This window comes from Brassica rapa, chromosome A01, assembly GCF_000309985.2.
Source record: "Brassica rapa cultivar Chiifu-401-42 chromosome A01, CAAS_Brap_v3.01, whole genome shotgun sequence".
Taxonomy (NCBI): domain Eukaryota; kingdom Viridiplantae; phylum Streptophyta; class Magnoliopsida; order Brassicales; family Brassicaceae; genus Brassica; species Brassica rapa.
In genome coordinates, this window is record NC_024795.2 from 5545177 (window position 1) to 5812432 (window position 267256).

A 267256-nucleotide genomic window follows, 5' to 3' on the forward strand; every position below is an offset into this window, starting at 1 on the left:
TCTGCTCTTCTTCTAGATCTGTTTGGTGGAATCCCTGCCCCCGACCCTCCTGATCCTCTGACCCTCCCGACATGTTCGGCGAATCAGATCTGTCGTCTCCACCTGTCTCTGTTTCACCATAACAGCTGCAAGGTCTTCTCTTTTTAGTTGTACAACAACAGTTTGCTCGGTCTGTTTGCTGCCTGTACCTTTCAGAGTGAAGTTTGTTAGGCATTTGCTTCTCCCTACTCTTGGTTGCAGATCTTGGATTTATGATTTTGTTTGGGAAAACAACGTTTTTTCCATGTTCTTAAGTTTATTTTCTAAATATATGGTTTATGTGATCCGGTTAAATGATTCTATTTGGGATGGAACCTAGATTAGATTTGGATTGCTTGCCTTCAATTTAAGGAACCAGTTACGACAATTACCTGAGGATGAAGATTTTGGTTGCAGATCTTTGACACACAATGAAAAGGATATTATTGTCATTACACCATCAATCTCCTACCAAATCTGCAAATATGAAAAACTTATGACCATCTGCCTAATTACCAACCACTTTTTGTATATACACCAAAATAGGCCTAAATAGAATCTGATTCTCCTTTAATTTCTTTGTATTTATTATACATATATTCCTATTAAAGTTATTTAGTTTTTTATATATCTAATCATAAAGAACCCCAACGTGAAAATCTGGTGATCATAAATGTTTACGAATATAACCAACCTTCTGAATATCCCCTGTTGTGATGTTTCCGAATATTCCGGTTTAAAGAGCACAAAAGCTTTACTAATTAAATCAATTATGGAGCAATTTAGGGAAAGTAGTTAACATCATCACTATTCTCTTTCGGCATACCCTTATCCATTGTTCCATTCTTCAATGTTCAGGCACTCTCTTACAACTTTACTATCTACACCACGTATAGTGTACTGTGTACATTATGATTAAGTGGTATAATAAGAAATCAAATTATTGAAAGTTGGATCAATTCACGTTGGTGATTTCTGCTGTAAATAAGTTTATAATCTTATAATATGCGTTTGCCAGGATCGTTCGTAATTGGTACTCTAAGACTCAGTCTATAACAAATTATCGCCGTGTTCGTGTATGAGAGAGTGAACATCTTATATATTAAAACAGAAGTCACAATCTTAATTCATGTGTGGTTTTTTTTAAAAATGGGCCTAATGGACCTATTCATAGAAATTCATATTATATTTTAATTCAGACTAATAATAAATATAATTTTTAAAATATTTTAATCATAGTATCTTTTGATATCTTTTCATTTTAAATATAGATATATTTATTTTAAAATTCTAACAAATCTGTTTAAAAAGATTTTTACAAGATCTTCATTTTCGAAATTATATTTAAATATTTTCACTAATTTTGAAATTAGTTTAAAATATTATTATACATTAATATATTCAATTATATAAAATGAAAAATAAAAAAATCTATAACATTTTAGTTATTATATAATCATAATCAATCATATTAAATTAAAATTATTATATTGAGCTAAATATAATAAAATTGTATTAAATTTATATATTTATATATTTTATTTTCGTAATTATAAAATATTTATGTTCAAAAATAAAATCTAATATGTTGGTAAGATTGGTTAACATTATCAAACTATATAATACATGTATTTCTTTAAAGTTAACAATATAAAATCTTTGTAACTACTTTAATCATAATATATTTTCATTTTAAATATAATATATATTTATATATTATATTTTAAAAATTCTAATAAATCTGTGTACTATTTAAACAATAACTTAATGTATTTTAAGTTATCGTTTAGAAATAAAAATAAATAAATTATAGTCATGATCACGTTAAAATATAATTATTATACTAAAATAAATATGATAAAATTATATTCAATTGATAAATTTATAAATTTTATTTTCATAAATATAAACTATTTATTTAAAATATAATATGATGATAGAACGGCTTAAAATTAACAAACTATATAATACATGTCTAAAAATTAACATATCTTACACTTTTATATATACAATAATAAATTATCTAAAATGAATAAGCATAAAAATATTGGTAAAAAGAAATCCAGTTTTGAAATACGGGTCAGAATTTAGCATAAATTAAATACAAAATATTTTTTAAATATATTTTCTCATGAATATATTTATTTGCTTAATAACTAAATGCAAATACAATAAGATAAATATATAATAATAAGTGGTAAATACATAAGGTTTAAACAATTAATTAATTATAACATGTAAATTATAAAATTATTGTATTTGAAATAGTTATATAAATGTTTAAGTATATGATTAACATTAAAAATATATACCACTTATGTTCTTTTTTTTTTTTGTAACATACCACTTATGTTCTAAAACAATAATTTATGTATAGAAAAGTGAAAACAAACACCCGTGCGGTTGCACGGGTCAAAATCTAGTGTAGATTATAATCAATATCGTTCATCAGTTTAGTTTACCTTATAAAACACAGAACCACATATTAACATTTTACCCCAAAAAAAACACAGAACCACATTTACCAAATCAGATACAAATATTTTAGCTCCGGTAGAAAAAAGTTGTATTTTACCAAAAATAAAAACTAAAACTAAAACTTTATAGATTTGCGTTGGCTGTAGTTTAAAGTGTAGATATAAATAATATATTGTTATTGTTTTCCGTCAAAATACCTACGTTGCATAGAAGCTTCATCGGACGTCTGCTTCCCGCTTCGGAATCGGAATCGGAATCGGAACCTTGTGGAAGCTTGTGGAATCTCGCTTCCAAAACGTTTCTAAAATATTCTCTTTAAAAACCTGTTGGAAGCTTATGATTCCGTTTTGGAATCACGCTTCCGTTCAAAAACAAAATACAATGTATATCAATAAAATATAAAACCATAGTTTTAATCTATATAAAATAAAAAAATTAATCGTAATGAATATTGAGTTATAAATATACAAATATCAAAAATAATACTATAAATTATCTTTATGCATTGAGATTTTTTATTAAAGATATAGCACATATTGAAACACATTGTGTCAATTAGTTATAAAGTATTAAAAATAATTAATATAATATTTTTTGTAAACATAATTTATGTGTATTTTTACAGTTTTAATATAAAATCATTTCAAAATTATTATAAATAAATAAATGTTTTATTTAAAATTTAAATCATATAATTTTTAGTCCTATTTTTTAAAAAAATTTACATATATATATATATATATATATATATATATATATATATATATATTTATATATGGATATACGCTTCCAACACGTACCCGCTTCATAATATTTTAAAAAATCTCGCTTCTGCGCTTCTTTACGCTTCCGCTTCCACGTATCCGCTTCCGTTTCCATGTAACATTTTGTTCTCTTGTTTTAAAAAAAAAGATCTTTGAACGTAGAAAAAAATATCAACAAGGCGCAGATCATAAAGTCAAAAGTGGAAGACGCAGAAGAAGTCCACGTGACATGTACAGATCACGCTCACGTGGGTTAACTGTTAAACCACGTACGAGTGAGAGTGATGATGGCTTTTTCCGTAATTTCCATTCCATTAAAAAGGATAAAAATCTAGGTCGAAAAATTCATATCTCCACCATATAATAAATCCACAGTATGAAAGCGAAGACCTCTTAAAAGTTAAAACACGTGTCAGTAGGTGAATGGATTATTACATGTAATAAATACCCTACTCATTAGGCTAAGGTTGTCTTCGTTTTGATAGGGTTCTAACATTGAGAAACACTATTTCGCCATTTACAAAACCTAAAGTTCTGCTTCCTTCTCTTTCTTCTGCTTTCAGATTTGAAGAGACAGAGAGGTTATGATAGAGTCACCGCCGGGCTCGGATTCGCTTGGTGCAGGTCGGGACTAATTCGCTGACACAGCCACGTGGATTTTCCTTATTGGTTTGTGAGCAGGGATTGGATCCCGCCTTGCATCAACTGAATCGGAGCCTCGATGGTGAAAGTGAAAACCAGCAAAAACCCAAACAGATCTGGAAGAAATACATACTCTTATCCTCTTTCATGTCCTTTGTTTTATGCGTATTGTTATCGTTTCATATCTTCTTCAATCTCTGTTTTTTTTTTTCTAGGCTAAAAGTTAAAATCTTTATCGTGAAACTCAGTGATATTAAGCTTTGGAATTTGTTAGATGCTGTGGAACATTTGAATTCAAGATCTAAGTTTTTGAACATGTTAGAGATTGTTGATGTGATTACTTCTTGATTCAGTCTGTTACCAAAGTTAATTCTATAAAGTCTTCTTATGGTTTAATTTAAAAGGGTAGAGATGACGATAAAGAGCTCCGTTCTTGAGAATCTTTAGCGTTTCTGATAGGTTTTGACGGTGAGATTCAAGAAGATGGCGTTTAATTGGTTAAAGGTAAAATAGTCAAATTTCATTGACCTAAATTGTTAAGACTAAAAGAACAAATGGTGTGATGTACAATTACACTAGCTATATAATAAAACTAGTTGGCCTGGTCATGTATTTCATTTAATATCTAAGTTGGTTGGTTGTTTGACGGTGCATCTCATCTGAAGATTAATCATGTTTTAGATTTTATGTATATCTTCTTGCATCTTTTGCTCCTTTACACACACCTTTTAGTTGGGTCTAGTCTAGGTTGTAGTGTGTACAATCACTAATGCTAACTGGATTTCAGCAATTTGGTCAAAAAGTTCTCTGTTCTTTTGTCAATGGACATGTTCCTTTATTTTCAGCTGCTCCTCTTTTTTATGCATTTTGCACATTAATATAATACAACCATAACTGAAGAAATCAGTTCTGCAAGATCTTACTTTTAATTGATGATGGCAAAAGATTCTCCTCAGTTCTATAGATATTTTTTCAGCTAATTCAATGCAGCATGTGTAGCATACTCACAAATGCTTAATCTGAATAATGAATCAACTAAAGATCAATAGAAACAAAAAAAAACACTCATTTTCTATTTATAAACACAAAACCAACCAATTAAAAAACACATTGCAATAAATTGAAACCAAGATTGAACCTTCTAATAAGTTGTGTCGGGCCCAAAAATGTTTAACTTTGGAACTAGTATGCTCTGTATTAAAGGATGCGGCATAGATGATCTTAAAAGTGTTTGATCTTTTACAAGCAAACAAACAAGAAAGCATCATGTGAGTCAAGCTTGTTCTTGTCAGGCTCTGAAGTTTCACTTTCAAGCTCAACCCAAACCTCTATATTCTTTATAGAAACATATAATTCCATATTTACAAACCAATCTAGTCTCTTCTTTTTTGGATTTATATTTTTTTGATACAGAATAATAACCCATTGTTCTTTGATGCGGTTTCCGATTTTATTTTTATAGTACAGTTAGACTGCTAATCAAATAAAAGAAACTGCTTCATTCTCTGATTTCAAATTTGTCTTTCACCATCTCAGCAATAAGTAGATAGAGATCTCATTACTTCAGCTGATCAAACCGCTTTATCCCCCTCCCCCCTATTTAATCTTCTGTATGCTTCTCTAAGATTCATATATGCTTTGATTTAGGTTCTGGATGGTGTAAATCATCAATCTCTTCTCTTATAATATTTGATGCTTGAAGGAGATACTGCTAAAGTATTCATCTTGATACTATGTTCTGAAATGTTAATTGCAGGGTGTGTCACTTGCTCTTAAATGGTAATTAGCATAATCCCAATTACCTGAACAAAACTGATGACTCAGACAAGAATGAAAAAACATTCATCTTACTTCATAATACTTCTCAAAACATACTCAAAGTTTGCTACTTTCAATACAGAAGATGAAGCTATAAGTTTTTTCGACCCAGCTGCGATGCAAAATGATCAGCTGCAGCCATAGCTCGAGAAGCTGAACCAATCGATCCATCATACCTGCAAGAGAAAAAACACAGTAAAAATCTTGGTTCAATATTAAAAAAAAAAAACACAGTAAAAATCTGCAAGTGAAGAGGACTCACAGAGCAACTAATACATAAACAGCGGTCTGCATAACAATAGCTCCTTCACCAGCAGGCTGTGTTGTGTTCAAGCACCGAGCAGCAAACCAATTCTCGTGAACTGATGTTATTATGTCTACAAAATTCTCAAGCCATATTATCAAAACCACACAGAAAACTACACTCTCCAAGCAAAAAAGAAGAAGAACAAATTCTTTTTTTTTTTTTTTTTTTAAAAGAACAAAGACTTACACTGGTTGGATCCAAGAACAAAGGTCTCGGTCGGAAGATTGCCACGTCTCATGAAATCGATGAACTGCTTCAGCTCAACTGGATAGAGATCGATCCCTTCTTGCTCAGCTCTGCAAAGAAACTCAGATTCAGCCTCAAGATTGAGTGAAGGGTACACAAACCAATCTTGAAAAGAAGAAGCTTTGTTAAAATTGCTTTACATTGTTGATAAGAGACGAGAAGGTCCTGTAGGGTCGTAGTTAATTAAGACAGCAGCCTTCAATGGACTTCCTGTAATAAAGATTTTCAAAACAATCAAATCACAAAAGTTACATTTTTTCTTCTTCTAATCAACAAGACATTCTCATAAAGAAGGAGGAGGACCCTAATCGAAGATTTACCTGAAGAGCCGAGGTTACCCTTGACCCATTTGTCCCAAGCTCTATCCACAAACGCAGAATCCATCGGTGCGCTCTGAAACTGCCGATAGATTTGTAAAGCAACGAACTTTCGTCGACCCTCCTGAAGTAAAGTCGGAAGCTTTACTTCTCCTGAATTGGGATTAACGGTTAACCGTAAAGGGCAAAGACTCAACGAATCACTGTATTTAATCTTCTTTGCAATTGTACCCTCTCTCGTATAAATTCAAAACTTTTTGTGATTAGATTTTTAAGTGTTAGATAATTTTTTTTTTTAGGACAAAGTGTTAGATAATTTTTTTTTTTTTGTGGGGGTGGGACAAACATAACTTTGGATGATATTGGGAAGTCTTTTTTATGATCTGAGCAACAAAAAAAAAGGGAAGTTTTTTTATGGTTTAAATCAAAACACTTAAAAAACCATATAGTTTGTATTTTGAGATTTATATTTTCTTTTTAAAAATAATAAATTTTATTAAAACATCTAAATATCACTATGTAGAATCTATTCTTTAAAATATTTCCAATAATAATGCATTTCAAAATATTAAATTCAATAATACTCTTTTTTTTTAATATTCAATAATACTCTTTATGTTTCACAATACCTGATGTTTTGACTCATTGTACAAAGATAAAAAAAAAATTCTCTAAAAAATAACTACAAATATAATTTAAAAATCATTTAACCAATTAAAAAAATAATTGCAAAATCTAATTGGTTATATAATTTTCGGTAAAATTAAAAATTAAATATATCAAAATTTCATCTATTTTGAAACTACAAACATCTTCTAAAACATAAACTATTATAAAACAGAAATATTATTAAATTTGAAAGAAGAAAATAAATTAAATATAAATCACTTTAAACTCCAGAATACACTCCAAACTTGATTATTACAAAAGAAAATCTTGAACTGAATGGGAAAAAAATATAGGATCCGATTGGTAATGGTTGTAGCTTTAAAAAATTTGCTGTAGAAAAAAATCTGTAAATTTTTTTGATGTGGCTTTAGATTTTACTGCTGTAGAATTTTATGGAAATCACTAAAAAATTGCTTTGGATATTTGGTTCTGCAGAGCACTTATACAGCTGTAAGTTATTTCAAGAGCTGTGGTTTCAAAAAAAAATTTAAAGATTAATTGCTCTGAATTTGGTGTTTTAAAAATAAATAGGATTGTGGACAGCACCTCAACTACCAATCGTCCCCATAATCTTTTATTCAATTTTGCTGCAGAAGTCTTATTCGAGATATTTTAGTTGAAATTAAAAATATAACATTTCTTTTTCAATAATATAAGATCTACTCATCAGTAGAGATTGCAGGACAAGTGGGATTGCAAATCGGCGAAGGGCAGTCTATCTTCTGGAATGCACTCCGACCGTAAAACCAGTTTCCCACTGCTTTCGATATTTTCTGCAGATGATCAAAATGTAAATTAATTAAAAGCAAAACTAAGTTTAAACTGAAAAGATCCTTTGAAAAATATTATTTATATTACCGTGTTGGCGACTTGGGGACCTTTGGCGCCGGACCAAGAGGCGGCGCTTCCTCCTTGGCAATGAGCGTGACACGAGTCCAAGAACAATCCTCTCGACGGAGTACTGTGGATCGGAGACAATGCACGCATCATCTGATCTCTAAACCCTGAGATGTTTAAACCAAACCCGGTTTAGTCTAATTAACTAGCAAGCCCGGTTTACTCTAATATACTACCAAACCAAGCTCTTTTCATATAGGTTTAATTCAGATAGACCGAACTGATCCAATTCAAACCAGAGGTGAAGAAGAAAGATGTAAATACCAAAACATGTTTTTATACCGAGCCATTACTTAGTTTCTTTGGGAAATTAGATATGCATTGGATTTGAAACCGGGTTTGAGCGAAATCTAATTAAACCGTACCAAATCAATTTAGATAGGACTTGGCTTCTAAACCGGAACAGAATCAGAATGTACTAAACCTCCTAATCGGTTTAACTACGAAATTAGTAGTTTTACCTTGGACAGTTCTGAGCTGAGCGGCCGAACATTTCTTGAGATCGAGCTTACAGTTCGCCCACTCTTTGCGCTTATCTACTCCGGTCGGAGCCAAAACGTTCTTGATCTAATGTCACCAAATTCAATATATGTATCATTTTTTTGTATATGTATAAAATGAATGTGTTTGTAATATAAAGGTATGTATCCTACCTGCCAGGAGTCAAATGCAGCGTTAATGACAAAGAGCGGTGTTCGCATGGAAGGGACGACGTATTGCGGGAAGAAACACTGCCAAAAACGAGCAAATAACACGTTAGTGTCACTAGCTAGATACAAAAAAGTGCCGAGATCAACGATGTTGAGATAGATAATGAAGAGCATACGAGTTCTGGTTTCATTTTTGAGGTGCATGAAATAGGAAGACTCTTTGCAGATCCCTGCAAAATGATTTAAGCAAGACTAACTTTAGGATTATCCTCATGGTTAGGATTCACAATAATGAGACATTAATTGAGAGAGGAGAGAAATCGTACATGGAGTGCGACAACTTTACTGTAATAAGATTGTATGTATGATCCTCCTGAGATATCTTTACTGTTTCATAAAATCTAGTTCAGTGGTGATAATGAAAATGATCAATGTTTGTATTTGCTGATGTCACACTATGATGCAGTGGCGGGCTATATGGTTATAAATTTTGTACGCATTACCCGTGGATGAAGTAACCAGCGTCGGAAACACATTTGACTCTAGCTGTCCGGGGAAGTATGGCGCGGAAAGTGTCACAATGTAGAATTGCCGCCAATGCTCCGGCTGAACAACCCGAGAGTATCGCCTGAAAAGGTTTTTAATAAATAAATTAAACTCTGTAATTATTAAATAATTAATATACTTATTTTGATTCAATGAAAAAAGATATTGAAAATCTGAATATTATATAATACATTTTGAGCGTTTTTCATTCCTTTAGCCATGAGATCATCGATCACCGCACGCCAAACTCGTGCACCGCGGAAGAACAGCTTATTCGCCTGAAAATACTCAAATATTTTCTATCATAAATCTAAAATTTTTGAATATGACAAGTTAAAAGTATTTACAAGAAAAATGTAAATTTTTGGACGAAAATATAAAATAAATCTTCATAAATATCACAAGTCAGTCAACAAAATTTATTACCGGATTAACAGCTTCTACATTGCCGGTGAAAGATGATCCGTCACAATAACGTACTTTGATTCTATTCCAATTGTAAAAATCTGAAAACATATCACAGGTTTTGACACCATTGATCGTCAACACTCAGAAGAAAAAATCGTTGGATAAAGAAAAAAATAGAAGAAGATTAAGGTTAGACCTGGGTTAGTGTTTTGCTTGCCACCCAAGATACCGGAGAAACCAAAGTCCTTGTTCATGAATTTGGACGAACCCTTCATTGTACCCTTACGCTTAATACATGAAGCCACATCGGTACACCATCCTCCTCCCTGTGATATAACATTTACATTTCAAATTCTATTCAATACATTCTTACTTAGCAATTAGCATATATATTAGATAGCTGTTTTATATGCCAGCAAGATAATATTTTGAATATTGGTTATGATAATTTGATTCAGAAACCGCAGAATGGCCGAGTGGTTCCCCAAGTTCTTAAGTTATTATCAGTAACACAACTACAAATTACTACGATATATATTCAATCGATAAATATATATAAGCGTCCACAAATTGGCAACAAATAGTAATATTTATGTCATTTCGTCCTGCAAATTTATTTCAGTCTTCACGATACTTTCGATTCTCGGTATTACTAATCAGAACTCTTATTACCTCCATGTGAACAATCCAGTTGTTAACTCCCGAACCAAACCCTTTGTCGAAATGGTAAGCTGGTGCACTTCCATCCAAACACACTACATATATTTAACACAAAGCAATTGTCAATAACATTTTGAATTGATCGATTTTAATTAATGTAATCTTTTTTTTAATTATATGAATAAAGTGCATATTACCGGCTCCTTTAGCTACGGCGCTTTGTAGATAAGTGATGGGAACGGCTCCTGTTCCGATCACCACCATTGACAACACTAGCACACTTGACCAACATTGCTTAAGCTTCCCCATTCTATAACAATTTTAAAATAGATAAAGTTTCCTACGAAACTTGTATTTGTTATTCTTTCATTTGCAAAAAAAAAACTTGTATTTGTCCAATTATTTTAATGTTGAAATAACAGTGAATTTCCAAGTACTGGTAAAAAAACATTTAAATACATATTTTCTACTGGCAGATTTATATGGTAACATGCATGATAATAATTATAAAATATATTGATATATATATATATATACATATCATGTGGTATTGTGATATATGTTCAGTTATTCAACCATTCTATTCCATTTTCTTTGTAAGATTCCATGAATCCGCATTAATACTAATGCAGATCTACACTACTAAAGATCATTAATTCACCACAAATATAATTATAGAACATCCAGGAATTGAAGAAAATACATTCTTCTTCCATGTGCGTGTCTTCGACTTTTCTCAGACAACCGAAAAGGTTGTCAGTAATTATTATCTTGCTCAAAGTATAGTCCACTATAGAATTATTAATCCGCATTTTAACGACATTGCTAGTTGCTATTACGGTTCCTTGTTCTTTTGAGATACCCGAATACCATTTTACATCATATTGTCTTTGCAAGATAATTTAGTTAAGCAAATGATATCAAAAGAAATCATATCCAAAGAATACAACGTATTGGACCGCATAAAAATGTGTTGAATCACATACGTTTCAATAACTATCGATGCGACGATGCCATTCACGCAAAATTTAAGAAAATTAATTTGCGCGCTTCTGGATTTCTAATGAGTAACTTAGTAACAATAAACTTAAAACCTCACGTGACAAAAAAGACAACATAAAACCATGTATTCGAAATAAACAACACAATTCCATAAAATGATAGCAACTTTAGTAAGAACAAAATGGTGACAGGAAGTTCAAATTAAAAAAAAAAATCATAAAACGAAGCTTACCTTGTGAGAATGGATCGTCCTTTAGTTTTCTTTGCTTACAGAGAGAGAAACTGGTTTTTTTGTGGCGAGTTTATGAAATGGATAGAGAGGAATCTGAAAGAAAGAGCTTTAGAGAGTTTATGGAAGCCAGCCATTTGTTGTCTTCTCAATTATATAATACAATCATCCACAAGTTGCAAATAAAAAAATACACCTTTTACTTTATAACTTTCTTTATAATTATATTATTTTGCTTTAATTTGCAAAAAGGTTTATTTGTTTTATAAGATACTTGTGAATGGCATAGCGTGTATGTCAGTAGCTTCGCCATGTTATCCAACGTCAAGAAACTACGTTGTATAACTCTTAGTCAAATTCAGTGTTCTTAAAATCTCTGATAAACCTGTTTGGCTATAGAGTCTGTTTCAACATTAAAATCAAGAGCTGTCCAACAAGAATTTCATTTTAAAGTTTGTGAAACCTTAAACTTAAATTGAGATTTATAAAGAAAAAAAATGGAGAACTACCTTTTTATGAGATTTTAATTTGAAAACTGCATCTTTTTTTTTAAACTATACATTTTTATAAGTAAATAGACTAAATTATCTAATATGAATATTTATAATCATTGTAATTTATCATATTAAGTAAATAATTATACTAGCAAATTCAACCCAAAAAAAATATTAAAATAATACATTTAATATCCTTATAATATCTTTTGAAATAGATTTTACATTTTTTTGATAAAAATAACTCAAAGACATCGACATATCTTTTCAGGGTCTGACTAGTGTAACCCTAACGGTTGCAGGCGTTTGCGGATGCGGGTGGCTGCGGTTTTAATCGTTATTAAGAGATTTGTACGATGGTACATCAGTTAAAAATTAGTGTGTTTGCGAAATATTTATGACTGGCTAACTACCAAACACATCAGTGGTTAAATAATAAAATTACAATATTTACATTTTCTATAATTATAAAAATATTAAAAATTATATTATTATAATAAAATATAAAATTTATATTTATAAATTATACTTTTAATTTTTTTTTAAAGTTATAGAGAATATTTTTTTAAAAAAGTTTATAGTATAAATTAAAATATAATATAATATTTTAGTATTACTGTTATTTCAATTTTAAAATTTAATTGAATATTTTATTTTATAGTTATATAGCTTTTTGTTAAAAAATAATTTACCTTCTCACAACTGTAAACGATAATTGGAATCAACTTTTAAATTTAAGAGGTTCATATCGGTTTAAAACGATTTATAGCATTTTCAATGATTGTTTCTATTTTCTAAACACCAACAACCGCTACCAAACGCAAAAGCTGTCGGGAAAACCAGTCATCACATGTTTTCCCCTTCGTCCTAGCTCTCAAAATTTAATTCTAGGTTATAACACATTTATAAAAATGTAACGAGAATTTATTGGTATAGAAATCTGGTAATCTTTTAAAACTATTTATTCATATAAGATTTATAAAAATATATAATATATATATATATAATTTTAAAATATTTCATAAGACTTCAGTGTTCTTAAAATCTAACCGGATCTATAGATCGATGTATTTTCAAAATACATTCTGAAAAAAGTAGTGATTAATCTATTTAATTGGTTCAATATTCTTTATAATTTAATAGAAATTAAATTATAATAAAATCTTTCAAAAGGCTTGTTTATATGTAGTTTATTATTTAAAAACTCATTATATATCATCTGAATATTTCAGCACAAGTCCTGTCCAAAATATATTCATTTTACAGTTTGCGAAACCTTAAACTGAGATTTATAAATCTATGAGCACAATTAAATATGAAGGAAATAGTTTTTAATCAGAAAAGAAGGAAAAAGTGTCGGTGCACCGAACGACTAGCTAGCTGCGCAACAGCCAAAACATGTTGGACCTTTACGATAAAAATATCAAGATTTAAAAGTCAGATTTTCTCTATTTTAGCTTTATGTATTAACACGAGTAATGTGATGTTTATTTACTGTAAAGCTCTTGTTCATGTAGACAGTTGGGTTGATGTTAATTTTGTAGACAAGTATTTTAGGAAAAAAAAGTATATTGATAAGTTTCAGAATTCATGGTTTCTAGGACCGAAAAAGAATAGTTGTTAACTAAGGAAGCTACCTCGAGATCTAATATGAAGATTGATTCTCTTCTGTTTTCTATGGAAAACTAGCGATCCGAAACCGCGTGCTAAGCGCAATAATACAAAGTTACAAACAGCATTATGGCATATGGGGTTTGCATCGAGCACAAACAGCAAAAGTTTAAGATTTTAGCATTGCCACTTTATCATCATCTTGATTTAAATATGGTTTAATGAATGTTTTTTGTTGACTGAAAAAACTATAACCCCGTTCCATAATACTTACGTCCGCTACTGAGTGCAAGTTGCGATTTGCTACTATGATTAAGAAAATGCAAAACATCTGCAATCTAGAGAAAAACGACGGTGTTGTTAGTGATGTCTCTCGTGAACGCTGGTATTCCAAGCAATATATACATGTTGTGTAACTCTCTTATTATAGCGATTAGCAAACATTTTTAATTCCCAACATTTTCACTACTGTTATTTTACTTTTCTGCCTTCACAGCCACGGTTGTTTTAGTTTGTCGCTGTTAGACCTTAAAAGTTAAAGGCGTCAAACTTGAGTTATGAAAAAATTATACTTTATTTATTCGAATACAAGTAACAATTTTGCATTTTACATAAGAATGGAAGAGAAAACAGAGCAACTTCAGCACACACATGTGCTGAAGAAAATTACTCCTTTTGCGTATTCTCAACACTCAAGAATCAATCACACCTTTTCTTTTTCTATAGCTAAACCCTAAAAATATTTCACTATAATATGACAAATGAGTCATTTATAAGTATCTTTTTCTTTTAATAGTAAATCTGTATGTATTTCTTAAATTGGAGGAGCATCTTGAGGAGTGAAAACCCTGTGGTGGCAAGTAGGGTTACAAGGATAAGGACAATCTATCTTCTGAAACAATTTTCTGTCATAAACCCAATCTCCAACAGCTTTTGCTATTGTCTGCTCCCATAATCAAAAAAAAATTAACAAGAAAAATGATCAGAAACACAAAAATGTATACTGGTTTTATTTAATATTATGACCTAGTATGTCACAAGAATTTGTAGAAGATAAGTTTTTGTAAATTTTACCGTTCGGTTTAGAATGGGAGAATCTTGCCAGAACCATGAAGTTTGTGTCTCGGTTTGGCAGTGAGTGTAACAAGAGTCTATGAACATCCCTCTTGATGAAGATCTCCCTAGACCTATCACCGCGCTCAAGAACTCTAACCTGAAATCTAAATAACATAAAACCATGCAATGATGTTAAGAAAACATCATCCAAAAAAACAATAACACACTCTTGCATAGCTTTTGGTTCTGAGGCCAACCTTGCATAACTTTGAGCTGGTTTGGTTGGCAATTCTTGATGTCAAGTTGACAACTTTGCCATTTTCCATAAGGATCAGCAGCACGGGGAGCCAAAATGTTCTTTATCTGAGAAAGATATATGAAACTTAAAGATGAGCTTTTAGAACTTGGATTATTCTGAAATATCTGTTTTAAAACATCTTGGGTAAGTTACACAAAGATATAACGTACCTGCCAAGAGTCGTAAGCGGCATTAAGAATGAATACAGGAGTTCTAATCTGGCGAGCAACGTATTGCGGGAAGAAACACTGCCATTTTGTTGGTAATGATTATATGAGTAACATTTGAAGAGAAACAAAAAAAACTTTAAAAGAGATAACATGAATGTTTCTTACCATAGCAGGGGTCAATCTTGATGTGCATGTCCTCGGCAAATTCTTTGCTGATCCCTGAAAAAAGCATGAAATAAGTGTCACTATAAAGGAGAAATAAGTGCCACTATAGGGGAGAAAGCAAATAAACCCTTACATGTAGAGCAACCACATCTTTGAAGTATGATTTAATGTATTGAGCTCCTGAGACGTCTCTTCTGAAAAAACATACCAACGAAATGTCTTTTTTTGTTAAACTATAAATCACTGGTCTTTGTTAGTGACAGATAAAGAGTGAAACAATTGTCTTACGTGTTGAGAAAGAAACCAGCATCTGAAAGACATTTTACTTTGGTACCCATCGGTAATAAAGCACGGAAACTGTCACAATGCATCAGTGAAGCTAACCCGCCAGCAGAACACCCAGACAAAACAGCCTGCCATAGTTTTTTCATCAACGGTTTAGATAACTTTTAAAGATCAAAAAGTTTGCAGAGTTTCTTGGAGGTTGGAGGAAAAAAAGAAAGCTAACATTCTCGGCGTTTCTCATGCCTTTAGCTAGCAGCTCCTGCATAACGGCTAGCCAAACTCGAGCACCTCTGAAGTGAAGATTAGTAGCCTGATCAAATCACCATTTATGATTATCGAATAAGGAAGATTTTGACTCTTCCTTTACAACATTAAAAAATAAAAAATCTTAATGTTTTCTTGTTAATACTCACAGGGTTCACTGCTTGCACATCTCCTGTGAATGATGACCCGTCGCAGTATCTAACTTTCACTCTATTCCAATTGTAAAAATCTGCCATTTCCAAGAATCCACCATTCAAAACCCATTAGATAAAAATTCATAAATAAAAACAAACTTATGTTTGATCAAGAATTAGTAAAAAAATTACCAGGATTATATTGTTTCTTATTGCTAAGAATAGCTGAGAACGCAAGATTCTCCACCATTTTCTTGGATGAACCTAGTCGAGTATGCATCCGACTAAGGCAGTTTGTTACATTATTACACCATCCTCCTCCCTAAAAATCAATCATTTCCACAAAATCTTCATTCAGAATCATCTCATAAGTATCACATAGATCAAATTTAATATGAGCATTGGGTTAGCACAAGCAGGAACAAACAGAACACAAGAGAAACTAAATAAAGAAAAGCAGAACAAAGACCTCAAGCTGAATCAACCAGCTATTGATTCCAGTTCCAGAGCCTCTGTGTAAATGATAAGCTGGTGGACTACCATCCAAACAAACTGCAAAGTAATAATGAATGTCAATTATTAAACACAGAAAAAAAAAGAAAAAAACTTTGACCAAATTAAAGATTATATATATATAAAAATCTCACCGGCCCCTCTTGCGACTGCGTTTCGAACAAATGTAATATTGACAAATAATCCTTCTGCTTTCAAGATTGCTAACGAACATACCACAAGAACCAACCATTGCTTGAAGTTGAACATTCTGGTGAAACAAGAAACGAAATTAAATAATTAAAGAATATATAAAATAGAAGTACATGTAAAAAGGAGAATAGCTAACGAAAATAGCATGATAGTACCAAAAAGACAACTCTGAGCAAAGCAAAACAAAAGTACTTAAAAGAGAAGATCCGAACATAAGTAGACAAATCTCTTAGCTTAGATTAGATCGGAACTATCTGCTTACATCATTTGTTGTCTAAAATAAATGGTTTTTCAGTTTTTAGTAGATTTTAATTAGATTTCAATTCCAGCTAATAAAAACAAAAGAACAAAAAAATTAACCAGAAAGTTTTGATCAGGGCATTAGATTGTGTCAGGATGTTGTTCTTTTCCAGAAAGTAATGAAAGAACAAATCTTTTCCTCTACGTAGAAGAAATCAACGAGAAAGAATCACTGGGAAAAGAATAAAACTTTCTTGGACAGAAAGCTTCTGCCGCAATCGCACTTACTTGGAAACGCGGTTTCTCACAAAACCCAACTTGGGATTAGTCTGAACCTCCAAGTTTCGGTTTGCTAACTCGGAGGATGACTCAGTTTCTGCACATTGCCCGAAGACGCGAGTTCCGAGCAATGGCGGAAGAAGAAAGATTCACGGTTGTCTGGTAGTAACGCGCGTTTTGGATCCGACGTACAATGTTTGTGTGTGTGTTTTTTCCGGAACCCGAGAGCCGACACTGATTCGTTCGTTTTTTGTTAAAAAAAAAAAAACAGAGTATAATAAAACATGGTGGTGTGTGCGAGATGATGTGTTTATATACAGAATATATTTTCTGATTTTACCCGAAATTATTATTTCCTTACAAATGTATCCCTTTCTTTCTTTTGAAGGCACACGATACCACACATTGGCATGAAATAAAAATAAACAATATCTCTATCTCTAGGAGTAAATTCACAACAACAGTATATATAAAATTTGTAAACCCATTGAATTTCTGAAGTTTTTCATAATTTTTTTTATTTCGATAGCTATTTCATATACAATAGCTTTGATAGACTATATTTTTTTTTTTGATAGAATATATTACTTTAAATAATAATCATAATTATAAATTATGAAATATCAGTTTCAGTTTTTGAGATTTATGTATCAGTTTAAATTTTGAGATTTATGTTATTATAAATGCATAAATATCTCAAATATCTGTAACGTTGTTTCAAAACAGTTTTGTTTTTATAAACTTTAAGATAAAAAACTACAATGATTTTAAGAATATACAAATACGTTATGATTTTAACTTATCATTAAAATTTGCAAATATTAAGTACATTAAGGTTTTAACTTATCATTAAAATATAAAAATTTCAAAATCCTGACAGTTTATTAAATGACATCTGGTTTTATTGATTACTTGGTCCAAAAAAAAACATTGATGATTGTGTTGGGTTAGCTAACAGATACAAAATATAAGGGGTAATAAAGATTAACATAAAAATAGGGTCCGTGAAGAAGACTTCCATTAGTAGTTGACACTTGACAGGCAAAAAAATAATGTTTTCGGTTAAAAGTGGGTTGGATAGGTTCCGAACCGAATGTCGGGGGTGGGTGACGTGTTCCGGTCGGACCGGTAATGGTGTTGTTGAAATGTAACGAATCTTATCAGCTTCCAAATTACGCGTTCCGCAGCAACCAACGGTTGACGATTTGCTCAGGAACAAGGACTGTTTTGTCTTTTCATTTTTAAAATGGGATTGTGTTTTCTATATGCGACCTCACGGTAGCTTCAGTGATCGCAGCTTTTATGTATTCTATTTGATCTTATTCTTTTTTTTTTGGGCAACTGAGATTTCATTAAATAAAGGGTTCAAGAGTTACACAGAGCTTGGGCCAGAAAGCAAGCAAGCCTTAGCGTTTAAGTCCGCAAGCCCATTTGACTCTCGTTTAATGAAAGAAAAGTGACAAACAGTAAAAGACGATGAAGAGATCACGGCGATGTCCGAAAGTACTCCATAGAGCTCGGTCGGAAACCGTCCAGATGATATAGCTCCGATGAGCACTTGTGAATCTGATCTTAGCCAGATGAATTTGTAGTCGAGCTCCGCCGCGTGAAGAAGAGCACTCCTGATTGCCAAGGCTTCCGCCATGCATGCCGAAGAGACGTGTTTTTGGAACAGAGAACCTTGATTCAGTTCTCGCCCTTCGTTATCAGCGAAGATCCAAGCTAATCCCGCGTTTCCCGAGTCCGATCTCCATGCGGCATCTGTATTACAGCAGAGTGTGAGAGGATGGAGCGACGGTGGGGGAGAGAGATGAGCGATGGATGATGGGATCGCAGTAGGTGTTTCGATTTGCCCCTGTGCTTGTTCCCACTCCCTGATGGCTTTAAGGGACTTGAGGAAGATCTCACTTGGTGATGATGATCTGTTCTCAAAAATATATTGATTCCTCGATGTCCATAGGAACCAACAAATCCACGGTAGACAGTTGCTTGTGTGACCATATGGGGGAAGTGAAGTCCAGCCTTTGGAGAGGATGAGGGCCTCCTTTAGAGAAGTTATCTCAATGGCGTCGAAACGCTGCGCCCATGGGCCTATGCTCCATACAGCTTGCGCAAAGGAACAATGAAATAGGAGGTGGATCGTCGTCTCTGGTTCACCGCAGCGACAGCAGCTTGGGGGCACTTGAATACCTCGCCTTAGTAGATTTTCAGCCGTTGGTAATGCATTCTGACACGCTTTCCATAGAAACATTTTGATCTTTGGTAGTAGCTTGGGGGACCAAATGCATTTGTGCCAATTCCAGTCATCAGTCTCTCTGTCATTTCCATTATTCAAGAGTAATGCAGTCGATTGAACTTTTGATGCTTGCAGGGAGAGGTAACCTGATTTTGCAGTGTAATCACCAGACTTATGGAAGTTCCATTTGTAAGAGTCACGGGTTCCTCGTATGCTTGGTCGTATGCTGACGATGTGGGAAGCAAGATCAGGTAATAGATTAAGCACTTTCGCTGTATTCCATTCTTTAGTTTCTCTGGATAAGAGGTCTGCCACTAAAAGATCTTGGTCATTTTCCTGCAATGGTCCCAGCGGTTTCAGGGATGAGTTTGGGTCTATCCACGCGTCTTTCCACACACTCGTAGATTCACCGTCGCCTATGGCTTTCCCTAAGTGGTTGATGAGGAGGTCCCTTCCCTTAAGAATCCCTTCCAGCCGTGGGAAGCAGAAGGGGCAGCTGCCACTGTGAGGAAAGAGCAAGAGGTGCAATACTTCCCAATCAAAATTCGCGCAAGAAGGCAGTCTGGTTTCGTGATTAGCCTCCACGCTAACTTTCCTAGGAGTGCCTGATTGAAAGCTTGAATATCACGGAAACCGAGACCTCCCAAGCCTTTAGGCAGGGTGAGTGTATCCCAAGCCACCCAGCAAATCTTTTTTACTCCATGTTCCGAGTCCCACCAGAATCTGGTTAACACAGATTGGATGCGTTTACATAAACTGATAGGTAGTTCGAAGCAAGTCATCGCGAATGTGGGAACTGAAGATAGAACCGCTTGCAACATAGTAGCTTTCCCTGCCATGGATAGGAACCGAGTGGAATAGTGTAGAGCTCGTTGTTGCATTCTGTCAACAATGGAGGAGAACAGGTCCTTCTTTTTGCGGCCAAAGTGTTCCGGGAGTCCAAGGTATTTGCCAACTCCTCCCTCTTTCTCGATCTTAAGATGTTGTTTCACTCTCAGTCTAACATCTTGTGAGGTCTTGGCAGAGAAAGAGATTGAAGATTTTGCCAAGTTTATCATCTGACCCGAAGCTGCTTCATAGCTCTGCAGAATAGTCATGAGCGTCAAGCAACTTTGAGGATCTGTTTTAGTAAAAAACATGGTATCATCCGCAAATAGCAGGTGATTTATTCTTGGACTGTTTCTAGAGACCCTCAATCCCGCCATTGTACCATTGACTTGAGCTTTCTTGCAGAGGCCAGAGAGGACTTCACCACATAAGATAAAAATATAGGGAGACAGGGGATCTCCCTGTCTAATCCCACGCTGAGGAGAAACACAGCCCGCGACTTCGTTGTTGATGAGGAAAGCATAGGATACTGTGGTTATGCACTGCATTACGAGATGAATCCATGTAAGATCAAACCCCAACTTTTCCATAACTGCTTGAATGAAGGTCCATTCAAGCCTATCGTACGCTTTACTAATGTCTGTTTTCACAGCCATAGAGCAGTGGACAGTAGCTTCAGAGGTCTTGAGATAGTGCAACATCTCGTGAGTGATGAGCACGTTGTCGGAGATAGCTCTGTCAGGTATGAACGCAGACTGGGTCTCTGAAATAATCTCTTGAAGAACCGGCTTTAGGCGCAGAGATAGGAGTTTAGATATTACTTTGTAGTAGACATTACAAAGGGCGATGGGCCTATAGTCCGAGACTTGTTTAGGGCTATGTATTTTGGGAATTAGTCGAATGTGTGTGCTGTTAATAGAACAGGGCAGACTTCCTGTAGAGAAGAAGCACTGAATCTCTCTTATTATTGCAGGACCTACTGCACACCAATTTGACTGGAAGAAGCTTGCAGAAAAGCCATCGGGGCCTGGGGCTTTGTCCGGGTGAATCCCAAATAAGGCTGCTTTCACCTCCGCAGCTGAGGGTATAGCCGTGAGCCTTTCATTTGTCGACGCGGAGATACACGGAGTTAAGGCTCTGTTTACTACTTCAGCGGCTGAAGGTGATGAGGAGGTAAAGATTCCCTGGAAATACTTTGATATAACATCTATGATCTGCTCTTCCTCAAAGACAGGAGTACCATCAGAATCTTCAATAGCTGTAAGCCTGTTGCGGGCTCGTCGACTCTTGGTGGAAGCGTGAAAAAACCCAGTGTTTTTGTCTCCAAGAGTCAACCAAAGTTGGCGGCTTCTCTGCTTCCAAAACTCCTCCTCCGCTTTGTAGGCTTTGAGGAGATTCTGGTTTATCATCGAAATAAGAGAATCATCTGCTATAGTCAGCGACATTGCGGCATCAAGATCTCTGCGTAACTCTTCAATGGCTTTCTGACTGTTAACATAATTTGTTCTGCTCCATGAGGCTATGGCTTGTCTACAGTTTGATATCCTTTGAGCCACACTGAGGCGTGAGTTTTCTTTCCACACTCTATCAACTAGAGCTTTAATCTCATCATTGTCTCTGAGTCTCCTATCATACCGGAATAGTCGTTGAGGTTTTTTCCTTTTGCTGTCAAAGGTAGAGAGGATTGGCCTATGATCAGAGCCTTCGAAAGGGAGGTAGTGGGAGCGTCCATTTGGGAAGAGGTCCATCCAGGAACTATTAGCCATTGCTCTGTCCAGCCGGCAGTGCACCAGGTGTGTATGTCGCTTTCCTCTCCATGAAAGAAAATTACCAGTGTGCTTCAGATCAAAGAGATCACACACGGAGAGAAAGGAACGAAAGGCGCAAAAAGAGCTTTCAGGTCTCTCTCTACCCCCAGACTTTTCTGTGTTGTTGGTGATTTCATTGAAATCCCCCGTAATGAACCATGGTTGATCACGGGAAGCTGAGATGCTTGAGAGCTGATCCCACACTGCTTGTCTGTTTTGGGTTTCAAGGGCTCCATATATAAAGGTACCGTTGAAGGAGGAGTTTTTGAAACTGATCTGAGTGTCAATGAAGTGAGGCGTCGACGTCAGGACCTGGATGTCGATCCCTTGCTTCCATAACAGCGCCAGGCCACCAGCGCTAGTGTCAGAAGGAGAGACAAGAAAATGGAATTCCATATGGAGAGGTTCCAGTTCTGAGAGGACATTAGCATCGACGTTCTTAGTTTCAGATAGAAAAATTATATCCGGAGAACACTTTGAGGACAAGTCTTTGAGCCTTTGGACTGTCTGGGGGTTCCCGATCCCACAACAGTTCCAGCTCAAAACTACTAAGGAAGAGGAGGACGGGGGATGTGAAAATCCTGCTGGTGATTTCCTGATCCCGATGGAGCTTGGCTTTGTCCGTTTCGTGAGCCAGGAAGGCTCCTAGGTGTTGCCCGTGCTTGAGATTGGATTGGAGAAGCAAACGGAAACCCATGTCTAGCAGGTGAGGCGTGGACCAAATTTCTTTTCCTAGAGTTAGCTCCAGGAAGATATCGCGGGCTTGGTCCAACTTTCTTTCTTCTCTTCTTTGCACCGAGTGTATCATGTGTTACACTTGCAGGACGGTCTTGTATCACCGGGGGAACTGCATTACTTTCACCCTCTGGTATTTCTAGTCTGTTAAAAACAGAGGTGGGTGGTGTATTTGAGGTGGGTGAGGCCAGTCTCTCAAAGACAGTAGGTGGTCGCTTGATAGTCTCCTCTCTAGAGAGTTTAGAGGTAGCTGCTGCTATAATTCCTGCTGCAGTTGTCGCCATAAGATTCTCCTCTTCTCCCAGTAAAACCCGCTGACGTCTCGCGGCGCTTTCAGCTTGATCTGCCACATTAGTATATTGATATGTAACTTCTCTTAGGTCTGCAAGCACTTCATCTGTGGTGGGAATTGTACGCGACTGCGGAAAATCACACATTGCCAAGTTTCTGCCTAGCGGCTGTCTACAAGCCTCATTGATTTCCGGTTCCTCGCGCGGAGGGGGTGAGCTATCAGTGTGGAGTCTTTGGTCCTCAGCAGGTGTTTTGGTGGGGGTCTTAGCTCTCCATTGTAGATGGGGTTCATGATCAAAATCCCTCACTGCACCCCGGGGAGCTCTGTTCTGAGCTCTTACTGGCTGACGGTAAGTGTATCCCTCCTTTGTTGGAATTAGTTTGTTTTTGAGTGGTTGTCCTCGCAGCTCTGGTGGGGGGATTCTACTCCCGAAAGGCCATCCATGTCTGTCTATCCTCTGGTGGAAAGGTTCCTTAGCTGAGACCACGCGTGGTGGACGAGATGGGGAGTTGTAGTTCTGATACGCACGTCTTGACGTAGGAGATACCGCGGGTATAGCTGTCTCTTCATCCCTTTTTGAGTCTTCACATGATGACAGGTGGGGCTTTGAAAACCTTGGACAGTTTTTGTCTTCGTGTGTTAGCATGAAGCATTTGGAGCAGTGAGATTTGAGCTCTTCATATTCCAGTACGACAGTCAGATCTTCACCTGAGTCGAACTCAATCAGAGGGTCCATAATCAGAGGTTTGAGGCCATCAATCAAAACTCTAACCCTTGCAGACGTCTTCGAGATGTGATACCCTTCCAGATGACCTAGCTCATGACCTATTTTAGTTATGACCTTTTCATGCCAGAAGTGTAGAGGCAGTCCTTGGAGGCGGACCCAAAAAGGGATTTGGGAGGGGAAGGTTGGAGAAATGACCGGTTCCCAACGTTGGAGGATAACCATCCAATGATGGTAGTGGTATGGTCTGTTTGCTAGAACTTCCTTCAAATCTTCTTCTAGGTCAAATCTGAACTGAAAGCAGTTCAGACCAAGATCTGCTCCGGTGACTTTGCCTTTAAGGGACCAGTTTCTTGGGAGAGAGGTCATAAGGGATCCTATCGGTTGTTCTCTGGCATTTGTGACCCTTCCAATGAGAGTAAGGGCATTATCTTTTATCAACGCCGAAGTATCGATCTCTGGTGCTCGGATACGTTTCCGCACTGGCTCTCCCGCTAGCGGTGCAAGACTTTTGCCTTTCTCAGATGCTGTGAATCTTCTGGAGTCCATGGCTGAGGGGAAGTTTCGGTCGTCGGGAGAAATGAGTGACTGTGAGGACCAAGGAAGAAGATGTAGGAGATCTGCTGTAGAAGCTGCTGTCGAAAGGACTGTCGAAGTTGCTGTCTGAGGAGTAACCGTCGACCCAGAGCAGCAGTGCCACAATCCGAGACTCTCTGGCTTTACACCAGAGGGAGGAGCTCTGGTGGTTAGATGCCGGAAGCCGGTGGTCTCTGAATCGGAGCTTATTCTTATTCATTTGATTCACGTCATTTCTGTCAAAGATGTACCAGTTAAGTCAAAATCTTCCGGAATAGTTAGCTAAGTATTTTACCATAAAATACATCAATCAACAAACAAAAGTTTTTTACTCTAAAATGAATAAAAGACAAATCAAGAAAAAGTAATGGGAAAAAGAAAGAAGCATCTATCTTTTCGAAAATATTATTCGCCAGAATAATTTACGGTCATGAGTAGTAAAAGGTTAGCCTTTTCAAGAAACACAGCTGGTTTTATTAAAATAAATCAGAAATCAACCGAAAATTGGTAAGACAATACGATTGGTGGACATGGTTTCAATTTAAAACGTTGTGATACATGCATTAGTTAAATAGAAGTAAGCAAAACAAGGACCAAAGTGAATGTAACAGTTTCACCAAAAAAAAGTGAATGTAACAGCTAAACAACTAAGACAATTTGGTCCATCCGAACCTCAAAAGGGAACTAAGGTTATTCTTTTCGAAGCTTATATTATCTCCTAAAGCTAAATCTATAACATTTACTAACAAAAGCTCGTTAGGTCTGAAAGAAATGCTTCAAACATATTTAGACGTTATTTATTAATGTCAAATCTCTTATGGAGTTTATAACAACCTGCTGAATTAAGTAAGATATACAACTCTACCTATCTCACCAAGAAAAAAAACAATCATCATTATTTTAATAGACAATAATTCACTAATTATTCCAAATCTGATAAATTTATATATCAACATGATAGTTGGTAATAACCCAAACAAAAAAAATATTAACTTTGTATAAAGCTGGTATAGAAGTAGTATAGCCGACACTTAAAACTATGTTTTCTGATGACATGAAATTATGTCTTCTGACATTAATATTTTGAAACGACCAATCAAGAAATACAATCATACTTCTAAATTATTATTTTTTTCTAAGAAAACTTTATTTGTTTTCATAAAACCCTTTAGTTAAACGTTAATTTTCAAATAACTTTCAAATAATATTTAGGGTCGACACAATGAAACCATTGCGTAAAATATTCTCAAAACTAATGTTCTTTACTATATATTTTATAGATATATTGGAACATAGTAGAGCAATTAATACATTTGTTCGGCGACATCAGAGAATGTATTCAGTTCTATAACATGCCATATGGTTATGGTCCATGTAGCATTGTCAATGATTAAGTGGAAGCAACGAGCCTCATTCAAATCTTGATTTGTTTGATAACGAATACATTATATTGAGTAAAATTAATTGGATGTGATAACCAAAAGGTTGCTACATGTTTCCATATATATATATACTAGATATGAGTCTGTGCGTTACAACGAATTTTGTTTGATGTTTTAATTTAGTAAAAAAAATAAAAAGTTCAGTTTATAAAAAGTAATAAATCATATTATTATACTCTTAAGATTGTTTTTGATATGTTGTGTGAGACTTATTTTATAATTAAGAACTCGTTTTTACACATAAATTCCAGTTAATATTTGTATTTTAAGAATTCGTTTTACACATAATTCTGGTTAATATTTGTATTTTATAATCATGGTGCATATGTGAATTTTTATCAACTTTATATTTAGTGCTAGAGAAAACACTCATACCTATAAATTTAAACACAATCCAACCCGAATTAAAAAAATGAAAAAAAATTGAAAGTTAAATAAAGCCAATCGAGTCAATGACAACATCATACACTTTCTTATGTAATAGTTTAATATTTTATTAAACTTATCTATTGCTTAATAACTTTATTAATTCATTATTTCTTAATGATATATTTCCATGATAACATTTTAATTAAAAATGAAGTAGAAAAATATTACGTAGTCAAAACAAAAAATGTAATAAGATGACAATGAAACTTGATTTTTTTTTTTGAAAAAAAAATATAAAATCATTTACGGTGTCAATAATAATAATTTATTTTTTATGACCAATCATGAAAATATATATCAAAAATGAGTTTGATTTTCGTATGATCAAACCTATGAATTAATTCCGTGAGACCAAACACATATAAATAGCAATCATAACGACATTCTATTTTTTTTGTTAATTAAATAGTTTTAACATCATACTTGTCATCAAATTATTTATTTTTTAAAATATTATTAAAAAGTTTAAAACTGTATTTTGTTAGGATTTTTTAAAAAGGGCTCCTTTTCATTTACAATTAAATTATATATAATTATCCTTCGTTGTTTTACTTTTCGTTTTTGTTTTATATATTTTTTAAATTTCAATATTTTATTTTACAATTTTCTTTGTTTAGTATCTTTAAAAACGAAAATTATATTTTTCAAACAAAAAAAAAGAAAACGTACTTTCAAACAACTTTTTACAATTATTTTCCGTTGTTTAGGATTTCTAAAAAATGAAATAGTATCCAATAATTTTAACAATATCTAATTGTGTTATAGTAATTGTCTTTTTCTAAAATCTTAAAAAATCTTAAAATAATATTTTTGTAATAATAACTTTTATTTTCTAAATCTCTTTTAAATCCTAAAAAAAGAGATATCATATTTTTGACACATGTCATAATCTTAAAAAATTTATTGACACATGTCGCGATCATGTTAATTAGCAACTTCGAAGAACCAAGCTTTATATAATAAGATTACATTGGTTAAGCAAAAGAAAACCAAACCGCTATGATTTAATATTAAACCGATATTCTATCTAATACATTATGTTTTTACCAGGATTGCCATTAACCGTTCCAAAAATTTGTCTCAGATTCGACACGGTTTCAGTCAATTGCCGCAACATCTCCATGACACCTCATCTCTTCGTCCCCAAATCTACTGTGCAATAGTGTGGATTCGCCAGATTTGCTCGGTACTATGTTACCGTTGTGTTTCCATCACACTACGCCATTTTAAGCATCGACAGATCTTCATAGAGTTGGTTCTACGGTCCTCCCATCCATAATACTCAAAAAGGATTTTCAATTTTCTTTCTCCAAAACAGATTCAGTGACTTCTGTAGCTCAAATGGTCAATATTGCTCTTTTCGTTTCTAAATATAAGATAATTATGTTAAAACACACATATTAAAAAAATTATTTTTTATCTAAAATATTATTAAAATTTTAAATTAATGGCATTTACCAATTACAAAATAGATACTAAAATATGATTTGTTATACAGTTTTTAATAAAATAAAAGTTACCTATAAAAATAAAAACGTTTTATATATTTGAAACATCAAAAAAGCATTCTACATTTATGAATATAGTACTAAGTTTCTAACTAACGAAACTAATCACAGTTTTATAAGTAATTTTAATCAGCGGGAGGATCGAGTCATATGATTGGAGGATGAGCGCTTGGATGATACGTGGCGGTGGATGGAGTGATGGAAACACGTGATTGGCGGTGGGATTCTTCTTGCATGTGTCCCAACAGCTGTTGAGCTAGTCTTTAGTTATAAACTTACAAAGTAATACAGTACATTCTACAATTCGACATGGACTGGATGTATATTTGCGTTCGTGTTTAGTTTCACCTCCACGCTCATAGCCGGCGCGTGTGTTCCATTTCCACCAGATCACTGGAGTTAGGCGGTAGATAACGACGGGAACGAACGAAGCTGAGAAGCCAACATTACAAATTTACTAATCACGTTATAACTTCTACAGTTTCACGGTTCAAAAATATTTCTTCAATTTTACACTGTCTTGCGGCCAGTAACCTTAAAACAAAACAAAAAAAAAACGATGAGGAAAATAGAAAAATAAGAATGAAAATTAGTATTTAAATCAACTCGAAAATTTGACGATGAACTCAAACTGCGAAGACAACTAAAAAACTGACAAATTATAAGTGTTTACCTAAACTAGATTACGGATCTCTATCTTGTGCTCTTCTCATATGTATTTGTAAGAGCTCATTGCTAAGTCGTTTTGAGATCTTTGCCTCCTAGCAGTTTTTTTTGTCTTGTTCACCTAGCAGCTTAGCTTCTACAAATTCAGACTCGCTCGTTATAATTCTCTAACAAGATTTCATGTAAAAGTTGCTCCAAAAAGTATAGTAATAAATGAAGAAACAAGAAATCTTGAAAGGTAAATGCTGTCAACTAGTGACTATCATGTGGTTGGCATATCAACACAAATTTTAAAGTGTATAATAATCTTTTATACGTACGATAATGTGTTTCAATCCAACATTTTTTTTAAAAAAAATTCAAACTTCATGAGTTTTTTTTTTCTTTTGGATAACATAAGCTATTAACATCATCTTGACTGGTATACAAAAAGAACCACTTGAAAATTATAATTATTTTATAGTTTATCATAAATATTTTATGAATTTTCATTTGAAAACTTCTTGTACTTTTTAATGTAATGATATTCTTTTGAAAATCTTTAAGAGAGATTCTCTAAATAGTTTGATATGGAGGTGATCCAAACATCTGAAAGCCAGTGTTAACAAAAAAAAATCAAAAATTTCAATAGTACCTACAACGACTAGTATATTTTTTTTTTGAATTACTGAATTTTTAGTTTTTTATAATAAACTAAAACTATATATTTTTTATTTTTTTTAAAAAATAATTAAACCATAACTATATGAAATAACATAATAGTGCAATGATATATAGAATTTTATATTTTAGACAAAATATTTGATTGTCCATATAATGATAATATTTATTTCCCAAATTCTTGGTGAAAGAGATATATAATCACAGAGAACCTGTTTACTTTTCTGTAAATCAAAGCTTGCATTAAGAAATCATGTTTGGTATATAGAGAGAGCCTGTTTGGTAACAGAGTCTGCCCTACAATTATCCAGTCTAGGAATAAACTTAAACTTAACAGAATTAAACAGAAGGGAAATTAGGTGAATATCGATGAGAAGAGTCGTGATCTCAAGGTGTCTACCTTTGGAGTTCACAAGCTTGATGAGACTCTCATCAAGAGAACCTGTTTACAACCTCTGCTAGTTTGTGATTGTCAATTTTTCGTAAAATAATGCTATTTTATATAACATTTATTATCCGGTTATAGTTTGTTATAACCACTCATTGAAGAGAAGAATTTAAATACGTCACATTAAAGTTAAGATTGACAATGAGATGAAAAAGTTTATCCAACCAATCTAATTGGTCTTCATCTAGTTGATCACTAGGGCTCATTTCAAGATAAGTCTACAATCCATATACCTAGTGGGCTCCAAGATTGAAATATCATCCACTGTCGTATGATCTTATCAACGAAGCAAGTGGTAATGAAAAGATAATTGTGCATTAACACTTTGGGGATATCGGTTTCTCGTATATATACTGGAGTAACTAATCTTGTACTCATGCACACTTAAATCAAATTGTGTTTTGTTAACCAAATGATTGTATTCGGCTGATCATTTCACTAATGATTAGTTGAATATTTATAAGACATATATATTCCCTCATTTGATATAACTTCTTTTTGTTGGATTACATAATCATTTTGTCTCCAGATCCATTGACCATAAAAATTATCTGCAGTCCTAAGTATTGGTATTGTAACCGGTTAGATAAATAGTGTCTCACCCCTGGGAAAATGAGCATTTTATCCATCAATTATTTGAAATCAACAGTTTTAACACTCGAATATTGCTCGTGTATAATTATTTCCTAGCTAATAGTTGACTGCGTGAAGTTAAACAAAATAGTCAACCGTTAACTGATGAACAAAAAATAACGGTTTCGTCAACTTTTTAATGGTTGAATATTTTAACCATAATTTTACGCAGTCAATAATTAGTTAAGGAATAAATATTAGCATATAATATTTGAGTATTTAATTTACCGATTGAAAATACTTGAAGAATTAAAATAATACTATTTTTAAAAATCATAATTTAAAATATTCTTAAGTTAGATATAAACCAATATACAAAATTTTTGCATTTTCAATGAGATTTTTGAGTTTTTACAATGATGTACAGAATAATACAAATAATTATAGTTGCATCTTATTGTTGATGTACTTCATATCTATAAAATCACTGCTGGATAATTTCGTATTGTTTTGACAATTATATGTTGTACATTGGATCTCTACTTTAAACAATCATATGTAATTATCTCTACTTTAGACAATCATATATTGTACAAAAGCAATACAATGCAAATGTAATTAGATTATATTCATATGCTTTTATAAATAAAGTAAAATACTTTTATGGGATTAAGTATCTTGTAAATTGGTTTAGATTGAGAAATTTTTAAATAGAAATTATTTTGAAAATCATCTAAAGTGATTTTATAAACATGAAGTACATCAACCATATGATGTAGCAGTAATTATTTTGTATTATTTTATAGGTCTTTGTAAAAACTCAACGATCTCTTTATGAAGGAAATATCTCGTATAATAATTTTATTTTACTTGAAAATATTTCTAATTATGATTTTTTATAAAAATAATTGATGTTCGTGATTTTAATCTTATAAGGAACATAACAAAAAAATAAGTTTTTAATTTCTCAACTATTTTCAGTCGACAAATTAAATAGTCAAGTATTATATGCACATATTTATTCCCCAGCTAATCATTGACTGCACAAAATTATGATTAAAATATTCAACCATTAAAAAATTGACGGAAACATTATTTTTCCATTTATCAGTTAACGGTTGACTATTTCGTTTTCAATTTCTCGCAGTCAACTATTAGTTGGAGAATAATTATGTGTGATCTCATTTTCTCCTTACCCCTGTCCATATATATTTATATATGAGTACTTATTGCAAAGAATACTCCATCATCAATATTTACTTGTAATCAAATTTCTTTCTCCCATTTATAAAGTTGGGTGTTTTGGCCGAGATGTGTTTCCGAGCGGAAGATCATGTTTTGGAGAATCACATAATGATAAATTAGTTTTGTTCATGCTTAGATAATGATGTTTTTTTTTTTAAACACAGATAATGATGTTCTTAGTTATAGTTTTTTGGATAAGTGATGTTCTTATAGTTTACTAGTTATTTGGTCCAACCTGCATGATTATGGTTTTTATATATAATGCAAGCCGATATTGATCGTGCCGCTAATTACTATTGTTATAAATCCACTATATATGGAGCATAATAGTTAGACTAATATAAAATGATGTTTTTTTTTTTTGAAACTGAATATAAAATGATGTTTTGTATCATCTTTTTGAAGTTTACATTGCATCATTCTTCACATATTGGTACTGTGTTACAAACTTGCCATAAAGTAGAATGTAAATTAATGATTTATATAACAAATTGCTATATTATTATAGAATGGTCAAATTAAGTTGGAAGAAATATTATCTCATTATCAAGGGCTCGAACCTTATTTAGAGAAGAAACTATGGAGTACTTCGTCAAAAAAAAAACTATGAGTACAAAAAAATTACAGTATGGAGTATTCTCGTAAACATAACATTAATAGTATGAACAAGAACATGTTCGCATTTAAGAAAACATTAACTGGCCAGCTACGTACCAATATTAAATCGTTACACTATTAATTTAATGAACTTTTAACAAACCAATTAGACAGGTTTTGTTAATTGATTGGTCTATTATACAGGGAAAACATTTTTTTGAGTAGAATTGCTCCATGCTCAACACCTATTGGTCGTTATATATCTACCTCTCATGAATGGATGGATGATTATCCAATTACTGGTTGATCCAATCAGAAAATAATACAATCAATTACCTATTGTCTGTATGAAAACGCTGTTTTCAAGATACAAAGGGAGTTCAGTTAAAAAAAAAAGATACTTAGCTAGTACTTTTATAAAGATGTGGAAGTTTTATTGTAAATCAAAACATAAGGGTTAACTGGAAAAAAATGTATATGAGGACAAAATAATAGCTTTTCGTTATTTCAAAGATGTCTGCAAGTTGCAACACTGCATCTGTGAATATGCATAGGAACATTCAGAGGCGTGCCTACAGTGTATTGAAAAAGGCATTCGCCTTAGGCCCCCGAATAATATTACGTTTTTTAGGGCCCCAAAATTTAAAATAATTTCTAGTTTAGTTGTTTAAACTTATTTCTAAAAAAAATTTCTACGAGAATCGAATAACTCAATTTCTAAATCCATATACTTTTTTCTTATAGGACATAACATAACATATTTACGTAATAAATTTATTCTTGTAAGTGTTAAACTTATGTATTTCGCGAAAGTGATATATCGTATTAGAAATTTTTTTTTTTTTATAGTTATATATAAATTTATTTTTAAAACTTGCCTTAGGCCCCTAAAACCCTTCGCACGGCACTGGGAACATTCCATGTGGGCTGTTTCCAAGAAACATCAACTAAAATTATTATGTAAAGCCAGTAAAGCTAATCACATGATTATTTCATAATCAACCAAAAACATATATATATACTTTATGATCCAACGATTACACGAGTTGGATTATTTTCTCCCCATTTGGTCATTTATTCGACTAGATCGGCTTAATTCATCGTAGAAGATTTTGGTGTACCAAATTAAGATTCTAGGAAAGTAAAAAGTTGTTTAGAAAATTGGAGTTTTTAGTTTGTTGGCCAAAACTATATAACGTTATGAAGTTTCAGAACTATATATATATATATAAACACAATTTTTAGAGTTAATGTAATATTTTTTAATATCAATTTTACAGAATTTATCCAAAATGACATTATTTTGATAAATTAACGGATGAGTAATACTTTTAACTGTCAATATATATATTTAAGCACAATTTTGAGAGTTCATGTAGTATTTAATTTTTTTTTTAATTTTACAGAATTTATTCAAAATAACGTTGTTTTGATAAATTAACGGATGATTAACTCATTTGATGGTCAATATATATATATACACGATTTTGAGAATTTATCCAAAATAATGCCATTTTGATAAACTAACACTTTTGATGTTAATATATAGGCATAAATTTGAGAGTTCATGTAATATTTTTAAATTTTTAGTTTTATGAAATCTATCCAAAATAACGTCGATTTGATAAATTAATGGATTACTAACATCTTTGAAAGTCAATATATATAAGTATAGTTTTTAGAGTTTATGTAATACTTTTGCATTTTTGTTTAGTTCAATATAAAATATACACTAATATAAAATTTGGGAATGAAAAAAATGAAATATGTTTGAATTTTTGTTGAATTCAGTAGGAATTACGCAATACTACAAAATTCGAAAAAAAAATTGCACTATCCGTAAAGTTCAGGTAATATATCACAGAATCGGTTCAAACTTCATGTTACGCAGAAACAAAACAATTTGAATTTGGTTATGGGCTGTTAAGGTAGGTTTAATGGGTCTATATACAATTCCGGTTGACACCAATTGGGCTTTAGGATTTAACTACTTTTTGAGTTTCTTATTATGCACAACTATCCTTTATATACTAAAGCGCAAGTCGCATCACCAATCTAAATTTGACATGTGGAAAATCTATTTTTTTTAAAAAAAAATTGAAAAATACAAAAAAGTAAAACACGTTATCAAAACATGGAAGTTTGAAAATAAGACAAATAACCAACCTTTTACGACCCAATCAGGTAAAGCAATTTTTTATGAATTTTTCTTTGCATCTCCTATTTTTCTGGAGTTTAAATTTAAACTAACACAAGTCATTTAACAATGCTCTGATTGACATGTGTCATTTACAGTTTCTAAAAAAGGTAACCTTTTGTTTTCAAAATAATTAATTAAATACATTCAGAATTTTCAGCAATCGGGTAAACCTAAAAAACAAATAAAACAACCGCAAAATCCCTTGCATACTTTTTTGAAACTGCAAAATCTAAATCCCTGAATTTTCTCAGATCACCACGTCCAAAAGTGAACATAACATCATAACTTCTATATCATGGCAGTTTCAAACTGTTTATTATTATGTATGTATATATAACTTTCAGTCAACTAATTTGTTTCTATTCGCTCTTTTTTTTTTGCCACAGTTTCATCTTCCTCCTCGAATTGTTTTTTTCTTTTGGGTTTTGAATGTAACAAAAGAAAACAGTTACATGTTTATATTTTTCCTAAAAAAATCCAGATTCAATGTTACCTTTTTGTTGGTAATTGATTCAATGTTATCTTCTTCTTAACTTAATGCTCTCTTCTTCTTTTTTGCATGATTCACAATAAAGATACCAATGGAGTTTTCTCCTGATTCAGAGCTTAGCTCTTCCAGAAAAATGGGAAATCAAAAGCATTGTCAAGGTAATAGTAAGTATATATGGCTATATTATATAACGTATATTGGATGTAGATTACTTCTTTCTCTTTCTTTGACAAAAAGGATTTGACTATTTACAAATATGTGTTTCTTTCATTGGTTTATGCTTAAGAAGACCAAGGGACAACAGATTTAGATGTGTATACAGAGATTCCAAACACCAGACCTTAACTCGATTTGAAATACTAACGTGAGTATTTGACAATTTTTTCAGCTTACCAGAATTTGTTTTGGTGTTTTAAAGCTTCCTCTCCAAAAAATTAGGTTTATAATGGTTATAGAGAAAAAGAAAACCTGGGCCATATTACCACTGAGGAACGTGAATATAGTTTTTGGTGCTGTGGTGGGAACTACCGAACATGATTAAGGTCAATTGTTCAAGTAAATTTATGGATAATGAAAGTTGTTATATTTTCCTTGGTACAATATGTATATTTATGGGTTTTAGTAGAAGAAGTAAGTTTGTATTTAGACCCAAAAAAAAGTAAGTTTATAAAAGTGTGGATGATAAAGCTAATTAGTTCTGTAACATGTACATAGAAAACAAAAACGGAACAAATGTCAATGTGATTTTAATTTGTATATCACCAAGTTCTGAAATTAATCCCAGTTATTTTATTTTGACAAACAAATTTATTATATCCCTTATAAGTACAAAGAAATTGCATATTTTATGTTTTATAGTTTGTCAATATCTAAATAAAAATTTCACTATCTTTTATGGATTTGTTATGATATATTAATAAGAAGTTAAATTTCTTTTTGATACCTTATGGAAAGCTAAAACATAAATATATCTAAACTTATTTTCATTCAGAACTATTTATATCTATCTTCAGATTTAATACTCTAACTTAAATTTGACTCAAAATAGTGTTTTCGAATTTAGAATGTAATACTATTAAACATTATATGAAGACGAAGAAACAACAAGGTCGCACAAATAGAGTTAAGAAATGAGACCATGTGTAGAAATACTAAAGTAATTGTTTTACCACTTTTATTTCGGTTGTTTCATTGTTATTGTTTTTTCATAGATTTATAGCCATGTGGCAAAAGAAAGACATCTTATGTTTCCCTTAAGAAATATGAAGATGACATATCGGTGGTGCTGCTGGGACGCAATTGAGGTAATTGTTATGATTTTTCTCGATATATTATCCATAATTTATGTTTTATGTAAATATAAATTAACACTCTTCGGTATCTCTTGACACCCAATAAAAGTGGTATGACAATATACGTGGAGTTAATATATTTTTAACCCAAAGTGTATTGTCAATACAATACAATACACGTTCAAAATATATGTTGAATTTATAAAAAATTAAGATTGTTTCCCGTACGTAGTACGGGATCAAACACTAGTAGTCTATAATCCAGTGTCTTACTTAAAATTGCAAACGTTGAAGGTGGAATCACACATAATTACCCGTAGTAGCTTTTCTATTTTTTTAGCTGTAGCAGTTAATTTGGTAAAGATAACAATGACATCTTCATCATCATCAACAACAACAACATGATTAAAGACTATTCATATTTTCTTTATAGACTACCATCGTCATAATTAACACCATGGGCCCATGGCCAAGACTTATCATCATTTGTAAGATTGTATCACCTTCAATATAACCTTTTTGTTGGTAGCTAACCTCTGGTGATCATATGGAAACATCATCGCGGCCATGTTTTTCAGTTCTTAATTGTAACCCATTACCACTTCAGCTTTTTTTTGTGTGCATTACCACTTCAGTTTCTCAACATGATCATATATAGTTCTAGAAGTAACACATAAGAACATGTAATTCGTATTGAATGTGACAGGTAAGAGTCAACATAAGTTACCATATATAAGGGTGCAGAAACATTTATGACTTGTGTATAGGACCATATATACAAGTGTTTGTAATGTGTGGTCCTCGCGAAATTTAGTAATATAATTACAACGTTATGCATGTGATTCTGCGTGCATGGACAGTTGTGCTGTTAATTCATACGTACAACATAAATAAATACCCATTCAGTGTCCAACAGAAGTAACTAGACTCTTTCTGTTTCTCTCAGTATACAACAGTAACAAGAAACAACAATACTACTTCCAGAAAAAAAAAACTCCCGAACTTGATTTTAAGCTAGGAACTAGATTTTGACCTGTGCTTTCAAGCACGGGTTTGATTTTGTTTTGCTTTTCATAATTATGAAATTTAGGGTTTGAAACATATAATTTTGAAGATTATATCACTAATATATAGGTCATTTGCATAAGCACAATTAATTTGTATAAAATTTTATCACGCGTTTGCGTTTTTGTAGTTTGTTCGAAATTTGTTTAAAAATTCATTTGTGTGTAAAAATAGTATAACAATTTGAAACCGGTATAAATATAGTGTTATTAGTAACAATTTATGTTACATTTAATTGTATGTATATTAACAATCAAACTACCAATTATAAAACCAAGTATTAGAATATTTTTTAAATTTTTTTTTAAAAGTATCTATAATATAAATCTAAACTACAATTTCCTATTTTATAAAAGTATCAGAGAGACATATGTTCCATTATTAAAAGTTAGGTTTAAAAAAAATGTTTTATTCACATATATTTTTGTAAGTTATGTTCTTAAGTATTTGGGATTTTTCATATTTTAAATTTAATGTGGGTCTCAATTTAATTATGTTAAAAATTTTGGTCTTATTAATTTGGATTTATTTGTGTTAGAAATTAATTTTGTAGTCGATGGTACTATGCTTCTTGTGGGTGAAATGAATATTTTAATGTTTTTAAAAGTGGGGGAAATGAATATTTCGATAAGGTTATGTTATAATAGGTTGTGCTTTGGTTTTGGTTCATGTAATTTATTTTGTTTGGGTAGGGTGGTTTAGCAATCTATTTAGATGGTTAAGAATAAATAATAATGTATCCAGTTTGATAGTTAGAGTTTGATAGTTAGAGTAAAAACGCTTATATAGGGTAAAATATCTTGTCACGTATTATTATAATATAAAGGAGAAGTCCAAAAAATAAAAAAGTAAAGGGTCCAAACAACCTTTTTAAGTAGATTTATTAAAACTCCTTCCCTTTTAATAGTATTGATATACTAAGGGATTAAGTTCAAAAATCTATATTCTAGGGCCGGACTATTAGTTCCGTTCATATTTCATATCTATACTATTATCTGTGAAGTAATTTTTTGGAATCGAGCTCTCACGTTAAAAGTTAGTGCGGTTAATATCGTTTATACCCTTAATGAATCAATTATATAAATTAGTCAAAAATAAAAGCGAATTTTAGATCTATATGATTAAATAAATGATCAAAATTAATAATAATCAGAATTATCTAAAATATAAATAATTATAAACGAATTTCTATAAAACATGAGATAATTCTTAAATATATTATGTTTTTATCTGTTTATACCCTTAATGAATCAATTATATAAATTAGTCAAAAATAAAAACGAATTTAAATCTATCTGATTAAATAAATGATTAAAATTAATAATAATCAGAATTATCTAAAATATAAATAATTAAAAACGAATTTCTATAAAACATAAGATAATTCTTAAATATATTATGTTTTTATCTGAAAATAACATTATTTTTTAGAATTGAACTCTCACGTTAAAAATTAGAGCGAGTAAATTTTTGAAATCATGTTCTCACGTTAAAAGTTAGAGCGGTTAATATCGTTTATACTCTTAATTAATCCGCAAAAATTACTTCGCAAATAATAGTATAGATAGATTTTAATGTTTGATTTTTTTTGAAACATAATTAATAATTTATTATGTTGGTTTTTGATTTAATAATTATAAACTAATAAATATCTATAAAAATAATATGCCCGCATGTGCGGGCAGAATACATAGTTTCTATGTATTTGTCAATGTGTGTTCAATATAACTTTTGAAATCTGGTTTAGTGTAATGTGTGATGAATTAATTCTGTAAATTTTGATCACCAGATTTGCTAATTTCACATCTTAATTATTTATATAAATCTTACACTAGAGCAAAACGGCTTTCTCTCACCTAGACAATCGATCTCTTTGTCATACATGGCAAAGGTTTATCATTACTGAATATTTTTTAAGAAAACATGTACAAAACACAAACATGGTAACTTCTGAATATTCCGAAATCTTCAAAATTTGAAGATATGTACAAAAACAATATGATGAGTACTTTTGAATATTCCGAAATATTCAAAATTTAACATAAGTACAAAAACAAACATGAGTGTGTTAACATTCCCAATTATTCATATTTATTGCCTAGCTCATATACATCTAGTTAATTATTGTTATCATATAGCTCTAGTTAATTAGCTGTAGCTAGTTCATTCGATATTGTAATAACAATATTGGAAGTGTATTTCTTATAGTAGTACGCATGTCGAAACACAACACTACACGGAATTAATATAAATACAACATTAGTTACATAAATTGATGTTTTTGATTATACATATGAAGACTTTCAACACATTACAACACAACGAAGTTACTAACTAAATACAACCTTTTCTATAACGTACACTTTAAGATATTAATTAATTATTGTAAGGTAAAACCGGCACAGAAAAATATGGATCGACCACAACCATAGTGCTACTCCCAACACAAGCATCACAAGAAAACTCATTGTAAAACGCTCTTGCCTTCCTTAATATATAGCTTATGGAACATTTCATGTACCAAAACAAGCTTATTTGAGCAACTTCACGTTTCAAATCTCCGTATTCTGTTGTGATTACCGACTTACCGTCTTTGCGGTTGAGGTTGTACAGCTCCCCGTGTTCTTGTTGGCTCGTCTCCTCTTCTTTAACTGTCTGGTCTTCCATAAACAATAGTGCATTAGGTAGAGGGTCTGATTTTTTAAGGTCATTATGATAGATTTCCGTACGCGTTTTTCCAGGAAAAGCATTGTTGAACATGTTTTCGCTTATGGATTTTGATGGCCGGGGCTTGTTTTCGTTGCGTTTACGAGGTTTCCGGGTCGAAATTGAGATTTTGGAGCGGTGGACTTGAGCGAGGATGATGAATTTAGTAGCCATGAGACTGTTGAGTGTGCTTGCTATATGGTATGAAGTGATTGGTGTTGAATTGCTCTTTTCGGTCCTTAAGATATTTATATGCACACATCTATACATACACATCATTCATGTATGTTATGTATATGTGTTAAACCTTTGGTATGATGTAATTTTTTTTTCTACCAAAAAGCTTCATTTGTCGATGGGTATATCTTAAAAGGATGGAATCATGCATGGTTACTAAAAAAATGATTGGTTTTGGTCTAAGCGTACAATATTAATTAAGTGGCAATTTTAAGCTTTCGCAATCTTTCGTTGTATATTTTTTTTGGTAAAATCTTTCGTTGTATATTACCTAACAATTAAGAGGCAGAAACCTATAAAAAATATTAAAGTCCATAAATTTTGAAATATAAAATACGATAATTACTTATATATAATTCGATAATTATTAGAGATTCTCGGACTACTCTCGCATTTGGTTAATTAAGTCTGGGTTTTGATTTGGTTCGAGTTCTAATAAAACATCATCTAAACTTTTTACAATTTTAATTTTCTATTGGTTTTTTTTCATTTTTTACTTTGGTTTGATTCATTTTTTTATTTTGCTCATCTATTTAAAATTTTAAAACATGACGTACATTTTAGAGTTAACACTTCTTCATAAAACGAGGAGTGAATCTTTGTTTCTTTATTTTTGATTCAAGAGTTAAGTCGAGTGTTTTCAGACTAAAGATTTAGTTTGCACGTCCGTACTGTACGGAATAGGTTTGATGTATGATTTTACATTTCTACATGCTATATTACGCATATATGTTTACAGTATATAATGAATCATGCATACATATGTGCATATTCTATTTAGACGGTAGATCATGTGGTCTATATTGCTGGATCTCAATCGGTGAAAAGAGGGGGGCCATGAAAGCTGGATGAAAATGAAATGTACTTTGCATTGACAAATGACTTTACCTCTTCCATTTCACAAATTCTTTTTTACTATAAATGATTTATCTATAATAAATATAGAATAATTCTATTCACACGTTATGACAGAAGAAGAACCTAGAATCTATGGAACTTCGATACGGATATAGAAAGTATGGTCCATACCCACGTGCAAGTTGTTTGGTATCTGTATGTTTCCTTGGTTCCTTTCATTAAAAAGCCGGTGAGCTTACGCATTTTCATGTTTCACATATCCCAGCGTTTTGGGTAATCGTCTCTCTCAAATCACCCAAACTCAGTTAACTTTTCAGTCGTTAAGTGTGTACAAACTACGTAACATCCCCATTGCGAGAATCCATCTGATAATACCTGGCCTTAGGTGAAGAAACTTATTTTAACATTCCATAGCGGATGATTAACTCCTATAATTTTAAAATAGTCATTCGTAATAAGATAATAATAATGGCAATTGGCAAAACAACCTTAGATAGGGGTGTCAAAATGGGTTGTGATTAATGGATTGACCAAAACCAAACCAATCCATAGTTCTAATGAGTTAATAATTTGGATCTTAATAGATTAATGGTTTAGTGGCTTTAGTGAGTTTAGTGAGTTGGATTAATAATGGTTTGGATCAAAATGGGTTTACGGGTTATCCAATCCAACCCAACTCGTTAGTCAAGAGGGTTTCTATCTTATGGATTGTATTTGAGTTTTGACTCTCATGGCTGAAGATGGCTTCTTTGATCATGCGTATGATATTTTGGGTTTTTGGTTTGATATTTTCTTATTGGAAAATGTCTTTTGCCTTGTTGTCTTTATTGAAATTCAGATTTTTCGCTTCATCATATAAGCTCATTGCTAAGGGGTCTCTTTGACTAGTTTATGAAGAAATACTTGTAGACTTTCAAGCTTTATTTTATTTGTGGTTGGAAGAATATTCTTTGACTCTGTCTCTTCATAGTGCTAATAGACTTTCTTAATGTTGACAGGTATCTATCTATAATGCATTGTGCACCAGATCACCAGCCTTTGCGTGTTTGTGGAACACTTGTAGCAGCAAGGTGAGTTCTTTTTCACATAAGAAATTATTATTAAAATTTCAGTTATGGCAACAGCGTGTAGCCGTCTATTTGATTTTCTTTTGCTAATTTAAAAATGAAATGGACTAGGTGATAAATTGATAGTCGGTGGTGTTGTTTGAGGTGTCAACAAATTTGGCATCAACGAAGATGATGAATAATGAAGATCTTCTAAACAGTGGTGGTCAATCATCCATGAGTGCATCACGTCCAAGCTCTATTGTGTACTCGTTCTTGGATATATGGCTACATGTTTGATGATGAAGGTACACATACTTTTTTTCTTATAAACTGATCATGTATATGAAAGTGTAACACTATTTTCTTGTGAAATTGTAGATGATAAAGGCGAAGGTGAGACAGTTGTTATTAGACCGAGTCCAAATGACGTGAAGACGTGAAGACATGATCACACATCCACCAAAGGAGTAAGTCTCTTTTATTTTGCTCAGTTCTGAATTTCTGTTTGTCTTTTTGTGTGTGTTTTAAGCTTGTTTGTTCTGAATTTCTGTTCTTTGTCTGACATTTGACTTAAAAAAAGATGATACTTTGTTTCTTGTCTGACATTAGACTTGAAAAGATGAACTGAAACCAGTTTTTACTGGTTCTGAATTTCTTGTTTGGTAATGGGAATTTCAGCTTTGAATGTCAATCTTATCGTTTAAACTTCCACACAAAAAGTAGAGATTTTGAAATTGGGTTTGTTGGATTGGTTCATAGCTTCAGGTTTTAAGTAAAGCGTTCTCGAGGCTTGAAAATTGCAGCTTGCTTGAACTCTATTTCTTCACATACTTATCAAAAAAAAAAACTCTATTTCTTGAATATTTTACAGGAGGATTCCAACAAGAATGTAAGGACAAAAACAGCAGAGGCTAGGGACAAGAATACACACCTTCGTAAAATGCCCAAACCTTTATATATTTTGTTGAACCTGAGTAATATTTTCCTTTTGCAACATTTGGATTTTTGGAGTTTGAATTATTATATAAATATATTGTGTTCAAAACTTCAAATATTTTGATAAGTTATAATATATAATTTGTTAATTTTTTATTAGCATTTTTTGTTATTAAATGTTAGTAAGTCATATGGTAATTTTATTGTGATGTAATAATATATTTGAATTCAGTTTATTAATAGCATTTTTGAAACTACTAATTCATTAATTTATATGGATTATGGCTTAATCCAAACCATTTAGTTAACGGGTTGGATTAATTCATGATCCATAAACTCTTCGGTCCATTTAGGTATAGTTTGGTTTGGGTTGGTTTATCCATTTCGACACCCATTTTAGGAATGGTGAGTACTATACTTTCATGTATCCACTGTTCACTAACTATCATACCATTTTTCTACACTGAATATATGATTGGCAACGTGAGTCTAGAAAATAAATCTCTGATTTGTATTGATTTTTACATTTTCTCAAATCAATATCTGTTTAGGGTATACTAAAAACAAAAGCATCAACAGTGGAAGCAGAAAATTTTAATTCTTGTTTCTTTCTACTTTTTTATGTACATCAAAAATTATATGTCGACGATGTCAGAGACAACCCCTTCGAAACCATGTCCTCCTTCACCTCAATAGCTTTGCTCAAACTTCCTGCCTCGATCAAACCATCAATCAGACTATTATACACAATAACATTAGGAAGAAACCCTTTCTCCGTCATCTCCTTCACAACACCATAAGCATCACCAAATCCTCTTAGCCTTGATCAAGCCCTTAACAAGAACACTATAAGTAACCAGAGTAGGTTCCACACCATTCTCCACCATCTTTTCTTTAAACATAAACGCCTCATCGTACCTCCCAATCACTCCAAGACCATCAATAACAGTGTTGTACGTCACAACGTTCGGCACAACACCAGCTTCCTCCATCTTCACCAACAACTTAATACCCTCCTCCACTCTCCCTCTCTTGCAAAACGCGTTGATCACTTTAGTGAACAAGTAAACATAAGGAGAAACTCCTTTGCAAACAACTTCAAACACTTCGCAACACTTCGCAACACTTCCGAAACTCCTTAGCTCTCACCAGAGAAGTCAGCAGAACGTTGCAAGTCATCTTAGACGGATACAACTTGTTCACTACTGTAAGTCATCTTAACTTATGAAAATTTTCGAAAATGTAAAGACGCCATTGATCAATGTTGAAGAAGGATTGAAGCTGTTGTTGAGCCACACCATGGGAGAGAGAGAGACTTGTTCATGGAACACAGAGAGAGAGAGAGAGAGAGAGAGAGAGAGAGAGAGAGAGAGAGAGAGAGAGAGAGAGAGAGAGAGAGAGAGACGGAGGCGATTGGGCAAAACCCAGGGTTCAGACTTGGGAGACACGAACGAGATCGACAAATATGGGCCTGCGAATGCTAAGCCCATTAAAATAACATGTATGCGATATAACACTAAATGAGCTTAAATCCAGGTATTATAACTCGCAATGAAATTCGTGTTGTTTTCCGTTTCATTCCTCCTAATGCGAAATGGGCTTTCAGTTAACTATTGTTTTATTTTTCTATAAATAAATGCAACCACTGTTCATAAAATTAAAGTTCCGTATCGACCTAATGTGATTCCGATGGAAACATGGAAGAGCATCCACATCGTCTTTCTCTTGCATGTGCTCTAACAATTAAAATAACAATATTAATGCAAAATGTATGAGAGATGGAAAAAATAGAAAGAGGGAGGGGAGATAGTGTTCTCGTTTGAGAGCACTAGAAAACACAATGAGAACATGTTCTAATACGTGTCATATCACTACTGGTCTAATTCTTGTTATGTTTATAATTTAATTATAGTATTAAGTTTTATTACTTTTATACGTTGAGAGCTTAGGGCAACATTATCGCAACGTCCCAGCTGATCCTTAAGGGCAGGAGACCCACAAAAACACCAGGACCGAGGGGGAAAGTCGTTATATAAGCAACGTCCCAGCTCGTCCTTCGTCCTTTGATATCTCTTGCGTCCTTTGCTTTTTTTATTTTAAGGACTTAAAATTGTCCTAGCGATAATAATGGCCTTACTTGTTAGAGCTTTTTTGTTAATATGGATGCTCTAACGTGTGGGAAAACAGCGTAACAATAATAACAAAAGTAACCATTAAAAAGTTCTTACATGAGTTCTTAATTTTTTTTTTAAATACATATTTATAAAGTGTGGTTTTGGGATCTCAAAATCATGAAAATCCCTTCTCAACCCAAAATATATACACTTAAGAAACTTTGTTTGTGCACCTCCAGTAGAGTTCCTATAAAAAATTGAATTTAAAATAACAATACTAACAGTTTGGCAAAATTCTTTCATATCATAATTTTTAAAGATACTAAGAGTGTGATTGGATACCACTTGAGTAAAAGAGAGAAAATAAAAAGATGAAAATGAGAGAAAATTAAAAATGGTGAAAAAACAAGAAAGAGAAAAAAGAAGTGGAAGTGTTATTAGTTATTACTTATTACTCTAGCAAAATAAAGAGTAAAAATTAGTGTGTATTTCTCTCTCTTTTAAATATTAAGTGGAGTAAAAATTGAAACATTAATTTCTACTTGATTGGTATAATTTTAGTGGAACTTGGAGTAAATAAAAAACTAGACCAAAAGTTTATAGTACAATACAATCACACTCTAATCATGAAATGTAACGGTGTGACATGACATGACATATCCCACACATTGTCAGTTTTAATCTAATCATGAAGAAAATAATGTTATCACCTTATGGAATGAACCTTTAGCATATGGTTCACGTGAAAACAAATTGACTCAGGGATCACGCCAACTTGCAGTACTAACATTCGTAACTATGCGATGTATAAGAAAGACAACATGCTTTTGTCACAATGTTTTCAGACTGCCACTTGTTTTACTCTTAGTTCAATAAGATCCATCGCTCGACTTTTTCTAGTATTCGATTGATGATTTCCTCACAATAGTATATATGGTACATACTCGGTAAAAAGCTTAATTAGTAAGCTAGACGAAAAGAATCGATCAACAACAAGTAAGCTGTAACTTCACATGCTGCACTTTTAACATATAAAAAACTTCACATGCTGCATAGTTGTTTGTATTTTATTTTGTCGGCAAACGATGATTATAGAATCCTATAAAGTAGTTCAATACAACAGTTTGATCTGTATAGTATAGATTTATACAACATTGATCCAAGAAATAAGATGATTCTTTAAATTAAATCTTGCAACCTTGTCAAGGTTTCACGTCATCAATAGCATCTCTTTTGATGAGCATGAATTTGTAACGAATTTATATATTCAACGTATCTAGCATGCTAATAACTTGATGACTTGATTGTCTATAGTCTTGAAGCTTATGGTGTGAGTTTTGCTGACTAAGGCTGGGATATAACACCTTTGAATCTCCAAGGAGCTTCCAGTAGGCTCTAAAGAGGGTTGACCCCTTTATTGAACCATCAATGGTTACCAACATGCAACCAATTACAAGTTTACAACTCTGTGCTTTTATGACACCCATGATCCTTGTACAAACACAGCAAGATGTGTTTCCTTTGACTATAACTGCCTGAGCTGTTCTTACAACCGATTCTTCTCTCTTTCCCATGTTCCAGTGAGTATCATGAGCGTGATCTTTTCCGGATATCTGAATTAACGGGAGCCGCGTCAGGCGACCTCTATAATTTCTCAAATTCATTTCACACTTTTCCATATCTACTAATAATAGCAATCCTAATTAATTCCAAAGGCTGTGAATCCACTTATATTGAAAAGTTGTGTCTTTTGTAAAAAATGTTTAAAAGGTTGTGTCTTTTACAAAATGTTAAAAGGTTGTGTCTTTTACAAAATGTTAAAAGGTTGTGTCTTTTCTAAAAATTGATTGAAAGGTTGTGTTTTTTATAAAAAAAATATTTAAAAGGTTGTGTCTCTTATACAAAAATGTTGGAAGGTTGTGTTTTTTCTAAAAATTATCTAAAGGTTATAACTATTCATATATGTATCTTTTAAAAAGTGAAAAATTGTGACTATTCTTATAAGTATCTTTTCAAAATAACTACATTTAAATTGGAAGAATGCGACTATTCAAATTGAAGAGTTGTGACTATTCAAATATAGTTTAAAAATCTATAAATAGTCTATGCTATACATTTCTCAAAATATAATTTTCACTAATCAACTAATAATAAAATAATAGAAAAAAAGTTCTAAACAGTTACATGGATACAAATTGTTAGAATACACTTAAATGAAGCGTTATAAGCAAAAAATATTAGGAAGAGAGTTTTACGTGTTTGGATAGCTAAAAATTCAAAACGAAATAATGAAATCATTAGTCTCAATTTTCTTATATTAGGAAGAGTTCTTCATATTGTTGCTATTTTAAAACAAACCAACAACCCCGTAAATAATAAGATCACATTTTAGTTTATGTAAACTATTTTTTTGTTTTATTTGATTTTGGTTGCAGAATGAAACAATTGTTGGTTCTATTAATAGTAAATATATTCAACAATTGGAAGAATATTTTGATGAAGGAAACATTTTAAATGATCAGTCAACAATTGAGATTATTAGTGATGCAGAAGTTTCAATTGAATTTGAGAAAATTGAATTTTTTAACTATGACCATTTTCGATTGCTAGCCATTCCAGAAGATCATGAGTATTTGTATAGTCACAACTCTTCTATTTGAATAGTCACAACTCTTCATTTATAACTGATTTCATTTTTTTAATTTATGTCTTTACAATTCTATTTATTTTTTATGTATTTCATAACAAAATTATATAATAACTGTTGACTGCTATAATAAAATCTAAAAATGATGACGAGATTATAAGTTTCGATTTTTTATTATAGGATGAGTATGTAATTTTTTAAAAAAAATTAGTAAAAATAAGATAAGAATAAAACAAATTTTAATATATGAATTATAGATTATGTGATCAATCTATAATAAGTTTGCGCCAGATATTTCTGAAGGTAAAATATATAAATTTAGTGATTTTGAAATATGGAGATTGGAAGGGTTAAGAACATCATAAAATTGACCATTGGTCCCTTGACTAATAAAGTTTTCTTATTATTTGCTCTTTGTTAATTTTGTTAGAATATATGATAAATAATATGATGTTTTTCTCTCTCAACGAACACATGCAACCTTCCAAGTGATCATAGTTACAATAACTGTCACCATTAACCTTAAGTTTTTTTTTGACAATCATGTTCTTCTTCTTTCATTTTGAATGATATTTTTTCAAACCATCCCACAAATTTTTTTTCATTTGGAAAGCTTTAGTCCACTGTTGACTTTTCGATTGTATTGGATCATTACCATTGGTGTTAGTCCGTTAACTAAGATGAATTTTCTTCTGTGTTCTTGAGGAATATCCCGGCAATAGTAGGACTGAGCAGGTAGAGAAATCAAAGGCATAAGGAAATAGAAAATAGGATGAAGAGACCATGTATAAATTTCTTATAAGTTTCTGAAGCGAAAAGGTCTAGTGGTTAAGTTTCTAAAAATATACAACTGCTCTATTATGAAAGAACTCAATGAAAGGGTTCAATTGTTAATTTTCTGAAAATATATAACTCTTCAATGTAATGGTCATGTCTTTTTCTTAACTGAATGAAATTTCTAAAAAAAAAATGATATGAAAGGGTTAGACGGTTAAGTTTTTGAAAATATCCAACTTTTTAATTATAAAATATAAAATAATTTAATAAGAGGGTTTCATGGTTAAGTTTTTGAAAAGATACAACTCTTCAAAGAATGAACACTTCTTTTGCTTAAATGAAACTATGACAGCATATTAATGATCCTAAATGACATCATGACCATTAGACTAGAGATAGGGAATACACTCCTCCGTTAGATTTAAGTTTTTTTTCCTATAAAAATGCTGACGTCAACGTTAAATTGAATTTATATTTGTTATAACAATCGTATTAACCAATCCACTTGTTGATTTAAAACCGGAGAAATCCTTGAGATCTTTCCAGACCCGAATGTTTTGGAATCGGATCCAGTGAATAGCAGATCTCCAGAAGCAGCCAAGGAATATATATGAACTTCTTGTCTCACGATCGTACCGGATCAAACTGTTGTCCAAATCATCCTCGATGGTTCGGGTCTGATAGATCCACGGAGACTTGTAGTAAGGAGAGTAATTCTGGTTCCACGGCGAGGGAGACACCGTGGGCGTTGTTGTTGTGTTGGTGTAGTAAGTATGGTTCCATGGAGAGGAAGACATAGTAGCAGTAGGCGTTGTTGTTGTGTCCCTGTATTATGGAGAGTAAGTCTGGTTCCATGGAGATAAAACTTGATTAGGAGACAAGTCACCGACGCTCGTGGTAGAAGCATTGTTTTGTTGTTGTTGGTTATTCTTGTTACTACTGGGATTGATGACATCTGCAGCACCATGCCTGATGCCTCTGTTCTTCTTCGTCGGCCGAGAGATCGGTGTTTAAGAAGGCGGCGAAAGTGAGTCTACGGTGATGACTACCATTGGTTTCTGAATTTATAAACATATGGAATAGTTGTTGTGAAGTTTCTTTTCTTTTTCAAGGATTAATGAGTTTTAATTTCGGTATCATGTTCCAGGAAAAAAAGAGTTCGAAAATGTCTTTTTTTCTTCTCAGGATTGGTAGAGAAAAAAATTGTTGATTTGGTTTGTTTAATGAAATTTTATTTTTTTGCTTCATTTGAACTTGCATATTTATTAACTATATTTTGTACCATACACAAATTCTGCAAAATATATTACATACATAAAAATTTATTTATTTTAAATAGTATCTTATCTTTTATTTTAAAATACTGATAAACCAAAGGATTACATAAATATGAAAACAGAGGTAGAGACTAAATATTAGATAAACAAAAAAAGAACAAGTAGACTTGTACATATCTTTTGTTTATCTATCAGATAAAGTTTAGATTAATAAATCTATTTAAACTATAAATAAAAATATCAATGGTAATTTTAATTTAACATACATCTTGACCTATAAAATATTGATCTAAGACTCAATAGAAGAAAAATGGTGTAATATATAATGTAAATGAAATTTGGTGTTTAATAAACTGCATAGAGTTATTTGATACAATTTGTTATAAAATTTCATGATATAATTTACAAGACAAATAACATTTTCAGAATACGCCTTTAGTGGAGGCTTTTAATTTACTTCCCAATCCAACTAAATTTTTACATTTTATAATCTTGTAAAGACAATGTTAAAATTTTAGAAATATATATCAAATTAAGCTTCAAACTTCACAATTGTTAAATAAATTACCTTAAAAATTTAAACAGAACTAAAATAAAATATTTACAGAAGAATATATTAAAAATATTACAATATTGTTTTAAGAGTCAAATTATATTTTAGAGGGAAATATACAGAAATATATCTTTAATAGAATTTTTCAATTTTCAAGTAAAATTATAAAGTTAAAAATAGAGGTGAGTTGGTCTTACACGTAAATGAGAGAAGATTATTAACAATTTAAATGAATATTTGCAGTTGTTTAAGTGAATCATTAAAAGTGTTTTGTGGAACAGTTATAACTGCTTAAATAAAATCTTACAACCGTTGATGAATGTAATTTTTAGTGATGAACCATTGCGATCTTTGGTGATGAACTATTGTAATTGTTAGTAATTACAGTCTTCCGTGATAAATCATTGCAACTTTTGGTGTTAACCAACTATTGTAACATTTAGTCTTATTTATAAGGAGTTGTGGACACTGAAAAATTGCAAATAGAAAATTACAACAATCACATATAAATTAGAATGAAAAGTTTCATTGTTAAATGATCATCAAAAATCTTTAAATAAATACATACAAATATGAAGAATTCTTTTTGTTATTCTTGTATCTTAACCTAAGCTTTGAAATTTTGTTTGAAAACAATAACATTCGAGAGTATTTATATCTTAATACCACCTCAACTTCAAAAATGTTATTTAAAAATATAACAAAAACCATTAATGATTTCAAAAATGTAAATCCATAATATATCAATTTAGTTAATTTATTTGCGTTAGTTTAATATAATAATTCCTAATGTTTTATAAAAACCCTCCCAAACATTTAAGGCAATATTATAACTGGGAATGATCATATCAGTATAAAATCACCATATATTTATTATGATATCCAGTTTCTTTAATATACTTTCTCAGAAAAGTAAATAAATATATAAAATAGTAATTTTTATTGTCATTGGCACATAAATTGTAATTTTTTTAAAAAGAGTAAAAACTAGTAATTTTAATATTGTCTTTTTACTAAGAAAAAATATTTAAATTTCATACAAAATAATTGAACATTTTAAAAGAAATAGTTGGAACTAAAATTCATGTGACAATTGTAAAAAATAAACCTTAAAAGAGGGAGACACACTTGTATGCAATATTTTTTTCTGATAGAAATATAATCGGATCATAAAGTTTTATATAAACATATATTTAAATATTTTGTAAATATATTTTAATTATCAATATTATATTTTTTGGTATCGAGAAGAGTTGATTGTTGATGATGATTTATATACATAGTCTATTATAATATTTAACAAAGATGTTTCAGTTATTCTAAATTAGCCAATAACTAAATCACACATTTAATATTTATTCGTTCAAAAAATTTAATATTTATTGTATTTTACATAATCTTATAAAATAAATTAGTTTCCACGTATAGGTATTCATAGTGTAATTAAATAGATCAAATTTTATTGGGGAATATGAATCCATTGATGTATTCACAGATAAAAATGATTTTATCATTCATTCTATTATTGGAATGTGTTTGCTTTTAATTAGTTTCAAATATTCAGTTGTTTTCGAGATTTTTGAATAACTCAGCTAAATGGATAATAAAACATATATCTTAATTGGTATTGACATAGTTATAATTTTACTACAAGCAAACCTATAAACAAAATATTTTTTTTTAGCATTATCAATAAATGAATACAGTTGCATGTAAGATAATTTTGTAACAAATGTATTTTCTCAAGAGCAATTGTAAACCGTTTTTGTATGAGAATATTTTATAAAATAAGATACAGATATTTTACGAAATGAGTTCCGTGCGACATCGCACGGGTTTCAACTAAAGGGAAGAACTTAATATATATTATCAGCTAGTAATTTATCATAAAGTAGAGCTGCTCAACAATATCAACTAGTGTACGTGCTGTTGAAAAGTTGCTCACTTGGAGGACACTGAATCAAAGAGGTCTCGCTAGATGAGCAAATTGTTGGCGTTTTCTCATTATTTGTATATTTTACCAAAAAATATTTGCACATAAGTGAAAACTAAATAAAAACATTTAAGGAGACGTTAGACAATAAGCAAATCATACAATGAACTTTTATTTATTTTATTTTAATATTTAGTTTTATCTTTATTTGTTTGATTAATACTACATCATATATATGTCATATCATATTTAAGGAGTATTTAATTTTTATCATCAATGTTCAGCAGTATGTCTATCCCTTATTGACTACTATTAATTATTTTTGATGCTTTTATATACTTGTGGGTTTCACTGGTAACATTAAAGCGCATGTGCTAAAAATTTGATATAATGTTGATACTGCTGTCTTTTATGACTTCGTAGCTTTAAAAATAAAACTATATCAATATTGTTTATATGCTCTTTTCCCCCTTATCATTTCTATCAACAACTGGATCCAATAAAAAATATCACACAAAATATTAGTTTGTAAAATTTGACTTTCCACATTCACATTGTTATTTTTATATTATTTACTCTTCCACATTAACATTTTTATTCAGTAGTATATACGATATATAAAGAGGTTCCAGCTGGAGTTTCCGCCATAGGTTCGATTCTTCTCGACCATCCATAGATGTTTTAAATGGCAAAAAAATCCGGATTTTATGGGCTTTTTGGTGATTATTCTTTGGGCCTAGAAAACCTTTGGGATTATACCAAGATTATCAAAAAAAATATATACGATATATATATATATATATATATATCACATTCATACTGTGTTATTGAGTTACTATTCTACGTCAAAACTACTATACGGCCATATACGTTCATACCCTATCTTTATCTTAAAGCCATCTCTAATCATCTCCAAAAGACACCGTTTTCAAAATCGTGTCTTATTTTTAGAAGAAAAAAAAATTGCCACGTTGCAGAAGAGTTGTATTTATTCTACTTTAATGTCTTTTTTCTACTTAAATATTGTCAGCACAAGAATTGATTAGTTTATTTGTGATAAATACAACACCTCCCAAGCAGAAAAAAGTCACTCACACAAACACCTCGAGCTCTCTCTACCATACAAACCAAAATATATTCGGTGGTTCAATCTTCAGTACCCGACGCCGGCGGAAAGATTATGGCGGGACAGTCGCGAAAATGGATGATTCTGGTGGCAACGATTTGGATTCAGGCTTTTACCGGGACCAACTTCGATTTCTCGGCTTACTCTTCAGATTTGAAGTCGGTTTTGAAGATTTCGCAGGTGCAGCTTAACTACCTCGCCGTGGCTTCTGATCTCGGGAAGGTGTTCGGGTGGTCGTCGGGGCTTGCGCTGATGTACTTCCCGCTTTGGACGGTGCTTTTCGCTGCGGCGTCTATGGGATTCGTCGGTTACGGAGTACAGTGGCTTGTCATCACTAACTTCATTTCTCTGCCTTATATTATGGTAACTTCACTATTCTTTTACTTTTTCTTTTTGATGAAACTGTTTTCTATTCATTTTTAAAATATTGTGTTTCTTGTTGTTGTTGGCAACCACCTAGCAACCACAACTTTATAAATAATAATATATAAAAAGTTAAAAAGAAAATCATGATTCGGCATAATTCTTTATTATTTAATGTTCATTATTCATAGAGAACTCGTGAAGAATGAAATAGAAAGGTAGAGATTTGTATAAACTAGAAATTGTCTTCATTGTTGATAAATGAAATAAATTCCCAACAATTTGATGTCATTCTTCATTCGTAACTCAAAAAACGAAGAGTTATATTATGTCAGCTTTACTCGTCTCTACTTTTTGTTTTGATGAAATTGTGGGTTTAAAAAAAAAATTTCTTATCCACTACTCTCTTTTTCTTATGGAACACTTCTTATCACTACTCTTTTGTTGAGAATCACTACTAAATGAAAAACATGAAAAACTTGTGAAGACACAAAATAAATGTGCAGAGAATGTAATAGTCTACAAAAATTATCTCCGTTGTTGTTTGCTGAGAAACTGAAATATAATATAGCGCTTCATAGTTAAAGGACAATTCTTATAAATAGATCATTTTCAAATTTTGGTCACAAAAATATACCACAAGGAAGAACATGACCAAAATGTTTCATTTAATAAGTAAAAGGACACTAATATCCTAAATATATACAAAAATTAAAAAAGTAAAAAAAATATATATATATATATATATTTTTTATAGTTTTAGATTATATGTTTTCAAAATTTATAAAAAAGTTAAAATTCGAACTTTTTTATAAATTTTTCTTTTTTTGAATTTTTTTTCAAATTTTCTTTTTTTAATTCGAAAATACTTTTTGAAACTATTTTTAAAATTTTTGTTTTCAAATTTTTTTATATGTTTTTTTAATATTTTTGTTTAATATTTAATATTTATTAATATTTAATATTTAATATTTAATATTTAATATTTAATATTTAATATTTAATATTTAATATTTAATATTTAATATTTAATATTTAATATTTAATATTTAATATTTAATATTTAATATTTAATATTTAATATTTAATATTTTTGTTTTCAAATTTTTATAAAATTTTAAACCTCAAACTCAAATCTTCACTCTTTAATTCTAAACCCTAAGGTTTGGATTAGTTAACCCTAGGGATATAAATGTATATTTACTTCTTTAATGAAACATTTTGGTCATTTTAATTCTTAAATGTACAAGTATATGATTTATTTTGTAAAATTATTAAATATGATATGATAAAAGTTATCAAACTGCAATATTTTCATGGGGAAATAGTTTTATTTCATATCATGCAAATTATATTTGAAGTATAAGACATAGTTCTTTCTAATCATAAGTAGTTTTATGTGGAAAGTTTAATGAATTTTCTATTTCTTTGAAATGACTTTCATGTTGGTTGTTATATCTTAGAGTTATTCATATGTTCATACATATAATTTTGTCACGATTCACAAATGAGACTAAACCAAAACTTTTCGAGTAACAAACTGGGTGACGATTGATTGGTAGATAGGGAGTTCACAATTGTTTCTTTTGTTTGTCGATTTTTCATATCTTTTTTTTTCTTGGTAAATACATTAATTTTTAGGAACTTCCATAAAACTTGTTGGTCCAACAAGTCTTCTTCTTTGCATGTTCGGGCTTGTCTCGTGGTTGATGGCTATTTCGAAAATCTGCAACTATTTTATAATTTAAAATATGACGTCAAAAAATGAATATTTATTATCCTTTATATAAAATTCTTATTGTCTAAATCATATATAGATATGCAAAAAATGGCCACCGGATTTTTTATTAAACGTCTTTTTCTGATGAGTAAGCTGTTTGTGGTTGAGAAAAATCAATGAAATAGATATACAAATATTAAATGTGACGCTTTTAGAGTTAAATGTTGTCTTTCTCAAACAGTCAAACTCAATCATTATTGGGGTAAAATAATCAAAAACAAAATTTGTAAAATAATCAAATTTAGTAGTTAGATTTTTTTAATTTCTTGTCTCTGAAGAAACTTTGATTAATATTGGCTCGTTACTATACAGGTGTTTCTCTGTTGCTTACTTGCTGGTCTAAGTATCTGTTGGTTCAACACAGTCTGCTTTGTGCTCTGCATCAGCAACTTCCCTGCAAACAGAGCGCTTGCCCTTTCCCTCACAGTAAGCTTCAACGGTGTAAGCGCTGCCTTATACACACTTGCTTACAACGCAATCAACCCAACCTCTCCAGAGCTCTACCTCCTCTTAAACGCTCTCATACCACTCGTTGTCTCCTTCACTGCAATCATCCCGATCCTTCGCCAACCACCTTTCGAGCCTCTTCCACCAGATGGAGTTCGCCGTGACTCTCTCATGTTTCTACTGCTCAACATTCTCGCCGCTCTAAACGGTGTTTATCTCCTCCTCTTTGAGTCAAACTCCTCTGATATAACCTCTGCTCGTCTCCTCTTTGGTGGTGCAATCATCCTCTTGGTCCTCCCTTTATGTATCCCCGGTTTAGTCATCGCCCGTAACTGGTATCATCGCACGATCCACACAAGCTTCCGCCTCGAAGGTTCCGGTTTCATTCTCGTTCATCCTGATGAGCTTGAGTTGCATAAAGGGATGGTTGCACATGAAGCCAATAGAGAAGGCTACCAATTGCTAAACGACGACATTGTGCAAAACCTTGTTATTAAGACTACAGCTCCAGAGGAAGGTGACACTGATGAGTCCTGTTGCAAGAAGCTTATTACAAGAGGCCAGCTTGAGATATTGGGAACTGAACATTCTTTGTCGCAGCTCTTACATAGAGCTGACTTCTGGTTCTACTATATTGCGTACTTCTGCGGTGGAACCATCGGACTTGTGTACAGCAACAACCTCGGACAGATTGCTCAGTCTTTAGGACAAAGCTCAAAGACTACAACTCTTGTCACACTTTATTCTTCCTTCTCATTCTTTGGAAGATTACTCTCGGCAACACCGGACTATATCCGAGCGTAAGTGCATTTGATCCATATTAATTTATCGTATTTATTAATTTATCAAATATTAATTTATAGAGTTTATAGTTTGGTTTAGCGGGTTTTGATTTGGTTTAAGTTGTACAGGAAGGTTTATTTTGCAAGAACCGGATGGTTAGCAATCGCGCTTTTGCCAACACCAATCGCGCTTTTCTTGCTCGCATCATCAGGAACCGCGTCAGCGTTACAAGCGGGAACAGCTCTGATTGGTCTAAGCTCAGGATTCATATTCGCAGCAGCTGTTTCGATCACATCAGAGCTCTTTGGACCAAACAGTGTTGGAGTTAACCACAACATCTTGATCACAAACATACCGATAGGATCGTTGATCTATGGATTCTTGGCTGCATTGGTCTATGACTCACATGGTTCGACTGTGATCAAATCAATGAAAGACTCCGTCGTGTGTATGGGACGGGGTTGCTATTACTTGACCTTTGTGTGGTGGGGATGCTTGTCGGTTCTTGGACTCGCTTCTAGTCTTGTGTTGTTTATTAGGACTAGAAGAGCTTATCAACGGTTTGAACAAGCTCGGATAAATTCAAATATTGATTCATAGAAATTTTACCTTCATTCCCCAACGGCTTGTGTATATCACAGTACATGTAGGGATCTATATTTAACAGACGTATTAATGGACTGTTATGGATTTTGGCTGATAATATTTTGTTGTCGCTGATTTATTTTAGTCTCAAATTCTTATAATTGTTAAATTATCCTATCATTTCTACAATAATATTATTTATTTTGTGAGAATTTACGTTTGACAGCCCTACTTGCAATTAAATCAATTTATGCTCTTTCTTTTATGGTGGTGGAAACCTTCCTGACTGATAAATTAATACCGTTTTTTAAAATACAGTTTTTAATTAATATATAAAAAAATTAAAAAAAAATATTTTGCTCGAGAAAGCAATGTATTTGGATGTGCAATCTCTTGTAACCGTTAATTCTGAAGTGATTTTTAGTACCCCATCAATTATGAAATGATTACATTACTGAAGACTCACCTTTTCATTACAGATATTAATATATATATTAAAATGTTGATAAATCAAAGATACTCGAGTAATTAAAACTATACTTACTAATTTAGGGGTAGATACAAAACCTCTGATCCTTAATACAAAGAAAAAGCCTCTCGTAAGCTAAAGCCATCTTACTCGCCGTAAACATCTCCGCCGCATACTCTTTACACTTCCTCCCTCTCTCCGCCAATCTCTCCGCTCCTTCCGCCACCGCAACCTCCATAACCGCCGTCAAAGCCTCCACATTCGGCGCAAACATAAACCCAAACTCATCATTCACCACAATACTCCTCTTTATGCTCGCATACCTCGACGCCATCACCGGTTTACCACTCAACATCGCTTCCATCAACGTCAAATCAAGACCTTGTGGTCTAAGCGTTGGATTCACAAACAAATCGATCCCGTTGTAGAAACCCTTGAGCTCATTTGGGTTCAGAGATCCCAAAATAGTAACTTTCTCGCCAAGTTCCTTGTAACGGTTCTCCCATGGTCCTGACCCAGCTACCACAAGGTGAACATTTGAATGTGTTTCGATTAGTTTTGCGAAGGCTTCGTAGAGAATCGGATGTCCCTTGTCTTTCACCAATCTCCCTGCGGCTCCTAAGACAATAGCCGATGAGTTTTCTTGTAACCCTAGTTTTGACCTAAACAGAGAACGTAGCTTCTTGTCTGATTTGAACCCATTTTCGTCGACTCCGTTGAGGATCACATGAACCCTTTTCTCCGGGATTTGGTAAACGTCTCTCAGCATTTCCCCGCAGCTATCGCTGATTGCGATGTGATGAGCGTAGTTGTGGAAGAATCTGATTTCATCTAGTATCTTGGGAAGCACGGCACCGTATAGGCTTGCGTTGAAGCCTTGTGATCTTGGTTCGCCTGGTTTACGGATCAGGTCTTGGTAAATGCTTGATTGTAAGCTCTCTAGTGCAATGCCGTGCCACGAGACAGCTAGGTTTGGAACCTCTCTGGCGATCCAGTGCGGTAAAGCCACGCTTTCCGTGTGAACCACGTCAAACGGTTCTTTTTTGTTTTCTTCTTGGTAAAGCTCCCATGCTTTGTTGTACCGCCATTTTCCGGGCTCAGCATCGCCGTGGGAATGGATTGTAGGGTTTATGGTTTTGTCTGAAGCGGAAGTGATTTTGTTGGTTTGAGGGGAAGGGTCTAAGGGAGAGGTGAAAACGTGGACGTGGTGTCCACGGCGGGCTAAAGCAGTGTAGAGAGTGAAGGCATGGCGTTCCATGCCACCGGGGTTGGGCCCGGTGGGCCATTTTCTGGAGAAAACTGCGAGTCTTAGGGTTTTAGGAGGAGGGTTGGTTAAGGAGAAAGAAAGGCGGTTCCATGCAAATTGGGCTGTTTGGAGATCGCCAGACCACGGTGGCTGGTTTGTGTCAGAAGAGGGGGAGACTGCGGCGGTTGTGGAGGAGGAGCAAGAAGAGGAGGTGCGGAGGAGAAAGAGAGCCGGGATGGTGAAGAGGACGGTGAAGAAAAGGAAAGTGCAAAGGCTGAAATGAGAGTTAGGTTTCTTGAGTTTGGTTTGTGAAGCCATTGTTTGATCTGGACAATCTGATGTTGTGTCTGCTTGTTCAACTAGATGATAGATAAAAGGAAAATTGTGATTTCTCATCTCTGAGAAATTAATGATAAACTTACAATATAAGTAAATGATAAAGTGGAGATGGTCCATTAAAGTTAACTTCAATTTTTATAAGATTTTATTTTAGTGGTTTGGTAACGTCTAAATATGACCAAGAAAGAAACGTGAGGCTGAGGCTTCAATCACTTCTGCGAGATCACTTTAGTTGTACATATGGGAAATGTTCATGTGACTTGTTGCGTGACTTTTTTACACATAAACAATGTGAACACTCGTAAATATCATGCAAATATTAAAAATAGTAATGGTATGGTATATTGAGGAACTAAACATCTATAGTATATTATAGGTCAATGGCCTAAAAACATTGGTAAGGTCCGAAGCAAAACTATTTAGTTAGTGTGTTTGGCCTCCACTTTTTGACTTTTTGATTGTGATAGGTCATTTTTCTAATGCGGATTTGTTGGTATTTTACAACTCAAGCATTTGACTTTCTTAACTTTTTAGACTATACATTTCGTTGTATAGTATCAAACATGCATAAATTTAATGCATATGCGGTGGCAAATGATCTGGTAATGCCTTTGTATTGGAGTATTAATTATTTAACATGCAAGAGTTATTTCTGTAATAAGTTTACATTGGAACTTTACTTCAAGGCTCAATGAATCTTATCACAAGTCAAACTTTAACTTTTACATTTTCAAGAATGCTTCCCAAGAAAAAAGAAACTGATTTTGATATTGTTGTACTGATGAAACTCTTTCTGGAGAAACCTAACTTGCACTACAGAGATTCAGTTCCCCATTCTTGACAACTGCTTAAGATTAGCCACTTGAAACTACAAAATTATATACAGTCTCTGTAGTTCACTAAAAAGATGGAGCTAAGATAAATTTGTAACATGATTCTATCTGAACCAAACCCTTGTATGAAATCAACTTTCTATAATTAGTTATTTCCAGATATTAGACTTTAATTTGCAGGCTCCATGTAACAAAGAAGAGAACACTCCTAATCAGCAAAACAGATTTCTTCGTTTGTTCTTTTCCCGTTCATTAGCTCTTCTTCTTGGACACAACAGTAAGTGCCGTCTTAACCAATATATTAACCCTGAGCGAAACACAGAATATGAACCCTTTTATAAATATTTTCTATATTTTTCATCACTGCATTTCTCTTAACTTGAACTCTACGACCTGAAACCAGTGTTTTAAAAACTGGACCGGACCGGACCGGCCGGTTGGACCAAAACCGGCCGGTCGGACCGTGACTCGGCCATCTATTTTGTTTCGTACTAAAAGCCGGATTTGTGTTATATTAGCAAACCCGATCAAAAACCGGTAAAACTCGCTAAAACTAATGATCAAGATTGATATTAAAATCCTATTTTTTCAAATTCAAGTATTTTTTAAACTGCAAATTTTAAAAATATTTCAAAAAAAATTCATATTGTTTTCTAAGTATCTATCTAAATAAATTATTTTCATTATTTAAAAAAAAAATATTTTTTCTTTCATATCATTTTTAGATTGTAATAATTATATAAAATTTTATAAAAATAATTTTATGTTATACATATAATAGTTACTTAATATAAAATTTAATTAAAATTTAAAACCCAGTTGGACCGGTCCGACCATTGATCTAGTTACAATGCCAAATCAACGTCTGGTCCGGTTTTCAAAACACTACCTGAAACAAATAGAAAAAAATATTTCAAAACTAATGGTGAATGTACAAATTTTTTATTGTTTTGTCTTGTAATAAATAAATTAGGTTTACTTAATTATGAGTCTTTTTGATAATTTAACAAATTGAAACGGACCTTCAAAACAACACAAAAAAAAATTGGACCCATGGCAAATGCCCATGTTGCCATGGGTAACAGCTTCATCCATATCATTTCATGTAGATCTCTTGAGGAAAAACCAAATATACTTTGTTTTCTTCTCATCAGGTTTCTTTTAAATACATATGAGCAATACGACATCGTAACACAAGACTCGATTATTAGAAAACAGACTAAAGATAATGAAACTCTCTTTCTCACTGAGAGTCTCCCACACTCGTTCATTCTCTCTTATCCACTTCGCTCGCCCACCTCGCCCAACTCATAACAGTGCGCTTGTTCCCTTCTTGATCGTCCTTGCCAGCATACGAAAGCCAAAGGCACTGCTAACCTATCAGAATGGCGCGTGTCTGCACCTCGAAAACTGATAAACGAGTCGTATTTTCCGCCGGGAAGGATCCACGGAGAGCAAAAGTATCTCTATGGTTAGAAACTGAACGATAAGGTTTTGGAATCGGTGGGTGAAAATTGACTACGAACAGTAACTCTTTTGACTATGAACAGTAAGTATTCACAGTGGGGTAATATACACTATGAATCGCACTCAACTTGTTCCCACTTGAAATTCGAAAACGCAGAAACGATTCTCCGTCACAGAAATGGACAGACTCCGCGCTCTCCGCCGTCAGGGATTGCGCGATTTCGAGCCGTCACTCCCGCCGCGATTTATGGATAGAATCCTCGACCGTATGAAGAAATCTTCGAGTCGGAGGGGGATAAGCCGCCGCCGGCTAGAACGGTGTTCTAGTTCCTTCGCTGAAGATCTCTCAGCCTCGACTTCTTCTTTCGCGACGTGCTCGATGGAGTTACCCGATAGGACTAGTTTCCGTCTCTTAGCAGGAGGCGGCGATGGCGAATTGGATCGGATTTACAAGTCCCTTGGCGTTTCTGGTCCCGACGATTTGGCGATTTCTTTTGACGCGTGGGAGGCTTGCAAGACGCGTTCCTCCTCTGGTATTGTTAATAGGTTTCAGCCTCAGGCCGATGTTTTGAGTAGTGGTGTTGATTCACTGGATCGGGACGATACTGGTGGTGTGGGCAGGTTCTTCAAGGAGCATGCGAGTGAAAAAGCTAGTGAGAAAGAGCATGGCGAGATGAATCTCAAGGAAGTTGAAACTCCTTTCCAGCCAAAACTATCTGAGCATTGCGTTACGGGGTCTGACCCTATATTAGTTATTTATTGTGGTGACAACCAGGTCTCCGAGGAGATATACCTCATCAGCTACATCTTCAACGAGTTGTGTGCCCGTGGCTTTGCCCCTTTGAGATATGATATGAAAAAGAGCACTGTGACTGAAAATCAGAAACTGCTACACATATCACGGGTTGGTATTATCATTTTCTCGATGAACTTTGCTCATTCCAGAGAGTGTCTGGATGGATTCGTGGCAGTCATGGATCATTTGAAAGCTAACGAGCTTGTGCTTATTCCTGTGTTTTTTAAAGTAAGTGTTTCAGACGTCAGGGGCCAAAGTGGCTCTTTTGGAAAAGCATTCACACGACTTGGGGATTCAGTCATGGCCTCCCAAGTTCTGAAATGGAGGGCGGCTATGATCAAATTAGCTTCCATCATTGGATATGCGTATAAGAAGGGGTATATTGCTTTCTCTTTTTTTTTGCAATATTTTTTATATTTGTATGGTGTGGTATATGACTCTGATTCTGATGTTTTCTCTGTGCAGGGATGAGGTTATTCTGGCCAAGAATATTGTCAGAGATGTCTGTTTGCCGCTCAGTTCCGAAACCAACATGAAGCTAAGAGGAACGAGGCTTTCATTAAAAAGTATATTGTCTCTGCTGAATCGTTCTCAACCCTCATCTTCACAGATTGTTGGACTTTGGGGTATGGCTGGCATAGGGAAGACTACCATCACGAGAGACTTTTTCAGATCACAAGCTGAGCAATATGACGTGTGCTACTTTCTGCCTGACTTTCATCTATTGTGTCAAACAAAAGGGCTGAGTTATTTGCGTGATGATTTCTTCTCGAAAATATTTGGCGCAGAGAAAGTTTTCGTAGACGCATGTGATACAAAACCAAGCGTCACAAGGGATAGGTTCCTCGGTAAAAAGGTTCTGATTGTTCTTGATGGTGTGAGTAGTGCCAAAGATGCAGAAGTTTTGGTTGGAGGGTTTGGCTGGTTTTCTGGTGGACATACAATCATCTTAACATCTAGGAATAGGCAAGTTCTTGTACAGTGTAACGCCAAAGTGATTTACGAGATCGAGAAGCTACCCAAGCTTGAGTCTCTTCACCTTTGTTGCAAGTTTGCCAGTAAAGAAAATTGTAAAGGAAGAATGTCGTTGACATCGGAGCTTGTGGACTACGCTAGTGGCAATCCTTTGGCTCTGCGAGTCTTAGGTTTGTCTATTCAAAATCAATCTATGAAAGATCAGAAACAACATCTGAGAAGACTGCGTCAACATCCTCCAGTCAAAATTCTGAATGCATTTAAAATAAGTTTTAATGGACGAGATGATGACGAGAAGAGCATATTTTTGGACCTGGCTTGTTTTTTCAGAGGGGAGGATAGAGATCGTGTGGTGAAAATCCTTGATGGTTGCGGTTTTTCTACAGATTTAGGAATCTATGGTCTCATTGATGAGTCTCTCATCAGCCTTGTAGATAACAAGATAGAAATGCCCAACATTTTCCAAGACGCGGGTCGATTTGTTGTTTGTCAAGAACACGAAGAGCCAGGCAACCGTAGCAGATTGTGGGATTCTAGTGACATTGCTGGTGTCCTGAAAAATAATACAGTAAGTCTTTGAAAATGTGTAATGATATTCTATTTAAACTTAAGATTGAGGTTCCTTTCTTCTCTCAGAAAAAAACTGTTTGCCATTTTTTTCAGGGAACAGAAGCAACTGAGGGAATATTTCTGGATGCATCTGGCTTGACATTTGATTTGAGCTCTACTGCATTTGAGAGGATGTATAGACTTAGATTGCTCAAGATCCACTGTCCAACTTCTGTAAATCATTGCAAGGTTTGTCTACCTGAAGGCCTCCACTCTTTGCCTGATGAGCTACGCCTACTCCACTGGGAAAAATATCCTCTTGGATCGTTACCTCGGAACTTCAACCCTAAAAATCTTGTAGAACTGAACATGCCATATAGCAACTTGACAAAAGTATGGAAAGGAACAAAGGTATGTCTTGACATTATGGTACAATCTGCTGCATACATGAAGTAGTTAGCATTTACTTGATGACTCATCTTGTTTTTTTTGTGCTGTAATCAGAATCTTGAGAAGCTAAAGAGGATCATTCTGAGTCACTCTCAACAGTTGACTAAATTCCCAAGGCTTTCAAAGGCCAGGAACCTTGAGCATATTGATCTCGAAGGATGTACGAGTCTGGTTAAGGTTAACTCATCTATTCTTCATCATCACAAGCTTACTTTCTTGAGTCTGAGAAACTGTTCTCGTTTGCGAGTTATGCCTACCACGGTTCATCTAAAATCTCTTGAGGTTCTTAATCTATCTGGCTGCTCAGAGCTCGAGAACCTTCAGGATTTCTCATTAAACCTGAAAGAAATATATCTAGCTGGGGCTGCTATTAGAGAAATTCCGTCGTCGATTGGGGATCTCACTAGACTTGTTACATTAGATCTGGAGAACTGTGAAAGTCTCCAGCACCTGCCACCGGGGATAAGTAACTTGAAAGCCATGATGACACTTAAGCTGTCTGGCTGTTCAAATCTGAAGAGCCTTCCAGTTCTTGATGCATTATTTCTCCAAGATTCACAACGTTCTAACACAAGGATAACCATGGAAGAATCTGTGTCCATAAACCTTCACTCTGCTATTCAAGAATCAAGGTTAGATGGCTCTAAAACCCTTCTGAAGTTAGATAATTTGCAACTGAGATCAGATATTCACGGTTCTTTTTTCAGCAGAGAAGCATTCTTACCAGCATTTGAATATCTATCAAACAACGGAATACCACAAGAAAGCTGGACACGGGTCACTGTTATTCCGTTCCCCTCACCCATTTTACACTCATTGGCGTCTAGGCTATATGCGCTAGTATCGTTGTTCCTTTGTAATGCTTACCTGGTGGATATACCTGAAGATATATGTTGGCTTGCTTCGGTGATGAGACTAGATCTTGGTGGAAACTCTTTCAGCCAGATTCCTAAAAGCATCAAGGAGTTTCGTAAACTACATAGCCTTAATTTGCGCCATTGCAAAAACCTCAAATCGCTACCTGAGCTTCCTAGAAGTCTAGTAACCTTGAACGCCCATGGCTGCGTGTCTCTCAAATCATTTCCAACGAGTTTCGAGCAGTTCCCAAGGCACTTCACATTCAGTAATTGCTTTAATCTGTCCCCAAAAGTGGTTAGAGAATATATAGGAAAAGCTCTTGATAGCGTTAAAGGCATGGCCAAGGGGATTCTGCAGGTATCCTCTCTATTTCAGTTTCTATCTGTCTCTGCCTCTCTTTTTTCGTCTATATTTCCCTCACATACGTTTTTAGACTCACATTTCGCATATACATATGATATTTTTAGGCTTCACTGGAACAGGAACACATCAACGATCCTGCATTCAACATCTGTATACCTGCCTCTGCAGGCCAGCAATCCTCGGTTAATTTTCAAGCTGGTTCTTCTGTAAGGATACAGCTAGCTCCTGGCATGTTAAAGACTCTCTCAGGCTTTGTTTTATCAGTAGTAGTTGAATTTTGGGATAATTATAGCAACACTGCTGGTTTTGGCATCAAGTGTATATGCAGGAAGAGCAGAATAGACCTCTCGCCTAGATTAGAGAGAATTTTCCATTGTTGGGCTCCAAAGGAACCTATCACCGTTCATCGGGATCATATGTTTGTTTTTGGGAGTGTGAAAATGCATCATGCAGAAGCTGTTAACCATGATTTCCTGTCTGATTCAGTGACCTTTGAGTTCCATCCTGTCAATTCGGAGAACCAGCTCGTAGATGATAGCTGCACAGTGAAGAGATGTGGAGTGTATTTAATCACCGATGCGACAAGTAATACGGCTCTAAGCGCAAAACGCCCTTCTTCTTCCATGGATCCAGGGGGGCTTTCTAGCATGGAGCATGTGGCACCGCCATATAAGAAATGTCGATTGAAGGGAGTTATTGAAATTGTTATTCTAAGCTTAAGAAAAAGGAAGCGAGAACTGAGCGTCCCTACAGTCAAAAACGTTTCTACGGTAAAATCCCTGTCCCTGAGAGTTCATTGAGCCCTATGGCCTCATATGGTGCCCCGTAAAGCTAGTAGTTGCAGTCTTGCAGACATTGATTTTTCCTTCCATCAACCTCATCATACACTGAAACTGGTCCAAGGAACTTGAACCTGATGTCTGTTTACGTATTTTGGTGATCTATTTCCTTATTCAAATCCTTTCCATCTATTTTTCACAGGTAAGACGTCTGTGCAGATCGTATGTTCGCACTGGAAGCTGTGCAGTGGGTCCTAGTTGTTCTTTTGATCATCCGAACTGGGTGTTAACACACAAGACCGCATCTTCCATTCCTTCCGAGAGTCCACCCATGGATATGCTAGGACTTTCTTCATATGGTAAGCCATCAGATAAGCGCGTGGAAACATCAACTGAGAAACCCAAAAGACTCTCTGTGTCTGAGTCAAGACAAGCAACCTCTGGTATAGACACCATTGATGCAGAGCAGGAAGAAGAGTAAGCTTTGTCTCAAAAAGAGTGTTAAGCTTTGATGATTGGTTATGGAGAATCAGAGTAAGTCATTTTCATTTATGTCAACTCTCGAGCATTATTTTTATTGCAGAGGTAAATTAATCTTACGCGAGGTTTTTGTATTTATACTGTCGATAGGTATAGGCGAAATGTGATAGCGCGCACTTAGTGCAAAACGGCAAGCTTCTTGCATGGATCCAGTGGAGCATATGGAATCACCATATAAGAGATGCCGATTAATGAGTGTTACTGGAACTGTCTTAAGAAAAGGAAACGAGAACAGAGTGTCTCTGGAGACAAACCGTTATAAGTTAAAATCTGAGTCTTCCATTGACTTACATATAAGTAGGTAGCTTTCTGATGCAATTTTGAAGACGCTCAAATTGATTTAATGCTGATTTGTATTACGTATGGCTTCCGGCCCTTCGATAACTGTTTTCACCATTTGCTTCTTCCTCGATTAACTGATGGTTTTACGAATATGAATGATGATTCCATTTCCAGGCTAGCTTAATTTTTGCAGGTTCATCTTGGTCCAGTTTCTGCTCGCTTCGAACATGATCATAACTACAGAAATCTTGAGCAGAATGAGGAAAAAGAGTTAGGCTGTCACAAGGTTTTAAGGACTGAGACCGAGTCCAACTCTTACCTAAAAGACTCACAGACCTCTATCCGTAAACCTACTCTCAGTCAGCTGCTCGGGTTCAACAGGTTTCCAAGGCTCGATCTTTTGAGAAGATAGGGAACAAAAGAGTTTGGAGATAGCGATGGATCCAAACCAAGACGCCCGGGCTTATATAGTCCATGAAACAAAGACGGGTCTTATACTCATTAAGTCATAGCAAATGTGTAAGATTTGATGATTGGTAATGAAGAACCAGTATTTATACTATTGAGATTTACAAAACAGAAATAGTTGACAGATGTTCTAGGAAAATTATATTTTGTCATTAAAATGAAACAAATTCCAAATATCTAAGCAAATAATCGGATCGTATTATGACAATTAATAACATTTCTTTTTAATAGATGACGTGGATATCCGATCCGCCGTAGATTAAATCTTCGCAGTGAACCCGCACTGCTCACCACCACCACCCCTCGGACCATCATCACACCGCGTCTCGACCCAGAGGGCTTCCTCAGTCCTCCACAACTCTCCCTTGCGTTCTTACTTCTCTCTCCAGATCCAAACTCTCACCATTCTCATCACAAAGAGAACTACAATCTCGATTCACTCTCTCCCAAATCTCTAATCCGATTTCGAGATTCAATCCTCCCCCAGATCACCTTTTGTTTCGGTTCATGATTCTGATTCCGTGAGAGACCTTATGGATTCGCACCCTTCCTTAATCGGAAGGTCCATCGGCAACAGCAACCGATCCAGCGTAGATCTCGGCCGTTCAACGCCTTCCTCTCCTTCCCCTTCATCGCTAACCAAATCGATCTCCGATGCAAGTAGCCAGAGCCTCTCTTCGATCCTCAACAACCCGCACGGAGGCAAATCCGGCGTCTACGGCTCCGACGCCTCCTGGGTTGGTTGGTGGTCATCCTCAACCTCCGTAGCTCCCTCCGAGTTCGCTCCCGTTGCTTCGACCAAGCTCCCCGGGTCGGACCTCACCAGATCCGACTTCCACGGATACGTCTCCTCGATCTCCGACTCTCACGCTAGGTTCGAGGATATCATTAACCACGCCAAGGAAGAGAGCTCCGGGTTTGATCAGGAGAGCCACGTGTCCGGTTTAGCTTCGTGTCTCCGTGAGGTTCCTTCGCTCTACTTCAAGGAGGATTTCGCGTTGGAGGACGGAGCTACATTTCGCTCTGCGTGTCCCTTTTCGACGTTGACGGAGAATCTAGCGCTTCAGGAGAAGCTGTCGCAGTATCTCGATGTGGTGGAGCTGCATCTTGTGAAGGAGATCTCGGTGAGGTCTGATTCGTTCTTTGAGGCGCAGGGGCAGTTGCAGGATTTGAATGTGAAGATTGTTGAGGGGTGTAGTAGGATCCGTGAGTTGAAAGAGACTATTAGGCTTCTTGATAGGAACTTGGTGGATTCTGCTAGGCAGATTCAGGAGCTGAGCTCGACTAGGATTAATATGTTAGAGCTGCAGCGTAAATTGAGGGTCATTTTGTATGTTAACCAAGCTCTCTCTGCACTCAAATTGGTAATTGTTCTCAGACTGATTTGCTTAGAGTAGTGTCAAGTTAGCTACTTTTGAGTGTTTCCACTGTTTTCCTGATAGAGGTTTGATTCTTTATTGTTCAGCTTGTTGCGTCCGCAGATTGTGCTGGAGCGTTGGATATAACTGACGATCTCCAGAACTTGTTGGTAAGTCATCTGTGACTGATGTGGGGGTACTGTTCGATGGTTAGGATTATCTTTTGTAAGATGCTAAAATTCTTTTATATCCATTTTAGGCTGGGGATGAGCTAACTGGTCTACATTGCTTCCGTCACCTTCGAGATCATGTCACTACTTCCATAGAGTCCATAAACAGGTGCGAATATGATAAGTTAACTGACTAAAATAGGCATTGTTCAGTTTGACTGTACTGCTCTTTTAGGAGAAGCGCTAAATTTTTTTGAGCTTTTGTTTGCCGGCAGTAAAATGTTTCTTATATTCGTGGATAGAATGGAACACAATGAGACCCAGTCGGATTTCATGTTAATTGTGCCAAGTACCATACCAAACCAGCCAATCTAGTGATTATGTTTTTAGTTTTGTTGTTGAGCCTCTTGGATTTTTATCAGATAGTAAGGCACTTCTGTGATATTCTTTGGCAGCTAGTTATTCATAGCAAATAGTATTTCTGTAACCTGCAATGGTCACTGTTTCTTACTGTAAATCAATCATTTCACGCGGCAGACATTTTCTCCGTCTGATGATTATGAATACACCCAGGCTTGTAGGCATTTGTATCAATTAAATGTTTAGTATACAGATTTTCTTTAGTAGTGCTGCTTGGTAAAAGATTTAGTAGTTCACTGTTTTAGTTCACCTTCTATATTTAACTATCCTGTTTCTCTAGTACTGTCTTTTATTTGTTTATTTGGTCTAATGTCTGATGACTTGTTGATTTTTTCTTTGTAGTATTCTCACAGCTGAATTTATGCGTATCTCAATACACAATACTGGGGAAATTGATGTACTGATTTTATCTGCTGCAAAAAAACGTGGATCTATATCTTCTAACGGGGAGATGAGTGAAGTAAGTCTCATCCGATACAGATGCATATTTTTAATGAATTTGGGCGCTTTTTTGTACCATGTGGAGCTTAATTGTGGGTGTAAAATTGAATAAATCTTTACCTGTGAGAAGCGGTAGATTAATCAGAAAATAAGTGGAAGAATATCCAGCATGACTCGTAATATTAATCTTCCACCTTTGCAGGTTAAGCTAGAAGAAGAAGATACGTCTACCTTATGTGATCGGCTTCTTCCTCTAGTAATTGGATTGCTACGAACGGTGAGTGGCCGTTCCTTTATTTTTTTCAACACATGCTAGCACTGAGGTTCACAATGATTTTATTTTTTGTTTTAATATCTTCGTTAGTGCTATCTCTGCTCATTATTGTTGGTTCGTATTAACTGTTAAGTCTGAAATATGTTTCTCATTTGTTTTTCTTTGAACTGTTTATTGTAGGCAAAGTTCCCATCAATTTTGAGGATGTATCGTGAGGCACTGACATCTGAAATGAAAAACGCAATCAAGAACGCAGTTGCTGAGCTGCTTCCAATTCTTGTTGCAAGATCGCTCGAATCTGATTTTTCACATGGGGAGCGCTCAGTAGATGTTGATGGTGAGATTATAATTATTATTACTATGTATTAAGATTGTCATGTGACTTAGTTTATGTCTGATACATAGTTGAACACAAGTTTAGTACTTGAAAATACTGTGTATTTACATATGCTTGTTTTTTTTTGTCCTCTAACTTAGTAACTTGATCTGAGACCCGGCAGGGACGTAGTATACATGGAAATTAGTTAACTGATGAAGAATGTTGGCTGAAGATTTATTTTTATCCTTCTCTTAGGATAATGTATTTTATTTCGCTGGTAGTTTGTCTCTCCGGAATCTATTCTTATTCCTAGTGCGTATACAGGTGGTGGATTATCTCTCGCGAGCAAGTTGAGGGCGCTGTCATCTGAGGCATTTGTTAATCTCTTAACTGCTATATATAGGATTGTTCAGGTAATATATGCATCAATTATGAAATATTTTTTATTTAAACAAGCATTATAGGAAGTACTACATATATTCTGTTTATGTTGCACCATTGGCAGCATCTTTATTTTGACTCTGATACATATACCTTATTGAGGCTAAGAACGTTTCACCCCCCGAACAAATTAGATGATTGGTTAAGATGTAACATGATTTCATTTCATTTAGTGAATGCAGGCACATCTTGTTCGGGCTTCGGAAGTGAAAAAGGCAATTGAATGGATCCTCTGCAATATCGATGGACATTATGCAGCTGATTCCGTTGCAGCTGCAATTGCTGTTGGTGCTGTAGCGGCCGAATCAATCCAGGAAACAGGTTTCCAAGGCGAGCTGTCTTCTCCATTGGGTAAGGCTACCTCAAAGGCTTCTCCATTGCAGAGAAAAACAAGCGACACATCAAGCTTGATAAATATGTCAAGAAACTTCAGGTTTTCTGGTTTATTTGTTTATTTATGTATTCCAAATTGTCGCAGTTGCCTGTAACACAAACCTTTGTTATTCTTGAAACTAAAGTAGGTTTTCTATTTCTCTTATTTATATAGAGCCGATGTCTTGAGAGAAAACACAGAAGCTGTCTTTGCGGCCTGTGAGGTTACTCATGCTAGATGGGCAAAGCTACTAGGAGTCCGTGCTCTTCTTCATCCAAAATTAAAATTGCAGGAGTTTATGAGCATTTATGATCTCACCCAAGAATTTATAACAGCTACAGAAAAGGTGTTTGTTCAAAACTTTTCTTTCATAAAAGAGATAAGAAATTGCATTGCTATTCTTGCCTGACATTCTTATGGAAATTATCAGATTGGCGGACGGTTGGGATCTAGTATTCGTGGGACGCTGCAATCACAAGCCAAAGCCTTTGTAGATTCCCAGCATGAAGCTCGGGTTAGTCTATGTATATATATACCTTTAGAAGTTTTACAGAAAGGACATCTACATCTTTGTTTACTTCCATGGCTTACAAAAAAAAGTGGGAGAAAATAGTTACACTAAGAGCAATATGCCCAAAGCCATCTCTATACTTTGTGCAGCAGAAAAGTTAAACTTACATTTAATAACAGAGTAGTGTTGAGCTATATTGACTTCATCCCATAGATCCATAGTCCGTAATTATTTTACCACCTAACTTCTTTCATTATCAAGTGTTCTGGTCGTTATTCTAAGTTTTATCTTACTTTGTTGTAGATGACAAAACTGAAAGCTGTCCTTGATCAAGAAACATGGGATGAGATGGATGTTCCCGAAGAATTCCAATCCATAATCAGTTCTCTTTTCGCATCCCAGGAGTTGATTTCTAGGAAAGCTGATGATGCTGATACTTTAACATACCACCGAAACCCGCTCACTCCCAATGGGTCGCTCCCTTCAGGAACTGAAGATCAAAATACTGAACTACGAAATGAAAATTCTGAATCTAGTGAAGGTCCTGCAGTTAGTAATGCACAAGTGAAATCTACAGTTTCACCTGAATCTCTTGAAAGAAGCAAGGCTGGTGTATCTTCAGTTGCGAAAGCGCACGTAAAATCTAACCTTTTCTATCAAGGAGTTGGTTACCACATGGTAAACTGGTTAGTTTTCCTGTTATTCAGCGTTATGTTACATATCCGTTTTCTCTAGTAATTCGAATGGCTGTTGATCAATGAATATTTCTCTCTATATATATTTGTACCGTCTGCTAGGTTTGATTCCTTAATGTTTAGGTTTAGCTGCTGTCCCGGCTGTTAATTTTGCTTATGCTGATGCAATTCCTTGAATGTCTGCAGTGGGTTAATATTACTCAAGATGTTGTCAGAATACATTGATATGAATAATTCTTTGCCAGCTTTGTCCTCGGAAGTTGTTCTTCGTGTTGTTGAAGTGCTGAGATTTTTCAACACTAGGACATGCCAACTTGTTCTGGGTGCTGGTGCTATGCAGGTAAAAATATGCTTTAAATGTAGAAAATAGTAATGGTAATTGCTGATTAGTTTTATTGAGTTTTCTAACCAATGATCTGTGATCTTTTGCGTAACCAAATGTACACCTGACCTATTTGTCTTTCGCAATTGAACTTTTTGACATAAATTTTGGTTCTTGTTTACGCAAAACAGATGTGATCTGTAATATTGACCGTTTGAGTGGGAATTTTCATGCTATAGGTTTCTGGTTTAAAGTCCATAAAGGCAAAACACTTGGCACTTGCAAGTCAAGTAATCGACTTCACTTACACTATTATTCCTGGTAGGTGATATTTTGTCATTTCTTTCTAATTGTTGCAGTTATAATGTGTGTTTAGCGGAGTTAATAATGTATCGTTCTTTTTCTGGTCCTAGAATCCAGAAGAATTATGTTTTCAAAAGTACCCGAGACGAGAAAGCCACTCTTGTCAGTAGAGATTGATAGAGTCGCTCAGGTATGTTTTTCTCTTTGACTGCTGCCTCTTTTTTCGCTTAACTCTTACAGGTTCTAAGGTTTTAGATGTCGTTGCACGCCTGATAAGAATGTAGTTGAAACAAAATTCACACTAGTTAATCATCTCTAGGTGCCTAGAATATAAGTGTTAAGATGGCGGTTTTAATGTATATTTCCATTATTTCTGGTTTGTCGCCGATTTTCAGGATTATAGGGTTCATCGAGATGAAATATACGCAAAACTGGTCCAGATAATGAGAGAAAGACTATTGGCGCATCTTCATGGGTTGCCGAAAGTTGTTGAGAGCTGGAACAGACCGCCAGACACCAATAAACAAACTAAAGAATTTGCTTGGCCACTCACAAGGGTATTTATTCTCATTCCCTAATCTCATAAAGATAATAAATGTTTAATGTGCATATAATTTTACAGGAAGTTGGCTACCTTCATCGGGTCTTATCTGAGACATTGCATGAAGCAGATGTTCAAGCAATCTTCAGGTGAGCATATACGCAACTTCCACAGGAAAGACTAAGGATGCAGAAAATAGTACTTTGGACTAGAGCTGACGTATTGTAGGATAGTAGGCAACCAGTTGTTTAGAATTAGAGTGGAGTCAAGTTAACAAAACAAGCAATCTTGTGCTAAGGCACCTCAGATTGGCAGAGATCTCAATAACTTTCAAATAGTTACATTTTAGGTCTAAAGAACTTAAATTTATGGCTACAGAGATTTAAGTTTTCGAAATTTTCTGTTTGTTGTCCTTGTTGCCAAGTGCCAACCATGCGTCGAATTACTTGCAGTGTTTCACTCGTCTTTTAGCTTTATAGTATAAGACAACAGATTATTGTTTCTTTCTTATAAATGCGTAAGGCAGGAAGTACTCTTGCAGGTCACTTATTTTACATTACACCTTAAGACAATTTTCGTGGCTTTTGTAGGCAGGTGATTTCAATCATCCACACACAAACTTCTCAAACGCTTTCCAACTTGGAAATAAGCTCTCCAGAGGCAAAGAAAAGGTAAGCTTTATATCCTTCTTTTCTAAAAACTAAGCCAACTCAACTTCTGTGATTAACATGCGTCTGGTTATAATCAGGCTGAAGCTTCACGTTGAGCTGATCCTCAAATGCATCCGATCGTTACCATCGGACAATGCAAATGAATCAGGCATCCCAAACTGGGGACAACTAGATGAGTTCTTTGCACAACACTTCAAAGAGGAAGAAGAGGGACGCGAAGCTGAGTGATGAAGGATGGATTAAAAAAAAAAGAATTTTGGTATGAGGATGGATTACTCTACTCGTCTTTGTAGATTTAACTTACAGGTAAACAAATTCCTTCTTTCTGCTGCCTCCATCACGAATGAACCACTCTGCAACCAAAAACATTGAGTAGAATACAAAATATGATCTATAATGTGCTCATCGGGTTTCATCTTGTTTGAGGATTTTGTTCAGCTACTGTAGAGTTATGACGGGTTGAACCTCTGTATCGTAACGATCTCTGTTCTCGTTTGGATTTTTCAGGTTTACCTCCATGTTGCTTTTTTTTATTATCCTCTTTTATTTTATGCGAGTTGTAAGAGGTAAACGAGTGAGTGGACAAAAGTTTTTAAAAGAGGCAGTAGATTTAGACGTATATATTTCTTTCTTTTCAGTTGGAGAAACTTTTTAATGTGATTATATTCAGTGTATTCATTTTAAATAAAGGAAGTTTGTTTTGAGGGTTGTTCCAAATTGTAATCACATGTTAGAAATGTTAATAAAGAAAAACTGTTACATGTATTCAATAGTAATGGTTGAAGGCCGAGGTATCATAAAAGTCATCTCCAAAACACAAACTCATATGTGACAGCAATGATTCAAGAGTCTTACAAAACTCACAAGTAGAAGTTAATGTTCCAGTGGATCAAATGAAACAGCCTTACAAAGAAAAACCAATTGAGAGATGACATGCAAGCAAAACCAATCAATGTATATAACCTGGTCGTGTTTCCACTCTATTTCAGCACAAAGCAAATCCAAACTGCAATAAGGAATCATTCAATTACTACTTTTGAACGACACCGTTTTGGATTGCGCAGACCTCTCTCTCTCTCCCATGGCCACCGTCGGGCTTCTTCGGTCTCTCCGCCGCCGAGAAGTCTACGTAGTTTCTGTCTCTTCGGCGTATAGATTCGTATAGCCTTCCTCATTGAGCTCTTTCTTTCATTTACTGTTTATCTTGAGAACTTGCGGTTGTTTGTAATTGCGGATTACTAAAGTTTCCGCCTTTTTATTTTGCAGAGTTCTGCTAGCGCCGGCGGGAGGACGACGGAGCTCCGGTTACCCGGAGTCAAAGATATAATCGCCGTTGCGTCTGGTAAAGGCGGAGTAGGAAAGTCTTCGACTGCTGGTACTACTACAATGAGATCTTCTTTCCTCTGTTTTGTAATCATTCCATTCTCTCTTGAGTTTTTGGGGTGTGAGATTTGAATAATTGAAATTGGTTGTGTTGTAGTGAACTTAGCTGTTGCATTGGCCAACAAGTGTGGACTGAAGATTGGATTGCTTGATGCTGATGTGTATGGACCTTCTGTTCCTATCATGATGAATATCAGTCAAAAGCCTCAAGTCAACCAAGGTATAGATTAACAGATAGATAGGTTCATCTTGCATTCTTGACTAGCGTTTTAAGTACTATGTATATTTGAAGATATGAAGATGATTCCGGTGGAGAACTATGGAGTTAAATGCATGTCAATGGGACTCCTTGTAGACAAAGATGCACCACTTGTGTGGAGAGGTCCTATGGTCTGTGTTTCTTTGCAAATACCCTTTGTATAGTTTTTGCAACATCAACAAAATCTGATGAGAGGTATTGTTGTTACAGGTAATGAGTGCTCTTGCTAAGATGACAAGAGGAGTAGATTGGGGAGATCTCGATGTTCTTGTTGTTGATATGCCACCTGGAACCGGTGATGCTCAGATTACCATATCCCAAAATCTTAAACTCTCAGGTCTGTGTGTGTATATAAATATATCTATAGAGTTGTTGTTTGATTGGAAAAGTCATGTAGTTACTCAGAATGTGCTTATGTGTTCCAGGTGCTGTAATTGTATCAACTCCACAAGATGTTGCGCTCGCTGATGCTAATCGAGGGATCTCCATGTTCGATAAAGTTAGAGTACCTGTACGTTCATCTATACTGCTTTTGTGTGCTTGGAAACATATGTTTTGTCTTAGCTTCTTAACCTTTTATCATGTATACTAGATTTTGGGACTTGTGGAGAACATGAGTTGCTTCGTCTGTCCTCATTGTAATGAAGCTTCTTTCATATTTGGGAAAGAAGGAGCACGGCAGATGGCTGCAAAGAAGGGTTTGAAACTCATCGGTGAGGTAAATATTCTAAATCCAAAACCGATGCTTTTGTTTTAGCATTATAGTGTTGTAGATTCTCCTTGTAGCCTTACAGGATATCGTTTTTGGATAGATTCCACTGGAAATGAAGATCAGAGAAGGTTCTGATGAAGGTGTCCCTGTGGTTGTTTCTTCACCTGGTTCTGTAGTATCAAAAGCTTATGAAGATCTAGCTCAAAACGTGGTGAATGCATTGAAGGAGCTACGGGATAATCCAGAGAATGAAATTCAGATGAAACTTAACGTTCCACATTCTAGCGGATCATCATAGAACAACAAGCCATGAGAGCCAGAGGCACAAAACCCAAGTTTGTCTTGCTGAGATACAAGAGAAGAATGTATCTGCAGAGGACAAAGGAAAGAGAGACGCACTCTTTTTGAACAATGTGAATCAGCAGATCAATTAGGGTAGGAAAGTTGATGAATCCAAATAAGAAATGCATGTCACAGCAAACATTCTATGTGCCGAGTAAGACATGTTGAGATGACTTCACAATGTAAGATGGGATAGAAAAAAATTGTATTTTCAGTATCTTCTCCACATACAAAAGAAAAAATCATTTTTTGCATTACCAAAACAATATCTTTGTTATAAAGAATAGTCAGATGTCATGGACACCAGTACATTTATAAACAATGTTCAATAAGAATTTTTTTTTGAATCCTCTCGTCTAGAATCAGATCAAACACTGAAGGAGGGGAGGGAGTTGCCATTCTTCACGGAAGGAGAAGGTGATTTAATTAAGGGATATTACGAAATGTTTTCAGTACACGTGTTATAATATGATTGGTTATAAGCTTTGCCAAGTGTATACCCTTTTAATAATAAGAAATTTCAGTTTCAGCCCTCTTATTATCAAAATCTTCGATTTTCCTCCCAAAAAGAAAATCCCACAAGGAGCGGAGTCCCTGGTAGTGACAGTGGTGAAGGGTAACTCAAATCTTCCTTCCTTCCTCCTCTCTCTCTCTCTCTCTCTCTCTCTGGCTCCTCTAGGGTGGGCTTCGTTTAGGGCGTTTCTTTCTTTCTTTCTCTGGACGCGTGCATCTGCTTGAGTAAAGTATCGATCTTGACTTTGTGTTAATCCCCCAATTGAGATTTCGTCGTTCTGTGGGTTCTGCGCATGTTTTAGACTTTTAAGGTAAGCATCGATCCTTTTTCTTCTGTTCATCCGAGTATACGCTTCTTCGTCGCTTCTCTTCTTCATTTGTCTCACCTCGTTGTTTACTGCATTGTTAAGTTGATTTCAGTTCTTGTTAAGAGGTTTACCACAATTCTAATATTCATCACAATCTCTTTAACAGTCAAAAAGATCATCGCTTTCTGCGTACCAATGGATGGAACGTTGCCTGTGAAGGTTCCTGGCAACCAGGGCGATGACGCTACGTCTGTCTCTTGGTATCTTTCAAGACAAGAAATTGAAACTAACTCACCATCAAGACGAGATGGTATCGGTTTGAAAAAGGAGATTCGCCTACGCAAGTCTTACTGTACCTTCTTGAAAAATCTCGGTGTGAGGTTGAAAGTGTATGTTTCTTCTCCTTACCTGCATTTGCTATGCTAGCTTAGTTTCTACCTCCCTTAAGATTCACCATCTTGAGTTAAGAAAATGTAATCCTTTTGACTTGAATGTAGGCTTTGGTGTGTTAGAAATTCTATAGTTAGGTTTGGTGCTATCATATAGGGGAATCGATACTCTTATGTTAGTTTAGTTTAGCATTGGTTTTAAAGCTGCTAATGACATATGTAGTTTCATCAGAATGTGAATAAGCTTTCTCGTTTTTTTTTGGTTTCGTGGATGAATGTGGCTAATAATAATAATCTCTTAACGCAGTCCCCAGATAACAATAGCCACTGCTATAGTATTCTGTCACCGCTTCTTCCTTCGTCAGTCACACGCTAAGAATGACAGATGGGTGAGTTTAGTTTGACGTTAACAAAATGGTATTTATTTAGTCTCTGATCTTCTGTGAGTCTATTCGCCTATTAAGTCTCTGGTTTCTTAGAATATCCTAGCTCCTCGAGGTTCCTCTATACAGTATTCTCCATCTCTGTGTCATTTTTCGGCTAGTTCTAGACAAATTGTACTAGTTGATTGATCATATGAGTCTACCTCAAAAGAAATGCCCGTATGTGATAGAGATCAAGCTCTCTGTTTTATTTTTCCGGTTTGGATAGGGGTGTGCATGGTTAATGAATTTGTCATTAGTACTTATGCCGTTTGCCTGTTACATCTTCTCTGCAGACAATTGCAACAGCATGCATGTTCCTTGCTGGGAAGGCTGAGGAAACTCCACGGGTTTTACAAGACGTTGCTATTGTCTCTTATGAGATTATACACAAGAAGGATGTCCCTGCTGCCCAGAGAAAGGTATGCTTCCAATCCTACAGCCCTCGTCCATTTCCACTTCGTTTATTACTGTTACATATAAGTGTTGTTTCGGTTTTGCAGGAAGTATGTGAGCAACAGAAAAAGAGTGTGTTAAGCGCAGAGGAGCTACTTCTTTCTACGTTAAACTTCGATCTCAGTGTTGGTCACCCTTACGAACCTCTGATAGACGCAATTAAGAAGTATAAGGTTGAAGAGGTCAAGGCCCAGTTTCCTCAAGTTGCATGGAGTTTTGTCAACGATTGGTAATGCTTGAAATGTTCCATTCGAAAACCTTTTTTTGAATTCTTCTTCTTTATTTAATCATCACAAGTCATTTTGCAGTTATGGGACCACACTCTGCCTGCAATATAAGCCTCGTCAAATAGCAGCAGGTGCTTTTTTCCTTGCTGCTGAGCACCTAACAGTGGACTTACAATCATACGGAGAGGGCTTGTTGCAAGAGTTTGATATCTCACCAGGTCAATTAGAGGGTATGTGTTAATCTTTTTGACTTTGATGTCTCTCTAGACTTTGTTGCTTCGGTTTATTTTATCATTTTTTTCTGTTTTCAGATATCCGTGGCCAGATGCTTGAGCTTTATGAGAAAAAGCATGTTTCTACAACTCAAGGAAGCGTAGTCGAAAGAAGCAACGGTGGAGACATAGTGCATCAAACTGTCTCAAAGGAAGTGGATTCGGCAGATAAATGTCCAAGTTCTGATACTGGAGGAGACCCATCGAAAGCCAATCTAAGCCAGAGCAATGATCAGATAGTGCATGATGATGTGTCTAGGCCTGAAGGAATTGAAAAGGATAACTCAAAAATAGAAGCAGGAGAGAATCAAGACGGCCATTCTATTGATGAAGACTCGCAACTGCGTGCAGAGGAGGTGGAGGGTGAAGGAGATAAAGATAAAAAGTCATCTGAGGAGGAAGGTATAAAGCAGGATTTGTCTGAAAGAGAAGTAGAAGATGTGGAGCTGCGTGATGAAGATGACAAAACAGTGGAGATGGGAAGTCAATGCTCTCTAATAGCAACACCAGTGAGATTATTCTAGATGCTCAGGTGCTCATGTTGAATTGATGGATGGTGTTTCTGTGATGAATTGACCAAAGGTTTGAGGGAAATGGTCGTTGAAGATGGTGTGAAGTAGTAGTGGTATTAGATTTTTTTTCTTTTAGTTAGAAGCTTTGGAAGAACGGTGTTGGGCATTAAGAAGAGCTTTTTAGGTAGGTGAGTTTTGAAGGAAGCTATGTTTTCACCAAAACAACTAGATGGTTTAGTTTCAAGATTCCTTAAGAATTGTGAATATAATGTGTACGACATTGTTCTCTAACTTCTTACAGTTACTATGAAATTAGATTTGGATGATGGCTCATAGTAGATTTGATAGATTTTATGAGGAGAAAAAAAATATCGTAACCGATTCTTTGAGATCTTTTATTCCCTTGATTAACGCAATTAACGATATTCATCTACTAAGTTTAGAAACTTCTCCACTCTCTTGCAAATATTTGTATACAGTAGATGATCTCAGATTCGAATATGATTTGTATTTCCTTTTTTCTCTTTAGCTCGAATAGATTGTTTGGTCACTTCTCAAAAGTCTTACTTGCAAGTTTTTATTGAATCCTTTTTTTTCTTATAAATTATTTTTCTTAAAATTGATTTATATGCTTTGATCAAAAAAAAAAAATTAATTTATATGCAGAAATCTCTTTAAATTACAAAAACTTCAAATAGTATAGAATTAATTTTTAACACAATATCTATTTTTTTTTGTCACAATATCTATTTTTGGTTTTTATTCGTTTTTTTTTGTTTTTATATAGCATATTTAAAGACTAACAAATACATATAATTTTGAAAGTAAAAATATAAATAATTACATTTATGTTTCAGAACAAACAAAATACAGCGAGGACTCTAATAATGCATCATTTGAAATCAATGTTTTAAAGGAAAGAAAAAATAATAATAACTATGAGAATGAGGGAATACTGAATATATGATGTAGGGCTGAGATTTGTTTACTCTTTTGCTGACTAGAAAAGAAAATAAAACGAATACAACTTGTTTGACCAAAAAAAAAAAGACGAATACAACTTCTCTCAAAACAAGTTTTTATTATTTTTTGTTTTTATGTGGGAAGAGTAAAGAATACGCTTGAGAAACTAATATATAAATATCAACCAAACTCTTGAGAAATATTTCAGTTTTCATCTTCTTTCTCTCCCTCGCAGTTTTTCCTCTCTTAAGGTATGATAAAACTCGTCTACACGAAACCTATTCGTCTCTCGCTTTGGTCCTTCTACTACTTCCGGGAAGATTATTTTATTAAAAATCTTACAAAACCCTAATCCGATTCGTCAGTATATTAATTAGTCTGTTTAACTTCTAGGTCGATAGATGATGTTTTATTTGACTTACTTCGTTACTAGTTTTGACATAAACCCTATTTCATTGACTCTCCTCTGTGTTCGTTTTTCTCTATAGGTGCTAAAACGTTTCCATCGAACAACATGGAATGTAACAAGGATGAAGCTAAAAGGGCAATGGATATTGCTGAGAAGAAACTCTCCGAGAAAGATTACGTTGGCGCCAAGAAATTTCTCACCAAGGCTCAAAACCTATACCCTCACCTTGATGGTTTGAATCAAGTGTCTACGATGATCCATGTTTACGTCTCAGCAGCAAACAATATCAACGGAGGAAAAGACTCTGACCTGTATGGTGTTCTTGGTGTTGATCCATTGGCTGATGACGAAGCTCTGAAGAAACAGTACAAGAAGCTGGCTCTTTTGCTTCATCCTGATAAGAACAAGTGTAAAGGTGCAGAAGGTGCGTTTAAGCATGTTTTGAATGCTTGGGCGCTGTTGTCTGACAAGGCTAAGAGAAGTGCTTATGATCGGAGGAGGAAGTTAAGTACCGGAATGCAAAAACCACCTGCACCAAGCCAACAGAACAAGCCTCAAGGTTCTTCTAACGTTTATCAAAATGTGTATACAAGTGCTAACACTAGAAGTAACCAGCCTGGAAGTGGACCGCAGAGACCACCACCGTATGTACCCAAGACAGCTTCTGCAAGTGGACCGCAAAGACCAACGTATGCACCCAAGCCAGCTTCTTCTAGTGGTAATCCAAATGCTAGTAGAAACGGTGTGCCTCCAAATGGTAACACTAGAAGTAATCATCCTCCAAGTGGGCCGCAGAATCCGCACAAACCAGCTTCTTCTAACGTGAATCAAAATGCTAGATATGGTATGGATCCAAATGCTAAGGCTACAAGTAATAAGCCTGCTCCTGCTCCTGCACGTACTTATGCTCCTGGTCCTTCTCCTGCTCCTGGTCCTGGTCCTGGTCCTGCTCCTACGCCTGCGAATTCATCAAAACAGATGTTTTGGACAATGTGCAATGGGTGCAAGAGACAAAGCGAGTGTCAGAGGGATCTTTATCAAAACAAGACCATGCGTTGTCAAAACTGTGGACAGAGTTACATTGCAACCGAGCAGAATCCATGGGACCATTATGTGAGGCAATTGAACAGGGCATTATATATGATTGGACTACGACAATGGAGTAGTAGTAGTAGTAGTGCTCATCAAAATCAAGCAGCGAACAAAAACACAAACGGAGCTTCTGGTGCAACCAAGAAAAATCATCCATGGGAAAGTCATGTGAGTCAAATCAACCGCACACTGTCTCTTGTTGTGCTGCGACAAGCACATTGGAATGCACAAAATCAAGCAGCAAAGACCAACAACGGAGGTGGTCCAGTTCCAGACTCCAAGTTTACTTTGCAGCAAGTATTCTCGACATTTTCTTCAATTCTACAACTACAACAACAATGGAGTGCAGCAGAAAAGAACAATGGGAGGAAAGGTGCACATGCAAGTTTTGTGTCTCCGGGCGTCAACCTCTCATCATCATCTCCTCAACAACAACAACAATGTGGTGGTGGTACTTATTATCCTTCATCTTCTGGTAGTGTCCACCACAAGTCTTCAGTGTCAATACCTTCTAGTAGCGGAAATGCCGCAAGTCAAGCAAAAGAAAGATCTAAAAGAGGACTTGAGGAGGATTCACAAGAAACGATTGCTGCTGCTATTGAGAGTGTTTCTAAGAAGCTGAGGAAAGATCATGTGGTTTAACAAGTAAAGAGTTAATTACCAAGTTCCTACTTTTATCCTTTAAAAGGATTATTTATGATAATGTTATGAATCTTTTTTCATCTCTATGCTAAAATATTTTAGATAAGTTATCTACTTTCATGGTCAATGAGTTTTTTTTTAATCCAAATTACATTTGTTCCTCTTTGTCACATATATATAGATATTTCTGAGCTCATTTTGCGCCTAGTACAGTATGTTCTTATCTACTGGGGAAAATTGTTTCTCTATTCTGTTAATAGCTGCTGATCACCACTGCTTGAAGGATAAGAAACCTGGTCTGGAACTTTATTGTTGTCTATATACGGTCTGAAACATCTTAAGAGTTTATATATATAGCAGCTCTGAGTCCATTACTCCTTCAGCCTATGTGGTCAGTTGCTTAAGAGAAGGGATGTGTTTACTAGATAGTTTTAGATATGATCAATCGGAGCCAGTCACCAGGCTTAGTAAAAGCAGAGCTGATACTTATTCTCCAGAAGATGGTTTGAGCCTGATTCTTCATCAGAAAAGATAAGGTAAGGGAGTACTAGCTAGAACATCATGTTTGTTTCTTTTTTAAGTATATTAACGCTAATTGCATTTCTATCTCCATGTCACTGTCGTCTGTTCTCTGATCTGTGTGGCCTTTTAATGATTTTCTGTCTTCCAAGATGAAAGGATATGTGGAATCAAAACGTAGAACATCATCATCCTACATAAGATCAGAAGTTTTTCAAAAAAGGTTCAGTCTTCTATGTTGGATCAATCAAGTTGCAAACTACGGCTATATATGTGTGTTTGTGAAATAATATATGAAACAAAACCAAGCCAAACAAGCATCAACGTTAGTCTACTTGGTACGTCTTGATTTATTGGACTCACATTTAGTGAAAGACATATGTGGGTATAAGTTATCAAATGTTACTTTTAAGACATGCATTTGATCAACCAAAAAATTGACATGATTTTGATTAACTCTAATTACATGTTACATCAAATTTGTATGTATATATATATATATATGTGTATAAATTTGAAAGCCTTTGTATAAGTAGATAGTACGAGCATATTTTCTGCTAGAGTATTATGTCGTTGCTCAAAAGATATTTCTCATATATAGTTCATGTTGGGAAATTGTCCAAAGTTTTAATAGTAGCTTGTCATAACATGTTTCATGATTAAAAAAAGCACATAACAGAAAGAATATTAAGCTTTGATGATCGTAAGATTTACCCTTAGAGCTCTACTTTCTCTTGCAGGGTTGCAAGAGGAACGGTAGCTTTAAAATCAAAAGATGCGAAGCAACAACAAAATAACTTATTGGGCCGGGCTTGAATACATCCAGATAAGGGTGTGACAAAATAACTCGCGAGAAACAAAGAGAGAGGGAAAATAGCGCGGGAAAGAGAGAGAGGGAAAAATAGCTAATTAGTTTCACTTTCCATCCCCCAACTCTTAAAACGTTTGACGTTTACCCCAATTATTTTTACGAAATCAGAATTAGTCTCCTAAACGTTTCATTATAATCGAGAGGCTCTTCGTTCATCTTCTTCTCTTTCCGTTTCTCGCTTCTCTTTAGAAAAAAATCGAATCTTGCAGCAAAATGAAATGACCAAAAAATAACTAATAGTTTCACTTAAACGTTTGACGTTTACCCCAATTAGTTTGACGTTTCAGAATTAATCTCCTAATCAGCTGTCATTATAATCGAGGCGCTTCGTTGCTCTTCTTCTTTCTTCTTCCGTTTCTCGCTTCTCTGGGTTTTATAAAAAATCGAATCTTGCAGCAAACTGAAATGGTCAAATAAAAAAGTTAAGGTCTTCCTACTTATCGGTAAGATGTGATTTTGCTTCTCAAAGATTCTTCTTTTCTTTATGGGTTTTGTGTATTGTTGTTACTCTCTTATACTCTCAGCTTCAAAATCTGTTTTTTCAACACTTTGTGATTTTCTCTCTAGCGTTTAGATACAGTACCTTCAGAAATCTAGTGCTAAGGATTAAGAGATTCTTCTTATGGTTTTGCCTAGTTAACTCAAGATACTACTTACTGGTGATGTGTTTTACTTACAAGAGATCCTTTCTATGTCACAACTGTTTCTGATTTTGTGTCGTTAGCTGTGGCCTAAGGACTTGTTCTTTTGACTTAACTGATTTGCATGTATGGTTTTCTGTAGAGACAGGTGAGAGAAATAATAGTTTTGGAAGGTTCTGTCTGAAGATTATTCTACAAAAGGACATGGAGTGCAACAAGGATGAAGCCATAAGGGCAATGGACATCGCCAAGAGGAAAGTAACAGAAACTGACTACACCGGGGCGAAAACATTTGCTGTCAAGGCTCAGAATCTGTACCCACAGCTCGACGGTTTGAAGCAAGTGTTGATGTTGATAGATGTGTATATCTCGGCAGGAAACAAGATTAATGGTGGGGAGCCTGATTGGTATGGAGTTCTTGGTGTGGATCCGTTGGCTGATGATGGGGTTGTTAAGAAGCAGTATAGGAAGCTGGCGCTTTTGCTTCATCCTGATAAGAACAAGTGTGAAGGAGCGGAAGGTGCGTTTAAGTTGATTTTGGAAGCTTGGTCTCTGCTGTCTGATAAGGTTAAGAGGATTGCTTTTGATCAGAAGAGGAGGGTGGTGTTGGTGAAGGAAGTTAAGCCGAGAAAGGGTAGGAAGCAGAAACAAGAACCAAAGGAGCCGAAGCAAGCTACAAAGAGGCAGAAGCAGCCAGCGAAGGAGCCGAAGCAACCAGCAAAGAAGCAGAAGCAACCACCAAAGGAGCCGAAACAGCCAAAACAACCAGCAAAGCAGCAGAAGCAACCAGCAAAGCAGCAGGAGCAGCCAACAAACCAACACGAGCAACCACCAAAGGAGCAGCAGCAAGCACCGAAGGAGACCAAACAAGAGGCAAATGAGCAGCAGCAACCACCAAAGCAGCCAAAACAAGAAGCAAATGGGCAGCAGGAACCACCGAAGGAGCCCAAACAAGAAGCAAACGAGCAGCAGCAACCACCAAAGCAGCCAAAGCAAGAAGCAAATGAGGAGCATCAACCACCAAAGCAGCAGCCCAAACAGGAAGCAAACGAGCAGCAGCAACCACCAATGCAGCCCAAACAAGAGGCAAATGAGCAGCAGCAACCACCGAAGCAGCCCAAACAAGAGGCAAATGAGAAGCATCAACCACCAAAGCAGCCCAAACAACGACCAAACCAGCAGAAACAACAACCGAGCCCACAGAAACAACAACCACGACAGCCAAGTTCTAAGCCATCTCGAAACGGCAGAGGTAGAAGCAACACGCCCACATCAAAAGTCAGTACCTTTTGGACAATGTGCAACATATGCGAGACACAACACGAGTATATAAGGGTTTTTTTTGTTAACAAGCACGTGAAGTGTCGAAGTTGCCTTGGGTCTTTTAAGGCAACTGAGATAGAGAAATCCCAGCAAGCAACAGAAGAAAGAGTAGTGGTTGAGGAGTCAGAAGAAGCTGCTAGAGGGATTGCAAACTCTGATTTCAAAGTAGAAGAGCGGGCTCGTAAGAAGCTGAAGACAGATGGGTCCTGCAGAGTCAAGTAGTGGTGAATCAAGGAGTGATAATTAGAACTGTGAAACAATGAAATGGCTTTTAGGGACTCCTCAGTGATCATATCTCTTTTTGTGTCTTATGGCTATTATATATAAATGCTTTGCATCTAAACTAGGAAAAGTACACTGTAACAAGGGGAAGTTCTTCTTCTAACATCTTCAATGTGAAATGTCCAAACTTTTTTATTTAGTTTATTAAAAATCTGTGCTTTGCTTTGTACACATAATTGGAACATAACAAGTCATTGTCAAGTTCCAAAAATAGTCTAGCTATAGCCTTGCTATGATTTTGTAATTTCTGGATTTGATTAATTGAAGGATCCCACAGATATTTCATTGCCTATACATTGGTTTATCTGATTGAATATTTTCAGATAATTAATCAACCAAAGTAGGTCAACGCAAATGGTCACGTTTCCAATTTTAAAAAAGAACAAAAATGGTAAAATCTTAATTTCCACTTACTATCATTTCCTTTTTCGTCCTTTAATTTATCAAAAGGTTTGACTTTTCCCCCAAATGTTTTTTTAAGTTTTAACCAAACAAAATCACTTGTATGTCGGGGGGGAGATATTTGTTGAAAATCCTCTTCTTCCTTTTTGCCCTTTCCTCCTTATTCTCTCGTTCTCTCTAGGGTTAGAGCTCGACGAACGCAGCTGTTCTACCCGATCGAAGAATCGATTAACCTGGTACGTAATCATCGAATCCAATTTCATCTTCCTCGATTAGGTTTTTCGTTCTCTTTTTGCGAATTTCTTACGATCGTCTGCATCTCTCGGATCTGGTTTTACGTTTTCCAGTTAATTTTTCTCCAAATAGTTTCGTAAATTTGGGTTTTTGTTCGGATCTCTCTGTGAAGAATTGAAATTTGCATTGCGAATTGATTGAATCTCTCAACAACTGTTACTTCAATTCGTTAAAGAGCTTACCTTTCTTATTCAATTACAACTCTTTGACGCAGAGATTAAATAGCAATTACAATTGGGTTTCGCTAGGATTGAGTTTTGAGGAAGATAGCAATGGCTGGAGTATTGGGTGGGGAATGTTCATACAACGAGAGTGGCGTTTCATCACATTCCAGGAATCCTAATGAGAGCCAGGAAGAGGTTTCCCGCTGGTATTTTGCAAGGAAAGAGATAGAAGAAAACTCGCCGTCGAGGTTGGATAAGATTGACTTGAAGAAGGAAACATACCTCCGCAAGTCTTACTGTACGTTTCTGCAGGACTTGGGCATGAAATTGAAAGTGTAAGTCTAACCTTCATTACTTCTACTTTGCTTTCAGATTGTAGTGATTCCTTTACATATAAGGTTTTGTAGGATCTTATAGAATTTGGTTTGGTAGAGGTCTTTTTAGGACATGAATAATATAATTAGAGTTTTAGTAAAGGTGAAATTGGTGCGTTCTCCTTGTGTGATATATTTCAACAGTCCTTTAATGGCTCTCTGCAAAACTTAGTTTATATTGCTGTACAATACACGTAATGTTAATCGTTCTCCATGTATAGTTTCATCAGCACTGTTAGCTTTCACTCTGTGAATCCGACTGATATAGTTTTCTCTTAACAGTCCTCAGATTACGATAGCTACATCAATAATATTCTGCCATCGATTCTTCATTCGCCAGTCACATGCGAGGAATGACAGACGGGTGAGTATATATTCTTTTTGCTTGCACGTTACCTAGTTGAATGCTTTTGAGATATGGGCCTACTCTTGTTTGCGTGAATTTAGAGGTTGAAATGGCTAATTGGTGCCAGTTAATATTCTTCGTCTCCATATCTGCTAATTACCTTTTTATACATAGAGAACAAACTAGCTGACGCACTTGGTGAATTTATACTGATTTGCTGCAAAGATATCTGTCATGATGCGTATTATTTAAGAGCCTTCTTTTTGTCTACTTGGGAGTTGGGATCATTGCATATTTTTCTTTTTACTGATGTATCTTTCTAGAGCAGAACAGTATTATGTATTAACACTAATGCTGATCCCTTTTCCCCTTGTTTTCCTTCCTCCACATTCAGATGATTGCTACAGTATGCATGTTCCTTGCTGGAAAAGTTGAAGAAACTCCAAGGCCGTTAAAAGATGTTATTGTTGTCTCCTATGAGATAATACACAAGAAGGATCCTGTTACTGCACAGAAAATCAAGCAAAAGGTCCCAATTCTATTTAGACCTTCTCTACTCCGTTGCTTGATGTTTAGCTAGCTCAAAGTGAATGTGCTTGTTTTGCCCCGTATCTTCTATTTCCTATGACATTAGTTTTGTACTTACACCTCCAGATTGTGCTTGTTCGTTGTTTATGTACATTCCTACTCTGTTACTAAGATCGGTGTTGGTCACTGTATCGAGTAGTTCTCTTCTGTGTGCTGAACGAACTTATTCGACTATTGCAGGAAGTGTATGAGCAACAGAAAGAGCTTATACTAATCGGAGAAAAGATTGTACTTTCTACACTGGGGTTTGACTTCAATGTAAATCATCCTTATAAACCTCTTGTAGAAGCCATAAAGAAATTCAAGGTCGCACAGAATGCTCTGGCCCAAGTTGCATGGAATTTTGTTAACGATGGGTACGTTAAAAGTCTGTTTCCTTCAAAAGATTCAGTTACATCTATGTGCCTTGTATTTTTCGTCTTCATACAATGAAAAGATGCTTGCAGTCTGCGGACGTCACTCTGCCTGCAATTTAAGCCTCACCACATTGCGGCTGGTGCAATTTTTCTTGCTGCTAAGTTCCTTAAAGTGAAATTACCATCGGATGGAGATAAGGTTTGGTGGCAAGAATTTGATGTCACACCTCGAATACTGGAGGGTAAGAGTCTTTATAAAGGAATTTTGTGAGATTTTTTTCCACCATATCTGTTTGGCTTGCGTGCTTTTTTTTTCTGGATATGATGCTAACAGCTACTGCTTTTTGTACGCTTCAGATGTGAGCAACCAAATGCTTGAGCTCTATGAGCAAAACAGTGTTCCTGCATCTCAAGTAAGCGAAGTCGAAAGTAGTGTAGGTGGAGGATCGTCTCAACAAGTTGGTTCTAGGCCAATATTAGCCCGTCCAGCTCATGAACATTCGAATTCTGACAACCCCTGGGGCTCGTCAAAGGCTACACAAAACCAGAGCAATGATAATGGGAGTGGTGAGGCAGGTAGTGTCATTACCGAGCATGCTGAAACTCATCAAGCGGATCAGTCTAGAACGAAAGTTGAGGCACCTGGAAAGGACAAAACAGAGAGAATAGATGCAAATCTTCCAGATGATAGCGTCCCTCTTGATAAATCTAGAAGTGTTGTTGTTAAGTCAGGTGATGCCCCGGTGAGTCAATCGCCGAAAGATATAAAATATCTCAGAGATAAGGTGAAGGCTAAACTAGAGGCTAAGAAGTCCCAAGGTGAGAAGACGAAGAAAAAGGATGTGATAGATGAGGATGATTTGATAGAAAGAGAACTGGAAGATGTGGAAATAGCTGTTGAAGATGCCAAAGGTAACGAGAAGAAGATGGGTACAGAGCACGGCGAGATTCTTGATGGAAACAACTTGGTGGGCAACAGCGAGGAAGGTGAAATGGTTGATGATGTTTCGTCAACAATGCCTAGTCGGAAGAGAAAAATGGAAAGCCCTTGTGAAAAACAGTTGGGAGAAGGAAAGAAGCAACACATAGACAACAGTGAGGATGCTGACGGAGGTCAAAAGACAAGCCGAGGAGAAAGTAGTCATAATAGTCATGGTGACAGGGAGGCAAGAAGACACTCCCAAGAGAGGTAAAGTGATCTGCTTGTTTTTGAACATTCTCTCATATGGGTCTCTAAGAGACAATTGGCAAACTTTTGATTCCCAGCCATGGTGTAGAACGAGCTGAGTGTATTTATAATGTTGGATTTATATTCTCCCTTTATTCTTTGGTACTTGTACTACAACATAAACCAACAGTTGAGAAACTAAATCAGCTTTACATCAGCCATCAGAAACCTCCTTATAGGCTAGGAACTCTACAGTTTTGATCGTTATTTGCATTCCATTTGTATTATATAAGAGAAGAGAAGACCTGGAGATTTTTTACCGATATATTTAGAGACTTGTCAAATGATTTGTCAATGCTGTATTTTTTGTTAGAACTTCGGTACAATGGTCTAACCTTTGTTCCATTTGTCAGTTGGTCATTGTTAATTTTTCATATATCGGTTATCGTGGTGACCAAACCGGTTAGCCAAAAATTCAGGCTGACTAGCTTTTAAATTAAGAGGAAATTGATTAATCAAATCAAGAACAGATCTGTTGAGAAAGACTTATGTATGAGTGACGAACAAAGAAAAAAAGCCTCATTTTAGTTTCGGTTACAAGTTCTTGGCTGTATAATTGGGATTCGGTTTGGTTTATTCAGTATTAAAAAATACAACTATATATGGTTATTTGGACAGGACCGGCTCGGTTCTAAATAACATGTAGAAGCCGACCTAAAGCAGGAACAGCAAAAGACCTAAAAACCCTCTCGCTGTCCCTCTTATTCTTCCTTCATCTCTCCCTCGTCCCGGCGGCTGAGTTTATTGTTCCGACACTAGAGTCTTCCAGAAACATTTGCAAAAAAGATTAAAAGTCTTGTCTTCGTCTCTTTGAAACCCTAGCTTCGAGTTCCCTTCGGAGTCTACAGTTCTCATAACCAGCTCTTCTGTTGCAAAACCAAACGATGTAAGTCTTGTGTTCCCGGAAAAAAACTGTTCCTTCTTTCTACTGAGGTTTCGCAGAAACAACTTAAACTCATCTTCTTTTGTCTGGCTTTTGTAAATTCCAGGTCGAGGATCTGTGTGAAGAATCTGCCCAAAGAAGTGGCAGAGGCTCGTCTTCGAGATGTTTTTTCAAAGAAAGGAGAAATCACAGACGCTAAGTTATTGCGTTCCAGGTACTAACTACTACTACTTCTATATTCATAGTCCTTGATTTCACAACTAAGTTTGTGTCTTTTCTCGTTTTAATTTGAATATTTTATTTATTTGATTTGCAGGGAAGGTACAAGTAGACAAATGGCTTTTATTGGGTTTCGTAGTGAACAAGACGCTCAAGAAGCTATCAAGTACTTCAACAACTCTTACCTTGATACTTTCCGTATCTCTGTCGAGGTTTGCACTTAAAAAACTTGAGAGACTCTTGTTTTCACCTCTGTAGACTAGTCTTCAATTCTTCCTTTTAACTTAATAGACTGCTCGTAAAGTGGGAGACGAGAACGCTCCCCGTCCTTGGAGTCGTCATTCGCTCAAGAAAGAAGAGAAACTCAAAGAGAATAGTGAAAAGAACAAAAAGAGCAAGAAGGAACAAGAGGTTGATGATCCTATGCGCGAGGAGTTTCTCGACGTTATGCTGAGGGGCAAGTCGAAGATATGGTCAAATGACACGTCGGTTGCTCCATCCGTTAAGAAAGAGAAGGAGGCGTTGGTGAAGAAAGCTGATGAGCCAGTTGTTGTTTCCAGTGGTGCTGCTGAGAAGTCATCGGATACTGAAAAGAGTAAAAAGAGGAACGTTGTTGCTCCTACTGATGATGTTGATGATTTGGAGTACTTCAAGAGCAGGGTCAAGAAAAACCTCTCGGATTCGGACAGTGATAGTGAATCTGGTAGTGATGAAGATGAAGATGAAGATGAAGATGAAGCTGATGATGATGATGATGATGATGATGGTGAAGCTGACGCTGATACTCGTATTTCTCCCGTTGATGGCGATGATGATGAAGCTGGTGAAGTTGATGAAGATGCCATGGAGGTGGGAGAAGAAGATGATGGCAAGATGGCTTCAAAAGCTGACAGTGATGATGTTCTCCAGACTGGTCGCCTTTTCGTCCGGAACCTGCCTTACACTGCAACGTAATGAATTGTCTTATTCATCTTCTGTTGTTCATCTTTTACACCTCTGATTGCTGTCAATAATATCATGCAACAGGGAAGAAGATCTTATGGAACATTTTAGCCCATTCGGTGAGATATCAGAGGTCCATCTTGTTCTTGACAGGGAGACTAAAAGGTCCAAAGGAGTTGCCTACATCCTCTACCAGGTTCCGGAACATGCTGCAAGGTATTATACATGCTAACATTTAGCCTTATGTTTTTTTTTTGGGTGGTTTTGAATAATTTTGGATTGTGATGCAGGGCAATGGAGGTATTAGATAACGATTTTTTCCAGGGGCGGTTGCTTCATGTTTTACCATCCAAGCCTCGTGTAACGTTTGATAAACAAGTGTCAGTGTCCTTTCCCTTTCTAAGTTTCGGTCTTAAAAGTTTTTTATGGAGAAATTTCATTAGTTGTTTACCAATTACGATGGCTTTTCTCAACAGGGATGAGACTTCTAATCTGTCTAAAACATTCAAGCAAAAGAAGGAAGAAGCAAGAAAGGCGTCTGAAGCCGGGGGAAACACAAAGGCTTGGAATAGTTTGTTCATGCGACAAGACACCGTACGTTTTTCTTGTTTCAAAAAATGCATCCATTAATGTTTATTTTAATCTGTTTTTTTTTGCTTCGCGTGATATATTTTTTTTCCCTTTTTATGTTGTAGATTCTTGAAAACACAGTCAGGGTGTATGGTGTAAGCAAGAGCGAGCTGCTTGACCGTGAATCTGATGATCCCGCCGTACGCCTTGCTCTGGCGGAAACAAAAGTGATTGCGGAGACCAAAGAAGCCCTTGCTAAGGCTGGAGTAAATGTTGCTTCTTTGGAAGAGTTCGCTACAGGGAAAGGTGATGAGAAGAACCGAAGCAAACACATTCTATTGGTTAAGAATTTGCCATTTGCTTCCACTGAAAAGGAACTGGCACAAATGTTTGGAAAATTTGGAATTGAAAAAATTATTCTCCCTCCGACAAAGACGATGGCCATGGTACGTTTTTTATTTCTTTCTGTGTGTTCTACAACCAATAAAGTTGCTTGTTCTCTAACCCTTTCTTACATGACCTCCAGGTTGTTTTCCTTGAACCTGCTGATGCACGTTCAGCTATTAAGAAGATGGCATACAAGCGTTACAAGTAAGCTTAGTAAAGTGATAACTGTTTCAGTCTAAATATTTGTAATCCTCATTCTTTCCCTGAAGTGCTTATTTGAGATAAATTTAAACAAAACTGCCCATCAAATTTCTTGTTGTTGCTGCAGAGATGCTCCCCTGTATCTCGAGTGGGCTCCTGCAGATATTCTTGAGCCAAAAACAGTTCCTGAGAACAAAGAAGAGAAGAGTGATGCTGGAGTAAATGATGTGAGAAGAGTCAACTTGGAACAGGAGGTTAACCTTGATCCTGATGTAACTGAGGTATGTCCAGTTATGATTGCTGTGGACGTTATCATATCATATGCTCCGCAATGCGTGTTGAAAAAAATCTTTTGATTAGCTTGGTTGACTGTAAAGTTGGTTTGAGTCTTGTCTTTAGTATTACGAGTCTCAGGTTAGATACTGCATAATCTCTTTTGTGAATTAGTCTGTTTGTAACTTTTTGCTCGTTGCATTGTATTCCAGTCAAATGTCCTTCATGTTACGAATCTGAGCTTCAAGACGACTGATGAGAGTTTGATGAAGCATTTGAAAGACCTGGTGAAGCAGGGAAAGATACTGAGTGTGAAGGTAAGTTTCTTGTTCATTGGTGATGTCACTTGAATGGTATGCATTTAACTATTGAGTCTGTTTTAAATATTTCTTTATGAATCCATCATATGAGCAGATAATGAAGCATGTAAAGAATGGGAAGAATGTTTCAAGCGGTTATGGTTTTCTCGAATTCGACTCTGTTGAGACAGCGACCAGTGTCTTTAGAGATCTACAGGTATATAATAAGTCAAGCCTCTTTGAAACTTAAAACTTGATTGGATTCGAATCGACGTTGGGAAGTGACATTTTTTCTGTTTGAATTTTCAGGGAACTTCTCTTGATGGGCATGCTTTGAAGTTGAGGTTCACTGAACACAAGCGTAGGGACACGGTTGCCAAAGGCTCAGACAAAATTTCAACAAAGCTACATGTGAAAAATGTAGCTTTTGAGACAACCGAGAAGGAACTAAGACAGCTTTTCAGTCCATTTGGACAGGTAACAGTGCAATAGCTTAAGTTTTTGGTCTTATGTGTGTTTCGGTTGAAGATCGCTACAACAGCTACAAGGGGATGGAACATTAGCCTGTGTGTTAATTAGTTGTTGTTTTTGGATTCATTCATGTTTCTATTTGTTGATGCAGATCAAGGGTCTCAGGCTTCCAAAGAGGAATATAGGACAGTACGCAGGTTATGCTTTTGTTGAGTTCATGACAAAGCAAGAAGCTTCAAACGCCAAAAAAGCATTGTCGAGCACCCATTTCTACGGACGCCATTTGGTAAGACTTATGTTACACTCTTATCTCTCTCTCAAGCCTCTTCGTTTGTATGCGTTCGCGACTATTTATTTACTGTCATTGCAGGTGATCGAGTGGGCGAAAGACGACAATAGCATGGAAGAGAAGAGGCGTCGTTCTGCTGCCAAGTATCAAGAAAACGACACTCCAAAGAGAAGGAGAACAGCTGAATAGCCACACACACCTCTGTTAAAAAGTTTCGTGTTGAACCATGTTGGTGTGATAAGTCTGTCCACTGTGGTTCCCATGGTTGAAATTTTGCTCTGTACTGGCTTCTACTTGTTTTAAATTTTTTTTTACGAATAGATAAATGTGCTAAATACAGAGATTTCTATAGAATTTGTAGAAACCTTTTCCAGTTATCTATAAAATTTTACTTTTTATATCAATTAAAACTTACAAAATCGGTTCAGTTGAATTTTCGGATGAAAAACCTTTATAGCTGACGCTGCTAAAGTACAAACAATCTCTAGCTTCCATTTAGGAGAATACAGACAAGTGGCTATGAATATACTACTTGAAACTACTTGGTGTTTAGATACATAGTTCCAATATGAGGTATTTAGATGTCGGATTCGGTTTAGGTTTTTAGATCAGTTTACTTGTGCACCCGTACAATGTCTCATCTGTGAAAATTATCGGTGAGAGTTGTAAATCTTGAAGGAAGTGAAGGAAACGTAGTGGTAACTTGTTCACTGTGGCCGCCAATTGAGTGGTATCTCAGCATGTGCACAAGAATTTAGCGGCAGGGCATCAATCACCCATCGGCAACAGCAAGAAAGTGGGAAACAATCATAACAAGTGTTTGAACGATAAAGCTTTCAGTTGTATTGAAATAGAGAATGTGGCAAACTCGATGGATTTTAATCACAAAGTATCGAATAATTTGTTTGTTTGTTTTCTAGCATATAACTTATCATCTTTATTAAACCAAAGACTCGTCTAATCATTTGTTTCTTACAAATTGTTTGTCAGGCCGCCAAACATAAAAAAAGTGTACACATAAACATGAAGATTGGGAAATCAAAATCTCTACAAGAGCCAAATGAGAAGAATGTTTAGCAGACAGATAGTAATGAGGCTTAAAGGCAAGGTATATGAGAAGATTATCTAGCTTCCATTTAGGATTGGTTGCAATCAAGAAGAACAAAAAGAGAGGAATGCAAACTATAGGGAGAGCTTCAGAATGCGGTTGTTCTCAAGTGACCAGTAAAGTTATGATCTCAGGTGTAAGAGAGAGGCTTTAATAAGACTACAAAGACAACATTTGTAGGCTAATAACAGAAGCATTCTTGTGGATGTTTCAGCCAGTGAGAAAGCTACCATTTAAATATTACACAAAGTAATATTCGGGACAAGGTTTGATACAAAATAGCAATAGATTAAAATATAAAGGTTAAGCAAAACATGCATTGTCTTACTGGAAAACCCCAATTATTACTGGAACAAGTGATCAAATTCGTAGATGTCGGAAGCGATTCTCTAGTGGCGTTTTAGCAATCGTTGATGATGATGATGATTCAAATATTTGCTTGTACCTCATCCTTGCTTCGTCGGCATTTATTATAATCCGAGGTTCACGTCTCACAGTCACAGAGCCGTTCTTCTCTGCTTCGGCTCTAGCTTTGGCTCTCTGGGCACTTTTCTTCATCCTATTCATCGCAGCTTCGAGACGCATCTTCTTCAAAAGCTCAGGTTTACCTCTCACAAAGTACTGCTTATGTCCGAATTCCAAGTGCTCAGATCCCTTAATTCTTACAAATCCCTACCAACCAACAAGAAACTCAGATTCAAAACTGCAAAATTCCAAAAAAAAAAAAAAAAAAAAAAAGGAGAAAACTTACGTATGTGTCAAGTTCGGTGAGAAACTGTGACAGATTGCAGCAAAAGAATCTCTTAAGAATCTTTTTGGTGAATAGCTCATTAGGATTCCAGATGACAAAACTCTTGTTGTTTTTGCTCCATGAGATTGTTGAATCCAGTGAAGGATCATCCACAATCTCATATATTGCGACGTGGAACTGCTTCATCCCCGCAATAGCTTCAAGCCCTAAACACCCGATGAAAACACAATCCCAGATCTGGATACCAACCCTAGATTATCGAGAAGACGCAAGCGTGTGAACCATCTTATGCCTTTGGGCCTTTTAATGAGCTTTTACATTTGTTTCCTTATATTGGGCTTTTACGAATTACTAGATTTTTAACCGTGCTACGCAGATAAGAAATTATATGTATTTTTTAATTCTAAAAAATAATATATAATATTGTATTACATTATTTAAAAAATATAAAATAAGACTACATAACATAAATATATTTTATAAATTTTCTTTGTAGAAATCATTATGTTGTTTGATTGTTCTACATGATTCACATATTTGCATAGTTATTTGTAATAGATGAATAACTGTATTTTTATTATCAGTAAATAATATATATTTATTATATAATATAAGAAAAATAAAATTATTTACTTTCAAAACAAACTTATCTCATATTGGGGATTCGGTTATAGACATATCATATTCGAATGAGACATTTTAAGTTAACAATCTTTTAACAGTCAAGAAACAAATCTGAATATCAAAACATTATCTCATACGATCTATATTCAAAACATTATCTCATACGATCTCTTTGTGGAATAACTGCTCAGAAAAAATAGAATTTAGGCATAAAAAAGACTGAAAATTGATGTGCAGATGTGTTATCTAAGTTAGCTTTACAAAGTACTATTCATAGTTCATATATCATTTATGTCAATCCTATTAATTTGTCCATCCTTTCTTAAACATCTTGAAAAAACTGATGCTAATTAATAATAAACTTTTGGCTGGCAAAAAAAATCAAATTTGTCTAATTATCGTTTAATTTGTCTAACTGATATAGATATGTATTTCTCAATTCTAAAAAAAATAATGTATAATATTGTATTACATTATTTAAATAATATAAAATAAGAATACATAACATAAATATATTTTATAAATTTTATTTGTGGAAATCATTATGTTATTTGATTGTTGTACTTGATTCACATATTTGCATAGATATTTGTGATAGATGAATAACTATATTTTTATTATCAGTAAATAATATATATTTATTATATAATATAAAAAAATAAAATTATTTACTTTTTAAACAAAGTTGTCTCATGTTGGGGATTCAGTTATAGACATATAATATTCGAATGAGACATTTTTACAGTTATCAATCTTCTTAACAGTCAAGAAACAAATCTGAATATCAAAACAATATCTCATACGATCTCTTTGTGGAATAACTGCTCTGAAGAAATTGAATTTAGGCATCAAAAAGAACTGGAAATGATGTGCAGATGTGTTACCTAAGTCAGCTTTACAAAGTACTACTATTCATAGTTCATATATCATTTAAATCCATCATTTCTTAAACATCTTGAAATAACTGATGCTAATTAATAATAAACTTTTGGATGGAAAAAATCAAATTTGTCTAATTACCGCTTAAATACTTTATTAATATTGTCTAATTTTTATTTTTATTTTGTTAATTTTAGAGTTTTTTGTATTTAAGATTTTTTTCATATTAAGCTTATATTTCTTTCACATAATATATATATGTCATAAAAATTACCATCAAATCAGTTTTACTTATTTATTATTTTGTTTTTAATGAAAATACACTTTTAAAATAATTTAATTTATAATAAAATTATATATTAATTTTTTGTATTCTAACAATTTGATTGATTTAATTAATTTGCTTTGGTGGATAACTTAAAAAGTTTTCATATGAATCGGAGAAAGCAAGCTTATGTTGTTATATTATATTATTTGTGTATATGGAATCTATATATAATGCTAGTGTAATAAAGAAAAAATATTATTTTTTTTGTAACTTCAAAAAGATACATTATTACAATTTGAAATTAATCAAAATTGAATAAAATGGTAATTAAATAAATCTAATTGTTTTTTTTATCTTCTTTAATTGGATTCTCATGAAAAGAAATCGATAGGTTAAATAAATGTTTCAAAAAAATTTGTGTTATTGTTTTGTCTTTAAATTACAAAATTTATTGAATTGATATATTTAATTATTGCACTCTTAAATAATATTTTATTAAGACATTAGAGAACTATGTTTTGAGTTGTTTTGTCAAAATTGTACAAAAATCTATGCTTTTTCATATTTATCACGAAATTTATATGTTAAACTTACTTTTACAAAATTCTTAACTTTGTCATGAAAACAAAAATCTATGCTTTTTCATATTTGTCAATGTTCTCATACTTTCAAAGAATATACTTTCTTGTAGGAGGCGCAAACATATGCTCAGGAGAACAGTCTTTTCTTCATGGAAACTTCAGCAAAAACCGCAGCTAATGTCAAGGAGATATTCTATGAAATTGGTGAGCTATCGACCTATCGTTACACTTTAAGATTCAAATTCAAACAGTTTTTTTTTAATGCTTCTAATACTAAATGGTGTTATACCTTTTTCTCTTTTGACTGGGACAGCAAGAAGGTTACCAAGAGTACAACCAACAGAAAATCCAACAGGAATGGTTCTACCAGATAGGGCCATGGATAGGGGAGCGAGTTCATCTTGTTGTGCTTAGTTATATGTAATGGAATACATGCACTTCCCTTAAAGGGGACCTTCTGGTCAGTCAATATTGAGTTATGGACTTGTGTGTTTTGAATATCTTTGCTTTGTTTTGCTTGTGTGGACATTTGATTTACCAATTAAAAAGGGTTGTACATGAAGATATTTCATATTGAAATATGATGTCTACCGCATATTGGAACTATGTATCCAATTGTCAAAACACCAAGTATTTTCAAGTTTTAGGAACTCTAGAATGTTTTTTTTTCCATTTGAGCTTCCTGATTCTCACAAGTTTGTGTGACAGTATTCCACATCATCGCCAGGTAAAGTTAATAACTTTCTCATTATTGAAGATGTAACAACTTTCTCATTGAAGAAATTCAGGATCATCAGACTCTGCACATGGTTCCAATAGCTAGGGCCCTACATGTAGCATAACACCAGTTTTTAAGAAGACACTAATGAATGATTAAGTCGGTTATTACTTTCCGTGGTGGTTACATTTTATACATTTAAAATTGTGGACTGGGCACCGAATACCCTATAAACAAATAATAAAGGTAAAGCCCAATAGCAACCCACCAATAAAAATACGAAAAAGGTTTATAGGGTTTCTCAGAAAATTACGCAGATCAAAGTGGAAATGTCGGACTATGCTTCTCCCGAAAAATCGCCCTTCACTATTTTCTGTGAGTATTCAGCTCTGAAGCATTCAACCATACAGTTAGCCCATAGTTTTGACACCAAACTCCAGGAATTGAGACATTTCAACCGCAAAACTGTAAGTTTCTATCGGGAGTTCTAAGCTATGTTTTTGGCCTAGATCGCGCTTATATCGTTTTGTCTGACTTTTTTTTGTTGTTATCGCTCATATCGTTTGTGCTTACATTATTTTTGTCTGTGACTTTTTTTGGATTTGTTTTTTTTTTTTTTTGATTTAAGGGCCCCACCTGAGAATCTCAGTTGTTTCCTATTTTGTTTTTTGGTCTCATATTTTTTTTTTATTGCAGACCACCTCCAAAGATGAGCTCAGAGCTTCCATAAGGTGCATTGGCAGATGCATTGACAGTTTTGAGGAATCTTTTACTGAGCATGCTGTAGTGATCGATGGTAAAGTGGATCGACCTGTGGTCAACTTTTCTGAAGATTTGACCAACGATCAGCTCCGGTCAAATGCAAAGCTCCTTTTGAAGTATTTCAAGAAACGTACCCTCCGCTACTTCTATGACGCTTTCTTCCCTGATCCTCTGGATCTGCATATCGATGCTGTGCCCAAGTGTGATTTCATCAGGTCTCATCTCGAAAACTTTGAGTCTCTCATTGACCGTGTCATGATGGAAGCTTATGCCTGCAAAACAAGTTCTGAAGATGAATAGTTATCATTTATGCTGTGGATGGATGTACTTACCTAAGTGATGGATCGATTGGCTTATTTTATTTAACTTTGATGTGGATTTGTGTTAGTTTGTCACACTCCTAATGATGTGCCACGTTTTTATGTTACTATGTCTCACTCTCAAACTAATGGATCTGTGTTATATGTCTTATGTGTTAAGTGTTTTTCTTTCCAGTCATCCAAATGAGTCTTTCTTAACTTCCTTCCTACAATATTTACAATCAAACACACACACTCTAGAAGAAGAGTAAGAAAAACAATAAACCCCCATTGACAGCACACATAGTCTTAACTCCAAACCTTAACGTTCTCCAACTGAAAGATGAACTGATTCCAAGCAAATCATCTCTTTTAATGAGTCAAAAGTGGTGCACAAGACAAAACAACTCTTTGTAATCATTGTCCCCAAAAATGCGCTCTTCCTTTTCTGTTTCAGAGCGCCACCATCTCCAAAATAGCTGACTGAGCTTTACTTGAAACTTCTCACCAGCAAGGTTTTGTATCCCAGTTTTGCATCATTCTCTGTTATCCAAATGAATGCTCTTTCTTTCCCCGGCGCCATACATCACTCCTCTTTGATATAAGAATATCTCCAGGACACTCATCTCTGAAATAATAGCTCTATCATTTCGACCCTTGTAGCCTAACCAGTGTTTAAGAGTTCTAAAAAAGATACTAATGATTGAGTTATAAATAATTTTCTTGTAATAAAACAAATGAATTGTCACTGTTCAATGACATGATAAATATAATTAAATTATTTTGTTTCTTTATTGAATCTGATTTTAAAAAGAAAATTCTAACTTTGTTGGGAATAACAAGACATAGAAACCCCACAAGGGCATATGCTTCCAAGAATCCAATTTATGTCAAATATCACATTGTGACAATAAATTGTTTCTATATACTCTGTTACCAAATTGGGATTCAGTGATTTTTTAATCCACATGCTTCCAATTATGAGACAAACCTCAAAAGGCACATTATAATAAGAACAATGATTACTATTTAATAAAAATTTCATTGCTATTCCCAGACACACATGTCATGATTATGCTTAACATATTAAATACGAGTCGAGTAAATCCAGGAGCTAAGCTAATTAAATAAAGGTTCACTAAAGAGTATATAAAATCCATAGGCTATGCCTATCAGGTAGTTAGTTAACACGATTCATATAAAATCCACAAGATAAGTATGATTGAAACAACAGTCTCAACATAACAAACAACACAAACACAACAGACAGCTACTACAGTCTAACATAACAAACAGCTACGAATATTCACTCTTTCTTCTTCATGCTTGCTCATCTTCCTCATTTTTCTTTTCCTCTTGGTTATCCTCATCTTCATCCTCATCCCCATCTCCATCCTCAGAGGTGTTTAAGCAATCATAGCATGGAAGAGAAGAGGCGTCGGTCTGCTGCTAAGTATGAGGAAAACGAAACTCGAAAGAGAAGGAGAACAGCTGAATAGCCAGCCACATCCCTCTGTTAAAAGTTTTGTGTTGAACCATGGTGGTGTGATAAGTCTGTCCGCTGTGATTCTCCATGGTTGAAATTTTGCTCTGTACTGGCTTCTACCTGTTTTTTTTTTTTTAATGATAGATAAATGTGTTAAATACAGAGATTTTTTATTCTGACATTGGAATTAGGACATGTTAGACGGGTATTTCATACAAATAAGTTTAGACGTACTGTTCTCTTGGAGAACCTCTGTGTGGTTACTAAGTTTTTAAGCCTTGTGTGTGCATACTAATGTATGAATGAAGTTAAGAAAGATCATCGTCATTTGAAATGACTCTGCTGGGTACTAGCTAAGAGAAAGCACTTAACACATAAGACATTAAAAATAACATAGATCCATTAGTTTGAGAGTGAGACATAGTAACATAAAAACGTGGCACATCATTAGGAGTGTCAAACTAACACAAATCCACATCAAAGTTAAAATAAAATAAGCTAATCGATCGGATCCAACATGAGGTAAGCTAGAAAAATATATACCCAGAGTCTTCATCTTCAGAACTTGCTATGCAGTCATAAGCTTCCATCATAACCTTGTAAATGAGAGACTCACAATTTTCGAGATGAGACCTGATGAGACCAAACTGGGCCATAGCATCGTCAACATGTGTAATATCAGGAGGGAAGAAAGCGGCAAAAAAGTACTCGAGAGTGCGGTTCTTGAAATACTTCAAGAGTAGCGTGGCATTTGACCTCAGTTGGTCGTGGCTCAAATCTTCAGAGGAGCTAACCTCGGGTCGATCCACCTTATCCTCGACAATCACTTCGTAATCGTTCAAACTGATCTCCATATTGTCAATGCATCTGCCAATGCACCTTATGGAAGCTCTGACCTCATCTTTGGAGGTGGTCTGCAATAAAAAATATGAGACACACCAATATAACAATTTCAGGTAAAACCCAACTCAGATCTAACAATCCAACATAAGAAAAAAAAAAAGAAGAATCTTAATATACAGAAAATGCTTACGGTTTTACGTATGAATGATCTAAAAGACACAAGTTTTGTCTTAAAGCTCTGGTTTAACTCCATGGTCGCCGCCTTGGCCGCTGCGAACTCTGGAAGAATGGTAAATGCAGAGGCTGCATCAGATTTCAAGGAAGAACTTTGCGACATACTTTATCGCCGAATTTTCAGGTTAATTTTCTTTCTTGCAAATAAACCCTAAAACTCCTTTATTTATACACACCGTAAGTTTCGTAGTGGGCTACTATTGGGCTCTAGTGAACTTGGGGATCCACTCCACTATGTTTCTTTATTGCATAAAATGCATACATATATATATATATATATATATCTACTAATAATAACAATCCTAATTAATTCCAAAGATTGTGAATTTCACTTAAGTTTAAAGATTATGTGTTCATTTTAGAAGTTGTGACTATTTAATATGAATTTTTTTGACTTTTCATATAATTATCATTAAAAAAAAAACAATTTCAACTAATTAAGATTGTGAATTTCACTTAAATTAAGTTTTTTTGTTCATTTTAAAAGTTGTGACTAGTTGACTTTTCATATAAGTATCATTTCAAAGAAAACAATTTTAATTAATTTCAAAAGTTATGAATTCCACTTAAATTGAAAGGTTATGTGTTCATTTTAAAAGTTTTGACTATTTAGTATGAAAAAATTGTGACCTTTCACATAAGTATCATTTCAAAAAAAAAAAACAGTCCATATTAATTCCAAAAGTAGTAAATTCCACTTATTGAATGGTTATGTTTTCATTTTAAAACTTGTGACTATTAAAAATGAAAAGTTGTGACTTTTCATCTTAGTATCATTTCAAAAAGAACATGTTTTAGATTGAAAAGATGTGACTATTCAAATAGATTTTTGAAGTCTATAAATAGTTTATGTCCAAGCCTTTCTCAAAGTAAAATTTTACCAATCTAATAAAATGGAAAGAAAAAAGTTATGTGCCATTACCTGATTACAAACTTTTAGAAAATATTCAAATGAAACATTGTCAAACAAAAAATAGTAGGAAGAGTTTTACGTGTTTGGATAGCCAAAATCCAGAATGAAAAAATGAAATCATTAGTTTTAAACTTTTAATCTTCTTTTACAAGATGAGAAGGTTTGTTTTCCATACTAACAAATTTTTTGTGATATGTACTTTTCATGAACACATGTTTCATGTTCTATTTCTTCCAACAAAAATTACATTCATGTCGGTATAGTTGATACCATTCACTAAACCTCACTAGATCAGCCAGATTCTTCACCATCCGCCATAGGTGCATTCAAATAAGAATATCTTTGCAACCATGAGGAGTTTGACCGTGAAATCACTTGCTATAATAGATTATCAACTCAACCAGAGCACGCGGCGAATTGATTTCATACAGAAAGGAAAAATGGTTTACGAGATATACCATTTACAAGTCAGACGAACTGCACTATATACGAGCTGGTTCAATTTAAGGAAAGTAATTATTTCTTCAAGGAGTGTGTACCTAAAACTCACGTGTGAAAACTAGGAATAGATTTTTTTCTTTATTGGCTTTTTTTACTTCATTACATCTAAGACCACTTAGAGAGTTGATACCATGCATTAAACCTCATTGGATCAGCCAGATTCTTCACCATCCGTCATGGGTGCATTCAAAGAAGGATATCTTTGCAACCATGAGGATTTTGACCGTGAAAAAAACTTGCTATAAATTCTCAACTCAACCAGAGCACGCGGCGAATTGGTTTCATACCAAAAGGAGTAATGGTTTACGAGATATACCATTTACAAGTCAGGCGACCTACACTGTATTCGAGCTGGTTCTATATAAGGAAAATAATTATTTGCTTAAGGAGTGTGTAACTCAAACTCACGTGTGGAAACCAGGAGATCATTCATTACATCTAATACCACTTGGAGAGTTGATACCATGCACTAAACCTCTCTGGATCAGCCAGATTCTTCACCATCCGACATAGGTGCATTCAAAGAAGGATATCTTTGAAACCATGAGGAGTTTGACCGTGAAACCATCTGCTATAGATTCTCAACTTAACAAGAGCACGCGGCGAATTGGTTTCCTACCAAAAAGATTAATGATTTACAAGATATACCATTTACAATTCAGGCGACCTACACTGCATCTGAGCTGGTTATATTCAAGGAAAGTAATTATTTGCTTAATGAGTGTGTAAATTAAACTCACGTGTTAAAACAAGGAGACATTCATTACATCTAATACCATTTGGAGAGTTGATACCATGCACTAAAGCTCACTGGATCAGCCAGATTCTTCACCATCCGACATAGGTGCATTCAAAGAAGGATATATTTGAAACCATGAGAAGTTTGACCGTGAAACCATCTGCTATAGATTCTCAGCTCAACAAGAGCACGCGGCGAATTGGTTTCCTACCAAAAGGATTAATTATATACAAGATATACCATTTACAATTCAGGCGACCTACACTGCATCCGAGCTGGTTCTATTCAAGGAAAGTAATTATTTGCTTAATGAGTGTGTAAATTAAACTCACGTGTTAAAACAAGGAGACATTCATTACATCTAATACCATTTGGAGAGTTGATACCATGCACTAAAGCTCACTGGATCAGCCAGATTCTTCACCATCCGACATAGGTGCATTCAAAGAAGGATATCTTTGAAACCATGAGGAGTTTGACCGTGAAACCATCTGCTATAGATTATCAACTCAACAAGAGCACGCGGCCAATTGGTTTCATACCAAAAGGATTAATGATTTACAAAAGGCAAAAGAATCTCGAAACAGCAAAAGGCAGGACAACCTTGTGTAACAAGAAAAAAACTTATAAAAAGTTCAACATCGGAGATAAACTGTGACAACTCTCGGCAAAAGAATCTCGAAACAAACTTTCTTTCGATTAGCTCTTGAGGATTCCAGATGACGAAACCATTGTTGCTTTTGCTCCATGAGATTATTGAATCCAACAAGGATCATCCACCACCTCGTATATATCGCTGTAAAACGAACACAATCCCTTTGGATATTCGTGAACCATCTCTACTACACACCAAAAGAACAGATGTGACGCCTATCTCAAACCCTAACATGGTAGAAGAAAACACTAATCTTATAACATACTAGCCCCCAATTCGTTTTCTTGTGAGTAAAATTTGTTTCGATTATTATTTGGTTTAGTAATGATCTAAACCAGCTTAAGCAGGGTCAACTAAAATACCGGAATGATCAAGAAAGCTCTTGACAAAAGAGAGGAATGCAGACTACATGGAGAGTTTCAGAATGTGACCAGAAACCATGCATCACAAGTTAGCTGGGTTAGCCTGGTTTCTCAGGTGTAGAGACGTGGATCACAGTGGATAAAGAACACAGAAAAACACACAGTTGAGAAGGCTGCGAAGATGCTATTTGTAAGGCTACGCCTACTAATAGAAGACATTCTTGTAGGGGTTGCAGCCACAGTTTTTCCTTGGCATTCACAAGACTTTTGGTTGTTGTTAGTAAGAGATGTTGAGGGGACATTCATCGCAACTCATAAGAGATGAAGCTACCATTTAAATCTTGATGTTTGATGATTATTTTACAGAATAGCATCAAATATAGGTCAAGAAGAAATACATGTATCCTTTTCTAATATTATTATTTTAATAAAGCCTTGATGCAAGAAAGCAACTGAAACAAGAACAAGTGCTACATGTGCAGTGATCAAATTTGTAGATGTCGGAAGCTGTTCTCCAGTGGCGTTTTAGCTTTGGTTGAATGCCCCATAATTTGGTCGAACCTAATACGTGCATCTTCGAGACACATCTTCCTATAAGAAGGTTGATCTCCCACACAGCCCTTCTTCTCTGCTTCTGCTTTAGCTCTAGCTTTGGCTGCCTTGAGATCTTTCTTCACCCTACCCCAGGCAACTTTGCGACGCAGCTTAATCATAAGCTCAGGTTTACCTCTCACAAAGTATTGCTCATGTCCAAATTCCAAGTGCTCATCAGACCCCTTAATTCTTACAAATCCCTACCAACCAGCAAGAAGCTCAGATTTTAAAACCCGCAAAGATTCCAAAAAAAAAATCGGGTGATACCATATTATAAAATAAAACATACATGGGATTTAAGATCTTTGATAAAATGTGACAACTTGTTGCGAAAGAATCTCCTAAGAATCTTTTTCTCGACAAGCTCTTTAGGATCCCAGATGACAAAACTCTTGTTGCTTTCGCTCCATGAGATTATTGAATCCAGTGATGGATCATCCACCACCTTGTATATACCTGTGTAAAACTGAGACAGCGACATCCACGCCATAGCTCTTCAAACCCTAGAACAAACGAACGTGAAAAAATAATCCAAGATATCGACACCAACCCTAATTATCAAGAAAAGCGTGTGGGACCATATACAGTATATCTTATTTCTTTGGGCTATTTTTGGGTTTTTGCATTCATTTTCTTATGCTCATTGGGCTCTCATTCTGCTTGGATTAATTCGTTAATTTAACTTACCTTTGTGTGTGGTTATTAATCCCTGTTCTAAAACGCGGCCGCTGTGACCGGATTTGCGGTGGTTAAACGCTCGGCGGTGCCTGTCCGTGGCAATTGCCACCTACTCGGCCAACTAGGCGGCTAGTTGAAAAGTAAACTATATATTGTGGAGTATATTATGTTTCCTTGGCATTCACAAGAATTTTGTGTTGTTGTCAGCAAAAGACATTCATCACAATTTTATAAAGAGGAAAGCAACCATTTAAATATTACACAAAGTAACTTGACAAGGTTTGATACAGAATAGCAATAGAAGGTCAAATAAAGGTTAAGCAAAACATGCATTGTTTTACTGGAAAGCCTCAATTATTTTAGCAAAGTCTAATTATTTTAGCAAAGTCTAGGGAGCAACTGGAACAAGTGATCAAATTCGTAGATGTCGGAAGCGATTCTCTAGTGGCGTTTTAGCAATCGTTGATGATGATGATTCAAATATTTGCTTGTACCTCATCCTTACTTCGTCGGCATCTATTATAATCCGAGGCTCACGTCTCACAGTCATAGAGCCGTTTTTCTCTGCTTCAGCTCTAGCTTTGGCTTTCTTGGCACTTTTCTTCATCCTATTCATCGCAGCTTGGAGACGCATCTTCTTCAAAAGCTCAGGTTTACCTCTCACAAAGTACTGCTTATGTCCGAATTCCAATTGCTCATCGGACCCCTCAATTCTTACAAAACCCTACGTACCCACCAAACAAGAGAAATTCAGATTCAAAACTGAAAATTCATGTTACATATCCACAAAATAAAACTTACGTATGTGTCAAGTTCGGTGATAAACTGTGACAGATTGCAGCAAAAGAATCTCTTAAGAATCTTTTTCGTGAATAGCTCTTTAGGATTCCAGATGATAAAACTCTTGTTGCTTTTGCTCCATGAGATTGTTGAATCCAATGAAGGATCATCCACAATCTCATATATTGCGACGTGGAACTGCAGCATCCCCTCCACCCCTAAACACGCTTCAAATCCTAATGTCTTTCAAAAACGAAAAATTGGTATAATATTTTAACATTTTACCAAAAAAAAAAAAAAAACCCTAAAATCCTCCAAAATGTAAATAATCAAAGATCTCGAAACCAACGCTCATATCAATACATATCTCTTATATAGGTTCCACCTAGTTTTAGTGGGCTTTTGCATTTGTTTTCTTAGACTAGGTTTATATATAAAAATGTAAAATAACTTTTCATATTCTTTTTTATGTCAACTCTTTTTATTTTCTTTATATGTATTTAAATTACTAAACAAATAATAAAGAGAAAAAGACTAGAATAGCACTAAACCAAGTTTTTGTTCCCAAAATAGCACTCAACACTCGAAGTCACAAAAATAGGTTTCATTAAAGAGGTAAATATACACTTATACCTCTTGGGTTAATTAATCCAAACCTTAGGGTTTAGAGTTAAGGGGTGGGATTTTAAAATTAGGGTTTAAAATTTTATAAAAATAAATACTAAAATAAAAAATAAAAAATTTTAAAAACAGTTTCAAAAAGTATTTTTAAATTATAAAAAAAAATTCAAAAAAAAAAAGTTTCAGAAAAATAATTAAAAAAAAATCGAATCTGAAAACATATAATCTAAAACTATAAAAAAAAATTTCTTTTTTTATTTATTTATTTTTATTTATTTATTTATTTTTATTTATTTTTGTTTGTTTATTTAATTTTAAACCGATGATATTAGGGATATATTATCCTTTAATGAATGTCATTTTTGTGACTTTCTTCTTCTATTGCTATTTTTGAGACATAAACTTCAAAAGATGCTATTATTGACAATTGCCCAATAATAAATAATCTTTCCCAGCTATGAAATCTATTTATATATATAAATTTAAATAATAAAAATTAAATTACTGAAAATTATAAGCCACATTTCTCTTCAAAAAAGACCTTGCTTCAAGTTCGTGAGAATAAGCCACATTGCAACGGGAGCAGAGCAGGTTGGTTCACTCACTCAACCCCAAAGTTCTCATTCATCACCTGGCTATCGTTGAAAGACCAGCTCACAACTGGAGACGGGATGTTACAGATGAATACATCTGCAAGCCTCATTCTTTTTATTCTTTGATATATTTACGATTCTTTAAACTTGAAAGCACAAGTTGCAGACTTGAAAGCACAAGTCATCATCTGGAAGTTTTTTCTATTTGAATATATAAATTAACATTCATTCAAGAAAAAAAGAGTTCCACGAACTTGTGATCGATCAATCAGGAAGCTCCAATAAAGGGAAAAAAATTCTAGAGTTCCTAAAACTTGAAAATGCTTGGTGTTTGACAACTGGATACATAGTTCCAATATGAGGTAGACATCATATCTCTCAATATGAGATATCTTCATGTACAACCCTTTTTAATTGGTAAATTGAATGTTCACACAAGCAAAACAAAGCAAAGATATGCAAAACACAGAAGTCCATAACTCAATATTGACTGACCAGAAGGTCCCCTTTAAGGGAAGTGCATGTATTCCATTACATATAACTAAGCACAACAAGATGAACTCACTGCCCTATCCATGGCCCTATCTGGTAGAACCATTCCTGTTGGATTTTCTGTTGGTTGTACTCTCGGTAACCTTCTTGCTGTCCCGGTCAAAAGAGAAAGGTATAACAGCATTTAGTAATAGAAGCAAGAAAAAAAAACAGTGTGAATTTGAATCTAGAGTGTTTACAATATCTCACCAATTTCATAGAATATCTCTTTGACATTAGCAGCGGTTTTGGCTGAAGTTTCCATGAAGAAAAGACCGTTCTCCTGAGCATATGTTTGCGCCTCCTACAAGAAACACCATTAACGTTTTCTCACATTAGCAGCAAAATTCAGAAGCCAAGACAGTAATGACACTAAATACAGCTGAACACGATTTCTCACATGATGGATCAGCTATTAAGCTATTACACACACACACTCATCTCAACTCTAAACTTGAAAGCAATATCCAAACATCACAATGAGAAGTTAGGACAGAGAAATTGCTTACCTCTGCAGTAACCTTCTTTGCATCTAATAAATCAGATTTGTTTCCAGCAAGGGCCATGACCATATTAGTGTTACCTACTCACACAAAACACACATAAATAGTAAGTGGAAATCATAAAAAAAAATATTCTAACCATAACTTATTATAGCTAGAGACAATACCTTGTGCCTGCAGTTCCTGAACCCATTTCTTTGCCCTCTCAAACGAAGCCTGAGAAGTTAGCAAAAAAAGAACTTAGAAGAAAGCGCATCCAATGATCAATACACTTTTTTAAAACAGGTAATCAAGAGTTGGTAACTTGATTAGTAACGTCAAAGACAATGATAGCAGCAGCAGCACCCCTGTAGTACATTGGAGCAAGACTATGGTAACGTTCCTGGCCTGCTGTATCCCATATCTCAAACTTAACAGTCGCATCGTTAACAGCTAACGTTTGCGAGAAAAAGGCTGCACCTATGGTTGATTCCTATAACAAAAAAAAAAGATTTATCAGAGTCAAGAAGAAGAACACAACAGAATGTGAAAAAACAACAAGTAAGAAGACAAACCTGGAACTCAACAAACTGATCTTTAACAAAGCGTAAGACAAGACTGGATTTCCCAGCGCCAACATCTCCAAGTAACACCTGAAAGCTTAAACCAAATTACAGAACCAAATCAAAAACTTTAACAATCAGATCAAAATTCTCAAGGGCTCGGATCATCGGAGAAAGAAATCAAAAGGGGGCTAAATTGAAATCACAAAAAAAGAATGGAGCTTTTGCATGAGTGAGTGAAACAAAAGACGGACCAGTTTGGCGTTAATGGTCTTGTTTCCGGAGGTAGCCATGATTATCTATCCGATCACAGTCTCGTCGTAGCTCGAGAAATCTTCAGCTCGTGGATGAGAACGAGATTGAAGATCAAAAGACAGACCAAATTGCAAGGATAGAGAGAACACAGACGCGTCGGCAACAACAACCACTTCTCTCTCTCTCCAGAAGATAAATAAATGCAGTATTTTAAATCACACGAAATTAAAGGAAACAAATATTTACACGGCAAGTCAGATATCACACGAATAATAACAAGAGTTATTATACCATTTATTTAAGCATTTAATTACATTTTTTGTGTTTATGTTAATCTATATTATTATTATAGGCAATTGTCAATAATAGCAACTTTTGAGTTTCTCTCTTAAAAATGATACTAAAAAAGAGAAAATCATAAAAATGACATTTATTAAAAGATAAAATATCTCTAATTAATCAAAAAGTAAATATCTCTAATTAATCACCATAGCGTTTTGTTTTGGTTCAAGTGATTCTAGGATTCTCAATTCTCACTCAAGCTCTTAAGGATTATCCCAAGCTTGGCAGAGGTTAAAATAGTTGTACTAGCCTAAGTTACAAAGAAAAAAAAAATAGTTGTACTAGGGAGATTATTGGAAGAAGAGGCGGAACCTTCAAGTCATCTTTTGAATCCAAAGAATATAATCTAAACATTTTACCCATCTTTTAGCCAAAATATGGCTTTCACTTCCTCTATATACTATATCCTTCGGTATTTTAAATTGCTCAATTAACACTGATTGCGACAAATGATAAACTGTGTATGCTCTCAAATATTAGTTTCATGAATGGAGTTGAAAAAAAGAACAAGATAGATACGTTAAAGAAAGAGTTGGTCTAAGAAATGAAAACGGTAATCTCAACTGTACTAGTAGCGTGGTCTAGTGATGAGCTATACAAGAAGTTTTGTTTGGATGGGAATACATACTAGATGTTACATGAAACAAAAAAAATATATGGATGAGAGAGAGAAGCGATTGTGGAATAAGATTCTGATTTCTGAAGTAAATTTGAGATCTTTTTGGAACATAATTAGTGTTTAAGCTAAAAGTAAAAAACCTTGTTGCTTTGAACCTAACACATTTTCTTCATAAGAGCTTTATATTTACATTCAACAGAAAATATTTGCTTCACTGTCTTTTCTCAAGTGTTTTCTTCAATCCCTTCACTATCTTACCAAACCACATCAAGTTCATTACACTCAACGCAATCGGTACTACGAATACCAGTAGATAACCGAATGTATTCATCTGTACCACCTGCCAAAAAAGTCCATAGATCATATAAATTCGCTACCTCTAATACCAACCAGCACCAACAGCAATATCAGAGTGTAAAGCTAGACCGTTCGGTGGAAAAACCGGTTTGGTCATTAAACCGAAAACTTAGTTACCTGATCGTAGTGTATGTAGACATGGTAAAACATGTAGATGAACAGAAGTATTCTTGCTGTCTGCAAACACAACATGAATCCTTAGTCATTTTACAGATTCTAAACAAAATAAAAAAGGTATACAAAAACTCACCAACCAAGCCAAGAAAATAGCAACTCCATTAATAAGATAAGCTTTAGACCGCTTCAAACCAGCAGTATCAAGGTACCATCTAAGATTGATAGATGGTGTAGTCACTTCAGATATTAGAACCATGTATGTGTAAAGCTGAGCCTCTCCTGAGAACAGAGAATACGCTACTGCTACTCCAGATAAGCTGTGATGGAAAATCTATAGAGGAAAACAGCCATTATCATTTATCAGCCAGATCAAGATCATTAAAACCAATGGATAGAACACAAAAGCTGTCTTGTGTCTACAACTTACATATTCTAATCCCCCTAAAGAAGGGTAAAGCCAAATGATCATTCCAAGATCAGCAAGAAAGTAACCAACTGATACCTATGACAAACACACCAATGCTCATCAGGATGGTTTCAAGAAGAAACATGAGAAGTGAGTAAGATGAAAACTTACTCCTAAACCAAAGTTAGATAGAGGCGAGCTACGAAACACCATAAGGCCTTGAAGACTTGTTTGGTCAGAAAACAAATCAGAGAAGAACACAAAGTAGAGTGCCATCAATGAGATAAATATCGCATGGACTGTAGAAATTCCCCTGCCAAAGTGATAAAAGACAAAGAACAAAAATATAAACAGGCTGAAAATAAAGAGCATATCTAGTATGTGGACACTCGCCTGTTGTTCCATTCAATTCTCTTCATTTTTGTGAGAGCTGAGTATGATTTGATATGAATAGAGCTGAATGACTCCATAAGATCATAGACCTATTTATCAAAAATAGTATAAGCTACACACGTCAAATCAGAAAGAAAGGATGTGAGGTTTGAAATTGCATGTGAACTAGAACCATACTTACCATCTTGCAGAGAAATATTCCAGCAAGAACAGAAGTATAAGGAAGACATGGATCTGCTAACAGATAGCGTTTAACAAAACCCTCTGCCTGATTCTGGTAAGGCATGACGTCCATAACCGTCTCTAGCCTCGATCTTCTGTGGTGAATGGTTTTAGTTCTTCCTCTCAAACTTAACTTAGCTTCATAAAAGAGAAAGAAAGTTCATCTGAGTCATTCTCTTCTCTCAAAACACATTAAATAAAAATATTAAAATACAATATAACATTTGATGGCTTATAGTCATGGTTTTGTAAAATACATCAAAAGGAGCAAGAATTCTTACATTAACCTTCTCGAATATTCGTATGCGCACGAAGACAACAATTAAAAACTCTGTTTCTTGCTTTGTGTTTTGTTTATCAGAGAAAACCTCAAGCCGAGACAACCTTAAAACTGTTAAACGAACAAGGATAGACCCATAAGCAATCAACACGTGAACCGCGAAAAAAAAAAGATGCAGAAAAACGCCAAGACGATGAAGAAGAGTAAGAAGAAGGACGTTACAGAGATGATATGGATAAAAGGGTATTTCTTTAGAAGCTTCAAGAAATCATCCAAGTAGGTAATAAGAGATTTTACTCAATTACTTGAGTCGCAAGAGGTGCTGTAACCGAACAACTCACAAGTAGTTATCTTAAGAATAATCGAGAGAAAAAAAAGTAAATAAAAATAAATAAAGATTTTTTTTCTATTTATTTATTCCACTAATTAATTAACAAAGAGGTTTTGCTTGAAGAATGCCTAGTAAGACGATTTGAATTGTGTTTTGCAAGAAAACTTAAGGGAGGAAGTTAACAGGGAAGAATCTAATTTTTAGTATATAAATAAAGAAACTATCTTCTTTTGGTTTTGTCTTAGAAAAAGGGAAGGTAGCTGGATTTTAGGATCAACCCAGTATGTCTCTATCTGCAAAATATTTGGTATTTGGGTTATGAATTGTTTCGGCTTGTACATCAAGTAAAAATAATGAGAATAAATGTTATATAGATTTTGTTAGTAAGATTGAACCAAACGGTATAATCTAAATATATTATTTTAAAATAATACATATTTTTTTTTTTAACACAAAATAATACATATATAATTAAATACTAACTTAAACTAAGAAAATTTTGAAAATTAATGTTTATCATTAATATTAATTAGTATTCGAATAAGATTAAATATATGTGAATTTGCTGCCAAATGATTTTTAGAAAAAAATATTCATATCCATGACATGATTCAAATGAAAAAAAAAAATCTAAAATAATCAAAAACATAAAGCAGTTTTAGAAATCAAAACTAGTCCCCTTTGACCATAACATATGCAAGTAAATCAAGGTTGACGTGACCTATTTTCTAACATGTTGAACTAAAAGCATTTAGACAGTTGAAATTATTTTGGAACTGGGACTATCAATGTTTGGTAGGCTTGTTAGCTTGAAGATGTTAACCTAACATATGGGTTGAATCTATAGTATGGACCACTTGAAATTAACCTAACGCAGTTAAACATTTGTGAAATTAAAAATATCAGAAAGGCAGAATACAATACTCTACTCATCATTGTGAAAAACTCACCATTTTCATGGGTTTGAAGTCGTTTTATATAAGCTCGTTTAATTCATATACATGAGAATTTGTAACGCTCACTTTAATAATACGATTTTGTGTGATATTATTGTTTATCACTTTTGACACGTCCAAATTTGACAAGTGTTTGGTATTCAGAGGAAATATATCAGGCTTAATATTTTTAAGTCAAAAGTTTGGAATCAATAAACCGAATGTGGAACCGCTACAAACCGAAATGGAAATATGGTCTAGTTTTGGTTAACTGTATAAACCAAACCACAAAATTGGATCACGGATTGATAAGAATCCTCCTCACACATCCATAAATATCACGGTTGGTTTCAAGAACATGGATTATTTATATAACTTAAAAATCAGAAAATAAAAAAGCTATATGGCTTAAGAAAATCGAATGAAAACCCAGAAACAGAATCGATTGTCAGATAATTATACCATGTAAAGAACGTTGAGAGTAAAAGATTAGAAGAATATTGTATTGACTCTCATAATCCTTAGATTTATGTTACACACGTTTATATACTACTATGATTTCCTAAACGAGGCTAGATAGTAGATACAAATATATGAGAATCTAAATAATAAATACATAATATATATATTTACATCATAATTATGATACACTCCAATATCTTCAACATCCTTCTGTATTATTTTCACGTTCCTTTAGCTAGGGTTTTTATTAGGGAATAGAATATTCTCATTCTTGAGATTAGGATAACTTCCATTATATTGAGATAATTCCAATTCCGTTAAGGAATATCTTGTCTTTGGAGTTGTATATATACGATGTATTGTCAAACTTGTTCAATAAGAAAGTCTATTCAGAATATCGTTTCCTATCTTTACATGGTATCAGAGCAGAAATTTTCTGTGACCTAGAATTTTTTTTTTTTTTTTTCTGTTTAAAGTTCTTCGAAGTTCGGAGGCTTGTGTTGTTGTTACTGGTTCTCTGTGAGATTCAGCAAAGATGGTTGAAGGTGATGAATCATCGGCTATCAAGAGTGGAACATCGGATAACGTCAGTGACGTTGGCAACAAGATTGCGACACCTTACTCTCTCCATGCGTCCGATAATCCGGGTGCTATGATCACGTCTGTGACGTTGACAGGAGAGAATTATAATGAGTGGTCTAGTGAAATGACCAATGCTCTTCGTGCCAAACGGAAGCTTGGGTTCATCGATGGATCAATTACGAAACCATCCGCAACCGATTCTAACTTGGAGCTTTGGCTTTCGGTTAACTCGATGATTGTGGGTTGGATTCGAACGTCTATAGAACCGCGTGTGCGGTCTACGGTTACGTTTGTTCAAGATTCTCATAAACTGTGGGAAAATTTGCGCAAACGATTCTCTGTGGGAAATAAGGTGCGAGTGCATCATCTGAAGGAGCAGCTGGCTTCGTGTCGACAAGACGGTCAGCCTGTGATTGAGTTCTTTGGGCGTTTGTCCAAGCTATGGGAGGAGTTGGACATGTATTCACCGCTTCCAAGTTGTACTTGTGCAGCAGCTTCGGAGATTGAGAAAGCTAGAGAAGCTGAGAAGATGCATCAGTTCGTAATGGGCTTAGATGAGGCTCGTTTTGGAGGAATTTGTCAGTCGATCATCTCGTCAGATTCAGATTTGGATATTGGAGAGATATATGCTAAAGTTGTCTGAGAAGAACAACGTCTTAATTCAGCTAAAGAACGGGAGTCTCAGCAGAATGCTATTGGGTTCTTGGCTAAAACCGAAGCAGAGCAAACTACCCCTAGTGCTAACTCCACCGGTTCAGGAAAACGATCACAGTGTGCTCACTGCGGGAGAACTGGTCACGATAAAACAAACTGTTGGCAATTGGTCGGCTTTCCTGACTGGTGGGAAGAACGTTCGTCGGCCAACAGAGGTGGTAATGGAGGAAATAGAGGTGGTTCTCGCGGTGGTCGTGGGCGTGGCTCATCAAATTCTTCGCGTAACACAGGAGCTCGTGTCAACAATGCTCATGCCACTACCTCCAATTCCTCATCCTTCCCAGGTTTCACAGAAGAACAATGGACAGCTCTTACCCAGATGATCCACGAACGAACACGTCCATCTTCTTCTGATAAGCTTTCTGGTAAGAAGAGACATGGTGACCTTATATTGGACACGGGTGCGTCCCATCATATGACGGGCGATTTCTCTCTACTGATTAATGTGTCTGTCATACCACCGTGTCCTGTTGGGTTTGCGGACGGGAACAGAACGTTTGCAACTCACGTTGGCAGTTTGCCATTAACAGATCAAGTCACATTGGAGAAAGCACTATTTGTGCCGAACCTAAATTGTTCTTTGATTTCTGTTTCGAAATTTTTGAGACAGACAAATTGCTTTGCTCTTCTTACTGATACAGTGTGTGTCTTGCAGGACCGTTTTACGAGGACGCTGATTGGAGCCGGTAAAGAGCGAGATGGGGTATACTACTTTCAGGATGTCATGGCTGCAAGGGTTCATCGTGTGACTAGTCCAGTGGTTAGTTCTGCTGATCAGTTCATGTGGCACCAACGGCTAGGGCATCCGTCGTTTTCAGTGTTATCGTCTTTACCTATGTTTTCTACCAATAAAACAGCTTCCCCTAGTCCATGTGACACTTGTTTTAGGGCAAAGCAAACCCGAGAAGTTTTCTTTAACAGTTCAAATAAATCTAAAGAGTGTTTTGATATGATTCATTGTGACGTATGGGGACCATATCGTACTCGTTCCTCCAGTGGAGCAGTTTATTTTTTAACTATTGTTGATGATCACTCAAGGGCTGTATGGACATATCTCCTTCTTGAAAAATCAGAGGTTAAAACCGTACTCCAAAACTTCTGTGCAATGACGTCTAGACAGTTTGGAAAACCAGTGAAGATTGTTCGTTCAGATAATGGGACAGAATTTACTTGTCTTACACGATATTTTCGAGAACAAGGTGTGTTACATCAGACGTCGTGTGTTGCAACGCCTCAGCAGAATGGGCGTGTTGAGAGGAAACACCGACACATTTTGAATGTGTCTCGGGCATTGCTGTTTCAAAGCAAGCTACCAGTTAAGTTTTGGGGTGAAGCCGTCATGACAGCATCCCACTTGATTAACAGAACGCCTACTGAAGTTCTCAAAGGACGTTCTCCTTATGAAATATTGTATGGGATCAAACCGCAGTATGATCACCTTCGTGTCTTTGGAAGCTTGTGTTATACATATCGCCGGTCTCGTGACAAAGATAAGTTTGGGCCAAGAAGCAGGCGATGTATCTTCCTTGGTTATCCGTTTGGTCAGAAAGGTTGGAAGGTTTATGACTTGGATAAGAAGGAATTTCTTATCAGTCGGGATGTTGTTTTCTACGAGAATGAGTTCCCAATGGCCTCTGTTCAAGTTTCCCCACCTGCGCCTGATCCATCTTCGACGATCGTTTCTGATGAGGATTGGTTGCTACAAGCAGAAACGAATTTAGACGAAAGGGGGAGCAGTGATATACCCCCTGCGATCGAACAAGAAACAGAGATGTCTGATCCAGCTCATCTCCCCACCGCAACAGAACACGTTGAGGAACTTCAGGTTTCTTCACCTATAGTATCTGATACTCTTAATACAAGTCCAGAGTCTTCCACTCCAGAAGATCAGCTAGGACGTGGTCAGCGGGTTCGTGTGCCTCCAGCTAAGTTTCAAGATTATATTGCTTACAACACAGTCACCATAAAGAATACCCCTCTCGCTCCTCTTTCCGCTCAATCACTGTCCTCAGATTCGGTTCCTGGTAAGACACCGTATCCCCTGGTTGAATACCTTTCTGATGTTTCCTTCTCACCTGCGCATCAAGTGTTTCTCGCAGCAATAACTGCAGGTATAATACCGAAAAGCTATTCTGAGGCTGTAAAAGAGAAAGTATGGCGAGTTGCTGTTAAAGATGAGGTAGTTGCACTTGAAGACCAGGGCACATGGGATGTGACTTCGCTTCCACCAGGCAAGGTAGCTCTTGGTTGTCATTGGGTCTTTACGATCAAATATAACTCTGATGGGACCATTCGGCGTCACAAAGCACGTCTTGTCGTTCGAGGAAATCACCAAATAGAGGGGGAAGATTTCAATGAAACTTTTGCGCCAGTGGTTAAGATGACCACGGTTCGTGCGCTCCTTCGCATTGCGGCTGCTAAAAAGTGGGAGGTTCATCAGATGGACGTTCATAACGCCTTTCTTCATGGTGATCTCGAAGAAGAAGTTTATATGAGGTTTCCTCCAGGTTTTTCACATTCTGATCCTACAAAAGTGTGTAGGTTACGCAAGTCGTTATATGGGTTACGCCAAGCACCGCGTTGCTGGTTTGCGAAACTTTCTCAGGCTCTTACAAAGTTTGGTTTTGAGCAGTCCTATGAGGATGCCTCTTTGTTTATCTACATCAAAGGTGAAGTTGAGATAAGGGTTCTGATCTACGTTGATGATTTAGTCATTGCGAGCAATTGTTTGGAGCGGCTTGAGAAGTTTAAAACATACTTGGGTACTTGTTTTCATATGAAAGATTTGGGACGATTAAAATACTTCTTAGGCATTGAAGTTGCTAGATCAGATGAGGGTATTTTTTTATCTCAACGGAAGTATGTTCTTGACATCGTTGGTGAAACCGGTTTACATGGATCAAAACCTGCAGGCACACCTATGGAACAAAACCATAAACTCGCATCTGATGATGGTCCTCTGTTCTCGGATCCCGGTCAGTATCGACGTCTGATAGGCCGACTAGTCTACCTCGCTATCTCTCGTCCAGAGTTGTCATACTCCATTCATCTCTTGTCTCAGTTCATGCAGACACCTCGCCAAGCTCACTGGGATGCTGCCTTGCGAGTCGTTCGTTATCTAAAGGGGTCACCTGGTCAGGGGATTCTTTTGCGTGCAGATACCAATCTAGAGTTGTCTATATACTGTGACGCAGATTGGCAATCATGTCCTCTCACTCGTCGCTCTCTCAGCTCGTTTGTAGTGATGATGGGAGGGTCTCCCATTGCTTGGAAAACAAAGAAACAAGATACTGTGTCTCACTCCTCAGCTGAAGCGGAATATAGGGCGATGGCATGTGCGGTTAAAGAAATGAAGTGGATCGTACCTCTTGTCAAAGATCTTGGAGTTATAGCTTCTACACCTGTCTCTTTTTATTGTGATAGCCAAGCGGCTATCCACATTGCTTCAAATCCGGTTTTTCATGAAAGAACAAAACATATTGAGAGGGATTGTCACTGTGTTCGTGATGCTGCTCGTGCTGGTCTAATCTCAATGCGTCATGTTCGTACAAAGGATCAACTGGCGGACATTCTTACAAAGGCCCTCGGTCGACCTCAGTTTGATTTTTTGCTGTCCAAGTTGGGAGTTCAAGATCTTCACTCTCCAACTTGAGGGGGAGTATTAGGGAATAGAATATTCCCATTCTTGAGATTAGGATAACTTCCATTATATTGAGATAATTCCAATTCCGTTAAGGAATATCTTGTCTTTGGAGTTGTATATATACGATGTATTGTCAAACTTGTTCAATAAGAAAGTCTATTCAGAATATCGTTTCCTATCTTTACAGTTTTGATGACGATGGCGGGGACGGGTGGGATGTATCAGTTATTTTACGTAGGTGTATACGAGGTGGTGGATGATCCATCACTGGATTCAATAATCTCATGGAGCAAAAGCAACAAGAGTTTTGTCATATGGAATCCTAAAGAGCTAGTGGAAAAGATTCTTTCGAGATTCTGTCACGACAAGTTACGTTGTCACAGTTTATCACCGAACTTGAAATCTATGTAAGTACGTAATTTCTTGTATATGTACAAGATTATCACCTAGTTTTTTGAATTTTTGCGGTTTTAAAATCTGAGTTTCTTGCTGGTACGTAGGGGTTTGTGAGAATTAAGGGGTCTGAGCACTTGGAATTCGGACATGAGCAATACTTTGTGAGAGGTAAACCTGATCTTTTGACGAAGATGCGTTACCAAGCTGCCTCGGATAGGATGAAGAAAAGTCTCAAGGAAGCAAAAGCTAGAGCAGAAGCAGAGAAGAACGGCTGTGTGGGAGATCAATCTCCTATTAGTAGGATGATGAATGCCAGAGATGCACGTATTAGGTTCAACAAAATTATGAGATCATTTAAAGCTAAAACGCCACTGGAGAATAGCTTCCTACATCTACGAATTTGATCACTAGTAGCACTTGTCATGGGTTTGTTCTTCTTGTTTCAGTTGCTGTTTTTTTTTCCTATAAAACGATGCATGTCTTTGCTTTCTTTGATCTATTGCCCCTATTCTGTATCAAACCTTGTCAGCCACTTTGTGTAATATTTTAAAATGGTAGCTAATTCCTCCTTATGAGTTGCGATGAATGTCCCTATTATGTATCAAACCTTGTATGTGTTCAAAAAAAAAAAAAGCTTCCTCCATAAGTTGCGATGAATGTCGTCCTCACAAATAGTATCTTCGCAATTGTGTGTGTTTTCTATCTTCTTGATCCATTGTGATCCAGGTCTTACACCTGAGAAACCAACTAACTTGTGATGAATGCTTTCTGGTCACCTGATAAACAACCAAATTCTGAAGCTCTCCCTATAGTCTGCATTCCTCTCTATCTTTTGTGAAGATCTTTTTTGAAACGATCCTAAATGCAAGCTAGAGATCATGTCTCCAACAAATTATTGATATTACTTTCTGGTTCGCTCCTAGCAGATTCAAATCCAACACGTTGCCACTTTCTCTTTTACAATACATAATTAAAACTACATCTTTTAAAACTTGTTATGAATGTTTCCCACTTTTTTGCTGTTGATATGAACTATTGTTACTTGCATCACAGACCACTACGTTTCCTTCCTTCAAGATTTGCAAAACTCACTAATAATTTTCAAGATTTGCCAAACTCACCAATAATTTTCACACACAAGGATATATCTATAGCATACGGATTTGGACAGCCCGTTTGGTTAATTGGACATGATTCCCACGATGGAAAATCATTTGACCAGCCATGCTATATTCAGACAGCTGTTCAAAGCAAATGTAATCAATGTGAGTTGATTGGTTAGAACGTACATGCGTACTGGAGCTCCATAAATAAAGTAAGATTGGCTTGGAGTGCTTGAATCATTAGTGGATGTTTAAAGAGCAGACTTAATTATCATGTTATCCCAGCCCTTCAATTATCATGTTATCATGTTTCCACCTTCATCTCCCAGGAAACAAAATCGTGCAAGGGATGCTTAAATTACATAAATAACTCAGAACAGAACTTCTTCTGATATGATTCATTTGAATGACAAAAGGTGTGAACATCTCCGATGTAATGTGATAAGAACATGAGATCCTCTTCTTGGATTATTAAGTTTTTATCCGTTTTCTGTGTGTGGTGTATATATTGTAGGAAGGAAGTTAGACCGGAGAGAAATCACTTAAATCAAATTAGACATTGAAATAACACATATTCGTTAAGGGCCGCGGTTGCGGTTGCGAGTACGGGAGTTTGTGGATGCGAACGGTTTTAAGAGATTTGTACGACTGGTACTGCGGTTAAAAATTGGTGTGTTTGCGGGTGACTTATAACTGGTTAACTACCAAATGCGGTAACAGTCAAATAATAAATTAACAATATTTACATTTAATATAATTATAAGAATATCAAAAATCATAAAACTATGATAAATATAAAATTTATATTTAGAAAGTTATAATTTTAATATTTGAAAATTTATTGAAATTTTTATTATTATAAAATTTTATAATATTAATTAAAATATAATAGATATATTTTAATATTTTCATAATTTCAATTTTAAATTTTTTATTAAATATTTTTACTTTTGTATATATATTGTTTAAAAAAAAATTTTACTTTCCCGTAACCGCAAACGCTAGTTGAAGCCAGCTTTTGAATTTATAAGATTCGGAACGGTTTGAAGCGGTTTAGAGCGATTTGAGTGATTGTTGTAAACTGCCGATAACCGCTACCAACCGCAACAGCTGCATTTGCGGGTGGTAGCGGGAAAACCAGTCGCCCCCTAACTAGACTGAATATATAAAAGGAGTAGCATAATTACTTGACACATACATCATTAGGTGTCAAAATCCACTTAATAAACTAATTGATCCAGCAATAACATTAGAAACCACAGGTGCGTAAGCATATCCAACATGATAAGGTAACATTGGAGGGTCAGCTGACCCTATAATTTTTTACAAATTATTTTTGTTCATGAAAGTTAAGTAATTGTGGGATAATTTGGTTAAAGTTCTATATAAGTTGACCCCCTTGTCTCGAGGTCAAACATTTCCCTTGACACCTTTGTTATTTTTATTTTGTTTCTGCCTTTTAAAATAATATTTTAATGTTTATTTACCTCATTTTTCCCTATCATTTCTTAACTCTTTTAATCCTTTTGATTATTTTTCTCTTCTTTACTATAATATATATTTAGATAAATAAATATTTTGAAGAATCAAAACTAATATAATCCTATTCATTCACTAATATTAAAAAGAAATGTAAGCATATGTTGATATAATATAAAAATATTCATATATTTATTCACAACATATAAGTTTTAGTTAAAATTATAATTTGTGGGGTTTATAACAAACTGATATTATTTTTAGTTATAATATTCATATTAATAATTTTTATAAGATAAATAATTTAATATTATTATAATTATATTAATAAAACGACCCTTATGAATAACAATCTTGGCTCTGCCACTGTAAGGTAAGCTAGTTAGAAGCTTCATCATCTTCAGCTAGATGTCTTGCAAGTTGCAATCATAACCTTCCATCATGACCTGGTCAAAGAGAGACTCGCATTTTTCCAGATGAGACCTGAAGATAGCAAACTTGGGCACAACATCACCATCTGGTGCAGTAACAGGAGGGAAGAAAGCATTAGAAAAGTACTGGAGGGTATGTTTCTTGAAATGGTCCATGAAGAGCTTGGCATTTGACCTTAGTGTATCATTGGTCATATCTTTAGATATTCTAACCAACATAGGTGGATTCACTTTATTATTTATCACCACCCTATTTTTAAACAAAGCCCTCTCAAGACTGTCAATGCACTTGCCAATGCAAGTTATGGAAGCTATGAGCTCATCTTTGGAGGTGGTCTACAGTAAAGATAAGAAACAGACAAAAAGGAAACAACTTTCTCTCAGACACCTCTAAATCAAGGAAAAATATAAGCGATCCAAGTACAAACAATATAAGCGATTCAAAAAAAGGCCACACGCAAAAACATTGCTAAGAAGCACCAACGTTTCTTACAAACTTACTGTTTTCTTGTTGAATTCTTCCATTTCCTGGACTTTTGTCCTTATCCGGAATCCTAACTGCACGTTGGCCTCTCGCAAAGCTGACAACTGGCCGTCGAAATGATTGGAAGCAGATGAAGAGTTGACGGACTCCGACATTCTTAAAAATTTTCTTTTACTTGGTGTAAACGCAAAAACTTTCTTGTAAGCTTTCTCTATTTATAATATGTATTATGATAAAATTAAATCTATGTTAATTTACTCTCAATGGATTTTTTGTTTTTATAATCTAATGTTATTTAGTGACTGATTTTAATTTTTGTTATCAAATCTAGAGTTATTGGTTATTGTATTTAAAATATCTATATTAAATGATTTCAAAATCTTATATTATTTGTTCTTGTATTCATAATCTTTTCAGTAAGGAGATTTTAAATTTATTGTTATTCAATTAAAGAATTGAATATAACATTTAAAATCTTGTGTTCTTCATGTTTGATAGATATTCATAATTCATTTGACTTGAAAGATTATGAATTAATTTGGATTTACTTTTATGTGTAAAATCTTTGAATCAAAATTTTCCATTTTTACCTTCAGATTTTATAAAACCAAACTCATCTAACAGGAAATCTAAGTCAAGCTAGCCAATAGACAAAATAAAAAAAACCAAAAAAGGAGGAACGTCATCTCCTAATAAATCCCAACATGAAACTAGTCCTATTTTCTAACATGTTGAACTAAAAGCATTCAGACAGTTAGAAATATTTTGGAACTGAAATGGAAGATTTTTTGAAAAATACTTATTAATTATTCAATGTTTGGTAGGCTTGTTCGCTTGAAGATGCTAACCTAAAACATATGAGTTGAATCTATAGTATGGACCACTTAAAATCAACCTAAGTAACCAGTTAAACAATTCGTGAAATTAAAAATATAAGAAAGACAGAACACAATACTCATCTTTGTGAAGAAACTCACTGTTTCAAGCTGTTTTTATCGTGTAGACAATCAAAAGGAAGAACTCCCCATTTTCCATGGGATTGGACTCGTTTTATAGTTAGCTCATTGTTTATCACTTCTGACACGTCCAAATTTGACAAGTGTGTGGTATTCACAGGAAATATATCAGGCTTAATATTTTAAGGCCAATTAGTAAGAACCAAATCTGGAATCGATTCAAACCGAAATGGAAAATATGGTCTAGTTTTGGTTAACTATATAAACCAAACCACAAAATTGGATGACAGATTGATAAGTAAAAACCTTACGGTCGTTTCTGGTATAATACAAAAGTTAAGGGACTTTCCTGATATTTTCATCTGAATGTCGATCCCTAACAAGGTTTAAAGCAAAGTAACCCAGATTTGACGATGAAACCCTTAAGAATCTCGTCGAAAATGGTGAATTCAAGCTCGCGATAAACCCTCCTTTCGTGTAACGTCTCTTGTTCTGAGAAAGTAAGAATCTTTTTCTTCGTATCGATGCGTCGATGCTTGTTCACAGCTCTGTATCTGGTGATGATTCATCTCCCTTGTAGCTGTTCAATGTGGCAATGTTAATGCTCAGAACTCTCAAAAAGGTTTATAAATCGTTGAATATGATTACCCATTTCACCAATTGCATATCTTTCCCCTCCTCTCTTCCTCCTCATCAGAGCCGAGCTCCTCAAAGGTTCGACCTTTCTCGCGTTTCGTTCACAGTTCGGCGTTTCCAGATTCAGAGCTCTGTCCGTAGTGATAAGTCGCAGATACCCACTCGGTTTTTCGTTAGTCCGGTTTCGAGGGGAACTAGGAACCAGGCTCAAGGAGCTCTCTTTGATTACTTGCATAGCACTAGAAGCTTTACTTTCACTGATGCTGAGCATATAAGCAAGAACTCGCCGCGTTTTCTGAGCTTTTTGCTCTCCAAGATCGATGATAACGAGAGAGATGTCTCCAGGGCGTTGAGTAAGTACCTTAGGTACAATCCCATTAACGAGTTTGAACCGTTTTTCGAGAGTTTGGGGATGTGCCCATCTGAGTTTGAGCAGTTTCTTCCTCAAAGGCTAATGTTTTTGAGTGATGATGGTGTCATGTTTGAGAATTTTCATGCTCTTTGCAACTATGGGGTCCCTCGTGGGAAGCTTGGCCGTGTGTATAAAGAAGCTAGAGAGGTTTTTAGATATGAGTCTGGGGTGTTGGTGGCTAAACTCAGGGGGTATGAGGATTTGGGTCTTAGAAAAGGTACAGTTATCAAGTTGGTTAGTAGCTGTCCTTTGCTGCTTGTTGGTGGGGTTGATGGTGAGTTTGCTTCCGTGGTTGATAAGTTGAAGAGGTTACCGGTGGGATGTGATTGGCTCGGGAGAGATTTGTCTGACAGTAAAACGTATAGCTGGGGGAGGATTCTGGAGACGATGGAGTTTCTTGAGAGAATGGGATGTAAAGAGGAGAAGCTGAGTAGTCTCTTGAGAACTTATCCTGCTTTGGTGATTGAAGGCTCTGGTAAGAAGTTCTGTGTTCTCTTTGGTAGGTTGTTTAAGGTAGGGCTTCAAGTGGATGAGATCTATAGTCTGTTTATAGACAACCCTGAGATGTTATCAGACAAATGCGTTAAGAACATTCGGAAGACGCTTGATTTCTTGATCGGTATTAGAATGGAAACGCATTTTATCAGAAAGATTCTGCTGAGTCACACGGAGCTTATCGGTTCATGCTCTCTGCAAGCGCCTAGAACTGTTTGTGTTAGCTTGAACGTTAGCCAGGACGAGCTTTGTCAGATGTTGAAGAACGAGCCTCTGAGATTGTTCAGCTTTGTGACTACAACAAAGAAGAGAAAAAGCAAACTTCTTTCGGAGGATGCGAGGAAACACGCGGAGAAGACTGCGTTTTTGATGAGGCTAGGGTATTTAGAGAACTCGGACGAGATGGTGAAGGCTCTGAAACAGTTTAGAGGGAGGGGAGATCAGCTTCAGGAGAGGTTTGATTGCCTCGTGAAAGCGGGGTTAAACCACAATACGGTTGCGGAGATCATCAGGCACGCTCCGATTGTGCTGAACCTCTCTAAAGATGTCATTGAGAAGAAGATACATTCTTTAACCGAGCTTCTTGGCTATCCGATTGAGTCTCTGGTGAGTTTCCCGGCGTATCTGTGCTATGATATGCAGAGAATACATCAGAGATTCTCAATGTATATGTGGTTGAGGGAAAGAGATGCAGCAAGGCCGATGCTATCACCGAGTACTATTCTCACTTGCGGTGATGCCAGGTTTGTCAAGTATTTTGTCAATGTCCACCCTGAAGGTCCAGCCGTTTGGGAAAGTATAAACCAATCATCTACCTGAAGTGAGAGGTTACTGGCACGGCTTCTTGATTTTAGAGATAGTGAGGATGTGGTAAAAATGCGAGCTCTGTGATATAAATGCCAACTAAGGAAACAAAAGGGTATCTTCCATGTGCCAAACGTTAAGCCCTTATTTATGCTTGAATTCACTGGAAGAGTTCTTTAGACAGTAGTGCAGTGCAGATGATCAGCAAATTGTTTGTTGAGGATCTTCCTCTTGAACCGTCTCTTTGATAGTTGTCCTCTAAACTGATTGTTGGTCCAGAGTGTGTTACAAGAATGTGTTATACTAATTACTTGGACGGCTGGAGCCAGCAGGCATGACATAAGCCACGTTTGGTGTTTTGTATTGTTTTATAATTGGATGTTCTGTAGCAATGCAAAGTGATCTAAACTTTCAAACAGCTTGTAAGCTTTTATTATAAAAATGCACGTGTACTCCAATTGCTCTTTTCCACCTTAGTTTCAATTAATAAATTGTTTGGACTAGTGTACATACAAAATTTTCAAGAGCATCAAAGGAAAAATCCTAGTTTAGTGCATCTTGATTCTCTATGGGAACTACTGCAGACACTTTCCTCCTAGGCTTAAGCTTCTCTATACCAACATTGACTTGGGAGCAGTTGGTGGTCACAGTGCTGTTATCTGATGATGATGTTCCTGCAACAGCTTTGCGTTTTCGTCTTTGTTTCTTCTCCTTTCCATCTCCTGAGCATCTCTCTAATCCTTTTCTCCTCCTCTTTGGTTGTCTCTCTGTATCATCACAAACTGCTTCACTCTCGCATTCTGCATCTGCCTTCTTCTGTCTGCATCCACACACACACACAAAAAGGGGTCAATTTAGTTCCACAAAGGCATTGTGTGAGCATCAGTAGCTAAGGAATATTAATCAAACAAACCTTGCTTTGCGTTTCTTCTTCAGTGCGGGTTCTGGCTCGAAAGATCTCTCAGCTAGTGCCAAAAAATCGCTTGCAACAAGAAGAGGACGCTCTGATTCCCGATCAACAAAGTTACCTATGGTAGCTTCTCTTCTTAACCTCAAAGCTTCTTTCTTAAGAAGCTTTAGGTGAGGGTTTAAGGTCTCCCATCTCCTTGAGCACTGCTTGCTAGTACGAGAATAAACATGTGAAGCGACTTTGGACCAGTTACTATCACCATGTTCTTTAACTGCTTCATTGTACTTTGTAACCTCTTCCTCGGTCCAGCTCCCAAAGTTTAGTCTGGGATCTAAAGAATCTTTCCATCTCGCTCGACACTGAGACTGTGTCCTTCCAGGAACAAACTGAGCAATTTTATTGTAATTTTTAGCTCCAAAGAATGTCAAAGCTACTCTCAGACGTTTGTCTTCCTCTGAGCTCCACTTGGCCTCCTTTGAATTTGATTTCCCTACCCTCTTCCTGCTTGGGACAAGCGACTTATTCCATCTGAAAGTATAGAGAAAATAAGTGAATAAGAGACTACTTAAATAAGCATATTAATGTTATGTTATAAACTATAATCCCACATCGTCTAAAGATGGACTCGATGGGTGGTTTATAAAACTATTACTCTTCTCATCTAAAAATTTTTGAGTATACTGTTAGATCACTGACCTGTTAGAGCACTGAGTGCCAGTTCTTCCTTCTATTTCATTAGCAACAGATTGCCAGTCTTTCTCGCCAAACAAGCCTACTGCGTTACGGAGTTGGTCATCTTCTTCTGGAGTCCACTCTCTTCTCAGTATGTCTGTATTCAAGCTTCTCTGATATCGAGCCAAACATTGAAACGGGGTCCTATTTGTGCCTAGTGATACCGCAACGTCAAGCCAATCGGTAACACTCTTGTTTTGGGTTACTAAGCGTATGTAATCGTCCTCTGCTGCAGTCCACGGACCTTGGTTGATCAATGGATCTTCCGAGCTCATCCACCTACAATGAGGTAGATCACAGATTAAGAAAACACACACTTGATTCATCTTAGTAAACCATAGTTCAACTAGAGGAGGAACTTACCGGGCTTCACATTCTGCAGCAGAACGGTTCTTGATATCCAACTGATCCCAATTAACTTTCAGAAGAAACTGCCTAATCATTTCTGGTGTGATCTCAAGATTACTCACTGATTCAAGAATGGTGTCTATATCATCTGAACACCCTTCCAAGTCACTGCTAAGAAGAAAACAAAATCTGTTATAGAGATCTTAAGAAGCAAGTTTTAGAAAGAAGGAAGAGAAAGCAGTACCTGGACCGTTCAGTAGCTTCATGAATCAGTGCTTCTTGAAGCTGTTGTTTGAGACCTTTTGCAAGATCTTCGTTCTCCTTAGCAGACCAATTTCTGCGACACACTGAAACTGGATACTCCTCTAGTGCCATCCTATAACTTGCAACACAAGGATTTTCTAATGGACCCAACGTCTCTTTATCATTACCCTACACAGAAACATTTATCCATCAGTGTCAACAATAAACAGCAGAGGCATGAGAATTAGATCAAACATTTTTCCATCACTTACCTCAGAGCTATCATGAGTTTTAAGCTTTCGTGTTGAGATTAACTCAAAACGTGGATCTTTACCCTGAGAAAACGCCTGCTGCTTCATCCTTCTCTTGCAAGAAACCGCGAAACCATCAATAATCTTAACGTCTTTCTGAAGCTTCTCGTTCTTCTCAATCGTCGCTTCGATTTCTCCCAGTTTTGTTCGAAGAAACTTCTGATACGACCTGTTCTTCCTGATCGCGTCCACAAACGCTTGGAATGTACTTGAGCTCGCAGAAGCAAGGGCAAGAGGAGGCTCAGTGGAAGTGCTGACAGCTTCTACATCCTCTGAAAAGCTTTCACAAGTGTTAGACCTACTCAATATTTCGCTTGAAGGTTCATTACACGAGGCATGTACCTGCTTGCGAGAAGACTCATTCATCAAAGTTCCTTCCACACCTGCACCACGTCAAACAAACATACATTATATCATAGAGTAAAACAGAGAGCAAACTAAACAAAGTCACAATTGAGCTGACCTGAGTTTTCATAAGAAGAGAATCGTTTACAAATAGCGACAAGGGTTTCATCATCTTCGTCTTCTTGGTCCATGGGAAGTGCCAATTGTCTCTTAAGACTCCGAAGCATCTCAAAATCGTCTTCATTGTCTGAATCAGAAGGCAGGGATGATAAACCCATCGGATGATCCGGCGACGAAGCTAATTGAGTTTTGATTCTTCGAAGCATATCAAAGTCGTCTTCGTTTTCAGAATCAGACGGTAACCCTCTGCCAGAATTGGAATCGGAGACGATACATGCGCGTCTTAACTCTTCAAGATCTTCACCGATATCGTCGTCATCGTCAGAGTCGCACATGCTTTCGCGATCCATCGCGTTAAATAAACCAAAAGAACAAAGTCTACAGGCAGGAATGAGTCGATCGAATTTGAAATTCGAAGGGAGAGTGCACAAGAGAAAGGTTTATGGCAACCTTGTGGGAGAAGAAGGAGAACAGAGCAGAAAATTGAATTAGGGTTTTATATGGCGGTAACAAAAAAAAAAAACGAGTCGGGTCGGGTCGGATATTTAAGACTTTTCTAATGGGCATTAGGCCCATACATTCGTATCATAATATATTCCAAACACTACAATTTTCTGACCAAAAAGCAAGCATATAAGGTATTAGGAATGAGTATTTACAAAGACACTTATATGAGCTAATTGGTATCAGATAGTCGTATTTCCAAGATTAGTAATTATGGGTTTTATACTCTTACTGATACGAGTGAAGAAAAGCCTCTAAATAAAGAAAGACAATAGATGATAATATGCTTTTCATTAAACTAATTATATAATTAATTATTAATATAAAAATATTTTTTCATTATTTCCTTAAATCGAACATACAGAATTACCTAATCTAATCAAAATATATATGATAATTAATTATTCTAAATAATAAAGATTTGACAATAATTTATACATCCTCTATCATTTTGTTATATTATTATTATTTAAATAAGTTAATCAATTAATGAAAAAATCGATTTGTCTATATATGTTATATTTAAATTTTTTAAAACAAATATAAATTAATAAATTTTAAAAAAATCTCACTTTGAAAATTTGTGATCAATGGTTTAATTTTTATTTATATAAGAAGATAGAAAATTTGTGATCAATGGTTTTCTTTTTTTTTTTTTTTTTTTTTAAAAAAAAAAAAAGTGATCAATGGTTTTCGATTATGCCATATGTGGTCGTTCTGTATGATTTCAGGTTCTCTGTTCCACTTATCTTATCCCTTCCATCTACTGTCATTTTTCACCATTTCAGCTATGTTTTGTATTTTTTAATGATCTGGTACTCGGTTCTAAGGCACCAAACCAACTCTTAGTGTGTAGCTCGCACAAGCTCTAAGCTTTGTGGATCAAAGGGTACAGTTTGAGCTCGCATTAGTTAATCTTTGCAACGTACTTCCTGGACTCCTTTCTCACAAAAACTTTGATGTTGGAAAGTACACATTTGTATTTGAGGTATTGCTCTTGTTAGTATATATTACACACCAACTTCATATGTAAGCTTGCCTATATAGCCGCCACATGAGCTATTACCATTGAGAATGCAGAAAATTGCTGTACTTGACAGTGACGTTGGGAGCGTTGAATCTCAGAAAAGGGTATTTCACCTGCTCGTCCTCCTCTACACCTTACTCAAGATATTGGGCCAAAATCTGAGATATCACAACATCTTCAGGGTCCCAGAAAAAGCTTCCAGCCAAGCAGCTATATCACTAGTTTTCTTGCGTCTTCTACTTCTTCCATTTATAGCCTTCTTGATTGGGGGTCACAACTTCTAAGTGACTGAAGCTTTTGGGTTCAGATCTTCAGAGCATTCTAATATACATTTCAATAATCAATTCCATTTAATACAAACCATGCCCTAAAAACAAAAATGGAATCTCAAATATTTTACTATAAAACAGCTAAACCAACAACTTCTTCAAGAAGTTTCATTATGGCACAAGATCATGTTTGGTTCTCTAAGGAACCTCTAAGAGAAGAATCTGGTGATGAAACAGAGAGACAAGACCGTGCAATCTTGGCCTGTTTGTCTTTGTTATACGCCTTTTTAACATCGTTCTTCAGCTCCTTATATCTCATCCTCTTCCATCTCCTCTCTTTCACCGAGCCTCTCTCCGGATGCGACATATCAGGTATGTCCTCGTCCATATAATCGTCCATGTACTTGTCCAGAACCTCTGAACAAGATGGAAAATACCTCCGACCAGTCTCAACTGCGAAATGAACAGATTTGAGTCAGTCTTGAGCTCAATTCACTATAAACTCTTTAAGCTTTTACCTGTTTTCATGAGTGCTTCCATACGAGTAAGCAGTCTTTTAGTCTGCATATAAGGCGTTTCATTCAAATCAACCTGAGTCAAGTTCCCCGTTGCGCCATTCGAAGGCGGTGGAACAGGAAAGCCTGTGAACTCACTAGTCCCTTCAACATTAGCAATGTCCATAGCTACATCAGCTTCTGTTGGAAAGAACAACTGAGCAAGCCCCACTGCAAACAACCAACACATACAGTAAGAGTCATCAACCTTAAGCTTCACTACTTAAACATACATCGTGTCAAGTCACTACCTCGCTTTTCTAAGTAGAGCAGCCTCATTTGAAGATCCTCAGGCATAGAATGAGAACAAGTAGGTGCATCCCCACCTCCACTAGCCAATGGATTCCTTCTAATCTCCCTCTCCAAGATATCAATACACAACCGATCTTTACTAGCTTCATCCCCCTTTGCATTTTTGGTATAATAATCCTTAGGCCTAGTCATTCTCCTACATATATTAACCGCACTCCGTCCATCAAAGGTGAAGTCAGAAGCATTAGCTCCTTTCTTAAGAAGCGATATGATAATCGACGGCTCTCTACGCATAGCAGCGTAGTGAAGAACCGTGTACCCTCTCGAGTTTCTGTAATTCACATCAGCCATGTCTAAAGCCAAAACCTCAGCCACAACTTTCGGATCACTGTAGGCCACTACGTAGTGCAGACCATTGGCTTGGTCTAGAGTTGTGTCTGACTCGGTTAAAAGAAGCTTCACTAGCTCAACATCATCTGAATCCAACGCCTTGAGTACTTTCCCCGTTCTCTCTATCAATTTATCAGCCACCTCGTCTGTGTTCATTGACTTGACTCGAAGCTTCTTGATTTTCTCAGAGACTTCAAGAGGAAGCTCCTTCTCTATGTAGAATCTGTCTAGATCAGATCTAGCTACTCTCTCTATGCACTGATCAAGAAGCTGAGTTAAGTCACAATGAAACGCAACTAAGAGGATTGCGAGAACATTCTCCACTAGCGACTTCTCAACGTAGTTACAAAGCCTCCTCTACAGACACACACATTAACACATTAATAAAACAAACATTAACACATCTAAAACGAATCAAGAACATTAATCTCAGACCTGAAACGATGAAACCAGCTCAGTGATTTTGAACGTATACGAAGCATACATCAACTCAACAGCGAAATCAATGGCGGGTTTACAAGAGTCATGAACGCAGCCGGTATCAACGCAAGTGGAAACCTCTACAGGGAAAGGCTTCAGCTTCCCAGTGTAGATGTAATTCAAGAAATGCAAGAACGCCTCCCTCCCCACGTGTCCATTAGGCAACAGATCTTTGATATGATACTTTGGTTTCTTCTTCTCCTCCTCGCTTCCTCTATCTTTCTTGAACAGGTCCAAGAAAAACTTGCTCCTGGCAGCTAAAAGGCATCTGTGAACGCCCACAGCGCGAGATTCTCCTTCGAATGTGATGTCTGCGTCAGTGTAGTCGCAGTCTGAGCTGGTGAGGAGATTCTCCAAGTCGGTGCTGAGCTTGGCTAGACTCGCGGCTTCGAGATTGGGAGATGATGATTGGTGATTGGTGACAACAGAAGGGTTGGACAAGTGGGAAGATGTGAAGCTTATAGATGAAGATGGCTCCATTGCAGTTGCAGCCGCCATCAAAAGGCTTTGTCTTTGCTTAGAGAATCATGTGTTCTTGAGCTGTGAACAAGATCACTAATCAACCCATGAAGAAAAGATCAAAACTTTATGAAAGAAAAGAACAATACCTTAAGAGGAAGTCAACGACGATGGCTGATGATGGAGGAAGAACCCTAATTGAATCTTCAACAAATGAGAAAATGAATTGAAAGAAAATAAAAATTCACAGATCGGATGTTGTTTTGAACAAGTGAATATAGTCGATGAAGATCTATGGATGAAGAGAGATCTGAGGACGAATAAGAGAAGAGTCAGAGGTGTTATCTCTATCTAACGGTGGAGAATTAACAAGAAGACTGGTCTTTTCTTTGTTAAGAACGAAACAAAACTCAACGACTCGAGTTTACATTGTTTTGCAAAAATAATGCAAAGAGCCAAAAGAGAGACAGAACATTAAAGTCTTTTGGGAAAATTGTTTTTTTAGAGCAAAAAAATGTAAACATTGTCCTAATAGAATAATCCCAACCTATAATTGTCTCATTAAGCTAATAATTTTGAAAATCCCAGTTTAGTCCTTCGAAATACAATTTTAAAACTAACTGTATTAATACATTAAATTAATATATAATATACAGAACCAATTAAAAAAAAAAATTTTAAAAAAATTCCCAAATCAAAACCCCTAACCCTAATTATTTCAGTCTCGTTCTCTAGGCCTCTCTAATTCTGGTGGGGACAAAGTCAACAGGTCTCTATTGGTGGGGAGACAAAGATACCGACTCAAATCTCGTCTTCTCCGGCGTAAATCTCTTCTTCTCCGGCTTAATATCTTCTTCTCCGGCTTAATCTTATTCTCTCATGTAAAACGAAGGTAACATCGACACTTCTCATTCCTATTTTGTTTTAAATCTTCTTTGCATGTTCTTTAAGCGATAATAGTTCTGTGAAAAGCAAATAGATTAGTGCTTCTGTATATTTTTTTGTGTTCTTATCAATCGATTTAAGAACACACCAGTCTGTTATATGTGTTTGTGTGTTCTGTTGTTATCAATTTGTGATTACCATAAGAACCTACAGTTAATCTATGTTACATGTGTATGTAATCTTAACAATTTGCTTTACCATACGGGTTTGTCAATCGATATTTTGAAGAGATTGGTTAGTTTTGATTTTGTGTCATTGTTGTTGATGTTGGTATCGCCAGCGCAGACACTAGAAGATATGTAATTTGGCACTAATCCTGGTACTATCGGGTTAATGGGTCAGTTCACCAAACCGTTGGATCATCTGAGTTTGTACTTATGAAGATAAGGAAGGAGATATGATGCTCGTTGGTGATGTTCCATGGAGGTAAAAGAACTAAAAACCATCTCTTAATGTCTGATGAATGATTTACAATGATCTAATCTGGGTTTTGTATATATCTTAGAATGCTCATCACCTCGGTGAAAAGGCTTCGTGTGATGAAAACGTCTGAAGCTAATAGTCTCGGTACGTAGACTATCTTGTCTTGACTTATGACATTGTTTGTTGAAACATATAATGAAAAACTTGAACTAAAACATCTTAGTATATAATATGCAGGATACTTGTGAAGCAAGTAAAAGGAAGAAACAGAAGCTAGGTTGATCTTATTCAGTTTGTGATGTTTCTTTGGTTCTTCTAATGTTCTTTAAGGGTTTTTTTTTGGCTTGATGTCTTTTGTTTTACTGTTGCTATTACTATGGAAGAGAATGCTCTTTATTTGTTTTACTACACTGTAAATATTTGAAGCTTGTCTAATATCATTTTGTGGGTTTAGTTTATGAGTTCACTAACTGATCCAAGAAACAGATCCACATGACATCAAATGTGTTAACATATTTACTTTAGTGCTTGACGTTTCAATCTCATGGGATTCTGAGGACATTCAAAATTAATGATATAGGCCCCGAACACTAAATCATATTATACATATATCATCCTCAGCACGAAGAAGAATCTGATGGAAGATTCATACAAACAGACAAGAGTTAGGTAGATAGATTGTACCAACCATATGAAAAAGCTCCTAACTTTGTGAAAAATTAAAGGAAAATTTAGGTATTTTGAGAAGAAAGGCCAATAAGTGTTTTTTTTTTCAAAAAGAAAGGCTAGTAAGTGATCTTTTATTAACAAATTTGATTTTTCAAAAATGGTAACATAATATTTCCACATATTTTTGTTTTTTTTTTGTTTAAAAAAACCGGTTTTCAAAATAGGAAACTGAATATTTCCAAATATTTTTTTTCCTTATTTTTCGAAACAGATTATTCTTATCCGTAGAATACAGTTAATCTGTAGAAATCGATTTCTATATATTTTTTAGAATTTTTGTAATGTGTAGATTTTGATTTCTACATGTTTTAGATTTACAGTAAATCTGTAGAAGGCAGTTTATACTTGTTTTAGATTTATAGTAAATATGTAGAAGTTGGTTTCTACATGTTTTAGATCGGTAGGTCAAGCGCGGAATGTGTATTCTAAATATTTTTAGAATACTCTTATTTACGTAGATCATGTATTCTAAACATTGTAGATTCAATGAAAAAAGTAGATTTTGTTTTCTACTTTGTAGAATGTCAATTCTACTTTATTTAGAACATAATTTGAAATTATGATTTAAACATTTCTAGAACTGAAAAAAAATACCACTAAGTTCATATAGGTATTTTATTAGTAGTTACTATTTTTCCAATTTTTTTTTGTTTGTAAAACTATTTATTTAATTTATTTTCAGAAATATTAAAGGATATTATAGGTAAAAATGGTACAAATATGAGAATAGTCTAAAGGGACATAGTTTCCATTTTTTTTGCTCTAAAAAAACAATTTTCCCTCTTTTGGTGACAAGCTGACAATTGTTTCGAGTCATGAATCATGGTTTTATTATCTCCTAATTTGTCATGACGACTTTTGACTTGTTTTGAAGTGAGTCGATGACGTCTTTGATGACGTCAGCTTTACAAAATATACACGAAAGGAAAAAAGTAAATTGATAATAAATTGGGAGGACCGGACCGGACCCCTTCTTAATTTATGTTATAATGTAGAAAAAAGTCTTACCCAAAACTTTAAGCCAGGTTTATTTAATTTTTTATTCCAAGTTTGTTGTGTCTTATTTGAAGAGCATGAATAATGACCAGGTTTTATTTTCGTAAGTTCTTGAAAGATAAAAATGTATTAAATATATTTATGGCAATTCTCTCAAATAAACTTTATTTTTGTCACAAAAATAACTTTCAAAAAAGAAAATAACCAAATAGTCATTTTTTATTTTGAAAATTTTAATATTTACTTTTTTCGTTTTTTGAAATTTTGAAACCGTATCCCAAAAATCCGACCTCTTAACTCTAAACTATGAGTAGATAAAACTTATTTTGATCATCTTTTTCATTTTTTTTTATCACGAGATCATTTTTTTCATTAAATGGTATTTTTGTGACAAAAAACTTAAAAAGAGCTATCATTGAGAATTTTTCATATTTTTAATTCTACATATTAGTATATACTATTCGTTCTTTGCTTTGTTTTAAAAGAGAACAATGCCACATTCCAAACATCTATATCAGAACATGGACCATTCAACGAAATGATCATATATGGTTTATGAAAGTTTTTCCTTATGATGATTATACGACCAAATCCGCGTGAATTAATCTTTCTTGTAAGATATGTAAAACGAAATGATCAAATTCTTCTTTTTGTAATTGCAAATAGTTTCATTCTTTTAGTTCATCAATAAATCTAAAACCTCAACTTTGTTAGTTGTTGCATATAACACACAGTGAAAAGTGTTGAAACAAATAGTTTCATCACAATTCATCTTTTGAGTTCAATTAAGAAACCCCAACTTTGTTACATATACACAAATTGAAAAGTAGATTGATAAAATGGACCACTTAAAATGTTCTTTTTTTATATATATATAGTTGAAGCAAATAGTTTCAATCACAGTTCATCTTTTGAGTTCAATCAAGAATCTAAAACCCCAACAATTTCTTCAGAGAGCGAGAGACTCTCCCGTTAAGCCTCTTCCAAAACCAAACCTTCACTGGATATTAAACTCTTCATAGTAATCATCACTTATAACCGCCACAAACCTCTCAAGCCAAGGAAGCTGGTGAAGATCTTTCATGGCTGCTTCAACATACGACGACTCTGTAGTACATGGAGGAGGAGGCGGTGGTGGCGACTGATAAGAAGTATGGTGATCACTGAGACTAAACCCTCCACCTGCTAAGAACCGTTGGATCAAAGCGAGCTGAGACCTTTCTTGCTCAGAGTAAGCGTCCATTACAGTAGGAATTGCGCTGAATGTGTCCCAAGGCCATTGCTCAAGCTCTTGGATTGTGTTTTCAGACTCTGAGTTTTCTTCATCTTCTTCCTCATCGTCCCAAAAAGCGCAAGTGCAAGTCTGTTGCCCTTCTCTGTACTCTGCTCCACAACAGTAGCAAAACTCATGCCCGCACCTAAGATAAACACACAAAGAGATGTTTCAACATTGATATGAGAAACCACAAAGCGAGAACAATACTTTATCTAAGATACCAAATTCAACATATTAGACACTAACAACATCCGTTGACAGCATCTAAACCAAATTTACAGTTTGTTCAGTTAAAAGTTCGGTTCGATTTGGTGGGTTTAAAAAAAAAGTTCGGTTTTCGGTTCAGTTACTACGGTTATATTACAAAAATTATAACCAAAGCATAATGAAAACCCAAAACCGAACTAACCAAGTTTCGAACTGCACTAACCGAAATAACCGAATTTATCCGAAATTTTAACAAAATTAAACCAAAATCTAACCAAAAACTTCGATAGGATTTTCAAAAACCGAACTAACTGATCCAAACTTTATTTCAGATTAATTCGGTAAGATTTATGTCGAACCAAACTAACCGAACCCCGCAGGCCTACATATATATGATTATAGGTTATAGGAAGAATAGTATCATAGTTTATAAAAGCATTCAAGAACCATATTACGTAATGTGTAGCTATAAGATATGAAACATGATGTGGATGTAATGTCTTACCGACAAGTCATGTGGTTGCAGCCTTGAGCAAGCTCAATCATTATACGGCATTGCTGACACCGTTTCCACCTCTTATACCTAGCCAACCGATGCAACGTTATATCATCTGGATATCTTTCATCAACCGGAAGAATCTGAAACTCTTCACAGCTCATAGAATCGTGCCATGGAACACCACAGTCCACGCACACAAACCTCTCACAGAGTGGACACTTCACACAGCAGCTATTCTCTGACATACTAGACGAGCTTGAGCTTGCACTTGCACTTGATAGACATTCACGCGGGTCTAACAGAAAGGAGCAATTGGGATAAGGGCAGTAAACCTTGCCGTTGTTGGTGCTACGCAGATTAGCTTCCTCGAATGAGGTGAAAGATGTGACGGGGAGAAAGGTTTTGCATTCGGTGGATGAGAGGTGATGCTTGCATTGCAGTTGAGGACACCTGATGGGAACTTCTGAAGAGTTTACTTTCCCTTCAACGTATGTTTTCATGCAATGAGAACAGAACTTGTGAGTGCATTTTAGTGTCAGCATCATCTCGGAGAGACGGTCTTCGCAGCAGATGGAGCAGTTCTCAGCTGGTTTATCCACATCAAGATTACAAATTCCTACAGCTACTTGAGCTAGGCTTAGAGCTTGGTCAAGATCAGAGAAAGGAGCAAGCTTTAGAACAAACCCATCAAGAGTACTTGTTTTCTCCAGTACCCTTTCTCTTAAAGCTACCAGAAGAGGGACTTCAAGATTCTCCTCACAAGTTATCTGCAAAGCCATTTCATATAATGTAATTAACATGAGAATATGAGATAGAAAGCTACAAACAGACTAATTGAAAGAGACTTGCCTGATTATAGAGCAGCTCTGAGTCGGTTACAGCAACAACAGAACCGAGATTGTTCTGTAAAGCTACTGTAAGACCATCTATCAAAGCCAAATAGTTAGCTACAGACTCTTCAGCGTAAAAGTCCAGCTTCTTCTGGACCTGAAACAACTCAGAACCTCCTGATCTCTCCAACACAACACCAATTCCTGAATAACCAGAACTCAAATCTCCTCTTTCGGATAATGAAACTCCTTTAAAGAACATCTTAACAGAGAACTCATCCACAAGTTCATCTTTATTCTCCTCCTCATCAGCTACTTTAGCTGTATCATCACTCTCCTTTAACCAGACTTCTTCATCACCACAACAGCTTCTAAAATCTTCCTCATCTCCTACGTGGTTCAACGGCAGCTCATCATCACCACAAGAAACCTCTTGATTCTCCATTTTGGGGGCACTACACAAAAAAGGTACAAACTTTCTTTACTTAGCAACTAACCAAGGAATGCCCAAAACAGATCTGCAGATTTTATTGTGATAAAGATTTAACTCTTTGATGATATCATCTAATCTCAATTCTAAAAATTCAAACTTAGAGAGAGAGAGAAAATGAAAAAGAAATGAACTTTACGTTACAGATCACCAAAACAGCTAATCTTACAGAAATTAACTTCAAACAGATCAGCTTATATCACGAGAAAATCACGCAGAAAATAACAAAAGAAACAGCACACGATTGGTTCACCTACTAGAACCAACCTCAATTATTACATAAACTTGAGTGAGAGGAAAAAAAAGAGTTTAAATTTAATTAAGATATATGGTAATAAAAACGAGATCGGTTGAATTTAAAAGATCATTAATCAAGAACAAAAAAAAAACCCAGAAATCTCTTACCAGTAAAAAAAAAATCAAGTGGAGGGAGAAACTAAGATCAGGGAAAAAAAGATATCTAAGCTGCCATATTCAAAATCTCAGCTTTTTTTTTCCTTTATTTGCATTGTTTTGGATGATTCGACTGGATATTGTGGAGAGAAGACGAAGACGAAGAAGAAGGAGAATCGGTTTTCTGGTCTTTTTGCTCTCTCTTGGAATGGCGTAAGTGAAAAGTTTTTTACTTTATTTTTTGTTTCTTTATTCTCTTTTTTTTTATTAGTTTATTTTAATTTGCTTTTTTTTATATATAAAAAAAGAGAATTTGCATGGACAAATCTCCAAAATAGCACATTTCTAAGTTTATATCACAAAAATAGCACTCAAAAACTAAAATGACCAAAATAGCATTTTATCTTTTAAAAAATTTAAATTTTTTTATTTTTCAAAATTTAAAATCTTATCCCAAAACCTCACTTCTCAACTCTAAACCCTAAAACATAAATTCTAAAACCCTAAACCCTAAATTCTAAACCCTAAACCCCATCCCTTAAGTGTTATTTTGTGACTTTTGGCATTGAGTGCTAGTTTGGAAACAAAAACTTGATTTACTGCTATTTTGATCTTTTTCTCAATTTGTATCCTATAATCAAACAAAAACCCAAAATTAACTAACTAATTTTATATATAAAAAATTAGTGCTCGGTTTCTCTTTGCTGTCATTCTCGTACTGTGTTGCAAGTTTTTACATTTTTTCTACGGTTTCACTGTTAGTTAGCAAATATTTTAATTAAAAATTATTAGACCAAATATTAAATAATTTAACCAATAAGCAGAAGATTAAATAATTTAACCTGTAATTGTAATGGATTAGGAGGCCCTGAAGAATTATAGCTTAAGAAATCAAAGAAGCACATGGACTTTGTCTCCTCTTAATAGAGAAAAAGCTGTAAACTTCATTAAAAAAAATTCTTTTTCTGACTTTTATCGTCCAATAGTTTATATTCCCACTATTGCTTTGAATAAAGATAACAAAAAGAAGTTAAAATATATATTTTTTTAAATATATATTGCTGCAATAGAAGACACTCAAGGACAGTTGTGGCAGCAAGAAGTTTGAAAATGGAGACATCAATCATTAGCTTAATTATTTTAAACTTAATTCAAATAGGGCTTAATAGCTTTATGAGTGTTGTGGCAAAGGAACAAACAGAGGAAACAAACATAACATGTGTGATTACTAAAACAATAAACTAAATCAATCTAACTTTGTAGATATATTTAGGGTAGTTATGATGCGTTAGTCTTAACCAAGATGTTGATTTTTTTTGTAACATCTCCCGTTCATTGACTTCAAACAGAGTGGTCATTAACTCAACATGTAGGAATGATATAATACATGATGGAACACAAAATAAAGTTTTTATTTACATAAAAGAAAGTTACAAAGGAAGAGTTATGATTCATGTCCTTTAACTAGAACATGAGCTGCTTAGTTAGAGAATCTTAGTGTCCAAATAACTTCTGCTACTACAAACTTTCTTTGCTACTATTTGATCTACAAAGTTATGAATTATGAAATTTTATCTTATTCCCATTGATAAGAATTGTCATTCATTTGTTGTCTCCTTAAAACATAACACGCTGGCTGGTATGCTATTATCCAGGCATGTTTCATGATATTAGGATTTATTTCCTTCACTTCGACCTACTTCAAAATAGTCAAATAGAGAACCATCTGAATCTTCAGCATTATCCTTCAGCCTTCGATCATAACGAAAGATGCCAAGCCTGATTAGGACAGCATGGACGGAGGCCACTGGCATGCAAGTTTCTGAGCGTATAAAACTGATACGCGGCATTATTTCTCGATGGAACAAGGAACATCAAGCCAACAGTCGGGTCCTAATAGACCAAAAGCGACACGAGCTAGAAGAAGCTCAGTCCAGTACAACAAACGACATCGAACTCATCCACCGGGTCACTGAGGATCTAAAGAAGGCATACAGGGCAGAGGAAGCCTATTGGAGACAAAGAAGCCGTCTGCTATGGCTACGGTTAGGTGACCGCAACTCCGGATTCTTCCATGCGGCTACAAAAAACCGGAAAAGAGCCAATGCTCTCACAGTCATTGAGGACGGAAGCGGGAACCCAGTCTTTCAAGAGGGAGAGATAGCTCAGGTCATAGTAAAATACTTCGAAACCCTCTTCACTACCTTATCGGGAGAGCGCTCGGCTATTGAAGATGTTGTAGACAAAGCCTTAAAGCCGATGGTATCATCTAGCGAGAACGAGAAGCTCATCAGGATACCGACCCCAGAAGAGATAAAAACAGCTGTCTTCTCCATACATGCGGACAAAGCGCCAGGGCCGGACGGATTCTCTGCGGGGTTTTTTCACGCTCATTGGGAAGTAATTGGAGCTGACATTGTTCGAGAAGTCCAGGGTTTCTTCGAAACGAGCAAGCTGCCACCGAGTATAAACGAAACCTTCATCCGTCTCATTCCGAAGATTCAGAGCCCGAAAGTTGTGGCGGATTACAGGCCAATTGCTTTATGCAATGTCTACTACAAGATCATCTCCAAAATCCTCACCAAAAGACTCCAACCCTTACTCCCAACCCTCATCTCGGAAAACCAGTCCGCATTTGTCCCGGGTAGAGCGATATCTGATAATGTCCTAATCACCCATGAAGTCCTATACTTCCTTCAGAACTCGAAGGCGGAGAAGCGGTGCTCAATGGCGGTGAAAGCGGACATGAGCAAAGCCTACGATAGACTAGAATGGGAGTTTATCCGGCTAGTCCTAGAGAAGTTGGGATTCCACTCTCGATGGATAGCATGGATACTTGAATGTGTTTCTTCTGTTACATACGCCTTCCTCATTAACGGTTCGCCTAGAGGGAAGGTTTCTCCGAGTAGAGGCATCCGTCAAGGAGACCCTCTTTCACCCTACATTTTCATCCTTTGTAGCGAAGTGCTCTCGGGACTGTGTAACAGAGCTCAAGAAACTGGTCAGCTGACCGGCATTCGAGTCGCTAGGGGCTGTCCCCAAGTGAACCATCTCCTATTTGCGGACGATACAATGTTCTTCGTGAAAGCAAACAAAGAGAACGCCTCTGCCTTAAAAGCGATTCTTCAGCAATATGAAAGTGCATCAGGGCAAGCGATTAACACCAACAAGTCCTCGATTACTTTCTCACGGAAAGCACCACTCTCGCTCAAGACTATGATCAAGGACTGTCTCCATATACCAAAGGAAGGTGGGGTAGGCAAATATCTAGGACTCCCGGAGCATTTTGGCCGAAAGAAAAGGGACCTATTCACATCAATCGTGGACCGGATTAAAGTGAAGTCAAGTGGCTGGTCAAACAAGTTCCTCTCAACAGCGGGCAAGATGGTTATGCTTAAAAGCGTCCTAACCCCGGTTCCATCTTATTCCATGACATGTTTCAAGCTGCCCCGGTCGCTGTGCAAGCGGATACAATCAGCTGTGACCAGATTTTGGTGGGATGGAAGAAGTGGAAACCGGAAAATGGCATGGGTCTCTTGGGACAAGATGACGAAATCCAAACAGGATGGAGGTCTGGGTTTTAGGGATTTTGAGAGCTTCAATGACGCGTACCTCGCAAAACTCGGATGGCGAATTCATAATAATCCCTCGGGCCTTCTCAGCCGGGTGCTAACTGGAAAATATTGCACTGATACTCCCTTCCTACAGGTTGCACATAGAAGCGCCGAATCGCACGGCTGGAGAGGGGTACTAATAGGAAGGGACCTTATGATGAGCAATGCTGGCTGGGCACTTGGGAATGGAGAGAGTATCAACATCTGGTCTGACCCTTGGCTCAGCCATTCTGAACAGGCGCGCCCTATGGGCCCTGCCCCCGAGCAATTCATCCACTGGACAGTCAAAAAGCTCATGCTACCGAATGGTACAGATTGGAACAGAGAGATCATTCAACAAGTGTTTCCTCACGAAGAAGCAAGAATCCTAAGCCTAAAACCAAGCAAGACTGACGTAGCCGATAAGCTAATATGGCTGGGAACTACTTCGGGAGAGTACACGACCAAATCTGGCTACCTGAAAGCGCTAGAACTCAACGACACAAACCCTATACCTCCCACGACTGTGGAAGTGGACTGGAAGAAGGGCATCTGGAACCTACAAACTGCGCCCAAGATCAAGCTGTTCCTCTGGAAAATATTCAAAGGAGCGCTCCCGGTGGGAGAGGCCCTGGCCGTGAGAAACATTGGCTCTGCCCAGACCTGTGCACTTTGCGACTCAAACGAATCTATCAACCACCTATTCCTTCATTGCGATTTCGCATACAATGTATGGAGGCTTGCACCTTTTTCTACTTGTATTGATGCTAGAGGGTTGCTAGATTTGTCCACTGCTTGGCTAGGTCTCTGTAAACTCACCTGTCTCCCTCCGGTGGAAATCTCCCTCGGTCCTCTCGCGCCTTGGATTCTATGGGCTTTATGGCTGGCCAGGAACGATCGTATTTTCAACAACAAGGGCACCACCCCAGAGGAAGTGATCACAAAGGCAACCGCTGCAGCTCAAGAGTGGCTCCGAGAGCAGGGAAATGAGCCAATAATAAGGAATAACCCCCCACCACTGCGGCCTCTAGATACAGCACACTACGCTTGCCTTCAGTCGGATGCGGCATGGCGTTCGGACTTACATCTAGCAGGTCTGGGTTGGATGGTGACTGAGGGACACCAGGCTAGCTCGCTCATGTCTCACTGCTTCTACGTCAGCTCTCCCCTAATCGCGGAGGGACTGGCACTTCGAGAAGCTATGTTCTACTGCATCGCCAAGGGACTCCGGGCCGTGAAGTGCGAATCTGACTCTCTACAGCTCATCCGAGCCTTGAATGAGGAAACCCCCATCTCAGAGATCTATGGCATCATTGCCGACATCTTAAACCTTGTTGTCGCCTTTGATTATGTGTCTTTTGTTTGGATCCCACGTTCTGAAAACAAGGCTGCTGATGCTTTGGCAAAGCAGGCCTTGTCGAACGCATCCTTTGTAGCTTCATCCATGAACCCGCGAGTTTAATTTCTAATGAAAGTAGTGTTACAAAAAAAAAAAAAGAGAACCATCTGAATCTCATTAAGGCATGTGGTATCAGACTCACATAAGAGAGTAGTGTGGGTTTGTGGAACTTTGTGAGAAAATACTACAATATATTGGCTCGACAAAGCAATATGGCCCAATATCGATAGATGGGCTACTCAGATTTGTTTCTGAATAAAACTAATTTAGATATCCACTAACTCGGATGTTACAGATTTTTTTTTGTCTGACTTCGGATTTTAATGATTCCTAAATTACTAATGAAAAATTGTAGTAGGATATAGCGACATGTTAACAATTGAAACGACAACAAAAATTCAATTATTAATCTCTGAGAAAGTTATTAAAGGTTTGGAACATATTAAATTAAACAATGTCGGTAATTCGATTTTAATTTGATCCTTACATGATAATAAAACGAATGTTTGGGATTAGCCACACCTTCCATCCGATTAAACAATAACAGGATAATGTTCAATAGAATTTTAAAATTTATACCTGACAATGTACATACAGAAATACACAATCAATAGAATCGGGAATCTGATTCTCCAATGTAATCTTCTTCTATTGATTTTGTCCATTACTCTATAATTAATTGACTTTCCACATCAAGACCGATAACAAGCCGGCTAATATTCCTTTATAAACCAACAAAAACACAAAACATTTATTTCATCAAACACCATTAACTATAAACTAACCTCCATACTAATGGCTACTACCAAACTAGTCATGAAGCTCGTCTACATCCTCCTCATCATCTTCACCTTTACCGTATCTCCGGCCATCTCAACGGCCCCGGAAAGTTGCGACAGCGGCTCCGATAATCCATGCATCGACAAAGCTAAGGCTTTACCACTCAAAATCATAGCCATTGTTGCCATCCTTACGACAAGCTTGATAGGCGTAATGGCTCCTCTTTTCAGCCGTTACATTTCGTTCATCCGTCCTGACGGCAACGGTTTCATGATCATTAAGTGTTTTTCTTCCGGAATCATCCTCGGAACCGGTTTCATGCATGTCTTGCCTGGCTCTTTCGAGATGTTGTCATCGAAATGTCTTAGTGATGATCCGTGGCATAAGTTTCCTTTCGCGGGATTTGTCGCTATGTTGTCCGGTCTAGTAACTCTAGCTATTGACTCCATTACCACGAGCCTTTACACCGTCAAAAACGCAGTCGGACCAGTGCCTGATGAATATGGCATTGATCAGGAAAAGGCGATTCACATTGTAGGTAACAATCACAGTCACGGTCATGGTGTTGTGCTAGCAACTACTAAAGATGATGGACCTTCAGATCCACAGCTTTTACGATACCGTATAATTGCCATGGTTAGTGGATTTATTAAAATAATTTGAGACGAGCATAAATTCGACGTAGCATTTTTATTCAAAATCATATATTGATACATATATCACCAAATTATATCGTGAATAGGTATTGGAGCTTGGGATTTTATTTCACTCCGTGGTCATTGGACTATCTCTAGGAGCAACTAACAATGGATGTACCATTAAAGGACTCATAATAGCTCTATGCTTCCATCACTTGTTCGAAGGCATGGGTCTCGGTGGATGTATCCTCCAGGTTCAGATATACATACATATATGTCTCTTCTATCAAACTAATTATCAGTTTGAAGTTTACGTTCTTATGTCAATAATTTACGTGAAACAGGCAGATTTTGCCAATGTGAAGAAGTTCTTGATGTCATTCTTTTTCGCTGGAACAACACCTTGTGCTATCTTTCTTGGAATCGCATTGTCGAGTATTTATAGAGATAACAGTCCAACCGCATTGATTACAATCGGGCTGTTAAATGCTTGCTCAGCCGGAATGCTCATCTACATGGCACTCGTCGACCTTCTAGCTACTGAGTTCATGGGATCAATGCTCCAAGGTAGCATCAAACTTCAGATCAAGTGCTTCGCGGCGGCATTGCTCGGCTGCACCGTAATGTCGGTCATCGCCAAATGGGCTTAATACACTCAACATAAGTAATATATTATTTGATTTATCATATTCAAGGGGGAAATGATTCGTCTTTTGTACATTTGTACGTTTGTTTTATAATTTGATTCATACAATTTTAATTTGTAAAATTGAGATACATGGCAATAAAGCATTGTAAACGTTTGAAAGAATATATATATATATATATATATGACACGAAACTTTTTTTTAAAGAATTGTAAATTTATTTCTAAGAATGCAATTTTTATTTACTTCTTAGTAAAGAGAAAAATTACACGGATATATACAATTAATTTAAAATTACATTGTCTTAAAATCAAACTAATATTTCATGCATGTGATGTTAGAATGGATATACTTATTTCAATTAGTTTACCGGGGTTTGATGGCTTATTGGAGGCACAGAAGGTAAGGGCATCCCTCTCACTTCTTCATTCGGAGATTGAGGCATTAATTTATACAATGGAATGTATGCAAAATTTAAGGCAATTTCAGATTATGTTTGCAACGGATTGTTTTCAACTGGTGAAGATGGTTTCGAAACCAAAGGAATGATCAGCATTTAAAAGTTACCTCGAAGATATTAAACTTTTCTGACAAATTTTTGTCAACTCAGAAATCGTTCATGTTCCTAGGACGGAGAACAAAAGAGCGGATAGTTTGGCACGTAGTGCTCGGCAACAACCGTCTTTCGTCGTGCACATGGATGCAGATTTACCACATTGGTTTACAGAGTCCACATGAGTGTGTAAATGTTTGCTGTCAAAAAAAAAAAGAGCTCATCCATTGTGGGGGCTGTTTGTTTTCTCCATCTACCATCTTCATCTAGCTGCTCCATCTATGTAATGCATCCAAATGATCTATCCAAATGATCATTCCAGATTTTAGGAACCATTCGTTTCTCCATTTCTCCATCTAGATGAACCATTTAGATGAATCATCTGGATGAATTTTATGTTTATTTCTTTATTTATATTTTCATCCAGATGAGTTTAATAAACAAATTACAAATATATATTTTTTTATTTAATTATATGTTTGATATTAATTTTAACTATACTAACTTTTATTATTTAGTATAAAATATATTTACACTGAAATTATTATAAAATTAGCATTTCACATTTAGAAAATTTTAATTTATTTATTTTTATTTAAATTTGTATTAAAATTTAACTACGACTATAACTTTTCATAAAACTCAAAATAGAAATTCAAATTGAATAAATTTCCAAATAACTCAAAGTGCAAACTCAAAATTTGTAAAACTAAAATTTAAAAGATGAAAGCAATGGTAAGAACACCATGTACTCAAATTTTGCAGTTTAAGCAGAAAAATATGGCTTTGCGATTTTGGCGGGAAACATGTTTTTAAGGTTTTGGCGGGAAGACGTATTTTGGGGGTTTCGGCGAGAAATCGTGTTTTGCGGTTTTGGCGAGAAACCGCGTTTTGCGGTTTTGGCGGGAAATCGCGTTTTGGCGGTTTTGACGGGAAAATGTGTTTTGGCGGTTTTGACGGGAAACACAATTCTACGATTTTGGCGGGAAAACGCAATTTTACGATTTTGGTGGAAAACACTCATTTGCGGTTTTGGGGGAAAACGCGCTGATGTGGTTTTGGCGGAAAATGCGCTGATGCGGTTTTGGCGGAAAACGCGCAGATGCGGTTTTGGCAGAAAAACGCGTTTTCGCAGTTTTGGCGGGAAAATGCGTTTTTGTGATTTTGAAAAACGTGTTTTTGTGATTTTGACGAATAAAACGTGTTTTTGTGATTTTGGCAGGAAAACACGCTTTTGTGGTTTTGGTGACAAACCGCTTTTTTACGGTTTTTACGGAAAAACACGTTTTGGCGGGAAATGCAATTTTGCGGTTTTGGCGGAAAAACGTGTTTTTGCAGCTTTTACAGTTTTTGCGGGAAACGTTTTTTGATGTGAAAGTGCATTTTTGTGGTTTTGGCGGGAAGTATATTTTTACGAGAAAATTGCGATTTTGGCCAAAAATTGTGTTTTGTATTTTTGGTGGGAAAAATATTCTTTTGTGGTTTTGTCGTTTTTCATGAATGATAAAATGATATTAGGTTTGAGTTTGTAATTTGTTAATTACATGGAGGTATAATAGACATTACACCATTTTGACAAACTCATCTCCATCCAGATGATCCAATTTGGATCAGCCAGCTGAGTTTTAAAATTAAGGCTAAATTGGTAAAGCTCATTCAGATGAGCCATCCAGATGACTTGTAGTTTTGGTGCCTAAATGAACAAAACTCCCATCTTCATTCAAATGGTCCATCTGAATGGAGAAACGAACAGCCCATATATCATATGAAAACTTCGAATAGTGAAGAGAACCGATAACGACATTAGACCAGCTCTATTGAGAGGTTTTAATAGGTATCTTAGAATTAAAATATTGAAAAAGATGAAAGAAGATTAAAAGCGGCATGGGTGCAGAGATATTGTCCCCTTGAGATTAAAACCCCTCTCTACTGTATGTCTCTCTCTTATTGGTCAATTTATTTTCCTAAACAAAATTCTTTAATTTTTTTTTTGTTTTCAGATACCCGATGTAGGTATTAAACCAATGTGGTTGTTCTTGCGTAGAATACAGTAATGGAGTTGAGTCAATTTACACTCGTATTTCATATCATTCCATTTCCACAGAAAACGGTATACAAACAATATACTATAAGTTATATAAATCTTGAATCTCTAGAGAAGACCGATCCTGAGATTTTGTTCTTGTTCAAGAGATAACCGAACGATTTCTTTCGAAAGTTTCATTATTTTGGATTGAACTGTGGATTTCAAACATATTAGCTCGTCTTCTTAGAACGGCGGATAAAGATCTTCACTAATTCATTCTTCTATAAGATGTGATAAAAGGGACATTACCCTATTCGTCAGTAGTCTATGGATGAATACGCGTAGAATTATACTACGTCGAAAAGATATTCTGTAAAATCTGATTGTGACTTTCTTTAGAGGACAAACCTTCAACGAAAGCAGGTGCAAGTTTTGAAACCAAGTATCACAACTTTATAGAGTTGTGTGGAAAGTCCAAATTTCAAAAATTATTAGGTATTTTATGTGGCAGATCCTATCAAATTGTGTTGCAACAATGAAGCGACTTAAATATAGGCATTTGGATGCTGATAGGGGTTGTTCTGGTAACCGAGAAGAATCTATAAATCATTTTTATTTGAATATCCTTCAGTTTCAAAGGTTTGAGATTTATCAGATGGACTTATTTGCTAAATAACCAAAAAAAAAAGAGTTATTAGATTTTTAGTAAGAAGTTAGAGAGAGATAGGAAGAGAAATGAGGATAGAGAGAAAGTGTTTTTGTTAGTAGTGGATTTGTGTATTTTAATGGTTACAGGGTGCAAATTTCCAGATTATTCGTCCTTTTCAGATTCTTTGTGGTTTCTTTCTGAAGACATCTTATATAACTCTATATTCTTTGTGGATACGAGATATTTTTTTTCTGCCATATGTCATACAGGATTGGATGGTGGTGTTTCCATGAGCGTTGTTACCATATATCAAAACTTGATTTAATAGAGTGGTTTGTTGACAAAAAAGCTGTTAGTGACGTATTATCGAATTCTAAATTTCTGAATATTCATGAAGGATATTATAGTGATTTCATATAGTTTTAGCCATCTATACTATTAAAGCAGGATCCTATTTGCATTTTTACCTTAGCATGTCATTTTCTTTACTAACATTGCATGTTTCATTAAGGGTAATCAAGTAATTTTAATAACACATCTATATTGGGTCTTTTTTTTTATCCAGCCCACATCAGATCTCTCTTGGACCATTTGAGCCGATTAAGAAATCAGATCCAATTCTCACATTTTTTTTTCCTTTGAGCCATTGAGTCCAAGTTCAAATAATTTTTTTTCAACTATCCTTAAATTTTTTTCTTAATATAATTTAAACATTCATAAAAAAATTGAATTTTTTATTGAAAAGTATAAATCTTTATTAAAATTATATAATTTTTTTATTAAAATATTAACCACATAATAAAATTAATTTATCAGAGTTATACCAATTTAATTCATTAAAGAAATAAAGTTTAATTTTTTAAACATAAATAGTCATTTAAAATAAAATACGATAAATAAAAATAAAAAATGTAAGTCTTTTATAAAATAAAACACAAATATATGAAAATATGACATTTCAATTGAAAAAATAAATAAATAAATCTGCGCTTTGAAAGCGCGGATCAAAATCTAGTTACTTTTTATAAAACCATACACTTACATGCCTTATCAATCTATGTGGTTTATGATTTTAAGTTTTTAACAAGATAGCTATTTTTGATCCAAAAAAAGTTAGCTATTTATGGGGAGAAATAGCTAACAAAATGAGATTACTACCCAATATGGAAAATATTTCCATTATTATATCAAAGTTGTCTGAATCGAAATATGGGCTATTTTGTCACGTCGGTGGATATAAGTCGAGTCTGGCACGTACTGCTTCGTGCCCGTCCAACTATATGGAAACAGGAAACGTGGAAACTAAAGAGACAGTTAAACAATACTAATTCCAATTTAGTGTATTTATTCTTTGACAATTTTTATAGACGTTGACTTGTAAGAAGGCATGCCCTGAATAATTGGATACATTCTCGGCATGGACAGTGTTGATTATACAGGATAAAGTAAATAACTATATTGTTTAATACTATTTCTGCCATAACCGCTCTGAATATCCGAATGCATGGACCTACAGATATGTTAGGCACAAAAACCCTTTAATTTTAAACAAGAAAACATAAAACTTCGAGAGAACTATTCAAAGAAATTAAAGAAGACAAGCCACTGAAAATAGAATTCAAGAAGAATGATGATATTAGTCGGCTTTTAGCATCGTCGATTACGAGATATATTCTGCGAATGATTGTGTGCCGTCTTGGACTTGCATAAAAATAAATTCACTATAAACCACATAATTTGTTAAATCTTTTATTTTGAGTTTTTTTCATGTCAGCGTTATTTATAGCGTTTTTAGACCATCTCCAATGGCTTACTCTATTTTTTACTCTAAAATAGAGTAACTCTATAATAGAGTTTGAATTTGCTCCAATGGTACTCTATTTTAGAGTAAAAAATAGAGTAATGAATAAAAAAAAACAAATTACTCTATATTTGGAGTAAACATATTTTTCACTCTATTATAGAGTGAGAAATAGAGTACCATTGGAGCATTTCTTACTCTAAACTCTATTTTAGAGTGAAAAATAGAGTGTGGTTGGAGATGCTCTTACATTACATAATCAAATTATGTATTTAATTATAATGTTGAGTTAACAATTCTAAGGCTAAATAATATATATGAATTTGAATTCAATCATTAAATCATTTATAGTTTGGGTATCTCTAACCCACTCTATTTTTCTCACTAAAATAAAATTTAGAACAAAAATGCTCTAATGATATTCTATTTTTCACTCTATAATAGAGTAAAAATGAGTTTATATATATATATATATAGAGTAAATTGTTTATTTTTGTTTATCGATCTATTTTTTAATTTTAAAATAGAGTACCATTGGAATCTAACTAAATTCTATTTAGAGTTATTATATTTTAGAGCGAAAAATAAAGTGAACCATTAGAGATTGTCTTAGACCAATCATCAAAATTCAGATATATTCTTATCAATTAATCAACATTTGGCCAGGCAAAAAAATGAATATATTCGTAGACACAATTTTAACAAACTTGCACAAAGGATTAACAAGGATTTATCAATGATTTTATAAGCCTTTACGATTCCTACCATACTCCTTATCAATTTTAATAAAAATGATTTATAATCTTTTATAAATCTTTATAAGCATTATACTTTATTTTATAACTCTTATAAATAGTTTATAAGTCTATTAAAATATTTCTAAGATCATATAAACGATTAAAAAGTTTTAGAAAATAATATTATAAATTTTAAACTTATTCTTTAGTTTTGGACTATTACAACTGATTTTGTTTTATATTTTTATAAGCGATTAATAAGGCTCTAGAAATGATTTTATATGCCTATATATTCTCATATATTATTTATGAAATTTTATAGCCAAATTTACAAGATTTTATAAACAATCTTAAATTTTTTTTTATCATTTTTAATGATTTAAAACTTTTATCAAACTTTACAAATTTTAATAAATGATTTTACATGGTTTAGTATATAATCTTTCAACTAACTTTTTAACTATTTTCATTTAAAATAGATGAAACTATAGACAGAAGGTGATTTATGTTAACAGTTTATAAGCTGAGAGTTTAAAACGTCAAAAGTATTAATTGAGTGATTTTATCCTGATTCAAAATAATTAAAGGGTTTATCACTAAACACCATATATAAGAATTGTAGTTTCAAAATTGCACATTCATTCCTCCCATTATAAAACGTAGGTTGCTACTTGTCCTATTTTTAAGTTGTTCTATATATAGTTAGAAAATAAAACCTTGAAAATATATGATTCATATATTTAAAAAAGTCATGCTACGAGCCTAAGGTATCAATAAGTTAAATTGATAATGATACTTGCAATATTTACAAAAAATCAGTATATGTTGTATGACTAGATTGCAACCATGTAGTTGCACACGCTCATCACGTGTAATTTTGTGTTCTTCGCAATTCAATAAAATATAAACCCGTTCATGTCACAATTAGCAGTACGTATTTGCTTAACTAATAGTACAGGATGAAAGTAAACGTTTCTGAGAGAATTGACTAAAGAGACGCATGGGGTTGACTTCGACCGCTTAACAAACCGCATGAAAATTGCAGTTTACTTCAGGATTCCCCGCTTTGGTCAATGGATGTGATTCGGGTTGCATATTATTAAAAACTTAAACTATTTAAATTGCATCAAAATATGATTCAGTTTTTGGATTGTTTATTTATGTTCAGAAGTATCAGCTGCTGATATACCCAACTTTTTTTGTTTAAATGCAACGGAATAGTTGCGAGTATTATTTGTTTGAAGAACAATCTTCCGAGCGTATGTAAACTAGACATAATTGTTTACAATTAAACCTCATATAATTAGATATACAAAAAATCAAGCTATATTGAAAATAAAAAAAACACGGCAACAAGAAAAGAAAAATAAAAGAATTCACAGAATTAATATTTTCCCATGCAAATATATATTTTGTTATTTACAGCAGGTGACTAAGATATATAATTCACTTCTTTTTTTTTTTGAAATCAGAACGAATCGTGTTGCCTTGCTAAGCCTATATATGTAAAATATATACTATTAAATATTAATTTGAAAAATCGCGTCAGAATTCATATATGAATGTCTACATTTTAATTAATTATCTAATAAAAATAGCGAAAGCTCCAGCTGTTTATTTAAATCTTGTAGAATATGGTATAGTCTTGAACAGATAAATAAGCTCCAAAAACGTATTCGGGAAAATGCTGTGTCCTGAGTTTATCCATGTACGTAGCTAGGCAACATAGATATCTAACTCTTAAAGTAACTGGGTTTACATGTTGCCGGTGAACCGGCTCCCAAAAATTATCAAACCCTTGAATTTGAATACACCTGGATTATAAAAAAAGAAAAGAATATATACTCGCAAAAGTATTTGAAAAAAATATTATATCTCAATTTCTTTTGATAAGGTTGCCTTTTTGGAATATTGATTCATTTGTTTTCCCACTACACATAGCAATTAATTTTTGCCATCAGTGAAAATAAGTGGCATGCAAACATCGGCTCATTCCATAAGTCCAATCCAAAGCACAGACTATATATATATATATAACTTGGCTCATTCCATAACTCCAATCCAAAGCACAAACATAAAACAATACAAACACACAAAACTCCAGATAGAGACAAAGATGGCTTCAATTCCAACAGTCCTCGTGAAAACAATGTTCCTCGTACTAATCTTTGTCTCTTTTACAATCTCTCCAGCAACTTCAACGGCACCTGAAGACTGCGCAAGCGAGTCAGCGAATCCGTGCGTCAACAAAACTAAAGCTTTGCCTCTCAAAATCATAGCAATTGCTGCAATACTAGTAGCAAGCATGATTGGTGTTGGAGCTCCTCTCTTTAGCCGGAACGTGCCCTTCCTTCAACCTGATGGGAACATTTTCACTATAGTTAAGTGTTTCGCCTCAGGGATTATCCTCGGAACCGGTTTTATGCACGTTTTGCCTGATTCTTTCGAGATGTTATCATCACAATGTCTTAAAGAGAACCCGTGGCACAAATTTCCCTTCTCTGGGTTTCTCGCTATGCTGTCCGGTCTAATCACTTTAGTCATTGATTCAATGGCCACGAGCATCTATACTAGAAAGAACGCAGTTGGGATCATACCCCATGGGCATGGTCACGGCCCTGGAAATGATGTTACTTTACCAACAAAAGATGGAGATTCTGCGGATGCACAACTCTTGAGATATCGAGTCATTGCTATGGTTAGTACACATATCATTTAAAACCGAATTTTAATCGACGGTATCATTTTAATTATATATAACCGAATATAAATATGATGAATATATATAGGTCTTGGAACTTGGAATCATAGTTCACTCTGTGGTCATTGGACTATCTCTAGGAGCAACAAGCGACACTTGCACCATTAAAGGACTCATTGCAGCCCTTTGCTTCCATCAAATGTTCGAAGGCATGGGTCTTGGTGGTTGCATTCTCCAGGTATATAAAATTATATATAATAAACTTTTTTCTTTATAAAACGTTAAAATTACAAGTAATAAACTTTTAATGTTTGAGATATTTTCAGGCTGAGTATACGAACTTGAATAAGTTTCTTATGGCGTTCTTTTTTGCAATAACAACGCCATTCGGAATAGCCTTAGGGATAGCTCTTTCGACAATTTACAGAGACAATAGCCCTAGTGCGTTGATCACTGTAGGATTGCTCAATGCATGCTCCGCTGGATTGCTCATCTACATGGCGCTTGTAGACCTTCTAGCGGCCGAGTTCATGGGACCAAAGCTTCAAGGTAGCATCAAAATGCAGATCAAGTGTTTCATTGCGGCTCTTCTAGGGTGTGGTGGCATGTCCATCATCGCCAAATGGGCTTAACTAATTGCCCGAATAGTACTCCGGAACTGAAGTCATGTGTGGATTTTGTTGTCGAACGATTACAAGATACTTACGTGGTATCTTAATGTTTTTTCATATGCATGTAACTGTGATTGGAACCACGACCCCGAGTATTTCCTTCTGTTTAGGGGAAGTAGTTCTTGTTGTATAATGTTTTCGCATCTCATTCAAAACAAATAAAACTCTTTTTCAAGAAAAGCAAATTATAGAAAATAGAATGATATGTTACGTAATCTAAATTCGTCAAGCGGAATGCCAATCATTGGAACATTAATGGTGAATATAGTCTATATATAAGTAGGCCGGTACACTGTACACATGTCCATTGTTAACAACATGCACACCATACTGCTTCAGTTCTGAAATTTACTTTTCTTATCTGAAGCGTTTCCTTTAGTGTGATACTCAGAGTTCTACCGGTTGACTTTAACCCAATACATTAGATTTGTTTGGTATTTCTAAATATCTACACATTTTAGTGACTACCCAAATGATGGTGATCCAATAAAGTGGTAATATCTAGAAATGTATTACAAAATGACAAAAGAAAGAGTTGGGTTCTCTCAACACAGCACCCATTACAGCATAATACTTGAAAAGGAAGTTAGTTCCTTACCTTATTTTTTAAGTCTATTGGTGTCCACTACGTTGAAAACCCATTTTCAGACCACACAAAGGGAATGAGCTAGATCGAAGCCCGGTGAGGGAAAGACAACCAATATATCCCGCAAGGCCGCAAGTCCTAGTCCAGAAAATTTCTGACTATATTTTTGTGATCTAAAAAGGTATGTCAATAATTTCTTTATTAGCCAGTCAATAATCTATATCGCATAATTGTTACAAGTTAAAAAATGTAAGGCAAAATTAGAATGTCTTAAACAAAAGAATCGGTTGCAGACCAATTGGTTATTGCATATTGCATTAACCATTAACATTTGTACGGTATATCACATATACCCAATTCAAAAACAATAGTTAAACCTTGACAGTGATGAAAGAAAATAATTGGGAATATGGTTACATCATGGCGTCACCAAACTAATTCCTTTTTTTGCTAAATTAACTACTTCAACTTGTTAAACTTTCACCAAACTTGCCTCCATGCCTATCCATCTTCCTATAACTTATGTCCCTATAATTACATAAACAAAATTATGAGTGACATTTAATTTGAATATAATATATTATGCGATATGAGATAGCTAGTGATTTATTTAAGAATTTGTCTTCTAAATCCATTATTTGACCAACATGTAATTTTTAAATGTGAATTTCAATTCCTCAAATTACTTATTTCCATTTATTTGGTGTGATACTGGGAAAAAACTGTCTCAAATTTTTACTATAACCAAATAGCAAGGATGTCAAAATGAGTTAGACCGTTCAACTCATTGCATCTACTAGTGAGCTCGGATCTTTCATGAATTAGCTCGGTTCAGCTAATTTATTATATGAGGTTCAATATATAAATTCAAACTCAAGTCATCTAGATCATGAATCAAATGAGATAACTCACGATCTAATGTAAAAATAATTATAATAAAAACAAAATATTAAAATACATTTTATAATATTAAAAGTATAACTTCTATATTAGTTATCTATGTTTTATCAATTTCAAATGTAAAATAAAATATCAAATAAGATAATTACGAGTAATATAGGAATTATCTCTTAGGAATAGTTTGCTTTACATTTTAATTTAAAGATATATATGAGACTATGAGTGATATAAATATTTTTAACATTTTCTATATATATCTATAAAAAAATTGGTTTTAAATTTTAATTTTAGAAGATAAATATTATTAATATAGAAATTTTCATTATTTAACATAAGAAAATAGAAGTTTCCGATATGTATAAATATATATATATATATTTTTTTTAATTATAAAATTGATCAAACTCATGAGTTGTCTCATATTCATTAAAAGTCGTTCATGTAGCTCGTAATTTAATTTAAATTCTCTTATTAAAATTATTTATTAAATAAGCCTAAAATAGAAAATTTGTGTCGATGAAAAATCGAATTGAGCTGGAAAGCTCATGAGATATAACTCATTTTAGCACCTCTACCAAACAGTCGACTCTAGATTGGAGTTGCGATGGTATTCTTCTTTGATGTGGAAATACTTCTAATCATATTTTCAATTGTGTTTCCAGAAACAAGCAAATTCGACACAATAAATGGAACATGTAAAAATAGAATAGAACAAACGTACCAAAAATCAGTTCCTTTCTGAGAGGGAAATTAAGGCAATCAATAACATGTATATTATCCTAAAGTTCAAATATACTATAGCACAGCAAACATAATAAAATTTAGTTTATATTTTCCATGGAATTATTGAGTTAGCCGACATAAAGATAGTGGACGATATAAAACATATTCTTATCCTAAATAATATAAGTGTTATGTTAACTAGTAAACAATAATTTCTTCATAACCAACAATAAACGGCATGAAAAGAACCGGAGTACATTACTGTATAAACCGACTCATCGAACAGGTGCAGATATATAGACATTGAACAACCGAACAGTACACAAAACTCCAAAAGAAAAAGAAGAAAAAATGGCTTCAACCTCAACACTTCTAATGAAAACAATCTTCATCTTACTTATCTTTGTCTCTTTTACAATCTCTCCGGCAACTTCAACGGCGCCGGAACACTGCGGAAGCGAGTCAGCTAACTCGTGCATCAACAAGGCTAAAGCTTTACCTCTCAAAATAGTAGCAATTGCCACAATCCTAGTAGCAAGCATGATTGGTGTTGGAGCTCCTCTCTTTAGCAGTAACGTGCCGTTCCTTCAGCCCGACGGGAACATTTTCATTATCGTTAAGTGTTTTGCCTCAGGGATTATCCTAGGAACCGGTTTTATGCACGTTTTGCCTGATTCTTTTGAGATGTTGTCATCACAATGTCTTGAAGAGAACCCGTGGCACAAATTTCCATTCTCCGGGTTTCTCGCTATGTTGTCCAGTCTAATCACTTTATTCATTGATTCCATGGCTACGAGCATCTATGCTAGCAATAACGCAGATGGGGTCGTACCGTATGGTCCTGTAAATGGTGTTACCTTACCAACAAAAGTTGACGATTCTGCACAACTCTTGCGCTATCGAGTCATTGCTATGGTTAGTACACATATAGTCGTATTAAAAAACGAACTAGATCTTGATCCGCGCTTCAAAAATGCAGATTTTTTTACAATAAAAAATTTAATAATGTTAATGATTTTTATATGTTATTATGTTACAATATTGAATTATATCAAAACAAATTTTTTTATAAAGTTATATGATTTATGAATTAATTTATTTAAAATTTTGTATGTATATTCTTATGTAACTCTCTCTTAGGTCCAAACATTTTATCTGGTTCGAATAAAAACCGATCCGAATCGGTTCAGATCCAAGTCTACGGCAAAGTATCTATTCGGTATATTTCAGACCCGCAGTGTCGGTTTAGGTTTGAATTCTACAGAGATCTGAACCGGCACCCTGAGTATCTAAAATGTATTGTGTATATTAAATATATTTTTCTGTTTCAAATATATCTTCGGTATCACGATTATTCTTTTGTGTTTCAGATTCGGTTTTCGGTTAATGTTTCAGATTTCAAATAAAATGTTAGATTTTTAGAAACATATTTCGTGTATACGCATAAAATTTTGAATATAATTAAAAAACTTTAAAGTATTGTCATGTTTCTATACATTATGTTTTACATAAAAGTTTTACATTCTGTATATAAAAAAATTTGGTTCATATAATATGTTAATAAATGTTGTAAATCAGCCTTTATGTGGAGCGGATAAATGATCATCAAAGCTGACAATATAAACTATATCTAAATATTATCTTTCTGGTATTTGAAAATAAATGCTATTATAATTATTTTCTGTTAATAAGCACAAAATCTGGTCGCAAAATCTTTTAGTTTGGTACAAATATTAAATGTATTATATGGAGTTGATTAATTAATGTGATATAAAATATAATATTCTAATGAAAGGGTCCAACAATCTTTTATAAGTAGATTTTTAAAGATTGTTTCCCTTTTAATAATATATATACTTATCGACGGTATAATTTTAATGATATTTAACTGTATAAATTTTATGAATAAGTAGGTATTGGAACTTGGAATCATAGTTCATTCTGTGGTCATTGGACTTTCTCTAGGAGCAACAAATGACATTTGCACCATAAAATCACTCATCACAGCTCTTTGCTTCCATCAAATGTTCGAAGGCATAGGTCTTGGTGGTTGCATTCTCCAGGTATATAAAATTATACATAAGAAATATTTATTTTCTTTCAAAATGTTAAATTGTAAATAATAATACTTTTAACGTTTGGATGTTTTCAGGCCGAGTATACGAAGTTGAGTAAGTTTCTTATGGCGTTCTTTTTTGCGATAACAACTCCATTCGGAATAGCGTTAGGGATCGCCCTCTCGACAATTTACAGAAACAATAGCCACAGTGCATTAATCACTGTTGGATTGCTCAATGCATGCTCCTCGGGATTGCTCATCTACATGGCGCTTGTGGACCTTCTAGCGGCCGATTTCATGGGACCAAAGCTTCAAGGTAGCGTCAAAATGCAGATCAAGTGTTTCGTAGCGGCTCTTCTAGGGTGTGGTGGCATGTCGATCATCGCCAAATGGGCTTAACCAATTCCATGGAGAGTACTGCGGAACTGAAATGTGAAATTTTGTTGTCGAACTAAAAACCGTTTTTGAGTCTCGATTCTTTATCGTTTCTTTCCATTACAAGATACGTGGTACCTATCATGTGTAATGTCTTTTAAGATGTATGTATGGTGATTGTGAAAGTGCAAGATGGGTCTCATATAGAAATTAATACATATAAACATTTTTTCAGAACAACAATACATATAAATACTATATTTTCTTTATGATACAAAGTAAATAATGAAGGTTTCTCTTACAAAGAAAAAAAGTGTAAATGATATTAACATAGATATATTGTATATTTTTAATATTGATATATATTAAATGATATTTTCTACTCATGATTTTTGATCATTTGTATCTGTTTATAACAAAAACTCCGAATCACTGATAATAATTTTTTTGTTTTGGGATGTTTAATAATTTTAATAATTTATATTTTTTTTAAACTATGCAAAGTTTAAAATTAAACAAAAAATGATAGAGAATACACTAATTTGTTTAATCAAATCTTTATTATTCAAAATCATTATTTTTCAAAATATGGAAGTGTCTAATGTGGCTAATATATATATATATATATATTAGCCACATTAGACACTTCCATATTTTTTATTTAAAGAAAGAATGAATAACATTAATAATTAATTTATGGTTAGTTTAATATGAAGTTTATTATATATTTAGATGGATTAACTTATTTCTTTGAAAATTGTAAAAATCATTGTGGTGATAACACATGGCTATCTCAAATATTGTAAATGATTCACAAATAATATATAAGAGATTTTGTGGCTTCCTCTAACCAATTTACCAAGGAAGAGATATTTTCATATTTTCCTTATGGAATATTTATAAATCATGTACAAAAGTTTTTGGAAATCTTTCCTTGATGATTTTCCTTTCTCCAAAATAAATCTTTGATTCCTTGGATTCCAAATAACTTATAATTTATCTCTATGTCAGCTTCTACTCCAGTCTTCAAGTCAGCTATACAACTTCAAATCATGTAGCACTTTTTGTACTATTTCACAACTGGTACATAAACAACTTAGGGAGGTTGTATTTTTCGGCTTCTAAAACTCTGTCGTCACTGTGCTGAGAATATCCCACTGAGGATTGAGTTTTAGAATACAATCTGCACACAGTCATATCAAGCACCATACTTCTTGTTGTACTCTATCATCCATCTTGTCTTTAAGATCTCATCAGTGACTTCGGTGACCACTCTAATACCAATTAAAACTTCAAATAGGTCTGATATAAAGAGTAATACATACATGTACAATGTTTTATTATGACACAAAGTATTACAGCATGAAATAATGAATGTTTCTCTTATAAAGAAAAGGTGTATTACTAATCCTCTTTCAAGTCTACTTATATGTCCCACTTAAAAAACAGTAGCCTAACATGTTCAATCATCTATACATAATACAAGAGCCCTCATGACACTTTAGTCCTTATGTTTTGTGTTCACATACATTGAACTCCAAAATCTTTATGTTTAGGATGGTGCCGAATACAAAGCACCTCATAAAATACTTAGGGGCTGTTTGTTTCACCATTTGTCATCTCCATCCAAATGATTCATTCAGATGATTCATTCAGATGATCCATTCAGATTTTTGTGATTGTTTGTTTGTCCATCCACATGGTTCATCAAGATGAATCATCTAAATGGATCTTATGTTTGTTTCTTTATTTTCATTTCCATTCAAATGAGTTTAGTAAACAAATTACCAAAATACCCTTGTGTTGGTTTAATCATATGTTTGATATTAATTATAACTATACTACATTTAATTATTTAGTTTAATATATTTACATTAGAATTTTTTCAAAATGAACGATTTTCTTTTTGCGATTTGGGCGAAAAAAAAAGATTTTTCGGTTTTAGAGAGAAAACACATTTTTCGGTTTTGGCGGAAAAACAAGATTTTTCGGTTATGGCGGGAAAACGAGATTTTTCGGTTTTGGCGGGAAAATACAAATTTTTGGTTTTGGCGAGAAAACACATTTTTGCGGTTTTGGTGGAAAAAGACGTTTTTGGTGGGAAAACGCGTTTTTTGCGGTTTTGGAGGAAAACACGTTTTTGCGATTTTCGCGGGAAAATGAAATTTTTCGGTTTTGGCAAGAAAGCGAGATCTTTCGTTGGAAAACGCGTTTTGCGGTTTTGGCGAAAAAACGCGTTTTAGCGGGAAAATGCGTCTTTACGATTTTGGCGGAAAAATACGTTTTTGCGATTTTGGCGGGAAAACGCGTTTTTGCGGTTTTGGTGGGAAAACACATTTTTCAGTTTTGACGGGAAAGCAAGATTTTTCGGTTATGGCGGGAAAAAGCGGTTTTTTTTGTGTGGTTTTGACGGAAAAACACGATTTTGGCGGGAAAGGGTGTTTTTGCGTTTTTTTGCAGTTTTCGCGGAAAAAATGAGATCTTTCGGTTTTGGCAGGAAAACGAGATTTTTCGGTTTTGGCGAGAAAAATGAGATTTTCGGTTTTAGCGGGAAAACACGTTTTTTTTTGTTTTGGCGGAAAACGTGTTTTTGCAATTTTGGTGGGAAAACGTGTTTTTGTAATTTTGGCGGAAAATTGCGTTTTTGGGGTTTTGGCGTGAAAAAATAGTTTTTAAGTTTTCACGGGAAAACGTGTTTTTGTAGTTTTGTCAGTTTTCGTATATGACAAAAATGATATTATGTTTAGGTTTGTAATTTATGAATTACATTAGGGGCATAATAGACTTTATATCATTTTGAATGAACCATCTTCATTCAAATGATCCAAATTGGTTCAGCTGAATGGACTTTAAAATTAAGCCTAAATTTCCAAAAGTCATCCGGATGATCCATCTGAATGAATTGCACTTTTAGTACCTAAACAAACAAAACTCTCATCTTCATCCAAATGATCCATCCGGATGGAGAAACAAACAGGCCCTTAGATTTCTCACTCTAGTCAACTTCTCAAAACATAGATATTTCTAAGTTTTGTACAAAAACTTTTGAAAATATTTCCTTGATGATTTTCTTTTTTTTTTTTCCAAAATAAATCTTTGTTTTTTAGTCCCCCTAGGGTGAACCTCTTAATATAATTTGAGAATATTTTGTTTCCTTTTTTAAAAGATATCGAACTTGAAATAATGAAATCCTATTGGTTGGTCAACCCAAGAATAACTCTTTATAAATCGGCTTTTTCCACATGCTTATGATAATGTTTGTTTCCTGTATTACAGGAACTTATTGTTGCCAAGTTCTTTATTGTTTATAACTAATTTAGGAAATGATTAGGGAAAAGACATGGAAATCATTAAATTAGAGTAGTTATTACTTCAGTGGCATTGATATATAAATATTTTATAAGTTTTAGGGTAAATCTATATTTGTACTTTTGTTTTAATAATATAGATAAGCATATAAACAGTAAACAATTCAAAACACATAAAAACTCCAAAAGAAAACAAAGATGGCTTCAACTCTAACGGTCATCATGAAAACAATCTTCCTCGTACTCATCTTTCTCTCTTTTAATATCTCTCCGGTAACTTCAACGACACCAGAAGACTGCGGAAGCGAGTCAGCTAACCCGGCACAACAAGGCTAAACCTTTGCCTCTCAAGTTCATAGCAAATGCAGCCAGTGATTGTGATAATGACATTTAAGCACATTTTCACTATTGTTAAGTGTTTCGCCTTAGGGATTATCCTTGGAACTGGTTTTATGCACGTTTTGCTTGATTCTTTTGAGATGTTGTCATCACTATGTCTTGAAAGAAATCCTGGCACAAGTTTCCAATTTCCGATTTTCTCTCTTAATCACTTTGGTCATTGATTCCATGGCTACAAGCATCTATACTAGCAAGAACGCAGTTGGGATCTGATGCAGCGCATCCTCATCGGGTTTTTTTTTTTTTTTTGTAACAGCATCCTCATCGGTTTAGCATCTCGTTTACACACTAAACCGAGTTCGTGTAGTCCTTATCTATTTAGGAGTTTGAGCTTTATCTTTTAGTATTAGTGGCTTTAATTATATGTTTAGATAATTCTTTTTCACGTGTTTTTCTTTAGGGTTATCAACGATCCCATTATATAAGAGACTCATCTCCTCTTGTAAAGGTCACGACTTATTTGATTAATAATATTAAGAGCTTTTCAACTCTAAGCCTTGTTCTCGGATAGAGCTAGATTTTCAACTATCTCAAGAAGGCAAAGATTCTTAGTGCATGTTTATTACAGGTCTCTTAGGTTGGGTCTCTTATATTACGCTAAGAGACCCAACCTAAGAGACCTGTAATAAACATGCTCTTAGGTATTCTCAGAATCAATAGCTAGGTTACTTGCGTTATTCGTAGCTTCCGGCCGCTACACCAGGATCATACCACATGCACATGGTCACGGCCCTGGAAATGATGTTACCCTACCAACTCTTGCGATACCGAGTCATTGCTATGGTTAGTACACATATGGATGTATTCGAAACCGAATATTAATTGATGATATCATTTTAAATGATATAGCCTAATATAAATCTTATGAATACATAGTGGAACTTGGAATCATAGTTCAGTACTTTGTGGTCATTGGACTATCTCTAGGAGTAACAAGTGATAGGTGCACCACTAAAGGACTCATCGCAGCTCTTTGCTTCCATCAAATGTTTGCATGGGTCTTGGTGGTTGCATTCTCCAAGTATATAAAATTATATCTAAAAATTATCTTATGTCAAGATGTTATAGAATTGTAACTAATAAAATTTTAATGTTTGAATCTTTTCAGGCCGAGTAAACGAACTTGAAGAAATTTCTTATGTCGTTTTTTTTTTTTTTGCGATAACAACACCATTCGTAATAGCGTTAGGGATCGCTCTTTCGACAATGTATAGAGCCAATAACCCCACTGCATTAATCACTGTGGGATTGCTCAATGCATGCTCCGGTGGATTGCTCATCTACATGGCGCTTGTTGACCTTCATGCGGCCGAGTTCATGGGACCAAAGCTTCAAGGTAGCGTCAAAATGCAGATCAAGTGTTTCATTGCGGCTCTTCCAGGGTGTGGTGTCATGTCGATCATCGCCAAATGGGCTTAACTAAGTTTCCGGATAATACTGCAGAACTGATGTCATGTGGATTTTGTTGTCGAACTAAAAACTGTTTTTGGTTTAAGTCTCGATTCTTAATCGTTCTTTTCCCTTTACAAGATACTTATCTGTCATATTTTATGTCCTTTTGTACATATGTATTGTGATTGGTCCTAGGGATGAGCATTCGGATACCCGTTTGGGTTCAGATCGGGTATTTCGGTATAGAGATATAGAATCCTTTCGGGTATTTCTACACTTCGGATTGGATTCAGGTATTTTATGTCCGGATTCGGTTATTTTTGATCGGGTTTCAGATATTTGGATTTTCAAGAAAAAAAATTAAAACTTCATTGTTTAAGTTTTTTATATTTAAAATATACTTTTAATATAATTAGTTTTCTAATTTTTAATAGATTAAACTATTAATAGATTTTGAAATAAAAATTTAAAAATAGAAAAATACTAATTTAGTTGTTGTTTTGAAATTTTGGATGCAACTTTTGTTAAAGTAAAAAACAAGAACTTGATATATGTTTTAAGTGAGTAGTAAATGATTTTTTCCATAATTATACACATATTATCTGATTTTTAGCCGTAGTATCAATATAGTTCTTTTCGTATAAGTGTATTTATTGTATTCGCATCACATTTACATAAAAACAAACTTTTTCAAGATTAGCAAATTATAGAAAAAAAATATTTGTTACGTTTTTTAATTCGGCAAGCTGGATGCCAAACATTAATGGAACATTAGTAACATTAGTCTATATATAAGTAGGCCGGTACACCGTACACATGCCCATTGTTAACAACATGCAATCTATACTGCTTCAATTCTGAATTTTACTTTTCTGATGTGTTCGACGCGGATTCTTTGGTGATATTCATATTTTTACCGGCTGACCAATACCATTAGATTTGTTTTGGTAATAACATCCTTCAAAACAAGAAGTTAAAGCAGTAACCAAATGATGGTGATCAAGATCCAATATAGTGTAATCTTTAGAAGTATATTATAAAATGACAAAAGAAAGGTTAATTAGGTTGTCTTAACAGCACCCATAACAAATCCCTTTACAGCAGAATACTTGAAAATTAGGCAATTTCATATAGTTTTTCTTACCTAACATTTTCGTTTTTAGTCTATTAGTGTTCAATCTGAAACCCATTTTTCACACCACACAAAGGGAATGATATTGAAGTCCGGTGAGGGATAAGACAACCAATATCCCGCAAGTAATAGTCCAGAAAATTTCGGTGACTATTTTTATGATTTTAAAAACTATCAAGTCAGTTTTGTTTCAAAGGAAAAACTATCAAGTCAATTATCTTTTCTTTATTCGCCAGTCAATAATCTATATCAGATAATTGTTACAAAAGATAAGCAAAATTAAAGACAATTTGAAAGTTGGTCGTATTAGAATGCCTTAAACAAAAGAATCAGTTGCAGAGAAATTTGTTACTGCACATTGCATATATGACATACCATTAATTATATATATTACGGCATATTACATAATATCCAATACAAAAGAATATTTAAACCTTGACAATGATATGAAAGCAAATAATTGCGAATATGGATAAATCAGCGTTACCAAACCAATTCATTGTTTTCTAAATTAACTACTTCAGCTAGTTAAACTTTCACCAAACTTGCCTCCATGCCTAGCCATCGTCCTTCTAACTTATGTCCCTAGACGTGCATAAATAAAATTATAAGTGACATTTAATATGAACATAATATATTATTCGAACTGGCTAGCAAGATGTTTTATAAATTATTCGATATTTTTCAATATGTCTTCAAATCCTTCATTTTTGACCAACATATTAATTTTAAATGTGAATTAAATTCTGAAAATCAATTTTTTTCCTTCTATTTTTGGTACGATTTTGAAGAAGTGTCAATAACTTATTTACGATCAAAACACTCGACTGCAAATACTTATTATTTGGGTTTGCGATGGTGTTCTTCTTTGATGTGGAAATATTCTAAGTCTTTTTAAAAAAAAAATCCGACATAAATAAACGAAACTTGTAAAAATAGCATATAACAAACGTCCCCTGAAAGAAAAACAGCTCTTTATTCAAAGGGAACAACGAGTTTAAAAACAGCTCTTGATGTACGGCTAACTCCATAATTTCATGGAATATATCAATACTAATTCACTTAAAAGTATGACAATCAAAAACATGTATATGTGTTAGCAAAAAATAATAATAATAATGTTAGCAAAAAAAAATCAATAACATGTATATTATCCAAAATTCCAAATATACAATAGCGCGTAAACTCAATAAAACGTTAATTTATATACTCCATGAAATTATGGAGTTAGCCGTACATCAGATATAGTGGACAATATAAATCATAATTCTTATCCTAAAGAATATAATAAGAGGTATGTTAATAACTAGTAAACAATAATTTCTGCACCACCAACAATAAATGGCATGAAAAGAACCGGCGTACATTACTATATAAACAGACTCATCGAACAGGTGCAAAGACACACAAACAACCGAACAGAACACAAAACCAAAAGAAAAAATGGCTTCAACTTCAACACTTCTAATGAAAACAATCCTCATCGTACTCATCTTTGTCTCTTTCACAATCTCTCCGGCAACTTCAACGGTGCCCGAAGAATGCGCAAGCGAGTCAGCGCACCCTTGCGTCAACAAAGCTAAAGCTTTGCCTCTCAAAATCATAGCAATTGCTACAATCCTAGTCGCAAGCATGGTTGGTGTTGGAGCTCCTCTCTTTAGCCGTTCCGTGCCGTTCCTGCGACCCGATGGAGACATTTTCACCGTGGTTAAGTGTTTTGCCTCGGGAATTATCCTCGGAACCGGTTTTATGCACGTTTTGCCTGATTCTTTTGACATGTTGTCATCCAAATGTCTTGAAGAGAACCCGTGGCACAAGTTTCCCTTCACGGGGTTTCTCGCTATGTTGTCTGGTCTAATTACTCTAGCCATCGATTCCATGGCTACGAGCCTCTATACTAGCAAGAACGCAGTTGGGATCGTGCCACATGGTCATGGTCATGGTCATGGTCACGGCCCCGCAAATGATGTTACCTTTCCGACAAAAGATAATGATTCCGAGACTGCACAACTCTTGCGATATCGAGTCATTGCTATGGTTAGTAGTAGTACACATGTTGACATATTAGAGAAACTGAATAATAATTGACGTTACCATTTTATTATTTCTTGAATTTTATAGACATTACAAGTATTAAATACATCATTGTTTTAATATTTATTGATATGTAGGTATTGGAGCTTGGAATCATAGTTCACTCGGTGGTCATTGGACTGTCTCTAGGAGCAACTAATGATACTTGCACCATCAAAGGACTCATCGCTGCTCTTTGCTTCCATCAAATGTTCGAAGGCATGGGTCTTGGTGGTTGCATTCTCCAGGTATATTAATTTATATATAAGAAAACTTTATCTTCTAACAAAATGTTAAAACTGAAAATAATACTTCCAATGTTTGAGATGTTTTCAGGCTGAGTATACGAACTTGAAAAAGTTTGTTATGGCATTCTTTTTCGCGGTGACAACGCCATTCGGTATAGCGTTAGGAATCGCATTATCAACCGTTTACAGAGAAAACAGTCCCAATGCGTTGATCACCGTTGGACTTCTCAATGCATGCTCGGCCGGATTACTAATTTACATGGCCCTTGTCGATCTTCTAGCAGCCGAGTTCATGGGGCCAAAGCTTCAGGGTAGCATCAAAATGCAGTTCAAATGTTTCGCAGCCGCTCTTCTCGGCTGTGGTGGAATGTCGATTCTTGCCAAATGGGCCTAACTAATAACCGCGAGATGTTGCGGCATGTGGAGTTGGCTTTAGGTTTGAGTCTCGATTCTCTATCGGTTTTGCTTCCTTACAATGCACTTACGTGGTACTATCTACCACATTTGGAAGAACATGTATGTTGGTAGATATTTAATAATGTGATTGTTCCCACGAGTCCATAGTCTTTTTAATGTTCCTTTTTATTTTCTTGTGGTTTAACTTTGTCGTGTGATGTTTTGGCATGTTGTATAATACTAATAAAACGTTTGTTTCTTTTACATGATTAGAAATTCAACTATAACTAACTAATTACGGCTGTGTAATCTAAATCCGGTAAAGCTACAACCTACAGGCCAATAACTGAAACAGTATCTCAGTCTATAGAATTAGGCCAGTACATAGGCATAATCTATAAAGTTAGGCCAGTACATAGGCCTAGTCTGTAGAATTAATTAGGCCATTATTTAGGCCCATCGTCAATTTACCTGCATACCAAACTGCGTCAATTGTATTTACAAGGTCTAAGATCAGCTCTATGCAGGGGCGGCTCATGTCGAGAGGTGGTAGGAGAAAAAAGCAAGCTCAGCAAATGTCGTAAGACTCATAACGGTCTTTGAAAGCTTCTGGTTTAACTTGAAAATCCATCTCCAGTTGTAGATTTTTTTGCTTGAAAGAAGCTGGTCTGATAATACTAGCAGCCTATTTAGAGCATCCGCCAGGCCCGTGCCTTCCATAAGGCTGATGAAGCAAGAGCTTCAGGCCACAAAAAAAATTATAATTTTTGAGGCCACATTTTCAAAATATAAATATAGTTGAGTGGTTAAAAATATTGGTTTTGACTTCTTAGTTTAAGTATTTTCTTTTCTGTATTGTGATTTTCTTATACTTTTAAATGTCTCTGTTTTTATTTTAATTATGTTCACGTTGTATTTATCTTTTGTTTTAGACAACTGATTTGTTATTTCTTTTGTTTCTATTATCTTTGCTATTTATAACCATTTGTTATCATTGGAGGTTTTCTAATCTCCATCATTGCATATGAAATTATAGAAAGTAAAGAAAAATGTAATGTGATTGAAGGTGTATGTGAGAAAGAAACTAATGTTAGAATATAATGGTTCAAAAATATTTTTCTCTAAAACCTTTTAACAAAAAAAAATGGTTCAAGAAACTACTAAATGTGATTTAATATTTGTTAAAAACACTAAACAATATAAGTACAATATCAATTAATAGTCTACTATTCATCTAAATTTTTTATACAGGACTAAACAAAAATATGTTTCTCTTAGAAATAAAATATTGTTATATTATATATAGTATGTTGATAAAAATATCATTAAATAGCATAAGCCACTATTTATAATTATGCTTTAGGCCACAAAATATATTGGGACGGCACTGGCACCCGCAATAGTGTTATTCAAAGGGGAGTCCTTAGAAAAAGTGTATTTTGATTTTTTAAGTATTATTTTTTTTTTCTTTTTTAGATAAAGAAAAAATAAATATCAACCAATCGCGGATCGCCACATGTCGCCGGGACCCGCAAATAGTGCAAGGATTCACTAAGAAAGAGTCCTTTTTTAAGAGTTTTAAGGATTGAATCCTTAGCTTTTGGTGGAGTCCATCGATTATTTAATTATTTTTTTCCTAAGGACTCTCCCTTAAAGATTCTTATTGCGGGTGCTCTTAAGAAGATAGGCAATTGATATTGTTAAATCAAAAACACAGATACATTGGTTAAACTGAAATATTTAATTTTGTTGTTATATCGACAAAATAAGGCTGAGAAAATTACATCTGAAGACACATTTTTACTTTTTTTTTTTTTGTCATCTATTAGATTAAAATTCGATTTGCATCAGTTCTTACACAAAGCCGGCAAAGGTATGACACCTTTCCGGAGCCAAGAGCCGGCGTGGTACAAGAAACCACCCGGAGCCAAAGAAAAAACTAAACTCGACTACACAGTTTAAAGAAAACAGGGAAATAAAGAAGCCTACCAATAAACTGGATAACAAGCATAAATTTCAAGAAAGACGAAGCTGAAAGAACCGGAAGCAGGATTGATCGAGAAAGCGAAATAAGCCTGAATTATTGGGGTTGAACGAAGATCTCCTTAAACCGTTCCTCTAGGAACCACGAGCAATCATACACTTACCACCTCTTCTACACAAGAAGCCAGGAGAACACAACTCATCAACCCGAGCAGCCAACGAAGGACACGAACACGTTTGGCGATTGACCACTCTAAGACTATCGCAATTGAGCAAAAGCTCCAAAGCTCCTTACTAAGAATACCGGAAAACCCGTAGGCTTCATACCAAGGGACAGCACAGCTTCATACCAAGGGACAGCACAGCTTCATACCAAGGGACAGCACAGCTTCATACACATTTTTACTTTCTAATATCATTAAAAAACACATCCTACTTGCAACACACATTTATTATGTTTATTGTCCATTTCACCCCTTAAACAAGATTCCCTCTTTTTTTTTTTTTGGACAAAAATTCTCTCTCTCGTTAGTTATTTTTTTCCTACCAAAACTTTCTCTTTACTCTCTCTCTCTGCTTACTTATTCTTGGATATTTCTTTGTTATTAATAGTGATTGTTGCAAAATCTTTGGAACTTTTTTTTTGAGAAAACGTCTCTTCTTCTTGATTCTTCTGTTTCATTTTTCCTAATCATATTTCTCTGACATTTTACTATCACTGATTTGTTCCACGAGTCGTTTACCTGAGTCGCCGATTCGTTCGCCTACCAGAGTCGATGCCATGTTCGACCCCAAGAAATGAGAAACCCAATTGGATATTCTTCTCTGAGTCTGTCCAGCTCGTCTTAAACCTCCCCAAAGTCTCTCAGCTGATACTGATCCGAAGATGAAGCAAAGTTTTATGATGTTTGTAGTGGTCGGAGATTTAGTCATTGTAGCATCCTTATGATGTTGCTGGATGTTGTTGTATAAATCATGTCTTTCACCAACTTTAGTCGAGACGTTATATTATTCGTTTTGCTTGGTGTTTGTAGGGATACATAATAAAGAAAATTAATTTGTTTCATAAGCAATGAACAAATCTGAAATCTTGGTTAGAAGACACAACATTAGCATAGTCAGTATAATTGCGCTTATAGTTGGATCAAGTTAGTTTAAATGAGAATTCTTGAACGAGAGTTCTTGAATCATGTTCATTCAGTTTTTTTTTTTTATAATTTTTTTATATAAATAACTATATTTTTTGTATAAGTGGATGGTAAAAATGGCTTGAATTTTTGGTGTCAAAAGTTAGTTTTTAATTTCTTCTTTCTCTGTAAAACCATGGACAATGCATCTCTTTTTGGTTTCCAATCACCTTATACACCATCCATTGCATACCCATACAAGATAACCCATTTATAAAACATCACCCACAATACACCCATCCATGAGATACTCATACACATATTCACGATACAAGGTCCACAACACACCATCCACGATAAACCCATCCATGAGATTCTCATGCACATATTCACGATACAAGGTCCACAACACACCATCCACGAGCCACTGTCCAAGAACCACCCATTCATAAGCCTTATAACGATACACAAGTTTCCATATATCATTGTATTAGTACTCCACATACTCTCATGCATGGTTCATATATAAGATCACAAAGTACAAGCCATTGCATATTTGACCTTGACCATTTATCTTCTATCCACACATTGTTTGTCCACAAATTTTTATGTACTAATTACTAAAGTATATCAAAATGGATATCAAAATGTAGATAATTTTTTTTTACAATTGATTATACCAAAAAATATATTTTATACCTTTTTCACGTTTAAAATACAAGCATATATGAAGGAGTCAATGAAAACAATCTCAAAACCTATAGACAACCTGTTTTCCACCATTCAATATTTGATCAATTAAATAATTTGTTTTTTTTTACTTTCGTTTTATGTTTGAACTATATTCTTACATAACAAAAGCCACTAGGTTATACGATACACAAGGGTATTTCTGCCATATATTGGTTTTGAAAACAACAAATGTGTTGCTCAAACATAAAGTGTCTCTGAACGCTAAAGTAAAGACAAATGTGTCTCAGAGAGTAACTCACTCAATAAAGTTAGATAACAACTTAGGGTGAGGGAAATAAAAAGCTTTAATGGGTAAGTTGCAGAAAAGCGAAAGTGCGTTTAAAAACTACTCATTCCGTTTCAATATAGATGATGTTTTAGAAGGTTTGTTTTGTTTTAATTTGCATGAAGTTTTGAGATTTTAAAGAAGTTTTGAGATTTTAAGGTTAACTTTAACTTTATTGGAAACTGTTCAACCAATTAGATTTTACAATCTTTTTTATAATTGATTATCTGATTTTAAAATTATATGTTTAAAATATTTTTCTAAAGAAATGTAATTTTCTTAATCTTTGTGTACTATTACAAGACATAGCTATTTCAACAACTACAAAATTTTGCAGAATACAAAATAAAGAACATAAAAGTAAATCTACGTTTTTGTTTACAAAAAAAATATAGATAAACTTCCATTAAGCAAGAAAAGTGAATAAATAGATTAATTGATTCCATTCATATTATTTGATCATATGATAATAATATTTTAGACTCTTGGAAAAAAATTAGACTCTTAAAAATTATATAATGTTATAGTTATATAATATATGATAGATCAAATAATATACAATATAGTTTAAATGAGAAATATCATTAAATATCCATAAAAATATTTTATCACAAAAAAATAACTCACAAAGAAAAATAACCAAAATAGTTTTCACTAGAGAAATTAAAAACACTATCCATAAAGTTAATTGGTTAAAAATTAAAGTTTAGTTATTTGAAAAGGAGAGTTTATGGTTTTAGGATTAGAGTCTAAAGTCTAAAATTTATGAATTTAAGATATAAAATTTAAATAATAATTTTTTATTGATATTTATATTGTATTATTCACTAATGGTACATTAGTTTTTTACTCTTTAAGGAATATTATTTTGGTCATTTTTTCTTTGTATGTTATTTTAATGATAAAAAATTAAAGAATGTTTTAGGAGAATTGTCCTTAAAAATTATTTCACATTTTATATTCATCATTTCCTAAATCTTATACAAAAAATACTCTATCATTGTAACTTTGTAGATTTTAAATTATCTAAAATTTGATTATATTTCTCATTATTTCACGATCATATAATATAATCAATCTAAACCTTACATATGTATCTAGGGGAGTGTCCAAACAATGAATAGGGGAAGCGTGAGCAGCAGTGAATGAGCGAAGACATTGAAATATGTGGTTTGACAATCTTGTAAATTCATTAGCTTCTGTTCGATAGAGTCGTACCATTTTCATTTTGGCCACTATTATGTATGTACGTGGCATTGATCCCAATCCAGGAAAATATAGACAATTATTGGACAGAGACATGGCAACGTTTCTTGGACGCAATCATCGTAATTCGTGAATTCACACATCGCATTCATCGTTCTAATTTGGTTTATATTCTTTTTTTTTTTTTTTTTATATCCCTTATATACTAAAACGCAAGTCGCCTAACGAATTAAAAGCTGCCATGTGGAAAAAATTTAGAAAAAAAAATTGCCAAGTGGAAAAGTTTTACAATTTTTTAACAGCATAAATGCAAAAAAAAAAAAATTAATGCAAAAACATTTTTGTCTCTTTATCTTAACTGTTTAATTTTTTTTTTAATATATACTAAAATCCCTAAGATTTCTCAGCCATGAACCCATGATTTTGTAACAGTTACTCTTTCTCTACATAAACTCAAAATGCCTATAACGTAAACTGATCTTTACTTCTTTCAGAAAATTTTAACTCCTAAATTCTTTGTAACAAATTCTCTCTAAAATATGATAGATCGAAAACTTCTACCGTAACCACAATATCAAGTCTACCACTCGGGATCCATATCAACATAATCTCTGGCCAATATGTGGCACAAGAATATTCTTCAAAATCTTTTCATGAATTGAGAAAAGAATCACAAGTTTTATCCGTGCATAGTAGGCTGAAGAACTCAAAGTCCTGGTCAGTAACTCTGGAAACACTCAAACTCTTCTAATCTACTTATTGCTTTCATTTTCTTTGGGTTTAATAGTTATAAGCAAAAACTACATAGTGGGTGAAAACCAAACAAGTCGATAACATTTTCAAACCGGATTAGATCAGTCCTGGATTTTGTTATTTTGTATTGTGCTGATAATTCAGGGAGGGAAGGAGAGTAAGAGTGACTTACCTTAAAGCAAACGTACAAGGCCTTTAAATTTTTGAGACATGCCACATCCGGAAACAAGTGTATTCTTATTTATTTTTGGATAATGTCTCTTATGTTACTCAACTTACTTTTTGAAACTTTTTTTGTAGCTTTGAATAAATTTTTATCGTGGCTAACAAATAGTGATGTGATGCCTCTTTTAAAAGTGTGGAAAGAAAACAAAAAGAAATTAGCACTTTTTGCTAAAAAAACCTAGCACTTTTTTGGTAAAATTGGGTATGTTTATAATTTCACAAATTTTTTTATAAAGAGTATTAGAGTGTATTCCTTTTAATTTATAAATAGTATTAGAGTATATTCTACTATGGTGTTACCGACAAAATTGGGTATTGTTTATAATTTCACAAAAAGAAATTTATAATAGATCATATTCAAGTATTTTACGCTTTTTTTTTTGTTAAATAAAAATTTGACTATTTTATTCATGTTTAATATTATTTTTTATTGTTTATTATACTAATCATTAAGAAATTATATTTTTGAAAAGTCTTATTAAATAAAAATATGAATAATACTGAATAGATTAAATATAATATTTTAAATATAATAAAAATTTGACTTCGTGCATAGCACGGGATGATATACTAGCATGTAATAATTAAAGAATTTTAAAACCTTTTTTAGTGGGAGGAGGGGTCTCTTGTCTAGACATGCACCGTACATGATATGGTCCAAATTTGAAATATTTATTACACGACAACTATAATGACTATGGACTGAAAGTGTCGTTGGGGCAATCGAATTTAGACTCTTTCTATTTCTTTGATAATTTATTTTATTTTTAATAGCGAAGTATGATTCTTCTTATTTTAATATTTTGTGGGGTTGGAAAGATAAAAGATACTGCCAAACCGTAAGAGTATATATATAGATGTACAGCTTTTATAATTTTTCAATTTATATCGACATTCTGCAAATCTATCAAAATAGAGTTAGGTACTTCAAACTCAAGTAACTGACTTTGAGAATTTAGTAACCAACCTACGGTGCAACTTAAAAGAAAATTAAAAGAAATTTGGAATATATATATATATATATTTAACTTAAGCTTTCAATTAAATTTGGAATATTTACATATATAACAATCTATGATTTGAATTATATCATCGTGTGGATTATTTCATCTTTTTACACGATGAAATATTTCAACTTTAAAGAGAATTTTATTTGTAAATATCCCAAATTTGGAATAAAGTAGAATATCTTCCCGTTGAATTATTTCATCTTTTTACAACTTTTATTCTCGGATTCCATCGAAGTCGTAAAATAGAAAATCAAGAATAAATTCCCATTTACAAAAAACTGTACTTATAAAAATAAAAGAATTAAACAGCTAAAGTTTCTAGAAAACAAAATACGAATTTAATAATAGCACTAAAAGAAGAGAAAAAAAAGTTATGAAGACATGTTAACATGTACACTAGCGTTCATGACCGAATCACAAACCGGACAAGTTCGTAACAAAGCCGAACCACAGACCGTACACAAACACAAATGACGACAAGGTAACACCAGCACACTCGCTTCTCTCTCACCGCACCGCTTGCAACCGCCACTAACCGCTGTAATAGCTTCACCACCTTCAACGCAACTTCCGCAGCTCGACTCCACGTCGTTTTCTACAGCGGTTGGTAGCGTTTTGATTTGAGCAAGAACTTGGTCGAGGTTTGTTCGAAGATTGTTAGCTTGTGCCTCGTTGGTCTGAGCTATATCTCGCCATATTTGATTTTCAACAAAAATACTCTTTACCCGCTCGTGTAACACGCAGTTAAGGTTTCTCATCCGTAAAATTTCGTCGTCTTTCTCTTTTAACTTCATGGCTAACGCGTTTTGAACGGCAGACGCTAGCATCTGCGTTTGAGTTTGCTGACGAGCTTCGATTTCTATTCTAAGCTTCTCCGTTTGCTGAGCTACGAACCGATCAATCTCTAACTGTTGTTGTTTTTGGATGTGTGACACGAGTTCAGCGTTTATCAACGATGATGGTGAACCAAACGGCCCGGACCCCAGTTTAACCGCAGACGCAAAGTGAGCGTCTGAGTCAAGGTATTGAGAAACTCGCGGACGTTTTCTGGGCGGTGGAACAACGTTGAAGGAGTTGAAGTTGTAAGTGAGACCACTTTCTGATTTGTTGAAGCTAGGTTTCGCAGCCGCGTTAGACAAAGGATCTACGGTGAGAGTTTCTCCGGTAATAAATTCACCGTGGTTCATGTCTTGTTTGAAGTTAACTCTGCAAATAACACAAAAAGGGATTAGAGGAAATCATTTTGAATAACCTCGAGGAGCATGGAAATGAAGAAAAACAAGATAACTTTTTATTTTCAAGAATGAAATAAAATGAAAATCAGTATCGGAGAATATTTTTACCTGTTTGATAACAACTGAGGAGAGAAAATGTTCATGTGCCTAGCTTGAACAGGCATAGATACGTTTGTTAGCTTAAAAAGGATCCGAGAGGCTATGAAGGGAGAGAAAGAGGAAGGAGGGTTGTGGTGACTGGTGAAGAAATCTATGGGGATTAGCTTTTATTTAAGGAAGAGAAAAAGTCAAAATCTTACTCTTCTATAAATATTTTTCCTACTTTTTGCTAAGAATATTTTTATATATTTAGTTTCTTAAAAATAATTTTCATTTCTAAGAAAGAAGACAACCTTTATGGTTATAGTTACCATTTTTGTTTGATATGCTTTTAGGTATTATTAGAATTAGTTTCAATAAAATAGAAGTTTTGAATAACTGAATTTATTAGCTTAAACAAAAGATTTACTTCTTTATTTCTGTATAAAGAGACAAAATATATGAGATATACTGTATCTTTCGTGAAATTCGCAGTGTTGAGTCTGTAAAGTAAAATTTTGATATTTTTTCTAATGTTTCCTTTTCTTCTTGATGCACTCACGTATGTTTCCTTAGCACACAAACGTATGTCACAGACTAGCTTGGCTAGTCAAAGTACCATTAAAATATTTTATTCTGTATTATTTCTAAAACTGAAACATTAAAAACAAGAGTGTATAAACTGTTTTCAATCTAACATGCAATTGTTACGTTTCTTGTATTGTGTGTACATTAATCACTTTTCTCAGTCAAGCCATATCTTAATTTTCCCTGTTGATGCTCTGTATAGAAGGGAAAATTGTTTTTTAAACAAAAAAATGATAATTATGTCCCTTTAAACTAATCTCTATTACTTTATGTTTTATTAGATTAATTTTTTTTCAAAATAGCAGTAATGCTCTTAAAATTGTAATTTTTTAAATAAAATAAATAATGAGTTCGATCATGCGGGATCGATCGATCCGCATTTACAAAGTCCACCGGATCGATCGATCCTGATCATTATACATGACAAAAAATGCGGAGGATATACTGATCTACCTAGTCCATTTTACTCGATTGGCGAATGTCGATTTATATAGATCGACCGATCTCTCAATATAGATCGATCGATCCCATGCCCAGGAAAGTTTTTGTGAAAATGTTTGTGAAAATTTTTGTGAAATTTTTGTGAATAATCAAATGGAATATAGAAGACGGCGAAGAAGGTTACCAAGTTTTTTTTCGTTTTTTAGTTCCTTTTTCGTTTTTTTAAATCAATTTTTTTTCAAAATATAAAAGTGAATATTCCAAATATTTTGTTTTCATATTTTTAGGAACTGATTTCTTATCCGTAGAATATAGCTAATCTGTAGAAATAGGTTTCTACAGTTTTTTTAGAATTATAGTAATGTGTAGATTTTGATTTCTACATGTTTTAGATTTATAGTAAATCTGTAGAAGTCGGTTTCTACGTATTTTAGATTTATATTAATGTGTAGATTTTGATTTCTAAAGATTTTGGAACGGTAAGTTAAGCGCGGAATGTGTATTTAAAATATTTTTAGAATACTCCTATTTACGTAGATCACGTGTTCTAAATATTATAGATTCAATGAAAAAAGTGGATTTCGTTTTCTTCTTCGTAAAATGTCATTTCTACTTTATTTAGAACATAATCTGAAATTTATGATTTCAACTTTTTTTATAACTGAAAAAAATATCACTAAGTTCATATAGGTATTTTATCAAAAGTTACTATTTTCTAATTTTTTTTGTTTGTAAAATTATTTATTAAATTTATTTTCAAAAATATTAAAGAGCGTTATAGGTAAAAATGACACAAAATAAAAATTAGTATAAAAAGACATAATTATCATTTTTTTGCTCTAAGAAATAATTTTCCCTATATAGAATTCATATATAAGGATATATTAAATAGGCAATGTAAGAAAAAAAAAAGATAGTTTTCATTTCAGTTTTATTGATTTAAAATTCAAACTACCGTGGCATATCCGAGACCCGGGAACATATATTATTTTTATATTTTTTCGAGAGCAGATAACTTTTTTTTACTTTTCCCGGTAATTTATATTTTATTTTAATAGTTAAAATACTAAACAAGAAGAACATTTCCAAAATATATATTCTTATCTTTATCATATCGATTGTGTCTTATACAAATATCATTACAACAATATATTTGAGCAAAAATTATCAAACGAACAAAATAATATTTCTTTTTTTTTTTTTTTTTTTTTTTTTTTTTGAACACACAAAATAATATTTCTATAACTTTTCTAAAATACAACAACTGATGTCAGATTTTAATAAGCTCAACATGTCGTGATACTGAGATAACTGTGCACCAATCAGTTCTCAAATTAACCAAAAAGAAAAGACACAGCAGCCATGAATTTTCTTTTTACGAAAAATATTTACAGCAAGTATACTAAAACTGCACGTTTGTATCGGGCAAGCGTTTCTGCTTCACGCATGTTTCGTTTGTGATACCGCTCAGCTTACGGGCTTGGACTTTAGACTGTGTGTTTCGTTTGGCCCTTTATGTCGGGCTTTAGCTTGTTTGTATTTTGAGCTTTTATGCTCTGTTGTAGTTGGGTTTGAACCCTTAATAAAATTAATAGAAGGAAAAAAAAAAAATACTAAAACTGCACGTGCGAGACGTGTGGGTCCAATAATAGGCCACGACAAAAGTGGGACCAATGAAGCAACCTTTTTTTTTGGGCAACAAAGTGAAGTAACCTTTCTGTTTCATTTTTCGTGAAACTACACTTACGCTTCGAATGGTGACCATCGTTCCGCTCCGCACTGTAGTTAGCAGTAACAAAAATCTTTACATATACTATAAATTTATACATTTTTATAATTGTTAGAATCGTACTGCAGTTGAATCGTTTATCCCACACCACTCAAATCGCAGTCACCATTGGGAACCTTAATAATTTTATATAAATAATTGTTTCGGTACCACCGTTTTGTTTGTCTCGTGTCGCTTTTAAAGAATTTGTTATCATTATTTTCCGAAATAATAATATAATAAATTTAAAAGTTGAAAGAGAACATAGGAAACATCCGATAATGTTTAAAGTACGGACAAGTAGGTGTTGTCAGAAGTGAGTGATTTTTCTCGGTGTGGGACAGGTCGACCACAAGAAAAGAGAAGTCTTTCTTTTTCTTACAGTCATGGACTCATGCGTGTCTATCTCTGTTTAATTCTTAATACTTTTCAGCCACTAAACCTTATCCTGATGCAAATCTAATGTACATAACCAATTTTTAATGCATCTTTATTGTTTACACATTCACTTTTATCTTAGTTATTAATTCAAATTGAGAAATATCAGAAGCTAGTATATACGGATATAATAATAATTATATTAGTATGAAGATATCTTGATTTGATTAATTAAGCATTTTCGGTTAGGTACACGGTACGTCAATTTCAACTATATCTTCATATCTTGTCTGAATAAATGACTAAAATTTCATTGGATCCAATTCTATCTTTTTTATTTATTTATTTAAAAAGAAGTTATAATCTTTTTATTCTGGCATAGACAAATCATCATCGGATTTACTTTATTCCTTTTACTCATCTAAACACAAAGTAGTTATGAACTTTTAGAATATTTGGGTTTTCTCTCTCTCTTCTCTCTGTTCTCTATCTTCATCTTTCACAGAGAAAGAGGAGAGATGAAACTTGCTCGCCGGTTCCGTTCACCAGCTTAGGTTTCCCGTGGATCGGGCTCCAGTTCCGACAACGACGTCTTCTACAGAGTCGATTGGTCGGCTTTTGGCTCCAACGGCGCACCAGCAGGTCCGGTGTAGTCGTTGGCTTCTGGCTCCGAGTCTCACCTTCTCCTCCGGTGATGACGTCGGGTTTTCTCCGGAGCTTTCCCGGTTTCAGTTTCTTCTTCGCTTCCTTGGTTCTCTTGTTCCAATCAACTTCCGGTGTCCACAATCGATTGCTTCTTCCTCCCTTGGTTAAGGCTGATGCATCTTCGGGCTTTCTTCAATCATTAAAGGTGTTTGTAGCTACATGCAGGAAAAGCGATTGGTTGGAAGCGGTTGATTTTGATTGAAATCTTTAATTTTGAAGCGTAGAACTCTTGACTCGATTTTTTAGCGTTTGTGGTGTTTCGACTGCTAGAGTCATCTCGACGGCTTCTTCTCTTCGACGTCCTGTTTCCGGTGTGTCCGGTGGATCGGCGGCGAGTTCTTCCGGCGATGACTCTCCAGTCGTGGTGTCGTTGGCTGGTCACGTGTCGAAGTGTGTGCGACGGCTCGCTTTGTTTGAGCCTTACGGTGAAATTCATTGGTTTGGGTGTGGTTTTAAATCGTCAATGGTGTTTCCGGTGGATTTGGATGAGATCTCGGGACTGTCCTCGATGGATCTCTCCGTTGGAATTGTTTGGTGATGAAGACGGTACGGTGTTTTGTTCAGGTGTGTTCCGGCGAAACTAGTGGCCGTTCTTCATCTTTTCCGGCTAACCTTGGCGTTTGGGGTACCGATGTGGTGATCGGCTGACGCGTGTCTCCGTGAGGCGAGGGCCTCAACACGTGGGCAGGCAAGAGTTTGCCTGGACGTGTGTACAGTTGTGGCACCGTTCAGTTTATGAGCTTGGGCCATTGGGTTTGTTTCGGTTTGCCTTTGATGGGCTTTAGTATATTTGTTTTGTCGGGCTTTATGCTCTTTTGTAATGGGTTTTCTGGGCTTGACCCATCAATAAAATTAATTCGATGGAAAAAAAAAGTAGTTATGAACTTTTAGATCTTTTTGTATTATATTTTTCTCATGTGTTAATTTATACTTTTTATGAAAACCATAAACAATTGTATAAAGTAATACAGAAAAAAAGTTGAGAAAATATAAGTTTTGGGGTGAACCAAACTCTATAGAAAAAGACATCTTCGGTCCCTTTTGATCACCTTCGTTTATATTTTTTTTTGTCAACATCTTCGTTTGTCTAATACTCGATTTCCTCCATTGTCAAACAAATACGCCTAACATCATCACTATCTTAAAACTTGCTCAGAGTTTTTTTAATATCATTTTAGAATAGACTTATTTGTCCCATTATACGTTTTCATATTCCTTTTTATTTTTTTCTTCTCTATATATTGATTTCCTAAGCTAGACAAAACGAACAAGATAGATGGAGACATACGTGGCCGAGTTCATTCTTCGAAGAAAACGTGATAAGATGAATAATAGATACTCATATAAGCTACGTTTAGTCAGAATAAAGATATACAACTAGTGTGAATTGAATTTTTAATACAGTATATATTTGTCGTCAAATGCATGAATTTGTATAAACATATTAGAAGATTCCTTCACGTCGCGGATAAGTTGCACCTTATGTTTTTGTTTTCTGTATATTTTGTCCATATGTTCAACTAATTTGTTTTCTGTATGTTTTGTCTACTACAGTTAAGCTTTTCGTTTTTTTTTTTGTTTTATATGCTACGGGTTATGTATGCTTGTATAACAGATAATGACATATATTTACGTTCGTATTTAATATAAAAGAGAGGGAAAATACGAGAGAGTGGAAAAAAAAGAACTCATATAAAGTGTTGAAAAAACAAATTGGTCCATACTTTCAGCACCAACTACTAGTAGGTTCAATGAGATTGATACACAGCGGCTCGGGTTTAACTTATAGCAGATTAGGTCAACTCGGTTCTTGAAGTTCACGACTTCACGTGTCGATTATTATATAATTTTACTATGATTCGTATAATTTAAGGGTAAATTAGTCTGGAGGGTACGACAAAAAATGAGTTATTATAAAAATGACAAAAAAAAAAACAGAAAAAAAAGTTTGGTGTTTCTTAAGACTTAAGAGACATTACATATAGACGCTAAGGGCTGGATTGATCCGAGCAACGTGTAACGAAAGAAAACACGGAGATACTGAGATAGATTAAGGTGACACCCCCTCCTCCCCAGAGGCGTGCTTACAGTGTATTGAAAAAGGCATTCGCCTTAGGTCTCCGATTAATATAAATTTTTTTAGGGCCCCAAAATTTAAAATAAATTTATAATCTAATGGTTTAGGCTTATTTTTAAAAAAACCCTTTCCACATAGTAGACTAATATACATAAACTTATTCTTTTACAGGGTTAGATTTGTGTATTTGGTGAAAACGATATATCATATTACAAAATTGTTTTCATTATAGTTGTAAATAAGTTTATTTTTAAAATTTACCTTAGGCCCCTGAAATTCTTCGCACGGCACTGCTCCTCCCCCCCCTCTTTAATGAAATAAACGAATACAAGAAAATCCAATTCTAGTTTGTATATATATTAAAATAAAGTGAGAGGTTCATCTATCACGTAATAATAAATTAAATGGTGATTGCTAAGTTGGAGAAGGGAGGGCATATTAGGTGAAGAATTTTGTGTACTTTTAGAAACACATGCAAAGCTTAAAAAAAATTAGTGGAGACTGATCAGAACCTACGGCTAATTTGTCTGTAGTATGATAATGATATATACTTTAATCAAAGTCCTATAAATGCATAATCATTGACCAATTTCTAGATTTTTTTATAAATGCTATTTTTATATGATATTCACGAGTACGTTCTTCTTTTTATATAACACCAATTCATAATCGTTCAACAGCAAGTAAGCAACATTTGTAATATTCCACAATAATTAGGTTACATGATTTATAACAATATATATTTATACAATGTATTAGATCGTGAAACCGATTCAAATTAGATACAGTGTACTCATTTTATTCCACAAATTTGTTAGAACATAATGTTTTAGATCAAATTAGAACATGATTAACGTTTAGTATCTTGTACAGGGTTTCTTCCCAGTTTTATATTAATAAGTTATTCTAATTTTATGATAGCTACTAATTTTAATATTTGGAATATTAAACAAATATAATTTGGACATGTGTATACCATCTTGTCAAATTTTCTTTATTCAGAAATTTTCCTGCTTTGTTCATCTCTATTGGTTTTCTTATTGTTTTAAATTATATTTTGGGCAAGAAATTAGGCTGAGAAACCCTCAATAACGATGTTCTTACTAGATTGCGTTTTCATGTGTTAATTCAAGCATGTGCATTAAAGGTTATAGTTCAGATGGTAATATTATGATGACCTTAATATAAACATTAGATTACATGTCATATTCTCAGTGCCGGTCCTTGTATAAAGCGGAAGAAGCATACGCTTGCGGCCATTTATTTTATGAACTTTTTTCGGCCACATTTTACAAAATAATCTCTTTAGTCTAGTGGAAATTCTTATGGCAATACATCCATTAGTTCATAGGGTCGAACTGCCATGGCCACAATTCAGCTTTTATGTTTTTTTTTCTCTGTTTTCTCTTGAAAAAGTGGTCACATTCTTCGTTTTTGGCCTATAAAATTCTAAGACCGGTTCTGCATATTCCAGATGTTATCTACATAAAATTTTAGAAAATATGAGTTTTGTTACTATTTTATGAATTATTAAGTATAGTAAGACCTAAGAGCATCTCCAATGTAAAACTTCATTTTTTTTTCTTTTAAAATGGAGTAAAAGTGAAAATGAAGTAAAATTACTCCAATCTTACTCTATTTCCCACTCTATAATGGAGTGATGAACAAATAAAAAATAAATTACTTTATTTATGAAGTAAATTTCATTATAGAGTGAGATATGAAGTTAGGTTGGAGCATTCTTTACTGCATATTCACTTTTACTCCATTTTAGAGGAAAAAATGGAGTAGATATGAAAATGCCTTAAATAGTAAAACTTAATGGAGCGGAGCATCGGAAAAAGGTTAGAAAAGGATTCACAACTGGTGGATTACACTTGTAGAACAAAAGGCACTTTGTCTTTTAACCTGATTTTCAAGTGATATCGTTTATTTATTTATTATAGATGTTCATTATTAAACAAAGGTATAGAGTAATGGATAATCTCAATTATATTCTCTTTTTTTTTTTCACGCTGAAGGATTTCATTAAACAAGAAAGAGTAATACAGGGAGAAGAGACATAGCTAGCGAGTTACATGATTCAACCCTAGAAACTAAAGCCAGCAGGAAACAAAGCCTTCCTTTAAACCAATCGCTCGTAGCTTGGTGGTAAAGGAGGTACAACTGTACTGCCCGCCACCCGGGTTCGAGTCTTGGGCACAACGGATTTAACATCCCATCCGTTGGGGTGCTGGACCCCTTTCGGGGGGATAGTTGGGATTGTGGCTGCCCAGATACCAGAGTTATCAAAAAAAAAAAAAAAAAAAAAAACCTTCCTCTGGAAACTTAAGCCGGCAGAATTGAACAAATTCTCATATATCAGCATCTTTTCTTTGCACCTCCCTTCGTGTTTGCCGAAGTCATTGGGACAAAAAGAAAGAAAAAGTGAGATAAAAAAGTGAACCAATTTATAATGAGAAAGTGCACAAACGTGATACTTTAGTAGGAGTATCTTATCTGGTTTTACATTAAAATTAAATTTGATTTTCCTATCTATAACACGATTAGAATCGACCTAAGTTCAAATTTAGATCGGCTGTAGATTCACAGTGTAATTAAGTTTGGTTCGTCTATTTTGCCTATAATTTAATTTACTGTTTCTATTTTTCATTTAATACTTTCTTACGGTTCTTTAGTTTTAGCTATGTTTCCGATATAAAAATAAAACTATCAAATGGTTCAATACAATATATAGAATACAACATTTCAGAAAACGAAACGTACAATAATGCAAACTTTATAGAAGGATACTTCACTCTTCTTTTTCTTAATGGTTTCATTTAGAATAACTTTTGGTCGAATATTCACCTTTAAACTTTAATTTTTAAACATAAAATGAATAATTTCATTTAAAAACTTTTTTTATCCAAATGTACAATCAATATGTCTTAATGGGTATCCATTAACTTTTACTCTATTTATGTTGCCAAAACAAGCACATTCAAGCTCCTTTGTGTGTAACCCATTCTTCTCTTTTGTTTTGTTGTTAAATATATTTTGCATTTAAAAAATATACGTAAATGGGTAATATATACGTATTTATATATGTATGTATATATTATGATAAAATATTAATTTTGTTACTTTTTAAATCTCATAGTTGCTAATAGCTACATTAATTTATATGTATGTCCTATCAAAACTAATACTGATTCCTTAATTAAAAATAAATTTTAAAATCAGATTGAAGGGATGATTTACGTAAATTCATTAGTATATTATAACTGGTATTATTTTTTTCTTCTCAATTTTAATACTTGCAACGATTGGATGCTTAGACATCATAATATTATAATATTTCTGCGTTGCAATTTGATACTTGTGGTGAATCCTATTTGGTCTTTGAGTATAAGCTATAAAAAATATGGTACAAATAATGAAAATGGATGATTACATATATTTACAGGAATATGATATTCAATGTCTAATGTTTAAGCTCTAAAATAGCTAGTCGTAATGGACATATCATATTTAATATATAATAAAGTGTTACTTATTTTCATTTAAAAATCGCACTATCTAAAGTGAAAATATTTTATAGAAAATGATAGATTACGGAGCAAACTTGATAAATTTGCAATAAAAGAAAGGTCAGAAAACGAAGAAGTTGATAAATTAAAAATGCGTACGAACCGAAAGAACAATTATCATTAATCATTTTTGTTAACGAGAAATATATTTTTTAACATTTCTTAAATACACTTATTATAAAAGAAACTCGAATTAGGTCAGATTTATAGTCATTAACTCATTACTATATTATCATCATCAACGCCATAGCCACCTATCTAAAATCGAAGAATGTAATACTCCATAATTTCCTTTTCCCCACCAATCCCGCCCATTAAGTTTGATTTTGACCACGACATCGATCAGATCTAATCACACTTACAACGCGTTAGTTTATATTTTTCATATAAAACAAAAAAGGAAGAAGTACGTATTATGTGATTCCAGTGTCATGATTTGGACAGCATAAACTACTGTGATGATAAATTTTGAACTCAATATGCCTTAATTAATTATGACCAACGCTCCAGTATGACGTGGGTTACATACAATAATAATGACTAGTTGGACGCTTAAGAATTTGAATGATTAATTAATACAAAAATAACGGCCACATTATTCACGATAGAGTGATTGATTGGACTGTAACTGTAGAAACTTTACCGTAGAATTTAGGCAGTAAAATTTTTTTATTAACTGTAAGTGATATAACTTTAAAATTGATTGCTAAAATAATATATTTTCTACGGTCAAAAAGATGCGGTTTTAGAAAATAAGATTTCCACAACCATTTTTTATTTTATTTTGTTATAACTTTAAAAAATAAGATAAAGCATGATTGATGTTTTAAATGTTATAGATTAATGTTAAAGCTAAAGCCAGCTCCTACAGTCAAACCAATCATCCTTTTAATTGTCTTAATATTTAGAATTTAAAATATGTATTATTTACAATTTTTGAAAAATCAACGATGAAGATCTTCTAAACCACCACCAGGCTATGTACTTGTATGATTTATTTTATTTTGGGCGTCTATTTAAATCACATTTCATAATTTTATAAGGATGCTTCGTTTCCTAATGAAATGGTCTTGACAAAAATAATATAAAATGCTCCTATTATCGAGATTATATGAAGGCCAACTGTTAAGAAACCAACAACATTAAATTATATGGGTTATTTGTGAAATAATAAAAAAAGAAAATTATTTTTGTAGAGAAAAAATGGAGATAGATAGAAAGAGAAAGGAGAAGAGATAGAAAGCGTAAAATTGGTTAATTAGTTAATTTTGGAATTTTATTTGGTTATTGGATGCAAATTCCCTAAATTATATTAAACTATAGTCAATAAATGATTAAATTGAGTGTGACAATACGATATATCATTTCCCATATATAGCAATTAATATCACGAGATTTGTCAACAACAATAAAGCTCAACCACAAATGTCATAGGAGGGGGCCAAAAAACTCAATATCATTTAAAAAAAAGGTACGTTTGATATGAAATTATGAACAAAATGTGGGATGTTCTTTATTTCTTTGTGTACCACTAAACTAAAATTTGAATAAGTACATGATGAGATAAGGACAAAATTGATCGGACTTTCTACGATGGTCTTCTCTCTTCTGTTTACAATGGCTTTTGATTGTTTCAGTCACTTTTGTGGACCAATTCATGTTTCCGTGTAAAACTAATTAATAAATGTTAATATTGGAACAATCAAACTACTTTGTTATTTGGCCACTGAGTTAAAAAAATTGAATGAGACTATTGTATACCGAATGGTAACTGCAGGTTGAACGGTGTAGAACTAGCGGTTCAACTGCGGTGCAGTTTTCACAGTTATAAAAAAATATAAACATATTATATATATAATAATCTTTGTTACTAATAACTGCGGTGCGGAGTGGGACGGAATGGTTCGTAACATTCAAAGCCTATAAAAACTTCTTTTGCCGACCTGTAACCAAACTATTGTACTAGTTAAATATATTTTGCACAAGTCTAAAAATGAGACTTCTTTTTATTAGCAAAAGTTTAGCCCACAGGAATTCTAAAGAGCAGTACAGGTATATTAATGATCAATATTTCGATCTAATTCTGTTTTGTTACGTCTTGAGAAGAACAATAATACATATGATTTGAGAAAAAATTGAAATCGAACAAAACAGAAACTACCTAGGCATCTAGCTTACCAAATATCATATGGGAAACTAATTAAGAAAGAAGGAAAAACTACGAAATGAATTACTAACATATTTGTCTCTGAAATGTAAATGTTGCCTTTTTGTTCAAGAAATCTATGTGAAATTTATCAACAAATGAATTATAGTTCTGTTGTTACAAATTTTTTTTTATAGTTATGTTATCATAATTTATATTTCGTAAATTCTGTTTTTACTTGCTGTCAAATTAGTAGTTTTTACACTTTTGTAATTTGTTTTTGATAACTCCCTATCGACTGATTTGGTCGATTTTAGAAGGGATAAACTTAGTGCTATAGAGTAGATTGGCTACCACATTGCATGACCCGACTTTGGAATACCTTCCGACTAATGTCAAGTAATGAACCGATCTGTTACGATCCACCTTGTAACCACTTGAACCGAAATCCAAATTCAGACTGGCCAAATGATGATAATTTTGTTCCCAAAAAAAATCGAACCTAAAACTGATGTGGGTACAAAAAGTCCTAAGAGATTTCCACTAAATTACCAAGTGGATCACTTGGTTACACTTAATTTGCTTACACATAATATTTACGTGTTCTATATAAAATGAAATCGAACAAAACATAAACTACCTAGGCATCATAGCTAACTAAATATCATATGGGAAACTAAAAAAATATAGATGATTGATTCACACCAAATCTCAAAAAATTGCCAATAAACTTTTCACTTTCGTAATTTGCTTACACATAATTATATTTACGTGTTTTAAATTATGCATACATTTCATTAGATTCGCTCAGTACCGTTAAGATATAAATATCTATATATAGTTTATACAAAGCTTTTGGTCGTGTATACATATGGTTAGTTATAGTGTTTCTTTTCTTATTGCTATCAGTTTGGATGCATCAGACTTAATTTATAACTTTTTCACATCACAAAATAAATCAAAATTCAAAGTTAGATTAGTGACACGAACACGGTAATAGCCGTAGGCGACAAAAATTGAGAGCATTAGGTCATGACGCCAACCACACATATAGATCAACCCCAACCAAACCAAGTCTTGCAAGGAATGTTAATTAAATTTTTAGTTATACCAGAAAATGAATAAAGAATGTGTCATTATTTCTAAGCAGCCCAAAGATTCTATATTAATTTTAGGCGGCTATGAAAAAAAAAAAAAAAACAATCAGAGGAAATGTGGTTTGGATATTTTTAGGTAAATGTCAATATCAGTATGAATCGTCTAAACCGATATGATAGGAAGGACTATTTTACTAAATGATTGCCCGGCATGCATGCAGACATTTACACGTTAATATACAACGAAATGTCTTTTTTAGAACTACAGCGAAATGGTTTACCAATTGATATACTATGAGATCAATTACGAAATGACTAACCAATATCAGGGCCGTCTAATAACATAGGTTAGCGGAGCAGTCGAACATGGTGTGAGTCTAAAAATACAAAAATATTAAGAAAAATTTCAAAATAAATATATAAATTTGGGTTAAAATTTCAAATTTTAATATATTATTAAATTTATAGTTTATAAGTAGAAGGAAAATCTCAAATATAAGACTTTTAAAATTATTTCATTACACTGTTAAATATATATATAGTTAATATATTTTTTTGAACAAAACATTAATATAATTTGAGACGATCCTGACGAATATTTATATAAATTTATTTTATTTTATTTATTGTAGGCCGTGAGAGAGATACAATATATGTGAAAATAATTATAAAATACCCTGGAGGTTTAATAGTTTAATATTATGATATATATATATTCCTTATATATTATAGTATATGTTATTATGATTTATTTATGAAAAACATTTGATGTCCGCCATTAAAAAATAACAAAAATTTGGTGTCTTGCCGGTTAACAGTTTAATCGTTGGATTGGTCTAATATACCATGCTCGAAAATCATGATAAATCATAAATCTTTAAAAAATTTGTATGATACATTAATTTTAGGAAAAAATGGAAATACATAATTTTTTTTATATCATTATCCTAATGGGATAATATATGATGTTGTCTCATTAGTATAATGAAAACCCAATAAAACACCGACTTCAATTTTAAAATACAAATAAATGAAATTTTATATATTTAGAAAAGTTAAAAAAAAAATTTAAGAAGTAAAACCTCCAAGTCCGTTTTAAATTTTATTATTTTTTACTAAAATGTTCAAAGTTATATATATTTATATATATATATTACATATGTTATTAAACGCTAATAATAGACAATGGACTTACTATAATATAAAATCATCTGTTTAGATAAAATAAAGATAGGTTATTAATAATAAGCTAATAATAAATTAATTTTCACCAAATTGAATCTCTTTACTTTTTTAAAAAATTGTATATTTTAATGTTGCTCAAAATTTAAGATGGTTTTCCACAAAAATATCAAATTACTATATAGTCTAAATTTGAATTTAACTTATTACATTTTAATTAGCAGTGTACTAATTAAATGCATGCATATTAGTATATTTAAGTAATTTCTTTACTCTAATTAAGAAAATGCCAAGATGACATTTTATCAAATATTTCAATAGTTTAATCTTGATGATGTAAATCATTGTAATGTGTATATTAGGGTATTTACATATATGATAGTTATTTGAATATATTAAATAAAACTAAAAAGAGATAAATATAACAAAATTCTTTTGTTTTTTTTTTTTGAAAATTGATTTAAAGTAGAAAAATAAATAAACAAAAATTGCAATTATTTTCTGCCAATTTTATAACTACATTTCCAAGTTTTTTTGAGATTTGGTCATGATTCTATGTAGATCATATCTTCTACGGTTCTACACTTCTACTTCTGCCATACGTAGAAACTAGCCAATAGATTCGAAAGCATATTCTACTGGCTTCAGATAATTTTTGAGTAATATGTTAATAGTATAAATTGCATTCAACAGAAATTTAGAAAACACTGACAACAGTAGATGTCATATTCCTCAGATGCAGAATATATGTGAAAGTTATATTACTGATTCTAATAAACATAAATTGTCTAACAAACCATAATATTTAATTTCCACTATGTTTTGTGTAGAAATATAGAATATGAACTCCGCTACCAGTAGACCAATATTTGAAGTGCTTAAGTAAGTTTTAAAACGCAAAAACAATTACTACTAAACTAATAAGAGTATTTAAGTAATATATTTATTCGGTTGTTTTTGAAAAAAATTAATTTTTTGGTTTAAAAAACTATTTATTTGATTATTTTTGATAATATAAAATGTAATTAAAGCAAAAATGGGATAAACCATTTTATTAGGACAATGGAAGTAAATTTTGTTCTATATTTCTAATTGAGCAATTCTCTCAAATAACTATTTTTAAGTTTTTTATTACAAAAATAATTTTCAAAGAAAAAATTTACTAAAATAATCTCTTTTTAGTTTGAAATTTTTAATATTTATTTTTTAATTTTTAAAATTTGAATCCATATTCCGAATTCCATCTTTAATTTTAAATTTTAAGTCTAAATTAATTAATCATAGGATATAAATATAGTTTTACACTTTAATAAAATTTATTTTGTCATTTTCTTTATTAAATATTATTTTTATGACAAAAAATTAAAAATGATTATCCTATGGAATTTTTCTTTCTTAATTCTCGTAATTTTATTAGAAGATTTCTCTTTTTTTTTTTGGTTTCTCAAAAAGAAGCCTCCATTCCAACACACGAACTAGAATAGAGTTTTTCGTATGAGCCCAAAAGCCCAAACTTGATCTGTAGATAGTATAAAGAAATAATTGAAAATGGGCCCAGTAAGGCCTTCAATCACAACCAGTTTATAGGGACAAAAACGTAACTCTCGTAACCCAGATAGACACGTGGCAATTTGTTTGTTGATAGACAATCGCGCAGCCGCTTCTTTGAGATTCTTCACTCTTGTGTGGTGGGTGGACTCGTGAGGAGGTCTCAGTTTTAACTCTAAAAACACCTTTTTGACTACAAATTCAAATCTCTCGCGCGACTGAGAAACGCCTGCTTTCTTCCGCCGTAGCGTCGCCGGAAGATAAAAAATCATTGTCAGTGTTCTTCTCTTTCTCTAATTATCTTAAGTGTTAGGGTTTTAGCACCTCACTGTTGTAGCTAAATCGGATTAGAGATTCAGTTTCTGTCGACGATTTCGATATTTCAGTTATTGGAAGCCTGAAACTCTGTGATTCGTTGCTAGGTACAATCTATGGCGACGACTCAGCCGTCATTTGCTGTTTCTCCGGCGAGTAGCAATCCGATTAGATTCGGATGTTTCGCGCCGCAATGCTTCGTCCGCGTCTCGAAACCGCCTTGTTACCGGCGGCGGCTCGTCTCCACTACGAGTTTCCAGCGGAAGATTGGTGGTGGCTGCGGCGGCGGTTTGATTCGATGCGAACTTCCGGATTTTCATCTGTCAGCTACAGCGACTACTGGTTAGGTTTTCTTGATCGCTAAATAAGCTTTTTGAGGTTCTATAAATGTTGAATGTGTTTGCTCGATTTGGTTTCAGTGGCAGGCGTATCGACGGAGAACGCAGTGGATCGAGTTCAGATTCCAAAAGGTGAGATGTGGAGTGTTCACAAGTTTGGCGGGACGTGTGTTGGAAACTCTCAGAGGATCAGGAACGTTGCGGAGGTTATAATCAATGATAACTCGGAGAGGAAGCTGGTGGTTGTCTCGGCCATGTCCAAGGTGACGGATATGATGTATGACTTAATCCGCAAGGCACAGTCACGTGATGACTCTTATTTATCTGCGTTGGAAGCTGTACTCGAAAAGCACCGGTTAACGGCACGTGACCTTCTCGATGGGGATGATCTCGCTAGCTTCTTGTCGCATTTGCATGATGATATTAGTAATCTTAAAGCTATGCTTCGTGCTATATACATAGGTACGAATCGTTTTGGTTTTCTTTTTCTCGATGTTCTTTTGTTTATGTTTTCTTTTAGTCTGAACTGACGTCTTTTTCATTTTGTAGCGGGCCATGCATCAGAGTCGTTTTCAGACTTTGTTGCAGGACATGGGGAGCTTTGGTCTGCTCAGATGCTATCATATGTTGTCAGAAAGGTTTGAATGATGAGTGTGGTATGGTAAATAACTGATGTTGTGCGTTTTGTAACATCTATGTTCTTTTGTCTGTAGACTGGTCTTGAGTGCAAGTGGATGGATACTAGGGACGTGCTTATTGTTAATCCTACCAGCTCTAATCAGGTGGATCCTGATTTTGGTGAATCCGAGAAGAGGCTCGATAAGTGGTTTTCCTTAAATCCGTCGAAGATAATTATTGCGACTGGGTTCATTGCTAGCACTCCACAAAACATTCCAACAACTTTGAAAAGAGATGGGAGTGATTTCTCTGCGGCTATAATCGGTGCTCTATTGAGGGCTCGTCAAGTAACAATTTGGACTGATGTTGATGGTGTATACAGTGCAGATCCTCGTAAAGGTCTGTCCTAATCTTTTTGCATCTAGTTCATGTTTTTTATTCCCGTAATGTGACTATGATATTGATGAGAATTTTTGTTCTGCAGTTAATGAGGCAGTGATTCTGAAGACACTTTCTTATCAAGAGGCCTGGGAAATGGTAAACCTAGTGTTCTTGGTATCTTAGATAATGGAGCTTCATCATGCCAACCACAACTTCTGATCAGAACTTTTTCTTATGCAGTCCTATTTTGGAGCAAATGTCTTACATCCTCGCACCATCATTCCTGTGATGCGGTATAATATTCCGATTGTGATAAGAAATATTTTCAATCTCTCTGCACCGGGAACAATCATCTGCCAACCTCCTGAAGATGATTGTGACCTTAAACTGACAACTCCTGTCAAAGGTTTTGCAACCATTGACAATTTGGCGCTCATAAATGTTGAAGGGTAAGCTCTCTTTGTCGTAGATGTGTGATTTTTTCTTTATGTAAATTGGAACTGACATGGCTGAATTCACCTCTTCCAATTCATTACGATAGTACTGGAATGGCTGGTGTACCTGGTACCGCAAGTGACATTTTTGGAGCTGTAAAAGATGTTGGAGCTAATGTGATTATGATATCACAGGTGCCGTATTTTCAAAATCTACTTGTGTTATACCAATTTTCTTCATTATATTGGCAGTTGCTTAAACCATTGTGATATTCATTGTTCAGGCTAGCAGTGAGCATTCCATATGCTTTGCTGTGCCTGAGAAGGAAGTAAACGCTGTTTCGGAGGCACTGCGATCGAGATTTAGTGAAGCTTTAAAAGCTGGACGTCTTTCTCAGGTCTCTCTCTCTCTCTGATCTATGTTTTGGTTTCCACTAATGATGACACAAGTCTCCCCTGCGTAATATAATCATAGACATTTGATAATTTTGTCTAGGAAGTTTCACTATTTTGAAGATAGCATTTTCTTTTCTCAGATTGAAGTGATACCAAATTGTAGCATCTTAGCTGCAGTCGGCCAGAAAATGGCTAGCACACCTGGAGTTAGCTGTACACTTTTCAGTGCTCTGGCGAAGGTGATTATATTGTACAGTATTGTAACCAGAAAATGACTAGTACATCTTTTATACTATGTTTTTCTTGCTAAATTTCTCCCTCATGGCTGCTTGTCTTTGTATCTCACTTGCAGGCTAATATTAATGTCCGTGCTATATCTCAAGGTTGTTCTGAGTACAACGTTACTGTTGTTATCAAACGTGAGGATAGCGTAAAGGCATTGAGAGCCGTGCATTCGAGGTTTTTCTTGTCAAGAACGACATTAGCAGTGGGAATCATAGGACCAGGCTTGATTGGTGCGACACTACTTGATCAGCTGAGGGACCAGGTAAAACTTTATAATGCTTTCCGTGTTTTTATTGTATTTTTAAAATGTTATGTTACCTTCGTTCTGGGACTATTACGCCTTTAAGAAGCTGATTAAGCAGTAAATTATGTTTTCCAGGCTGGTGTCCTCAAAGAAGAATTTAACATTGATCTACGAGTCTTGGGAATCACTAGTTCAAAAACTATGCTACTAAGTGAGATGTAAGAATGACTTCTTCTGTACTGTTTCTTGATTCTGACGCAGTGTAGGATTTTATCTGAAAGAAATATTGATTCATTTTTGATGGTATTACTGCATATTATACTCTTCTCTAGAAAAAAAAGATATCCTGAACTCTTGATAAGAATCGATATGCAACATAGATGATTTACCTAGTTGCCTGCTTCGCATATCTGGCCGTTACTGTCCCCTGATTGTTGTGATACCATCAGTGAAATGCCTTTTCGCCTTTCTTCTCTACTATTACTGTAATAATGAGTAGAAAATCAATGCTTATAAAACTGAAGTTCTCTGACTAGGTGATAACTCGGTTCAAGCTGCGGATGATTTTTCTTTGTTTTACAGTTACATGACTTGTACCTATGTTGTTTATTGCAGTGGAATTGATTTGTCACGATGGAGAGAACTTCTAAACGAGAAGGGCACAGAGGCCAATCTGGACAAATTCACTCAACAAGTGCATGGAAATCACTTTATCCCCAACACTGTACTGGTTGATTGTACTGCAGACTCTGGCATTGCGAGCAATTACTATGGTTGGTTACGGAAGGGAATCCACGTCATTACCCCAAACAAAAAAGCTAACTCAGGTCCCCTTGATCAGGTGCTATATTTTTCTCATCAAAGTCTCTGTTAAGAGTGTGTTGGTTTTTTACTTGACGGATGTTTATTTGTTTATGTACTCAGTACTTGAAGCTGAGAGACCTTCAAAGGAAATCCTACACTCATTACTTCTACGAAGCTACTGTTGGAGCTGGTCTTCCGATTATCAGCACTTTACGTGGTCTCCTTGAGACAGGAGACAAGATACTACGCATAGAAGGCATTTGCAGGTAACGGTTCTCCCACATTTTGACTCTTGAGTTGCCATCTGGTGCTGAATCTGATGGCCTGTCTTTGTGTTTTTGTTCCAGTGGAACTTTGAGTTATCTATTCAACAACTTTGTTGGAGATCGAAGTTTCAGCGAGGTTGTAGCTGAAGCAAAGAAGGCAGGTTTCACTGAGCCTGATCCAAGAGATGATTTATCTGGAACTGATGTTGCAAGAAAGGTAAATAGAGTAGCATCAAACAATTATTGCAGCAAAGTTCTGGAACTTATGATAGTCACTCATGGAATCGATACTCTTTCTGTTGTGCAGGTGATTATTCTCGCTCGAGAATCTGGACTTAAACTGGACCTCTCTGATCTTCCCGTTAGAAGTCTCGTCCCAGAACCTCTAAAAGTAAACCGTCTTTATGCATATCTGATTAATTTCAGAATCAGCTGAGAAATCATTATCAGCATCTAATCCCATGTGTTTGTAAATCTAACTTATAGGGATGCGCTTCTGCCGAAGAATTCATGGAGAAACTCCCACAGTACGATGGAGACCTAGCAAAAGAAAGACTAGAAGCTGAGAACTCCGGGGAAGTAAGATCATTCACCATAACTTTTCAATGATCTTAAACCGGCTAATCAGCATGTCCTTGGATCAATTTGACCATATCAACTATATGTATGTAAACTCTTGATTCAGGTCCTGAGATACGTTGGAGTGGTGGACGCAGTAAACCAAAAGGGAACAGTGGAGCTACGAAGATACAAGAAAGATCATCCATTTGCACAGATGGCAGGTTCAGACAATATAATAGCATTCACAACGACAAGATACAAGGATCATCCGCTTATTGTCCGAGGACCTGGTGCTGGTGCTCAAGTCACGGCCGGGGGTATATTCAGCGACATGTTAAGGCTCGCATCGTATCTCGGTGCACCGTCTTAACAGGTTATGAAAATGATCAGTTTTGCTTATCTCCGTATTAAAATTATCAGCTACGATTCTACGGATCAACAACATTTTGCTTGGTCATTTCTACACTTATTCGTAGCTGAACTTTGTTGTTTTTTGTGTGGTAAACATGTACAATAGCAACTAGTTTTTTTGGATTTGATGTTCTTTGTTTGATGCATTAATAAACGATTTGCTATTTAATAAAACGGACATTGAGAATATTACCCGTACATTTTTGATGTACTACATATAGATATTGAGAAGATACAAAACCATTCGTGCGTTACCGAAGCTTATTTGCAACGTCTATTTTCTCTGAATTGTCTTGCAGTTTTGATTAGATTCTTTTAACGTAACATAATCACAAGCATCTGAACGGTTAAATCCAATCCTTGCTAGTTGGTCACATCCTATCGGTCATAGCTTCAGGTGTGCAACCATACCACCTATAGGATCGGTCTTTTCGGATATCGAATTTTAAAATTAGGTCTTGTTCGTGTATTACAAAACTTCGGATTGAGTTCAAGTCAGGTCTGAATGAATTCAGTTTTGATGTAAAGAAATCTGAAAATAACCGAATAACCAATGTATATGAAACGGGTTTGGATACGGATATTTGTATCCATAACAACCATATTACCTGATTCGGTTTGGATATTTTGTATACAAACTATCAAAATTTACCAAAATAACCAAAAGTACTTATTAGATACGGTTTTGTTTGAGTATTTCTATCCAAACTATCATATTTTATCTTAAAATACACAAAGTATAAAAAATGACTAATATATTTAATTTTTGATTTTAATTTTAACTATTAAAATATTTATCAGTGTAATTTTAACTAATATTTTTAGATATATATTACATTTTGGATATTTTTGGATACTAATTTTGTTCTCGGTCTGGGTCAGCTTCAGTACTGGTTCTTCGGATATAGCAATTAGGAATAGCAATTCAGGATCCATTCAGTTATTTGCCCTGTGTCTAATCGGATTCACCCTGATTTTCGGATTGGTTTCTGGTCGGTTCTTCGGGTCTGATATTTTGTCCAGCCCTATTACTGCCATAAACAAATAGATATTGTAAGAAATTCATTAATCCAATCGTTATTTTAAGATCAATGAGTTAAGTAAAATGTATATCATCAACCCGGTAGATTTTTCTCAAAATATAGCTTAAACACCACTAAATCCACCAATTTAACCATAATTTATATGATCATAACCTACAAGCTTCGAACTTTATATTAATTAATTTTTTTTTCATTTTTGTATTTCTCCTTGACTTGTCCAGAGTGTGGCAACCTTATCTCCTTGACTTGTAACTCCTACCACCTTTATCACCATGCACCGTTGTCGCTCCGTTCTCTATTACCTATTTATCTGAATGCATCTGTTCTCAATTTATCACCATATTTTGATATCGCTGGTCCGATGGTTTCTGCACCATAGATGTTATTATTGGGGTTTGCAAGAGTCCATGCCCAGCTACTGTATGGAAACACTAACACTGCTTTCTTCGCCCGGAAGTCCCGCTTTAGTCCAATTCCTGACGCCCGAGTCTCCGCTTGATCGTCTTAATTATAAAGCGGTTTAAAGGGGAAAAAATGATATGCATAATGAAAATGTATCATAATAAATTATTTATACGGGATGAGAAATTTATTTATACTTGTGTGTTCGGTAGCAATTGAGTGTGAAAACAGATGTAAACAATTTGTGACTGGGTTTGATCATGGATTACATTTCAGTCGGTTTTATTATTTCGGTTCATTGTTTTAGAAAAATTATACAACCACTAACAATATGGGTTTGATGGATTACATTTCAGTCGGTTTTATTATTTTGGCTCATTGTTTTAGAAAAATTAAACTACTGCTAACAGTATGTATTACATATTTGGTCTATGTAACAATTATTATTGTGGCTTGACCTTGTGGGCTATAGCTAGTGGTTTTCCAGTCAACCTTGTAAACTTTGTCATTTAGAGTTCAAAATTTTCTGCATTGTAGAAAAAACAAACAAACAATGCTTTTCAACTAAAGATTTGACAGATCTGTCCATTCAATCCGTCTGGTGGAACTCGAGTTTCATATTATGATTGTGAAACGCGTACGTATAGCTCATCTTCTATGAGAAAATGTAAAAATATAATATCAAATTTTATTGGATTTAATTTAAAATTGTGTATTTTTGCTGCTTAATATATAAAAGAAGCATTAATAACTTATGCTTCTTGTTTTTATTATCTTGATATTATTGTTCCCTTTCCATTGACAACATATACGCAAATAGACACGTTTATTTGTTTGTATAATGTATAGTCACTGAGAAAAATATCCCCACTTGCCGTAGTCGGAACAGTAGAGAGCCTTACTTCTGTATAGTTCTGGTCGTTGCCGCAGCATCCCATGCACGTGTCGCTGTAATATCGAAAAAAGAATCGCAAATATTAATACCTTACCGATTCTTCTAAAAGTATATATCAAAATTTAGAAATTGGGATAACATTCGAACCTGCACGAGATAGACCAGAATTATCGTCAGCACCAACATGCCACGAGAAGTAACCAAGCAAACCTCTCTGCTTAGCGTATCTCACTTTCGTCACGATACTCTGATTATCATCGTATCCAATCCATGTCGTCCCTGCGTAACAGTAATCTCCAACCACCGAGGAGTTATAAACCGTTGTTGCTCTGTTATCAACTATGAACTTCCTTATCTGACCGTATCCGATAGAACCGTCCGCTGATATCGCAGGTCCGGTTGTAGGCGCGTAGTAGCTGTGACTGTTTGCGTTTGAAAGACGCCATGCGTAGCCGTAGTATGGAAATCCCAAGACTGCTTTCTTCGCTGGAAGTCCAGCTTGTGTCCATGATCTTACTCCAGCGTCGCCACTTGGACCTATCATTAACCAGTTTAGTATTCAAACAAAACCGGTATTTATTCATATTTCCAGCGCGAAACTCATAGAAAATTTTAAACTGGAATCTCTCCCAATATATAATTAGTATTTAATTTGTGAATATTTTAAAAGTTTTAAGAACATCATATATAGACCAAACCAAAATAATACTCACATATTAAATATAAATATAAATATAAATATAAATTGTATTTTTACTTTAGTATTTAATTTGATATGTCTTTCTTAAATAATACTCAAAAATTAAATATAAATATAAATTGTATTTTTACTTTTAGATATTCAATTTGAGAAACTCTCTAACCCTTGGCTTGTAAAGTTCCAACCGAAATTAGACCAATGATTTTCGAAAATTAATCGTAATATGTTATCACACTCATTGAACCAACTTCAATGCAAGTGAACCAAACATAACCGAAAAAAATCAAATTTAACTTTTTGAAACATTTTTTTGTTTATATTCTTTATTTACAAGTTTTCCAAAGAGTTATTAATTTGTCCCAATTTATTTGGTTGGATAGGTTAGTGAAGTAACCTGCGTTTGAAGGGTCATACAAAGCGGCAGGTGGACCGGTTACTCTAGACCAACCCGGTCCATAAAAATCATATGCCATAAGATTAACCCAGTCCAGACTGTCGGCAACCGCTTGAACCGGGTACAGTACAGAATAGTAGTTGTTGGAGTAGAAAACCGCAGCCGCCAAAAGCAAACGTTGTCTACCACTGCTACTAGCTTCTGCTACAACCGCTGACCGCCATTCTCGAAGCAGCGTCCCGAAGTTGCTCATCTCCGTCGCACTGCTCGGATACTCCCAGTCTAGGTCAAGACCGTGGAAGCCATTCGATCTCGCAAGTCTTATCGAAGAATCAATGAACGATTTTCGAGAAGTGGGGTTACTTGCCATGGACGCAAACGCGGTTTTATCAGCGGCTCCACCGCCGATGGACAAAAGGGTTTTCACTGAAGGGTTTCGCCGTTGGACGGTTTGAGTGAACGTGGAGAATTTCTGCTGGCTCGCGGAGGCGATGGTGACTTGATTGGTTTGAGAGTTGAGGTCAGCGAAGGCGCAGAAGAGGTGAGTGAAGAGAGATGAGTCAATGTCGGTGACGGGATACTCACTCCCTGGGAACCAGTATGAAGCTTTGACGACGGACTGGGCGGAGGATGAACTGAGGAGGAGAGAGAAGCAGAAAGTGATGGAGACAAGGAGTGATATGGGTTTTGTGGAAGACATTGTTGAGTTTCTGTGTGAGACATAGGAATGGGGTTTGTTGTGTATTTATTGAGAAATTTTACTTAGTTTAAAATCTCACGAAAGCGAAAAGTCTTGGGACGAGATTTGCGTTTGTTTTTTTTCACACACAAGTCTCATATGAATGCGAAAGCTTGGACCAAGCGACATATAATCAACGTCATTTATGTCGAAGTTGAATAGTCCACTCTCACGTATTCTGTAGAATAATCAAAGGTTTACGGAAGATTTTGTTTAAAATTAATTTGATTGTTATATGATATGATTTCGTGTGACGCAAGAAATAGGTAAATACTATAAATGGTAGTGTGACTCATCGGTTAAGGCATCTAGTGCTGACAAGAGTAGTACGTTCTCCATTCTCTAGACGTCTTGGATTAAAGTCGATGGTCGTGAAGAGTCGCTGTATGTCGAGAACTGCAAAACACACACATAAACAAGAAGGAAACAAAGGTTCTTGAAACCAACCAATCTTGATAATATGTTTTCTGCAATATCACAAGTCTTGAATACAAGATAGTTCCAGACAGATTTACAAGTGTATATTGTATATCATAAAGGTTTGAAACCTCCTGAATGATAATTGTATAGATTTTTCCGAGAAGCTAGCTTGAGAGTGAGGGGAATTACTGGGTCATACGTGATAATAACTAGCCCCGCATAGACATAACTAATCAATATAAGTTCTAACAATATAATACATCTGGCATATCACATGGATCTCTTGATAAGTTTAAAATTGTAAACTGGTTAATTCCAACCTGAACTGAAGTAAATAAATAAACACAGAATCAATGAGCGACGTGTAGAATCACAGGATGCTTCTAGAGCATGCCAAACTCTCTCAAACCAATCTCTTAATCACTTATCACTTGATAACTATCTTTTATTATCTCTATGTGTGAGTATTTATGCTAAGTAATATTAAGTGATATGTATCCCACATTGGAAAATTAATGGGACATTAAGTAATATATAAAGGGTTAGAGCCAATCCACTAATTACCAATTGGTTTTGAGTTGGAAGCCCATAATAAACCTGAATCTAACATGGTATCAGAGCCCAGATCCTAATAAGTTAAACCCCTAATTAATATATTAACCCTACTCGACCGGGTATATAGGTCGTAATTGACTCGCTCGACCGAGTATAACTGTCTTAAAAAGTTTCCGAGATTTCTGGCCGATAAGAGCCATCATCTCGAGGAGGGGTATTAAGGGATATGTATCCCACATTGGAAAATCAATGGGACATTAAGTAATATATAAAGGGTTAGGGCCAATCCACTAATTGCCAATTGGTTTTGAGTTGAAAACCCATAATAAACCTGAATCTAACAAGTAAAATATAAAAGGCTTTGACTGGGCCTCTCCTATTAAGGTATGAGTCTGATTTGAATGTGTGAACGATGCAATTTGGATGCCATGTAATTGATCAAATTTGTAAACAGTAATGCGATACTACTTATCCTATGTTTTCGAATGACAAAGAGATTCAGATTACATGAAGACTTGATTGGTTTTATTGGTACCACACGCAAAATGTCGTGATATCTGTTATTAGTGTTTTACAACAACCACAAAACATTCTGAGAACCACTTCGTATCATTTATACCGTTTCAAACCTTTCAAAGTTAAAAAATAGTTCAAGTTAACGTTTGTGCCTGCAGGTGCGTAAATAAAAATAAAAATATTTTTAGAATATAAATTATTAAATAAAAACATTTAAATAGATATTATAAATATATATTATTCTTTAATTTATTTACACTAACCAATGTCATAATTTATAAGAACTTTAAACTAATGATATCCAATATAATTTTTAGACATTAAAATATATACACATATATAAACCAGAAAAATAGTTTTTATATTTATATTTTATAATTATAATTATAAATCTATTAATATTATTATTAAATTGTTGATTCATTTGATAGTCAATCAAATATATTATCTCGTAACTATACTAATTTTTAGCCACTAGTCATATTTTGTATGATACTTGAAACTGTAGTCATTCACTCCGCAAACTTAAACAACCGCAATCGTATCTACAACTGCTAACGTTTAAACTAGTCACATCCTAAATTACTAAGCAAATATTAGCTCGCGTTATTAGTATTTTTTTATACTTTATTATAGTAATATAATTTTATATTTTTATAATTATAAATCTATTAATATTATTAATTTGTTATTAATTTGTTGGTTTATTTAGTAGTCAATCAGATATAAACATCTTGTAACTAGACGAAATTTTAACCATTATGCTAGTCGTATGATGTAGTTATTCACTCCGTAAATTCAAACAGCCCCAATCGCATCTATAGCTGCTAGCGTTTAAACTAGTCAGACCCTAAATTACTAAACAAATATTAGCTTGTTTTATTAGTATTATTACTAGTATTATGGTCCATGCTATACATGTGCATAGCTGTAGTATTTAATAATTAATATTATTACAATCTAAATTCCAGCTGTTCCGAAAATATATGTATCTCATCAAGTTTTAATTGTTATATTATATCGTAAAATTTTACGAACAAAACTGTGGAAACAATAAGTTTTGGATATGTTTAATTAAGTTCCAATTACTCAACTTGCGTCAGACCACCAAAAACAAATTCAAATTTTTTTATTAAGATATAGAAAATCCATAAAACATATGATTTTTAGTAACTAAAATAATCAAACAATCGTATATAAAGAAAAGCACAAATATGTATTTTCTTATTTTCTTATATGATTGAATTTGTTAGCAAAAAAAAATCATGGCTTGACAACGGACTATTCCAATTATACGACATTTTCTCACTTTTATTTTCTGATGGAATAAAACATAACTAAATACTCGTACTCTATTTTAATACCTTTTTCTTTGCACATACTAGATAAAGAAACCCGTGCGATGTCGCACGGGAACTCATATTGCATAAAAATATATATCTTACAATCTTTATTTATAAAGATATAGCTAGTAATAATTAAATTATATAAATAATATTTAATTTTGATAACTAAAATATGATTTACAATGTATATGAAGATATATTTATATAAACATTAATGTTCTGATTGTATTTTTATCAGAACAAATATTACAAACAATTGCATTTCCATTTTTTAAGTTTATTCTTACAATTTTCACATAATATACTTTATAATTATCAATGAAATGTTGTTCTAAATTATATATATATATATATCACAATCACTTTTTACATGATTTTATTATTTTTGCATGATATTTAAATAACTTTCCTATTTAAGAAACAATATTAGAATTATTAGTTCATAATTTTTAAAACAATTACTATTTCTATGTTGGTAAATAATAATATATTATTATTTTAATATATTTATTTATTTGCTTTATTTATTTGAAAGAATATTAAAGAGATTGGATATCTTACTAAATATATGTTGAAATAACCTTTCAAATTTATAATATTACCTTGAATTTCTGGAAAAGTTAATTAAATTGATAAATTATGAATTTACCTTTTGAAGATATGATGACTTCTGTTGGAGTAGTAAATAGTATTTTGGAAGACAAAATGGTATTAAGATAGAGATACTCCAGAAGTCTATTAAGTTTTCAATCAAATTTTTAAGATTTAGGTTAATGCACAGAAAATAACACATAGAGCTTTCTACGTTTATATGTGTTTTTTTTAAATCTTTAAAAATCGATCAACAGAAAAAATTCTTATGTATATTACCCGATGCGATCGATATGTTCAAAGGTAATACGTAAATGTAAAAAATTGATAATTTATGTCTAATTCTCTGTCAAATAATCGCCTCGCGACTTCGTCCTATCAAATAAAAAAATATTGAAAATGATAGAAATGCAACTAAATAAGTTATTTCTACTTGATACATCTGATTCTTGAAAAAAATTAAGTAATTGTATGATGGAAATATTGAGAAATTGAAAGACATAAAAAAGCAAAAGAAAACTGTTGGTGGTGGTGATATTCATAAACTCTTTCACAAAATTTAAAATTAAAGTAATCATTTGCTGAAATGAAAGTTACTGAAAAATTAGTCAGTTTTCTAGAAGTTCCAAAGATGAGTTTAAAAATATTTGGAAGTCAGTTACATATATAATTGATGAAGATGTCAATTGAATGAAACGTTGCATTTGTTTGCGGAAGAGATACGATTGCTAACTCATGATCTGAATGGGTGCTTTGTAGCATTAAGAAAACTGCATTTCTTCACTTCATAAATTTGGTTTAATTTATTTTCATTAATATTTTTCTATAAACCAAACCGAGAATTGCTCTTTTTTTGTTTGCTTTAATTTAGTATCAAACAAAGCCTTATAGTTTTTTTTTCAAGTCGTGTGTTTGTACACACATAAACCTAATTATATAATGGAGAGAACTTCTTCCATGTGGCAAGCCGCCAATGTTGAAAGCGTGTGAGTGAGGAGCCATCACCTCCATAGCACCACCTGGTCCACCTCCACATGCATCTCCCTCTTTCCATCGTTTCTCTCCTCCCCAACCCATCTTGCTCCACTTTGTCTTGGTGTCTCGTGGGAAAGTGTGGATCCGCCGCTGTTTATCACTAACCACGACGAGTCATCACCACGGGAGTATCAGCCCCTGCCATCACATGCCTCGTTCTGTGCCATCCCGTCCATGGCGTTGAGGCTTCATATATGGTTTGTATGTGGAGAACGTAAGCCGAGAGGGAAAGGAAACATACGAGCCGGAGACACCGTATCTTGACACCAGCGGGACTGATGATCTTCACCACCACTAGCCGTAAACCATCAGAGTTGTCGCTCATACCGCTGTAGTACGAGAGATACACCGTTCCAGGTCCATGTCGTAAAGGTTAAGTGTTCCTCATGTGTGTCTTGGGCAGTAAGTTTCTAAACCCTAAATATTATTTTGTTATGTCATGGTTTCATGTGTCTAAATCAGTTTTAATAAAAGAAATCGTTTAAAAGAATGGGATTTCAAGCCAAATTGTTGTATAACACGCACGTATACAACCATTCAGAAATAATATACAAACTATTTATAGATTTTCAAAAATTTGTCTCAAAAGTTACATCTTTTCAATATAAAAATTGTTTTTATTGAAATAATACATATATGTATTGAAATGATACATATATGAAAAGTCACAACTTTTCAATATAAACAGTTATTTTAAATAAAAAGCCATAACTTTTAATTGTTGAAAACATATAACCTTTCAATTGAAGTGAAGTTGTGTTTTTTTCATTCTTAAAAGTTGTGAAAAAATATCTCTAAAAGTTACATCCTTCGAAAAAATGTCACTAATACCTGCTTAATTTTTAAAAAGTTGCATATTTTACTAATCGTACATTTTCACTTCGAAATGTTATAAAGTCCTACAGTTGCAACTTTATATTATTTTTATATATACCTATTCACACACTTTACCATTCGTACCTTTTCAATTCTATTTAAACAATTTTGGGTCAAATTTTTTATACACAAAAAATCTAATATTCTATGTATCACATATGACGTGATCAAGAAGTTGTCTCCTTCACTGTTATGAATCTTACTGATCATAAAGTTAAAGCGAACGCACATAACCATATCTTCCAGAGAAAACTCTATCTTCCACCATTTTATTATTAGTAGATTATTAGTAGATTAGTGAAAATTTAAATTTGAAAAATGCATGACAAAGACTATTTATAGATTTTTAAAATCTATTTGAATAGTCACAACCCTTCAATCTGAATAGTCACATTCATCTAATAGTCACATTCATCTAATAGTCACAACTTTTCACTTTTTAAAAGATACTTATGAATAGTCACAATTTTTAGACAATTATTTATAAAAGACACAACCTTACAACATAGGACTTTTAGAAAAGACACAACCCTTTACACATCTTTTTCAAAAGACACAACCTTTCAACATAAGTGAGATTCACAACCTTTGGCATTAATTGGGATTGCTATTATTAGTAGATTATTGTACTTATTAGGTTCTTCATCCACTGTTTGATAAATTTCTATTTTGATTTCCTTCTCCTACTGTCAACATTGACCCCTTCCATTAAAAATAAAAACTGAATAAAGTACGTACGCAAAGAGTTTTCATACACAAAAAAATATGCCAGAGATGGATTAAAGATCCAAGAAATAAAGTTACTGTAAGAAACATGGTTCAAAATAATGGCTGGATTCCGGTAACGGTTGATGGCCACGGTATTCATCATAATCCTCATTGGTTCTGTCGGCGATATTTTAAACAATATAACCACAATTCAATATAAGAGAGTTGTAAACAATACTTACACCGGAATGCTCCGATTAACCTAAATGTTAAAAAAATATACATTTTTTGGTGGTTTCTTTGAATAGTAGAAAAGAGTAGTGTCGGAAAAAAAAATGAAGAACAGAGACCAGTGTTAGTGACTGAGAAAAGTAAGAGTTATGGTTACTTAAAGTTTTATAAAATCGTTAAGATAGTAGAAAACTGAAGTAGCTACGGAGATAGTGTGAATTAAAAGCAGTTGTTATCATTTTATTTTTATAACATTTGTCAAAAATATATATATAAAACTTGTTTTAGTTTTTTTTAAAGGACGCATATCATTCCCAAAATTATCAATTAACTTCTATTTTATAATATAAAAGAAATATTTGATCTATTTTAATTTCATGAACACATTCAATTCATATTATCGTACAAATTCCCTTTTCCGACAAGAACGCATTTCCGCACAAGAGACAAAGTCATGAACAAAATTTGCCTTTTTCAACACATTAGTACGAATGCGGAAGCTACGACCAAGTACATAATCGACTTCATTTGTATCAAAGTTGAATATTCTACACACGTCTCCTATAGACCCCCATACAATGAACAAAACAAAGACCATCTATATGCTTACGAATGATTTTGTTTAAATTTAATGTAATTGTATGTTATATGATTTCTTGCCTGGCAAGAAACCAAATGAATACTATAAATGGCAGTACGACTCATCGGTTAAGGCGCCTGGTCCTGACAAGTTCGATCCTTCTCCATTGGCGAGACGTGTTGGATTAAAGATAGTTGTGAAGTCTTTGCTTGTCGACGAACCACACGCAAGAAAGAAACAAAGATTTTTGAAACAAGTCTTGATAATATCCGTCTCTGCAAGCAATGTTATGATCTATCTCTTGATTGGTTCTATGAAAAACATCATCTTAATGATTACCAAAAAAAAATTCATCTTAAACGAATAAATACGGAATTTAGTCGATTTTCTTTCTCAGTTCTATTCCCTCTCTAAAAATCTTACGCAAAGGAGAGAGAAAGCTTGGGTTTGGCTCGCCGGATCATCTTCGGCCTAGTTTCCCGTTCATCAGGCTTAGATTCTGGGTAGAGAAAGCTTCTTCAGTTTTTCTTCGCCGGCTTTTGTTTTCCGGGAAGCGTATATCTTCGCTTTTTCCGGCTTATTCCGGATTCTTTCCCGGTTCTGTTCGATCAAGGCCTATTTGTGTTTATCTGGTCAACTGACTCTCGAATCTCGCATATCGTGTTCGATTGATGCCGATTGACTATCTTTGTAGCGGTTTTGATCTAATCGTTTGGTCTGAAAAGTTTTTTTGGATCGGTTACGGGTTGATGAAAGCTCGCTGTCGAAGGGTCTCGAGTGGTGAGGGAAGAGGAGTTGGGTTCGATGGCTCTGGAGGAGATCTCGGGATAGTCTCGATGATGCTCTCCGTCGAAAGAGTCCAGGCGAAAAAGATGGGTGAGATAGTTTCAGTCTCCGGCGTGTTCCAGCGAAACTACTGGTGGTTTCGTCTTCTCTGGCGACGTCTTCTCGGTATCGGTCGCGGTGTAGTGACCGGGTGACGCGTATCTCTGGAAGGGGTGGGTCTCAACACGTGGCGTCCATGCACGTTTCTGGACGCGTGGTGAAGGATGGTGCCGTTCGGTTAATGGGTTGGGTTAGTCCCATGGTTTCTTTACTTTGGCCCTTTTGTGTTTGGGCTTCTTTGTCTTTGTAATATTGGGCTCTTCCTTTGGGCTTTTGCCTTTAATAAAATCAAAACTAGATGGAAAAAAAAATACGGAATTTAGTCCCCCTTGCCAATGCAATTAACATAACGGCGCATCGTAGACTTTAGAGCGATGAAAGTCTATTGGCCTGAACTTCCTAATTATCACACTGAATTGAATGTAAAAATGAAAAAAAAAAGAATGAAAGAGCCAAGTATAGATTCCTAGGGTGGGTGAATATAGAGCATGCCAAACTCTCAGATGCACAAACCAATCTCCTAATTTTTTTTGCTAAAATTTCTTATTTACTATAGATACCCTCTCTTATTCAAATCACTTAATAAGAGCCTTTCCAATGGGTTCGGGTGTAACTGGTTATTCATAGAAGGAATATTATGAATTAAAGGAATGATTATTTTTGGAATAAGAAAAAATGGAATGATAGATTAAATGGAATAAAAACTGAAAATATTTTTGGAATGGCTTTCCACTCATTCACAAAGGATTATGATCCTGAATAAAAGGAACAACATTTACAAAGGATTTACTTTTTTGTTCCATTCCAAAAATGGAATATATGGAATTGTTTCTAAAAAATCTTCATGGTAACTGGTAAACATTTTATGGAAACATGTGGAATGACCTATTTCAAAGAGTTTTATTCCACAAAATAGCATTCCAGTTGCATCCGAAGTTTTTCTCCACGGTTCTTCTAATATATTCTGGTAGCATTGAGATGGAGGTATAATCAGAGCCGTGTTTAGAACTTTTGATGCCAAAAGCCAAATAAAATAATAATATAATAGTATAATAATAAATAATTTTTTGAAATGATTTTTAATTGAAAACTTTACCATGATTTATTTATAAATAGAACATTAGTATATGAATACAGGTTTTGTATCAGCATTATTTATTCTAATTTTGTATAGTTTAGAATAAATAATAATATATAAAGGGAAATTAATTAATCCCCAAATATTAATAATAACTTAGGTTGAAAAAGAAAATGTTTTCTATTATAGGCTTATTTAAAAATAAATAAACAATAATATTTAGAAAAGGATTTTAGAAAGAAAAATGTTCATTCTTTGATTATAAAACAAAATTCCAAAAAAAAAATATTTACTCAAGATTAATCTGTCTTCTGGATCTTTATTTTGTATTTTTTTGTTCTCGGAAAATCCATACTTACATTTAAAAAAATGAGAAATATAAATTTACAAACTAGAAAACTTATTCAGTATTCAGAGTTTAATCGTCTTTAATTAGAATAATTAGAAAAAATAAATCATATTAGTTTGATTCTCCTCAGATCTTATTAATGGATGAATCACTCATCTAAAATCTCAGTAAAATTCAGAATCAAATCAATAAACGAGAATTTTCATGTTTATCATTTTGTTGGTACCATTATTTATGTTTACCACCAATAAGGAGATATTTTTAAAAATACATTCTTCATTAAGAGTCAAAAAATTCCTATACACTTATTCTCTATGTATATATATAATAAATAATTATTTAAATAAATAAAAAATTATGTTTTCGAATTATACTTTTTCAAATTTGAACTTTTTATAAAATTTTTTTTGAATTTTTTTTGTTTCAAATTTTCTTTTTGAAAATCAAAATTCTTTTTAACACTATTTTTTAAATTATATTTTTAAAAGTATTTATTTATATATTTATTAGAATCATAAATTTCACATTTCAAATACCTTAGCCACCCCTCAACTCTAAAATTTAAACTCTAAGTATAGATTAATTAACTTTAGGGTTATAAATATTTTTTTTCCTCTTTAAAAATGAGAGTAAAAATGGTTAGTGTAAACACTAAAAGTGATATTATGAATGCGGTATTTTTTGGTAATTTATCTTCAATAAATTGATTGGCACCAACTTCTTTCGTTTCAACGAGTGAGGAATATTACACTGAGATATGTCCTGCTTGTTTCTTTGTCGCCAGCTATCAGCGATAAGGAAATCACTATAAGGTATGTTTTGGCGACAACAACAGATGCCCACCTGTTTTTTATTTATATAAGAAAATATCTAGAAATGGAGACATATATTCTTGCTTGGGGAGGTCAGAGTTTGAGAGAGATGTATCCAAAATTAGTGCACACAAGAATAATACACTGTTCTTTTGGGTTAAATCTTTAAAGTAATATCTCTTCCTTTATATTTTCTTACACTTGATATTTTCTATTCTTCATTATGGTGTATATTGTTGTTTGTTGTTTAGATTATATAGGGTGAGGAGAAAAAAACTGTTTTATCCCTGCAAAAGAAAAAAAAAAATTCAAAACACAACTATGGTTAGGTCAAGTTCCCTATTTTAACATATAACAGTGAGTTTTCTTAAAAGACGTATCTAATGAAGTTCTCCCTGGCAATAACAACAACATCAACAAAGTATAAACTTCTGGACATTTGTTTTTTCAAATTAAAGATGCGCCATTTTTAATGAATGAATTCAAGGCAAAGTTGGAATCGTTTCAAACTGATAATTTAATTTCTATGTTATATATAAATACTATACGAAAAACTGTAAAGAGAAAAAGGAAAAAAAAAAAGTAAAGTCAAGCCAAAACAAAAAAACAACTAAACTGGTTACATATAGCCTCTCATTTGACTTAGCACTAGAGTTTTTTTTTTGTCAGCAAAAAAAAAAATTCAATTATTGATTTACAGTATTGATGTTAACTATCTCCTTCAAGCACTAATGTTTTAATGTATTAAAGACTAGTGGTGGACCAAGTAGTATATATTCTTAAACCAAAATGCAATTGTAATATTTTTGGATGCTATTCTATTTATTATATTGTTAGAATACATTCATTTGATTGAGAGGAAAATCAACTAATTATAAGTCATATTTTGAAACCTAATCCCACTATATAAAAGCAACTAAATTGAAACAATTTTATACAAGCCACATCAGCATAAATATTCAGAGCCAATTAAATTGCCATGTCACTGATATAATCTCTTTTTTATTGTCTTCTTTTGCTTCCTCTTCCTCTCGATGTATAAATCTTCACCGGTTACAAATTATTTACTGCTTCTTCAATTTACTAACGCCATCAGATCGACACCTCTTTACCTTTCATTACCCTCCCCATCCTCGCTATATAATAGTGGCTAGGTTCAAGTCAGATATAATCCTCACAACCAATCCAGACACAATCACCAACCCACCAGGCAAAGCAAAAGACCAACCCCATCCGGAATCAAGCACGGAAGAAGCAACAACGGAACCAACAATGTTCCCAACAGATGTATGAGAGTTCCAAACACCCATAATCAACCCACGCTTCTCCTTCCCACACCAGTTCCCAACCACAGAGACAACACAAGGCCACCCGATAGATTGAAACAACCCACAAACGATATGAACAGTCATGTAAAACCCGAGAAGATGCACGTTCATCCAATACCCTAACCCGAAGACAACGGTGAGGATCCCACTTCCCATCATCCCAAACACGAGAAACAGCCTCAGATCAATCCTATCTCCTAAATGCCCTGCGAAATACATACCGAGAGCGTAGGAAGATAGGAACGCTAGATCGAGCTCACCGAGTCTCTGCGTTCCTTCGGTTCCGTTGAACGGAGCCCATCCGTTGTCGATCGGAGAGTTTGATTGTTCGTTGACGGAAGGTCCGAGGACGCTCTTGACGATGCTCGGAGGTTTGCGAGAGGCGTGGAACGAATCATAGGCTAGGAAGGTGATGATGAGGACGAGGATTTGGTGGAATGTGAAGGTTTTGTTTAAGCTTGGGAAGAGAGAAAACGCCGGAGGTAAGCCGCCGCCAACGATCTTGGATTGCATCTTGAATCAATGGTGGAGCATTTCTTGATTCGGAATAAAAAAAAAGAGTTGATCTTTGAGATTGTTTTTGCTATATTTTTTCACGGTAGGTAATGGGTTGCTACCAGATTTCTTCAAGGCGAAGGAATCAGAGAGATTCTTTCAACTTATTATAAATAAATCATTTTGGTCAAAGGGTTGCGTAAAGTTGAAATCATTTTGGCTGGAAAAAACACGATAAAATAATTTGTAATATGGTCCACCAAACTCCAAAGCTATTGTATGATACACCCAAAAATATTAAAAAAGTAGAAAAGAAGTGATGTACTACATTGGAAATCTTATTTTATTGTAAGTTAAGAATAATAATATTGATAACTTTGTTACGGAGCACCGACAAACATCGCTTATTAGCAAAAGATTTTGCAACAATAAATTTTCTCTTTTTTTTGATAAAAATATAAAATTAAAATAATTTGATTTGTTACACTGCTTGGCCTATAAAAGCATTCAGAATTTTTCTAAAGATATATTTACACACATTTTGGTGAATACCATAACCGTTATTTAATAGGTGCATAATTTTGAATTTGTAACAAAAATAAAAAGCTATTTTTATATAAAAAATAAAAGACTACATTATATTTACTTTTTTCGTACATGTACTTCAAATTTGCAAAATTATTTAACCTATCTACACCAACAAAACCTTTTGATAAATAATGCAATGTCGATTTCGGTTAAGGCTAACTCATATAAAAGATAATAATGTTGCTGAATTAAAAAAAAAAAACATATCTACCTCTTGGTTTGGTTTTGTTTGATCCATGAAAGAATAAAACAGTTAAAATATTATTTGAGGCATTGGGAAGAAACAACAAAAGATGAGGTTGAATCCATTAAGCCTCTTCGAAAATCTTTTGACCCTTTTTCGATACCAAAACAATTGAGATTATTGCGTACAGATAAAGTCTATATTTTTATTATATGTAGTCTAGCCAAACGATATATCTCACAGCCTCGCATAATTGATTTTATCATAGGTGTGTGATAAATGATTCTTTGTGATTATGCCTCTTTGTTTGTTACTTACCATTCTCTGTGTTTTTTTCATTCATATTTTTTTATCTCAAGTATCCTTTTAATTTTTTGTTTTATCATCATATTATATATTTGCTTTTATTTAAAGTACTAAATAAATATTGAAGAAAATATTTTGAATACATTATTCATAACCATTTTCATAAGAAGAATTCAAAAATTAAAAAGATGGCCTACATAAAAGTTTACTAAAATTTATGCAACAAACTATTCCAAATTAATTAATTTCTGTAATATATATAGTTAAATTAATCACAAAATAAAAATACTAAAATATATATTTCTAAAACAAATTCAAACATACCACAAAGTAATTAAAATAAAATTTTAATCGTAAAGATGTAATCCGCGCGTAGCGCGGACACGAAACTAGTAAAAGTAATAGTTGATTTTATTATTGGGTATCCGTCCTGTGCGAGTTTCATGTTTCTCTATTGACTAGAGACTACTATAAATATTTTTAAAAATAAAATTCTAACCATCCGATGTTGCTAGTTCAACTATTGTAGCACTTTACCACCCAAAAGAGAAGAGCCCAGAAGATCTCATGTCTTAACAACCAACAAGGCTACACTTTATTTAACATTCTCTGATATCCGGTTTAAGAAGATTAAGGATATATAGGTTCTAAAGGTTTAGGATTTAATTAGTGACTATCTTTTATAAATGATTTACGAGAGTTAATTTCTTGTCATAAATTTAAATTATTTATAAAAATAATTATCTTTTAAATGTAAATTTGAAAAATGGTATATAACTTGTTGTAACATTTAATTACCTTAATGTTTTAGTTACCAAACAAAAAAGATACAATTTTGCATAATATGAGAAAAGCTTGATTTGTAGTTCTGATGTATCCGTTTATATAAAATTAGAATCATAAACCAAAAAAATAACAATGAAATAAAGTATGACAAAACAGAATAAGTTCTTCAAAACCTCTTTGGGCTATAAATTTAGATGAAATCATTTGCCAATCTGTAAACTGAGGTAACACAGTCGCAAAAAAAATTCAATTGGAGAAGATGTTTACCTATCGGGATTGGGTAAAAAAGGGTGAACCGAAGGTATTAGATACTCCACGTAATTATGAGGCCAGTCCCAAAAACGCCAAGGTTCCAATCTCTCCCTCCACTGAACAGCTACGTTCTCATGATTTCCTGAAGCCCAAGAATCTGGTTAGTACTCTTATTTCTCTAAAAAGAATTAGCGTTGTTATCTATTTTGGAGAAACACGTCGACGATATCTTTATATAAACAAATTTGCAAAACAAAGTGTATTTCTAGTTTCATATTTAAAATTTCAGATTTTATTTATATTCCAGTTAAACTGAAATTATTAAGTGCTTCTAGTAGAGTTTTCCTAAAGGTACAACACTAATTTTGTTTTTATCTTAACTAATTCACTTTTTAAACAATCTCCTCCGAACAAACCTCTTGATTTGGATGATAATTGAGAATTTATTTTTATTATTTTCTGCTAGATGAATGGTACGTCCGTATATTTTTAATTATATGTAAATACAACACATAAGATATAGACTGATCAAACTAGACTAGCAATATCCAAATGGTGATTTATTTTAATAGGAATTGAAAATGAGACCACTGATGATGTTAATATTAATTTGGACCACTAATCCATTTGTTGTGGTGATATTCATTTAGAACAACGGACATATCAAATCTTGGGTGGACGAGAAAAACAGCAATTTCATGCTCTCTCCAAGGAACCTCTCGATCACTTGGTCGGATGACCCCAATTATTGGACGTGGTTTCTCAACAAGGAGTCACCAAAGTAAGATACGTTTAATCTGAAAACGCCCACTATATATAGTTCAGTCGCATGATCAGTGCTTTTGTTAGAAGCAATATTCAAGATTAAACTCGAATTATTGATTGTATCGTAAACCCTATGTTATTATTGTTATAGACCCTTCAAGTATGTCTACACTATTAAGAAGACTTTTTGTTAAAACTAAGGTTTTTGTTTTACAAAATTACCACAAAATCATTATATTACAAACAAATCCACAATTATTAGGTTTAATTAGCACATCTACAAAGACAAGTTAAATGATTCCTGAACTATCACTTTTGTGAAAAATTTAGGAACTTTCTAAGCCTAAGGTTTGTGGTGTATACGGATTTCTTTACCAATATCGTGGTTTCTTGTAGTTAAAACTTGTATGTATGGTATTTTGTTATATATCTAACACAAACCGCGCGTGATTTGTTTTCTTTAATGAATTTTAAAAGCGAGGTAGGTGTAGAAGCTGTGGCGTTGAAAAACGTGTGTTGGCTTGACATCACGGGAAAATTCGACACGAAGAATCTCACTCCAGGGATTACGTACGAGGTAGTCTTTAAGGTGAAGCTAGAGGATCCGGCCTATGGATGGGACGCGCCGGTGAACATTAAGTTAGTCTTGCCTAACGGTAAAGATAAACCGCAGGAGCAAAAGGTGAGTTTAAGGGAAATACCAAGGTATCAATGGGTCGATATTATAGTCGGAGAGTTCAAGCCGGAGAAAAATTCCGCGGGAGAAATCGTTTTCTCAATGTATGAGCATGAAAGTGGCGTTTGGAAGAAAGGGCTCTTCCTCAAAGGTGTTGAAATTTGCCCCAAATATACAAATTAATCTTGGAATATAAATTTCCAAATGCACACTGAACCTTTATATATATATATATTCCACATCATGACATGTCTATATGGAATGTGTGCATATATATTATAAGGTTGATCTATCGTATTATTACTTTAGATACCTACTTTGATGTTGGTATTGAATAAAAGCAAAAACCGAGAGTTGGTGTTGTAATGTTTTAAGTTTGAATTCGAGTTTTATGATTTGAGTGTATGTATGTAATAAATAATCCGATCAATGAACATTTGTTATGTATGAGACCATAAGATCAGAGTAATAATCCGCCTTATGTATCGATCAAAATGCAATAAAATAAAATAATACCTAAACAGATTTGTTAATTTTGAATTTGATTGGTACATCAGATGGATCATGAATAGTATAATGTAGGTTCTAACTTCTAATTGAATAATTCAGAAGTGAATATATTTAAGTTGAACGGATGTACCGCTAAATAATCATGAAACACCAGAAGAAATTTCAGTAGATTAATGATACTTTTTATTAATGTATTTAACATGTTTAAAGTATATAGCACAACAGTAGCATAATCATTTCTAACAACGTAAAAATTGATGAGTTCTTGAATGAATAAAATAATAATGGGCTACTGTTTCAACACGTGAAAAATGATATACCGTTAATCATGTTGATATTTTGTACTAATAAATTGAAGTGATGACAGGTTTAAATGGAAATATTAAACATTAAGTCTCATAAGAATTTATCTTGACCTTATATACACTTATAGAGATATTTTCTATTTTAGATAGATGCGAATTATTTACGAGATCTTTATGATGTATTTTGAATAATTCTAATCATATTATTATAATAAATAGATTGAAAACTAACCAGACTGAATAATATTGATTGGTGATTGAGTGGGGATGAGTGTTGAGTCCGTCGTTTCTCTATTTAAGTGTGCCATGGTGCACTGGCTCACCTTTTCTAAAGAATTATTCGGAATTTAATTTTCGTGGTGATAATCGAAGAATAAAGCAAATCTATCGAATGAAAAGAATAAAGAATACATGTTTGACAAGACATCAAAGAAATGGAATATATACCAGCAACTGCAGCCAGCCAAAATTTGGTTTGCGATGTAAAACATTGTTTAGTTTATATTTACTTAACTTTCGAACAATATTTATTAAATTATATATAACGAACCTTGATCAGGTTTAGTACAAGTGTAACATAAGTCTAGAGAGTTCAACTATTGCTGGATTTTTGAAATACTAATATACAAACATGGTATCATTGAGGTCAGGTATATGAGTCTATAAAGACCTCAGCATAATAGTTATTAAGAACAAAAATGAACTTAAAAACTAGAAGAAAACATATACAAAAGGAAAAAAAAAATCAAGAAAGAGCGAGATTAAGCAATGGGAACAATATCGTCAATCTTCTCAAAGCCAAAACCACCACATAACTACGAAGCGATTCTAAAATATTCAGACTCTGCTCTTCCTCCTGATGCTACGTGTCTCTTGACAAGTTATACCCTCAGCTATTCGATGGCGTTTTCTTGAAGGACAAGAAACAGGTCTTTAACTTGTTGTTGTTGAACTTCCTATTATTTTTCGGGTGAATTGGTGAAATAACCAAAAGAAAAACTAAAATTAATTTGTTAGAGAGAGATAGGAAGAGAAAAAAATAGAGAGAATGGGGATTTGATTATTTTGTGAATTATTGTTTTTTTGTTGGTTATAAGGTGCAATTTCCCTTATTTTTCTTGGTTTGATTCAATAAAGAGAAACACCAACTAAAAGACTATAAAATTTTATATATATGTTAGTGCAGATTAATTAGATTTTATTGATGATGGAATTTGATATTCAGAAGTACTGGATAGAGGGTAAAGCTAAGAAGAACTGCTTCATGTTGTACGCGAGAGATCTAGCGATTTCATTGGCTGAGTTTCAAACAAATAATAACTGGAGTTGGTTTACTGATATAGACCAAACATCCAGGTTCGAAATGTTTGATTAAAACAATTGTGTATTTTCAAGTTTTCATTTAAATATGTATATTTGTTTACAGTGATGCAAGAATTGAGGTTGCAAAGCTGGAATGGGTAGCTTGGTTAGAAGTGTTTGGAAACTTTGAGATGGAGAATCTAACTCCCAACAGTTTGTACGAGGTTGTGTTTGTGGTTAAGCTGGTTGATCCTGCGCAGGGATGGGAAGTTCCGGTTTACTTCAAACTGGTTTTACCGACAGGAGAAACCAAAGAGCGGCAAGAGAATATGACTATGCTAGGAAGAAACCGGTGGGTGGAGATTCTGGCCGGTGAGTTCAGGACATCGCCGGAATATATTTTCGGGAAGATTGAGTTTTCGATGTATGAGGTTAAAGGTGGGTTGTGGAAGTCCGGTCTGGTTGTGAAAGGTGTTGCTATAAGACCCAAGAATTAAAATATTAAATCTTGTAAGCTAAAACAATAAAATTGAATACGAAAGTCACTATGATCTAACCAATGGTGGTAGTCCAGTGGCGCTTGAGGGACTAAACCTAATACGGCGAACCCTGGTTTGAATTCCACTAGCCACACGGATATGGGCTATTGGTTTCGGCTCATTTAAATGCCCAAGAGAGGATCTATTCATGGGTTGTATCTCCATCCGGAGGTTAAATCTGTGTCTTTAATAGATCCGGGTTTAGCCCTTTTTTATCAAAAAAAAAAAGTCACTATGATCTATGTACATCATATAAATGATATGTTTACGAAGTCCAAGCAATGGCTTAGACAATAGCAGCAATAAATTGCTGGAAAGAATATATGATTGTAAAGCGCATCATCATACCATTAAACCTCTCATGTCCATACTGCGTCTTTTAGTTGCAAGCTTTTTTTTTTTTTTGGCATCAAAAACAATCATTCATAAGATCTTACTCTGGTCCGTTTAGATCGGCTGCTAAGGCCAGTCTAGAGTGAACCAGAACGTCTACAACGGTAAAGCAGCGACCTCGTGATCATCCACCCTTAGCCAGGGAGTCCGCACGGATATTGTTATCATGGGGCACATACGAAAAATCAACATCATGGAAACAAGTTGATAAGAATTTTATATCATCTAAGTCCGGTGCTAAGGCTGGCCGGCCAATCATATAATCATATAAATGATATGTTTACGAAGTCCAAGCAACGGCTTAGACAATAGCAGCAATAAATTGCTGGAAAGAATATATGATTGTAAAGCGCATCGTCATACCACTAAACCTCTCATGTCCATACTGCGTCTTTCAGTTGCAAGCTTAGCACATCAAATAATCATATTCTTGGGTTGAACCAATAACACACATTTTCCTACCAAAACTGCAATATTTCACCATAATTTACCATTCTAATCAGTGTTTGCTCAATCACAAAGGCGAAAGTGTGACCGTTCTGGGTCTCATGATATTAAAGATCCAATTTTAAGAAAAAAAAATTGTTTTTTCAAAGAAAAAATTAAATTTTGTTAAGAACAAAATAAATTTACATGTATTTTTTTATATATGTTTTTATATCTAAATTTAGTAACATTTCAAATAATATAATTTTTAGAAAATCATAATAAAATCATATTTTTAATTATTAAGGAGTCTAAATTCATTTTTGTCGAAGGATCCCCATAAACGGGAAATTTGCTATGAGCCGGCCTATTCTAATAAAACCATAATTCTTTGATAACTATTATGCTATTCTTCTAAACACTACAAAACTCTCTGCGATGATCTTTAATTATGAGTACCATTCGGGCCTTCTGTACGATCCAGAAAAGTAAGTAGCATTATCTTACTCTATCTACCATACAAGAAGAATCCGATTCCACACTGAGACCATAAGATTCCTAGTGCGATTCCTATGGGTTTCTACGTGAACTAAAGCAGGAAGTGCACCTTCTTTCTTGGAGTTAGTGTTGGGGTTCGAGCTGGTCCACAGGCTAAGAGTAAACCAACGTGGCTTAGAGATATAAGTTAGATGACCCGTGACGAAAGTTCACTCGAAGACTACGACATGTTAGCGGAGAGGAAAAAATTTGATGCTCCCTTAACCTCTCCATACAAGATTAGGGATGTCAAGTATTATTTTATTAAAGACAGAATCTTGTACGCTTAAACAACAAATCGAACACGAAACTTCTTATTATGGTTAATGTACACGAGGCATTGGGATACGTTTGCTATATACAGACGCGGATACACTTGACACCTTACAAAGGTAAGACAAATTTTATGCGTCAACAGAGACAGAAACAGCATTAAGCTCGACATGTTGTCTACCATCTCCTTGTGGATGGACTGTCAACGTTGCACGAGCTTCAGCTTGAGGGTTTTCATCATCCCCTGGTCTAGAGACCGATATGGAGCTCACGGTTGAAGCATTATTGTTGTTGTCGTCTGATATGATATCCCACGATTCTTTCACGGAAGCAACCTCGACTCCGTTCTCGTGGTGTTCCTCCATCTCGAATGTGGTGGGAAGGATGACGTAATCGTTTATAGGGTTGTAGAACGGGTCAGGCTCTCCTACGTTTAGCCACTGTTTGAGCATCCTGAAGACACGGTGGTCGTTGAGGATTCCACGGTGCTCACCGGGGACTCCAACTCTCGCTACTGCTTCAAGCCCATCCGCCTAGAAAAAAACACAACCAACAAAGAGAAATGTGATTAAAACCTAAACCGAATCAAATCCAAGATTTTTTTGAGGAAGCACATACCATTGAAGATTCCACCGGGACTGTTCCATCACCGTCAACACATATATACGTAGGCTGAGAGTACAAGAAAAAATAATCTAAGATCAGAAAACATGAGAAAAAAAAGATAAGCTTATTGTCTATTACAATGATAGTTACCTGGAAGTATCTTAGGTCCGTTAGATCTTTGACAGGCATCTTCTCATTCCCATAGCTGCAGAGGATTATAATATATCGAATTTAGAAGAGGCAGAACAAGTTTCAATAACTGAGACGTTAAATTAAGAAACATTACCAAACACTATGAGGGGTTGCTAGATTGGTCCCATATATGTTATAGAATTTAACTTTAGGAGGAAGCTTGGCATTGTGTAACACTCTCTTGGTTTCGTGAGCCCATTCCATGATCTTCCAGTTAAAAGGAAGATCGATGGGCTCTCCACAATAATCAGCCTGACAAATTTGTGTGCAGCGCATAGGTTCAGAATAACTTCATTTGATGAAAGATGGGTGGGTGGTAGGTGTGTAACTTACTTTATTATCACAAAGAGATTTGGTAAACACTTCAAGGCTTTCTAGACTACGGTAAGACTCAAGAACAACACCAGAGGCTCCAACTCCATCATTGCTCTCTTTCTCTCTCCACAGCTCTAGAACCGGAGGAAGTTCCCATTTGAAATACGGGCAACACATCAGCTCGTATATAGATGGACACTCAATAAGCTGAAACAACCGCAGAAAACTGCATCAGTCGATCCCTAGAAGATATCAAACAGACAAGATATATATACAACCAAAAGGGATGATTGTTACCAGTTGATGCATGCTCCATTTCGAGACGAAAAAGTTCTGTTCCCAGCCATTGACAAATGACATTCCATTAAGTAAAGTTGATGTGATGTATCCAGGAGCACCTGAATCAATAAACAAAACCAATTAATCTAGTAAACTGTCTCGAGTACAATTAGAACTACTACAAGTCTGTAAACTTACCTCGGAATGGAGCAGCAATAGCAATCCAATTCTGTACATACTTCTCAAATATCTGATAAGAGTAGACAAGTCAGATTGAGATGTAAAGATAACATTTAAAAGAGAGGAGAGGATACACATACATCACTGTGGAGACTCATGAAACACTTCACCAACAGTCCTCCCATAGAATGACTAATAACATTAATCTTCTTCTCTCCTGAAGCTTTGTAAACTGACTCCAACTTCTTAGCAAACGAGTCCATAGCTTCCTGCAGTCTATACACCATTGTACAAACCAGTCAATAACAACGGTTTCATCAAAACCAGAAGAGATGTGTGCGAGTACTCACCTGTTGCTTTGGCGAAAATCATAACCGAAACCAAAAAGAGTCTTCCCTTCTTCGAAACCCCATCCGAGCATCTCAGCAATCATCTCATGGAAATAAAACACAGACTCACGCCCAACAATCTACACAAAGCGTTTGACTAAATCAACAACAAGACACGAAAAGACAAAGCTCATGAACCAAACCAGCTAACATTACCAGATCAGGATCTAAGACATCAATTGCAAGTAGCCCAGCTCTCTCTTGAGGAACCACAATACTCGTCTTCGGGTCGAGAGATATCGTCTTCCCTGTGTTTCAGACAAAACATCCTAAGACCTTAAAACAAACCAAAAGCTGATGACTTTACAATAAAAATCAAATCTTTCGAACATCAAAATCAATCAATTTTACCAGATGAAGGATCGAATCGAGACCACATCTTGGTCCGAAACTCGTGATCGGCGCCGAAGATTCTGACCCAAACACGCTCCTCTTTCCCGGAGTCATGATCGACGGCGTTGAGAATGGAGCCGGCGATACCCGGAACGAGAAGAACCGGGTCGAGATTCGGGTCGACGTAGGGTTTCTGGGTCGAGTTTTTGAGCTTCAGAAAGGCTTCGACTGATCGAATGATCTCTTCCAGCAATATGGCCATGGCTGGGTTTGGATTTGGATTATGGATTATGGATAGCGCGTGGCGAATTCAAGAAAATCCCAATTTGGGGGAGAATTATTGTTGTGGGATTGAAGAAAAATTGATAGAAAATAAGGCGTACAAGCTAAGAAGGGAGAAAATATAATTGTTATAAATCATATGATATCAATTAAAATATTGTTTTCGGATGGATAACGCAAGATTGAATAATTGAGACTCCTCTAAAGAAAATAAAAGAAAAATCAATTATAAAAGTAGTATCTCAGTTGTCAAAATATATTTCAATACTTATCGCTAGGGGTGGGCGTTCGGGTACCCGTTCGGGTTCGGATCGGATATTTCGGATTTTTGGGTATTTCGGTATAGAGGTGTAGAACCCGTTCGGGTATTTCTGTACTTCGGGTCGGGTTCGGGTATTTTAAGTTTGGTTTCGGTTATTTCGGATCGGGTTCGGATATTTAGATTTTGAAGAAAAAAAATGAAAATTTTCATTTCTCAAATTTCTTGTATTTAAATATATAACTTTTCACTTAACTATTTTTTATTTTTAATAGATTGCATGGTTAATATATTTGGACATAACATTTTCAAACTAAAAAGACATTAATTTGGTTATTGTTTTTAAATTTTGGATGTAACTTTTTGTTAATTGCTGAAATAAGAAGTTTGACATGTATTTTAAGCGAATAGCAAATCATCTTCTACGTAATTGTATGTATATCATATGAATTTAAAGTATGTGTAGTATCAATATAAATATTTTATATAAAATGAAAGATGTAAACTATAAATATAAGGTTAATTATCATATGTTCGGTTATTTTCGGATATCCATTCGGGTTCGGATATTACCTGTTCGGGTTCGGATATCCAATCTCTCCTAATTCAATACCCGTTCGGATATTTTGCTACTTCGGTTCGGATTTCGGTTCGGGTTTTTCGGATCGGGTTCGGGTGCCACTTCGGATTTCGGGTAAAATGCCCACCCCTACTTATCGCCAAGGAAAGCTATATATTGTTAGGTAGAAATTATAGGTTTAAAATTTTATATAGGCCTATTTAGCTCAATATCAAAATTCAGCGTGGTAATTGCAGATCTATGCAAACTTTTTAATAATTAGAGAACCTTGTTATTTAATGCATCTCTTTCCGATTCTATCTTCGAGACCACACGTGATTGAATAATACAAGTAACCTGCAACCGGCAGTTATGACCATTTATCAGTTTTATTTTTGAATCTATTGAAAAAGTAAACAAGTGTACAAAATCGGTTATATTTTTCCAAATTGGTGAGAAAAGAATTGTAAGATATTTTTAAAGAGGAGAAGTGAAGAGAAGAGGAGAAGATATTTTCGGTGAGGATAAGATATTTTCGAAGAGGAGAAACCGTAGTTGCCTATACATAAAAACCGGATACAACTAATAGAAACCGGATTTGAGTATATACATAAAAACTGCGTACAAAGTATAGAAACCGGATTCGAGTATAATTGTCTGAATACTATTTTTGACGACTTACAGGGACTTCGTTAGGTGATCCCGGTGGAGATGAGTAATGGCTGAGATTTGCCAACATTTTTTCTCTTATCTTACGATTCTCGTACTCACCTACTCCCTAGGTTGTTTGGAGGAATCGAGAATTGAATCTGAAACTTTTTTTTTCGTTGGGAGAAAAAAATTAAAAGTAAAAGTGAAAGAAAAGAAACAAACTTTGCTTGAAGAAAACATAAGAAACAGAACACATGTTCGTTATTACACACATGAAAGAAACGACAAAGGTTGTTGTAATAAGGAGAGAAAAGAGACCAATTTTAATGGCGGTGACCCGGAATCCACATGATTTGAGGATGAGACCGATGCTACTTGTCGTACTCGTACTCACCTATTCCCGTAGGTTGTTTGGAAGAACTGAGAATTGAGACCGATTCGGGGAATAATATTATTACAGATCTCTTTGGTTTTTTTGCATAAAAGATAAAGAAAGTTTTGATTCTTTGCATTATTGACACTTGTTATATGCAACCGCCTGTTTTAAGTAATCACGTCTGACGTGTACATGTACTGTACTTTGCTTTTCGTATGAAAATAAGGACAGTCTTGGTATTACCTAAAAAGGTACAGTGTCTTATCCATCTACCTAATTATCTCCTATATTTTTGCTATCTAGTGCAAATCCCCTTTTATATAAACTTTAGGTTTTACCGTACGTTAAACGAAAAGAAATGATAACAAAATTTTAACTAAATAATTAAATAAATGAAAAACAGAAAATTTTGTTTGATTTGTTTCTTAACAAAACTTGATAAGAAGTTATTTTTTCGAAAATTCATTTAAGCATGAAAAGGTAAAAAGAATATAGTGTGACCCATGTACCAAAAATTTAATAATTTTTTTATCTCAACTGAAAAAAAATTGGAGACCGATGAAGTCATGTTAGTCTTTTTTCTTTCTAAAATGCGATCATCAATTAAAGCCATAAATGCTTTTAATTAGTATCTGTAAACTCCTGCTGCAAATTGTAACATATCAAACATGAAGCTTTTATTTTCTTAAAACAAAGTAGCACTCACCATTACTTAGAATGTTAAGGGCTCAAGCTTAATTTGGTAAGTTCTAAGTTTCTGAAGACAGAACTCAACTCAAGTGTGAAATATTTTGCTTTTAGGAAACATTTTCATATGGATAATCTGTGTCGACCATGACGTGAGGAGTAATCGATGTTTGGTCCATAAGGGATAATCCCAAAAGGGTTGATCGAAGGATGGCTTCCATTGTAACGCTGCTTGATGTGAATTCATGTTCACAGTGCTATTCATACCGATGACTTGGAACTTATCTTTCGTATAGTTAAACAGATTCAGATACTCACTTAACAGTTTCTTGTTGCACTTGAAGTGAACCACATAAACATGCATCAACGTTTCAACAAAACAAACTCGTTCCCTTTTGTGTCACTTCTCTTGGTTACAACGCAGAGTAATGAAATCAATTATCTCGTCAAATCTTATGAGTGTCACAAACAAACGGATATCTGTTTCTAAGTCAAAGTGATACCGCAGATGTTTCCCAAGAATCTCCTCGCATCTATCTAGTGTGTTTTACACTTGCTTAACTGCCTATAAAGAACCAAACACCTTTTAGCACCAGTAAGATGATCAGGATCTTGCTGTAGTTTAGGTTTGAATCATCATCGATAAGCTATTCCTGGAAACTTGATAAGGTATTTAAAACAAACCTGCTGTAAATATATATTTAATCCCTCTAAAAAAATACCAAGCTTTTGCCCATTTTGTTACAAGAAAGTTGCCTTCCTACCCAAAATAGCATTTTAGTTTTGAAAGACAGAACTAAGTTTCTTGACCTTCCATGAGCGATTGCGTACAAAAAAGATTTATCTCTACTGGCAAAATATGTAGGGACATTTCAATCTTTACCGCACACAATGCAGTAAAACTCAGTTACTTATTTGCCTAGTACATACGACACTACAAGTCTAGCAAGGAAGTAACAAAACGTGGTTAAAACATAATGGTCAAGTAAAGGTGTCTTCACGATCTCCCTCAGCGATGTCAGCCTCCTCCATGTTGCTGAACTCCAGGAAATGAGTGGGTCGATGTTCCTCGTGATAGTACTCCTTTGGGGTTCCAAGTTTGACGCTGTATTTCATCCCCACCGTGTGCTTCACTCCCATAAAGTTGTAGTTCCACGGTCCGTTCTCAGGAACCTATTATCACAACAACACAATTTTCAAAATCAGCAGCGTTATATCTTCATCAAGGACAAAGCCATCAAAGAGGCACTATTATTACTGCGCTACTTACCATGTAAAACCCGAGGAACCGGTCACTCAATAGCATTTGAACCTTCTCATAATGGGTGGGAAGGTAGCCATGAGGATTGCCGCCTGTGTCCTTGTTGAGACGTCCCCACTCATATCCGGTTTGGGTCAACTTATATGATGTCAAAGAGCAGGATCCCGGTGTGAAACTGCATGTCAGGATGATACATTTTTCTCCATCCCATTGCTTGTTGTTCTCCAGAATGCGGGAATGAGAGGTAACATCCTATCACAGACATCAGTTAGTAATGGATTTAACAGGCTGAAAAATAAGGTATAGAAAGATAATGCGTTATATATTATTACTTGTGGTGACAACTGAGGGAGCTCGTTAGGTTGTGTGTGCAGCCATCCCAATGGCTCGAGATCATTTAAGAATTCATGCTCAGGAAGAGCTGACGGCAGGTTAAGGTGCTGATGACTTCCCCACTGCGGCACCATCACAACACAACGGATTTCCTTCACCTGGGGATTATCAGGGGGGCTTATACCATAGAGATATCCAGCAATTTGAGTGCGAAGATCTGCTATGCATATGAACTTCTTCAGGACGTTCTTTGGCATGATGTATGTGTATCCGGTCTCCTGCGAACAGCAAGAAATAATGTTAAGGGTAAGACCTTAGAAGGCTTTTACTCAACTGGAAAAAGTGAACCTGGTGAATTGGATTCTAACCTTTATGTCATCCGAGTTCACGTAGATGTGATTGACTCTGAGGTAGAGGTTGGTAGCTGATATTGCACGCACACGCCAATCTGTTTTGGAACCGAATGCAGTTTGCTCGTAGGGGCTAACAGTAGTGACAATGAGCTCCTCACCATGAACATTTGTCGTTCTGGTTGTGACAGCATTAATCTGGCTGGCTTCTTTTGCCTGCAAAGGAGATTTAGGTTCACGGTGAACATAGAATTACATGCACGGACTTATTTCTTTTTAATGGAAATCACAATCAAGGGTACCTGTTTCTCAATCTCAGCTATCTGTTGCCTCTGTTGAGAGGGTGGGGTAATCTCAGCTCCAAGGATAATATCTCTGATCTCTGATTGCGTCAGAGCTGAGGTATTCACATTGTTCTTCTTTGCGTAGTCAGATAGGATAAGATCCCTAAGAGCTACCTCCACCTGAAATTAAACATATTTGTGAATCAGGAAAAAGAAGCATAATATACTATAAATAACTCAAGACCAGTGAAAAAAACTGTAGATACAGAGACAAAATCAGGTTAAGAGGGAGATATCTTATCGAATAAGATCTTAAAATATCGGAATTACCTTCATCCACTGGTCGTCAGTGAGAGAGGGCCAGATGTGATGTGGCTCAGTGACAACAGATTTGTCGGGCTTCAACAACATCTTAGCCTTCTCATTATTCACGTGAAGCGCACGAAGGATCAGAATGAGTCTTGAAAAGGCAGTGTACGAAGAGATACTCTTCAACCAATCATCATAGATATTGAATAGGACCATCTGTGGTTCTGTGGCCTTCAAAATCAGATCACCAAATTTCTCAATCTTAAGGCACGCCTGGAACGGAAGCTGCAGTTCACTTCCCTTGATAACAATGTTGGGGAAATCCAGTAAGTGGACCTCAAGGGGATCGAGCATTCCTTTGCGAGTAACAATAACTTGTTTTGGCTGTTCTTCAACAGGGAGAGACCGCACAAGGGCAGCCACCTCTTCAGCAGTTTTCCATTTAGCTAGCTGACCAAGACGCTTCTGACCAGCCCAAACGCTTGTATGGATAACCTAAAGAAACAAAAAGCCGGAACTTAACATCCAACTGCATGTTACAGGACTTAATGAAAAGAAGTTGCGTCACAACATGCATATTCTTAATGTAAAGAATGGTAGAAGAGGACATACCTTCAGGAATAGCTGCCCAGTTCTTGGATTAAAAATAAAGATCGCACCATTGATAGGCTTCGTTGTTAAATTTCCTTCAAATGTCTTGTGAATTGTGACACGGTAGACATTGGTATCATCGACAAACCATATAATTTGATTGCTGAATATTTCACCATAGTTTTGCGATGACAAATATGGCTCTGTAGGCTCAGATGAGTACAATTGCAAACCTTTCCTTATCCTCTCTCTCAACACGTACAGAGCTGGATTAGACTGCAATATGCATAGTTTTAACGATAAGTTGACTTAAAAATTCTCTATATTCAAACAAAAAGGGCTCTGCGCAAGACATCATGATATAAAAAATTTAGTACCTTCATGATCTTGTTCATCGCTTGAGCAAGAAGAGGTTTAGAACCTGGGAACCAATTGCCAAAGGCAGAATGTAAATTGTATGCCAAATCAAGCCCAATCATTACACCTGCAAGGATTTTCTCAAAATATAAAACGATCTGCAGAAAAGTAAAAGCTTAACAAAACAAAGCAAAACTGGAAAAGTAATAAATACCTGTTGGAGATGGATAGATTGACATGTTATCAGTTGTATAATCCATGAATTTGGCCCGAGTATAACGCTCAATATCATGGGAATCATAATCTCCCCACCGAAGTTGCACGTCTATCCAATACTTGTTGCTAGCTTTCTGGTCGAACACATCCTTTGACTCAGCAACCAGGCTTGGTTTTGACATTGGCCATTTATGGGCAGCAAACAGAAGAACATCAGCGCAAGAGCTGTTCATCTTATAACTCTTCCTTGGATGAATTGTCTCCTTCTGAACAGTTTCAATCTCCAAAGCATCCAACTCTTGGTCCAATACTTGACAAAGATCCATAACAACACTCTCATGGATCTTTTGCCACAAATGGGCACGGAAAATCTGAATCAGAGATATCTTCAGTGTAGGAATCTTTCCATGCATAAAAATTCCTGTCAGATCCAACTGCACTTGGAAACCCACATAAACATTCGCTCGATTTATTGTTGGCGACCACCAAAGCGTGAATCTTCTATTTGGAATCTGGTTCAGACCAGACCTCTGTGCATTCGTCAGCTTCTTATATTTCATCGACTCCTCAAACCCAGATGCCTTCTCCCAGAAAAGACCCTCCCATGTTGGGAAACTGATTTCAATTAAAGCACAAAAAAGTTTAGCCAACTTAATGTGATACCCTTATATAAAAGCTGTGAGCAACTGAACAGAAAATGTTATCATGAAACAATGATTAACAAAGGAAAAGCCGACTTACTATGTCCCCTTGAATAAAGTGTGCTCAAGGATACCCTCAACACCTCCAAGAGCTTGGATAACATCAGTTCGGTAATTGTTTAAATTCCACAGCTTCCCATCATGTCTCTGGTGCGTCCACCAGAAAGGATTTTGCTTGAGGACTTGGTACTGCTTAAAGTCGGTTCGAACCCTCCAACCTTTATCATACGCTAACGTGTGCCTATCCTTCTGAAAGAGGGTATTTATTCGAGGAATTCCCCTATCCCAAGAGTCCTGTCATATTATCATACAGGCCAAAAAAATATTATGCAAACCTGAAATAAATTGCAAAATAATCTTAAACTTGGGCTTCCAAAAAAGAACAAGGCATCACATAGATATCCTCCCAAAAACCTCTATCATGCAAAGAATAAAAACAACTTCCAAGCTACCAAAAGAAGGCAAGCCAGTAAACTAACATTCATCTCAGAACTCTACTTCAGTAAGGATGTAACAAATGACAAATAAGTTAAACGTACCTCCAAATCCTCCAATGTAAGACGCCTATTTTGGGCCTGTGCTTCCTGCCGCTTTAAAGCATACTCTGCCCACACCCGCTGTGAATCAATAAACTCACTCTCCCATGGCTGTATGTAACGATATAGATTTGGTATAAGCTGATCTTCCTCATGGCTCATTCCACTCCTAAAGTGGGTTACCCCAACATCTGTCTGCTTGCTGTACCGAAGGTCACTTTGGGGAATCAAAATATGACCCATTGACAACATTCCCAGCCCACCAATTTCCTTTGGAGTGTAGAAGATAACTGGAGGAAACCTGGCAAGGAAAATAAAAAAAATCAGATTACAGAGACATTAATATACAGCTCTAACATGTAGACCATAATTTAATAAACCATATGCTCACCGACTAGGCATCTTTGAGTTCAGCCCTATCTTAATCCTCGTTTGAATTTTGTTTTCACACTTGACCAGTAGATCCAAGAGCTCTTGCGTATGCACAGTGGCTTCACGAAAGTAAGTCATGAGACCTGTATACACAAAAAAAAGTTACGCTCAGCTTAAAGCTAGCCACACATTATGAAAAGCTATAAGCAGGCTCATAACATATACCAATTAAAGCTGTATTCCATTTATTGACAATTTTGGTGAAGGTGGTTGATCCTGAAGACATAAGGATCTGCCTCACACGATTCTCAAACACCTTCATATGTTCATCATCAACTCGCAGAAAAGCAACGGCAGTCCTCTCCTTGGTCTGCTCATTTTGCAGATTCCAGACACCATCTCTTGTGTTGCTGAAAGCTTCCTGAGTCATCCTGATTTTTGGAAGTATGCGAACTTCAAATCCACACCTGCAGGCACAATTGCAAGAGTATCAGTGATGACAGAAACACTAACAGATTATGGTCCCAACAAAGACCTCGCCTAGCAACAACTGGACAAGAATACTCGAATAAAACATTACATGCTGAAGAGCAGGTTGGGATTATCCTTGCTGTAGACAGAGACAAAGCCATTCTCCCACTCCAAAGTTGTGATGCTCCGAGGAAGACGATTCTTCATGTCCCAGAAGACACTTCTACCAAGATTGACTGAAAGATGAACAATAAAATGAGACACAAAAACGAATGCATGCATGAATGTCTATCGAAACGCATAAAAGAAAAGAGCATACCATCATGTTTCATCAACCTCATCCTTGCATCTCTTGGCCAGCACTTCTTATTGTTGTATCCCACCATGTTTTCATTGTTGGGATCAGGATGCTCAGTAAGATAGCGCTGAATAAGATCCCTGGCTTCTTCATGGGTAAATTTGAACATTATATGAACTTTGTCTATATACCGAGAATACAGTCTTATGGGATGCCGTGTCTCCACTTTTGTATCCCAAAACGTCATAAACTCGTTAGGCATCTGTGGTGGCCCAGCAATTTCGCTTGCCCGAGTCAAACCAAGAAGCAACAGATCAAGCAATAGTCCATAAAACTGAACAACAAAAGATGCAAACTGAAGTCCCCTAATCAGACCATACGAGTTAGTATGACTCATATCTTTGTAAGACAGAACCACGTTATTCTTGGCAGACACATAATCCGCAATATTGTGGTCAAGAACCAAACGAAGCAGCCTGAAAAAATAACACAGAATACTTATTAGCAGTTAAAGCTGAGAATTAATGTACCATTAATAGACTAGTAAATACCTGTTCAACATGGTCAAATCAATCTTTTCAAAGAATTTTTCAAACTTAGTCTGGAGCATCACCACACATTGCCCATCTCCTGTGTCCCATATGCCTTGTAAATTATTGATACCTTGACACCACTTGTAAACCAGAAGTGGTGGCGGCTCTGAGTCTGCTGGCTTGATCCAGTTTGGGAACAAGTGGCGCTTATCACCCTCGTACCACAAGTATTGGTCAAGGTAGGCATCAGTAATTTTCTCCAGAGGCTCTATCTCATAAACTGGAATCAGGTAGCTGTATAGATCCATAAACTCTATGCCAACCTGCAGAGAACATATTCACCATCAGTTTACTACAATAACCTTGACAACATATGTTCAACCATTGCCCCCATATATAGTGAAGGATCAAGCTACCTCTTTGAAGCCGCGCTGGGTGAGAAGATGACGTTTAATTCGTGACAGAGCTTCATGAGGATTGTCATACGCTTGTTCTATCAGACCAAGCTCCTCTCGCTGCTGCTGATTCAACCTCACGGCAACACTGTATGATTCCTTCAGTCTCTCAAGGGCCAGGATAAGCAACTTTGTGTCATGTTTGTAAGACAGTGGCGGGAATGGAATTGGAGAAAATTTCCTCGATTCCAACCAATGGACAGTTGTTGTATAAATTGCTAGTGCTTCCTCTGGAGTGACATATGGACCATCTTTCAGGTAATTGTGCTGCCGTTCCTGTGACAGGTTTACAAGGATAATTCATCAGAGAACTCATAATGAAGAATACAGGGAACTAATTTACTCAAAACTGTAAATGAAGCTTATTTATAGTATTTGTTTAAGCATTTCAATGAAGACATTTAAGACAAATGTACAGACCTGTTCTGCCTTTAGCCAAAGTCGTGTCAACCTTCCCAGATTCTTTCTACAAACGGTCTTATCAACAGTAGCCCCTCTTCTGATACGCTCACGATTGTAGTGAGCAACATTTGTCCACCAATCAGCCTTAGACTTGACATAACGCAGGATCATATTCTCAATTGGCACGGGCAACCCAGGGACCTTCCACGGGATATTAGCTTTCCAACATCGCCATGCCTCGCTGAGGTGCTGTAATATTGTCCGAGCTTTGTTTTGCTTGATACCCTCTGCACATAACAAGAAAATATCAACCAAAGAATATAGAACAATTTCATGATTAGTAAAAACACATTTGAAAGAAGGGAAACCTGGCATGGCATCAAGAACGTCATGCATGACAGCAGCGCGCAGTTCCAAATCGAAGTGGCTTTCAACTCTCTGTTTTGTGACAGTTTTGGCAACTCCTTTTGAATGACGCCCCTCAAACTGACGAGCAAGCAGATTCCCTAACCATCGTTCAAGAAGAGGAACTATTCCACGAAGGAAAAACAACCATACCCTCCACATTGGAGCCCAAAATCCACACCCTGGTCCCTTACCAACAGGACCGGTATTGAAACGGTAATATATCAAGTGCTTCAAATCCTTGCACATCCTAATCTGCCTCATCAGTCTGTATTTATAACGATACATACCCGTCAACTGACCAACATGGGAGAAAATATACTGCAGACCGTCAGCCAACTGGAAAGCATCAACATTTCCAAGTCGGAACTGGACATTTGCATCAACTACAAGCTTTGTCAGCCGGAGGATCTCACGGCAGAGATGGAAAGCGTTCCCAAAACGCGACTTCTTTCGCTCTTTGGTGGTCAATGTTTTAACAGGCTTCAGGTTGAAGTTGTAGTCAAGGTGCAGGTAGTTCAAATTCTTCCTGTGGATCAGCAGGTTCAGCATATTATACCCCTGCCTGCAGACTTGCAGACCCACTTCAACCCAATCCAACTCAGTACTTTGGAAAAACTTTGTAGCCGCAAGAGAGCGGAATAAGTGCTTCTTCTTCTGGGCTTTAGGTGGTCTATGGTGCAACTCATTCAGAACATAGCACTTCAAAAGCTTTTGGTAACTAACTCGAACTTTAACAGGATAAGCTGGAGGACTGCAGATATTGAGTTCAGAAAAATATTAGGAAATATACAAATAAATTATGAAAGGGAAAGAGAACATAAGTAGACCAGTAGCTTACCAGTGCTCCTTGAACCACTCTGACACCAGGGGAATATCTTCTGACCGCCTTGTTCTCCCAGACCTCATATTGAAAGGTCGTGGGGCAAACAGCAACGAAATGCCAGCAGCTGTAGTGTCAGTGTAGAGGTGGGTGTCTTTTAGCAAAGGTTCCACTCCCTCTGGTAAGGTGAAGTCATCCTCACCATCATCTTCATAAACGTTCCTTTCACGCCTTTCCTTATTGGTGTTGCTTATCGGGTGAAGCAACGGATCATAATAAAAGGCAGGAAGATCAGGATCCTCTGTCTTTATATACATCACCATAGGACTGTGATACACACAGAGTTTGACTTTCCTGGGACGATTGTTGTACAGGTGAGGAAAACCTATTCTGTACTCAGTTCGAAGAGGGGAACGAATGATAAGCTTGTTGATGTCGTTAAACTCATTCCAGTCTTCATCCCCTTTCTCCATATCACGGTACAAAGGCTCAAACTTAGGACCACCTGGTTAAGAGCAACAGAACGCATTAGCTGAAACCGAAGCGAAACAAAATTATCAAAATTCCAGAAGAGGAGGAAAGTAGCTTACCAGGTATGCACATGTTCAGAGCCTTGGCGGTGAAGAATGACGGCATGTCAAACAAGTAGAAGTAGTTGCGATCGATCAAATCCGACAACAACTGGCCCGCAAGCCTGTGAAGGGTAGCCATAATCGGAAGAGAGAGATTCCACTTCCTGTAACTGGGACCATTAATCAGTTTGGTCTTTACTAGTGGCTTGTGGTCATAGAACCAAGTGTGCACAGCAGAATCTTCTTCCTCGTCGAGCTCCAACTGAATTGGCTCAAGAGGATCAACGTCCAACAAGTTGTCTGCGTAGTCCAGTGGAGGCTCCTCATCATCAAACGGTGGAAACCGCATCCTCTTGAAATGACGACGATCCCTCTTCTCCCTTCGCATCATAATCCACATAGTACCCCACTGTAAAAACCAGACAAAAAAAAGAATAATTATCACTCAAAATTACATTCAAGAAAAGAGAGAAACGCTATTAACCTACCTGAGCCATGTAAATAGGTTCCACAACCCATGGAATCTCGTTAACGAATGTAATAGCTCCGGTAATGTGGTACAGAACCTTAACATCTCGAACCTGGAAGCAAAAAGAGAGCTAATAGATAAATAAACAGAGAACAATAAACAGCTGAAGAAGCTAAAAAGCAGATAATCAGTTATAACAACCTGCTCCCAAGGCATAGGCATATTCTCCAGTAGCTTGAAGACCGCGTGAGGAACGAACTTAAGAGCTCCAAGGTATACACGTTTATCGTGACGAAACTTCTTCGATGACATATCACCATGATCCCTGAAACAACACACAAGCTTCAGACTCACAATCCAAGTAAAATCACGATCTGAATCTCGAAACCTCACCTGATAATCTTCCTGACGTGCTCAGGTGGCATGTCCTCCTTCTGAGTTTCCACGAATCCGAACTTCCTCTTGTCGCCGTAGCGTTTCGAGTTCAGCTGCATCCACTTGCGCGCCTTCTCCTCGAGCTTCGCCTCGGCTTCCTCGGGAGTAGGCTCGACCGGAGGAGGAGTCGGATTAGAAGGATGCGGCGGAGGAAGGGAAGTGTAAGAAGGATGCGGTGGAGGAATCATCGAGACGCCGGTGCCGGGAGGGGCTAACGGCATACCGTCGTTGTTGTTCCACATGACGACGGATAAACCCTAGATCTCTAACGCCAGTGTGGATCTCTCTATATCTATCTCTCTATCGACACACTGAGGTTTTACTCGACTAACGGAAAAAAAAAACTAAATCGATTTTTCGCTTTTTCGGTCTTATAATGTTATCAATGGCGGTCTATGCATCGGTTGGTTCTTTCATCAATTAAATCCGGTTATCGTTATTGGTTCTTTCATCTATTAAATCCGGTTAACTTTGTTTGTTTTGCTTGCTGATGATCCTGGAGTAGCTTCAGGCTTTCTTCGTGTTTATATGCATACAATCCAAATGCCCATGCTACTGCTTTTGTCAAGCCCAGTAACTGAAGCACCTGTGATCCTCATCATTTTGGATGTTCCGAATTACAATTCTAAAACAGAAAAAAAAGTTCACATAATTTTTATTTAATTAGGCTCAGCCTGTCTCTCTGTACAAAGTTAATATCTTTGAGAAGACTGGTCATAACTATTCTACTTTTACATTAGCAAAATGGTACATTTGCTCGTTAAACAGAGAGCTCAAAGCAGCTGATGTGAGATTGATAAAGAATGTATATTCGTATTACTCACTCAATCTAACGTACAAAGTAACTCTTAACCCCTTTTTCAACGAGTTAAGCCCAATTCTCTAAGCAAAGCACTTAAGAGAACCCCAAGAATACAATTCCTCTAAAGCCAAACGTACAATATGACTTGAGACTCTTATTCCTGTGGACTCAGCTCGATCAACTCTAACTGCCATAACTACCTCTCCATAACGCCAAAACCAACTCTTCGTTCAAATCCAATTCTTAATAAGCAGATCACTTCTTCACTTCATTGTTCACTAAACTCTTCAACCTCTTGCGATGATACACTCTCCAACTCTTATCAGAGATATAAACCACTTTCTAGCCTACTCCTCTGGAGACTCTCTCAGTCAAATCAGTAACAAGGTTGTTTTTACCAGACTCAGAGCAAGCCGTAGTGAAAGCAGCTAAAGTAACACGATCAAGGCTACTACCATCTTTCTCCAACAGTTTCTGATAGAACAGAGCTGCCACTCCAACTTTCTTCTCGCTACACAACTTTCTCACTAGTGTCCTAACCGTTCTAATCCAAAGCCTCTTATCTAACGGTTCCAACAACATCATTGCATTGGCCGAATCATTCCTCTTACAGTACTCATACGCTAATGTGACTCGAGTCACCTCAGAAGGAGATAAACCTTTGTCAATCATTGCTTCGTAAAGCTTACAAGCTTGATCTACCATAGACTTCTTGCAGAGACCGCTTATTAATGAACCATAAGTGAAGCTATCAGGAACGCAACCATGTCTCTTCATGTTATTAAAATACTTCAAAGCTAGATCAATGTCACCTTCCTTACAATACCCGCTAATCATGGATGTATAAGTCTCCTTCGTTGGAACCAAGCCAAGACTCACCACATACCCAAAAAGCTTCTCACTTTCCTTCATCTTCTTTTGCCTACAAAATGCAGCTATCAATATGTTGTTCAGACGCATATCAGCTTCAAAACCAGTCTTATTCATCCGACAGAAGAACGCAAGAGCTTGCTTGATGTCACTCTGCTTACACTGTTCTTGAATAAGAATAGTGTAGGTAACTCCATCAGCCTCTAGTCCACAAGAAAACGCTTTATTCAGCAACTCATAAGCTTCAGACGCCCTTGATTTCTTACAGAGACTGTCTACAACAGCGTTGTACGTATAAATATTCGGCCTAAAACCTTCATCACCCATCAAATTCATCAACTCGTACGCTCTATCAAAGTTCCCAGCTTTACAATGACCATCAATGAGCGTTGTATACGTATTCACGTTAGGAAACAAACCTTGCTCTTTCATTCTGCTAAACAACATCTCAGCACGGTTCAACTTATCTTCTTTGCAATACCCACCAATCATCGAAGTATAAGTATGCACATTAGGCTTGTAACAATCACTACGAACGAGTTTCAAAAACAGCCTAAACGCTCTCTCGGTCCACCCTCTTTTACACAACCCATCAATCAAAGCCGTGTGTGTATACACATTCGGCTTCCAACCAACTCCAACCATCTCCTCCAACATCTCAAAACCTTGCTTGATACTACCCTTCTTGCATAACCCATCAATCAAAGCCGTGAAATTGATCAAGTTTGGCTTCAAACCCAAATCAACCATCTTACGAAAATACCATATCGCTCTGTTCACTAACCCATTCTCACACAAGGCACTGAGAATCAACGTACACGTGGCGTTATCAGGAACAAACCCTCTTTGTATCATTCCGTTAAGCCACCTATCAGCTTCCTGAATCTTACCGTCTCTAAAACAACCAATAACCATCAGCTTAAAAGAGGTGGAATCAGGACGAACTCCTCTCACAGACATTTCGTCGAACACGTTCTCCGCATACTCAATCAACCCCGACTCAATCGCAATCTCGAGAACGCAGTTCAGTGTTATAACGCTCGGAGACAGCCCTTGATTCTGCATATCCATAACCATACCAACGGCCTCGCTCAACCTCCCGATCTCCGAGAAATTCCTCAGCATACACCTCATCACCTCGTGAGCTTTCTCCAAGTTTCCGTTGGCGATCAGCGAATCGGCGGTTACGAGGTAGAGTCTCATGAAATGTCGGAACTTTTCGAAGCCCAGTGACCAGTGGAAGAAGCAGAGAGCCACCATCGAGCCAGCTTCGCTCGCGAGGGAGGCGACGACGGTGATTGCTTGCTCGTGGGTGAGAGAGCTGGCGTCGAGGTCGAGGTTGACGCGGTGAGGGGATAGTGTGACGTGGGTTTGACGGAGGTAGGTGTGACAGACCAGTGAGCAGATTGATTTGACGAGAGATTGAGAAGGTGGAGATGATGGAGAAGGGGGCGTGAAATCATCGGGTTCGTTGTTGGAAGAGATCAGTCTGAAGAAGGAAAGGGAACAGAGAGAGTTGGGTATCTCAGAAGGTCTAAGGAGGAAACGATTCGACTTAGCGAGAAGTGACGCCATCGAAGCTCTTCTTCTTCAAACTGTTGCATAGAGTGTAGAGCGAGAGAGACATGTACTGTCTTTTGACAAAAAAAAATCTGATCTTTTTATATAGGCACTTGGTTCGGTTCCGGTCCGTATTTTCAATCTAATTCGGTTATTTCAGTTTCTTTAAATTTGATGCTATTTTTATTTTTGGAACACTTTTAGTGAAATTCGATGCTATGTATTCAAGATATTTTAGCAACGAATATTTTTTTTGCTAAATACTAATTTCTGTTTATACGTCAGTAACAAACACTTTTTGTTCCATTTTAATAGATTAGTTTAGCTATTTTCACTTGAAATTTTAAATATGATTAACATTTTTATATGTAAACACTTATTTAGTTCATCAAAGAAAAATTATAAAATAGTTTATATGTTTGAAATGTTTTAAGATATTTTAGTAATTTCAATATTTTTTTTTGCAAAATTCATATTTGAAAAAAGTAGAGATTAGTTTTGAGAAATTGAATTATTAATCGAATTTCCTTTTTGATTTATCATCTCTTGATTTTGTTCTCGAGATTTGTATAGTACGTACTACTACGTAGTAACTTTTTAAGAATTTGTTTTCCCAAGAGAACTATGCTTTATAACAATTACAAATTTACAAGTATGCCACCTTCTTCATCCTCTTCCTTTCTTCTGCGTTGAAAAAATCACTCAAGAACTCGACCAAATCGTCAAGAACTACAAAAACTCCATTCCTTCTCTATCAATCCCAAGATCTCTAAAAGCTCTCCAAACGCACCATGGATATAAGAGCTTCAACACCTCAGCATCATAGCAATCCTACGTGAATCATACTCCCCCAAAACCTTCTGCCTCGTAACCCTAACCCTAATCTTCCCTCTCTCCTTCGCCATCCTCGCACATTCCCTCTTCACACAACCCATCGTAGCTAACCTCAACCAATGGACTCTCCTCTTCAACTTCTGCAACCTGTTAGAAGGTAAGTCTCCGTAGAGACTCTCTACTAGAGAGTCCTGTATTCATAGCATTGGTATATATACATAGTGTGCACCCTTAACTATAGGGATTGGATATACACAAATCAGATACGTATTTATCTACACTATAACAGTACTTATCGTATCTTATCTACCTTCCTCTTCGCCTTCTCTCTCCTCTCCACCTCGAAGCGCGTTTCTTTCACCTCAACGATCTCAGCGATCCCTCTAGTCCTGAATCGACTCTTCGTCACTTTCATCTGGGTTCGTCTCTTGATGCTCACTTACTACACCGTGTTCTTGATCTTCTTGGGCTTAGCTTTCTTCTCGTCGCTAGTAATCTCCGTTCTCTTCTTGGTCGTTCACGTTTACCATAACGTAAAGGAGTGACCAAAACGGTTTAAGTTTGGTTTTGTTGGTTTTCGATTTTGTTTGGTAAGCGAACAAATGAACGAAGTCTTTTTTTTTTTTTCCACACCGAAGTAACAATGGAAATAAAAAAGTTTCGGTTTAAAAAAAAAAGTTTCTGTTTACTAGTACAATCATTTTAAATAGTAAAAATACCCTTTACTTCCACAATCTAAATTGAAGCCTGCAAGCTTGAACGCGGACTTTCTCTCCCAGGCACATTCCCCAAGACAGTTTAGAGCTACCTGGTTTTGTCTTGCTGCGGTTTCCTCACCTGGTTTATTACTATTTCGGGAAAGTTTTCAAAACCGTAAACCTCCTTCAGGCGGTCGACTCACCGGGTTCCACCCCCGACCTCCGTCGGCGGGTCAGCCAGGTCACCCCTGTGCCTTTCAGTAGCGGTTTTCACCTTTCCGAACACTTGATGGAGTCTCTTAACGGAGATACAACCATGTTTACTTCACGTCGATAAGTAAAGATCTCTCGGTGCTCTATTACCACTATTATCTCTTTGGTTGTCATAACCTCCCCGTAATACTAAGGGCTCAGCATCAATAACCTCTGCTCTCCCTATTCCATTCTCCCTGAGATATGTCTCGCCGTGATATGTCTCACCGTCTGTCCCGTACAGATAAAGAGAAGTGGGTGGCTCGGTCCCCTCCCCCACCAAAGCGCCTTCCGGTCCGGATTCCAGCCAGTGATAATACTGAACTTATAGCAGCTAACAAGCTCACCCTCCTAGGCAGAGTGACAAACCCCCTTCTGCAAAATACGAGAGCTGTCCTCAACTTCCTCCCGCAAGTTTGGGGGCTGGAAGGTAGAGTGGAAGGTAGGGACATGGGACCTGAAAAGTTTCAGTTCCGATTCCGTACGGAAAATGACCTACAGGTGGTTCTTAGTAAAGGACCGTATCATTATAAAAGATGGATGCTGCTGTTGCAAAGGTGGGAACCACTGGTGTCCGAGAACTTCCCGAACACTATTACCTTTTGGATTAGAATCCATGGAATCCCCCTTCATTTCTGTAATGAAGCTACCGTAACTACCATTGGAGACAACCTTGGTAACCTAGTTGATAAGGTGGTGGATGAAGCTAAGATTCGAGTGGAGTTTAACGGCTTCAACCCCTTGGAAATGACCATGGAGATTCAGCTACCAACTGATGAAATCCTTCAGGTTGAGTTTGAGTATATCAAGATTGAAAAACACTGCTTTACCTGCTTCTCTCTCTTCCATGAGGATGATACTTGCCTTGTTAAGCCTCGGAATGCCCCACCGATAAAGGAAAGGAAACTTGGTATTACTCAGCGAGTTGCTCTCCAGCGCATTGAAGCGGATAAACGACGTCATGATGATCGTAGAGGATACCGTCGCCCTATTCATCAACCACCCCCTCACCTTCCTCGAAGAGAGGAGTCGCGACATAGATCCTTACCGTACTCTGATAATAGAGATTCCTATAGAACCCCTAGAGACTCCCACTCAATGGTGCACAGGGAACTTCCTCCTCTTCCCCGCGACCAGCCTTCTCACTACTCCCCTCTAGAGAGTAGTAGAAGATCTCCTCGATCAAATTCTAGAGTGCTCTCAAGCGGTGTTCGAGTACAAAACCAGGATGTTCCCGTTGATCCACTCTCCAACCCTTCGGGAGGAACCAGACCACTCCCTGTTCATACTCCCTCTCCTCGTAACCTTCGGGAGAGATTGGAGTTCCCACTAGGCTCAGGTGGCAATATAGGAGATCCTCTTATGACGTCAGGAGAAAGACGTTCTGCTTTAGTAAGGGTGGGGGAAGTTCCAACAAGCTTTGACTCTGCTCGTCTTCAAGAGGTCGATATTCGATATGACGGTATTATGGAAAATGAGATTATCAGTCCTCTTCAAGCGCCTACTGCAGCTCACGGGCAATCCTCTCGTGTTCCGGCCACCAGGAGACTCGGAAATAGCGAAGGCCCTACTATCATCAATTTCGAAAGAGACACTGAACCCCCACCAGATCCGGTGCTACCGTCCAAATCCAATGGAAAGAAAAAGACTACAAAACCTTCAGTTAAGAAGAGAACTGTGAGAAGTAGTCCACTCCACGGTCTTAACCTTAGGAAGATCAATGTTGCGAGATCAGTTAATCCTCCAAGAAAGAAGCTATGTGTGGATAGAGATACAACTTTACCTTGTGATAAGGCAGGCCCAAGTACCAATACTCGAGCCGGTAGGACCAGGGGAAAGGATTTTCGGCCCCCTCCTCCTCCTCTTCCTTAGCTGTACTGAGTTGGAATTGTCAAGGTTTGGGAAGCACCATGACAATTCGTCGTCTGCGGGAGATACATAAGAAGATCGCCCCGGATATTACCTTCCTTATGGAAACCAAAAATGATGATGATTTCATCAAGAAGAAAACTCGTGACCTGTGCTTCCCCAACTACTTCTCTATTCCTCCGATCGGCCTCAGCGGTGGCCTATTACTCTTATGGCGAGAAGGAGTTGACATTACCATTCTAGAGGCTCTCCCTAACCTGATAGATACTAAGGTATCTTTCAAAGGGGTTTCAACCTATATCACCTTTGTCTATGGAGCGCCATCCGCTGATAATAGAGCAGCCTTCTGGGCTAAAATGAACGAGGTGGGGTCAGGACGTGAAGACCCTTGGCTCTTAACGGGCGATTTTAACGATATTCTCGATAACTCTGAAAAAGTAGGTGGCCCAGCTCGGTGGGAAGGATCTTTCACCTCCTTTCGGTCCTTTGTCTCACAGCATGGACTCTGGAATTTGAAACATTCGGGTGATCATCTATCGTGGAGAGGAAACAGGTACACTCATTTCATCCGCTCGAGACTGGATCGCTCACTCACCAACTGCTCATGGAGTGAGCTGTTTCCTATGGGAAGGTGTCGATACCTACGATTTGAAGGGTCCGATCACAGACCGGTGGTCACCTTCTTCAATGACTCAGTTACAAAGAAGCAGGGAGTCTTCAGATTCAACAGAGCGCTAACAGAGAATCCTGAGATTGAGGAAGTGGTGGAAGCAGCCTGGAATCATGACCCGCTGGCCTCTGTCATCTCTAAGCTGAATGCGTGTCGGCGTAGTATCATTAAGTGGGCCAAGGAACAGAATATCAAACATAACTTAGTGATCACGCAAACCCAAGGAGAGCTGGAAAAGGCACTCTCTGATGCGATACCAAATCCCTCTCTGATAGAGACCCTCTCTGAGGTGCTACGGAAAGCGTACAAAGAGGAGGAGCTCTTCTGGGCTCAGCGTAGCAGAATCTCCTGGCTGAAAAGTGGAGATCGGAATACTGGGTTTTTTCATGCTGTCACTCGCCAACGGAGAATGCTAAATTCTTTCTCGGTAATTGAAAATGAAGAAGGAGGGGAGGTCTTTGAAGAACATGAGATTGTCTCGGTCATCTCAAAATACTTCAGAGACATTTTCAACACCTCGGGACAGTCGGACTTCACTGACCTACAGAACATTCTGCAACCGCGAGTCACGCCCGAGATGAATCTCGCCTTATCTGGTATTCCGAGTGATTCGGAGATCTTCGAAGCCGTCCAATCCATTAACGCTGGTAAAGCCCCGGGGCATGACGGGTTCTCTGCGAAATTTTACCAGGCCTACTGGCACATTATCCGGGCTGATGTGACGAGGGACATCAGACATTTCTTCATTTCCGGCCATCTCCAGTCACAACAGAATGAGACTCATATTAGGCTCATACCTAAGGGCACGGGACCTAGGCGGGTCTCGGATTACAGGCCTATTGCTCTTTGTAATACTCATTACAAGATTATAGCAAAGATCTTGTCTCACCGTCTCAAACCAATACTGCCTGAGTTGATCTCACCGTCACAGTCAGCCTTTGTGGCGGGCCGAGCCATTGGCGACAACGTTCTGATCACACACGAGACGTTGCATTATCTCAGGACATCGGAGGCTAAGAAACACTGTGCGATGGCCGTGAAGACGGACATGAGCAAGGCGTACGACCGCATGGAATGGGGTTTCATCCGAGCTGTGCTTACCCAACTGGGATTTGCACCGCAATGGGTCTCGTGGGTCATGAGCTGCATCGAGACAGTATCATATTCCTTTCTCATTAACGGGACACCGCAAGGAGCTATCAGACCGTCGCGTGGGATACGCCAAGGGGATCCGCTATCACCCTATATCTTCATCCTTTGCACCGAGGTTCTATCCTCTCTATGCGACAAGGGGCTTGAGAATGGCTCTTTATCCGGCGTTAGAGTATCTAGAGCTAGCCCCGCTATTAATCACCTCCTTTTTGCCGACGACACTATGTTTTTCTGCAAATCCAACCAAGCCAGCGTCAACTCACTTCGCATCATCCTGCAACGGTATGAGGGGCTCTCAGGCCAGCGCATCAACGTCGCTAAATCAGCAATCACTTTTTCTGCAAAGACTCCCATGGATGTGAAAGCTAGAGTAAAACGGGCGCTATCTATTGAAGCTGAGGGGGGCATAGGCAAATATCTAGGACTTCCCGAGCTCTTCGGAAGGAAGAAGAGAGATATTTTTGCGGCTATACTAGATCGGATCAGACAGAAAGCCCTTAGCTGGACTACCAACTTTCTCTCAGGCGCCGGTAAACAGGTACTGCTCAAGACGGTACTTGCTGCGATGCCGTGCTACGCCATGTCGTGCTTTAAGCTCCCTAAATCACTGTGTAAACAGATCCAGTCTCTCCTTACAAGATTTTGGTGGGATGCGAATCCCCAACAGAGGAAAATGTGTTGGGTCGCTTGGTCCACACTTACCAAACCGAAGCATGCAGGGGGTCTCGGGTTCAGAGACATTGAGTCGTTTAATGATGCGCTTCTAGCGAAGATTGGTTGGCGGCTCCTCACCCAGCCAAAATCTCTTGTTGCTCGGGTTCTTCTTGGAAAGTATGCTCGCGATTCCACCTTCATGGAATGTGGCGTCCCATCTTCATCTTCCCATGGCTGGCAAGGCATCCTAGCAGGCAGAGAAATATTGCGGCAGGGCTTGACGTGGTCAGTAGGTAATGGGGAGGCAATCAGAGTCTGGCAAGACCCCTGGCTCAGCTGTGAAGCCCCATCTACGCCGACTGGCCCCCCAACCTTAGCCTCGTCCAACTTAATGGTCAGTGATCTTCTCTGTAAGATTACCAACGCTTGGGAACTTGAAAAGGTCAGACTCTTCCTACCCCAATATGAGGAGTGTATCTTGAAGATTATCACAGGCTCAGGACCCATAGAAGATCGCCCAGCTTGGGTCTTTGAGAATTCTGGTGTCTATACCACACGCTCTGGATATGGAGTAGCCAAGGGTGATATCCTGGAAGCTCCCCCTGCAGTAGTCCCTTTCAATTGGAGAAGACAAATTTGGAATGTGAAAACATCTCCCAAGATCAAGGACTTTCTGTGGAAAGTTGTTAAAAGGGCCATTCCAGTTAGTGCGAATTTGGCGGCTCGTGGGATCACTTCTTTCCCGTGTAAGACATGTGCGGGAGTGGAGGATGACCGTCATGTTTTCCTTCTCTGTTCAGTGGCGATGGAGGTGTGGGACTGTGCTCCTGTATTCTGGTCCCAGAGACCCGACGACTCGACAATGATGGGCTTCATCACCTCCTGCTCCCATATTATTAATTTACCGTCTACAGGGATTTCTGTTCCTTTATGGCCCTGGCTGCTGTGGAACATATGGAAAGCACGGAACAAGCGTTGTTTTGAAGATAAGACCTTCTCCAGTATGGAGATTTTAAACAAAGCTATATCAGATGCGAGAGAATGGCAAAATGCTCAAACCCCGACTGACGATCATAGACCTTCTCAACAGCAGAGGTCTGGTCCACCGATAACGCCTTCTCCCGATACTGTTGTCTGTCATGTAGATGCCGCGTGGGATGCTATCTCACTTAAATGCGGTGTGGGAGGGATCTTCTCTGGTCACCCTTCCGCCTCAGCGCTCCCGCGGCTCTGCGAACCTCGCTCTCTAGTATCCTCTGCGCTCATGGCTGAAGCGCTTGCAGTTCGTTTGGCGGTTATGACCGCTGCTTTTGCAAACATTAAACGCCTCCTGATCCTGTCCGACTCCCTTACTCTCATCAACATCTTGAGGAGCAAGGAATCTCGGCCAGCTTTGTTTGGTATTGTGTTTGATATTCACTACTTTGGATCCTACTTTGATGTTGTCTCTTTCTCTCATGTCCCTCGTTTGAACAATCGTGAGGCTGACTCTCTTGCTAAGTTAGCGCTTGCTCTACCTGTTGTAACCTCCGTTGGTGGAGAGTGATATTATGGTTTATGAATGAAATTATGTTTGACCAAAAAAAAAAAAAAAAAAAAAAAAAAAAAATTGAAGCCTGCAAATTATTGGGATCACATTCTCTTGATTGAAAAGTTGATTGTTGGGGTTTTTGCCAAAACTAACTCACAACTTGATTTTAATCCCAAACCTATATCCAAACTTGAATCAAATGCAAAACTAACCTAAAAGCCTAGTGAAATTACAGCTCAGCCCCCTGTGACCAAACAAAAAAACAGAAGCCATTTTTACGAATATAGCCCCAGTAAATCGTCTGAGTCGTCTGAGATGTTGGAAGTTGTCTGGACGACTGAAAGTGTAAGTCGTCTGGTACCAGTTTATTTTAAAAATAATTTATAAATCTTAAAAAAAATATTTTGATGCGTAAAAAATAAAAATCAACTAATTATAAACAGTTTTAACTGATATAAATTAAGATATGATAAAATTGATTTGTTTTGAAGATAGATGAGTGGAAGTAGTGAATCATGAAATACTTTGGTTTAGGAGTTTGGCAAACATATGTTGTAGTATTGTATGTATTGTTAGGGTTAGATTTTGGAAAACTAAAATGTTTTTTTCAAAAATTAGTTTTCACCTATATGTGTTTATTTCTGTGTATAGTAAACATTTTTCAAGTTTGATTTGGTTTTATGAAGTGTTTAATTAGATAATCAAGTTTAGGGGTTATGTTTAGGGTGTGGACGACTTATATTCCAGTCGTCTATTGAATAATTTACCCGGACGACGTATATTTCAGTCGTCCACATCGTACCGAACCTTATATTTTACCAATGTACGTTTTAACCTAACCGGATCATTTTACTCGGACGACTTACATTTCAGTCGTCTGGTGAAGAAATTAAAACAGACGACTTACATGTAAGTCGTCCAAATATTCCCGCCTAAAATTTTTTAAAAAAATTATTTTCCCGCTTAAATAATTTAAACCAGACGACTTACTTGTAAGTCGTCTGGAAAGTCTTCTATTTTAGTTTCCCGCTAAAAATATTTAATTTCCCGCTAAAAATATTAAACTCTTCTGGACGACTTACATGTAAGTCGTCTGTTTTAATTTTTTCACGAGACGACTGAAATGTAAGTCGTCCAGGAAGTCGTCTGAGTCAAAAATATTTAACCTAATTGGATTTTTTGTCTCCCTATATAAAGAAAAATTTACACATTCTCTCTCCTCCTCTCAAATGGCTGCAACAAAAATGTAATGTTCATCATTCTAAAACTCTCCAACCTCTCTCTAATCTCTTTGACTTGAAAACACCAAACTTTATATGAATTTTTCAGTTTTGTCTCATATATTTCTTACTAATCTATCTCTTTTGCAGGTTTTTAATCAAATGGTACTCATCTTCCACTAATTTAGAGGTAGATCTATTAATTTTAGATATGTATTTTTGTGTGTTCTATAAATGTAGATTTATCTAATCTTCCACTCATTTTCTCTATTTTTAAGTCATTTGAACGTTTTTGGAAATGCAGGTTTTTCAGATCTGGATTTGATGTGCAGGTTTTTCAGATCTGGAAGACTTCTGGGACGACTTACCTGTTAGTCGTCTGGAAGTCGTCTGGACTTCTTGGAAGTCTTCTGACAAAGTCGTCTGGACTTCCAGGAAGTCGTCTGGACTTCTAGGAAGTCGTCTGGACTTCCAGGAAGTCGTCTGGACTTCCAGGAAGTCGTCTGGACTTCCAGGAAGTCGTCTGGACTTCCAGGAAGTCGTCTGGACTTCCAGGAAGTCGTCTGGATTTTTCTGAGCGTTTTGGTAAGTTCTTATGTCTGATTTTTCTTCATTTGGTAACTTCTTGTTGTATAAAGTTCTTACTTTTTTCCCAAACTAAAACTCTCCAAACCCACTCTAATCTCTTTGACTTGAAAACACCAAACTTTATATGAATTTTTCAATTTTGTCTCATGTCTTTCTTACTAATCTATTTTTTTTTTTGCAGGTTTTTAATTAGATGGTACTCATCTTCTACTAATTTAAAGGTAGATCTATTATTTTTAGATATGTATTTTTGTGTGTTATGTAAAGGTAGATTTATCTAATCTTCCACTCATTTTTTCTGTTTTTAAGCCATTTGAACGTTTTTGAATATGTAGGTTTTTCAGATCTGGATTTAATATGCAGGTTTTTCAGATCTGGAAGACTTCTGGGACGACTTACTTGTTAGTCGTCTGGAAGTCGTCTGGAAGTCGTCTGGACTTCCTAAAAATCGTCTGGACTTCCTGTAAAGTCGTCTGGAAGTCGTCTGAACTTCCTAAAAGTCTTCTGACAAAGTCGTCTGAACTTCTTGGAAGTCGTTTGGACTTCTTAGAAGTCGTCTGGACTTCTTAAAAGTCGTATGGTCTTGTCTACTCAAGTGGAATCCAAGCTTGTCTTTGTAGATGAATGATCTATAATAGTTTTGTTTGTAGTCTGTTTTGTGAATTGCATCTATACTCTTTTAGTTGTGAATTTTTTGTAAAATCAGTAATAATGTTTTCCAAGATGTATTAAATGTGCTAACAATGTGTTTACACATTTACAAATCAATGAAATAATAGACTTTCGTAGCCTTTTTCTTATCTTTGGATCTCTCATATGCAATAATAAACTCCAATGGCCTTTTTCTCATCTTAATAAACAAGAATGTTGTTAGCTTCATATTGATACAACATTTTAAGAAGCATTTTAACCCTTCTTCCAACTCATAACAATAGTCATCATTATTGTCTATAACAATAATACTTAAGAGATGGAAACAAACAATAGTAACTAGTCAAAGCATATCATATTTTTTATAAGTTTGCATTGAAAAACTTAGTCAAATTTAGTAAAGGGATAGAACATATTTTGTAAATATGAGTTTTACATGTCTTCAAGTTACTTATCACTCTTAAAAATACAAGTTATTCAAAAACTAACGTAGAAGACTTAAAAACTAGTGGAGAAGACGCGGACGACTTCAGTCTAAGTTGTCTAGACGACTAAACTATATGTCGTCTGGTCAACGCAGAGGTTATTTTTGCAATTGACTTTGAAATCTGTTATTTCGGACGACTGAAAGTTAAGTCGTCTACTATTGTTTGGTTAAAAAAAAACTCTAAAAAGCTAGACGACTTACATTTCAGTCGTCAGAGGTTAGTTTTGCATTTGACTGGATTATTTCAGAAGTTTGACTTTTTGGACGACTTACATTTCAGTCGTCTAGTGAAAATTAAAATAATAATATTTTTTTAAAAGTAGACGACTTACAGTTAAGTCGTCATAGGTTAGTTTTGCAATTGAAAAAAAAACTTCAAGATTTAATTATATACAGACGACTTATAATTCAGTCGTCCACGAGACGACTGAAATGTAAGTCGTCCAGGATTTACGAGGTTTGACCAGAATCTCGGAAAAAAATCCTGGACGACTTACAATTAGGTCGTCTGGTGGACGACTGAATTATAAGTCGTCTGTGTATAATTAAATCTTGAAGTTTTTTTTTTCAATTGCAAATCTAACCTATGACTACTTAATTGTAAGTCGTTTACTTTAAAAAAAATATTATTATTTTAATTTTCACCAGACGACTGAAATGTAAGTCGTCTGGGGAAGTCAAACTTCTGAACATATCCAGTCAAATGCAAAACTAACCTATGACGACTGAAATATAAGTCGTCTAGGTTCTTTGGATTTTTTTTTGAAACCAAACAATAGTAGACGACTTAACTTTCAGTCGTCTCAGGTTACAGATTTCAAAGTCAATTGCAAAAATAACCTATGCGTTGACGAGACGACTTCCAGGTAAGTCGTCTACAGCCAGACGACTTCCCAAGTAAGTCGTCTGACGAACAAATCTGGAAAAAAACTCGATGTCATACCTTAAATTGGTGAGATAAGTTCTTTAGCATACATAAGGCTTCTCCAAGCACAGAGAATCACAAACGAAAGTCACCCACCCATAATCGTTAGCTTCTATGACTCTATGAACCATAAAAATTTTAGAATCAAAATCTTGGGTTTTTTAGCTCATTGTGGAGAGAAAGTGAGAGATATGTTGTGTTTAGTTCACAAGAATGGAAAAAGAAGAAGGGTAAATCGATTTTGGGAGCATTAAGAGCTTCAAATTGGTTGTTCATGGTGGTTGTGGTATTGATGACAATGGCAATCTTGTAATTACTTGAAGATGATGACGGTGAGAGAGTAAAAATGTCATTTTCGAAAAGAAAAAAAAAATTGATGGCATTTTCGTAAATTATATGAACTTGTGGGGTGAATAGGGCAAAACCAATTTTCAAAAAAAAAGGGAGGTTAGTTTTGTGTTTGACTTTAAGTTGTAGGTCAATTTTGCAAAAACCCCTTGATTGTTTGTAGTTTTTGTTTTAGTTTTTGGTTTTTGCTTTTGTAAAAACCATTTTTTATCCAATCAAGTAGCTTTTAGTTTTTGTTTTTGTAAAAACTATTTCACTTGCCAATCAAGTTTTTTAACAAATAGATTCCCTAAAATTTAGAGAAACTAGTTTTTCAAAATTTCAACCAATTTGTGAAGAAAAGTCAAAAACCAACTTTTGTGGGTTTTCAATACAAAAACGAATTTTGTTTATTTTGTATAAAATACTATATTTTAATTAATTAATAATTAAGTAAATAATGTTTTCATAAAGATAAAGTACCCATACAATTTTTTTATCATTTAACATTAATGTAAAATAATTTATGTGTTTCATATATGTAAATAAATATAGATAATTTTAGTATTAGTTGTAACCAATTACTTATTAATATCTATAAATAAATTATTGAAAAATTTTATTATACATACTAAACAACAACTAAAAATTATAAATTTAAAATATTCTATTAATACAATATATTATATTAATTTGAAAAAATAGCCATTCAAGTTCTAAAAAATGAAAAATATTTTATGTAATAAAATTTATAAATAGTTTCAAAATTTTAAAATATTTTAATTTTAATAATTTAGAGATATTTTATTAATTATATTTAAGTATAACAGTTAAAAATAAAATAATTTAAAACATAGTAATGTTTTTATTTTAAATAATAGCCACTATATTTTGATAAATTTTAATGGTAATTTTTTTTAAAATTATTATTTTAAAACAATGTATTGCTTATTTTATAAAAAGCTAAGAATATAGCATAACTAAAATTTAAAAACTAAAAACCAAAACCAAAAGCTGAAAATCAAAAACCAAAATCTAAAAGTTAAAAACCAAAAACCAAAAACCAAAAACCAAAAACCAAAATCTAAAAGTTAAAAACCAAAAACCAAAATCTAAAACTAAAATCTAAAAACCAATAATCAGAAACTAATGGAAACAATCATCACCTGAATCTATTTGCATAGTGGATTGTACTACTAACTATTTGGTCAACATACATATGGATGGTATGGTATGTATTGTCTATAGACTTTTGTCCCAATCATATAATCTTGTAGCCATTTATTTAAATAAATGGATCTTAAGTGGAGTATGCGTCACCAGTCATAACTCATACTATGGGCTGATTGACAGTTTTTAGTTTTTCCTTTTGTCGATTACAAGTAGGATAACGTTGTTATATTTCTTTTCCAGTACGATCAAAATATTCCAACGTAATACAAAATTGACGTGATAGAATAATATTTTTTTGTTAATAACCTGTGATGCATCATTGGTTGTTGTTTTCGGTCAGATAATAAAATTGAAAGTACAAAAATACTAGAAAAGTCAAGTTTCTCTCTAAACGCTCTGTCTCCTCTCTAGAGTACAAACAAGAGTAAACTGTTCCGGTGGCCGGTGAACAATCGCCACCGGTCGCCACCCCGTTTCTTTTATTTTTTGTTTTCTTGTATTATATTACTCTTGTCCTTTTCGATCTATAGATCGATAGCTTTCTTCGCTTGGCGATACTAGTCTCTTCCGGTTAGCGGAATAAAATATTTCGGCTTTGTCCGATCAAATTTTCCGTTTGCGGAATTTGTTTTCGGCTTGATCCGATCTCTTTTTGTTGTGTTCTTAGCTCTTATCCTTTTGTTCTTCACTCTTATTCCATCTGTTTCTTGAGAATTAATTTTCTTCTTATTGGCATGCTCAACTCTTGATTCAGAATAGGAATAAATCTTCGCAAGTAAAGAAAGTGGAGTTTCCATGATGATCAAGATAGAGAGTCAGAAGATGCTAGTGAGATTTGAAGCAGAAATAGAAGAGTTGGAGCTGTCGTATGACAAGCGTTCCGACAACGTTCTGTCTCAGTCTTATTGAAGCCTCTTCGCTGGAATTAACCTTAATATTGGAGATGAAATCCTTACTGAACAGATGAAGATTGAAGGAAACCAGAGCAAACAAGCAGTTCAAGTGGAGTCAGAGATGATGAACGAGGTTGATGGGCAAAGTTCCGGTGACGTTTCTCTTTCTCTGTCCAAGGAAGCGGTGGCGTCCAAGAAGCAAACACGTAGTATACACGTGTTAGGTTTATGTTCATCTTTATCTTTTAATCTTGGGCTCACTTTGGGCTGATTGTATAATCTAAAATCCTTGAACTTCTTGTATGGCCCACTGGGCATGATTTTAATAAAACCAAAAGTTGACAAAAAAAAAGTACAAAAATACTAAAAAAAAATAATTTAATTTTCTTTTCGCTTTTGGGGTCAAATTATTCACAGTATTTCCAAATTCAGTTAAGACTAGTTTCCCGTTAAAGTTCGGCTCCGACTGGTGACCTTTTCGGGAACACGAGGAACGAATAGGAAAGGAATGTATAGGAATAAAATTGAAGGAATGAAAAGGAATGTTTGTTCCTTATCAAATTTAACAAGGAATGTTTTTGTTCTATATTTCTCTACAAAAAAAGGAATGGAGAGGAACAAGAAGGAAAAACTATTCCTTGTGAATGGTGATTTTTTTTAGGAATGATAAGGAATTCAGTGTTCCCCTTTGTTCCTTGGTCACCATTCAAAGCCGAAGACATTGACCACAGGAAAAAAAACCTCTATCGGAGGAAATTATTTACCTTTCTTCCATCTATCGTGTATAACGTTTCAATGCTAACATACAAAATTTGAGGCTCACATGTTTTAGTCATACGTACGTGCGTGCACCCAAGCTATATGTTTTGAAAATACATAGATATGTGTTTTTTCAGAATTTATGCTTATATGATGCGCCATACATGAAATGGTATACGTAAGCTTCACGATTGTTATACCAAATCAGTAAATAGAATGATTTGATTTCATATTTTATCATACCACTTAGTACCCTAACATCTTTACATATTACTACTGATCTATGAAAACTGAAAAGCTATACATTTCCATATCAAAACCTTAAAATAAACTTACAATAATTGAGATGCTTCATCCCTTATATATTAATTGAGGAACATTTGAAAAGATGTAACCTCAATTTTGTATTAATTAAAAGAGGCCCCAATGCATAGGTGGCACTCAATTAGGTAGTCAATTACATTCAATTGAAAAATAAGTAGGTCCACATTCGATTTTTATATGTTGTTAGATACATAAGTTGATCAAACTATATGATATAATGATATGATATGATATTTTCTTTCTTAAATAAAACCTACGGAATTACCATAAATGACTAATATATATATGACAATTAATGAGTTTAATAATAAAGATTTGATAACAATGTATATCTCCTCCATCATTTTTTGTTTAATTTTATATTATTAAAATAAATTAAACAATCAAATTAGCTATAAAAATAAAATTTAGATTTTTTCGTATATGTTATATTTTGAATTTTTAAAAACGACAATAAATGACTAAAACTATTAAAATTATTATGTTAAAAATTAATGATCAATGGTTTAACATTTTTATTATAAGAAGATACACATGATTTTAAAACCATATGAGTAAAAAATATCATTTAATAATAAAATAAATAAATATATATATATATATATATATATATATATATATATATATTAAACACTATATACCATAAGATTACATAAATATTTTAATATTAAAACTTTCAATGAATTTTCAAGAACATTTATAAATTATAAACTTATTAAAGATTTCAGATTGAAAATTTTGTTATCGATGATTTAAATATTTTGTTATAAAACGATATGAACGATCATAGAACCGTATGATTATAAATTCTTATTTAATAAATAACTATACAAAATATACTATTCCTAGAAAAATAGGTTGGTCCATCTTAACTTATATTACACTTTTTATTAAACTAACTATCGAATTGATAAATAACGTACCAAAAAATGTTTTGCACTTTCCTTAAATAAAAGCTACGAAATTACCTAATATGATTAACGTATATGTGAAAATTAATTATAATGAATAATAAATATTTGATAACAATTTTTGTATCTTAGTTCTTTTTTTAATTTTATATTATTAAAATATATTTAAAAATTACATTAAATATATAATAAAAACATTTATAATTTTTCTTATATGTTATATTTTGAATTTTTCAAAACGTCTATAAATTATTAGAAATTTGAAGATCCCCACTCTGAAAATTTTGTGATCAATAGATTATTTTTTTTGTCATAATAAGTTACAAATGATCATAAAATTGTATTAATATGAACTTTTATTTAATATTATAAGAAGATACACATTATTTTAAAACCATATGAGTAAAAAATATCATTTAATAATAAAACATATATATTTATATATATATATATAGATTATACTATATACCATAAGATTACATAAATATTTTAATATTAAAACTTTCAATGAATTTTCAAAAACATTTATAAATTATAAACTTATTAAAGATTTCACATTGAAAATTTTGTTATCGATGATTTAAATATTCAGTTATAAAATGATATGAATGATCATAGAACTGTATGATTATAAATTCTCATTTAATAAATGACTATATAAAATATACTATTCTTAGAAAAATAGGTTGGTCCATCTTGACTTACATTATATTTTTTATTAAACTAACTATCGAATTGATAAATAATCTACCAAAATTTTTTTTGCACTTTCCTTAATTAAAAACTACGAAATTACCTTATATGATTAACGTATATATGAAAATTAATTATTATGAATAATAAATATTTGATAACAATTTTGGTATCTTAGTTCTTTTTTTTTAATTTTATATTATTGAAAGATAATAAAAAATCACATTAAATATATAATAAAAACATTTATATTTTTTCTTATATGTTATATTTGAATTTTTCAAAACGTCTATATATTATTAGAAATTTGAATATTTCCACTCTGAAAATTTTGTGATCAATAGATTATTTTTTTGTTATAATAATTTACAAATGATCATAAAATATAACGGATATGAATTTTTATTTAATAAATATTCAAACTAAATAATATATATATATATATATATATATATATATATATATATATATATATATATATATATATATATATATATATAAACACTAATGATTTAAAGCAACAAGATTGGCTGATCAATTTAGTCGTCGAGTTGAAATTTTTCAAAAGTATGTGAAAGACTAAAGTCAAAGTAAATATGGATTTAGAATAGTAGTTATATTTATAGAGAAAAGGAGGTTTCTCTCTTCAAAACTGAAAAGGCTTCATACTAAATTTTTTTAAAGAACAGAGAAAGATGCAATTAAAAACTCCAGTGACATTATTATATTCACCAGAAAGATGAAAATAGCCTTTTATTCTCATAGCAAAATTGAAAATTTTAGTCTATATTCATGTTAGGTGGTAAAACAATTAGGTCCCCAGTATCTACTTATTTATATATGCATCTAGAGGTCAATTAAAATAGTTAATTTGCAATCAAAACATAAGTAAATGGATGCGAATTAAGGAGGTTACACAAAGTTAGCTAACTGCAAACCTGAACTCAACGTCAATGACATACTATAACGTTTTCTTCCATATTAAAAACTTTTCTTTTAGCTTGTTTAAAGAAATGAGCTAAGTAGTATTGTAAAAAATTATTGAGACCGGTGTTTTTGTCATAAGCAAAATAAAGTTCACAAATCAAAACAATTTATCATGCACATCAACAAACATTTAAAGGTGGAACTCATAGTTTAATATGCATTGATAGTGTCTCCCAGCTAATAATGCTCACCTCATTTGAAAGGACATATAATCACATATTGGTTGTGCCAGGGCAACGATACAATCGGCAAATGATCTAGCCCTGATCTATTCATGAAATTCAGATCTATTTTACTATATTTTTTCTAGTCTCAAATCTTTTTTTTTGTCATTAATTTATACAGACTCATACATATTATGCTTACAGCAAAAAAAAACACAAGAATCAAACAAAAAATTGCTTAATATTTCAAATTAAACAAAGCAATGCTTAATGCATTGTGACAACTTACACTATTATTGGCTTCTTCGTCTTCTTTTTTTCACAAAGAAATTTTCATTTCAAAGATTTGTTTTTGTTGTTGTCAACAAGTTCATTTCTTTTTAATATAATTACTTCTGTTGTTTCTCGCCTTGTTTTGGTAGTTCTTGTCAATGATCTTCACATGCCAGCTAATTAAGTTTCTCTGATTTTCCTCACTAAATGATTCATTTCTATGTATTCTAGATGTTTTCCTGCACCATATACAGAAATAAATTTTTTTTTAATTTAATTATATTTAAAAATAAAATATTGTTAATATCCTAAAATTTATTATTTGCTTACTAATATTTTAATTTTAATTTATTTAACTAAATGTAAAAATTAAGATAAAATAAATAATTTTTATTTTATATTTAAGAATATATATGTGCATATTTAAAGTTATAATATTGGATAAATTTTTTTATCTATTTTGTTTGGTTAAAATATTAATTCAAATTGTATAAAATTAAGGAAAAAATTGTTAGGTATATAATAATCAAAACATAAAATCAAATAATTTTTTTGAAATTTTTTTGTAGATATGAAAAGGAAATTAATGATATAATGATTAAGATAACTACAATTAGAAAAATTGTATAAAATTTTGGAGAACTTTTTTGTAATAAAAAATTTATCATTATAAACATAAAATCAATAATATTTTGAGTTTTTTAAAATATTGTTATATTCATATTTCTAATATTATATTATTTAATGCTATATTAATGATGTTATATGAGTTATTATTTTATTTTTAAAAACTTATCAAAAATATAAATAAATATTAAATGTGAATGCCCATGTTATAATTAGCTTTAAGCTATATCATCATTTTCACTAAACCATATCATCTTTTCTTAATGAAAATGAATATAGTGATGACACATAAGCCAAATTCAAAAAAATCATTTCACAAATAATGTAAAAGAGATTTATTTTGATTTCTTTCCTCTAAACTGGTTTTCATTATGGAAGCCTCCTTGACCCAGTGGTTTTACCAAATGTCTATTAATGCTTTTACACTAGGAGATTTGAGTTTCAATTCCCATCAAATACCGTTATGCAAAATATTTGAGAAAAAACTTACCAGAAATCTTTAATATAGCGCAAAAAGTACAAAATTTATCGGCTGTCATATGTCCATGTAATATTTCTTGTAGTTGTAATGGTATAATTAACAAAAACAATTGGTTTTCATTGACTGAAAATTTATAATGATCTTATAGTTGAATATTTAAGTGTACATAAGTGATTTGACTGCAAATTTATAAAAACTGTGGAGACTTCATATTGTTTTATAGTCTTTAAAATCTTTGTTTTCGCAATCTTCAGTTTGACAGTCCTATTAATAATGAAAGGCATAAATTTACTTCTGGCCATGATTTTCCTCTCGCGTATATAGTTTGATCCTTGGTTTATTCAAAATGTGTTTCTAGCACATAGGTGTCTAGCCAATTATCATATCAAAGATGGATTCCAGTCTACAATCGAATTACATTACATACCATGATCAACAACATGGTTCATTCAGATAATAAAATAAAACACCAAACAAAAGTAATTACTACCCTTAAAAGCTAAAACCTTCAAATTATAATCATTGTTTAGTGTTCCCTGGCGACTTGTTAAGTATTCTCAGAAACAAAACCATTAACAATATGGTTCATGTCCAAAATCCTTGGGATGTACATTGACAAGAGACCTGAGATCGATTCAAATTGGTTACTCAAAACTCATATTGCACCTGCAAATCTTGAGATTAGTCTTGAGCTTCTACACCAAACCAATGTCTGTCTCTTTTCTTGCTTCCTCTCAAACCATATCTCTCTCCCTATACATTAAAAGAGAAGTCATTTTTGCTGAGGTGGTACTCATATAGAGCTTCTCAGGAAAAACGTTATAATTCTATTGGTTGGTTTTTTTGAATTTTTCTTTTTCATTTATTTTAATCAATCGCTTATGTAGACAAGCGCAAAACTATTGTCGATTTCGTTAAGCCCATATATAGCTAGGGGATAATAATTATCGATTTAGTTTAGCCTTGGGTACCCGTTCGGGTTCGGATCGGGTATTTCGGATTTTTGGGTATTTCGGTATAGAGGTGTAGAACCCGTTCGGGTATTTCTGTACTTCGGGTCGGGTTCGGGTATTTTTAGTTCGGATTCGGTTATTTCGGATCTGGTTCGGATATTTAGATTTTGAAAAAAAAAATTAAAATTTTCATTTCTCAAGTTTCTTATATTTAAAAATATAACTTCCAGTTAACTAATTTTTTATTTTTAATAGATTGAATAGTTAATAGATTTGGACATAACATTTTAAAACTAAAAAAACATTAATTTAGTTATTTTTTGTAAATTTCGGATGTAACTTTTTGTTAATTTTTTAAATAAAAAACTTGACATGCATTTTAAGTGAGTAGCAAATCATTTTTTCATAATTGTATGTATATCATATGAACTTAAAGTATGTGTAGTATCAATATAAATATTTTATATAAAATGAGAGATGTAAACTAAAAATATAAGGTTAATTATACATATATTCGGTTATCTTCGGATATCCATTCGGGTTCGGGTATTATCCGTTCGGGTTCGGATATCCAATCTCTCCTTATTCAATACCCGTTCGGGTATTTTGCTACTTCGGTTCGGATTTCAGGTCGGGTTTTTCGGATCGGGTACGGGTGCCACTTCGGATATCGGGTAAAGTGCCCACCCCTACTAATTAGGTTGTTTGTTTTTAATAACTTACCTTTCTAATATGGATTACTTGCGCAAGTTGAAATCATTAAATATGCAAATAACTTAATGACAAAATTTGTTTTTAATAACTTACCTTTCTAATATAGATTACTTACGCAAGTTGAAATCATTAAATATGCAAATCACTTATTCACAATATGGATTACTTGCGCAAGTTGAATACATTAAATTTTATCGATTTAGTTTACCCTTGGACAAGATTTAGATTAAGACAAATATTAAAAACTTTCCTTATTATTCAAACGGTAAACTTGCGCATGTTGATATCATATTTATTATATTGCTTACAAAATATTTTAATGTTTCTAATTAGGTTGTTTGTTTTTAATAACTTACTTTTCTAATATGGATTACTTGCGCAAGTTAAAATCATATCATATGCAAATCATTTTTTGACAATACACATTTAATATCTTTCTTTAAACGATTTTATTATTTTGTTTATTGTGTAAAATATTAAAATCATTAATATGAGAATAAATCGACTTTATATATATAGGAGACACCCAAGGTCTTAAAATAAAGACATTCTCTTTTCATTCTTTAAAGTATTATTCACAAATCTCTCCTCTCATACTATTAAGGTATTACGACAATGCTGCTTGTGTGCTAAGAAAAATGTTTTTAGACGCAAAGGCTTCTCATCTTTAGAACCCTGAACTCAACTCTTTGTGTGTTGTCTCCAAAAAGCATGTTTGGTCTATCTTTTCCATGTGTTGAATACTGGTAACGACAATATAGTCTTCCTTTTTTTATATGTAGACCAGGTCGTGAGAGTGATAGTGATCCAGAAAACCTTGATTGAACATGCTGAAAAGCTTCGCCAAGTTAAAACAGTTCTTGAAGAGGTTCTTTAGTACTTTCTCTCTCTTTGTTGAATATTGTCCGGGAAAGTATTTTATAGTATCATTTAGTAATACTATCCTATATCCCTTTTTTTTTGTTGAATATACTATCTTATAAGTAAGCTAGCATTATGCATTTTTTATTTAATTCATGAGGTCATTTTCTCACAGCAGAAAACCTTTGGGAATGGCGCAGGGAGGAAATTTCTCAGGGATATACAGGAAGGTTCAACTGAAGCCGCTGAAGTGGGATGGTGAAGGCGAAGAATAAAGACCTGTAGAGGCCCTTATGATTCTTAAATACATCGGTATTCTAACTCACGCTGGTAGAAAACAGGTGTTTACATACTCTACCATTTAATTTATCATTGTTATATATATATATATATATATGTTTTCCAAATATGGAAAAATTGTTTAACTTATTGACGTTTAACATCACTTGCCATATAATCTAACAAATATTACAAATAACAATTTATGGAAACTATTCTCGAAATTATTGAAAGACTAATAATGTTTTATTTATTACTTTTAATATTTATAACCTATAAAATAAAATGAACGAAATTTTATATAAAATAATTATAATAGTTTTATCCTCTACTTGATGAACTGTGTTCGAATATAATTATATAATAACTATTTTAAATATTACAAAATCCAAAAATGTTTATTAATATTATTTTTAAATTATTTATCGTTGTTTAAAGAATAAATTTATCATAATTTTAAAATAATTTATAAAATGCTTACAAAATGCAAGGCAAAGTTGCACTTTCAAGAGTTAAGTCGAAATCTGGATTAAAAATCCTAATAACTGGTAAATAAGGGAAGCCGAAGACAAAAACATTGAATGTTGTCTACAAACAAATTTTTCAGATGGGTTGTGATGAGTTAGGAGACCGATGACGGTATGTCAATTTAATATTATTTCATGTTCAATAAATTTAGAAATTTATAAATCTATCAAATAATGTTAACCCGTCAAATTGCTTACAAAATTTATTTAATTTTTTGCAAGTTTCTAATTGAATTTGCTTTCTTTATCGAGAAATGTACTTCATAATTTATATTATTTATGGATAATATTTTGATTTTTATTATATTTTCTTTTAATATGTCTACATAAATGTTTGTTTATTATTTATGGAAAAATAATATTATTCACCTAAAATAAAGAATTACGAAACATATACAATACAATTCTAATTAATGATAATATAAAATCTGTTATTTCTAAAACTATACACTATTTATTCCATTTTTTGAATGAAAGTATCTTCGTAAACACACAAAATATTTTGTGACGTTGCAATTATACATACACATAATATCTGCCTCTTCATACTGACGTTACTGTGTTCCCTCTCATGAGGTACGTGCCGAGAGAGAACACAGAGTGCGGACCGATCATATTCTTATGTCCGCACAGGGTGCGGACCGGTCACCTAGTAGAAATATATACTTGGTCACTTCTCGATTATAATTGTCATGTGAAGAACAAGGAGATATTGTACTACTGTTAATTTTTATCAGTTTTTATAAAAGGAAGAGAAATTATTAGCAGATCCGATCAAGGTGACAGTTTCTTTAACGTGGGTCTTCGACAGACGGTTGCTAAATTTATACTAATACATACTACATATAAAATACAAACTGATAAAAATAATCTTTTTATATCTGCGAGTTTCACATAAAATACGAT

General features: G+C 34.8%; 39 protein-coding genes, 3 long non-coding RNA genes and 1 other non-coding gene across 72 annotated transcripts; 20 read left to right on the forward strand and 23 right to left on the reverse strand.

Annotated features, from left to right (window-relative positions):
• Positions 1 to 3860: 3860 nt before the first annotated feature.
• MIR168B (microRNA MIR168b) lies at positions 3861 to 3987 on the forward strand. Its single transcript, NR_128640.1, has one exon. It is a non-coding gene; the product is annotated as a microRNA MIR168b (primary transcript).
• Positions 3988 to 5641: 1654 nt separating this feature from the next.
• LOC103857359 lies at positions 5642 to 7522 on the reverse strand. Its single transcript, XM_009134526.3, has 5 exons — positions 6594 to 7522; positions 6414 to 6483; positions 6214 to 6323; positions 5983 to 6097; positions 5642 to 5896 (listed from the first exon to the last, which is right to left on the reverse strand). Exons 1-5 carry the CDS (start codon positions 6655 to 6657, stop codon positions 5812 to 5814), a joined length of 444 nt encoding a protein of 147 aa, XP_009132774.1. The 5' UTR covers positions 6658 to 7522; the 3' UTR covers positions 5642 to 5811.
• Positions 7523 to 7772: 250 nt separating this feature from the next.
• LOC103857370 (pectin acetylesterase 7) lies at positions 7773 to 11884 on the reverse strand. Of its 2 annotated transcripts, none has more exons than XM_009134536.3 (13): positions 11655 to 11884; positions 10618 to 10730; positions 10433 to 10515; positions 9957 to 10086; positions 9779 to 9858; positions 9544 to 9630; positions 9310 to 9434; positions 9133 to 9193; positions 8983 to 9036; positions 8810 to 8887; positions 8618 to 8723; positions 8118 to 8263; positions 7773 to 8032 (listed from the first exon to the last, which is right to left on the reverse strand). In XM_009134536.3, the coding sequence occupies exons 2-13, from the start codon at positions 10727 to 10729 to the stop codon at positions 7919 to 7921; spliced, it is 1176 nt and encodes a 391-aa protein (XP_009132784.1). In that variant the 5' UTR covers position 10730; positions 11655 to 11884; the 3' UTR covers positions 7773 to 7918. The 2 variants fall into 2 exon arrangements, with proteins under 2 accessions (XP_009132784.1, XP_033129419.1); XM_033273528.1 differs by having other exon boundaries at positions 10618 to 10760; positions 11655 to 11780.
• Positions 11885 to 14306: 2422 nt separating this feature from the next.
• On the reverse strand, positions 14307 to 16890 carry LOC103857377 (pectin acetylesterase 8). The gene is made up of 12 exons (XM_033273484.1): positions 16776 to 16890; positions 16598 to 16680; positions 16321 to 16450; positions 16144 to 16223; positions 15954 to 16040; positions 15734 to 15858; positions 15579 to 15639; positions 15446 to 15499; positions 15281 to 15358; positions 15070 to 15175; positions 14831 to 14976; positions 14307 to 14699 (listed from the first exon to the last, which is right to left on the reverse strand). Exons 1-12 carry the CDS (start codon positions 16888 to 16890, stop codon positions 14571 to 14573), a joined length of 1194 nt encoding a protein of 397 aa, XP_033129375.1. The 3' UTR covers positions 14307 to 14570.
• Positions 16891 to 18724: 1834 nt separating this feature from the next.
• LOC117132488 lies at positions 18725 to 19603 on the reverse strand. Its single transcript, XM_033286729.1, has one exon. It carries the CDS (start codon positions 19601 to 19603, stop codon positions 18725 to 18727), a length of 879 nt encoding a protein of 292 aa, XP_033142620.1.
• Positions 19604 to 39385: 19782 nt separating this feature from the next.
• LOC103857386 lies at positions 39386 to 40110 on the reverse strand. Its single transcript, XM_009134557.3, has one exon. The coding sequence runs from the start codon at positions 40044 to 40046 to the stop codon at positions 39543 to 39545; it is 504 nt and encodes a 167-aa protein (XP_009132805.1). The 5' UTR covers positions 40047 to 40110; the 3' UTR covers positions 39386 to 39542.
• A 3645-nt stretch (positions 40111 to 43755) lies between these two features.
• On the reverse strand, positions 43756 to 49287 carry LOC103864169 (pentatricopeptide repeat-containing protein At4g19440, chloroplastic). The gene is made up of 2 exons (XM_033286744.1): positions 49127 to 49287; positions 43756 to 44089 (listed from the first exon to the last, which is right to left on the reverse strand). The coding sequence occupies exons 1-2, from the start codon at positions 49285 to 49287 to the stop codon at positions 43756 to 43758; spliced, it is 495 nt and encodes a 164-aa protein (XP_033142635.1).
• A 942-nt stretch (positions 49288 to 50229) lies between these two features.
• Positions 50230 to 57548, forward strand: LOC103857403 (protein NUCLEAR FUSION DEFECTIVE 4). The gene is made up of 3 exons (XM_009134576.3): positions 50230 to 53742; positions 55835 to 56769; positions 56881 to 57548. The coding sequence occupies exons 1-3, from the start codon at positions 53434 to 53436 to the stop codon at positions 57350 to 57352; spliced, it is 1716 nt and encodes a 571-aa protein (XP_009132824.1). The 5' UTR covers positions 50230 to 53433; the 3' UTR covers positions 57353 to 57548.
• Positions 57549 to 57743: 195 nt separating this feature from the next.
• Positions 57744 to 59746, reverse strand: LOC103857412. Its single transcript, XM_009134589.3, has one exon. The coding sequence runs from the start codon at positions 59506 to 59508 to the stop codon at positions 57886 to 57888; it is 1623 nt and encodes a 540-aa protein (XP_009132837.2). The 5' UTR covers positions 59509 to 59746; the 3' UTR covers positions 57744 to 57885.
• A 1764-nt stretch (positions 59747 to 61510) lies between these two features.
• LOC103857422 (disease resistance protein RPP2A) lies at positions 61511 to 67461 on the forward strand. 9 transcript variants are annotated; one of them, XM_033273045.1, is made up of 9 exons: positions 61512 to 62864; positions 62953 to 64030; positions 64126 to 64422; positions 64516 to 65093; positions 65169 to 65676; positions 65787 to 66452; positions 66664 to 66749; positions 66852 to 67046; positions 67092 to 67435. In XM_033273045.1, the coding sequence occupies exons 1-8, from the start codon at positions 61870 to 61872 to the stop codon at positions 66940 to 66942; spliced, it is 4299 nt and encodes a 1432-aa protein (XP_033128936.1). In that variant the 5' UTR covers positions 61512 to 61869; the 3' UTR covers positions 66943 to 67046; positions 67092 to 67435. The 9 variants fall into 9 exon arrangements, with proteins under 9 accessions (XP_033128938.1, XP_033128936.1, XP_033128932.1 ...); XM_033273041.1 differs by having other exon boundaries at positions 61513 to 62864; positions 66852 to 66995; XM_033273037.1 differs by having other exon boundaries at positions 61514 to 62864; positions 66664 to 67046; positions 67092 to 67194; positions 67236 to 67461.
• A 557-nt stretch (positions 67462 to 68018) lies between these two features.
• On the forward strand, positions 68019 to 75355 carry LOC103857441 (vacuolar protein sorting-associated protein 54, chloroplastic). 2 transcript variants are annotated; one of them, XR_631005.3, is made up of 19 exons: positions 68285 to 69115; positions 69217 to 69279; positions 69369 to 69448; positions 70042 to 70159; positions 70343 to 70417; positions 70595 to 70751; positions 71058 to 71146; positions 71357 to 71607; positions 71722 to 71893; positions 71978 to 72061; positions 72362 to 72744; positions 72940 to 73093; positions 73315 to 73396; positions 73489 to 73568; positions 73774 to 73935; positions 74001 to 74068; positions 74510 to 74590; positions 74668 to 74896; positions 75098 to 75355. XR_631005.3 is itself a non-coding variant. In XM_009134628.3 (18 exons), the coding sequence occupies exons 1-18, from the start codon at positions 68285 to 68287 to the stop codon at positions 74816 to 74818; spliced, it is 3081 nt and encodes a 1026-aa protein (XP_009132876.1). In that variant the 5' UTR covers positions 68019 to 68284; the 3' UTR covers positions 74819 to 75220. The 2 variants fall into 2 exon arrangements, 1 of the variants encoding a protein (XP_009132876.1); XM_009134628.3 differs by having other exon boundaries at positions 68019 to 69115; positions 74668 to 75220.
• Positions 75356 to 75584: 229 nt separating this feature from the next.
• On the forward strand, positions 75585 to 77631 carry LOC103857453 (iron-sulfur protein NUBPL). 2 transcript variants are annotated; one of them, XR_004448609.1, is made up of 9 exons: positions 75585 to 75749; positions 75857 to 75965; positions 76071 to 76193; positions 76266 to 76363; positions 76443 to 76569; positions 76658 to 76743; positions 76825 to 76950; positions 77045 to 77339; positions 77386 to 77631. XR_004448609.1 is itself a non-coding variant. In XM_009134641.3 (8 exons), exons 1-8 carry the CDS (start codon positions 75672 to 75674, stop codon positions 77240 to 77242), a joined length of 945 nt encoding a protein of 314 aa, XP_009132889.1. In that variant the 5' UTR covers positions 75585 to 75671; the 3' UTR covers positions 77243 to 77503. The 2 variants fall into 2 exon arrangements, 1 of the variants encoding a protein (XP_009132889.1); XM_009134641.3 differs by having other exon boundaries at positions 77045 to 77503.
• A 238-nt stretch (positions 77632 to 77869) lies between these two features.
• LOC103857462 (cyclin-T1-2) lies at positions 77870 to 80711 on the forward strand. Of its 2 annotated transcripts, XM_009134660.3 has the most exons (7): positions 77870 to 78110; positions 78274 to 78496; positions 78804 to 78885; positions 79215 to 79340; positions 79422 to 79603; positions 79683 to 79831; positions 79913 to 80711. In XM_009134660.3, the coding sequence occupies exons 2-7, from the start codon at positions 78303 to 78305 to the stop codon at positions 80395 to 80397; spliced, it is 1218 nt and encodes a 405-aa protein (XP_009132908.1). In that variant the 5' UTR covers positions 77870 to 78110; positions 78274 to 78302; the 3' UTR covers positions 80398 to 80711. The 2 variants fall into 2 exon arrangements, with proteins under 2 accessions (XP_009132908.1, XP_033129357.1); XM_033273466.1 differs by lacking the exon at positions 77870 to 78110 and having other exon boundaries at positions 78168 to 78496.
• A 524-nt stretch (positions 80712 to 81235) lies between these two features.
• LOC103857493 (putative mediator of RNA polymerase II transcription subunit 26) lies at positions 81236 to 87284 on the forward strand. 4 transcript variants are annotated; one of them, XM_033273281.1, is made up of 3 exons: positions 83547 to 85324; positions 85665 to 86224; positions 86276 to 87284. In XM_033273281.1, exons 2-3 carry the CDS (start codon positions 85727 to 85729, stop codon positions 87065 to 87067), a joined length of 1290 nt encoding a protein of 429 aa, XP_033129172.1. In that variant the 5' UTR covers positions 83547 to 85324; positions 85665 to 85726; the 3' UTR covers positions 87068 to 87284. The 4 variants fall into 4 exon arrangements, 3 of the variants coding, with proteins under 3 accessions (XP_018511766.2, XP_033129172.1, XP_009132947.2); XR_004448557.1 differs by lacking the exon at positions 86276 to 87284 and having other exon boundaries at positions 81236 to 85324; positions 85665 to 85676; XM_018656250.2 differs by having other exon boundaries at positions 83546 to 85324; positions 85667 to 87284.
• Positions 87285 to 87597: 313 nt separating this feature from the next.
• On the forward strand, positions 87598 to 91040 carry LOC103857507 (cyclin-T1-4). Of its 2 annotated transcripts, none has more exons than XM_009134710.3 (7): positions 87598 to 87765; positions 88038 to 88322; positions 88644 to 88725; positions 89102 to 89236; positions 89476 to 89651; positions 89742 to 89893; positions 90009 to 91040. In XM_009134710.3, exons 2-7 carry the CDS (start codon positions 88096 to 88098, stop codon positions 90842 to 90844), a joined length of 1608 nt encoding a protein of 535 aa, XP_009132958.1. In that variant the 5' UTR covers positions 87598 to 87765; positions 88038 to 88095; the 3' UTR covers positions 90845 to 91040. The 2 variants fall into 2 exon arrangements, with proteins under 2 accessions (XP_009132958.1, XP_009132966.1); XM_009134718.3 differs by having other exon boundaries at positions 87600 to 87765; positions 88072 to 88322.
• A 467-nt stretch (positions 91041 to 91507) lies between these two features.
• On the forward strand, positions 91508 to 95817 carry LOC103857520 (multiple RNA-binding domain-containing protein 1). 2 transcript variants are annotated; one of them, XM_033273129.1, is made up of 16 exons: positions 91508 to 91765; positions 91869 to 91976; positions 92079 to 92193; positions 92273 to 92701; positions 92732 to 92931; positions 93008 to 93139; positions 93214 to 93303; positions 93400 to 93517; positions 93619 to 93939; positions 94020 to 94084; positions 94209 to 94362; positions 94567 to 94671; positions 94769 to 94870; positions 94963 to 95130; positions 95276 to 95410; positions 95495 to 95817. In XM_033273129.1, coding segments are annotated over exons 1-16 (2352 nt in total). In that variant the 5' UTR covers positions 91508 to 91763; the 3' UTR covers positions 95603 to 95817. The 2 variants fall into 2 exon arrangements, with proteins under 2 accessions (XP_033129020.1, XP_009132976.1); XM_009134728.3 differs by having other exon boundaries at positions 92273 to 92931.
• Positions 95818 to 96727: 910 nt separating this feature from the next.
• Positions 96728 to 97569, reverse strand: LOC103857530 (heat stress transcription factor A-4a). The gene is made up of 2 exons (XM_009134740.3): positions 97273 to 97569; positions 96728 to 97193 (listed from the first exon to the last, which is right to left on the reverse strand). The coding sequence occupies exons 1-2, from the start codon at positions 97456 to 97458 to the stop codon at positions 96882 to 96884; spliced, it is 498 nt and encodes a 165-aa protein (XP_009132988.2). The 5' UTR covers positions 97459 to 97569; the 3' UTR covers positions 96728 to 96881.
• A 1997-nt stretch (positions 97570 to 99566) lies between these two features.
• Positions 99567 to 101602, forward strand: LOC103857548. The gene is made up of 3 exons (XM_009134757.3): positions 99567 to 99828; positions 99938 to 100809; positions 101039 to 101602. Exons 2-3 carry the CDS (start codon positions 100672 to 100674, stop codon positions 101402 to 101404), a joined length of 504 nt encoding a protein of 167 aa, XP_009133005.1. The 5' UTR covers positions 99567 to 99828; positions 99938 to 100671; the 3' UTR covers positions 101405 to 101602.
• A 1641-nt stretch (positions 101603 to 103243) lies between these two features.
• LOC103857559 lies at positions 103244 to 104127 on the reverse strand. Its single transcript, XM_009134768.3, has 2 exons — positions 103923 to 104127; positions 103244 to 103803 (listed from the first exon to the last, which is right to left on the reverse strand). Exons 1-2 carry the CDS (start codon positions 104067 to 104069, stop codon positions 103417 to 103419), a joined length of 534 nt encoding a protein of 177 aa, XP_009133016.1. The 5' UTR covers positions 104070 to 104127; the 3' UTR covers positions 103244 to 103416.
• Positions 104128 to 106633: 2506 nt separating this feature from the next.
• LOC103857601 (heat stress transcription factor A-4a) lies at positions 106634 to 109579 on the reverse strand. Of its 3 annotated transcripts, XM_033273878.1 has the most exons (3): positions 109210 to 109521; positions 108020 to 109132; positions 106634 to 107930 (listed from the first exon to the last, which is right to left on the reverse strand). In XM_033273878.1, the coding sequence occupies exons 2-3, from the start codon at positions 108218 to 108220 to the stop codon at positions 107622 to 107624; spliced, it is 510 nt and encodes a 169-aa protein (XP_033129769.1). In that variant the 5' UTR covers positions 108221 to 109132; positions 109210 to 109521; the 3' UTR covers positions 106634 to 107621. The 3 variants fall into 3 exon arrangements, with proteins under 3 accessions (XP_033129769.1, XP_033129779.1, XP_033129772.1); XM_033273888.1 differs by lacking the exon at positions 108020 to 109132 and having other exon boundaries at positions 106648 to 107930; positions 109210 to 109579; XM_033273881.1 differs by lacking the exon at positions 106634 to 107930 and having other exon boundaries at positions 108798 to 109132; positions 109210 to 109446.
• Positions 109580 to 110752: 1173 nt separating this feature from the next.
• LOC103857589 (ras-related protein RABF2b) lies at positions 110753 to 112465 on the reverse strand. The gene is made up of 7 exons (XM_009134803.3): positions 112233 to 112465; positions 111991 to 112068; positions 111741 to 111908; positions 111604 to 111652; positions 111443 to 111516; positions 111144 to 111237; positions 110753 to 111044 (listed from the first exon to the last, which is right to left on the reverse strand). The coding sequence occupies exons 1-7, from the start codon at positions 112269 to 112271 to the stop codon at positions 110944 to 110946; spliced, it is 603 nt and encodes a 200-aa protein (XP_009133051.2). The 5' UTR covers positions 112272 to 112465; the 3' UTR covers positions 110753 to 110943.
• A 648-nt stretch (positions 112466 to 113113) lies between these two features.
• Positions 113114 to 115279, reverse strand: LOC103857569 (TLC domain-containing protein 4). 4 transcript variants are annotated; one of them, XM_009134785.3, is made up of 9 exons: positions 115192 to 115279; positions 114971 to 115080; positions 114649 to 114827; positions 114468 to 114556; positions 114246 to 114387; positions 114096 to 114170; positions 113802 to 113999; positions 113669 to 113728; positions 113114 to 113534 (listed from the first exon to the last, which is right to left on the reverse strand). In XM_009134785.3, exons 3-9 carry the CDS (start codon positions 114760 to 114762, stop codon positions 113406 to 113408), a joined length of 807 nt encoding a protein of 268 aa, XP_009133033.1. In that variant the 5' UTR covers positions 114763 to 114827; positions 114971 to 115080; positions 115192 to 115279; the 3' UTR covers positions 113114 to 113405. The 4 variants fall into 4 exon arrangements, with proteins under 4 accessions (XP_009133033.1, XP_033129581.1, XP_033129587.1 ...); XM_033273690.1 differs by lacking the exon at positions 115192 to 115279 and having other exon boundaries at positions 114971 to 115139; XM_033273696.1 differs by lacking the exon at positions 115192 to 115279 and having other exon boundaries at positions 114649 to 114822; positions 114971 to 115047.
• A 6555-nt stretch (positions 115280 to 121834) lies between these two features.
• On the forward strand, positions 121835 to 122436 carry LOC108871121 (heat stress transcription factor A-4c). Its single transcript, XM_018657205.1, has 2 exons — positions 121835 to 121969; positions 122137 to 122436. Exons 1-2 carry the CDS (start codon positions 121835 to 121837, stop codon positions 122434 to 122436), a joined length of 435 nt encoding a protein of 144 aa, XP_018512721.1.
• Positions 122437 to 124851: 2415 nt separating this feature from the next.
• On the reverse strand, positions 124852 to 125925 carry LOC103857627. Its single transcript, XM_009134842.2, has 2 exons — positions 125547 to 125925; positions 124852 to 125381 (listed from the first exon to the last, which is right to left on the reverse strand). Exons 1-2 carry the CDS (start codon positions 125682 to 125684, stop codon positions 125019 to 125021), a joined length of 501 nt encoding a protein of 166 aa, XP_009133090.1. The 5' UTR covers positions 125685 to 125925; the 3' UTR covers positions 124852 to 125018.
• Positions 125926 to 126841: 916 nt separating this feature from the next.
• On the forward strand, positions 126842 to 129290 carry LOC103857647 (transcription termination factor MTEF18, mitochondrial). Its single transcript, XM_009134860.3, has one exon. It carries the CDS (start codon positions 127081 to 127083, stop codon positions 128845 to 128847), a length of 1767 nt encoding a protein of 588 aa, XP_009133108.1. The 5' UTR covers positions 126842 to 127080; the 3' UTR covers positions 128848 to 129290.
• A 36-nt stretch (positions 129291 to 129326) lies between these two features.
• Positions 129327 to 133427, reverse strand: LOC103864180 (myb-like protein L). Its single transcript, XM_009141943.3, has 7 exons — positions 131840 to 133427; positions 131338 to 131759; positions 131067 to 131254; positions 130838 to 130990; positions 130439 to 130753; positions 129746 to 130270; positions 129327 to 129652 (listed from the first exon to the last, which is right to left on the reverse strand). The coding sequence occupies exons 1-7, from the start codon at positions 132189 to 132191 to the stop codon at positions 129376 to 129378; spliced, it is 2232 nt and encodes a 743-aa protein (XP_009140191.1). The 5' UTR covers positions 132192 to 133427; the 3' UTR covers positions 129327 to 129375.
• Positions 133428 to 133699: 272 nt separating this feature from the next.
• On the reverse strand, positions 133700 to 136194 carry LOC103857656 (regulatory protein NPR4). The gene is made up of 5 exons (XM_009134872.3): positions 135926 to 136194; positions 135273 to 135857; positions 134447 to 135194; positions 134160 to 134366; positions 133700 to 134094 (listed from the first exon to the last, which is right to left on the reverse strand). Exons 2-5 carry the CDS (start codon positions 135813 to 135815, stop codon positions 133826 to 133828), a joined length of 1767 nt encoding a protein of 588 aa, XP_009133120.1. The 5' UTR covers positions 135816 to 135857; positions 135926 to 136194; the 3' UTR covers positions 133700 to 133825.
• A 102-nt stretch (positions 136195 to 136296) lies between these two features.
• LOC103857664 lies at positions 136297 to 137610 on the forward strand. Of its 3 annotated transcripts, none has more exons than XR_001958529.2 (4): positions 136297 to 136668; positions 137002 to 137147; positions 137227 to 137288; positions 137382 to 137610. It is a non-coding gene; the product is annotated as an uncharacterized LOC103857664 (long non-coding RNA). The 3 variants fall into 3 exon arrangements; XR_631035.3 differs by having other exon boundaries at positions 136304 to 136668; positions 137007 to 137147; XR_631034.3 differs by lacking the exon at positions 137227 to 137288 and having other exon boundaries at positions 136322 to 136668; positions 137007 to 137147.
• A 2076-nt stretch (positions 137611 to 139686) lies between these two features.
• On the reverse strand, positions 139687 to 142787 carry LOC103857672 (E3 ubiquitin-protein ligase arih1). Its single transcript, XM_009134899.3, has 4 exons — positions 142577 to 142787; positions 141701 to 142136; positions 140858 to 141618; positions 139687 to 140287 (listed from the first exon to the last, which is right to left on the reverse strand). The coding sequence occupies exons 2-4, from the start codon at positions 142124 to 142126 to the stop codon at positions 139867 to 139869; spliced, it is 1608 nt and encodes a 535-aa protein (XP_009133147.2). The 5' UTR covers positions 142127 to 142136; positions 142577 to 142787; the 3' UTR covers positions 139687 to 139866.
• Positions 142788 to 148186: 5399 nt separating this feature from the next.
• Positions 148187 to 153662, forward strand: LOC103857682 (fe(2+) transport protein 2). 2 transcript variants are annotated; one of them, XM_009134907.2, is made up of 3 exons: positions 148187 to 148972; positions 149079 to 149228; positions 149319 to 153662. In XM_009134907.2, exons 1-3 carry the CDS (start codon positions 148352 to 148354, stop codon positions 149622 to 149624), a joined length of 1077 nt encoding a protein of 358 aa, XP_009133155.1. In that variant the 5' UTR covers positions 148187 to 148351; the 3' UTR covers positions 149625 to 153662. The 2 variants fall into 2 exon arrangements, with proteins under 2 accessions (XP_009133155.1, XP_033129450.1); XM_033273559.1 differs by having other exon boundaries at positions 149079 to 153662.
• Positions 153663 to 153905: 243 nt separating this feature from the next.
• LOC103857691 (fe(2+) transport protein 1) lies at positions 153906 to 158944 on the forward strand. Its single transcript, XM_009134917.2, has 3 exons — positions 153906 to 158085; positions 158177 to 158326; positions 158415 to 158944. Exons 1-3 carry the CDS (start codon positions 157363 to 157365, stop codon positions 158718 to 158720), a joined length of 1179 nt encoding a protein of 392 aa, XP_009133165.2. The 5' UTR covers positions 153906 to 157362; the 3' UTR covers positions 158721 to 158944.
• A 274-nt stretch (positions 158945 to 159218) lies between these two features.
• On the forward strand, positions 159219 to 170315 carry LOC103857703 (fe(2+) transport protein 1). The gene is made up of 3 exons (XM_009134927.3): positions 159219 to 161883; positions 162882 to 163031; positions 163121 to 170315. Exons 1-3 carry the CDS (start codon positions 161320 to 161322, stop codon positions 163424 to 163426), a joined length of 1020 nt encoding a protein of 339 aa, XP_009133175.1. The 5' UTR covers positions 159219 to 161319; the 3' UTR covers positions 163427 to 170315.
• LOC103857713 (fe(2+) transport protein 1) lies at positions 167261 to 174370 on the forward strand. The gene is made up of 4 exons (XM_009134936.3): positions 167261 to 167686; positions 167751 to 171670; positions 171805 to 171954; positions 172043 to 174370. Exons 2-4 carry the CDS (start codon positions 171077 to 171079, stop codon positions 172346 to 172348), a joined length of 1050 nt encoding a protein of 349 aa, XP_009133184.1. The 5' UTR covers positions 167261 to 167686; positions 167751 to 171076; the 3' UTR covers positions 172349 to 174370.
• Positions 174371 to 179838: 5468 nt separating this feature from the next.
• Positions 179839 to 182473, reverse strand: LOC103857722 (E3 ubiquitin-protein ligase BOI). The gene is made up of 2 exons (XM_009134949.3): positions 181016 to 182473; positions 179839 to 180878 (listed from the first exon to the last, which is right to left on the reverse strand). The coding sequence occupies exons 1-2, from the start codon at positions 181069 to 181071 to the stop codon at positions 180044 to 180046; spliced, it is 891 nt and encodes a 296-aa protein (XP_009133197.1). The 5' UTR covers positions 181072 to 182473; the 3' UTR covers positions 179839 to 180043.
• Positions 182474 to 182677: 204 nt separating this feature from the next.
• LOC108872238 lies at positions 182678 to 196305 on the reverse strand. The gene is made up of 3 exons (XR_001958998.2): positions 189257 to 196305; positions 183920 to 189061; positions 182678 to 183756 (listed from the first exon to the last, which is right to left on the reverse strand). It is a non-coding gene; the product is annotated as an uncharacterized LOC108872238 (long non-coding RNA).
• A 249-nt stretch (positions 196306 to 196554) lies between these two features.
• LOC103857732 (bifunctional aspartokinase/homoserine dehydrogenase 2, chloroplastic) lies at positions 196555 to 201729 on the forward strand. The gene is made up of 18 exons (XM_009134958.3): positions 196555 to 196760; positions 196910 to 197144; positions 197222 to 197602; positions 197690 to 197778; positions 197854 to 198157; positions 198243 to 198295; positions 198380 to 198588; positions 198681 to 198768; positions 198858 to 198971; positions 199110 to 199208; positions 199322 to 199516; positions 199634 to 199716; positions 200114 to 200339; positions 200423 to 200568; positions 200650 to 200785; positions 200876 to 200959; positions 201055 to 201147; positions 201254 to 201729. The coding sequence occupies exons 2-18, from the start codon at positions 196919 to 196921 to the stop codon at positions 201497 to 201499; spliced, it is 2772 nt and encodes a 923-aa protein (XP_009133206.1). The 5' UTR covers positions 196555 to 196760; positions 196910 to 196918; the 3' UTR covers positions 201500 to 201729.
• A 1928-nt stretch (positions 201730 to 203657) lies between these two features.
• On the reverse strand, positions 203658 to 205709 carry LOC103857749 (class V chitinase). The gene is made up of 3 exons (XM_009134976.3): positions 204975 to 205709; positions 204028 to 204417; positions 203658 to 203933 (listed from the first exon to the last, which is right to left on the reverse strand). Exons 1-3 carry the CDS (start codon positions 205672 to 205674, stop codon positions 203884 to 203886), a joined length of 1140 nt encoding a protein of 379 aa, XP_009133224.2. The 5' UTR covers positions 205675 to 205709; the 3' UTR covers positions 203658 to 203883.
• A 3063-nt stretch (positions 205710 to 208772) lies between these two features.
• LOC117126245 lies at positions 208773 to 219309 on the reverse strand. The gene is made up of 2 exons (XR_004448776.1): positions 215633 to 219309; positions 208773 to 214420 (listed from the first exon to the last, which is right to left on the reverse strand). It is a non-coding gene; the product is annotated as an uncharacterized LOC117126245 (long non-coding RNA).
• Positions 219310 to 219548: 239 nt separating this feature from the next.
• LOC103857760 (protein PHLOEM PROTEIN 2-LIKE A1) lies at positions 219549 to 221525 on the forward strand. Its single transcript, XM_009134987.3, has 3 exons — positions 219549 to 219794; positions 220285 to 220415; positions 220877 to 221525. The coding sequence occupies exons 1-3, from the start codon at positions 219642 to 219644 to the stop codon at positions 221256 to 221258; spliced, it is 666 nt and encodes a 221-aa protein (XP_009133235.1). The 5' UTR covers positions 219549 to 219641; the 3' UTR covers positions 221259 to 221525.
• A 256-nt stretch (positions 221526 to 221781) lies between these two features.
• Positions 221782 to 224073, forward strand: LOC103857779 (protein PHLOEM PROTEIN 2-LIKE A2). 4 transcript variants are annotated; one of them, XM_018655669.2, is made up of 4 exons: positions 221782 to 222795; positions 222885 to 222915; positions 223128 to 223246; positions 223317 to 224073. In XM_018655669.2, exons 1-4 carry the CDS (start codon positions 222659 to 222661, stop codon positions 223687 to 223689), a joined length of 660 nt encoding a protein of 219 aa, XP_018511185.1. In that variant the 5' UTR covers positions 221782 to 222658; the 3' UTR covers positions 223690 to 224073. The 4 variants fall into 4 exon arrangements, with proteins under 4 accessions (XP_018511185.1, XP_009133255.1, XP_018511184.1 ...); XM_009135007.3 differs by lacking the exon at positions 222885 to 222915 and having other exon boundaries at positions 221782 to 222819; positions 223077 to 223246; XM_018655668.2 differs by lacking the exon at positions 222885 to 222915 and having other exon boundaries at positions 221782 to 222819; positions 223116 to 223246.
• A 1259-nt stretch (positions 224074 to 225332) lies between these two features.
• Positions 225333 to 228099, reverse strand: LOC103857769 (lecithin-cholesterol acyltransferase-like 4). Its single transcript, XM_009134997.3, has 11 exons — positions 227673 to 228099; positions 227478 to 227569; positions 227283 to 227401; positions 227073 to 227208; positions 226951 to 227002; positions 226771 to 226871; positions 226492 to 226680; positions 226253 to 226410; positions 226117 to 226171; positions 225979 to 226032; positions 225333 to 225893 (listed from the first exon to the last, which is right to left on the reverse strand). The coding sequence occupies exons 1-11, from the start codon at positions 227914 to 227916 to the stop codon at positions 225492 to 225494; spliced, it is 1602 nt and encodes a 533-aa protein (XP_009133245.1). The 5' UTR covers positions 227917 to 228099; the 3' UTR covers positions 225333 to 225491.
• A 3054-nt stretch (positions 228100 to 231153) lies between these two features.
• LOC103857797 (pre-mRNA-processing-splicing factor 8A) lies at positions 231154 to 240988 on the reverse strand. Of its 2 annotated transcripts, XM_009135030.3 has the most exons (24): positions 240600 to 240988; positions 240408 to 240531; positions 240226 to 240318; positions 239756 to 240146; positions 239184 to 239670; positions 238306 to 239096; positions 237956 to 238224; positions 237497 to 237811; positions 237099 to 237403; positions 236569 to 237023; positions 236359 to 236485; positions 236004 to 236245; positions 235798 to 235921; positions 235410 to 235707; positions 234911 to 235164; positions 234168 to 234784; positions 233974 to 234080; positions 233618 to 233872; positions 233027 to 233500; positions 232715 to 232876; positions 232431 to 232628; positions 232062 to 232340; positions 231739 to 231981; positions 231154 to 231641 (listed from the first exon to the last, which is right to left on the reverse strand). In XM_009135030.3, exons 1-24 carry the CDS (start codon positions 240881 to 240883, stop codon positions 231450 to 231452), a joined length of 7086 nt encoding a protein of 2361 aa, XP_009133278.2. In that variant the 5' UTR covers positions 240884 to 240988; the 3' UTR covers positions 231154 to 231449. The 2 variants fall into 2 exon arrangements, with proteins under 2 accessions (XP_009133278.2, XP_033128919.1); XM_033273028.1 differs by having other exon boundaries at positions 237956 to 239096.
• A 287-nt stretch (positions 240989 to 241275) lies between these two features.
• Positions 241276 to 243940, reverse strand: LOC103857807 (pentatricopeptide repeat-containing protein At4g19890). Its single transcript, XM_009135042.3, has one exon. It carries the CDS (start codon positions 243886 to 243888, stop codon positions 241786 to 241788), a length of 2103 nt encoding a protein of 700 aa, XP_009133290.1. The 5' UTR covers positions 243889 to 243940; the 3' UTR covers positions 241276 to 241785.
• Positions 243941 to 267256: the final 23316 nt, after the last annotated feature.

Coding starts and splice junctions, on each gene's coding strand:
- LOC103857359 (XM_009134526.3), bottom strand. CDS start 6,657: ATGGATTCTGCGTTTGTGGATAGAGCTTGGGACAAATGGGTCAAGGGT. Junction 6,324..6,413: donor TCTCGTCTCTTATCAACAAT/GTAAAGCAATTT, acceptor GTTTCTTTGCAG/AGCTGAGCAAGAAGGGATCG. Junction 5,897..5,982: donor GTTTATGTATTAGTTGCTCT/GTGAGTCCTCTT, acceptor TTTCTCTTGCAG/GTATGATGGATCGATTGGTT.
- LOC103857370 (XM_009134536.3), bottom strand. CDS start 10,729: ATGGGGAAGCTTAAGCAATGTTGGTCAAGTGTGCTAGTGTTGTCAATG. Junction 10,516..10,617: donor CGCCGTAGCTAAAGGAGCCG/GTAATATGCACT, acceptor AAATATATGTAG/TGTGTTTGGATGGAAGTGCA. Junction 9,631..9,778: donor ATGTAGAAGCTGTTAATCCG/GTAATAAATTTT, acceptor GAGTATTTTCAG/GCGAATAAGCTGTTCTTCCG.
- LOC103857377 (XM_033273484.1), bottom strand. CDS start 16,890: ATGTTCAACTTCAAGCAATGGTTGGTTCTTGTGGTATGTTCGTTAGCA. Junction 14,977..15,069: donor CCAGCTCAAAGTTATGCAAG/GTTGGCCTCAGA, acceptor TATGTTATTTAG/ATTTCAGGTTAGAGTTCTTG. Junction 14,700..14,830: donor CTCCCATTCTAAACCGAACG/GTAAAATTTACA, acceptor TTATGGGAGCAG/ACAATAGCAAAAGCTGTTGG.
- LOC117132488 (XM_033286729.1), bottom strand. CDS start 19,603: ATGTTTCTATGGAAAGCGTGTCAGAATGCATTACCAACGGCTGAAAAT.
- LOC103857386 (XM_009134557.3), bottom strand. CDS start 40,046: ATGGCTACTAAATTCATCATCCTCGCTCAAGTCCACCGCTCCAAAATC.
- LOC103864169 (XM_033286744.1), bottom strand. CDS start 49,287: ATGTCTTCCTCTCCATGGAACCATACTTACTACACCAACACAACAACA. Junction 44,090..49,126: donor TTGGACAACAGTTTGATCCG/GTACGATCGTGA, acceptor GTGAGAGCTAAG/GAGTTTCGGAAGTGTTGCGA.
- LOC103857403 (XM_009134576.3), top strand. CDS start 53,434: ATGGCGGGACAGTCGCGAAAATGGATGATTCTGGTGGCAACGATTTGG. Junction 53,743..55,834: donor TTTCTCTGCCTTATATTATG/GTAACTTCACTA, acceptor GTTACTATACAG/GTGTTTCTCTGTTGCTTACT. Junction 56,770..56,880: donor ACACCGGACTATATCCGAGC/GTAAGTGCATTT, acceptor TAAGTTGTACAG/GAAGGTTTATTTTGCAAGAA.
- LOC103857412 (XM_009134589.3), bottom strand. CDS start 59,508: ATGGACCATCTCCACTTTATCATTTACTTATATTGTAAGTTTATCATT.
- LOC103857422 (XM_033273037.1), top strand. CDS start 61,870: ATGGACAGACTCCGCGCTCTCCGCCGTCAGGGATTGCGCGATTTCGAG. Junction 65,094..65,168: donor TCTGCTATTCAAGAATCAAG/GTTAGATGGCTC, acceptor TTCTTTTTTCAG/CAGAGAAGCATTCTTACCAG. Junction 66,453..66,663: donor CAGTCAAAAACGTTTCTACG/GTAAAATCCCTG, acceptor TATTTTTCACAG/GTAAGACGTCTGTGCAGATC.
- LOC103857441 (XM_009134628.3), top strand. CDS start 68,285: ATGGATTCGCACCCTTCCTTAATCGGAAGGTCCATCGGCAACAGCAAC. Junction 71,608..71,721: donor AATATGTCAAGAAACTTCAG/GTTTTCTGGTTT, acceptor TTATTTATATAG/AGCCGATGTCTTGAGAGAAA. Junction 74,069..74,509: donor GATGTTCAAGCAATCTTCAG/GTGAGCATATAC, acceptor TGGCTTTTGTAG/GCAGGTGATTTCAATCATCC.
- LOC103857453 (XM_009134641.3), top strand. CDS start 75,672: ATGGCCACCGTCGGGCTTCTTCGGTCTCTCCGCCGCCGAGAAGTCTAC. Junction 75,966..76,070: donor AGGAAAGTCTTCGACTGCTG/GTACTACTACAA, acceptor GTTGTGTTGTAG/TGAACTTAGCTGTTGCATTG. Junction 76,364..76,442: donor TTGTGTGGAGAGGTCCTATG/GTCTGTGTTTCT, acceptor TTGTTGTTACAG/GTAATGAGTGCTCTTGCTAA.
- LOC103857462 (XM_009134660.3), top strand. CDS start 78,303: ATGGATGGAACGTTGCCTGTGAAGGTTCCTGGCAACCAGGGCGATGAC. Junction 78,497..78,803: donor CTCGGTGTGAGGTTGAAAGT/GTATGTTTCTTC, acceptor CTCTTAACGCAG/TCCCCAGATAACAATAGCCA. Junction 79,832..79,912: donor CTCACCAGGTCAATTAGAGG/GTATGTGTTAAT, acceptor TTCTGTTTTCAG/ATATCCGTGGCCAGATGCTT.
- LOC103857493 (XM_018656250.2), top strand. CDS start 85,727: ATGGAGTGCAACAAGGATGAAGCCATAAGGGCAATGGACATCGCCAAG.
- LOC103857507 (XM_009134710.3), top strand. CDS start 88,096: ATGGCTGGAGTATTGGGTGGGGAATGTTCATACAACGAGAGTGGCGTT. Junction 89,652..89,741: donor TGGAATTTTGTTAACGATGG/GTACGTTAAAAG, acceptor AGATGCTTGCAG/TCTGCGGACGTCACTCTGCC. Junction 89,894..90,008: donor CACACCTCGAATACTGGAGG/GTAAGAGTCTTT, acceptor TGTACGCTTCAG/ATGTGAGCAACCAAATGCTT.
- LOC103857520 (XM_009134728.3), top strand. Junction 92,194..92,272: donor CTTTCCGTATCTCTGTCGAG/GTTTGCACTTAA, acceptor TTAACTTAATAG/ACTGCTCGTAAAGTGGGAGA. Junction 93,518..93,618: donor TGTTCATGCGACAAGACACC/GTACGTTTTTCT, acceptor TTTATGTTGTAG/ATTCTTGAAAACACAGTCAG.
- LOC103857530 (XM_009134740.3), bottom strand. CDS start 97,458: ATGAAGCAGTTCCACGTCGCAATATATGAGATTGTGGATGATCCTTCA. Junction 97,194..97,272: donor TCACCGAACTTGACACATAC/GTAAGTTTTCTC, acceptor GTTGGTTGGTAG/GGATTTGTAAGAATTAAGGG.
- LOC103857548 (XM_009134757.3), top strand. CDS start 100,672: ATGTCGGACTATGCTTCTCCCGAAAAATCGCCCTTCACTATTTTCTGT. Junction 100,810..101,038: donor GACATTTCAACCGCAAAACT/GTAAGTTTCTAT, acceptor TTTTTATTGCAG/ACCACCTCCAAAGATGAGCT.
- LOC103857559 (XM_009134768.3), bottom strand. CDS start 104,069: ATGTCGCAAAGTTCTTCCTTGAAATCTGATGCAGCCTCTGCATTTACC. Junction 103,804..103,922: donor GATCATTCATACGTAAAACC/GTAAGCATTTTC, acceptor TTTTTATTGCAG/ACCACCTCCAAAGATGAGGT.
- LOC103857601 (XM_033273878.1), bottom strand. CDS start 108,220: ATGGCGTGGATGTCGCTGTCTCAGTTTTACACAGGTATATACAAGGTG. Junction 107,931..108,019: donor TCAAAGATCTTAAATCCCAT/GTATGTTTTATT, acceptor GCTGGTTGGTAG/GGATTTGTAAGAATTAAGGG.
- LOC103857589 (XM_009134803.3), bottom strand. CDS start 112,271: ATGGCTACCTCCGGAAACAAGACCATTAACGCCAAACTG. Junction 112,069..112,232: donor AGACCATTAACGCCAAACTG/GTCCGTCTTTTG, acceptor TTAAGCTTTCAG/GTGTTACTTGGAGATGTTGG. Junction 111,909..111,990: donor ATCAGTTTGTTGAGTTCCAG/GTTTGTCTTCTT, acceptor TTTTTGTTATAG/GAATCAACCATAGGTGCAGC.
- LOC103857569 (XM_009134785.3), bottom strand. CDS start 114,762: ATGGACGTCATGCCTTACCAGAATCAGGCAGAGGGTTTTGTTAAACGC. Junction 114,000..114,095: donor CTTTAGGGGGATTAGAATAT/GTAAGTTGTAGA, acceptor TTTCCTCTATAG/ATTTTCCATCACAGCTTATC. Junction 113,535..113,668: donor TCTACATACACTACGATCAG/GTAACTAAGTTT, acceptor CTTTTTTGGCAG/GTGGTACAGATGAATACATT.
- LOC108871121 (XM_018657205.1), top strand. CDS start 121,835: ATGGCGGGGACGGGTGGGATGTATCAGTTATTTTACGTAGGTGTATAC. Junction 121,970..122,136: donor TATGGAATCCTAAAGAGCTA/GTGGAAAAGATT, acceptor GCTGGTACGTAG/GGGTTTGTGAGAATTAAGGG.
- LOC103857627 (XM_009134842.2), bottom strand. CDS start 125,684: ATGTCGGAGTCCGTCAACTCTTCATCTGCTTCCAATCATTTCGACGGC. Junction 125,382..125,546: donor AAGAATTCAACAAGAAAACA/GTAAGTTTGTAA, acceptor TCTTTACTGTAG/ACCACCTCCAAAGATGAGCT.
- LOC103857647 (XM_009134860.3), top strand. CDS start 127,081: ATGTTAATGCTCAGAACTCTCAAAAAGGTTTATAAATCGTTGAATATG.
- LOC103864180 (XM_009141943.3), bottom strand. CDS start 132,191: ATGGATCGCGAAAGCATGTGCGACTCTGACGATGACGACGATATCGGT. Junction 131,255..131,337: donor AAACTCATGATAGCTCTGAG/GTAAGTGATGGA, acceptor GTTTCTGTGTAG/GGTAATGATAAAGAGACGTT. Junction 130,754..130,837: donor GCTGCAGAATGTGAAGCCCG/GTAAGTTCCTCC, acceptor ACCTCATTGTAG/GTGGATGAGCTCGGAAGATC.
- LOC103857656 (XM_009134872.3), bottom strand. CDS start 135,815: ATGGCGGCTGCAACTGCAATGGAGCCATCTTCATCTATAAGCTTCACA. Junction 134,367..134,446: donor GCTCTACTTAGAAAAGCGAG/GTAGTGACTTGA, acceptor GGTTGTTTGCAG/TGGGGCTTGCTCAGTTGTTC. Junction 134,095..134,159: donor GGAAGCACTCATGAAAACAG/GTAAAAGCTTAA, acceptor TTCATTTCGCAG/TTGAGACTGGTCGGAGGTAT.
- LOC103857672 (XM_009134899.3), bottom strand. CDS start 142,126: ATGGAGAATCAAGAGGTTTCTTGTGGTGATGATGAGCTGCCGTTGAAC. Junction 141,619..141,700: donor CAGAGCTGCTCTATAATCAG/GCAAGTCTCTTT, acceptor ATGGCTTTGCAG/ATAACTTGTGAGGAGAATCT. Junction 140,288..140,857: donor TGCAACCACATGACTTGTCG/GTAAGACATTAC, acceptor TGTTTATCTTAG/GTGCGGGCATGAGTTTTGCT.
- LOC103857682 (XM_033273559.1), top strand. CDS start 148,352: ATGGCTACTACCAAACTAGTCATGAAGCTCGTCTACATCCTCCTCATC. Junction 148,973..149,078: donor GATACCGTATAATTGCCATG/GTTAGTGGATTT, acceptor TATCGTGAATAG/GTATTGGAGCTTGGGATTTT.
- LOC103857691 (XM_009134917.2), top strand. CDS start 157,363: ATGCAAACATCGGCTCATTCCATAAGTCCAATCCAAAGCACAGACTAT. Junction 158,086..158,176: donor GATATCGAGTCATTGCTATG/GTTAGTACACAT, acceptor GAATATATATAG/GTCTTGGAACTTGGAATCAT. Junction 158,327..158,414: donor TTGGTGGTTGCATTCTCCAG/GTATATAAAATT, acceptor AGATATTTTCAG/GCTGAGTATACGAACTTGAA.
- LOC103857703 (XM_009134927.3), top strand. CDS start 161,320: ATGGCTTCAACCTCAACACTTCTAATGAAAACAATCTTCATCTTACTT. Junction 161,884..162,881: donor GCTATCGAGTCATTGCTATG/GTTAGTACACAT, acceptor ATGAATAAGTAG/GTATTGGAACTTGGAATCAT. Junction 163,032..163,120: donor TTGGTGGTTGCATTCTCCAG/GTATATAAAATT, acceptor GGATGTTTTCAG/GCCGAGTATACGAAGTTGAG.
- LOC103857713 (XM_009134936.3), top strand. CDS start 171,077: ATGGCTTCAACTTCAACACTTCTAATGAAAACAATCCTCATCGTACTC. Junction 171,671..171,804: donor GATATCGAGTCATTGCTATG/GTTAGTAGTAGT, acceptor ATTGATATGTAG/GTATTGGAGCTTGGAATCAT. Junction 171,955..172,042: donor TTGGTGGTTGCATTCTCCAG/GTATATTAATTT, acceptor AGATGTTTTCAG/GCTGAGTATACGAACTTGAA.
- LOC103857722 (XM_009134949.3), bottom strand. CDS start 181,071: ATGCCTGTTCAAGCTAGGCACATGAACATTTTCTCTCCTCAGTTGTTA. Junction 180,879..181,015: donor CCTCAGTTGTTATCAAACAG/GTAAAAATATTC, acceptor TGTTATTTGCAG/AGTTAACTTCAAACAAGACA.
- LOC103857732 (XM_009134958.3), top strand. CDS start 196,919: ATGGCGACGACTCAGCCGTCATTTGCTGTTTCTCCGGCGAGTAGCAAT. Junction 198,158..198,242: donor CAGTGCAGATCCTCGTAAAG/GTCTGTCCTAAT, acceptor TTTGTTCTGCAG/TTAATGAGGCAGTGATTCTG. Junction 200,569..200,649: donor CGCATAGAAGGCATTTGCAG/GTAACGGTTCTC, acceptor TTTTTGTTCCAG/TGGAACTTTGAGTTATCTAT.
- LOC103857749 (XM_009134976.3), bottom strand. CDS start 205,674: ATGTCTTCCACAAAACCCATATCACTCCTTGTCTCCATCACTTTCTGC. Junction 204,418..204,974: donor GTATGACCCTTCAAACGCAG/GTTACTTCACTA, acceptor GGTTAATGATAG/GTCCAAGTGGCGACGCTGGA. Junction 203,934..204,027: donor TTCTGGTCTATCTCGTGCAG/GTTCGAATGTTA, acceptor TCGATATTACAG/CGACACGTGCATGGGATGCT.
- LOC103857760 (XM_009134987.3), top strand. CDS start 219,642: ATGTTTACCTATCGGGATTGGGTAAAAAAGGGTGAACCGAAGGTATTA. Junction 219,795..220,284: donor TCCTGAAGCCCAAGAATCTG/GTTAGTACTCTT, acceptor ATATTCATTTAG/AACAACGGACATATCAAATC. Junction 220,416..220,876: donor CTCAACAAGGAGTCACCAAA/GTAAGATACGTT, acceptor GAATTTTAAAAG/CGAGGTAGGTGTAGAAGCTG.
- LOC103857779 (XM_018655669.2), top strand. CDS start 222,659: ATGGGAACAATATCGTCAATCTTCTCAAAGCCAAAACCACCACATAAC. Junction 222,916..223,127: donor TTAATTTGTTAGAGAGAGAT/AGGAAGAGAAAA, acceptor AAGTACTGGATA/GAGGGTAAAGCTAAGAAGAA. Junction 223,247..223,316: donor GATATAGACCAAACATCCAG/GTTCGAAATGTT, acceptor ATTTGTTTACAG/TGATGCAAGAATTGAGGTTG.
- LOC103857769 (XM_009134997.3), bottom strand. CDS start 227,916: ATGGCCATATTGCTGGAAGAGATCATTCGATCAGTCGAAGCCTTTCTG. Junction 226,872..226,950: donor TATTGCTGCTCCATTCCGAG/GTAAGTTTACAG, acceptor TTATTGATTCAG/GTGCTCCTGGATACATCACA. Junction 226,033..226,116: donor CGGACCTAAGATACTTCCAG/GTAACTATCATT, acceptor TTGTACTCTCAG/CCTACGTATATATGTGTTGA.
- LOC103857797 (XM_033273028.1), bottom strand. CDS start 240,883: ATGTGGAACAACAACGACGGTATGCCGTTAGCCCCTCCCGGCACCGGC. Junction 239,097..239,183: donor GAGTGGTTCAAGGAGCACTG/GTAAGCTACTGG, acceptor CAATATCTGCAG/TCCTCCAGCTTATCCTGTTA. Junction 237,024..237,098: donor GATTTGACCATGTTGAACAG/GTATTTACTAGT, acceptor TTATTTTTTCAG/GCTGCTTCGTTTGGTTCTTG.
- LOC103857807 (XM_009135042.3), bottom strand. CDS start 243,888: ATGGCGTCACTTCTCGCTAAGTCGAATCGTTTCCTCCTTAGACCTTCT.